Raw genomic sequence first — 288,358 nt, 5'->3', positions numbered from 1 at the left:
CATGTCCTGCGATGAGTTTAGTATATTTCTAGAATAAGATCTCAGATACTATTTACATAACCAAAATAAGTTTTTAACATGTATGAGTGCATGTATGCGTTCTAAAAGTCTGTACAATTTACATTGCCCTACCTCAATTCACCACATTTATAAAGAATTACCACTGATTTCAGTTATTCATGCTTTATTAGTTCAGCTTACATATTCTATCAAAATAATTTTTACGCAGTGGTAGAGCTCGGCTTGGCGTTTAATGATATGCAAAGCGGACAGATGTTACCGTTTATGTGTACTGGCAAGATCAAAAACATCTTTTATCCAGTTAGGTTTACCCATAAGAATTATTAACGTTTGATAGAATCAAACCAAAACTATGATTTTCTATTTTTGCATATGTAGTTAGGGCTCGAATTAATACAGCGACTTGATTCAATTTACCGAAGTTATTACGGCACTAATGCTGCGCAAAAAAAGGACGAGTACAAGAAAGTGAAAAACCACAATCGCTTGCGGTGTTCAGTTTTTTTTTGCACTACATTTACACCATAATAAACCAGTGCCAACTCGCTCACCTATTTGTTTTGCTTTACCGAAGTTATGTTTAAGAGAAAGAAAAAAAAACACGTAGTGCAAACAACGCATTATGAGAATTCCGCTGATTTTTCACTGACGTCTTGTCAAATTAGCCAAATATTGATCACATGTTTGGTTTATCAACCCAACATTATCCAATATTAACGCTACCTGACAAAAATAACACAGGTAGTTCAAGAAGAGTTCACTCACTATTTTTTCGCCCCATCAGCAACCGCCGGGTTCCTCAATACTCGCGAGATCACAATGGGTCGTTCGCTGCCAGGAACCATCACACTATTACCGCTCACACAACTCACTTCCCCCACTTTTGTCGTTAATAACCTTCGTTGCTGCTTGTCGTTTGGGATACCCAAAAGGTGCTCAGATCGATTTCTTTTTCTCCAATGCGGCCGAAAGCTCTGCACAAGACATGGCACCGAAATGGAACGGAAGTTTTGATGATACCTGGCTACGCAGCTTATTTTTTTAACCGTGCCAGAAAAATGGGTGGTGGGGTGTTTTTGATGGCTACGAATTTCATAAAATGTTATTTGATTCAAGAATTTTCTCGCATCACTGATGATTATGAAGTTCTGACTGTACAAAGTGACCATTCCATTATTGGTGTTTTATATAGCGCTCGTAGTGGCAATAAGACAAATTTCCTAGAATTCTTAGATTCATATTGAGGTTGGGCTGGTGGCTCTGGTTGTAAGCTAGTTCTTGCAGGTGCTTTAAATAGCGACTTTGCTAAATCATCACAGTCGCAGTTTGAGCTGTGTCACATAATTGAATTAAATGGCTTTACGAACGTTATCACCACTCCGACTCGTATTGAACGAAATAACGCTACATTACTCGACGTGTTCATTACTAACATAGAAGCTACAAACTCTATCTGGCGTACTGAGTGCACACAATAGTGACCATCTGCCGATATTTATGGTAACAAACGGAACAGTAAGTCATTCTCAGTCACAACAAAAACATTTATTAGTTCTTCAAAATATTAATGAGCACACATCATCTGCATTTCGCAGACAGATATTGTTGACTGATTGGTCAGACATTATTTGTGAGCAGGAACCTGATCGTGCCTACAACTGTTTCAACGACAAACGAACAAAAATTTATAAGCAATACTTTCCGTACAAAGAAAAGAGGCCTTCGCGCAGAGCTAAGAAACCTAGGGTTACTAAATATTGCATCAAGGAAATAAAACATAAAAATAAACTATTCGAACACTTTTTGAAAAATAAAAATGAAGACACGCTGAAACGTTTCAAAGACCAAAGAAACTAAGTTAACAGTATGCTGCGCCACGAAAAGCGAAAGTACCTAAACAGCACCTTCAACAATGAAGTAATGAACAAATCGGAGCTAGCTTGGTCAAGACTGAATGAGTTCCTTGGCCGTAAAGGTAACAACTTTCGGCCCACTGAGCTTGTGGTGAACGGTGGCACTATTCGCAATGCTGATTTAGCTAACGTGTTCAATGACTATTTTGTGTCCTAAAAAAGCGCACTAGCCAGATTGTACCACATATTTATCAGACAGTACTCCTGAGAGCGCGTTTTTGGCGCCCACCGTAGCCAGCGAAATTGCCCTCGTTTTCTCGTCTGTAAAGAAAAGCACATGTTGTGGCGTATATGACATTCAGATTGGACCCATTAAACACGTGCTGGACCTCATCGCTGAATTATTAGAACATATCTTCAACCTGGTACTTTCAACTGGAATCCTTCGACAGAAACTGCAAGTGGCGAAAGTAATCGTGTTGTACAAGGCAGGGGATAAGAACTCGCTTAACAACTACCGGCCTATATCTATACTGCCAGTAATATCAAAAGGTTTAGAAAAACTGATTCACAAAGGTATGATTTCCTTTTTAGATAAACGCCATATCATCACTTCATCACAATTTGGATTCATGAAAGGCCGCACAACTGAGCATGCTCTCCCAGCACAGAAGGAATTCATATTATAAGCTTTTGAACGTCAACTACACTCACTAGGTATCTTTATAGATTACTCAAAGGCGTTCGATACTATAAACCGTGTCACACTTTTACAGATATGCAATCACTACTGCTTCCGAGGTGTCTTTCTCAAATTAATTGAATCTTACTTAAAGTTTCGTCAGTAGGTGGTGGCCATCAACGATCACACCTCCAATTTACAAGCAATTTCAGCAGGTGCGCCCCAAGGCAGTATTTAGGGACCCCTTTTATTCTGCGTATATATTAATGATATGGTAAACATTAATACATCTGTAAAGTATGTTATATACGGAGATGACACAACCTTACTTCTCACTGCTCAAAACTATAAAAATTTAATCAATGACGCAAACTAGGTATTACTAAAGCTAGCGTCCTGGACATACAATATTTCTTTAAAATTAAACTCTTCAAAAATGAGAGCTTTTCACTTTAGGCCTAGAAATTAGCCACCACCTTTGCATGCCCCGTTAATGCTCGGCACCTCGGAAGTTCTGATAGTACCAAGCGTTAAATGTCTAGGTGTAATCTTTGATGAACATATGTCATGGAATTCCCACATTGAAAAGCTGTCCTCAAGTTTATCCAGAATAACTGGAATCTTGTCAAGGGAGCGTTTCCTGCTTCCTAAAAAATTTAAACTTCTCATCTACAAATCTTTGTTCTTATCACACATAAATTATTGTCATCTGGTTTGGGGCACACCCGATGGAGGCAAAAATGTTGTAGGCCCGTGTGCTCAGATCTGGGTGCACGTTAAAAAACCCCAGGTGGTCGAAATTACCGGAGCCCTCCACTACGGTGTCTCTCATAATCATATAGTGGTTTTGGGACGTTAAACCCCACATATCAATCAATCAATGGTTTGGGGCACAAAAACATTAACGAACATTCTCAAATTACATGTCATACAGAAAAGGGCAGTTCGCGCCATTGCAGATGTTCCGTATGGAAGTCACACGTCACCGCTTTTTGAAGAAATGAACTTATTAACCCTACCAAATTACTATCAGACAAATCTTATGAAACGCTATTACGCAGGACGGAAAAGTAATAACTTTTTGGGCACACTTGCTCGTATAAACTGGCGGACCCTTTTTTATAACACTCGTCATATTCACACGTGGTTTCTTCCATGCACGCGCACAAACTATGGCAAGGAGAAGCTGCGCTTTCTATTGCCGTTCCACCTGAATCAAATAACACTGTGAAAATATTGCTGGACATGCGTTTTTGTCCTACCTGTGTTAATGCCATTGTATTTCTTTTTTCATTTGTACACTCTCAATGATCATTTATGTGATTATCAAAATTGAAGTTGGTACATTGTTTTAAAGGTTTATTTTTCGATCTGTTTCACTTGCATTATCTGTCTATATATGTTCATATGTATATGTTTATGCACTCCTTTACAGTACTAATATGCATTCCTTTACAGTTCTAATTGAGCGACACAGTGTTGTCTGATTTATTTTATACCATAATGTACACTCGCCTATACCTGCCACTTTGTACGGGGTCGTGGTCCTAGTCAAGCCCGTGAAGAAGCTTTTTGACCCCGGCCCTCTGCATCCCAAATTATGCTATGCTTGAATAAATAAAGTTCAAAGGCTTGGTCTGCGCCATATTGGTTTGTGGGAAAGGAATTCCCGGAGGCAAGGCTGCGAACGTCACTCCACGAACAGCCAATGAATGCCAGTCAGAGATGGCCTGGAGTAGTTGGGGAGCATCCACAGGGGCAAAAGTGTTGTTCCGGATGATTTCCGGAACAACCACGGGAGCATAATCAGGGAATTGGCCCCGTTTTCCTCCGGTTTCCTACGGCCGGCGATCACCGCAGGAGAACGGTGGAAAACGAATGTATTTGCTCCGGTGGATTCCGGTTTGAGTGAGGTTACCGGAGCAGAGCGGGCACATCCTTCCCAGACTCTGCCCAGCTAGGTATATTTTTGTTTACAGTGTATGTCTATTTTGAAATACGACGTACGTGTGTATATGTAGGGAAAGTTGCCGACATTACAATCAAGAATGTGCGCCGTCGTCTGAATTGTCCGAGTCTAGATAAAGCCTGTACGTCTGCTTTTTTCTCTTAATTTTTCTAAATTTAACCCTATCCTTGTCCAATTCGTGGCCAGTTGCTTCTGCATGTTTGGCCAGCGCGTTGCACGAAACGTTCTAACAATCTAGGGCAAAATTAGCCGAAAAAGAGTAACGGATGATTGATTGATTGATTGATTGATATGTGGGATTCAACGTCCCAAAATCACCATATGATTATGAGAGACGCCGTGGTGGAGGCTCCGGAAATTTCGACCACCTGGGGTTCTTACGTGCACCCAAATCTGAGCACACGGGCCTACAACATTTCCGCCTCCATCGGAAATGCAGCCGCCACAGCCGGGATTTGATTCCGCGACCTGCGGGTCAGCAGCCGAGTACCTTAGCCACTAGACCACCGTGGCGGGGCGAAAAAGAGTAACGGAGCCCAATAGGCGCGTGCGATGAACAGATAGACCATTGAGGAGCAACCACACAGGGAAGCGTGCAGCGTGCAAACCACTTAGTCTTCGAACACGCTCCAAAGAGATGAACCGCCCGGGAATCGTTAGCTGTGTGAAAAGAGTTGCCAAGGTCACAAGCCGTCCGCCTCCTCTCTTGGCTCAGTCTTTCACCGTATTTTGCTGGTGACGCTTCGCGTTGCATCGCGCTTGCAGTGCTCGACCACGGCCACCTGGATTCGACGTTCTAGGAATCACGACGTGGTGCTTGTGTGTACGCTTGGATGAGCGTAGGCTGCTGCTTTTCCGTTTCGCCGCACCCATGAAGTCTGAAGCAAGTATCGACACGTCACCAAGCCGCGCTGTATATCTCTGTCTCCAAGATAGTCACGACCAACACACGGCAGCAACAGTTGGGAAGGCCGACATGGGGGCCGAGAAGACAGAAGGCCTATCGAATATATACTTCAGTCCGACTCATGGCAGAAATCAGGGCTGGATTCTTTCGCAGGTAGGTTATCATTCTTTATTCCACTCTACTTGTCGCGTGTGCGATACGGATCGCGCTTGCCGGCAACTGGCTTGGTCGTGTTGTATATCGCACGCACGAAATGCACCGCGAAGGTCAGCTTGGGCGTCTGCGATTCGCCTGTGCTTTGCGACCACCTGGAAATTGGCTGCCATTGTCGTCGGCCTCCCGTACGCTTGCTCATCGAGTGCTCGCCTGTCTTCGCCACTGCGATGTGCTCCGGGCTCATGATATAGGGCTGAGACCTCGTCGCTGTGTTTGGAGTCGTCGAAAACACGTTGAGGGTTATCGTAACGAGCTTGTTTGTAGTATGTCATGCTTTAAGTGCACCAGCACGAGCTGGCGAGGCTTCCACTGTCGTCGGAACTCAGTGAAATTTGTCGCCATTACAGTTGGCTTTCCCGTCAGTCGGTCGCAAGCAGCTCGGCGCCGTCCGTTGGCCGCGGCGGCGGATTCGCGTTTGCGCGCTCCACTCGCTCGAGTTTGTGGAAAAGTGCCGCATTACCATGGATTTCGTCGGCGCTGTTCGTGGCGGTGGCCAAGCGTACGCTCGCTCTACTGTTCGAAGTTCGCTTGCGGCAGACCCTCCGCGTGCAGCACCGTGTTTGGTCTCGTATTCGCTTGCTCAAGCTGAACGACGTCGCTCGCTTAGAACTCACCGACTTGTTGGCGGCACGGTGGTTTGCGGAGTTGTGGCTGCGGCTGCCGCTCTCAAGCTGTTGCGCTACGGCGATTGAAATGAGTCTTTGACAATGTGTGACATCACGGTAAAATTATTAGCATGTCATATCTCACGTATGTTTTTATTTCACCTGGCACGTATTTCTCATTTGCATTCGTATTCACCCTCTGTCAAGCGTCACTCACTATTTTACATACTTATTATGCAGCCGTGGGCACACACCGTGCTGAAGGCTGTGTGTGCTAGCGTCTGCGATGCCTGTTATCCATCTCTTTCAAAAGAGCAGCTTCAGAAGGACTGTGCGAGATGTGAAGGTAAAGTTATGTGTGTGTCATAATTGACACGCATGTTTTTATATTAACTTGCACGTATTTGTCATATGCGTGCATCGCCATCTTCTGTCACGTGTGTCTAACTACTTTTACTATCTTATTGTACGTAAAGCCGTGGGAACACAACAGGCAGAAGGCTGCGTGCGCTGGCGTCTCCGATGCCTGTGATCTATCGCTTCCGTCGGAGAAGCTCCACAAGCAGTGAACAATATGTGACAACGAGACTAGACTTTACACTTCACCATGACTTCACTTAAAATAATAGAGGAACTTCTTGTGTATGTATAAAAATAAAAGATTTTGATGTCTCACTTTTGTCTTTCGTTGTTGCCGTGACTGCCTATCATGGGTGGCTAACTGCTTTTTTCGCGTGTTCTGTTCTGCGCTATTTGTTGCTCACTCAGCAGAAAAACAGGCGAAAAAATTATCAGGCCTCAAGGACAATAAATAAAAAATTATTTGAACTGGGGATAAAAAGTTGATCCGATTGGAGTATTTGAGTGGATCAACCGTTTGTCCGGCGAGGTGCAACTGTAAGGACTAACGGTTGCCCGTTAAGATGTAAATGTGGAGATAAACAGTTGCCTTATAAGGTGGAAATCTGAGGAATAAATGTTAGTCTTTTGAAGTAAATTGTGGGACTAACCATTACTCACTATAGTGTAAGTGTGAGAAATAAATGTTAGTCCCTGGAGCTTGCCTGTGGGGACTAACTGTTACACCCGGTGCCGTTAGTCCTTAAAGGGATTGATGGTTGTGGCAGCCTCATTAGTTCCGAAAAGGACGAACCACACTCTCTTTTAACACCCTTTTGCCTTAGAGTGTACTTACATCATACATGTGCCACTCCAGTCTGCTATGGCTACTTCTCTCGACATAGTAACTTTGACCACAGTCTGCGCTACACCCAATGCTCTTATATACCCGGGTGTCCGTCCCCATGTGTGTACCCGACCACACGGGTTTCCATCTGCCAGTGGTGTAGCCAGGGGATGTACGGCACGCCAAGCCCGTGACTCCCCCCATTCCCACCCTGAAAGTTTTTTCCTATGACATGTACCACACATTTTAACAGTCGGCCACATCTGCTTGCCTGCCCCCCCCCCCACCCCAATTTTGTTCAAGGTAGTGCCCCCTCCAGAAAAGTTTCTGCTACGCCCCGGCTGTCTGCGACTTTAGCTTACATGGTTCCTTGGTTCCTTGCTTATACATCTGCAGAATGGGTCCACAGCCACTGTCACTTCTTCTCTACGTTGTTTTGATCTACAAGCGAAAGCGCGGTCAGCTTCGAAAACTGATTAGTCTTCTTATAGCTTCTGTGAAATGTCCCAAAGGTTATGAATGAAGCTGCATAGAAAAGCTGAATTGACACTGGCATTTTTTTCTGAAACACGAAATTGCAGTTTAGATCACGGTACGGAAGGCGCCATTAAAGGTAACTAACGTTATCCCTAGAGGAGGTAAGTGGGTTAGGGAGAGACAGAAGGTTAGGTGGGCTGATGAGATTAAGAAGTTTGTGGGTATAAAATGGCAGCAGCAAGCACAGGACTGAGTTGACTGGCGGAACATGGGAGAGGCGGAACATGGGAGAGGCCTTTGTCCTGCAGTGGACGTAATCAGGCTGATGATAATGATGATGATGATGGTGGTGACGTAAGGCGTACCTCGCGGCATGCTCATTTAAAGGCGCAAAATAATACGGCTGGCGCTTATTGCACTTGCTATGATAATCGAGCTTGGTCGGGATCGCGATTTTTTTTCATCCCGATTTAAGTTTTTGTACAAGCTGTGGAACTAAACCAATCATCTACAATTTTCACCTATGTGTGGCTCGATATAGCGATCGAATGTGCACAGTATGACAACTGCACAAAATTTTCGCAATATATACATTAGGATTGCGCCGCAGAGAAAGTTTTTCTAGTGTACGCGCGTGCGTGTGACTCGTGTTTGCCCGCAATCATAACAGAAAGATTGCGGCGGCTGCATGCGACGGTAACAATGCCATGTCGCCTCCCACAAAGTGGGGAATAAACCATTTTCAAGCACACCAGCGCCACCAAAGGGCGCGCAAGCGCTCACGGGAAAAGTTGGAAGGCCGGAGCAACTGCAGCAACGAGTGCGCGGGCTTCACGCTTTACCTTTGCACTTGTGCTGTTCCATGGAATACTTAGACGCCGTGAATTGTTCAAGGTGCAACATATTGCTCCGTCATTCAATCACGAAATTCAGTGTTTAGCTGTGAGGGCCTCTCGTCTAGTTTTGTTGGTCGTTCCACTGTAGTATCTGTTGAGCAGCTCAGAAGCGTCACGCTTTCGTTTTCCTCGACAACAGTGCTCTACGGAAAAAACGAAACAAAAAGACCTGACAACTTGGTTGCCAATGAAGCACACCAGCTGTCTTAGATTACCAGAAGCATTCGTAACCAATGTCCATTGATATTGCCGACGAGTAGAATTCGAGGTTTGTATGTTTAAGAGTATTGTATAAATTATAGTCGGCATTTATTAAAATAAGACCCATTCAAACAACGCTGTGCGCGTTGCTTACATCATATATGTAATGACGATAAGTTTCTACTAACCTGCATTGACACCAGTTGGAACAGTACTTAGGTGAAAACGAAAGGAAAAGCAGGACAGGAAAGCCCAGGAATACACGCACCATCCAGTGCTTCCTTACAAATGAAAGGTACACGCGTGAAAAAAACATCTACAAAAACGGGGGTGCAGCGTGCGTGTTATAAAGAGGCACAAAACGTCAAACAACGGCCTGTTTACAGTCGATTAATACAGTCGAATTACTTGTCTTGTAACAACCGCGAAGGTCACCTTGCTATAAGTGTGGCGTTATTTGCGACATGATATGCTTCCGCAAGTTCTCGATTTGCCTGATTATGTTGATGGCACAGAACTGCTGTGGTTTCGAAGACGGAATCACATTTGCATGACTGGCATACAGCGGGGCGAGATAAGACGACTCCATTAAATGTATTCCGATGCTTGCTGGTGCGTGTGTTAACACATCGACTAGCGTAGCCGATGTGGACGAAAAAAAGAGAGAGAAATTTGTGTTTACCTGCTACACAACTGACAAAACAAGTGACATGACTCTGATCTAATTTTTGTTGGGTTACAGCAGACTAGTAATACTAATGGTATCTGGCATTCCAATGTGTCAAATCATAGTATAGGACTGCGGACCATCTGGTGTTCTTTAACGTGCACCGACATCGCACAGTGCACGAGCTTCTACCATATCGCCTCCACCGAAACGTGACTGCCGTGGCAGGGATCAAACCCGTGACCTTCAGGTCAGCAGATGAGCACCGTTGCCACTGTTGCAGTGCAGTAGACCTCACGGCCGACCCTTGCCAACTCTTGTGCGCAAGAGAACAAATGCGACTAATTCTATTTGTGGTGGCAAACCCAACCTACCCCCACTTCATTATTCACGTGAGAAGAACGTCGATATTTATCCTTCTTTGCGTGTGAAACAGTTTTCAAAAACCAATGCATCAGTATGCAGGATCCCGGCCTCTCTGAGGTGATCGATTTGCAGCTGAAAAGTGCTACTGATCTCATCTGAACAAGTTTTTTTCCCCAATGTCATGCGTAGCATGATATCACAATTCATCGTTTAAAAATATTTGAATAATGCGACGACGCAAGATTAAAACACCGCTTTCGGTGAACCCACAGTGAAACTTTAAAGCTTGTACCAATAAAATACAAATTATCAGAGCAAATAACCTCACAAATCAATTCTAGTCCCATTCCTTTTAAATGCGAAGCATTTTCTAGCGAACTTCGGCAACTTTGCGTCTATCTATCTATCTATCTATCTATCTATCTATCCGCTTACGTTTAAGTGCTCTCGTGGTCAACCCCTTAACGTGGCGTGAACCAAAGTTAGCATGCGAGGGTAAGATGTTTTGACGAATATGACGCGTTGGTCAAGACTTGAATAATCTCACAATCCTGTCGCGCACATCGTAAAACACTTCCCGCCAGACAGTGGCACATATCCAGGGACGGGTATGTGCCGCTGGTATGCGGGTATGAGCCCCAGGTGATTGACACTAATTATCTACCAGGAACGACGAGAACACATGTGCAAATGGGAAATTTTAAGGCACGAGCGTCAAGAAATACCCAACATCAGTAGCGTCAAACTGACGAATGCAAAGAATAAATTTCAGGGTCGCAGCTGGAATCGAACCCAAGCATTCGGCAGAGCAATGTAGCTTTTTACCACAGAGCTACGCCAAGTCTCAGAACTACTTTTCAAATAGACGCCAATATTCGTGAAACGTCAATAGTGGTTGCAGTGCTGCCTATACGCAATTTTATCAACATTACATACGTACTCTTTTGATACAGCCGTAGGTCGGGTTGACGTCAATTGTAGTTAGTTGCCATGCGCTCAAGCTGATTTACGTAACCGTGTCCAGGGCCAGCATCCTCGCGAGCATCAGTTCTTCATATCAGCTTCTGGTGTTGCTAATACGCATGTTCCAGTTGGCATCGTTGTGTAATTGCAAACAACTGGTTATATAAACATGTGCAACTATTGAACTTATGTCCGTGCGTGCAACATTAGTACATATTTATTCAGCGTCATTTTAGGACGTGTCACTCAAAAAAAATTGCGACATGGTCAACTTGCCTCCGCATGCTTCGCATAACGTTGATTCCCAGGTACGTGGGATCTGTCGATTTTTTTTGTTTAACCGTGTTTAGAATGTGCTCACTTCTTTGTGAAGCACATGACTTGTGAAGTAAAATAATAATCTCTTTACTTGAATACTGTAAAACCTCGCTGCAGTTTGGCTACTTCCAATCACGGACAATTATTTAATTCTTCAAGTAAGTAACAAGTAATCATTGAATAATTATGAATGCAATGTTCCAGCTTCCATTGCTCACGTTAGCACGATTTGATTGCATGTATCAGCACATCATCATCTATTCGCATGCCGCTAACTGCTATAACCTGTATACGTCCGCTTGGTTATATCGACACTGACTTCATCATTCCTTTGGTGTTCCATGCGTAGATAGATATACGTGCAGGTGAGTTCAGACATGTATACTATTTTGAATGGAATAATAGTTGATTGATATGTGGGGTTTAACGTCCCAAAGCCACAATATGAGGATGGAATAACGGTCAACATGTGGTGATGCCTCTCATTTTTTTTTTCGTTTGCTGCTCCCACAGTGCCAGCCAGCGTGCTTGACCGGTTTCGAAGTACACACTTCTCCCATAGTGATTCGCGCGTCTGCAGGGGGCTCTGGGATTGCAGGAAAATGGTCTATATAGGCTGTGTTCCAATTCTTAGACAGCACGTATACAGTCTATGCAGACTGCTTAGAAGACAGCACCGAGCCCATGATGTCCGAGAATTGGAACACTTGTGGACGGCTGGATGGATGGATGAATGGATATGGCTGTACCCTTCAGATCAGGCGGTGGCTAGCACCGCCAAGCCGTAATACTTGATGAACCAAAAATCAGATTTTTTTCGGTAAATAGTGAGGTTGAGGACTAGTACTTTGCAGTGAAGGGTTTAATTTTCACTCGTGCCTTGACATTCCCCACCAATCAGATATCCTCCTTTTAGTTAATTCTACGCGCTTGAAGTCTATTTTGCCGTCCCTGTCCCTAAACTCCAGTGCTTTGAAAAACTCTGCGCCATCATCCTGAACTATAGGGTGAAGCCCTTTACGGAACATTATCAAGTGTTCGGCAGTTTTTTCTTCGTTTCCACACACACTGCATACCATGTCTACAGCCTCGTAATTGGCCCGATACGTCTTGGTTCGCGATACTCCTGTTCTGGCCGCAAACAGTAGAACACTCCCCCGAGTATTATCATAGGTCCTTTCCATGACAATTTCCTGCTTAAATGTTCAATAGATCTGTAGTGTGGACTTCTTAATCATGTCGATTCTCCACATATCGGTCGCAGCTTCCTTCACATTCTTCCTAACCGATAATTTTTTTTGGTTTGGCCCCCTGCTGTTTTCTAAGCATTTACCAATCAATTTTCTGGTTCGCTTACTCCATTTTGTATCGACATTCTTCATGTACAAGTAGCTGAATACCTCCTAGTCCAACGCTCCTCCCCCATTTCTCTCAATCGCTTCTCAATTTTTATCTTGCTGCTAGCTTCCCTGATTCAAATGATGTCCATCCCATATCACCTTGTACTCCCAGATTTGGTGTATTACCGTGAGCTCCTAAGGCAAGCCTACCTATTCCACGTTGCTTAATTTCTAATCTTGCTTGAACTTCTGATCTCATGCACAAGACTGCATTGCCGAACGTCAGTCTAGGAACCATGACTCCTTTCCATAATCATCTTACAACATCATACCTATTGTAATACCACAGTGCCCTGTTTTTCGTTACCGCTGATTCCTGTTACCTTTAGTCGTCAGGTATATTTCATGTTCCCTTAAGTACTCGGCCCCACTGCTTATCCATACGCCCGGACCAGATATTTGTATTTATCTGTTATCTCTAGTGTGACCCCCTGTATTCTAAGCTCACTACCTTCATTGTGATTAAAAATAGTGACTGCTGATTTTTCTTTTCTGAACCTATCTCCTTAAATACCGCAGATGTCCACTAAGCTCTGCAAATCTTCCTTGTCAGCCATTAGCACTATATCATCTGCGTACATCAATGCTGGTAGTGCTTGTTCAATGAGTTTTCCTTGTTTGACGAAAGAAAGGTTGACACCCAATTCACTTACCTCTAATTTGGTCTCTAATCCTTGTAAGTACATCATAAATAATAAGCGTGACAGGGGACACCCCTGCCAAAGCCCCCGTTTTACTTCTGCAGGCTTGAATACCTGTTTTTCCCAGTTTATAACTACCTTGTTACCTTTATGAATATCCTTTAAAAGATTAGTGACTTCATCTTCCACGCCTAGTATGTCCAGTATTCCCCACAATTCCTCTTGAACCACGCTATCGTACGCTCCCTTGATATCCAAAAATGCTAGCCAAGAGGGCCTGAGTTCCTTTTCTGCTATTTTGATTCACTGCGTCAGTGAGAACAGATTGTCTTCCAAAATCCTGTGTTTCCGAAACCCATTCTGCAGTTCCCCCCGCACCCCCTCATCCTCTATCCATGCCTGCAGTCTTTCCTTTATAATCTGCATCGCCAGCCTGTATACCACTGACGTCACTGTTATAGGAACCCCCGCTCTTCGCGTACATCAAGACTGGTAGTGCCTGTTCAATGAGTTTTTCTTGTTTAACGAAAGAGAGCTTGAAGCTCAGTTTACGTTCCTTTAATTTAGCCTCTAATCCTTGTAGGTACATCAAGAATAATAAGGCTGACAGGGGACACCCCTGCCTAAGCCCCCGTTTTACCTCTGCAGGCTTGGATACCTGTTTTTCCTATTTTATAACTACCTTGTTATCTTTATAGATATCCTTTAAAAGATTGGTGACTAAATCTTCCACGCCTAGTGTGTTCAGTATTCCCCACAATTTCTCTTGAACCACGCTATCGCACGCTCTCTTAATATCCTAAAATGCTAGCCACAGGGGCCTGTGTTCCTTTTCCGCTATTTCGATGCACTGCGTCAGTGAGAACAGATTGTCTTTCAACCTCCTATGTTACCGAAACCCATTCTGCAGTTCCCCCTGCACCCCCTCATTCTCTTTCTATGCTGCAGTCATTCCTTTATATACTGCATCACCAGCCTGTAGACCACTGATGTCACTGTTATAGGATGGTAGTTGTATATGTCAGCTTTGTCCCCCTTTCCTTTATAAATAGATCATGCTCATCCTACTAAGTTTCCATCCATTAGAAACTTCACCATCGATTATTATTTTGCTCACTGCCTCTCTCAAAGCTTGCTTAGACTTCACACCTAATGGCTTTATCAGCATAATTGCAATTCCATCTGGTCCTGTTGATGTACTTCTAGGAATCCTTTTCTCAGCCATTTCCCACTCTCGTTGTAAAAATGGAGCCATTGCGTCATTTGATTCATCCTAGTCTATTGTGGTGCAGAAAGCACTTATTTGTTGAAAATTTTCTGTCAACCTTGTTCCTATATATTCAATAGCTTCGTCCCCTTCTAGCCTATCGTCTTGAGCTGCAGTTATGAACCTCTGCTCTAGGCTCGTCTCGTTTCTTAGGGAGTTTAGATGGTTCCAAAATTTCGCAGTTGCCTTTCTATTTTTTTATGTACTTCTGCCAGCCACTGAGTTCCCTTTCTTCTAATCTTTTTCATTGATCAGAAGGGATGCATTCCTCTACAGCATAGAAAGATTTCCCATTTTCTTTCAACATCATCTGTTTATTCACCCCGCTGCTTAGAATGTCCGTGTTCCCCAGAGACTTCCTGACGTTTTGCTATGGCTCTTCTAACTTCCTCATCCCACCAACTTTTGGGTTTGTGTCTTCTTTTCCGAGGTGACTTGTCACGTGCCTTAACAAGCTCTAGCTCAAACAGTCAAATTAGATTCGTGTATGTACACACTGTTTTATTATCCTTAGTGATTTCTTTCTGAATTTATTTAGTGGCTATTTCAATTTGCCTTTCTGAATGAAAATTTTCCTGTAGTTGCTCATCTTGTCTCCTTCCCACTTTCACTGCTCTTCCGAAACATAGCTTGATATGTTTGTGATCACTACCCAGACTTCTGGAGCCACCTTCATCTATGTGCATTCCCCTGAGGTTATCATACATCCTACGTGACCTCAATGCGTAATTTATTGTCGACTGCAGCTTTCCTGCCTCCCATGTTATTTGCCCTTCTTACTTCTCAGTACTGTTGAAAATGATCAAATCAAGCTTTTCACACATATCCATGATCATTTTGCCTGTCGGGTTGGTATACCCATCTATATTTTCTATGTGCGCATTCATATCGCCTAGTATAATTATCTCGCACTCTCCTCCTAACTCCTGAATGTCATTTTATATACACTCTACCATTGCCTGATTTTCCTCTCTGGCCTTTGCTCCCATCCACAAGTACATGAAACCAAGGAGTGTCATTTGCCCTGCCACTTTCCCTTTCAGCCTTAAATGTTCCTTACACCCCTGCTTGACCAATTGCCAGTCTGTACTTTTATGAATGAATGCCTCAATACCACCCCCCCCCCTTTCTGCTGCCTTCTGTTCTATTACAATATTCCCACGCGTAGTCCGGATTGTTAGGAGGTTGTTTCATGTCCCTGAGATGTGTTTCTACAAAACCGTATACCATCGGCCTCTACTCCCTTAGCTGTTCTTCTATCTCTTCCCACTTCAGCCTGTTCCTACCACCCTGCATGTTAATATACCCCATGTCTGAATTGGCTCGGCGCTCGTGGCTACGTCTATTTCTGCCCTGGACTCTACCTAACTTAGATACTGGCGCCACTTTGGTATTGTATCTGTCCATACCACCTGTCAAAGAGTCTCCCTGGCTGTTTTTCTCGTTACTAGCTATCTTGTACCCGGGAGGGCACACTTGCCCCCCCAAACAGCTACTGCGCGTCCTGCAAGTCGCCAACCCACCTCATGACTTAGCCGCCCATAGAAGTGATTTCTGTCCCGTTCCAAACCACCTTACCTATGAACCTCTCTGTTTATTTCCACCACCTCAAAGCCTTTCTCTAGACTCATCAGCCATATCTCTTGGTTTGCGTTGACAACCGCTCTTTGCAGGTTGCTATCACGCACCGGTACGTCCGGTATCGTGCGTATCACTACCTGTGCCTTAGGAGAAGTGGCGCGCTGTCATTGACGCCTTTCGCCAGTGTATTTGCTAGTCGTGCTGTATCGTCATTTAGGACATCGTTTAAACCGTCTGAAATTATCACGAGGTTTTGTCTATCAGCTGTACTTTTGAGTTTTGCGCTCGCTTGCCTCATACCTGCTTCCAGCTTGCGTCCTGTGAACACCCTACTGCAACCCTCCTCACCTCTTACCCTCTCTTCGATGGCTTCTGTGCATCGATTCAAAGCGGTTTTTACGCGACGACGCGCCACCTCGCGTCGAGAAAGAAAGTTAATGGAAACAAACGTAACAGTTGTAGTTCCTGGTTTATTTTGTGTTGAAATCAAAAAACACTAAACGTTACTCACATTGAGCGTCTGGAAAAGCGTCTGCTTGTGTTCAGGCGACCGTTCCAGCGAGATTTGATCCATCAGAGCGATTCGCTGAGCCGCCATCTTGTTTAGACAGCAAAGTAGCTTGCATCGTATTTGTCTATGAAGCGGTCTTCTCAAAGCTGTCTATTTTGCCGGCTATGTGAGAATTGGAATGAGGCTTAAAATGGCTGCCGTCCATTTAGCTCTGTATTCAGCCGTCTACGATGAGTATTGGAACACACCCTTGCTTGCGCTGTGCTAGAGTGTACTAGAAGCGCCGCGCGCCGCGTGCAGGAACCGCTATGCACTTCGGCTCCACCGTCGCGCTTTCTAGATGCAGATTTCTTCGTACCTGCTCATGATTCATGTCTAACACATGACGCCATAGTCCTTGAAGTATGACACGCCAATCTACTGAATTTGAGCTCCATAAAAACCCTTGTGAGAGATCGAAAATAATTTAGAAAGGGTGTGTCTTATACTGATTTCTTCTGTCTTAGCTCTTTCTTCATTGGTTATGCGTCTGCTATATTCAAAATCACTGCGCCGATATATTGGAAGTTAGCTGTGCTCAGAAAGATGTGAGATTAAAAACAAATACTTTATCACACGCACGCAAAACCAGAAAGCCATAAGAGAATATATATATATATGTATATATATATATATATATATATATATATATATATATATATATATATATATATATATATATATATATATATATATATATATATGTATATATATATATATATATATATATATATATATATATATATATATATATATATACATACATATATATATGTATATATATATATGACGTATGAAGTGATGGTTCGTAGAAGTAGAGGAGGAAGAAGTGACAGTAGAATAAAACATGGGGTATGAGCCACGCCACGTCTCCCGCATCTAGCAGTACACATCGACGAGCATCATGACGGAATCATCGACCGACCTTCCCATCCCCAAGTACACCGGAGCAGCGGACGATGGACCTGTGCAGGACTGGTTCGACCTATTCGAGCTCCACGCTACCGCTGCATCGTGGTCGGAACGGGAGATAGTCACCAACTTTACCAACTACGTCACTGGTGAGGCTTTTAAATTTTACCTCACTCACATATTCGACAACGACGAGTCTTGGCAAAAGATAAAAGAAGAAATGATCATCTGGTTTCAAGACTATAATGAAGATTCGATTAGAACACACACTCGCAGTGCATTCGAACTCAGTCATCGCAGTCATAAGCAGCCTTCAAGCATTCGAGCACACAGCAGGAATTTACAATTCCCGTCAGGTGAAGTTAGCTCGATGCTTTGGTGGACACAGGTGCAATATGTTCTGTTATACGTGATTATTTGTGTGAACATTTAAAGAAAGTAACGACGCCTTACGATGGTCCCACGTTAGTTGCTGCCCAGGGGGACGTTATTCGCCCTTCCGCGTTTTGTACTGTGCGTGTTTTCATCGACGGCATCTGCCATCTTGTCCAGTTTGCTGTCCTGTCCCGCTGCTCTCACCGACTAATTTTATGGTGCGATTTCCTATCATTTGCTTCCGCGGCTATTTGTTGGACAACGCGTCGTTCACCTTACTGACACCGACTACATGCTTGACGACGACAATCAAAAGCCACTTCGTTTGGTCGCTGCGAAAGACATCGAACTGCTGCCACTACAAGAACAAATTATCAGCATTACGTCCAACAACGTCTATCACGGTGATGTATTGGTCTCCACGTCGCCACTTTGCGTTCGTAAAGGCATAGTTCTTCCATCAAGCGTCATTCGTTTTTGCAATGGCTCTGCACTTGTCACCGCTGTAAACTCTACCCCGGAGAAGATCTCACTGCCACACGGCACTACTGTGGCCCGTGTTGCCGACTTCGAACCTGTATTATGCATTTTCAGGCCATCGCATCCAAAGACCATTCCCTCGGTGAGCATGTTTCTTTCTCCGCCTTTACCACCGCTATCAGCAGCGACTTGACAAATTCACAGATGCAGCAGCTGCTCGCATTGTTACAGAAGCACTCAAATTCTTTCGATATTTCCTCGCCTAAGCTGGGCCGAACTACTACTACGCCACATCGCATTCAAACAGTTGGGACATCTATCGTACACCGCTGACCCTACCGCGTGTCTTTATCTGAAAGAAAAACTATAAAAGAAAACGTTGCTGACATGCTTAAACGGGAAGTCATCCGTCCCTCATCTAGCCCTTGGTCGTCTCCTATTGTTTTGGTCCGTAAGAAGGATGGCTCTGTGCGTTTTTGCGTGGACTACCAGGCGCTCAATAAGATCACACGCAAGGACGTGTACAATAAGCCACGCATTGATGACGCCCTTGATTCCTTACAAGGCGCTGATTTTTTTTTCATACAACGACTTGCGTTCTGGGTACTGGCAGATTCCCATGCATGAAGACGAAAAGGAGAAAACGGCGTTCGCAACCCTCGATGGGCTATACGAATTCAACGTGATGCCTTTCAGGCTCTGCGATTCACCCACGACTTTTGAGCACATAATAGACACGGTGCTGCGCGGCTTGAAATGGAAAAGTTGCCTTTGCTACCTGGACGAAATTATTATCTTTTCGTTAACGTTTCCTGAGCACCTAGAACAATTGGATCAAGTTCTGGCCTGCCTTGCCGACGCTGGGCTCGAAATAAACAACAAGAAATGCTCTTTCGCTAGCAAATCTATCAAGGTCTTAGGACACGTCGTTAGCAAAGATGGTATTCGGCCCAACCCTGACAAGATTTCTGCAGTCCTTCACTTTCTGCGTCCCGAAAGACCAAAGGAGCTTCGCAGTTTTCTTGGCCTCGCCTCCAACTTTAGCTGGTTGATCCAGAACTTCGCCTCCATTGCTGCTTCATTACACCAGCTACTTACTGCCAACGTTCTTTTTATGTGGTCTCAAGAAATGTCAAAAGGCATTCGACCTGTTGAAGCGGGCCCTCACATCTGAACCTCGGCTTTGCCACTTTGATGAAGCCGCACCGACTATCCTCCATACCGACGCTAGTGGCCTTGGTAATGGGGCAGTTTTTCTACAACGCGACAAGTATACCCTAAAGAAAGTTCTTGCATATGCCAGTCGCGTACTCACCCCTGCCGGAAAGAACTACACGATAACTGAGCAAGAGTGTTTGGCTGTGGTTTGGTCGGTGCAGAAGTTGCGTACCTATCTCTATGGCCGTCACTTTACAATCGTTACGGACCACCATGCCTTATGCTGACTTTCTACACGGACGAACTTGTCTGGGTGCTTGGGTCGGTGGATATTATGCTTACAGGAGTACGACTTTGACATAACCTACAAGTCAAGTAGAAAACATCAAGACGCCGATGCTTTATATCATATCCCACTTCCACCTACCCCTATCAGCGTTCGTGAGAACTCAACCGCACCATCTACCAAAGTTCATACGCTTGCATCGATAAGGCAACCCTTTTCGGACGACAAGCCAACATTTTTCTCCCGCCAGCAATCCGATTCATACTGCAGACGCTTGACGGACCACTTTTCAGGAGTTTCTCAGCCACCAAACGCACGAATTCGTCAACTCCTGCTCTTTAAGCTGGACAATGGGGTTTTCTACCGCCACATTTACCACCCTGAAGGTCAGCGCTGGGTTCCTGTACTGCCATGGTCTCTTCGACTTCAAGTGCTCGAAGCCTTCAACGATGACTTGACTGCTGGTCACCTTGGTTTAGAAAAAAAACTCTTGACCGCATTCGATGTCGTTATTACTGGCCTGACCTTTGTTCTAGCGTAGCGCGGTACGTCGGTTCCCGCTACCCATGCCAGCATCATAAACTCCCGACGTCTGCACCTGCGGGACCTCTACAGCCACTTCCGTGCCCTTCAATGCCGTTCGAGGTTGTAGGTGTCGACCTTTAAGGGCCTCTCTCTGTAACATCTGCTGGCAAACGATGGATCATGACTGCCATGGACCACTTGACACGATACGCTGAGACGTCCTCTCTTATTACAGGCTCAGCTGTAGAAGTTGCAGACTTTATTCTTCACGCCATAATCCTGCGTCATGGGGCTCCTCGTATACTGCTTAGTGACCGTGACAAAGTGTTCCTGTCACAAATGGTAAATGAAGTACTGCACGCTTCTGGAACTACTCAGGAGACAGCTTCGAGCTACCACCCTCTGACAAATGGTCTCACAGAAAGATTTCATTGAATCTTTGCTGACAAGATAGCCGTATGCGTCCAACCCGACCACGAAAACTGGAATACTCTTTTACCATTCCTGACCTTCGCCTACAACACCGCCGTTCAGCGAACAACTTACTACTCACCGTTTTACCTCGTGTATGGACGCACCCCGATTACCTTTTTCGACGTCTCTTTCTTTAACAGCCATGGCAATTCATGTCAGTCTTCTAGCGAAGAATATATTTCCCGCCTGGCCCAGTCTAGCCATCAGGCTCGCACCAATACTTAAGCGAGACAGCACGAGCGGAAGATCATCTATGACGCATCCCATCGCGTTGTGTCTTTCCAACCTGGTGACGAGGAGCTGCTTTTGACACCAATTCGCACTCCTGGTCTCTATGACAAATTCCAACCACGCTTCATCGGGCCATGCATAGTTTTAGAACAGACTTCGCCGGTCAATTATCGTGTGACACCGCTTGTCGCCCCAACAGACCGCTGTTACCACAGCCTCGAGATTGTCCACGTTTCTCGCATGAAACCTTTCACGCGACGTTCCCCGTCACGTTGACTTACGGCGGCCAAAATGTCCGCTTCCAAGTGGGGGGAACTAGTTTGGGCGTTTGTTACTTGCATCGTTGTAATCCCTGCATGATCATAATCACCATCATCCGCTAGCCTCTCACTCATGGCCACTCTGTACATCATCATCGTCATCGACTGTGTACTGGCTCTGCCCGTTCGTTTTGCGAGGTCTTTTCTCAATTAATTGCTATCGCAACCAAGTCTACCAAGACTTTATTATATATATATATATATATATATAAATATATATATATATATATATATATATATATATATATATATATATATATATATATATATGTATGTATGTGTGTGTGTGTGTGTGTTTATAGTGTAATCTTCTCGAAACAAGATGCACCACTGCCTGGCTACACTTTTGGCGCTTAGTAAAAAAACTACGCTTATACTGATACAAAACATCGTAATAAATATGCTCGCTTGCAATGGCGCTATGCCAATAAAATATTTGGAAACCAGCACAATTTAAGCTGTCGATACAATATGTGAACAGGTTACAATGAATTTACGCAGATTAACAGACGGGCTATATACACAATGAGCACACTTTAATACGTTTGTGTGTTGTTTAATAAGTTCAATGTGTAATAGTTCTTTCAAAAAGCAATAATTATCATCTTCTGCAAAACTGGCATGATAAAACAGAGTCGTCACTGATTAGTGTTGTGACAACGTTACTTATACTCGGGTTCTCGTGCACAGTAAAAGATTTTGCACCCAAAAGGGTGCAAAAAGGGTGCTTTTACGAGAAAGCACCCTTTGCAACACCCTTTAACACCCATAAATGGTCGATTGAAAAAAAGCACGCCTTTCTTTGGGTGCTTGCCTCAATCGCACCCTAAAATAGGCTCTAAGGGTGCTTTTGTGCCTCAGAAGGGTGTAGGTGCCGATTCATCAGATGGAATATGCAGCATAAGAAGAACACATAATTATAATATTTGGGATTTTACGTCTCAAAAACCTCGATATGATTATGAGGGTCGTCGTAGTGGAAAGCTGCAGAGATTTTCACCATTTGGTGTTCTTTAATGAGCGCTCATATCGCACAGTGCAAAGGCTTCTACCTTTTCGCCTCCGCTTTAATTCGACTGCCACGGCCGGTATCGAACCCGCGACCTTCGGATTGGCGGCCGAGCAGCGCAGCTACTACACGAATATGTGGACCTTGCGTTAAATGACGGCCTAATTGACTTAGAATGTGTGAAGGTGCTCTCCGAATACAGCAGAATGTCAGCAGAAGCGAATCGCGTTTCATCTATAGTGGCAATTAACTGCAATCCATGTTAAGAAAGCTTTCCTTAGCGTTGGTTATAAGCTGCATGTTTGCTATGGATTATATACACACATATAATGTTCGCCCGAGTATGGGTGTGTGTGCGTGTAAGCGCGATTGTGTGTACACCAGTGCATGTGTGCGTGCGCGGTATGTGCGAGTCCGTGCTTGTGTTAAGCGTGCCTGTGCACATGTGTACGCCCATGCATGCGTGCGTTTACGGTCGCGTGTGTGTGTGGCCGTATGTGTGTATACGTGTATGTGTGTGCGCCTGTGAATAAGTATGCGTGTGTATCAGCCCGTGCGCCCTCGAATTTCGTGTGTGTGTGTGTGTGCGGGGGGGAGGCACTGCTTCTTATTGTTTAAGGTCCCACACCTGTTCAGACTGGGAGTCTATATGGGAGGTGGCTCAAGGAATGGCGGTTGTCAACGCACTGTACATGGACTATTCAGTACATGGAAAACAGCTGCACATTTTCGTACCTGATCGTTGCTTACGAACTTGCTGTGGTAGCTGATTAGGTCCGCTGAGGTGCTTCTACGCTCGAAAACGTGGGTTATGACCAATTCCCTCGGAAAGCTGTCACTGCACTTATGCACAATCATCGTTTATATTAACAACGTTTAACAAGAACGTGCCCTGCCTTTGCTACAGGTGCTTAGCTAGCTCATTGGGTAACCATATGGAATTATGTGCTGTACATGTGGTCAGCAAAAAGTTTGTTATAACAACCTCGGCACGTTTCGTGGTGCGTGACAAGCCTTCTAAACATCCGCGACTGTGGATTAATTTGTTCCAGCTTCGACTACGCATTCAGTGTTTGCGGCACCGTACGCGGAAGTGCCAGACACAGACAAAGCAAAAAGAAATTCCTCTGGAAAAAGGTGTAGCGATGCTCTCCCGCTAATGCCACCGAGGACGAAATAATTATTGTTTCTGGCCATTCCATGGTGCACTTTATTTTCCGCGAGTTTTGCTTCACTATTTTTCGCCCACTGCAATCGCATTCTGTCAAAATACTCCAAGAACCCGAGGATGGTAAATAACCTGCGTCGCTGTGCGACTGGCTGGAAGGAGAGTTGCCATTTACAAGGAGTCATTCCGCGACGAACGGCCGTCCGCCATATGCGCCATAGCGTTTGCCTTTCGGCGCCGTCGTGGCGGGTTTCCCGCTCCACCCCCCCCCGCTCACCACGGCCAGCGTTGCTCCGACAACGGCGGCGTAGATAAGCGAATAGTTGCGTCACCAAACACCTGCGTCGACAGCTGCGGCGCCGCCGCCAGTGCCTCCTCTTTCTCCCTCTCCACGTCGCTCTCTCTGTCTCATCGTCTTTCAAATGCGTTGCGTTGGTCTGGGGTCTTGATCGCTGTGTGTGTTCTAGTGAACAGGCGCATATTCAATGGTGGTCACGCATGACACCGTGTTCCAAGTGACGCTCGGATTAAGGAATATTCGTGGAGTGGCGGACACGGACAACGTGGGCCTGTTAACGGTGAGTGTACTGTTTTCGTAAATAGTAATCATACAGCACTAGCTGGGCGCCTGCAGCAGCTCTGCCGAAGTAGGCTGCCAGCCATTTACAACAGCATGCGTTCGCGAGCCTGTTGCAGATGCCCGATTAAACGTGTGACTTAACGAGTTCACACTGCTATGCGCGATGTTGTGTAAGTGCCTGCATCACTCATACAGTCAGTGAAGTGATCACTTAACAAGGGCGGGATTAGTGGCTGATCGCACATTGTCTCTACACTGCACAAAGTGATTGATATTATTTTAAGATGTGCTTTGGGCTACATCGTAATAACATTTCTATTAATACTCAATTGTGCAACGTGCTTCTGTAGGTGTAAGCGCAAAAAAGAAAGAAAAACCAAAAATTATGTACAGATGCACACTGTACGAAATGGCTTTTTTTGCCTAAAGACGGTATTGTTGGAGGTGCTGATATGCCGCGATGCTCCCAGCACGTGCGCCTCGGTCTTTTAAGCTATTTAGGACAAGTGCCACCAGCAACAGGGAAAGATCTAGCAGACTTCCAAAGGCGCGTTGTTGTGGCCATCGCCGTGCGTTGTTTTCCCTCGTTTCTGTTTGCTGTTTTCGTGCTTCGCTTTCATCTGCGATAATGTTCGGCGTTATAACAGAATCGAGAGAGTATACGTGACTGTTGGAGCTATGTGCGGTAGCTCTAGCATAAGCCATGGCTGCTGCAACGTAGTCGGCGTCCGCGCGCGTTGGTGTCGTTCGAGCGCTCTTACTTGCGTGATTGTGTTTAACTGAGTATTTAGGCACGGGTTACGTTTGTAAATCCCGTAGTCAATAATCGCTAATAGCGTGCCCCTGATTGCCATCAGAGGATGGGCTTGGTTGTCGAAATATGCCAGACGCTTTTTCTGAAAGCAAGCTTTGAATTTTTTTTAAAAAGAAGTACTTTCATACGTGCAAGGCAGTGCCTATTGCAGGCCCGCAACTCTTTAAAAACTGGACGAGCTATCACATCTTTTATCAAATTACAATGAATTGAAATGATTGAATCAGAGATGACGAATTTCTGTGCTAGATTAGGTGCACAAAACACATGTTCGCAGCCCTACGTCTAGAAAGCAGGCAAATAGGAAGCACAGCGTCAAATTTGGATTAGATTCCATTGACGGAGCGTCTTGTGAGAGTAGAAAGAACGAGAAAATTGTTCATTTTTGATGCCCTTTTAGAGGCAGTCAGAATTGCACTGATTGGTGACTTGTAACAATTCCTCAGATTGTTAGAGGCGTGATTAAAGTCAGTAAATCTTTTACTTTTTTTTGCAGACCTCTTCGCTAGCGCCACGCCCAAGATCATTTGTTCTCATGTAAAAGAGAAAGCAGAGATGTCTTCACTGTTTGTATATGAAGAGGTAAGTTTCTTGTGCATTTTGATTAATGTTACATGTTCTGAACGTTGTACTTTAGGAATTGTTTTTCACACTGGCTAACTACCCTAGAAGGAATTTGATTCTTAGGTGAGTTCAGGCTTTCGTAAGTTCCATTTTTGAGCTGTAGTCTTACACTTCACCTCATTTCGGGAATTTGCTATTGAAAACTCTTATCTTTATCATACGAAATTATTGGAATGTATGGATTGTATGCTTCGAGTTCAGTGCAATGTCAATTACACGCCATTTCGAAGGATACACACTACACATTCTTTATATATGGTGCTGCCAGAACAGCACGAACATCCTTTTATGAGAAGTCATATTTGCTCTTATTACAGGATGAGAGGGTGCCGCTGACATCCTGCGTAGTCTACCCCCCGGCCCCAGCCTAGAAGAGCAAGCCTACTTCCTGAACCTCCACATGGATAACTGAAAAATCTTCCGTGTCAGTAATGACGAAGAAAGAGTGACAGCACTGATGAGTTGATTTTTTTTTATTTTCAGCATTGTCTACGGCCGCAAGGCCTTTAACATCCACCGTGATTGAGCGGCTTTTTCTCGGCGTGAGTTTTGGAGCTTATCAAAGAAGTTTTTCAGGCAGTACGACGCTGAAAATTTTAGTGTCACAATGCCTGAACAACTTTTTCTAGTGTGGTCATGGTAGATGAACAAACATTGTTATTTGTGTAAGTTATTTTGCTTAAATATAGCTGGACCATTCCATGCCAAACGTCCCAGCCACTTCGGCGACCATCTGAATTGTATTTGAAAAAAAAAGTGCTGACTTACTGCGTTGAAAACAGTGAACTGCTAGAATATTTCAGCGAGAAAATAGTTTTGTTCATGTGGCTGGCTTATAACTTCCTGGCATAATGCCGTCTGTGTGCTGTTTGTGGAAAATTTTGTTTTAACACTACCGCTTATTTTTTCTAAAGCAAATTCGGTCTACCTGTTAAGTAAATGTGCTTCTGTAAGGTATTTGAAGCTCAATAATAATAGTGCAATTTTTTTGCCACATTCGCTTCCAAGAATAAAGCCAAAATGTGTTATGTTTGCATTTTTATTGCAATATTGCACTTTGTATGAATATTCGAGCAGTGAAGACTTACTCCACAGAAGGTATATTTTGAGGAAAAAATATCTTTAGACCTCTCAAGCTGCTGAAATATACGAGAAAATATAACGAATTTCACAAAATTGTGATTTTTGTCCGTATTGAGATGCAATTTGCTCCATGTTGTGATACAATGAAAACTCATCATTATCCTAAATTGTAGGAAAATGAAATTTTTTCTGTAATAAAAATCTTGTCGCAAAAAGGACAGGAAAGAGCGCTGTCAACTGAATTTTATTGAAGGTGCTACAAGCGTTTTTATACTGAGCACAAGACCAGGGCTCATCTGCAACAACACATGTGTGACCATGACAAAATAATTTTAACCGAGAAAAGAATACTCTTTTTCGGAAAAGATAAGTGAAGGTGTACTGATGCATTGATCCTTGGCCTTCCTGATAAAGAGTTCTAAAATCTATCATTTTTCTGCTTGCTTTTTTTTCAAAAACCGTGTTTTATGAAACCTAGGACTACACTTACATTCTTTACGGTGCCCGTCCATGAGACTACTATAGCCCTTCTTAACATTTAAAGCATGCTGTCTTGCTTGATCATTGAAGCATTGCCCAGTTTGTCCTATGTTTACTTTTCCACATGTTAGCGGCATCTTATACACATTAGATTGGCATTCAGTAAACCTATTCTAGTGACGAATGGTGCAAGATTGACTATTCCTGTTGCTGTAAGTACATGCACTTTTGAAACTTTTGAAAGCTTGCAAGGGGTGGAAAACAACAATGTCATATCTGCTGGCTCTTTTCCTAAAATTCTGAGACACCTTATGTACGTAGTACCGTGTGACTTGCAAAGGTGATTGGTCATTCTCTTTTTCTTTCGGTCCTGTTTTCTTTAACTTTACTTTCTGCAGGAGGGTTTCGCAAACATGTGTGATGATGCTGTTGGGGTATTGGCTGGTGCTATCAGCCCAGGAGTGCTAAGAATGTTCTGCCTTTTCATAGTGGGCATTCAAAATTAGTAGAAAGAGGAGTTGATACCACATGTACTTAGGCCCCCCTTCAGAAGTCATGTTAGCACAAGGGTGAGGTCAAGTTTAAAAACCAGAATTAGAGACTAAAAGATGCTGGGTATCCCAACAGAATCATCACACCCGTTTGAAAAACCCTCCTGCAGAAAGTAAAGTTAAAGAAGACAGGACCAACAAAAAAACATGACCAAAACCTTTGCATGTTATACCACATCATGTGTCTCACAATTAAAAAAATAGCCAGCAGATATGATAATAGCGTGTTGTTTTCCACCCCTTGCAAGCTTTCAAAAGTGTGTGTACTAAACAGCAACAGGAATAGTCAATCTTGCCCCATTCGTCACGAGAATAGGTTTACTTATAGCCAATTTGACGTTTGTAGAAGTATTTTTTATCAGGTAAACCAATGATCAGTGCATCACTACACGTTCACTTATCCTTTCCGAGAGGGAGTATTCTTTTCACAGTTAAGATTATTTTGTAGTGCTCACACGTGTCGTCGCGCATGAACACGGTTCTTGTACTCCGTATAAAAGCGCTCGTAGCACATTCATTAAATTCAGTTGACAGTCGGCGCTCTTTCCTGTCCTTTCTGTCTGTTCCTAAAGTTGTCGCGCTGTGACTAGCACACAACCACAATGAACCAACTCTCCCAAATTAAGCTCTTGTTACGTAACACGTAGACCGAGTTTCGTATGGAAAGAAGGAGCGGTGCTTTTAAAATAAAATTTTTCACATACAACACCTAGACGGCATTCCAGGAAGTTCATAGGGCAGCCACGTGACCAAATATTTTTCCTCTCCTAAATATTCCAGAAGTTCACTATTTTCAATGCAGCACGAGTTTTTCGAATACATTTGAGATGGTTGCCAAAATGGCTGGGACATTTGGCATAAAGTGACCCAGCTGTGTCATTAGCCATAATTATGCATTACCTCTTTTGTTTTTTGTGTGTTTTGACTCAGTTTTGTGTTCGTTTTAGCTTATTGTGTTTCTGATCATTGTATTGGTTTCTTAAGTATTCGCTAAAGTTACATGTGCGAAAACCCGTATATGTTTGCATGTACATCATTTCTCATAACCAATTGTTATACATCCAGGAATACAAAGCCTAATCCACTGTGATTGTATACATTTGAAAACACTATCCATATATATTTTTGTGTGCATCACTTCTTGGGAACGATTGTGTACATGAAGGCGTATATAGTGAAATCATGGTGATTGTATATATTTGAAAGAATCATAAGTATATATTTGCCTGTATTTCATTCTTATTAACCGATTGTGTACATGAAGGAGTATTAAACTGCAAACCACTGGGATTGTAGATACTTGAAAGAATTATAGGGATATATTAGCGTATATTTCATTTGTAGTCTTTATGTACTTGAAGCAGTATACTAAACTGAAACCAGTGTAATTGTATGTTGCAAAGAATTGTCAATGAAGTGAAACTGAATAAATATAATAAACATTTGAGGTGTTGCATTTGTAGTGTACGTATACGTGAACGTATATGAACAAGTTGTGTGGCAGAAGAAAAGTTTATGTTTTATTTGCCTATTAAATAAACGCAATATGCAATGGCAGCAAGGATTCATTTTCTGTAACGCGCATCATGCATATACTGTGAAGTATATATAGATCCAGCACAAGTTCATACACGATAGTACGCGTTTATATTTTTGCCCAGACGCAATGAATGGAGCTCGACAGGTGGCGCACCATTGATAATCAGGACCACTTTCTTCAAGTAGTGTGTAATCAGTGCATGCTGATATCTATTAGTGCAGTCTAAAAGAATACTGGCACCCCTGCCATGGGCACTCAACACCCTTGTGCACCCTTCTCGCACCCTCCTCAGAGGGTGCTAAAAAAGTGATGGACATCGAAGGCACCCTTCCTTAAGGGTGTTTTTGTAACACCCTACAGTTTTTTTACATGTACACCCTATTCTAAGTATGCATAAAAAAGCACCCTTTTTGGAAGGTGCTGAATTAACACCCTTAGGGTGTCGTCCACGGGACAAGCTCATTTACACCCTTCTGGGTGTAAAAATTTTTACTGTGTGAAACAATCGAGCGCATGAAGGCTCATATGAAGAATACTGTGCTCTTGATATAGTAGTTCGACAGTAGATGTTTATAATGTAACGCAGCCCAAAGCGCTGCTTGAGTGAGAAGCTAGGTGGATCCATGAAAATTCTGATTGACATTTTTTGTGTGTGTGTCAGCAGGCTCTTGAAGCAGTGAATGTATGGACTCAATTTCGGCGTGTCTGCGTATATACTCGTGCACCATGGCACGTAGCAGGTGCGTATACTGATAAATGCTCAGAAGCGCAATAAACGCGCTGTAAACGAGCAATTACACGCTTTCGCAGGCTCGGGCGCGCGTGCTCCCAATGCACACGCTCTTGAGATCTTCGGTACCATGGGACTACAGCACTGCCGCTACTGTCACCCGCTGGAGAATCAGCCGAGATGTGGCGCGGCCGCTTCGTTCACTCCACTGCCCCCTTCTAGTACACTGTAGATGTGCTTCGTAAGGTTCTGTGTGCTAAACGAAAATACAAACTTCCGCATGCTTGTCGTAACAACCGCGGCCTGTCGTCAGATTCAAACCTACATTGAATAAAGTTGCGTGGTACGCGCATTTATTACAGCAAAATATGTCAATTTGCCGCAAGCACGCGTTACATCGACACGAAATGAGTCGTTAACTTCTACAAAGCAGAGCACTCGGCCCCTGTGGTTTTAATATAGTTGGCCATAGCAGACGCCGCCGCCCGTCAGACATTATGAGAAATGTAAAATTTTTTCAGAACAGTTACTTAGCACTTCGTACAGTCAGTGAAGAAGCTGCTGCAGTACTTTTATGAATTCGTTGAGTGGAGTACAACAACAACAACAACAACAACAACAACGATGACGACGACGACGATGACGACAAGAACAATAAGATTAATATTATTATTAATAATAAAAGTTTTCTTAATAATAATAATAATAAAAGAGACGTGAAAGCGGCTGCGGCCTGCACACGAGACAGCTGGAGGAGCAATCCAACCACGCACGTCACAAAGATGTTCCCTATGGTGGCGCTATGGCATGTCCTCATGCCCATTATTATCTCAGATACTACTTATGCAACCAAAATGAGTCTTTCGTCATTATGATTGCGAGTATGCGCACTCTTATTGTCTGTACCGAACACATTGCCCTACCTAAACGGACCTTTCCAGAAATTGTTCCGATGGAGGCGGAAATGTTGTAGGCCCGTGTACTCAGATTTGGGTGCACGTTAAAGAACCCCAGGTGGTCAAAATTTCCGGAGCCCTCCACTACGGCGTCTCTCATAATCAAATGGTGGTTTTGGGACGTTAAACCCCACAAATCAATCAATCAATCATCTTTCCAGAAATTGCAGTGCCACGCCTTCCCCTTTTGGATCGGTGCTAAGGCATTATGGGAAAGAGGAGTACCGGGCGAACCGAATAGCGCTTCCTCCTGTTTTCGTCGTGCCCCGCGAGTTGTTTTGGTTGATGTTATGTGCTGCTATTGTGAAACAACGGCTAGCTCTTAGCCCTTCAACTTTTGCGCACGCTTTCTAGAGTGTGTTGTTCGTTACAAATAGCCAGAACTACCACCAAACATGCCGAAGAAGTAGGAAGGTGGCGGACAAACCTGCTGTGTTTCTGGGTGTGATAACAATACGTGAAAGACACCTGATGTTTAGTTCCATTGCTTTCCGAAGGACAGTAATTTTAGAAAAGAATGGATAAGAAAAATATTCGCCGAGGCCACGCAGGGCGGTTCACTTTGTGGCAGTCGTCAAAGCACCACAAGATATGCGGAGCTCATTTTAATCGGACAGGATGGAAGCAGTACCTGGATTGCTATCCTACCATCGTTCCTCAGCGAATGTACACGGAAAGATGTCCGTTAATAAAAGCCGGTAAGTGTGCATCAACTATTGTCTGGAACGATAGGGGGGGGGGGGGGGGGGCTCGGGCCTTTTCCGGCTGCTTCATGGAGAGCAAAGCATGCTGGCGCTGGCCGGAATATTTCTTAAAGGGCCCGTAAACCACCCAGAGGTCGCAGTTCAGCTGTGGTAGGTAAATTGTGCACGAGTGTAAGACGAACACGGAGCCGTAAGAATTTTTCGAAACGGTGCAATAGCGGAGTTTCATTAACGCGTTTGATTATGGAAACTGTGACGAACACACCTTTCGCTCTTTCCTGCGCTTCCCTCCACGGGTATCCTCTCTCATACTGCTTTGCTTTCTCACCAAACTCCCCTACCATGCTGCTCCCTATCTCGCGTGGCATACGACGTGCTGCTTGAAACACCACTTCCTGTTGCCGCGACTCCGGCCGTCGACTCCGTCAGTTGTGGTGTAGCTGTGTGCTTGTTGGCGAACCGTGCCTATCGTAATCATGCCAATATGAACCCTGCGTTGCGCGCACGCCTTCAAAGGATTTCCAATGCGATGGACCCGTACGGGGACAGGCCGTGTCCCGCAGGTGTTGCGCGCACGCGGGAAAAACGATGGACAACAATAAGCAGCGCAGACAGCTGCTTGCAGACTAACCGGAAGTCATAGGCTCCTGCTCGACCGCTCACAGCATATTTGGCATATTTAGCTCGGCGCGTCTAAGATGTGGCAGGGCGCGTCACGCGGAGACATGGAAGGCCTGGAAAGAAGAAGGGATGGTTTCTTGGAATTTGTGGGTCGCCGGTGGCTCATAGCGCTGCCACGTGTAAATCGTTGATCGCGACGGCATTCTGCACATGATGCGTGCGTGCACTTGAAATGCTCGAAAAATATCAGAAGGGGTTTACGAGTCTGGCCTACACTCTCTATCATTGCCAATGGAATGTTGGCCATCCTGCTTTACAGTTATTTCGCAGGGGGCTGTTTACGCCCGCACCACGTCTGCTCAGGCTTTTAAAACTCGAATCATGAGGCAGTGACGAGGATGGAGTTTTGGGCCATGGTCGCATTAAAAACAATGTCATGGGATGACGAAAATTGCGGCATTTGCATGGCTCTTGTACAAAATAAGTAAAGAATGTACTCGTACTCATGAAGAAAGTGGAAGTATATGTAATAGACATTTGGGTATTGTCTTCCTAATAAATTCGATGTTTTTATCTGTCCCCCATACATATATATATATATATATATAATTATATATATATATATATATATATATATATATATATATATATATATATATATATATATATATATATATATATATATATATATATATATATATATATATATATATATATATATATCGTGAGAGAGAGAGAGATAAATGCGGAAGACGAAGTTGAGCAGCACGCGCCGAACAGAACTTTGAAAACTCTCCGCATAAATGTTTTTTTTTTCAGCAAGTACCAAACGTCGACAAAAAGCGCGCGGTGGAGGAGCTACCAACATCATTTTAGAAGAGGAGCAAGTCATCGGAAGCATGGTCGTAATTCGGGCCACGCAAGGTATAGTGCGTCCTCACGCTCCTGGTGGCCTAATTAACCTAACTCATACCACGATCAGAGCAGTACGATAACATCAGACGGCGACATCATGACGTGATCAAGATGATCCTTTGCATCACTCGTGTTGACGCCACTGACATGGGGCGCCAAAGGTGAGTTTTCACATTTGAAAACATCTAAGACTTTGGCATTAAAACAAAGCACAGGTATCGTGGACTTGTGTTGTATGAGTACTAATCCATATAGTGAAAAATACTTTTAAACATTACGCAACTTGCCTACAATAGTGAGAATTAAAGTGTCATAAAAGGTGTCAGATACCAAATCAGCCTGGTATGTAGAGAAAGTTAGCGCATCTTTTTAATTTTATTTATTTTAGCATAAGTTTTAATGACATCAAAGAGTTTTTAAAATCACTTTAAGAGAGATTTGTTGTTTACAGACGAATCATCAACTTGTGCTTTGCCATGCTTGTCGGCCACTCTTCCTACAATAGCAGACCATCTCAGCATCTTGAAGTCGTGGGTGCAGAGACACAGCGTGAGAAAGGTTAACTTTAGTGTAGCATATAATCCACGGGTTTCCCTTCAATGATTGCACAAGTTTATTTTGAAGATTATGGTGTAGGAAAACCACACAAAGTTTTTTTTCTTGTCTTTGTAAGGAGAATGTCGAAGTACCAACGGCCATTTAAACCACGTAGGGCTGGCTCGATCAGACACACTATCGTTGGTTTCCGATATTCTATGTAGCAATACAGTGTACTGTAATGGCACCGACGATAGGTCGACAGAATAATTGGAGCTCACTCAGACTCACTCAAGAAATACACTTTGCTCTGAGAGTTCACTTGAACCCAGATTCACCAGACTCACCAAAATTTAATCAGCTGTACTCACTCACACTTAGACTCACTGAATTTTTTTTTCAACCTTACTCACTCGGACTCAAACTCTAACATATTTCTCAGCTGGACTCACTGAAGAGTCGTGGCTTGACCCGAGTCAGAGTGAGTTTACTCAGGCGTCTGTTAGCGTAAAATTAGTTTTTTTTCGATCATGGTGTATATGCTCTTAACGCCAATATCTCATATATAATCGCACCTCTGTGCTACGCGTCTTCTGATCTTGTACCTTCAAATACGAGTTATCAGAGGTTTTACTCTAATAAAGATATTTATCATAATGTACGCAAATAAAATGAGATGTTACAAAAACAATGCCTGTGAAAGGATTTGTTGGGAAAAACGCTGAACCCCAAGCTCACGCCTCTGATCAATAAATACTTAGGCGGCACATGAACGCTTGTGCGTTGAGTAATGCGCGAATACACTTGCATATAAATGCAAGCTGATTCGAGGCGGAAATCAATGCCGAAGGTAAGTAGGTGGACCATATATGTTGGCAGACAGTCGCGAAGCCAAGAAGGGGGGGGGGGGGGAGTTCAACATCTCCCCAAAATTTTAATTTCGTCTAACCGCTCCCCCCCCCCCCCTGGCACTTGCTCAACTTATTTTTTTTTTCATCGCTTCGTGCTTACGTGATTTAAAAACTAACGCCGCTACAATCACATTATCATTTGCTGGGCACTTTTACAATGAATGATGTCTGCATACGAAAAAAAAAATGTGTCGCGGTGTTTCTCGAGGCTCTGCATTCTTTGAGATTATGGGCAGGAATCTCGGCCGCGAGTGTTTTAAGTTGGTTCGGCGACAGGATTAATGCTCAAGCGGTGATAATACTTGTACCCGCTGGAACGATCTCGCCAGAGTCGATCACTACGACAATTTTCAATAAAAACAGGTTCGTCTTAGTGGAAGTAGCCAGACACAGTTCTATGATCTGATAGGCCACGTTCAAACATATTACAGTGTGACTCTTTGTACGTGCGCTGAAATATACTCAAGCTAAAGAATAACATGTCTATTAAACCTTCGCACGTTATATCTGCTAACATCTAAGCACACACACACGCACACACGTTCAAGCGCGTGACTGAATATTCGGTTTATACACCTAACTCGGCTTGTATATGCGAGTGTACAATATATTTACTCATATCTTTATTATGCCCTAACGTTTAGGGCCCTCCGATATGTTTTGTAGTGATGAAAATGCAACACAGGTAAACGTGCAGGCTAATCACAGACTTAGAAATCCCTACTAAAATACTCATCATGTAACTTAGGCTCATAAATAATAACATGGTAGTCATAAACCTAAAGCAGCGTAATAAGAAGTGCCGTGTCGGCAGCTGTAGTGAGCACAAACTTTATTGTTCAGCAGTGTGGCAAACAGCACAAGAATAAAGAACATAAAGCTGAAAAAATATACAAGTTATATATATCGATTCGTTTCATCTGTTAGTTTCTATACATTGTCAAGACTAGAAGGGCACACCGAGCGATTTCTGCAACTAGCGACATGACGCACGACAAGAAATGCACAGTATAGAGCAACATGGGTGGGCGGTTTATAATGCAAAATTACGACTAATATACACAGTAACCATATTTTTCTTACAAAAAATGCAAGAAACTTTGTGCAAGCAATGTCCCTCGCTGCTAACAGACACATTACAAAGCAGAATACTGTTGATTATATTTTTCATTTGAGACGAAGATTATCTTGCACATTGCATGTAACATTATATGCCCCGTATGTTACCCAAAACTTGCTAGAAGTACCACATGCAAATTTGAGTAGTTGCATTACTATTCACACCTTTCGTATCCGCTAACCACTTCTTCAAACGAAAGGTGCCCTTGAAAAGCAAGGAGTAGGCAACGGGTGAGAACGGAATCACTCTGCCATGCTGTCAAAGCGATTTTCAGCAATATGTCTCATGCAGTTGAACTTGCTTCCTTACAGCTGGACCAAAAGTAGCGCATACTGATTTTACCAAAACATTAAAATGATGACGACGATGATTATATGTGGAGTTTAACGTCCCAAAACCACCATATGATTATGGGAGACACCGTAGCGGAGGGCACCAAAAATTTCGACCACCTGGTGTTTTTTAACGTGCACACAAACCTGAGTACACGGGCCTACATAATTTCAGCCTTCATCAGAAATGAAGCCACCACAGCCGCGATTCAATCCCGCTACCTGGGAGTCAGCAGCTGAGTACCTTAGCCACTAGACCACCGCTGCGGGGCAATTTTTTTTTACCGAAACGGCCTTTTTTATTAACCGCCAGAGTGGTGGTTAAGGTGGTCTATTGCTGACCCGCAGGTAGCGGGATCGAATCATTGTCGTATTTTCGATGAAGGCGAAAATGTTTGAGGCCTATGCACTATGATTAAGGTGCATGGTAAAGAAGCAAAGTGGTAAAACTTGCGAAGCACCCCGCTACGGCGTCTCTCGCAGTCATATCGTGGTTTTTTATCATCATTATCATCATCTTCTTCTTCTTCTTCAGCAGCAGCAGCAGCAGCCTGACTGCGTCCACTGCACGTCAAAGGCATCTCCCATGTTCAGCCAGTTAACTCGGTCCTGTGCTTGCTGCTGCCAATTTATACCCGCAATCTTCATAATCTCATCTCTCCACCTAACCTTCTGTCTCCCCCTAACCCGCTTGCCTTCTCTGGGTATCCAGTTAGTTACCCTTAATGACCAGTAGTTATCCTGTCTACGCGCTATATGCCCAGCCCATGTCCGTTTCCTCTTCTTAATTTCAACTATGATATCCATAACCCCCATTTGTTCCCTAATCCACTCTGCTCTCTTCTTGTCTCTTGAGGTTACACCTACCTTTTTTTTCATTGCTCGCTGCGTCGTCCCCAACTTAAGCTGAGCCCTCTTTGTAAGTCTCCAGGTTTCCGCTCCGTAGCTAAATACCGGCAAGATACAGCTGTTATTTACCTTCCTCTCGAGTGATAGTGGCAATCTACCTGTGATAATTTGAGAGTACATGCCAGATGTGCTCCACCCCATCCTTATTTTTCTAGTTACTTATATCTCGTGGTTCGGCTCTGCGGTTTTCACCTGCCCCAAGAAGACATAGTCTTTTACAACTTGAAGTGCACTGTATACCTATCTCGAAGCGCTGATCTCTTCCGAGGTAGTTGTACATTACTTTCATTTTCTGCATATTATTTTGAAGACCCACCTTTCAGCTCTCCTCGTCTAACTCCGCAATCATGAGTTGCAATTTGTCCCCCGAATTACTCAGCAATGCAATGTCATCAACGAAGCACAGGCTGCTAAGGTACTCTCTAATAACTTTTATTCCTAACTCTTCCCATTTGTAGACCTCTGAAAACCTCGTGTAAGCACGCGGTAAATAGTAGTGGGAATGTTCTATTCCCCTACCTTACATTCTTCTTGATTGGTATTCTACCGCTTTCTTTATGGAGCACTGGGTAACTGTTGATCCCCAGTATATTTCTTCCAGGGTGTTTATATACGCTTCGTCGACGTCCTGATTCCGCAGTGTCCACATGACTACTGATAGTTCTACTGAATCAAACGCCTTCTCGTAATTCATGAAAACTATGGATAGTCGTTGGCATTTCTGAGTATTTCTCTATTACCTGATTGATAGTATGAATGTGGTCGATTGTTGAGTATAGCTGATCCGAAACCCTGCTTGTTCCTTTGGTTGATTGAATTCTTATGTTGTCCTAATTCTGCACGCAATTACTTTTGTAAAAAGCTTGTATACTACGGAGAGCAAGCTTATCGGCCTGTAATTCTTCAAGTCCTTGTGATCTACTTTCTGACGCATTAAGATGATATTAGCATTCCTCCAAGATTGCCCCGCCACGGTGGTCTAGTGGCTAAGGTACTCGGCTGCTGACCCGCAGGGCGCGGGATCAAATCCCGGCCGTGGCGGCTGCATTTCCGATGGAGGCGGAAATGTTGTAGGCCCGTGTACTCAGATTTGGGTGCACGTTAAAGAAACCCAGGTAGTCGAAATTTCCGGAGCCCTCCACTACGGCGTCTCTCATAATCATATGGTGGTTTTGGGACGTTAAAACCAACAAATCAATCAGTTCTTCCAAGATTCTGGTACTCTTTTCGTCAGGAGACACTTCGTAAACAGGGTGGCTAGTTTTTCTAACACAATCTGTCCTCCATCTTTTAGCAAATCTGATGTTATCTGATCCTCACCTGCAGCTTTGCTTCTTTGCGTTGCCCCCAAGGCTTTTCTAACTTTTTCTATTATTACTGGTGGGATGCCATCTGGGTTACTGCTAGTTCTTATATCAAGGTCGTGGTGGTCCCGGCTACTGTACGGATATCTCTAAACCTCCTCCACTATTTGAACTATCCTATCCATATCGGTAGAGTCTTTGCCTTCCTTGTCCCTTAGTGCATACATCTGGTTTTTGCTTATCCTAAATTTCGTCTTCACTGCTTTGAGGCTTCCTCTGTTCTTCAGAGTGAGTTCAATTTTCTTCATGTTATACCTTCTTACGTCGGATACCTTACGCTTAATAATCAACTTTAAAAGCTCTGCCAACTCTATTTTGTCTGTTGTATTTGAAGCTTTCATGCTTTGACACTTTTATTTGAGGTTCTTCGTCTCCTAGGACAGCTTTCCAGTGTCCTGTCAAAGTACTGTACATCAAGCTTCTACTGCACAATCTGTAATGATACTCATCACATTATCATTCATTGCATGAACGCTTAGGCTGGTTTACTCGATAAGAGCCAAGTACCTGTTCTGAAGTGAGACTCTGAATTCCTGCACTTTCCCTCGAAGTGCTAGCTCATTTATTGGCTTCTTGCGTGTCGGTTTCTGTCGTTCCTTCTTCACGTCTAGGTGAATTCGAGCCAGTATCATTCCATTGTCACTGCGTCGTACCTTGCCAAGCACTTTCACATCCTGCACGATGCCTGGATGTGCACTCAGTAGAAAGTCTATTTCGTTTTTCATTTCGCCAGTAGGGCTCCTCCATGTGCACTTACGGTTCCCTCGTTTTCGGTATCATTCCATTGTCACTGCGTCGTACCTTGCCAAGCACTTTCACATCCTGCACGATGCCTGGATGTGCACTCAGTAGAAAGTCTATTTCGTTTTTCATTTCGCCAGTAGGGCTCCTCCATGTGCACTTACGGTTCCCTCGTTTTCGGTAGAAGGTACAAGATCCGTAAATTAATAGCGTTTCTCAAATTCTACTAATAGCTCCCTTCTAATATTTCTAGCACCGATGCCAAAATCTCCTACTGCCTAATCTCCAGCCGGCTTCTTCCCTACCTAGGCATTGAAGTCACTTATCAAAAGTTAAACCCAATAATTTCATAATTAAGAACCATTTTTTACTGCTATTCAAAACATCTCAATCTGAGAATAACTTCAGTTAACTTTGATCCTTGATTGAGCTGGCACCTGTGGTTGATATTACACACACACATTCAGCTGAAACTGACTGCGTTCTCGTTAAAGAACAAAGAGAATGTCTTCCGGACAGACTTGTAGTTCATGGTTGATGCTCAGACAGCGATGCCAAACAATCTTTCATGTGTTATTTCAGCTCTCAGGTACAACTTTAGGTGTCTCGGGGAAGAAGAAAAAAGCATTCTGCTTCAGCTGTGCTCACCGGTAGGGTTGCTGGAATCTTTAGAATATGGTGCACCTTTGGCTAGAATAACTCTGGGCAATTTCGACCGCTTGCATCGCAGACATGCTCAGCGTTTGTTGCGCCTTTCACTTCCACTTAGCAGCGTATACAGCCAACTCTCCTTACATTGCTGAAGTTGAGATAATGTTCAAGCATACACGTCGGTAAATTTCTCGGCAGTGGGAAGAGTGGCGGATTCAGGGAATATTCTGTTGCTGAAAGGAAGAAAGCACATTCAAGGTGTGCCGATGCTTTTTAAAGCGCTAATGGAAGTGGTCTAATAAATAGTCCAGAAAAAACTAGAAATACTGAAAGCCTAAAGTGCTCTTCCATGGCAGCCACTGGCACGTTACTTTGATAAAGCTGCCTGCCTGTGGCAAACGGCATTCTCATTTGCGCCAGTTGTTAAGTGTGCAGTGGAAACGGCATCGCTTTCCGGGAAATATTCATCAAGCGTTAAACGTACGGCATTTCGGCGCGACCTTCAAGTCTCATAGAAGGGGGCTGATCAACCCAGGACACGAACTACCAAACGATAAGTGTAGGCAGCCTACTTCAAGGGGGAACTTCACATTGCCAGGAAGCAACGAGCTCAGCGATGTTCGGGCAGTGACCCTGTATGCGTCAAACGAGAACTTTAACGACGATACATGTCGGCTGCTAAAGTTTCGCCTTAAACACTATCGCTCGTTTCTCGCCTGGCGGAAAGATTCGCGGGTATACATTTCCTCCACTTCCCTTCAGGCGCCGGTAAGCTTGCGCTCGCCCAGTATCTTACTCTGCAGCGAGTTGTGACGGAAGGCTGGTAGATTCTGTCGTGTTGTGATGAAATACCACAAACGTGAATTAACGCGAAGGAGTTTATGGCAGCAGTGAAATTGCAGCGACTTGCATCAGAATGCCCGAAACAGACAACCAACAGGCATGAACGGTGCACTGTAGAACGTAAGTCTACTCGTGTTGCATGCGCTGGCAGTTCTCGTCGGAGTTCACGCTTTCTGAGAAATGTATTATGCTGCACTATGCTCTGAGCAACTCCGGAGTTCATTCCTTAATCACCGGTGAACCGATCACTGAAGATCTTGTGTGGTTCGAGGCTGATCCTGTTTACGCGGGTGTAAGTACTGGAAACACGAATGTATGTATGCTGCGTGCACATGGTGAAATATTCTGTACAGTTCTGAATCTGTTGAGGTAAAAAGAAAAGTCGGCTGCACGCTTGCGAATAACAGAAGACACCATGCCGCAACGGTATTGTTTCAGGGAGCCGAGTGAAGAGAGCTACGAATAAAACGGGAAAATACGGCGTTTTTTGCACTCATTTAAGTGTTTTAGCGCATATGCGCCGCGACCAAGTTTTATGTGAGTAGGTATAGTCTGGTCAACGTGCACTTTCGATTGAGACCAAGTGGACATTTTCATCAATGACTACCTTCCCTTCGCAGATTTCAAGATAAAATCTCTACGACTGGACTACTTCATTGCTATAATAGTCACAGTGCAACTGAAAGTCTGCCCAAAAAACAACGTGTGTGAAATGGTGTTGCCAATATGCAGCGTGTTTTGGAAAAATTATTTATTGCGTATTGCAAGCATGCTTAGATGCACGCAGTAAAGAAATCTTGACTAAAATCTACCTCTTCGTCAAGGCGGCTTGACATATAGAGATTAATATAAATATTGTTCCCATAGACATGAAGTCACGGACATCGACAGTAAGAACTTCGCTCAGCGAAGTAAACAAAACAAAAATGTGAATATTAATGCACAAAAACATGCTGCGTATAGCTCTCATTTCTCGTTGCAAGCGGAACCCTCCTTGACCTGTCTAATGCCCTTCGCACCGACGAGGACTACGCCACCTACGCTTAACAAAGAATAACGATGTCTTCTTCGATCGCGTGGGTGATCGCAATACTGCGTTTTCGAAGACTAGTTCATTCAAAGGGGCGGCGAGAGGCCGTTTCTTCAAACTGTCGCTGTACCTGTCATTTACTGTATTTAGAGTACTTCTTAAGTGCCAACCACTGGCACGCGTACGCTCGCGTCTACGCGTCAAAAGCGTCAAATGCGCCTCTCGGCGTCGACGTCGGAGGGGCATACGCGAGCAGGCGTGAGGGATCAAGCCTGGCTTGACATTTCGCCTCGCCAGTGGTTGGCACTTCAGTACTGTTCCACCGCCATGGTCTACTCGGCTGCTAACCCGCAGGTCTCGGGATCTAATCCCGGCTGCAGCGGCTTCATTTTCGGTGGAGGCGAAAATGCGGTAAGCCCGTGTGCTCAAATTTGGGTGCACGTTAAAGAAATCCAGGTGGTCTAAATTTCTGGATCCCTCCACTACGGCGTCTCTCATATTGATATGATTGTTTTGGGACGTAAACCCCACATATCAATCAATCATTTTTCCAAGACTTTTACTTACTCTCTTCATAACCATACGAATGGGGAGAGGGGAATCTCTTGACAATATACATGTACACAATCTGTTTAAACTACCACCGATATTGACGTCACAGAGAGAAGCTGAAGCCTGTGCCCCCCCCCCCGCCGTGGAGTTTGTGATCCCCCCCCCCCCCCGAAAAAAATTTCTGGCTACGCGCCTGTTGGCAGATAAGGTGGGGCTCGCTCAGATTCTTTGAAAAAATATATCTTATGATTTGGACTCACCGATTTAATCCTCAGCCTGACCCACCTGGACTTAGGACTCAGGTTCACCAGAATTTTCCACTGCTGGACGCACTTGGACTCGATCTCACTAAAGCATTACTCACCCGGACTCACCAAAACTCAGGCTCAAAACCTCATCTCATTCTGAGTGAGTTTGCCGACCTGTCGAACCGAGAAGTAGTAAGAACCTTGACCTGAGGCGGTTGAGTTATTTATTTATTTATTTATTTATTCATTTATTTATTTATTTATTTATTTATTTATTTATTTACCCACAGAGCCTATTGTCGTTACAGTGGGGGAGCGTCTAGAAAAGTAGAATACAAATAAGATACATTGGCAGCCAAACAAGTATTCAATGTCACCTCAAACCAAATCCGCAGCACAAATACCTAAATTATGAAAAATGCAACACAGTCATTCTAAAAGAGAATAAAACGAATCATTGGACATGCTAGAGGCAACGATACGAGGCAGTAGGTTTCATCCTCTAATTGTTTTGGTAAAAAGACTGCTTTGAAGTACGTCAGTCTTGCATGTGATTTCTCTTATTTTGAACCTATGGTCAATACGGTCTGATACAGATAGTACGGTGCAAGTAAATATTTTGCTTTATCGACTGCGACATGACAATTATAAATACCATGAAAGAACTTCAATTGCAATTTTCGTCGACGGTTCTGTAAGCATTCCCAATTTAATCTTTCTTTCAGTCTTGTCGCGCCAATATCTCTACTGTATATCCCCGTTACGGACCGAGCATCTAAATTCGGGACCCTTTCCAATTTATTAATGTCTCCCTTAGCTGGAGGGTCCCAAACTGTGCAGGCGTATTCAAAAATGGGTCCAACAATGGCCTTAAACAATAATTCTTTAGTAGGAGTGGAAAATATTTGACATTTAGTCGCGAAATTTCCAGCGCTTTCCCAGCATTTGCTGCAACGTAATCAACTTGTCTCTTCCACCTGCGCTGAGACGTAAAAGAAACACCAATATATATAAATTCAGATACCTGTTTTAAGCTCACACCATTCACATAGGCACTCACTCTTTTTCCTTGTAAATTTCATGTAAACTGTTTTTTAAATTTAACTTCATACGCCATTTTGCACACCATTCACCAATTGTATTCAGGTCTCGTTTGCTTGCTTGCTTGTTCCTTTTTTTTTTTTTGTGGCTCTCACCCAATAAGGGGGATTGGCCAAGAAGCCGGTGGTTAATGCAAGTAAATACCTATAGATTTTCTAGATTAGGGGAATATGAATGCTGTGTTTTGACTGTGAAATTAATTTGGTGCAATGCTAAAAAAAAGAAAAAAAATGGGGGGAAGAAATAATAGAATTTGTTAAATATCTGTGGTGGAATCGTTATATGAAATTCTCCTGAAAGTTGAATCATTTCAGTGTATCAGCTAAATAGTAAGTGGTAGTGTGACTAGTAAAATTCGAGAGCTGATGGCTGACTCAGCAAGGTAATCTTCTTGTGTTGTATATGAAATCGCAGAGAGCCCCGCAGATGTTCCTGTCGCTATGTCCCAATGAAATGGCCCCAAAAGACAAAATATTGGGAGTATTAAGTGATATTCCTAATTTTCTGAATAAAATTTCGAAGCAGTTTTTTCTTTGATTTTTGAATCGGTGACATGTGATAAGAAAATGGTCGATATGTTCAGGTTCGTTACAGCTTGAGCACAAAGGGGATGGCACCAGACCAGACCTGTTTAAGTAGAAATTAAGAGATGGTACACGGCAACGTAATTTTGTTACCAAGACTTCCAATTTACGCGTGGGACACCATTTATTATTCCATGTGAAGTGCAGATGCGAGAAATCTGGATTCATTGGTGCGCAACTTAGTCGTCCTTGTTTTTCACTTCTCTAGATAACACACAGTCAATGGCGAATAAACGATTTGGGAAGTCGATGAGCTTATGTTTGCAAATGTCCCAACTCGTGATCTATTCCTCGTGCTTGGAAAACCAAACTTTGGCCGTGCCCTCAAGGTAAAAAAAAAATATTGTCTAACATGAGCACCGGGTTCCAGTTGTATAGTGTGCTCACCCATGCGTATACCTGAAGCCATTTTTTTTTACATCCTAGTTGCCGTTGTCGGAAGAGGTGGTCATGTGGTTGGGTCAGAACGATGGTGCGGTTCGTGACGGCTGGATGCGACACTTTCTTGCGCTGCGTGGTTGGCCGAGGTACGCTTGCTTGCTTGCTTGCTTGTTCCTTTCTTTTGTGGCTCTCACCCACTAGGGGGGATTGGCCAAGAAGCCGGTGGTTGGGGAAGTTTCCAACGAATCCTCGTTCTCGTCGTGATAAACCATCGCAGAGGTAGCCAAGAAATGTTCGCTGCGTAGAATCGTCGTGAATATTCATTCTCGAAGTACCCGCACTCTCCACCATAATGTTACGAGTAAAAGGCGCCTGAAAAATATATTTACTATGGATAATCAGGCAGGCATACAAGATATAGATGTGAATGTAGATCCTAAACTCGTGGCTCACACCCACCTTGGGGGATCAGCCAAGAATGGAGCCTAGTCTGCACGAGAGCTCAAACATCGTCTTCTTCTCTATTGAGTTCGTCTGTGGCACCCCGTAGCAATATTACGTCTTATTTAGGAAGAGGATGCAGTTTAGTCGAGTCTGGTTTATGGGAACTACCAGGAGCGAGTTGTATAGACCCTTTCGCTGTTCACAAACACACGCCTTTGATGACAATCGGTTTCGTCCACCGATGTCCCTTAATAATATAGGTGTGAAAGAAAAGCTTTAGAAAGTAGCCCGCTCATTTCTTTACACTTTTCTTCCCTATTTGGCAAAATATACTCAAATAGATGTTGTTTCGAGCTACACAAAAAATATAAAAGATTGACTTGAAATTAACGCACATTCCTTTGTGGGAAAAACTATTGAGAGGCACTCCTTTCTCTTGAAAAAAAAAACTTTAAAACGCGTTCAGTTTCGACGTTAGGAGCTAGTAAATGAAGTGACCGGAAGTTTTTGGGGTACAACGCTTGTGACCTTGATTGATTAATTTGTGGGGTTTAACGTCCCAAAACCACCATATGATTATGAGAGACGCCGTAGTGGAGGGCTCCGGAAATTTCGACCACCTGGGGTTCTTTAACGTGCACCCAAATCTGAGCACACGGGCCTACAACATTTCCGCCTCCGTCGGAAATGCAGCCGCCGCAGCCGGGAATCGAACCCGCGACCTGCGGGTCAGCAGCCGAGTACCTTAGCCACTAGACCACCGCGGCGGGGCACGCTTGTGACCTTGAAAGCATCCATATTAATATGAGCGACGACTACGAATTCACATAAAAACGATAGGAAGGGGAAGATGGAAGCTTGCGATGAAAACTCCGTAAACAGCTAGTGGTTGTGTCAAGCCGACGTATCGATACATTTCATGTTCACAGATTTTCCATACGATTACACATGCTAGTTGTCGTCCATTCCCACCAAGTTTTCACGGTGTGGGGAAAGAAAAGAGAGCTCAAGGGTCCCATACTTCTCCTCTCACTTTTAAGTGATCCCACCTGTGCAACTGGCGTAAAGTTTTTTTTAAAAACATGTGGCCCGTCACAATTTTAAACGACATGTGTTGGCGTGCTGGTTTGTGTGAATCTATAGTACTTTTTTAACGCAAAACGACACCACAAGAATGAAGATAGAACATAGCGTTACTCTCAACTATCATCATTTATATCACTTCAATGTTTAAACCAACCAGATACCGATAACCCTGCAATGTACTTTCTCGTGCCTATTGAGACACTGTGGGGTGTGGCTATCGCCAGATTACACTCTGTGAGTGAGCAATGTACGCATCGGATGAACAGTCTCGCCCCGTGATGCCACGTGATGATATCACTTTTACTTTTGCCTTCGTATGTGCATAGTCTGCGTAGATAGGCTGATAAATTGATCGTGCCGGTCGACGTGAGCACTGCTCCTCAGCAAGATCAAACGTGGTGGGCGTACCCGATCTTCACCGCAGGCGTCTGTCAATCAAACGAATTGACGTGTGAACTCGCATACAAACTCGTTGATTCTGAGGAGACCTCAGTTCAACTCGTGGCTGTCATGGTTCTGTTGTGACAGTCCAGCGTTTGATGCGGTGAACGCTAATGCAGCAGTTTTTTTTTTTTGCATATAAAGTAATTTGGATAGCTTGTACTGCTTACGCAAGGCTGGATACGCAGGGCTGGAGCTGGAACTTGGTATAACCTAGCTTCTTGCAGCTTCACAAGTTTGTCGTATACACATGTGTTTAATCAGCTTTGAAGTGAAGGTCACCTTTTTAATTTTGACTGTACTAATTGAGTAAGGCTTAAGTAACATGCATTAAGCTGTTTTGTCTTCATTGATAAGGTTTAGGTTAAAGGGTAATTATCTCGGCACAATCAGCGTGACCATGATCAATATAGTGCTATGAAACGTATTCTTGATTAACACGATACTACATATCATCATACTACAAAGGGCTAATAAGCATGCTTTTACTTAGTGTGTTCACAATTAACGTCACGTAAAATATCAAGCTTTAGTTAGCTCATAAACTAGTTTGCTTTAGTTAGCCCGGCACTAAGCTCTACATGACTTCATTAGCGTGGTCTTCTTCAGATGTGGCTTAATTGCCTGGGCCCAGGCACGTAGCCAGAAATATTCAGGGGTGAAGCTTCTTATCTATAGGCCGTCAGTCGTTCGCCCCTCGATAGTAGCCGTATCATGCAACCACCTCAAGTTTATGAGTTGCTCAATAGATGGCGTTTTGTATATATGTCCTCGGCAATAGTATAACTAGATAGCGTTAATGATTTTCACAGGATATCCACGGAGCGAATGATGATCAGTGGGGCGAAGCGTCCGTCCGCGTGTCCATCCATCCGTGTTTTTTTCTGTCCATGAGTCTATCTGTCTGTGCGTCAATGCTTCCGTCCGTCTGTCCGTGCGTCCATCCATTCATGCATGCGTCCGTGCATCTGTCTGCCTGTCAGGACGCACGGACGAACGCTTCGCCCCACTCATAATCATTCACTCCGTGGATGCGCTGTGGCTTGCTTTCGGTGAGCGCACCTCCTTGATTTCATTGATTTCAGGTGGGGCAATCCCTTAAAATGGCCATTTTTCGCTCTCCAGCCATGGCAAGAAAAGCTTTCTTTCGGGGGGGGGGGGGGGGGCGGGCGTGGGCCCAGTTGCTATCCCCTGGCTATACGCCCCTGCCTCTGCCTTACAATGACTTGGCGTCATTGCTTGGCCATAGCATGTCCTGGCCTAATTACTCAAGTATACCATACAGCCAAATAGCTAATTACCCGGCCGCACGTCCTCGTGTGCTAGCGGAGGATGACAACAAAGAAAACGCGCAGAGGCCAAGGAGCGCGCTTGAGTGTACAAGCAGATCATGATGATTATAACACGTGGCTTCGGGTTCAGCTGCGGTCACGATGTTGTAAGGTGCTTGGCCGGTACTAATCTGAGAGGCCTCCGTGCTCATTATTCTACAACACACTTAGCGCCGACAATAAAAGTTTCAAATAAATATAAACAACCCGTGCCTCTAAAAAATGTCACGAAAAATTCTGCACACTTATTTCATGGGTGTACTTTTGGACATAGTGGAACGACAAAGAAATGAAAGAAGATGCCTTTGGTTTGAAAACACCACCCAACAGAGTCGGCCGTCTTTGACGAGGTGACGGGTTGCATCGTAACCAAAGAAGCGCAGTGCAAGGAGGGGTGGATTTGACTTTTTTGTACTGTTGCCTCATTCAAAAGGGGGTGTCGCCGGAACATAGGAAAATCCCGAGTTTTGGCAACACCATCTTTCATTCAGCCAACTGAACAAAAAGGCAAATTCCCACTCCTAAAAACGTGCGATTGAAAAACGATGGTATGCGCCACTCGTTGGGGACAGAGAATTCATTGGTTCAACGCCCCACGACGGTACCATATCATCTCATTTTTTTTTTACAGCGAAAGCTGTATAAGGTGAGTGGAGACGAAAAACCATCGTGCATCAATGTCACAAGCGGTCTTCAATGGCTGTGCACTTATGTCGTTCTCAGTGGTGTACCCACGTACGTGCGCCATTGGCTACGTTGTGAGTGACGTCGTCCATGCCGCTGCAGCCAAGGCGCCGAGAACGTGTGATTCAGCTTCTACTAAGGCTTCCCACATGGCAAAGCAATGGACAACTTCAGAAAAGCACCGAGAGTGAAAACGTGAGTGAGCTCGCGTTCGCCTGGCTGATGGTAATGTCCAGTGACAAAAAAAAAATTCCAGATTCCCCGTACAGTGGCAATCGATGATATCCCTACCAAGAAGATTCGTGTGACACCTCTATGTCCCATATACAATAATCCCGTACGATCATGCGAGAACACATGCGATTCATGTGTGCTCATACCAGATTATTGGATATGAGGCATATGTGTGATATGAAAATTTTGGTCAGGGATGCAAAGCAGAAATGAAGAACGTTGCTGTCACTTTAAAATCAGCACAACGATACGAGGCGGACGTAAATTTTGCCTACATGACTTCCAAATCATTACTATTTATGTTTGCACCTGGCATTTTGTTCGTCGTCAATCTCGTCACGTAATACCAAAGTTATTATATGTGAATCTAGCAAAACAGCCGCGAGCGCGCTATGAGTGTAGCATGTAGTTATGTTTTACATTACACGCATGTCATGATTATCATGGTTGGACGTGTCATTTACCTTGGTCGTAGATTCACGTCAAGTAATACCAAAACGGATATATCTGAAGCTAGCGAAACGGCCAGGAGCGCATCGTGAGCACAGTATGTAGTCATGTTCTTACATATTGACACACTCTTCGGATGAGCCCCCCCCCCCCCCCGATGCAACATCGACGGGCGGCAGACTCGCAGGCTTTACGCTTCAGCATGCGACGCCTGAAAGACCTCAAAGTGGTGCATCTCAAATTTATTTTCAGGCTGGTCCACCCGCACGGGGTTGCACGTGTGGTGATGTATGGGTCTGACCGACACACTCATCGAGAAGACACGGAGATTTTATACAACTCAAACAAGCATTTAAATCAAACAAGGACAATTGCAACAAAAATTAACTTAACAAGAAACAACAAAAGTTCGCGCGATGGAAAAGAACAGCTAGACAACAAACAATGCTCTAAAAGGACACAACAACAGGTACAGACACAACGCAAGTCCGCGGAATGTGAATAAAAAACAACATGATGAATAGAGATACCACAAAAATTTACGAGAGGATGATCATTCTCACGTTTCTGAATTTCAACGTACGACGCAGCGCACACTACAATTACAGAAAAGCTGGGTATAATAAAATAACAAATAAAAATTCACAAGAAAAAGTTCCATACGGTTGAGGCCAGTTCATGGTACACGTAGGGGAGTGGACAGGTTGCCGCTGAAGATCTCGCCAGCTTAGTAGACGACACGGGTGTGCGGTAATGCAGCTGTCTCAATACGTTGCGCGGGTCACTCCATGCTCGTCACCTATGCGCGAGCGTCGCGTCACCGACGACCGCGCTTCTCGCTGGTTGGACGTCAACTGCCGATTCCGAAGGAGTCAAAACTTTTTCCGGGCGTACGTGTCCTCCCGTACCCTCTGGAGGTCATTTATTTTTTTTCGAACACATGTGTGCCCCTTGCAATACAGGGGTAGGGAGGACGTGGTGGCGCCATTGATCGGTCGTTAGCGGCGCCGAATGTTGTCCTTCCAACACCAAAGCGTTCTTCCTTGGACAATGGGGCACGTGGGCGAAACGAAAATTGCAGTCATAAGTAATATACCTTCGTCATCCAGTCACGTCACATAACACCAAATTTGGTATCGGTGAAGCTAGCGAAACGACCACGAGCGCATCATGAGCGTGGCATGTACTCATGTTCTGACATCACATGCATGTCATAATTATCATGTTTGCAACTGTAAAATACCTTCACCATCCATTCACCTCGCGTACTACCAAACATGATGTATTTGAAGCTAGCGGAATGACTGCGAGCGCTTCATGAGCGTGGCATATGGTGATGTTCTTACATGACACGCATGCCATGATTTCCACATGCGAACCTGTCACGTTCGCCATGCAGTCTTGTCATACCATACCAGTGTTCTGATATGTTATGTGAATGAAACCATCGCAGGAGCAGAAAGATTAATCGAAAGCCTGCGCTTGTTTAACGCACTTCTGATTGATTGATATGTGGGGTTTAACGTCCCAAAACCACTATATGATTATGAGAGACGCCGTAGTGGAGGGCTCCGGAAATTTCGACCACCTGGGGTTCTTTAACGACCACCTGGGGTTCTTTAAGGCTTTTGTGTTTTTTGTCATGTATATGGATGCAATATCCGGTGCTCATCTCGTAGGGCTGGTAGATTTCGCCCGCGCGTTCCCATATCATGGTTGCTAGGCATGCCTGTGCGACAATTTTTTTCTCGATATATTATTGCAGGAAGTTCCTACGTAAGCTTTTAATAGTGCAGAATACACACGTACCTGTGATGAAATGGTCTTCGCACACCCTGGCTCCAACGTTCGCTACCCAAAGGCTACATCTCGCTGTGGCTTTCTTGACAGCCGCGGCCCACGTCATTTCCTTTGCTCATTCCATGGGAATCGAATCATGCGTTTGCTTTCCGCGCACGAGTTGGAACAGCCAAGACCTGAACAACCGACTATGGTTTAGCAGGACAAAGACAAACAGGTGACCGCGCTTGCAAATCTCGCATAATCTGAGGCTTGCGGCGGAGCACCTCGCCGTCGTCTTCTCTCCTCGAACCGGAAGCCGGCACCAGACGCTGCATCCCGCAATCCCTCACTCTTTTACTACTCAACTATTTAGACACTTCCCTTCGAGGCCGCTTATCGACACTCCGTTATTCTTCTCCCTCAATGCGAGGGATACAGTGTCGTCATTTGTTGTGTTTGAAGTGAATGGTAGATGTGCTGTTTGGTGCGTTGTTTTTGGTTTCGCCAGGTAATTTGGCCAGTTTGCATCGCTCGGTGGTGATTACCTGCAGCTGATTTTTAAAATTTTCAAAGTGGCTATGGACTATTCGTAGAAACGGCTTGAGTTGACCCATTTTACTCGACCGGCTATTACCATTAGTTGAAAAAGTTTATTGTGTTAATTTTTGTATTGTCTTTCGTAAATAATGTTTTTACATATCTGAGGATCTTCTGCCACAAGAAAGCAACACCCCAAGTAGCATGGAGATACCTCCTTTCTATAATTTTTAAAGAATGCTGGGCACAATTCTTAAAACACTATATATATATATATATATATATATATATATATATATATATATATATATATATATATATATATATAATTGCAGAGAATAAATTCTTGGACGCCGGTAAATAGTATGAATAAAAAGAAAAAGAAGACACACGTCGAAAAACGGAAAGGTTTCTTTACGTTTTGGCCGTGGGACCGGCCTTCGTCAGAATAACAGATGTAACAGTGGTACAACAGCATATAAGCGCATACAGCGCATACAGCGTCTACAGCGCATACAGCGTCTACAGCGCATGCAGCGCATACAGCGTCTTGCACCAGTGACTGCTGTAGATGTTATTGCTTGTACCAGCTGTAATCCTTGTGCTGCACGTGTCGTGACTTGTTATTTGATTGCTTATAAGTAGGATGTGATACGGGGGCCCCCATATAGATTTCATGTCTGACTGTTGTACTTGTTTTGATGATGTTTGCACTCACGTGATTATTTCAAGCGAAACGTATGCGCTTATATGCTGTTGTACCACTGTTACATCTGTTATTCTGACGAAGGCCAGTCCCACGGCCGAAACGTAAAGAAACCTTTCCGTTTTTCGACGTGTGTCTTCTTTTTATTCATATATATATATATATATATATATATATATATATATATATATATATGTATATATATATATATATGTATAATTATATATATATATATATATATATATATGTATATATATATATATATATATATATATATATATATATATATATATATATATATATATATATATATATATATATATATATATATATATATATAGGGGAAAGAAGAGTATACCTAAGGGCTCGTTTTTCCGTCTTTTGACACAATAATAAAGAGATCTAACAGACAATAATGCCAAGGAATGTATAGGGGAAGTTATTAGAACAAATGTAGTGGATATAAGAAGAAAGTAAGTAGGTGAAAAAATAACCTGCCGTGAAAAGGAAACGAACCTACGACCTTCGAATAACGCGTTCGATGCTCTAACCACTCAGCCATCACGGCGGCCATCCCCCCACAACTTTTTGGGTTTATATTTGAATTTAAACGTGGGAGTGTCAGTCAGCGCCATCTGTAGCCAAGCGGTGAGTGTGGAACACCCTTTTATGAGCCTGTGTGGCGTCACGTAGCACGTGGACTTATTACGTGTGGGCAGCTGACCAATATTACCTCGTATACAACCTAAGGGCACCAAGTCTGCCAGTACGAGACCCTTGTTAATGAATAAGGGAAAGAAGTGTATACCTACAGGGCTACTTTATTTCGTCTTTTGACACAATATTAATGAGATCTAACAGACAATAATGCCAAGGAATGTATAGGGGAAGTTCTTAGAACAATTTTAACGTGAATAAGAAGAACGGAAAGTGGGTGAAAAATAACCTGCCATGAGCAGGAAACAAACCTGCGACCTTCAAATAACGCGTTCGTTGTCTAACCACTGAGCTATCACGGTGGCCATCCCCCAACCACTTTTTTGAGTTTATATTTGAATATACACGTGGGAGTGCCAGTCAACGCCATCTGTAGCGAAGCGGCGAGTGTGGCACACCCTTTTATGAGCCTGTGTGGCGTCACGTAGCACGTGAACCTATTACGCGTGGGCAGCTGACCAATATTCCCTCGTGTACAACCTAACGGCACCAAGTCTGCCAGTATGAGACCCTCGTTAATGAATAAGAGAAAAAAAAGTATACCTAATGGCTCGTTTTTCCGTGTTTTGACACAATAATAACGAGATCTAACAGACAATAACGCCAAGGAATGTATAGGGGATGTTATTAGAACAAATGCAATATAAATAAGAAGAAAGGGAAGTGGGAGCAAAAATACCCTGCCATATATATATATATATATATATATATATATATATATATATATATATATATATATATATATATATATATATATATATATATATATATATATAGGTATGGGATATGGCACAACGGGAGTGTTGTCAACAAGGATAAATATATTTATTTCCCAACAGTTTCGGGAGGGGTCCTCCCTTTCCCGAATGTTGACAACGCTCCCGTTGTGCCATATCCCATACCTTCACGAAGGTATGGAACTGGCCCATTGAATTATTACTCCCACTATATATATATATATATATATATATATATATATATATATATAGAAACCGTATTTCGAGGGTGACAACTATTAAGCGATAGGTGGCGTTGTGTTCTCGAGCGCTGAACACCACTATCATCATCATGGTTGGTGAGCGGCAGCGCCGGACATCGTTTGAGTGCAGGGAAGCTAGCAGCAAAATAGAATTTGAGGAGCGATTAAGAAAAATGCGAGAGGAGCGTTGGGCGAGGAAAGTTTTTAGTTACTTGTGCAAGACGAATGTCGATACGAAATGGAGGGAATGAACTCGAAAATTGTCAAGCAAGTATTTAGACAACATCAAAAAACCAAACCAAAAGAAAACATTGGTTAAGAAGAAAGGGAAGAAAACAGAGAGGGACATGTGGAAGATGGGAATGCTTACGAAATCATTACTGGAGACCTACAAAAATTTTACGCAAGAAATTGCAAGGGAAAAGATCTACGATGATTCTCGGGGTAGTCCTCTGCTCTTCGAGCCCCACCGCTGTTGTTTAGTGGCTAAGGTACTCGGCTGCTGACCCGCAGGTCGCGGAATCGAATCCCGGCTGTGGCGGCTGCATTTTCGATGAAGGCGGAAATGCTGTAGGCCCGTGTGTTCAGATTTTGGTGCACGTTGAAGAACCCCAGGCGGTCGAAATTTCCGGAGCCTTCGACTACGGCGTCTCTCATAATCAACTTGTGGTTGTGGGACGTTAAACCTACAAATCCATTAATCCATCTATCTTCTGTTCCTTGAGGCTAGAACGGGAGTAAACTCAGCGCCCAATATTTCAATAGAGCCATTTATCAGCAATATTTCATTCGTGCAAGAAGCGCTGTAACGACAAAAATTTGCGTGTGACTACAAAAGTAATTTCATAAAACCACCATTCGGTAAAATTTCATTTGCCCTTACCTGTACTGTTGTGCGAAAATCATAATATTCACTTTTATATCTGATGATGCTTGCTCGTAGCTGTTCAGTCGCAGCGAAACGGCAATCTCGTTATACACGGCAGAGTTTTACTTCTGGCGTCTAGAGGCTCCCAGTTGCTCCTACGAGTGGTCAATTATTGTAAAATTACTTTATTCGACCACGACGTGAGCGTTCCCAGCGACGTAGCCGGAAAACTGGCAACACTCATAATCGGCTGCATTTTCGATGGAGGCGAAAATGCTGTAGGCCCGTGTGCTCAAATTTAGGTGCAGGGGGTCTAAATTTCCGAAGGTCTCCACTACGGCGTCTCTCATAATCATATGGTGGTTAGGGGACGGTAAACCCCGCATATCATCGTCTTATCATTATGAACACTCGTAATCAATTGGCATCGAGGGGCTTAAACCACAACGAAATTGCGAGAGTTGAACTTATTGTCTTATCGTCTGCTTCTTCCATAACTAAATGCGATCAATATGAATATTAAAATATGCAATATTACAGATAATTTTGCTATAGAAACAGCCTAAATAGGTATCTAGCTTTTCAATCTGTTTTTACAGAGCTATGCTTGATATTCTTGTTTCCTTTGCTTTCAACAAGCTTGGTCAGGGGGTGCAGATGACACGCAATCGCTATCTCTCAGCCAGATCGTTATGCGCGAATCGTGATAGTCTTGATCCCAATAGGACCGGATCACAATTAAAAGTTACCGTGTAGCAGCACCTAATCTAGGTTTCGGTTAATCCGGATCGGCACTTATCGCGATTAAAAATGTCGGTGTGACACCGGTATAACATGAACTGAAGTGCATACGTGGTGGTGCACTGTTATCAATTAATTTACTTTGGTTAGTCCTGTTTTTCTTAAGCCAACTGCTTAGGTGCCTCATCAAACACGTGAATTAACCACCGGTAACCCGTGTCTTCAACACGAATGATGCAAAAAAAAATCACGTGACGACGTCTCAGATCGATAAAATTTGTGACGGCATCATGTCGGCATTCAGGGTGTATCATAGGATGACATCATCATCTGAGAGTCACTTTGCGTTACCTCCTGCCCTAATCACGGATTTCACCTAAAATCAGGTCACATGCACAAAGCTTGCTATGTCTTCAATCATGGGGGCTGTGGAAAGCCACATTATGTGCAGAAAGCTTTCGGGGGCAGGAGATGGAGGGTGAAGGCATCGGATGAAGACAAAAGGTATATTTATTTTCGACGTCGAGTCATTTCAGGCGGATACATGAAAGACCTTGTGAGTTTCTTTGTTTGTGTGTTTAAGCTATCATTTCTCCAAAATGTATAGCAGTCCAAACCATCATATTGGTGTTGCTGATTACCACGTTTTCAACTCCTGGCGGAGGCGAATCAATTCTGGTGGAAGAATTCTGGTTTGCACACTAAACACTATATCATTACCTTTAGTAGGTAAGCGAATCACAAGCATGTCAGTTTAGTAATGCCACAGCTTTACCAAGTGAACAAGACGCGAGAGTTGCGCGAGTTAATTTTTACTTGTTGTTCCACGACATTCCACTTTGCACAAAAATGCTTGAAACAGCAAAGCGAAGAACGCTGCCATTTAAGCAAACCATTATGTAAAATAAATTATATGAAATTTGCGAGCGCGTGACCATGAGATATCCATTTAATACGTGCATATAGGTGTGTGAAGATGCTCGTTGAGGCGAGCCAGCGAGAGCATACGAAGGCACGGCCGATCCCTGGAACATGAGGAAGAGCTTGTTTTTCGGAGACAAAAAAGGGGGTACGTGAAGGGGGGAGGGGGGTGGCTCACTTAGTCGGAACGGGCCGGACGGCTACGGAACCCACATAGTACCGCTTCCTACGTTATTTTGGTTATCTTTGCGATCTGCAGTTTATTCTCTTCTGCAGCGCGTTTACATTCGCCATTCCACATGAAACAAAACCAGCTACCTTTCCTTCTGATGGGTGCGCGCAAAATGCGCTCCTAACGGGCACACAAGTGTGGATGATTGCCGTGAAAAAACAGCAAGAAAAGATAATATACAACATCGCCGCACCAAAGCTACCAAATATGTTATTTGTGTCGTGAGTCACAACAGTCAAGTGCTCGAATGGCGCAATAATAAATCTTGTACATCTTACCGCTACATTTACCAATAACGGCCGAAATATTGAACGCGTAGCAGACGCCGGCCACTTTGACGCGGCTTTCGCCGCGCACGAAGCCCACAGGTTCTAAGCCCCTAAAACGGTTGAAAGCGCATGAAAATGGTTGGGATGGTGCATAAGATGTTTCGTGGCTTTATCAATTTATGCCACAATGCACAAAAAAAACATCTGCTTAACAGCCCAGCATCACGGCGCCCACATGTTTTAGGTAAAATGGTCTATAGTTAGCCGTGGCTTTCTCCGCTTTCAGTCGGTTTTCAGACCGACGCACGTCTAGTTTTGGCAGGAACTTATTGCGTGTCCAGCCGTTACGTGGTGTTGTTATTTTCTGCAAGAACCGCGCAACACCTATTCACGTGACTAAAACTTGTGATGTGACTACATGTTACGCGATTGCGTCAGGTGATCATGCAATGTGACGAGTTACGCGATGCTACAGGAATGCTGTTAGGTAACTCGCTCACTTATGTATCGGTATTTCAGTCAGGGGACCGGTTTTTACGTGGTGTTACCCGATTTCAGTCACGTTGCTAGATGTCACCTGGTTTGAGTCACGTGGCTAGCTGTTACATGATTTTAGTCACGAGGGTAGTTATTTGGTTTATGACGGGGATATGCTAAGTGAATACCTGTAACGTATTGTAGCGATTTTAGTCACGTGACATAATATGTTATTTTACTCAAGTGGCTAGATGTTAGAGTGTTATTTGTTTTTGCTCACCTGGCAAATTATGTTGTTTCGTTGCTTTAGCCACGTTACTAGTTACCATGTGACGTGATTTCAACACGTGGTGAGATATCAAGTGATTTTCAGTTCCTTAGCCAGCCCTTACGTGATGTTACATTACTTTATTATCGTAAGTAGCTCTTACGTACAACTATGTAATTTTTCGTCACGTGTATAGTTCTTACGTGAAGTTATGCGTTACCTAATCAATGGGTCATCTTTTGCGACTCGAGGTCAGCCTTGCAGGTACTATGGTTTGCTTTACGGCATGAATTACACAAACATGCAGTATAAAAGATAAGGCATAACTACTACCAAGCACTCGAAGAAGGACTTGGTATTGTCGCATATTGCAAGAGGGTCACACAAACTATAGTTTTATTAAAGGGCAAACTTCTGCGCAGAAAAATAGGTGAAATAATTGAGCTCGCTAAAGCGTTCCACACGAACGGCTCTTTCGAACACCTTCTGACGAGCAGCAGATCAGGCCTCTGTCACGCGTCCGAGCACAAGGAGCATATCTCGCGGTGCCGCAGAAAGCACGTGCAGGCGCGCTACATTTTATACGCTTGCATAGAATCTCGCTGGTTCACCTGGTATAAACCTAACTGAAAGCAGTCTCTGCGGCAATATTGTATTTCATTGATTGCCGAGTCAATGCGGAATTATCGGCAATGGCCACGCAGATGAAGCTGCTCAATCGGCTTACGACCAAGACCTGTGGACCCCGTGCCACTCTTGAGAATGGACGCTGCACGGTGACTACAATCACTTGCTCATCATATCACGCTTCTACAATGGACTGCACAGAGTTTCTATAACGTGCGCATGTTTTGATCAACCCGGAGACTTGCAAGTTCGTTTGCCGTCCGGGCTTTCACGATGCGATGAAACTTTGCTGCGTCGCACATGATTGGACGTGGCATTTACGCACTAGTGTCCCATTAGAACGGGCAGAAATACAGCATGCAACATTTACACCTGCGCCGAGACGCTTCAGCACATTGTGTGCCAGTGAGCACAATCGGTGCTTTGCATAAAAGTAATTGCCACATTTTACGGAATCTGCCGAATTTTTCTCTTACTTCTGTAATGCTATATTGCTGCAAATGATTTGGCTTGGGTAAAAACTGTGACACTTTATTTCAGAAGATTTTCATTACAGCTTGTAGCAGTCACTATAATATTTAATTAAAATATGGTACGCTTTACAATGTGTGTGCTTCCACTGACGCTGAATTACATTTATTGTAAACTCTCACTTACGAATACAAACTAACATCGAAATATATGTTGGTTACCTCTCTATGAGTAGTGGGGTTAATAAAACACGATATGGCCTATATGTAACAATACAATGCGATCATTGCTACCTTCAGGACAAAGCCTGGCTCGGTTAGTAAAAAATATATAGTGAAGAAAATATATAGATAATAATACTTTAGCAGTCATGTAGCAGTAATTTTCATACAAAAATAGACCTATAGCATATTTATACACATGCAGAGTCTTCGTACTGATTGTATATTCTAATAGATGAAGATTTCGACACTAAAAAAAAAATTACGCATTTCTAGCCTAAACTTAGATCTTGTAGAGGCAAGGGGCCATCTGGGGTATTGTTTTATTTCTAATTCTTTCATCACACAACTTAGACATTAGAAAATTTAAGATTAAGGATCAGGCTATTGCTTATGAATGTCGGTAGAAGGATCGCAGCGGCCACAAAATCTGGCACACCACTGGCACACTCGAGGCCTTTCGCAGAAGCTGGCGTCTTTTGCCCAGCGAAATATTGCCCACGTCCGTGTACTGCCTCGGAAATCCAAACAGCCTGCGCATTGTAGGGGAAAAGAGAAGCACATAAAATTCTTGAATCCTCAACTTTATTGAACAAAATTACATTTGATTGTGAAAAATGCAAAAACTCACAAATGCGACACGCACCAGATGTTGATAATTTGCGCAGTGGACGGTGCGATGCGAAGGACAGAAAGTATCATGCCATAATAGTCTGTAACAGTTGTTTTTAGTTCTATCAAGCAGGTAGGTAATATACATAGGCAACAGGATAACATGGTACATATCGAGAAAGAGTGTCATTTGATTTGAAAGTAAAAAAAATGAGTTTTTGATTATTCAAGGTGATACAAGACTCGCTCATGCAAACGCAGGGTTCCACAATGTTGCAATCAATTTTGTTTCTGCTCTTGCATAGTATATCAGACTTATAAAATTATGGTTTCCAGTGATCGCAGTTAGACCTCTTGCGCCTTCAAAATAAAGCCACTTTTCCTGAATGGCATAGTGAATTCTTACCCAGTCTTGATGTACACATCATGCGTTTCTAGTTTTTGTGCATATCAACAAATCTGTTTGACTGAAAGAAAAGCAGTTGTAAGAGAGTGCCTGTATCGCGTTGCTTATTCTTTGTCTTTCATCGGGATTGCACTTTCCGTTTTCAAAGTTTTGTAAATTACCAACTCGGCCAGGTGGGTGTTTTGAAAAAAAATTACAAACTGCCATTTATTAGACAGAGCACATGGAAAATATTCCCGTGCCAGTGGAGAGAAGCGAAGCACCGAGGGCACAGTGTGCTGCTTAAAACACTGAGGTGTTTGTAAAATTTACTGTTGAATATCAGCAACATTCGTAGCAAATGTCGGAGCAAAGCTCAAAATCATGCAGGAGTGGGCTTCTCAAAAGGCCTATTTATTATCAAGAGCTACAGCAGTGGAGCCATTTAAGAGGTGAAAATAATAACTGAGTGCCTTTTAACCATAATCAAGTACAAATGTGTGGTAGCAGCCCAAAATATTCACCCTATTCCTTTATTTTTCATTAGGAAGACAGAGAAAGCCTTGTGAAACTACTCAGCCAAACACGTACCACACGACAAATGGTTGCGCACAAATTGTCTTTGGTGCCATGTCGTCTTTCGGGCTGTTTAGAGTGTACATGAATTACTACCTGGCCTAGTCTGTCACACGACTTAGCCACTGTATCCACAAAGCTCGAACAATCTGAAAAGAAAACGAACTTTAAAGCCAGCTTCTCCTAAACTAGGAAAAAAAAGTAGATGAAGGCATACCTTGAAGAGAGCGTGCAGTTACAGTGGCGCAAAGAAAAAGGGTCCACCAATTTCGAACGGTGCGTTCCCTGACAAGTGGGTTCTTCGCCTAGAAGCTGTAAGCCTCGAAAACAACCGGTACTGGCCCGCAACCACTTTTTGACCATATGAGTTCCACGCACGTCTAACAATTGACCCCCTTGTGAAAAGGTACTTTTAGCTTGTACATGTACTATTTAGTGTTACCGTATTATCGAACTACCGTATTGCGTTCACCGTAATCCCGGAACGCATATTTCAGGAATTTTTTAGCTCCCACACATAAACGTATACGTAAGTGCATAAATGTCTACCTTTATGTTTGCACAGACCGCTAAATTGTTACAACTTTAACGGAGAATCAGCACTGTGGCAAAATCATAAAAGAGGTTTTTTAGGGTTCAAAGAATCCTAATGTACGCCAAGGAGTGTGAAAATACCGGGTAATCGTGCGATGATGTCGATATCGTGCGACGGTTCGTGCATTCAACTCATGGACAAGTTTGCTTTCATCTATAATTTTTGAGGTCAAGAATGATGATAAAATCAAGTTGTTTATACTCACGCCACTGGAAGGCATTCACACTAGAAGCAGAATGCATAGTGTTTCTGCAATAACAATTCTATTATTGCCTGATCCATCTTAGCACCGCTAGATTATGCCTCCTATCCAACCTGTCAGAGGCCATTCACATTTAAGGCTTCGACATGATAGGTAACTCGAGCTTTGGCAATCCGCTGAAACATTAGGAAGGTCACTCGCACTTTGGGTATTGACTCGGCAAGTCTCCCTCATGTGGATATTATGAGTAGCCACAATGACGGTGGATCTGCGATTGGATAAACTTTTATTGGTGGATCTGCGAGATAGGGGCGAAAAGGTAAAGCCAATGCAGTGAGTAGTTTACGTTCTGTTGAAGTGTACATTCAGTAAGGGCTTGCACATGTGCAGATTCCTTTCGTTGTTCGGTAACACAGTAACGTAAAGATGTACACGTACAAGCTTAAAACCCCTGCATTGTCTTTGATGTCGCGCAAAAGGTCAGCAGTTCACTATTCCCAGCACATAAAAACATTGGACTGACCCTTCCAGCTCTGTGACTGAGGGCATGTTTCCTTCTTCATCCATGGTGACAGGCAAGAATCCATGCTTGCTTCGCCACAGGGAGGTTGGATTTGTCTTCACTGTCTGTACTTTAGCAACCTGCGTATGGCACGACACGCAGGCTTGTTAAAATGCGCACGAGTATTTCAAAACAGCTTCATCCAACGTACGTTATTCTTCGGGGGGCGACCGTGTGACTTTCTTTATTTCTTCTTTGAAGTAAAACAGGTGACCAATTATAACATTCCCCGAAAAATTATGATGATGCAATCTCCCGGAAAGATTGTACATATGCTCACTTGTTAGAAGCATTATTACCAAGAAACTGATTTTGTTTCTTTTCATAATAATTGAATTGTTGCAGAAACAAGAAAAATCTACACCGCTTACACTAAAAAAAGTACACTATAAATGTATGGCAGCAGCCTAGTACACATTTTGCACTTACATTGAGGCGCATTAGGCGGAATGATGGTATTAAAATATGTGATAAGACCAGTGCGCCTAGAGAAGCGTACCTGCAGGGGCAGGCTTCTCCTGTGCCAGTTACCTAGAGCTTATCAGTTGCATAGGTAGAATGAGATGAAAACAGTCACAGAAACTCATATCGCACAATGAAGGAGTGAAAAATTCATAACACGAAGTGTGGCTGGAGCTGACATTTTGACTACCGGACTTCTCACGTAATGTGTTAGGCAATTTAAGCTTTGAAGAACCCAAGCCTGTTTGTTTGAAAGATGCTTCCAGCGACACATAATGTTCACGAATTTTTCACCTTTTCTAACTTCCATCTTCACCTTCAAAAAGAAACACACACAAGCGCTGTACTTTCAATTTGTTTTCATAATTAGCTTCAATATGTCTGTCTTCTTAAATGCTACCTAAAGTGACAATACCTTTCGTAATCACCTATCAATTTTGCACTGTGTGGTGCAGCGGTTACAATTTCCAGCTGCTGTGCAGAAGGTCGCCGGTACGATTCCGGCCATGGTGGCAGCATTTCAACAGAGGTGAGGGACCCATGTACTGTTCAATGTCATTAAAAGTGTTTGTCTTTCCGGAAGCTGGGGTTTTCATGTAGAAACCATCGTGAGAACCCCATTCACAGGACACACGAGAATGAACACATGAGGATAGGTGTGCCTTTCCTCGTCTATTCTTTCTCGTGTGTCCTGCGTAGTTGTGCTCTCCCGAAGGTGTCCATGTGCGATGTCAGTGCACATTAAAAAACCCAGGTCGTGGAAATTTGTGCAGTTTTCCACTACGCCATATCTTGTAACTACATCATGGTTTTCGAATGTTAAACCTCAGATAGCAATGATATCCACGTGTCGATTTTTTAATCCACACCTATTTGGCCGCTTTACACAGCTTGGCAGTGATGAGCGTTCAGTTCACAGTCAGCAGTTGTCATAGGTCTGAGTTGCTGAACTGAAGAAGACGAGTTTTCTAGTAAAGAATTTGAGTAGAAAAAGTAATGTGTTTCATGACATTTCAATCTTTTGTGCCCACTCCTTATATTAGATGCAGAGAAATGCCCAATGAAGTACATTGAGGAATGACCACAGTGTATCGAATATGCAATCAAAGGTTGTGGGTTGAAGTTGCTTTTCGTGAGATTTATAATATAACACTTATATACTAACCACAAAATAAGAGCTAAGTACCTCAAATGATAATCCTTTCGCCATGCGGCTTCATTGTTTGCTTACCCTGTCAAGATGTGTCTCACTAAGAAATGGATCTCATTGATTAGTTCTTTATTTCTTATTCTTTTGCTACATGATTCATGATTGTCCCACTTTATTCACCTCTTTACGTATGTCTAGTTTTCTAAGCACGATAGAAGTTACGGGAATAAAAAGTTGTCCAATACCATCACCACTGTGCTCTCTTATGCACAGGTTGTAGACTGGACTGAGCCAGCAGTAGCAACACTGACATTCAGAATGCTCTGAACAATCGAATAACACATAAATATTTATTTTTAAACAAGATACATTCCCTATACAGGTGTCTTAAAAGCTGGACCGCCTTGTTATGTAACAACGGTAAAAACATATGTGGTACTTACTGCAGCCTTCCTTTTCAGCAGCGGATGACGGATACTTTGTACAGTGGTACTCTGCACTATTTCCAGGTTTAGAGATCTGTGGTAGTAGGAGATAACGTATCACTGTCCTGCTTTTTGCTGAAAGATTTTTCTAGTATGCTACCATGCACGCCAATGAAAAGGAAAAGCTGGGTAGAAAAAACCAATATATATTTGGCGAGTTTTACACACTGCCCTTTATTCTGCTTACCTGTAGCAGTTTTCAATTACTAGTCCATTCGCAAAATGAGCATAGATTGGCACATTAGTCAGGGTGGGGAGAAAAGGTATTTGTACAGCCTTGCCTATGCGACTGTTTCAAAACACAATATTGGTTAGTGCATCAGATTTTCAAATATTTATGACTCCATCACAAGATGAAAATATTTGTGAATATCTATATATTTACTCTAGAGTTTTCAAGAGAGAAAATCTCGCATGCCAATGCTTGAAGTAATATGAATATTCAGCAGGGCGCTCTTTAGATAAATATTCAATGCATACATATCATTAGCAACCATTATCTCTTTATTGTTGTCCTTTTTAATAAATAAATTATTAGCTTTCAGTAAATCAAAAGAACACACTAAATGAAAGGATACAGAAAACTCTACAGATACCTCAAAATAGGGCACACAAGGTGTCAGTGAAAATAAAAAAGACGAAGAGGTACTTGAGCATTACCGAGCAGGACAGGAGGGAACCCTCCTGCCTCGTTATGAATATAGAAAAGTGAAATGCGGACAGAAGAGGGTCAAAGGCTTTATAGTTCCACTAGGCACCTTTAACGTGCAAGGTAGCATACTCCATCACTCTATTCTGAATTAACACAGCGAGCTCCCAGACAAGCATACTTTATTAAGGAAAGGTCAATGCGATACAATTATTTATGTAATTTCACAAGAGGTTCAACACAATGGCGATATAAAGAAAAAAATTGTGATACTCACGTATCCACAGCAGGAATATTTCCCCAGAACAGCATAGCCCTTGCTTGAGCTGAGAAGCTGCATGCATCCAAAAGTGCCGGCTCACACTGCAACAGATATGAGAGCCACATTTTGTATTTTGCATGATCTACTTAATTTTTAAATTTACGGCTACTAGCATCCAAGGCGAGGTTATGCGTGGTCATCACTAATATACACCAAACTCCAGACCCATGTAAATGACCGCTCGTTAAAAAAAAGTGTCATTCGACGTGCACATTTTGATACACCACTAGTCGCATGGTTATTGCTCATTTCTGGACACCTTAAAAATAAAATATTTTTCGAAGCCGAAGCAATAGACGACTGTGTAGTGCTCCGAATAAAGCTTCTGAACCTAAACTGTGCTTGTATGACGTGCAACAAACTGCATGGTCACCACTTACCCCGAATATAGTTGCGAAGCTGCCAAACTGAAGGATTCTGAATCCGGGAAATTTCTGGACGAGGGGGGTGCCATGCTGAATTATGTGCCCCCATTTTCGAGCATCAAAGAAAACAAAAATATTGCAAAAAACTACAGTAGAGGGAAAGTCACTAGCACAAACATCGGCGTTGCGGTCTTGTACTGGCTTGAAGTACACTAGGGAAGGGTTTCACACAAAGGCGAATGTGTCGAAGGGGGAGCGCAAACACTCCCGAAATTGTCCGTCATCAAAACAACTAGCAAAATCTGTTTCCATTAGAACAACTCGCATATGTCTTTGTGGGCCACACGTGAGCGAATGAGCCGTAGCAGGTGGCTGTGACGAAATCACGGGTCAAAGCTTTGCTCTTTGCTATATTGTTTGGACAAAAATGCCAAAGTGCTTCTAGCCTTTTTTACGACTTTAATGACTTTCACCTATCGCTGCGTTAGCTGCGTGTCCTCCTTCGAGCTCGTATATCACTATCGCATCGCCGTGACCACGGTTTCATGCGCGGTGGTTGCGGCAAACAGTAGTTCCGTTTTCAATCTGCGTGAGCTGGCTGCGAAAGTGTCTTCAAAACAACGTCGTTTTATGCTACCCACGGAGACAACTTTCTGTGGCAATGAAGGGAAAGTGACGAGGGTGGAGCTACTGCAGATGTACTCCTCCATGAAATAGTCTGGCTAGACTCGCTTTTCGAATGCCGGCCATGTTCGATTAACACCACTGTACACAATTTGGTATGTCTACTTGTACAGCTATTTGTGAGTAAACTTCGACACAAGCTCCTTCGACGGGTAGTCAGAATAGCTTGAGGATGACGCACACTCACCTTAAAATGAAGACACTATTTTTAAAGTGAGGTACAACTAAAACGTGTGACATTTATAAATGTGAAAAACGGGAAATAACACTTCATGAAGCAAAACAATGTCTTCTTGGTTCGTAAAGTGTCTCTTTATAAACAACAATCCTTAGAAAATAATGTTTTTTATTATCTTCACGTGGAAAACACAGACGTATTTTTTAGACTATATTCTGTTATGGTGACAGACAGTAGTTCCGTAGCCTTCCCTTCATTACCACAGAAAGTCGTCCTAGAGTATATCTACAATTGCATCTGCTGCAGTCAAGTCCACAGAGTTTGTAGAAAGCAGAGTTACTTTGAATGGTCGAGCGTTGTTTCCGCACACTTACTTTCGAAGTTGTGTCAGTGAAGTTGTTGCCATACGACACGCATTGTGGAAGGCAGTGCGTGCGCTGGTCGCACGCGTACTTCCGATGCTTCAAGCACGCTGTTCTCGGCCTTTGTTTGATGATTTCCGTACTAAAGTTCATATCTTGTGCCACCATTGGGCAAGTGAGCGAGTGAGATTGACTTTATTAAACATATCCGGAGGAGGCTGAGAAGGAGCTATTCTGACCATTAGGAAAAGTGTTCGGAACATTAGAATTTCAGCCCAATGGGCGCAGTGGGACTTGGCTGGGGAATTTCATGAATTTGCATCTATTGGCTGCGTTTTCGCATCACTGAGATTCTACTGTACATTTAGATGAACGCCTCTTAAGCTAGTTTATGATAAAATGTGGTGAACTTGCGAAAAGCCTGGAGTGAATTGACCAGCATTTTACAGCGCAAGCTGTTATGAGATCACAACAGAGGTAACTCGCGGTGCTGTAGTTGTTCACCGCCGCCTGTGTTCATAACCACTATTGCGTGAAATAAAAAAAACAAATAAAAACACAAATGACATCGTGGAACTCTAACATGGCTCAACTGCGTGCCAGCGCAGTATTTTATTACTAAGCCACACCTATGCTTCAGATTCATTGGCAAAATTGCCTTGGGCAGGCCTGATGTCGGGAAAGATATCTCCTTTTTATGAGTAATAAAGCATTGTGGAACAGCAAAGAAAAAATCAGGCATCTGAAAATTCAAATGGCTTAACAAGTGGGTCGTCCAATGCCTCAACCCATTACAAGACTTTGTTCTTCATCACCAATTAACTTTGACACATGGCCATTTCAGACATAATTTTTCATCATCACCAGCCACTGCATCAAACGCGAAATTGGCACAAAATTTATTGCAAGTGTTTAGTGGATACCACGCTTCTCCAAAGAATGACAAAGGATGGCATAGTGAAAGCCTGCCTATTAAATATTCATTATTGGCGGAATGGGCGCCCTGAAAACTGGTTGCAGCAGCTACCCAAAGAGCGACAGATGATAGAGAATGCAACTGCATTCGCATCGACCACCGAGAACCTTGCCGATAATCAGAAGTGATCCCCACCACACAACATCACGCATGTGGGCTTTGAAGGCTTAACGTTTTGGCTTCAACTAGCAACTACTAACACATACGGCATACAGGTAAATTGCAAAATGTCCGTCTTGACCCCAATCAGGTTTTTCTTGCCGTACATTGGTCTCCGCAATGGCCCGAGTTATCTCGGAGGCCTCCGTTTTGCCGACACCGACAAAGTGGGCATGTATATAGCTGATTTGAAATATATAAAAATGAAAAATAACTGTCAATGAAAGGTTCTAGGATGTGAAATAAAATACTTCAATGCGCAGGAAGTATTAGATAAATGAAGAACGCAACTGCAAAGGTGAAACTTGCCGAGGTCATTCCTGTCTGATGAAGGAAGCTTTATACTACTGATCATCAGACACATTGCTCATGCAAGTGCTTCATAGCTTTCGCATCTTGTGTGTGATAAATTTAATGCACTTAGGCGTTGCAAAACGCACATAAGAGGGCTTGCGTCGAGGCACTTGTAATATGATGCTCACTTGAGCTGAATTTGCGAGTTTCAACATGCCGAAATAATTGAAACATCTTTTTCAATGTACCCCCAGTTCATTTTGATTAGCTTCCTCTTTTTTCGAAGCAAGATTAGATTGATGGCAGAACCCTGCTAGATCATTCATTTTGAGGGAACTGCGCCTCAACACCAACGAAAGCGGAGGGCCTCTGTACGTTCGCTTGCTGATGATTCTCTTAGCACTAACCTGTTATGGCTAGCTCAGTGATGAGGGTGCTGGTGGTGGTGTTCTTCACAGTGCCGCCTAAGAAAATTCTCACGTCAATGCCGTTAGCACGTAAGCTCGTCATCGAGGGCTTGTTTTTGACAGCACAATTAAGTTTGCACTCGTATAAGCCTTTAGCATAAACTATTAACCTTTTTGATGCCATCGAAGTGAAGAGCAAACGTGGTAACAAAGTGAGCCCACTCCCCAAGACGCCGGTGCCAATGTGTTTATTTGCGATATGGCCTTACATCACTGGTCACGATCTCACCAGAGAACAATATTAAAGCGGGCGTTGTCTTGGAAAAGTGCACAGTTCAATCAGCACTTCATTCTATCTAGAAATATTTCTTATCTCAAGCAAATTGTACTTGGTACTCATTTCGCTTCCGCGAGCAGCGATGTCGGCAAATGCTTTCCTTTTGAAAGCAAGAAAAACACAGATAATTTTTGTGCGCTTTGTCGGCGACAAGGCTAAGCTCCTAGTAGGGAATAGGGTAAGGAAATAAAAAAAGATTATTAGAAAAAGAGAGATATAGAAGACAGAGCACTCACCGCGCACGGGTGAAGAAAGGGGAGAGAAAAGATAGGAAAAATGAGGGACACGATCGAACGAGTCCGAGGACGGGACACCACTCGGCGAGAGCTACACGCCTCCAAGAAATCACGGACAGTGGGCCGATCGGCGAGAGCTATGCTGGCGTCAGAGATTGCGGACGACACAACAGTTCCCAACGAAATCCAGCTATTGAGGAAAGGCTATGAGGCTCGATTCCACTGATTCGCTTTGGCCATGGTAACCGGAGCGGCAACAAGAAGACGGCACCACCGGTGGCGTGACGACACACGGCTTTTAAGCTGTCAGTGGCTGTGGCCGTGCGACAGTCCGATGTGACGACGAAAATACCTGCCCAGCTTGATCCACACCAGACCTGCGATACGGCGACCGGATGTGATGAAACGTCAGAAAGCATCACCATACTGGCTTTTCCATTGTCACACCGTACTTCACATCACAAGCAAAACCGCACTGTCTGTCTCACGCCAAGGCATCCGGTAATCACACGCAGGTCACGGGATCAAATTTCTGCTTGGTGTCCACATTCTAGATTCAGATGAAATGCTTGAGGCCCATGTGGTTAGATTTATGTGCATGTTAAAGAGCCCTAGGTAGTCGAAATTACTGGAGCCCTCCACTACAGAGTCTCTCATAACAATAAGCAGCTTTGAGACTCTAAACCCCTAAAATTAATAAAGACGCTCTATGCACGTGGGCTACTTTCATTCTGCTGATCTGGAAAGCCTGATGATTTCCTGGATTGTGTAGAATCTTCCGTCTTCATATGATCTCAATATAACCAAAATGAGGGAGAGGTCACGTGTCTTACAATGCGATTGAACATGCAATGCATCAGACTCCTTTATAAACTGATGCACTTTTTAAATAGGTGTCAATTCATGGGCTGCTTTGTTTTGATTTGATTCATATGTAGAGTTGAACATTTCAAAATCAGCATATGATTATGAGAGATGTTGTAGTGGAAAGCTCTGGATGTTTAGACCGGCTGAGGTTCTTTGATGGGTGCCCAAATTTGAGCACTTGAGTTTCCAGCATTTCAGCCTCCATCTAAAATGCAGCCGCAGCAGCCGGGATTTAATCCCGTGACCTAGGCGTCAGCAACAGACTACCTTAACCACTAGACCACTGCAGTGGGGCATGTGCTGGTTTCTCCTACGTATGACTTTCTACATACAGGTGTTGGGGGTGCTGACACCCCTTGTGAAGTTGTTTGCGCCGCGTGGAGTGCTTGTCTCACCCAAAAGCCGCAATTCAGGCTACAACCACCGGGTGATAGATGCTGTTGTGTTCGCGTTGAGGACCATTATCATCATCATGGTTGTTACAGTGGTAGCGCCAGCTGTGACCGCCGGCGGAAGCGAGCTTTGGTGGTGGACGAGAGTTGAGCGAGTCTCTTCTGGCGTGGCGTTCGCTCGCTGAGAGTTCGAGACCCCACATTGGTGCCCATTGTGGGTATCTTGGAGTATCGAACGACAGTTCTTGCAGTTTGGTAGAAGCTTTTGTTAGAGCCTGGGTAGAGCAGGCCTCGTGTGACATTTTTGCTAGCGTCAGTGGTGTGCTCTGTTTAGAAGCGAGGAGATCGGTTTGTAACGTGTTTGAATTTGTCAGCTGGCTGAGTTTTTTTATTTTGCTCGCAAGTGTTGTTCTTTTTGTTGGTGTTAGTTTTGAAAACCGTTGTTGAATGGGGACGAGAGCCATGCGGTCTGCATCCTGGGGTGACCAAGGCCTAGAGCACGTGCTTTGTAGGCCAGGCCCGAAGCGAGTGAGTAGGGAAGCCTCGTTGGTGAACCGATTTTGTCTAATTAGCTTCTATCTCTTTGGGCTCAGGGAGCCGGGAGTCGCTGCTATCTTGTATTGCGGCTCGACGCCGGGGCGTCGTGACACTGCCCGGGGTGGTGCACGCCGATGGCTCGGTAAGCTGCTGTGTGCGGCAAGCAATAGGGCCATCTCACAGAGTGGACGTCTCCCTGCGGCTGCCTCTTCTGCACCTAGGCTAGGTGCTAGGTGGATGCCGGTTGTTGCCGAGCGACTCATTAGGCATGAGGCTCTGCACAGCTGCTTGTCGCTTGTGGCACAACCAGAAAGATTGTGGTGTTGAGGTGTTGCTCGATGTTTCCCTCACTTTTTATCTTGCGATGCGCGAGTCAACAAAAAGGAAGTTTGTTTTCTATTGATAGGCGTCTCGGCCGCTGCCGATGTATTAGCTAGCTGTACTGACCATCGTAACACGTGGCCGAAAAGCCCGAAGCTTTCTTGCCTAGGTCCTGCTCCATTGTTTCTCTCGAGTGTTTTGGAATGTACACAGCGGGAGTGAAAGAAACCACGGCTGGCTGTCTTGTGCACATATTCAGCGCCGCTGGCGAGGAAAGCGGTCGGGAGGTCGGGCAAACGAGATGCTTGGGACCGGCGCAAATGCCTGCAGTCTGGAACCCTCGTGAGTGCTGGTACAACTAAAACACGTGTCGGCATGAGTGATGGTTCGTTGTGCCGACGGCAACGTTGCTGTTCCAGGACCGGTACTGAGGTGAAGTCATTGTCGACGTTTTTTGCCCATTACTGTAAATATCAGGCTCTTCTCCATGCCCACTTGAACTAGTGCGCTTTAGTATGGGCAAACACTAAGTGAACAAATTTAAATAAGCTAAAAATTTTTCAGAAAAAAGTGATCAGGGCCATAGAAAACATACCATACTTTGAACACACAGGACAACTTTTTGTTAAACATAAAATTGTTAAGGCAAATCACATATACGAATTCAGGTTGTCACAATCCTATATTAGCAAAAACAGAGGAAAACTCGACCCATTTCTGACACTTGCAAATCTTGAACATACTCAAACCATTAACTTCCATCGTTTTAAACCCTCGTGGAAAATTCCATTATCTCACACCAATTACGGGTCCCAAAGACTTCACCACATGCTACCTACTATACTCAACTCATATGAGCAGCAAGACATAAAAATTGACAAATTAAACAATATCGATGTGCAAACACTATTATTGTAGATTCGTATTGTTCATACAGGTCACTCTGTGTTCCTGTGCATCATTTTTTGTGTACCTTTATTTTTTTGTGTGTACCCCTAATTGTGTACCTTTCTTATGTACGAAAGCGATGATACACACTCTGCGAATTACTGTGCTCATGTGTTTATGAAATATTCCTTTTTGTTTGTATACCTTGGCCTGTCATTTACTTTGCCTTTTGCTTGTAGTATTACTTGCTTTATAGTATTTGTCTTTTCATTTTATTGGATTTCGTTTTTACCCTGTCATTGCTGACGTAGGGTGTACGGTGCTTAGTCAAGCTGCAAAAACTGCAGCTTTTTTGCCGTCTCCCCATTTTCGCCATTGTATCTCTATTGGTCAAAATGAAATAGGTAAAATAAAATAAAATAAAAAGTCGGGCCGGACATTGCAGCCATGTTGACCAGCGGTGATGTCGTGGTGCACGGACATTAAAAACATGTGATTTCATTTTTTTTGTTAAAGCTTGTGTAGCTAATTTCTTTGTTTTTAGGATTATGGTTTGAATCAAGGTTGGGGGACGTGAAGGTGCTGACACTCTTTGTAAAATTGTTTGTGCCGCGTGGCGCGCGTGTCTCGCCCAAAAGCCGCATTTCAGGCTACAACCACCGGGCGATAGATGCCGTTTTGTTCGTGTTGAGGACTACTATCATCATCATGGTTGTTACAGTGGTAGCGCTGGCTGTGACCCCTGGCAGAAGCAAGCCTTGGTGGCGGGGGAGAGCTGAGCGAATCTCTTCTGCACGTGGCGGTTTCCGCGAACGGTTGTCTCTAGCGGGGGTCCTCGGCGCATGGCACCACGGGCCTGCGCATAGGGGGCCCTCGTGGTAAGTCAAGCATTAGCGATGCCACCTTGGGTGTGTTATTGTGTGTTTGTCATGTTTTGAAGTTTATAGTATTATTGTGTGTGGATGTCCTACAGTGTAGTTATGATTGATGTATTGATTCAGCGGACGATGTCGTCGTTCAGAAGTATTAAATAAATGGTTTCTACCGACTGCGTCACTGTGTCTGTTCACTCCAAGAGCATGGCGTGGTGTTCATTCGTTAATGTCAAGACCCCACAAGGTGCAATCTTAAATACCTCAAAAGACGAGAAATAACAGTCTGTGTAGCATTTTCAATTAATGCCAGTTTTGACGTGCTGCTCTTACACAGTATGTACATCAATGTAACAGGTAGCCCACTCTACAGGAAAATGAGGTCTACAGACTGTGCAAGGGTCCAATAAAATGGCATGCATGAACCAGGGTACGTACTACTTGCAGAACTTTGCACCTGTTATTGAACTCTTCTGCTAAGCATATCTGCCAAGCACTCACCTGGAGGAAACGGGATATGATGCGCCGGTACTCTCGTGGCATGGCGACGATGCTTCCAAATATCCAAAAGAGGTGCGTTTCACCATTCGCTAGTAATATAGTGCGCAAGACTCTGTAGAATTCAAAAAAGGATATACACATGTCTGTTGCATCTGCCGACAAAGGAAAAGCACTAATATACTTTCAGTCAGTGACAGCAACACAATATGCGAGGCTTAACTAAACAATATCATCTTTCAAAAAGTGCCGCACTAGATCAAACTTGCGAGCCAGCTGAAAAAATTGCTATCATGATAATATTAACGAAGCAGTAGTGAACATTTCGTAGGGTAGAGGCTCTTCGAACACGGGGCATGAAGCACTGTGAAGCATACACATGTTTCAAGGCTGTTTATGTGATTGGAATGTCCAATTTTGTTTCACGTTCCCTCATGCCCTCTGACGCGTGTGCTGCTCCTCTATTCTACAAAATACTACACCAAAAGCCCAACATGCAACTTTGATGAGTGTAAGATACAAAGTGTCTTGCTAATTAAAACATGTTTACTACTGTACTTGCACCCATAGGCATGAAAAGGGTTCCCCTTCAGGGGGGGCCGGAGGTTTGTCTCCCCCTCCCTGGTATGTAAATGGATGACGCTGGCTTTGCGCAACCCCCTACTCCCCCACTTTCTCTCCACATGCTTATATAGGCGTTCAAGCACAGCTTGAACGCTTATGCTCATGCGTCCACAAATTATGCCCCTGCAGCCATTTGCCATGGTACCTTAGCCGCTAGGACGATGTGCTGCTTTGCACAATGATACTGATTATGAGCTCTTCATCATGTTTAGTGCTCTGGCAGTACCGGGCGTGTCCACGATGTTTTGTTGGGCACCGATGTAGAATCGCCTGCTTGTGTCTCCATAAGAATAGACCCCGGAGATGCAGAGCCACTCCCATTGTTGGAGCTTTCGGACCCAAAAAATACATCTTTTCTTTTGTTATCCCGCACAAAAACATTAATCAATGTCACTATACTACCAAAAGTCAACGGGAACACAATATCGGAGCTTTTCCTGCATCTAAACACATGTGAACGGCAGCTACAAGAGGCGTATCGCCTTGCAATGCCGAACAGCCGCGCTGTAGTAGCGGCGTGTTCTTCCGATCTAAGGTAGGCGTTCCAAGAACAGTATTCACTGCAGAGAAACTGCGTTCAATAAACATCTCAGATGACCTTGCGCAGTAATACATTTCTTTTTTATTTCTCACTAGGATTATCATAACAAGCTTCTAGTATCGTATTCGTGTTCTTTCTGCGTGACCTGCATTCCTCGACTCATTTCTTTCTGCAGGTATTTCAACACGCTCCACAATAATGTGCATCATAGTGGTTATAAACATGTATATAACTTTCTTGTATAAAACATGTATAAACATGTATAAAATGTTCTTAACTTTCATAAGAGCCCCTTGATTATGAAAAGCTGACATGAAGCACACTGCTTTCTACACTATAAATGGCACACGAGACATAACACAACAATAATAAAAATGGTTTGTGAAAAGACTACTGCGCAGGAATGCGATCTATCTTGTGATAGTGAAAGTATCGCGATGTCATATGAAACAGCACACTCATTTCGAGAAGAAATGGAGATACAAATGAATTAGGCCCAACAATTTAGAAATGAGCACCCCCTACCCCTAAATGGCAGCCCCTAGAGGGCAACCTAATCAGGCCACCTAATATCACAGAATTGGTCTTTCGGGTCCTTGCCAAGCGACACCGCCTTCCGCTGTTTTGTAGCATCATCATCATCGTCATTTTTCTAGCCACCGTGCTGCACCTCTCGTGCAGCTGATGCGACAGCTTAAGGCGTGCTGTGGAGAACGAGCTTCCGACCTGGCGGTTTGGACGTGGCAGCCGCCACCGCTCTGCTTCAGCAAATCAACCTAGATAATAAATTGGCGAGAGAACGACATGACCACGTTGGCCGCCGTCCCGTCTTCCTCACTCGCTATATTGGTGACCACGGACACACGAACAAGCAACCGGCGCTGCACTACTGCCACCGAGCTACGCGGCCATGCTCCAGTCAGCACAAGCCTGGCAGCCTCAATTCGACCCGCCACTGCCCCCGTTCCGGACTTCTCGCCTAGAGACGTGGTTCGAGGAATTTGCGGCGGCCTTGTATCACAACGGCATCTGGATCCAAGAGCTCATGTACGAGGTACTGGAATATCATCTTCCACATGACATCAAACACCACTTCACATACTTCTCCTGGAGCCCTCGCCCGTACGATCACTTGCGAGATGCCGTGCTCAAGTTTTACGACCTTAAACATGCTCCTCCTCCCAAAAATGACACAACTGCACCTGGCTCATCACCTTCCAGGACGTCTCTCGCCCCACAGCCACTCCAGAACATTCCCCTGCCAGCAACTGGCCACATAGATTCGACATCGGCCGCTGCCCCGTGCACCGTTGCATTCGCTGCAGAAACTTGGTCGGCTGAACTGTCTGTCCCGGGTGATTCGACGACCTCAGCTGGGCCAGCTGACCTTCCTGCAGACTCCCCGCCTGTCCCAGCACCTGTGGAGGCCCGGGACACCACTCACACTATGGACCCAGAGCCCGCTGTGACACTGCACACCATCAGTTTCCCCTGCACACCGGTGCCTGCTGCTCAAAACCTCGTGGACTGCCAGCACCTACTAACATCCTCCTCGATGTATCCTACAGAAATTCAAGCCCCTGAGCATGCACGGCTGAGCGTGCATGATGCTGTGACAATGTCAGGAAATCCCGAAGGCCGCGCCTGGTTCACCACAGGTTGCACAGGTGGAGCACACCGTGCATGCCGCAACAGATTTGCAGTTAAACCATCCGCCTACCACTACTTACGCGTGCTTGAGCATTTCAACGCAATCGACAGCCTATGACAACTGTGATGCCACATACCCGCCGCTCAATCTCGCATCACCAAACGTCGGTTCTAGCTCAAACAACGCGACGACTCATCGGCGTACGCTTACGCGTTACACGTCGTCAAAGGGCGGAAAAAGAAATCTATCAGTGCCCTCTGAGCCGGCAGTTACCACTGTAAAGCATGTCGCACTTTATCGGTCCAAAGCGCACCGTTTACAACTTATCTGCACTCTACTCAGCCGACCAGGCGGCCGCCGCAGCTGGTAATGTGCCACTGTAAGCGACGGTACCAGCAGGGTAAACACACTACCAGGGTTGACCGCACTCCCTGTCGACGTTCCCACCAGCTCCAACAAGGAAGTAACACTAGACCCTCTGGACTGGTCGTAATACGCTCATGCTACAGTCCATCTTTTAAGCATCAGTGTCCGAGTGCGCGGGACAATCGACCGCACCGAAACGGCCCGTGTGTGTTCTCGGCCCTTGACCATTTTTCACCTCGTCGTTGGTACTCGCACCGAAACGGCCCATGTGTGTTCTCGGCCTTTGACCATTTTTCACCTCGTCGTTGGTACTCGCTATCGACAAAAGTGTCCCTTCATCACGACCCTCGCCCGCTCCTTTTAACAGCGTGCCATCGTAGCCACCCTCGTCCACTGCGCCATTCCCAGTGTGGCCCGCCAGAGACCCACTGGTTGCCGATTGTCCCTTCCAGTTGACGACCTGGACTGCTCATGGACCCCGTTTCGTTTTGCAAACCTAACTCGCTTGTATACACGCTCTCATTATTTTCATTCTGGCTTCATATTTGTGGGGGGGGGGGAGTAATCTGTAGCGTCATCATCATTGCCATTCATCATCATCGTCATTTTTCTAGCCACTGCGCTGCGCCTCTCGTGCAGCTGATGCGACAGCTCGAGGCGTGCTGTGGAGAATGAGCTTCTGGCCTGGTGGTTCGGACGTGGCAGCCGCCGCCCCTCCGCTTCAGCAAATCAACCTGGATAATAAAGTGGCGAGAGAACGACACGACCACGTTGGCCGCCGTCGTGTGTTCCTCTCCCGCTACAGTTTTTTGTTATTGTGCAGCCAAGGTCAGACACTTGAGAGCAAGCCTACGGGATACATTACAGATCCGCCTGCTCTTACAAAATGAAGTATGTTCAGCACAAAGCACTTTTACTGCAGCATTGACATCAGTTTCCCTAACCTCACTACCTAATCGCACCTTTATGCAGTTACCAAACTTCTGTTTCCTCAGAAGAGTACTCACCATACAAGCTTTTTCTATTTGGGATGACGTTCGCCAGGTCACTACTTGCGGAGCCGCCAATAAGAAGGTCGATGGGACACAGTTCCTTGAGCTGCAGTAGGTACAAGCACGCCTTAGGACACTGTTTCGAAGCACTCTAAATAGAAAAGTTTATCGTTCTATATCGTCACATTTTAGTGAAATTCAACTGGTGCCCAAGCTCGCTTTGAATCCAGAATCCCGTATGGCCTATTTTTAATGGATATTATGGTAGAAGGGACTGATTACTGAAAACTGGGCTCTGTTCTAACAAATACCAGTTGCAATAATGAACAATCCATGCTGACCTTTTGCTCGTTCAGGTGCTCCACTGGCCCCAGGTTGGTAATTGAGGATCCATGACGAGTGAGGCCCACGCGAATGGCATCATTGTCTACTTCACTGGCATAGTACACCTTTACTGAGAGGCCCAGTTGGTTCAGTACGTACTTGCCTGCGGGACGAGCAAGGCCATGTAACTCACTGTACTTAGCGTGTTGAAACAACACGGCCCTAGAAGAGGTTAAGACTCCTTGCTACATAATCAACACCGTTCTTGTTTAGAATAGAGGAAAATATGCTGTTGGCCCTGCATACATGCAGAATCTAAAACAATACTGTTCAATGCTTACTATAAGAAAGCTTGCAGGTTGGCCGCACTTCATTGCGGGTGATTTGTGAAAACCCTCCTCCACTCGGAAAAACCTAGCCACGTTCACGGTTCCTTGATGAGAAAGTCACAGCTTTGCCACAAAGGCGTAGCCATGAAAGCTATAGCAACAAATCAAATTCTATTCCATCCTAATGAAATCCAATCCTTGTTCTTACGGGTAAGCACTTGAGTACAGCTCTCACATCAAACGACGCTGACGTACCTGCGCGTCCCTTTCTATCTTTTTTTCAATCGCAATACTTGAGTGACTCTCGGTGCCACGTTACTTTGACCTACACTGTAAGGCAAAATTACCCGAAAAAGAAGTAACGGCACCCAACAGGCGCGCGCGATGAACAGATAAACTATTGAGGAGCAACCACAGAAGGAGGCGTGTCATGTGCAAACCACTTAGTCTTCAAACACGCTCCAAAGAGATGAACCGCCCGGGAAATGCAGACAGTGCGTAAAGCGTTGCGAAATTCACTAGCCGTCCTATTCCTCTCCTGGATCAGTCTTACCCCGTATTTTGCTGGCGACAGTTCGCGTTGCATCGCGCTCGGAGTTCTCGACCACGGCCGCCTGAATTGACGATCTAAGAACTATGACGTGGAGCTTGTATGTACGCTTAGATGAGCGTGCACTGCTGATTTTACTATTCGCCGCACCCATGAAGTCTGGAGTAGGTCTGGACACGCCACCATGCCACGCTGTCAATCTCTGGCTTCCAGATAGTCAAGACCAACGACAGCGACAGTTGCGAAGGCCAACATGGCGGCAGAAAGAACAGCAGGCTTACCGGATACATTGATTCAGTCCAATTCGGGGCAGAAATCTGCGCTGGATTCTTTTGCAAGTACGTGATCATCCTTTATTCTACTCTACTTGTCACGTGTGCGATATGGATCGCGCTTGCCGACAACGGGCTCTGTCGTGCTGTATGTCGCACGCACAAAATGCACCAGGAAGGTCAGCTTGGGCGTCTGCAATTCACCTGTGCTTTGCGACTACCTGGAAATCGGCCACCATCATCGTCGGCCTCCCGTACGTTCGCTCATAGAGTTCTCGCCTGTCGTCGAAAACACATTGTGGGTTCCCTTAATGAGCTTGGTTGTAGTATGTCGCGCGCTGTAAGTGCGCCAGCACAGGCTGGCGGGGCTTTGGCTAGCGTCAGAACTCATGGAAAGTGACTCATGGAAACCTCATCTTGGAGATGAACTGAAGGGTCCTTCATGTTAGCTAGCCAACGCAAGGCGTAGTGTTGTACACAGCATTGACGGACCACCCTAACAATCATGTAGCCCAAGTAATGGCAAGGCCCTCTTTTCCCCGTTGCGGAATTGTTGGCCACGGCCATAGATAGTGACCGGCTAGGATAACAAATAACCGTTTCCGGTCCGTTCGTGCGCCTCGTGCACAAGAATTGCGGAGAGTCCCACGCTGCTTGCAACTGTGTGCAATTCTGTTGTGGTATCTTCGTCGAAATGCGCCAGTAACCGAGACATTTACAGGTGTTATAACGTCTTGAAATGCTTCCTCCTGTGGCGCTTCCCAGATGAACTCGACGTCAGTCCTTCTAATATTAGTAAGTGGCTCGGACTTTTTTCCGGTCTCCCTCGTATACTTGGATTTGCGAGTAGACTGTTTTGAGGTCCATAGATGAAGTCCAGGGCTCGATTAAAATCAGTCTGGTCGAAAAAATTCATGATGGAGATTAGTAATAAAACGTCTTTTTTGTTATTTCGATGATTTGTCAGTGCTTACTCATTTCCACCTTGTCCATTGATGAAAAGTATTTCCCATTGTGGACTCGATCGCGGGCGTCGTCTATCCGGGGTAGAGGGTACACGTCCTTCCTCACGATCCTGTTGAAGCGGTGAGTCTATGCGAAAAGGTAGTGTTCGATCCTTGTTCTCTAGCACAATAGAAGATGCCCACGGACTCTGATGGCTGTATGATGTCTTCATGTAGCACTTCGTCAACTTGTTCTTTTAAAGCCTCACACTCTCGTGTCGAAACTTTGTACGGGCTCTGATGAACTCACTCGCTTTTTGCTCTGTTATAATGCGATGTTTGGCGAGTGCAGCCTGCTGAATTCTCGGCCATGACGAAAAGGAGTCGTTCAATGGCAGCAGCAGGGTTTTGAGGTCGTCTTGTATACACTTCTAGAGTGTTGGTTTTGCGTTGAAACTTGGTTGGTATTGCTTCGTCGTAGTCAATCGGTAGATTTGCTGATCGTGAAAGTGCTGATGGCGTCAAAAATTTCATTGATTTAAGCTACCGTCGTGCTTTTGCTGACGTTGTAGTACTCGTTGCTGAAATTCGTGAGCATCAGTTTGGCTTTCCCTCTAGAGAGCTGAGAAATCCTTCTTGCGGTGCAAATATTGTCGTTGACCAGCAGGTGTTGATTGTCTTCAACGACGCCATCGACGTTTCCTGGTTTTGAAGTGTCGATGGAATTGATGACGCTGGCACAAGGTGGAACGGTGACTTCTTCCTACGCATTAAACACGTGGATTCGCGGTGGTGTGCGCAGAGTAGGTGCTTTTTTTCTGTGGACAGTGTTATCGATTTTGTTTTCAGGTCGATAATTGCACCATGTGCCATGCCATGTTGATACCAAGAATGGCATCTGTCGAGCAATTCTTTAGTGCTACTAAGCTTGCGAAGAAAATGTGGCTGGTAAAGATGATTATGACTGTGCATATAACTGCCAGGTTTACGAAGAGACCTTCAGCTGTACAGATTTAGGGGCTTTCCCAAGTGATCCCAACTTTCTTTAACCTCATGGCGAATGTACCACTGATGACACAATAGTGGAATCATGTTTTGATTGATATGTGGGGTTTAACATCCCAAAATTACCATACGATTATGAGAGACGCCGTAGTGGAGGGCTCCAGAAGTTTCGACCACTTGGGGTACTTTGACATGCACGCAAATCTGAGCACACGGACCTCTGTATTTTCGCCTCCATTGAAAATGCAGCCGCCGCAGCGGGGATTTGATCCTGCGACCTGCGGGTCAGCAGCCAATTACTTTAGCTTCTAGGAGGAGGAGGAGGAATAAATGAGGAAGGACAGGGAGGTTAGTCATTTAGTTTCTAGACCACCGCAGCGGGGCAATAGTGGCAACCTGTGACGAGAAGAGCTGTGACCCTATGACCATAGAGGAGAACTTTGTCGCGTTCAGCGAGCCAGTCTGTGCCAGGGCCTCCAGGACGGAAGAAAGACATGCGCATGACTTTGTGGACCGCGAAAAGACGCCCTGCTGTTATTCATGTACTGGGATGTGAGTGGTTGCAATTACTCGATGGAGCACTGCTGTCGTTGGGGTCGGTGCGGAAATGCGACACGTGGCGTCTTCGTGCCCCAGAAGAAGCCACAATGGTGTGTTTCTGCCGAAGACGAACATCGGGCTACCACGCTGTGCGTCTCTGACTGACGAGCCACCGAGGCCTAAACCAGGGCCAGATGTCCAGGCACATGCCATATAAGGTGCCTCACCAGTGACTTCTGTTCGTCAGCATGGGTGGTTGGTCCTAGCGACAAAATTTCAGGCTCATCACACCCCGCTTGCTAGAAGCAAGATTCGCCGGATGACACATCATCGCCGGGACAATACACGAGTTTAGATTCTGTGTGTGTCTATTTTGGGAACGGCGCTGGCATAACGACCCTCGTGAGTACTGTGGGAGCTGTTATTGTACAGTGCAATATGGACCTATTCGTCGGTCTAGGGATCTGGAGAAAAGAGACAGTTTATCATCAGCACTCGTGGGCTGCTTGGAGCGCCTTTTCGACTTGATGCTTTTTCAACCGAGAGCTTTTTCGATGTAGGGCTTTGGGTCAGAGACCTCTTGCTATCTACGGAATGTAAATATATGCTCTACTAAGTTCAAGTTCCTCCTGCCTCTACATTTTTATCCCAGATCTTCGGGGCCCGCACAGGCCAGTCGGAACAACGTTGAGGTCGCTAGTTCATCGCCTGATGTTGCGATTGGGTCGTGGCATCGGATCATGGCTATAATAGCTTGAACTGCTGCTTTTACGAGTCGTCGTCAGGTCTTCTGGTCGTGAAGGTTCGACGTCGAGACTACTTTCACGTTGCGGCGAGTTTTGAAGTTTTGTCTTGGTGTCGTCGTCGGCAAAAAAGGATCGTCGGTAGTTCGTCGTATAGCAACCGTACCTATATCGGTTGCTGCCGTTAGTTTCCTGAATACGGGCTAGGTGACGGGCCTCAGTTCGGGCCAGTGTGCGGTTGGCGGTTCAGCGCAGTTTAGCGGCCAGGTGACAGTGAGTGGTATGATCGTCGTTGTCACTCTGCATCGTTGATGTAGTCCGCGATGTCGCGAGATCATTCGCCTGGCTGCAGGGGCAGCTTGTTGACGACGAAACCAAGTAGCCCCATCTGTCCGTACTAGTAGCCGTGGTAGCTGCGGCCAGCCTCCTCGCAGTGGTAGCAGAGCGGGCGGTCTCAACAGTCTTCCTTAGAGCGTTTCGCTGGCCGACATGTGGGCAGTATAGTGTCGGTGTCTGGCGGCGGATCTGTGGTGGTGCAGTGTCCTGGCACGCCCTTGGAGGAGCGCCGCAGTGGACTACAGTGACGTAGCGCATAGCTTCCGGCTCAGGGCACGGTGCATCAGGAATTCCGAGCCATTGCCAAACTTCCTTGGGGACATTATCGGGGATCAAATCAACTTGAGGCTGCGGTGAAAGTTGAACTTGCACAGCTCCTCCCTCATGATTGCCCTGATCGTTTCCCGTAAGTCTTCACTGTTTAGAGAGTGCTCTCCGGCATTACATTGTGATGTGATTGCGCGCGTTTAAAAAGTGCGCCACTCCATCAGCCAGAAGAAGATGAAGATAACGCTCGGGTGTGGCACGTGTGGGCGTGAAAATTTTGCTTCAATGAGGTCCTTCCACGGAGATTTCAAGGCCCAATGGCTGGGTACCACGAAAGTACAGAATCTCCAATCGGGACGAGACAAGTGGGCCAGAGCGGCAGCAGAAGCCTGAGCAGAGCAGATCAAGGGGAGTTCAAGAAGACGGGGCAAGCGGAAGGTCGTCACCAGACCGGGCGCTGAAGATGGGCCGTCGGGCGTCAGACCCGAGCCTGCAGGACTCAGTCCTAAAGCCAGGCAGACGTGGCCGAGTCGGGACAGAGTGAAGAAGGTGGCCAGGGCGCGGGAGTGGCGGCCAGCAGAGCTCCTGCATCGAGGTCCCAGCGGGCTCCCACCTGGACACTAAACTTCTTCTCGTCACCTGACGTGGGCCAGGCTTGTTCTGGTCTTCTGGCGTTGGCCAAGAAACGTCTCCGGCTTCGTGTGCGAGCTGCGGTTGCCGAACGCCGAAAGGTCACTGACTTCGACCAGCCCGACGCTTCCTGCCGTGCCAGTCAACCACGTGAGCGTCTCAAGCTAATCACCATTCTTTCCCTACTGCACAAGTGCGTCTTCACCATTACTCGGTCACATCAGTTGCAAGCCCCGCATCCCCGCTGTCGTCGTTTACGTGAGTGCGTCCATGCATTGGTAGCACAGCTTTCGCTTCAAGCACCTCTTCCATCTATGTCGTGACAAAGTTTATTTTGAACTGAACATTTATGTAATGCACTGTTCACGTCTTTAGCCGTTTGGTCTTTTTGCCAACCTATTTGTAGTTATGTATGCTGTGTTCTTTGTCTGCTATTTGTCTTTTAGGGGTTTCTAAATATATTGAGTGTTGGGGATTTGTGTGGGAGCAAATGGTCTCGTCAGCTCATTTCCCGATGATGGTTATGTCGTCGGTGGTTTTTGCTTTTACACGAACCTACACGAGTGCATGCCCGTTAAACGGCCTCGTGACATACATGTAGGCAGGACTGAGCGATTGTATCAATTTGTGAGCATCTACAGAGATTTTTTAATTGTCGAAGCCTCCGTGACGAATTTTGCAACCGTCTTGGGCATGTTGCGGACAAGTCCTGTGAACAGTTTTTTTCACTCATCGCATAAGCAGCCGAACGTTTCTGTGTTCGGTCATGGCAGTGTCGACTTGATGGAAAACTGGAGTCAGTTCTTCCGTGAAGATCGTGACATTCTCGTTCGGTAGTTGTATCCATGTCTTCAGCAACGAAGCAGCTCTTTTTTGCGGGAGACGCATGTGAACGTGTTCAAAAATGCATCACACAATATATCCCAAGTTTCAAGTGCAGACGGCGGAGAGGGGTGGTGGTTTTAATATAGGATTAAAATGAGAAAAGTGAGCCCCACCAACATCTGCAGCTAATTGGCGGCACCTCAGCAGTAGCTCATGAGGGAAAGAGATAAGGAGGGATAAAAACAGATAGAGGGCGAAGTTAAGATTGAGAAAAAAAACTCGGCCCCGTATTTCCATGTTACACTGCTAATGTCACCGAAAGACAATAGTCTTGCGTCTGGAGAGAGTGAACAAAACATTTATTTGACATTCTGGACAAGAAAATAAGTGAATTGTATTCTGGAGGTGCTGCTTTAGAGTGCCTGGAGCGTGTACGAAGGTGAACGAGCGCATCAAGTCACTTGACACGTGAGACATGAGTGCTATCTGGCAGTTGGAAAACGAAGCGCACGGCGTGCGCGTCCTTCTCGGAGGCGATAACGTGTAGAATGCAAGGTGAAGGGTAGGTTCCACCACAGTGTCGTCTTAGCAAAGTGTAGAAAACTTGTCCGTTTCGCACAATCGTTGCATCGTCAGCGCAGCGTGGTAAGCGCTACGGTCTTTAGAAATACTTTTGTATGCCTTTTCTAGTAAAAAGACACACATACTGAATATTGAAGTGTTATTATGGTGCCTTATAGATGCGCAATAATTGATTTTTATTTGACAATCGCACAAGTAAGATTGCTAAAGCTTGAGCAATATTGGTGGACAGTGCGTATGGGGTCCGCTGTTCGGAGTATCGTTTGGTACCGTTTAGGATATCATTAAGGTGCACAAATGAACAGGCAGAAAGAGAAACAGACCAAAACTTTACGTCGAAGGTCCCCAAGAAAGAAAAAAAAGATTAGGACATGGTGGAAGGAGTCCGAAGACGGGGCACCGGGAGATCGCGGATGGCGGGACGAACGGCGAGAGCTACATTGGTGTAATAGATCGTGGGGACACAATCATTTGGTATGGGACCCAGCATGCAAATCCGAATTGCAGACTTCCGATTTTAGAGCCAGGATCTTGCCACGTCTTTTAGGTGGAAGAATGATGCAGCTTTTATCGGAGTGCAACTGGTTGAAGCTGGGCCCTCATGGTTCTTCAGCTAGGTCTGCGAGTCTTTGAACGATGATCCACGGAATGTCAATGGCTCCCTTGATTGCTGCACCATGACCATGGCTGGTGGTTGACCCAGTGACCATTGTAGTTGTCCTAGTAGTGGTCGTGACCTTGGTCTTTTGAGTCTTGTACGGTAGAAGCCTGAACTCTTGGGGAAGTGCTCATTGCCTGCGGCTAGCTCGGTGATAAAGGTTGGCGCCGATACCTTCATGGCTGGGGCCTGGTTCACAACCTGACGGGGGGCCTCCGGAACATGAATGCTCAGCACCTCTAACAGATGTCACGTAGTCGTGACATCGGCGAAGACAAAAGTCGGCGTGTCGATGAATACACTCTTTAGTCCGCCGAACTTGTGGCTGGGAACTGATGGTCAGAACATTGATACACACTGGCATTGTTAACAATGAATACAGTGTCGGCCGCCGATCAACTGACCAGCAGTCATGAGCGTCGGTAGTATGCGTGTGCCGTCGAATATCGCAGCCTGTGTTATTGCTAGCGGCCACGTAAGTTCCAGAAAAAACTCTAATGTACATGCCTTGCGCCAGATTTTAACAAAATGATCTACTTCAGCTCTAAAGCTTCTCGAACACTGTAGGGGCTGTTTGCATTGGGGATTATGCTTACAGCCCTTGCAGGTGAAAACCAAACACAGCAGACGTGAAATAAAGAACACACATGGCAGTATACACAATACCAGTAAAAGTCTTGACACAGAAAGTTCTCAAAGTTCTTGAAAATCTATTGTATGCGGCAAGTAATACGTGCTGTCCAAATATCCAATAACGCCTAATCTAAGCTCAAGGCAAAATAGGCTGAAACAGGCAGAGCCGGCGGACCAAAATTTTTTGTGCCCGGGCCGGGTACGGGCCATATTCAAAAATGCCAGGCCGGAACATCGCGTTTTCGGACCAGGCCAGGCCCAGGCCGGCGAAATCGACACGTTCAGTGCTCTTGTAACGACGTCGTGGTTTAGAGCCGACCATTCAACAAAAAAGGCACACATGCTACAGCTCACGTTTTCTAAAGACCATGTAGAGGGTGCATAGCAGGTTGGTATAGAATTCCCCCGCATAACTACTCGTTGTGGTAAGCATGCTACCCACTACACAAAATGCAGCCACATTGGAAAGCTTCACGGACACTAGCCACTTTCAACTTTTTTGATTACGTAGTAGAAAACCATAAATTCAACTCCTCGTGTGATATCATTCAACAAAAAGTGTGCACTGAGTGGTTGAAATACGCACTAGGTACAGCATATTGCTATTGCGTTCGACACTTAAAGGCAAAGCTTTCACGAATCCCCCAATTTTTAGCTCGCAGTGCATTCTTTGTATTGTCCGCTTGCTTTTTTTATCTTTTGCTTTCATTAGATACGTTGTCAGCTGGGCTTTGTCTGTCTCTCTTTGTTTTTTTTTTCTTTAGAACTTTGCAGCACTGCTTATACCATCCCTGTGTGGTGTGACTCATGCAAAACCACGTATGACCCAGCCTTGTATATCATGTTCATATGTACTAACCTGTAACAAGAGGTAGAAAAGGGAGTTGAGGGTGAGGGGGTGGTACTAGGAGAAATATGAGGACGGTAGAGCATGGTATAGTCGTGTATTGTAAAGTAAATGAATGTGTGGAAACAGTAAGGGAACTTGAAACTGACACGAGGGTGACGAGGGAGAGGAAGGGACGGTCATGCATATCACAACCCTGTTACAGTAGAGTATAGCAAGGGACTGAGAGGGAAGTGAAATCGAGGAGTGATGTTGGTGCTGCTTGTGCTCAGCCGCGCAAGCACTAAACAGCAATGATTCTGAAGACTAATCTGGTTGCTTATAGGCAGTTTTAGGTTGCTTCCAGGTCCAATCAATCCATATATAGCGCTGATGAGACAGAGACCCAAAAAAGGGGACAGGAAGGGTCCTACCCGGTTTCCTTTCAGTGTTCCCTGTCTTATCAGCAATCGTTATGGCTTCATCGAGCGTAACAAGCTAACTAGCCTAAAAGATTGTGCTCTTCTTACCAGATAGTTGCTAGGCTTTTGTTAGGTGATCTTAGGCTGTTCATAAGTTGATTTTAAGTGCAGAAAAGTTTCACTGAAGTCAAAGACAATCAGAAACATGACACGGACATGCATCACTGGCACAGGCCCTCAATCGCTTCGGGGTCTTTTCGCAGCTGCCATTGCACATTTACTGTTTCTCAGTATTTTACCTAGTACTCTTGAGTTTTCGACTCACCGCCATCGCTTCGCTGCCATTTGTTGGGATAACTCTTACCTTTTGTGTTGTTAGCGGAATTTGTGTATAGTAGATGTTACACAATTTGAGTGACACATACCCGTTTATGAAAATGATGATAGGTTTCATAACCTATCAAGTTTTCGTGGCCTATACCTGCTTATTGGGTTGACCATTAGATTTTTCCATTTTTGTGGCGCAGGGGTGAGTAGTGGAATTTATCACATTTCAGTGGCGAATACAGGTATAGAGTGATGATAGTTATTGGTACAGGGATAGCAAGGAACAATTTTCTAAGCAGCTTCGCTTTTTAAGCAAAAGAGGAAAGAAGGGTAAAGCATAGTAGAATGTAGCAGGACTGAGAGGCAGTTGAGTTGAAACCTACCCATCACCTATGCTCGTCTCGCCTTCTTCCATCGTGTCGTTTCCATTTGTGCACTACCCAATAAAGCATAGCACTAGCCTTTGCATACAGTAGAGCAAAGGGGTGGGACAGGGAAGTGAGAGTGCGCGGAATGAAAAGAAGAAAAAGTGGGTGTGGCACAGCGTACCCTAGGGTGTAAAAGGGGAGTGAGGGAGCAGTAGGTATGAAGAGTGAGTGGTGCCAATGAGTTGCCAATGAAGATCTTCTTTTCGGCAATGGACGTCGAGAAAGCTGCATGTTTATTGCCAGCATGCGCGTGCCCATGAACACAAGCGTCGCTAGAAAGAAGGCCGATCACTGCTTCACAATACTTACAGCTCGCAAGTTGTGTGCCACTGTCCCGACCACTGGATGAAAAAGCACAAGGTACAACCCGCCACGTCGAACGGCTTTCTATGGGAGAGAACGCGTCAGCCATAGGGTCAGTTGCGGCCGCTGCAGTGCGACGGGGCAGGGACGAGAGGGACGGCAAAACGAGTGGCTGAGGCTGCCTCGAGGTAGCAGCCGAAGCAAATTAGCTGGTGTTTGTCACAACAGTGACACACTCAGTTGTTCTAATCAGTGTTTTTTAATCACATTTATCACAGCGATGACATAACACATATTTAGTAGACTACGAGGCGCTATCTAGTTAAAAAGCCAATTGATTTTTCCTGTGCGTGCCGAGCACCTGACTTGCTTTTTTTTCCAGAACCAGCTTCTTGCTCTGAGGCTGAAAGAAAAATCCGCATTGCATGTAACTGACTGATATGGCACTGAATGCTTGACAAAGTCATTGTTCTATTTATAGAGATGTCTTAAACTAAGATATTCTGCATATTGTGACGTTTATTCAGCACTTTTGCGTTTTCTCAGCTGGAATGCTTGACAAATAATTTTTGGACACTTAACAATTGTAAAATGTCTAAAGAATATTTCTCAAGCTATGAAACTACGAACACCTATTATAGACGTTAATAGTTTTTATATTCTGAAAGCGTATCGAAGAAACATATTTTCAATAATTTTGTGTTAATCGGTACATGCGGTAGTGTGTCGGAAAGTAATTAAGCTTCAAACGCTACATAAAAGTAGTTTCTACAAACATGGTGACGCGCTCCTCATAACTTTATTAAAGAGACTGCGAAAGTACTGATCATTAGAAGTGCCATTCAATATTCTTGATAGTTTCTACTGGGCAAGGCAATGATATATATATTGTTACGCAAGACAAGTCAAATTAATGGGGGTTTTTAATGGGCCCTGAGTCCGCGATCACCGTATAATTATGATGATCTCCACCGCCATAGCTCGTACCCACTCAGAGGGATCGCAGTGGAGGCAACGTTGTCTTCATGCTCTACCCGCGCTTCTCTTGTTTTTCCTGGTAGTGATACTTCTGATCATTTCTCCGGTCTCAGACGAAGCCCTCTGGGCGAGTCATTCTTGCATCCTTCGTGTAAACGGCTTCAGGCGGGCAACATGCGTCACCTCTGTCTTGCATGAACGTCGGCCACTAGTGGTGACACGTGCAATTTCATAGTTGACCTCGCTGAGATGATGAAGTATCACGAAAGGACCGGCGTATTGTGCCAGTAGTTTTTGGCTCAAGCCACGTCTGCGTATTGGGGTCCACACCCACACTAGATCACCGGGGGCATATGTTACATGCCTGTGTCGACTGTCGTAGCGAGTTTTGGAGGACTCTTGCGCTGCCAGTGTACGTAGGCAGGCAAGTCGACGTGTCTCTTCCGCACGACACAAAGTTTCCGCAATTGTTAAATTGTCATGGACGACAAAAGGAAAGATAGTGTCCAGCGTATGTCAAGGTGAGCGAGCGTAGAGCAGATAGAAAGGGCTTTAGCTTGTCGTTTCGTGTTTCGACGTGTTGAAGGCGTACGTGACGAATGGGAAAACTTCATCTTAGTTTTTGTGGTCGGAGGCGACGTACATTGACAATATGTTGATCAATGTTCGGTTTGTGCGCTCGGTGAGGCCGTTAGTTTGTGGGTGATACGCAGTTGAGTGTCGGAACTTGGAAGCACACAAATGAAGTAATAATTCGACAATATCAGCGGTAAATTGTCGTCCACGGTCACATATTATCACGCGAGGAGGTCCGTGTCGGAGGATGACTGAATTCAACAGGAACTCCGAAACCTGGACTGCCATGGCGGAGCATAAGGCAGCCGTCTCGCAGTACCGCGTCAGGTAGTCGGCGCATACAATTATCCAACGGTTACCTTTTGAGGAGCGTGGAAACGGTCCCATCAGATCAATGCCGACCTTTTCAAAAGGGGAACCGGGTGGCTTTACAGGTTGCAGGTGACCAACTGGACCCGAGGAGGGCGGCTTGTGGCTCTAACACTGCGTACAGCTGGCCATGAAGTTCTTAATTGTCTTGCTCATTTTCGGCCAATAGAACCGCTCTTTCGTGCGACTAAGTGTACGTGCGGTGCCTAGATGGCCAGAGGTGGGGTCATCATGCATGAGACGCAGAACAGACGTTTGGAGAGACGCAGGAACAACTAGCAAAAAGAGGGCGCCCGTCGTGGACAAGTTTCTCTGATAAAGAAGACCATTTCGGATGCAGAATCGGCCTTCGCTTAATGAATTTCTCGATCCAGGGAAGAGAGCTTTCAAGCTTGGGTCATTACGCTGCTCAGCGGCGAAAGTCAGGGCATCGGGAAAGCCAGACGACAGCGAAGCGATAAGGTGGTCAAAGTTTTCGCCTTCACAATCTGTCAATAGTAGCGGCATTCTGGAGAGGCAATCCGCATCAGCGTGTAGACGGCCAGTCTTGTATGAAATGGTGAAGACATGTTCTTGCAAACGAATGGCCCATCGTGCGAGGCAGCCGGATGGGTCACGAAGGTTGACCAGCCAACACAGGGAATGGTGATCTGTGAGGATAGTGAACGGGCGACCATAGATGTATGAGCGAAACCGTTGCACAGCAAAGACTACCGCTAGGCATTCCTGTTTGGTCACTGTGTAGTTGCGTTCAGGCTTGCTTAAAGAACGACTTGCGTACGCAACAACGTGTTCCTTCTTGCCAGAACGCTGAACGAGAACAGCACCGATACCGATGCCACTTGCGTCTGTGTGAATTTCCGTGGGCGACGAAGGATTGAAGTGCCAAAGTATTGGCTGCGAAGTTAACAAACACTTAAGCTTGTGAAAAGCGGCATCGTACTCGGAGGTCCACTGAAACGGGCTGTTCTGGCGTAGAAGGCTCGTCAGGGGGTGAACGACATCTGCAAACTTGGGTACGAACCGGCAGAAATACGAGCAGAGCCCGATGAAGCTACGCAGTTTTTTCACAGACTTAGGACGCTCGAACGATTCAACGGCCGCTGTCTTTTGCGGGTCAGGTCTAATGCCATCTTTGTCGACGAGATGTCTCAACATCAATGTCTGTCGCTCGCCAAAGTGGCACTTTTTTTTAATTCAATACAAGGCCAGCTTTTTCAATGCAGCTGAGCACGAGGTCTAGGTGAGTGTTGTGCTCCTCAAACGTACGCCCAAAAATTACGACATCATCAAGGTAACACATGCATATATGCCATTTTAAACCGCGCAATATAGAGTCCATAAATCTTTCGAAAGTCGCAGGAGCATTACATAATCCGAATGGCATAACGTTGAACTCGTAAAGTCCGTCGGTCGTAACAAATGCCGTCTTTTTTTTGTCAGCTGCGTGCATCGAAATTTGCCAGTAACCTGATCTCAGGTCGACAGATGAAAAGTAGGACGCGGAATGCAGGCAGTCTAGGGCGTCATCGATGCGCGGCAGTGGATAGACGTCTTTCTTGGTAACAGAATTCAGTCGGCAGTAGTCAAAGCAAAATCTCCACGTACCAACCTTCTTCCTCACTCGAATGATGGGAGTAGCCCACGGACTTGCCGATTCCTGTATTATTTCCTTTTCCAGCATCTCTTGAACTTGCTCGTTGATGATCTTGCGTTCCGATGGTGCCACTCGGTAAGGTTTCTGCCTAATGGGATGCGCCGATTCGGTGTGGATCTGATGACGTATCCGGGACGCAGGGATTAAGGGCCTTTGGCTGTATTTAGAAAATTCGAACACTTTCGAGTGCTTAGACAGAACGTCGAGCAGTGTATGACGTTCGCTTTGGTCAAGTGGCTTGCTGACCATTTGTAGCAATTGGGCATCTTCTGAACCTTGTAAGCCTAGGTGTTCATTTTGGCTTGTAGCATCAACAAGCGCAACCAGCGTCGTACATGACTCGGGTCTAAATACTGCAAGTTTCATGCCACCTGGCAGAATTGCAGGCTCCATGGAACTACTCATTGTCCACACACCTGCCCGTCCATCAACGACTGACACTATACAATGGGGAATGAGAATGTTCTTTTTCAGGCATGCCGCGGGAATCGGTTCGAGCGTGGCGTCAAACATGCCACAGTTGTTACTGGAACATGTCACAGGAACACACACAGCAGAAAATGCAGGAACGACTGTATCCACGGAGACGAAAAAGATGCATTCCTCCGGACAGGAATTTTCCAAGAGCACCGTTGGGAAAGTACCGTGTATAGAAAGATGCCCACTTCTGCAGTCTACAGTTGCCCCACACTCACACAAGAAGCCAATACCCAAGATAACGTCATGTGTAGACCGCGGAATAACCGCGAACTTTGTGCAAAACACCTTGCCACACAGGGAGACGTTTACAGTACAATATCCCACCGGACACAACACGTCACCACTTAAACCACGAAATATCACCCCACGATTCAGGCAAAACATCACTTTTGGTCCTAGCAGGTTCTTAAAATTTACACTCATCACCGAAACTGTCGCGCCTGTATCCACAAGTGCCATAGTAGCCACTCCATCGACAACTACACGAACTTTGTTCTTCAACATAAACGCTGACAGGGTATATCTGTAGATAGAACCTGTGATCTTGCGGCTTCACCCCCACTGGCTGCACCGATTAGTTTTCCGGCGGCGGTGTACGTGCGCGTCGCCGTGGCGACGGCGATCGTGGAGCACGGGGAGCTGGTGGTGGCGTCAAACTTAGATCAGAGGCCGGCGAGGGGTAGCGTGACCCGGTATATAGTGCGCGTGGTTTCCGTGACGTGGAGAGCGGATGATAGAAAGGTGGGTGAGACATGTGCCAATACTGTCGCTGATATAGGCGGTGGTCACAAAAACGTGCAATATGACCCGGGACGCCACAGTTGTAGCATACCGGAATTGGTCGAGGGGCACGTGGCTGCCCAGACTAACGACTTCTCTCGGAAGGCATGAGATAGTGGTGCCGCCCTTCAGGGGCACTGTAGGCAGGCGATGTTGGGTAAACAGGCGGGCGAAAACTTCGTTCGTAGTAGGGAGTTGGATGACGGGGGAATCCAGCCTGCCGTGTGCCTTGATATTTATAAGCGTCTGCAGCGTTGATCGATGGTTGCCATGGCGGAAGAGAAACAGGAGTCCGCACACGTTCTGGTTCGTTTACGTACACATCCTGAAAATCGCTGGGGCGATGATAGGTCTGCTGAGATCGAAGCAGCTCTTCTCTGACAATCTGCCGTATGGTCAAAGCAAGGTCCTTAGGCGGCACTGTTTCAACACTAGCAACAGTGTGAACGTTGGACAGGCGGCCGAAATTCGTCGCATCTTGAGGGATTGAAAGGTGCGACAATGCTTCATCACGTCAGACACGGAGTTCAAGCAGTCTTTCCCAATTAAGAAATTGTACACGTCTTCGGCTATACCCTTGACAACCTGTTCAACCTTGTCTTCTTCAGACATCCTCCCATTCACGATCTTGCACAGCTTCAATATTTCAATATTAATATATATATATCAATACACAAGTATCAATATATATATATATATATACATATATATATATATTTATATATATATATATATATATATATATATATATATATATATATATAGTGCACGTGACGTGCCTTCGTTTGAACGAGCACAGGTGCCTATTCGTCGACGATACATAGTAGAATAAATAAACAGTAATGAATGACAAAACCGCATGAAGGAGACTGCCAGAAGACAAGCGCGTTGGAGTGTTATCGGCATGCCAGTGCCCGCGGAGAAGCTAACACGAAAAGACCGAACGGATGGTTTTATTGTTGATAGACACAGAAGCCAAAAGTTGGGCGCACAAGCTGTAGCAATTTTCAAGTCGTTTTATTATGCAAAACTGTAAATAAGTAAAAAAAATAGTAGGAATAACAGTATCAGCCCTAAGCTGAGAGTAAATAAAATATTTTCATGCGCCTTGTTCCGATTATGTGTTCACTGTTGAATTAGTTGCATTATCATAAGAACGTCGGTACGGAAAAAGAAGAAAACATTCAAAAATGCAGGAACGCTAGCATTTGTGTTTGCATTTTGCAGCATTTTATCGCTCTTTTCATCTAACAGTTTTCATAATATTCACTTGAGAACTGCTCGCTCAATTGGAAGCATTAAAATTACAGTCACTGAATTTTCAAAGAGGTTCGAGTCCACTGCTATGAGATTGCACATATGCTAAGTATATTTCCTGGCTGCTGCATCTGAGCCTGCATTGTATGAATACTATAGACGTGTTTGAAGGAAGTGAGTAGTCTATCTCATTTTGTGGTAAAGGAAAAGTGGCAACTGCATTTGCTGAGGTTACATTATCTAAATGAAATTATTATGTCTGAAGCAATGTATTGTGAAGTGACATATTCAGTTATAATAAATATTTAGGTGTATTAGAAAGGTGCACTTCTTTCAGATCTGTTAGTTGTGATCTTGTAGGATCCAAGTAAAATGTGGTCACAATTTTTACTTCCGCGAAAACTTAACGGTGTACAAGGTTTCAACTCGGGTAAGACAATACCAAAAGTTTGCAAGGGCTGCAGGTATCTAAAAGCAAGGTCGGTAATTACCTGGTTCGCACACACCAGACAGATATTAAAATAAGCTTTCGTGGGTCACACAAAGATGCACGCGCTCAATCGTAACTACCGCAAGCGCGCCGCGCACGTGATTTTATGGGCGCTCGCGAAAACTGTTACCCCCTCCCTCCATGGCGCAGCAAGGCGTTCGGGAACGAGACCTGTCACGCCTGTTATGGAGCACGTGGCGGGCCATACCCGTGCGCTCTTTCATCCAGCCATCCCACTGCATACATTTGTTTCATCCTCCAATCCAAGCCGACCCATGTAAGATCAAGAGAAAGAGAACGGCTACCAGATCAAGTAATGCAGTACGCACGGAAGAGCAACAAACACAGAGGAATTTTTTTATTCATATAAGTGAACTGTGAAGGGGACCATACCATCTACTGGCAGCCGCGCTCCCCGTGCAAAACAGAGCTCAAAGTCGAATCCAGTTTCTCCTACCAATTGGCCTGCAAACAATTCTCAGTACATAACCAGCCCAATCCCTTCTAGACCTATATGATGCAGCCAGGCGCCGCACCTAATTTATCAGCGCCCACGAGAGTATCACTGAGTGTGACCGTGGTCCTCTATCAGCGCCCCTGGTTGGAGTAGCCTGTGCTACTCCACCCCGCTGCCAAATAGGGGCATCAGGTTCCCAAAATTTTGCCGGCCTCCGGGCCTCTGCATGCGCTGATAGGTCCGAAAATACACACACCTGCCCAGCAGGCCCTGTCCACCACCTCAGAAGAGCTGATGAATAAAAGTAAAACTCATCCAGTGCCGCAAACGTCGAAGGAAAGGCTCAGTTATTTGGAGTGCAGTCAAAAGAAAAAAAACTCTGCATTACAACGCCCTCAAGTGATCTTGTAACTTAAGCCAAGGCTTCTTGTACAAACGGCATCAATTGCGTTAAAAGGGACACAATTTTGCGGCAGACAGTGCGACCCGGGCGGAGGCCTAAAGAGAATGGTAGTGGGTAAGCGCTGCACCTGTGTCTGTTCCTGTTATGCCTGGACGCGTCGCGAAGCCCACAGCATAATTATGTTTAATTACCAACTGGCCCAGCTTGCTGTTCAGATTCAGTGTAAAATGGAGACACAAATTCGACAGTCAAACATCAGAGAACGGCTCAGAAACCTCCACGATGTCCAAGAGCTTTTACAAAACATTCACCAAACTATTATGTGTGCAATAAACACATTCAAACTACAAACACAGTAACTTTAAACGCCTTTATGTTATTTCTTGAAAGGACCGTGATGATGCTGTCACGTCCTCCAGTGGTCTTGCCATTGTAGTTGATCAAGAAACAGCCACATTTATCACGTGAGACACTCCTTGAGCTAGAAGCTGTCCAAAGTGTTCTCGTAAACCAACTGATCACAATCTGCCTTTTCCGCACTACCAGCTTCAAAAACAGGAACCGCGATCCTTGATAGATCTAGTTTCAGAGACCTCCGTGTCCTTCGAAGTTCAGGAGAAGAAGAGGAAAAAAAAGAAAGGCAGAGATGCTAACCCGTCTAGCACGAATGATATGCTACCCTACAATAGGGACAAGAATGGTGGAGTTTCAAAGACTGAAAGAGAGAAGAGCACCTGCACTTGAAGTCGCACGTAACAGAAATTATAACACTATTAGTCTGTAACCACCAGTCCAAGTTCTTTGTCTTCCAGAAGCTGAGGACTGTTTTCGTTACGTTCACTCGCGATTACCTCCCTGTACGACAATCCAGAATGATGTCTGCGGCCATCAGTCGGCAATGTATGCAAGCTTGTGAAGTGATTTTGTGAAGCTTGTGAAGTGAGTTGTTTTCCACCACTCTAATGAAGGCCCAATCAAGTGATGTACACTAGGGGTACATATGTATGCGAGTGCTTCACCACTTTTGTTATGTTTTATCTCTTTTTTGCGTGTGTTGTGTGTGCATGTTTGTGTCAGCGTCTGCGCATGTATACTCGGATCTGTGCTCGAAGAACGGAGAGCAAAAAAGCGCGAAAGAGCCAGAGACACAACGAGAACAGCGAGCGAAGAGGAGTGTGCGATTTGCGAGCGACTTGAACGGCTGTGCGTCACGCATTGTGCGGTATTGAGCGGTTGTGTGAATGATAATGTAACTTAGATTTCTTAATTAAATACAAGCTTCTTTTTTAACATTTTTAACAGCGTGTGAGTCGTGCGTTGCGTCGATCATATTTCACCTCTTATGGCAATATCAGCGACACCCTAATATTTACCAAAAGCGGGACATTCATCAGAAGTGGGATTAGACCAATTTTAGGAAAGGTTAAGAACCAGTTTGAAAAATCAATGGCGAGGACTGCGATCGCGTCAGTGTGAGAACAAAGAAAAGGTGGACTTCTGGTGAGCGTGCACTTCCAGTGAGATGACATCAGCCATGCTGGACGGATCCTCGCCGGAGGAGAGTGGTGATGCAGGACAGGCAGCAAGTGCTGTCTGTCCTGCATGCGTTATTATGCAAAGCACAATTAGGCATTGCCGTGGGATATCAGGAATCAGAGACATGCAAGAAGAATTCTTCCTATTATAAATGTGTAGAAACGCGACGGTCTCCAACTTTTCAATACAAATATGCCCGCTTGCTGCCGTCACTGAAAAGTTCTTAAATCTTATCTATATAGGCCACTGACAGCCAGAATTATTTTTCACTTTGTGTCCCCTTGGATGCATAGGTTATCTGCAAAGAACATTTTTATGTTCTTCCCACTGCTGAATTTTAAGAAAAAGCTAAACTTTGAACACCCGGTATATTAGTTATACATTCAGGTGCGCACTCGACCCACAGAGGCTAAGAAGGTTATGACTAAAAGCCGGATTTATAGGCACTGAAACACAGGGTTTTAGCCGCCCGAGAGAAACGGCCAAAGTACTCCTTTATGCTTTAAAATGGTAAATATAGGTGCTATAAGCAATAAAAAAATTTCAATTTTCGAAAAAAAAATACGTCTGCCATCTGTGTCTATGACAGCAAAGCAAAGAAAAACGTTTAGTTCATGATTTTTTGGGGCGCCAATTCTTGAGCCATTTATTGAGTTGCGGGTTCGCAGAATAGGGTCTTTTCTTTCATAGTCTAGCATGGTAACTTAGGTGTCCACCGTCAAATAAACATGCTCTTGGGTCTTTTTTTATTTTCGGCATGGATGTAAAAGACTGCACAGGAGCAAACAGACTGGCCGCTTATAGGCCAGAAGAGTATTTTAGCCTCGTAATAACTTTGTATAACTGCACAGGGTCAATCTTTCTTCTGTATGTGTACCCCTTATAACGCCCTTCACCAGCTTTGAAAATTCCAAGTAGACAAGAGCAATGCATCCACTGGGCACTCAAAATCTCATCTGCCAAGATTTGTAATCCTACGTGTCGTAAGAGGTGAAATGTCAGACTGAATGTCACTTGACCTTCAACTAACGGGTGTGCGCCCCAACATGGAGGAGGAGGCGTATACAAGGAACGGTCCTGCGTACGTGATTGTAGTACGCGGAATCATGACAAATATTTGAAGTGACATGTGTAATTTGTGAACCTGTTGCTTGAACAGAAATATGAAGGGAGTGAAAGTAGTAATAAAACATACAAACAGAACCTATGCACATTCTTTATTTGTTTTTATACTTTGTATGGCGTTACATGCAAGACTAAGTTGCCTGTATTTTGTTTGCTTTGATGCTCTCGCTATTTTCACACCGTGCCGGTATCTGTCCTGACAATGCCTGGCATGTTTTAGGTGCGTCAACTCTTAGAGCAGTTCCAGAGGTGCAATGCTGCAGCTGTGTATGTTGGTAAGGATACATGGTCTATACCAGCCTCTCCAAACGTACGCGCATACAGAGATCCATCCCACAGAAATAGGCAGTATGATACAAAGAACGTCGAAACGACACAACACCCCTGCTTAGCCTGGCATGCGCATGACATGTGAATGTAACCTTTCGGGAGCATAGTGGCTGATGAGTCGGCATCGTGTGATCTTCCAGCTCCCGAGTTTTAAAAGGGAAGAACTACGCTGGGCGTGTGGCAAAGGCTTCAAGTTCACCCCCTCGCATTATGCCTTCGCAGCTTGTATTGAACCAATGGAAAAACGCTAGCAGAGCAAAGCCTTTCATTGGGCATGCATTAACTTCCAGTGCCTGATTAAAACTTCCCATGTGACATATCGTAAAGCACCGTTCAAGAAGTGACAAACAACAACACGTTGCACAAACAGTGCCTTGGGCACTGTTTATGAAATTCCCCTGAGCTGTGGCAAGGTCTATATAGGCCAGACAGGGCGCTGTACAAATGACCATTTAAGGGAGCATTCTTTATCAATTAGGAATTAGGACCGTTCAAGGGAGCATTCTTTATCCATTAGGAATCAGCACCGTTTAAGGGAGCATTCTTTTTCAATTAGAAATAGAAAGGGTTTCATTTGCCTTTCCACTATGCTTCGTGTGGCTGCACTACGCAGTTCGATCGTGCGCGACTACTTGGAAGGAGCCGGGATGCGCTGGCGTGGGAGTTACTCGAAACCTTTCCCATAAGGAAGAAAGGTGACTCGTGCGTCAGCGTGCCTTCAGTTTTGTTGCATAATAGTGAATTCCAACTGTTAGATCTAGATGTACTTTAGATGGTTGCTACAAAGTGTCTGCCAGTTTTTTTGCTGTTTTTTACCTCGCATTTTTCGCGAAGGCAAGGGTGTGTTTGGTTTTTTTTGACGTCATTACATCAGATATTTCTGTTTATTGCTGCTTCCCAGATATTATGAATCCAATAATCGTTTTTACATGATTAAAATGTTCATGTCTGCATGTGCGGTGAATGAAATGGTCTGTACTTGTCCTCCAAAAGCCTATATATTGTGAATGCTTCTTAAAAATAAACTTACTTGTGAGTTGGCACTCTTTCTGTCTCTTCTCGTTCTTCTCTTTGGCAACCTTGCATCACTTTCGTCCGTCTAATATGTACCAACTAGCCCACCATAACGTACTGTTAAGACCACGTGGACACATTTTTTCTCTGATGGCACTCCACTATTTCTCAGTAGTCCTCCATTATTGTGCGGCTGCAAAGAAGCCCCTGCTGTTTTATACGCATGAGAGCAGATCCCAGCGAGAAGCCGAGCAGACCCGATGCAGATGAATTCATGTATATGATCTAATACACCTTCTTATATGTCAAGAGGCCTCGTAGCCTTGATAGTGTCGAAAGAAACTTATGAGATGAAGTACAAGTTGCATCTCATCATGTTACAAAAGCTCACTTTTGCCTGGTAACATGACTACCGATCTCCAACTGTACTAAAAAGCAAAATTTTAGGTTGAAGAGCGTTCGTAAAGGCACCGACCCTGAAAACAGTCATTCATAGGCACCTATAGGAATTTAGGCACGAACAACAACAATAGGCATTAATAGTGTCACGGGGTCAGAGTAGGCAGAGGGTAGAAATATATTTACAGAGTTTACATGGAGTGAAGAGTGTCCTTAAACCAAGATGGTGGAGCGGCAACAACAACACACAAAACACGAGCTTTTGTTCAATCATCATCTTTGTCGCCTTTATGGTGTATTTGTTGATGTTAATGATGACTGGTATCAATAGACTCTACAAAAAAATATAACAGCTCTTCTCAATTTATCATTCATGCTCATATATCAAAGGGGCACGATAAGAACGCAAGTCGCTAAATAGGCATTTGTATAAAATTTGGTCTCTTGAATTAGAATACTACAGATGAAGCCAGCAGTTAGTCGCAAGGCTGCCCCTCAAGAACTGCGTGGCAACAACGTATGGTTCGTGCATTTAGAAGTTGCAACAAATGCAATAGATACCAGAATACGCTGCTAAAGTTTCCGCCGACCTGTATGAAACATATACGACATTATTACCTTTATTACCAGGAAGCCAAAATAAATGGAATTATTTTGCCCCTCCTGAACCAAAATTAAGAGCACTAACACACAAGATGCCCCAAAGAAAAACCACATTACACAAACGAGCATTGATATGTACATTTAGGTCCTCGTGTGTTTTCTATTTGGGGCACATTGTGTGTTTGCGCTGTTTATTTCAGTTCAGGATTATGTACCGACTAGGCCCGAATGAAGAATTATTGTATTTCAATAATATGCACTGCAGTCTTAATCAGCTCGCCACAACTGTAAAGTCACACCAACCAGTTGCAATCCCATCAAACAGGGATAGCACGCGCAAGCTCTGCCGAGGAAGCTGCTCCAGGACAGGAGGGGCCACAGCCTGTGGATTCCGGAAGAACTGATTCACACGGGCCTCCCAGTCAGGCCACGGCCGAAGGCGGCCAGCTGAACGCCCTTGGCAGATGTTGCAGTGCCAAGGAGAGCACCTGGTCACCTGTCCAATTGAAAGCAGGAAAATAGCATCACTCTCTTAAGCTGTACTCTAATAGGTTTCCGGAGTTTTTCGCTATTTACGATAACATGCTCATCCGTCTAAAAATATCATGTTTTGATGGCATCCTGAGCATGTAAGTACCTTGTCAGGTTCCTTCTTACCGACAAGTCGCTTTAAGCACTGGGAACAAATGCACCTGAAAAGAATCAAAATGAACAGGTTTACATTTATGTCTTCAAAGAAGTGTAGTTACTCAAATTTTCACTACATTTTGCAGTGCATGGATGTGAAGTTCAATATTACAGATATGTTACACCTGAACAATTACACAAAAGGAAGCTTATGTTCATACACAAACAATCATTCTATAGTATGCAGAGTTTGCACTGTGTACTATGCGGAATGAACAAACATCGTCGTTCACCCTATTGGCACGCCATTTCCTGAATACATTTAGCCAGGAAACAAAAATCCTGCCAAATCGAAGATACTTCTAAATTTGAGAGTCTTCTCAGTATCATCAACAAAAGTGACACTGGCTGCAGTAGCATTATTAGTGGCACAGCAATGTGGCTTTTTTTGCTACACTTTAGTGCTGCAACAACATCTTAATTAGGACTTTACATTAACGAAATACGTCGGCACATACTCCTCTTTATCCCCTAACAATCAAGCACCCATGACCTCGATGGACCATTGTTCTCACAACAACATAAGCGACAATTCTCTGTGATTCTCAGCAGTCTAGTTGTCATCACTTTTCAGGAAGGGTGACCTGTCTTTGCATCGTACTTCCTTTGCAGTCAAGCATTGACAGGACCACTATACAGTGCTTTCTTTTAGCCCGAGTCAGACCTGTTTTTATTTCTAAGAAGAGGTTAGCCTCCTCTCTGCTCTCGTTCGTAATATCCATACAGGCATTTCTTATCACTGCAAAACTCAGATTTTGACATGTATCCCAAAATCTCGGTTCGAATGGAAGCAAAGTACTCTTATATCAGCCCAGCTATGTATTGTTAGTCTTAAAAGCTTTCCGTAATTACTGTTGAGACAGAACGTGAGAAAATGTACACACTCACCTGCCGCAATCCACATTGTCGCAAATGAATGTTTTGTCGCCATTCCCGCAGATGAAACAATATGCCTAAGAAAACAGTACAATCGTTGCCGCGTGAAAATGGTTGTTTTTCATGTCTCGGGGAGATCATTCGAGGAAGTTTTAACAGTACACCAGCATGCAATGCACCATAGCAAACTTCGCACAATGAAATGTTCTTTCCAAAACATATACATTGTCAAGCAATAAAAACATTTACGAATAAAACGAAGAAGATTCGGAATATAAAATTTTTAGATGAATATTCTAGGAACTGTATAAAAATAACGTACAAAATATTTCTCTTGAATTAGATACTGAAAATAAAAAGTGAAGGGCTGCTTCATTGCTCGTGCCTTGCGGTGAAGTATCACATGGTTTTTCGTGAGGCAGAAGTATACTCCTTCACTTTTCACAGTAAATGTTTTGTTTTGTAATGAACGTCTCAAGGCGTTCTAATGTAGATTGATACGCATGATGCAAATAATACCTCTATAAATGAGACGTCCTATGAACTTCACCATTTCATTTCACGTCATCTATTTCCACGAGCCAACTCACTCAGAATAGGCTGGCGTTTCATTATATTGTCCTGACGCAAACACAGCAGAAGTCGGATTAAGAGAGCTCACTTTAATTATACGCAAGACACTCGTAAAGAGGACCGGGCAAGAATTTGTCTTCCTTTCTTGCGGCGCGAGCTCTTCTCTGTAGGTTGAATGCGGCATTTGCCTCCCGGAAGAGTATCGTCCCGATGCTGTTCGACAAAATACGCAGTGTATGTAGTTGACGTATTATGCAACTGGCTCTGTGCAATATGGCTTCATCCGCAAAACGTGTACGATTTCAGATTTTTGCTGGCGAGTTCGCGATGAACTGTCAGGGATGACCTCATAGCTCACGTCACTTAGGCGCCGTACAACATTGTAGGGACCAAAGTATTTCTTAAGTAACTTTTCAGAAACGCCGCGTCGGCGGATAGGGCTCCAGACCCACACTTTCTCGCCTGGTTGATAAGTGAGGTATCGGTGTCACAGTTTATAACGCCATACGCCGTAACTCTGTTGCCGGGTCATTTGCACGCATGCAAGCTGCCCGCCTCTTCAGCTCGTTGGGTAAAAGCTTGAGCATTGGTGTCTGTATCGTCGCAGTCGTGGAGCAACTTAGCATCAAGCATTGCCGTCACTTCACGGCCATAAAGAAAACTAAATGGCGTGCTTGGGGTAGTTTTCTCCTGCGCTGTATTATAGGCAAACGTCACGTATGGTAGAACGTCATCCCAATTGTCATGATCCACGTTGATGTACATACTCAGCACATCGGCAATTGTCTTGTTGAGGCATTCTGTTAATCCGTTGGTTTGTGGGTGGTAGGAGGTAGTTTTTTGATTCGCTGTTCCACTGAGCTCAAGGACTGACTTAAAGAGCATGACCGTGAAAGCGGTATCTTTGTCCGTTATTACAATCCTAGGAGCACCACGCATCAGAACGATAGTTTCATGAAAAATCGTGCCACTTCTACTGTGGTTCCGCTCGATAATGCCTTTGTTTCTGCTAGCAAGTAAGATAGTCGATAGCGACAATTACCCACTTTCTTTCAGCATGCGAAATTGCAAATTGTCCAAGGAGGTCACTTCTGATTTGTGCAAAAGGCATGGTGGGCACATGAACTGGCTACAACAACCCGGCTGGTTTTAAAGGTTGCGATTTTCGTCGTTGATAATCAAGGCCCGTGCGGACGTAATGCTTTACAGTGCCTGGAAGCTTCGGCCAGTAGTACTTCTGTTAGATTCTGGCCAATGTGCGCGTGTATCTGAGGTGGCCGGAGGTTGGCTCATCGTGGCAAGCACTCAGGATCTTATCGCGAATGGATGTCGGGACGACAAGTAAGTGGGCACTTCCCCTGGAGGAAATGTTCTTCTTATAAAGGACACCACTGCGCAAGCAGAATAAAGGCAGTCTCTTTGCAAATATCTTAGGAACTTTTGTAGACTGGCCGTTAAGAAAATTATTAAGAGGAAGCAACTCGCTGTCTTCTTTCTGCTTAGACGAAATAGTGACCGTGTTGACCACTCCTAAAAACGCCATGTCATCCTCTTCTGGGATATCTTCTTGCTTTATAGGCAACCTGGATAAGCAATCAGCTTCAGAGTGCTGCCGTCCTGACTTATTGATGACCGTCATATTGAATTCTTGAAGGCGTAAGCTCCAGCGCACTATCCGACCAAATGGGTCCTTCAAGTTTGTCAGGCAGCAAAGAGAGTGGTGGTCGCTGAGTAAATCGAAGGGACGGCCGTAGAGGTATGGGCGAAACTTCATAACTGCCCATACTAAAGCAAGACATTCCTTTCCCTTGGTGGAATAATGGTACTCGGCGCGGGAAAGCGTCCTACTTGCATATGCGATCACTCGATCTACTAAATCTTGGCACTGGAGAGTACAGCGACTAAACCCACGTTGCTGGCATCACATTGCTGACCTAAGTTGGAATAACCACATTTCCAACATATTTAACTCCTCCTTCAAAAAACTGTGTATCTTCAGGCACAAACTAAAGCACACTCCTCATTTTACTAAAATGCTAGCCTACACTTCACTCATTCGCCCGAAACTAGAATATGCAAGCATCGTATGGGATCCCTACACAAAAACTAACATAAACACTCTAGAGATGATTCAACGCAGAGCAGTTAGGTTCATTTTTTCTAAATACAGAATAACTGACTCTCCCACTAGCCTAATGAAACAACATAATATCCAGACACATCAGCTTTGAAGGAAAATACACAGGCTAAAATTTCTCTACCAACTGAAAAACAACTCTTTCTCTCTAAACCCACACGCGTATGTGACACCACTTGCAGCACGTCGAACACGGCATCGCCATGAGTTTTTTTTACATCATATAAGACCAGAACTACCCTTTTCAAATATTCTTTCTTTCCGCGCACTATAAACGATTGGAATAATCTGCATCTATCACAACTAATAAGCACAGACTCCATTGAACATATATCTACTTGATGTTCGCCATTGTCATGTTGATTAATCTTTCATTTCTTATTTTTAGTGCTCCTTTTTTGTATTTCAATTCTTTTTTTTGTATTTCAAGTGTCTTGCGGGGTTATAGGCAAATGTTTATGCACATGCAATGTGTTCTTACTACTGTTATCTCTTTCTGACGTTGTTTTCATTGATTATGTTTTTCGTATTTCTTCAGTGTACATCTTGTTAAGTTGTGACTTTCTCCTTTCATTTTTTTTTGTGATTGCTGTTCATGGATATATGCATATGCGTATATATATATATATGTGTGTATATATGTGTGTGTATGTGTATATTTATATTCATGTATTTGCCCTCCTGCTTGGACCCAAATAGGGTCTGCAGTATTGTGTAAATAAATAAAAATAAATAAAATAAATCTGTGTGGATCATGGTAGGAGCATCCTCGTCAAAGTGAGCAAGCACAGGTGGTGTCTGCAGGCGCTGTCGTAGTTCGTTGAATGCTGCTTGTGCCTCTTCGCCCCATAAAAATGGAACATTGTCTCTCATTATGCGTGTTAAGGGCGACGCTATGTGTGAGAAGTTGGCGGTAAATTTGTGCTAGTAGGTGCAGAGGCCAATAAAACGTCTCACGACCTTCTTATTTGTTGGAACCGGAAATTTTCGCATGGCATTGATCTTGTCGGTATCCGGACGAACACCTTCATGGCTCACCACATGTCCTAACAATCGGAGTTCCTTGAAACCGAAATGACATTTCTCAGGTTTCAGCGTTAGGCTGGCGGACCGTATCGCTTGAAATCTAATAGCAGCTGTCCTAGATGTTCCTCGAATGTTACTGAGGAAAAAATGACCTCGTCGAGGTATACCAGACACGTCTGCCACTTAAGGCCTGATAGGAAGGTATCCACCAGTCTCTGAAATTTTGCTGGAGCTGTGCACAATCCGAAGGACATGACTTTAAACTAGTAAAGCCCGACAGGGGTAACAAAAGCGATTTTTTCTCTGTCTCGCTCTTCGACCTCGATTTGCCAATATCCACTTCTCAGGTCCATCGACGAGAAGAAGCATGCATGCCTCAGCCTGTCAAGCGAATCATCAATACGCGGTAAGGGGTATACATCTTTCTTTGTCACATGGTTCAGCTTGCGGTAGTCCACACAGAAGCGTAAGCTGCCGTCTTTCTTCTTAACCAGCACTACCGGTGACGCCCAAGGGCTTTTTGATGGCTGAATGATGTCATTGTCGAACATTTTCTGGACTTGTTCTTGGATTGCTTCGCGCTCTTTTAACGCCACGCGATATGGTTTTTGGCGAATTGGTCTAGCCGTGTCTTCTGTTATAACTCGGTGCTTTGTCAGTGGCGTTTGATTTATCCTCGAAGTCGACGAAAAACAATCTTCGAACTGGCAAAGAACATCTAGAAAACTCTGCCTCTGCTCTAGCGATAAATCTTTGCTCACGTGAACAGGTGGTGGTGCGGAAGTGGCTGATGTCTCTGCCTGTTGCACTGCGAAGCACTCGTGGAATTCTACAATTTCTTTGAAGTATGCAACTGTGGTACCCTCTGTAATGTGTCGACGCTCGTTGCTAAAGTTCGTCACTAGGACCTCTGCTTGCCCAGACACTACACTGACGAGACTTTTGGCAATGGAGATTCCTCGAGAGAATAAAAGTGTAGATACTTGTTCCGCGACACCTTCTCCAATATGCTGAGTATTTTACGTGACAGCGACGAGGCGGAGCTTAACGGTGGCATGGTCGTGTCGTCAATGATGCGCATGGACTTGCGCTGCGCTATGGTCCACTGAGAAGGTCAGTACACCATTCAGTACATTTATGATGGCACCATACTCTCGCAAGAAATCCATACCCAAGATGGCCTGTTTACAACACTCAGTAAGAATAACGATGGTTGCCACAAAGGATGAATCCCCGATCTTGATTCGTGCGATGCATTTCCTGATAGGCGTCAGCAGCTGGCCTCCAGCTCCTCTAAATTGCGGTCCCATCCATTCCATTTTCCCCTCCTTGAGTTTGTCGGCCAGATTCGCACTCATTATTGAAAAGTCCGCACCAGTGTCGACCAGTGACGTCACGTCGTGACCGTCTATTGAAAGTGTAATGTCGGCAGTGACAATGTCGTTTTTCGTCAATTCATTCGAAATGTACGGCGCTTTGTGTGGTGGTGATGGGGGATTTTAAACTGTTCGGCAATTCGCCACCTCCCCCTTCCCAAGGTCGCTGCTTTTAGTTTCCCCGGTGTGGACTGGGAGATCTTCCCCTCGCCATGTCCATGGAGCTGCCTCTGTTAGATTAGGAAAAATGACCAGGAAAGGGCGAGCGTGACCGGAACCCAAGAGAAACGTCCCGCGGGGTCGTTGTGCTCGTATCAATGTTGCGTCTTCCGTTGAAATAGCGCCGAGGGGTAGTGGACAGAAACCCTTGGTACCCAGCGACGCCGTGAGGATAATATCGCACGATGTAGCCTGCTTCCCCGCAACGGAAGGACAAGGGCCTGTAGTCAGGGGTACGCCAGATGTTGGTTTTGTGGAGTGAAGGTCGCATTGGTGTCGTCTTTTCTCTATAGTACCAAGGCACTGTCGGCGGCTGTTGCTGGTGATACTGCTGTGGTGATGGCACGTTAGATGGCTGTCAAAGAAAAATATCAGCATAGATTGGCCTAACCGTGTCAGTGTTCGGCTAGGAGAGTGAAAACGCTTGCCTTATCTCTTGGCGCACAACTTTTGTGACTGACGCAATCGCGCAGTCATTCGTTGTGGCGGTGAGCTTCTTCACCTCTTCTTGCACAATTTCACGTATCAGGTCACACAAAGAACGCTCGTCAGGTGTCACAGTGGTCATGGCGGTTGCGCTAATTTGTTCGCTGTTGTTTGAGCGGTCGTACTGGGGGTAGCGTAGCTGTAGTGCGCGTTCGATGGTGGTTGCCTCGTTCGAAAATTGCTCGACGCTCTAAGGTGGGTTTCACACAATACCAGCAAAGAGCTGCTTTTTAAGACCGCGCATGAGATGGCTGATGTCTCTGCTTTCGGACATATCGGGATTGGCTCGACAGAAGAGACGAGAAATGTCGTCAACAAACATAGCAACAGATTCGTTTGGCGTTTGAATCCGTGCTTCGAGAAGTCGTTGTGCATGCTCCCTCCTTTGGTTGTTGGCGAAGGTGTCCAGGAACTTCCGCCAGAACTCGTCCCCCATTGACCACACGTGGTTCGTGAACCATGTGTGAGCCCCGTCCTAAAGAGAGAAATACGCGTATCCAAACTTCTGTCTGGCGTTCCACCCGTTAACGCTGGCTGTGCGCTTGAACTCCTCAAGCCAGTCATCTGCATCCTCATATGTGTTGCCGTGAAAACGCACATGAATTTTCGGGGTGAAAACAGTCATCTGTGTCGTGCTTGGGCTGGTCATAGTGGGGCTACTGCTTCCGGGCGCGGTCATGTTTTCTGGCTAAGGACCAAACTCGGGGCTCAGGCCTAACAGGTGGCAGCTGACACGGTGAACGGGTGTTTCGACGAACTGAAGTCCTTGTGGACTAGATCTCGAGCTGTTGGAAGTTATCCTGGACATGCATCCAGCTCCTCCACCAGTGTCACGACGCAGACACAGCAGAAGTCGGATATAAGAGAGCTCACTTTAATTACACGCAAGGCGTTCGTAAAGAGGACAGAGCAAGAACTTCATCTACCTTTCTTGCTGCACGAGTTGTTCTCTGCAGGTTGAATGCGGCAATATGCATTCAAGCATACTTTTTTTCATTTTCACACGTTTTTATTAAAGAAATGACAATATCACGCGCACTTCTGAAACTGTTCGCACTGCTTCGTAGTCAATGCCAAGATGTGCTTCGGGGGCCTTCCTGTTGGTAGGAGAAGCTCCGAAGCCAATGCCAGCACACCACTCACCAGCGATGTGCGGACCACAAAAATTACCAGAGTAGCTATAAGATTGCGTACAAAGGTCAGAAGCTATACGCACTAGCGATGTAGGAGACAACATGAGCATCTAGACAACACAAACCCATGAATGACTTCGGATGTCTCAGGCTGATGTAAAACATTGTCGGCATAAGAGGTGAAGCTGAGGTGCTGTCATTCTCGAACTCTAAGCTCGCCTCCACTCAATTCAGGTAGGTTTGCAGGGCAATTTTGAGCAGCGCATGTGTTCTGCAGTGCTGGTGCACACCCATTCGCACGTGACGCCGACGTCATAGGAACGACACGTGACAAGAAATGCGACCATGTGTCTGATATAACGATGCAAGCAAAACGAAAGCTGCTGGAACTGTCAGAGAAGGCCACTCGAGAACATACACTGGGCGTTCTTAAATAATTTTTGTTGAACCAGTCTTCCTGACTCCTAAGAACATCTCTCTAGTAAATAGCTGCCATGAACATGAATTTCTGGTAGTTATTATTGGTCAACATTGTTAAATTTCGAAACTGACACTTTCATTCAATATGTGACTTAGAAAGTTTTTTTTTTATTGCAGAACTTTGCTGTTACTGTATCATAGGGATGAGGGGCAACTAGTACTTGCATCAAGTTTGCTATCCAAGGTACTTTTCCCAAAAAGACACGCACATTGGTTTGTGAAAAGTTATGCAAAAAAACACTGTATTGTCAACATGGGCCAATTCAAATTCATTTTGAAAGCTGAATGGCTGGAATAACTATTAAAAAGTGCCGAGTGCACGAGAAATAAATTTAACATGCCAAAATTGACGATCTAAAAGCGTCGATCACCGATGTGTGATTTTAATAGGCGTGGTAATGAAAGAGGTAAAGTAGTAAAGACCAGTGATATAGAAAACGCGTGAATGTAATGCTAGCACATACCAACCACATACAACCACTTGAGGAGTGGCTAGGCAGCCTTTTTTTGTTTCTCTTCGATTTTCTTTTTTCTTCCTCTCTATTTTCATTTTCTTTGTTTTAGTTTTGTCAGTGTTTCTTTTCTCTGTTTGCATCTATTTATTTCTTCTTATTTCTTTTTCTACTTTTTTCTCTATCTTGCTCTTCCCATTTTTCTTCTCGTTTTTTGCTCTCTCTCATATTTCGCGCTTGCTTCTTCAATTTTTGTTAGTTTTATACCTGATTTTGCATTCGTGTGCCAAGAACACTACTTGTTCGTCTGCTGACGGTGATAAGCCATCAACATCAAGGCACTTGAAGGGAAAAATAAGAACACTCAAATTTATCATTCCTAAGTACGGTGCCTTCTAGCAGGATTCGTGTTTGAGCTAGTTGGTACTGATTCTTAACTGAGAATACTGATGGCGCAAATTGAACGAGGACGCATAACACAAAAGAACAGGATGGGCGTCTGAAAGTGGGAAGAAGATTTTATAGCACAACTACCCACATAACGATGTGCGCGCATAAATGTTTTTTGTAAGAGCCAAACAACCGCAGCGTGCTACTGAGAAAACAAATCTTCTTATCTCGAAAGAATAGTGAAGCTGTGCTGATGTATTCCTCAGCCCTTTGCCTTATTACTCATCTTTATGACTCCTAATACTATTGTTATTACATCTCTCTCTGTGTTTGCTGTTTCACTCGGCGTATAACTTGTCTCAGTGAACTTAGCCCAGAATTCTGTGGAGAATCGTGGCTCTCAGTTTGCGACAGCGTCTGCGCAGAGCTGATAGACGGTGCGGAGAAGGCGATGGTGAGTTAAGGCAACATTTATGTACCTTATAAACAGAGTGCTTACATATTCGGCATTGGGGCCGACAGCTTATGGAGCTCGCACAGAAATGCTACGATAACCTGGGATTACTTTGGTCGCTCTCTCTCTCTCTCTCTTCGTGTCGTTGGTCTATTATAAACCCTGGGGATTCCTTGCCTCAGCCATTGGTTCGAAGCCTCTAATCAGGAACCGTTGCTGGCCGCCGGCTAGAATCAGACCCTTGGGTGAAGATGGTGTGCTGCGCGTTGCGTAAGACCGAGGCCAGGATTCTGGCCCACGAGGGGCTAGTTCGTTAAACGTCCACCACGTCCCGCATTAAGTTGAACCCTCCCCCTCGTTCCCTTTTTTCTCCTCCCACCACGGCGCTGACGAGTTCCCTACGGAAGTGGCCTCGCTCTTCAACCTGTTCTCGCCCGCCCCTCATTGCGGGAACCAAAGAATAGCGACCCGCTGTCAGTGCATGCGAACAGGTTATGGACCAGCCATGAACAATTTTTGAGACTGAGGACTTCTTTTTTTTCTTGCCTTGGTTGAATTCGAGTCCTCACAGTTTCGATATAGTCACAGATAATTTATATACGAAGAAGCTAGGACCAACTGCATTACATTCTTTAGCTTTTTTCTCGTCGTAGGTAATCTATTGTAATCATAATATCAGGTTCAATACTTAATTTATGGCTAAGCCATATTACTTTCTGACCCAAACTTTCTGTAGGGCAGAACAAAGTTTTTAATCTTGTTTTTTTAGCTACTAGGCTATTGAAAAGCACGCAAAAATTAAGAAAGATGTTAGTAGAACGATTTTCCCAGGAGAAGCATGTCCAGTATATTGGACACTGGGATTAATTTGTTGAACAAATAGGTACACATATTCTGCTATTCTCTTAGATAGAGCACTGCTTTTGGCCCTGTTAGGTTATTAGTCTTATATAACACAAGCGGGGTTTGTTTTGTCCCGAGAAAAAGTTGATCCTCTTCGCTGATCCTCTTCATGCTTCATGCTGTTGATATATTCCCAGCATGCCCCAGTTTTATTTTTATGACTGGGCTTGAAGAGTGTCACGTCAAGCCACCTCTTGTTTTCTTTTTTTCCTTCTAAATTGAGCACGATGTGCACCAATTGCATCTTGGTTTGAGTGTACTGGACATAGGTAATTTTCGCATTGCCAGCAAAGTTTTTATTAGAAAAACTACATTTTTGCAACAACGTATCGAAAAAACATGACAGAACTCATACAATTTAAATGATTTCAATGGTGCAAAGATATGTCCTGAAATACTTTTGTACACTTGAACGCATCATGCACACGCAGTTTCGCGTAGATACGCAATTACTTCTAGTGCCCGATAAAATAGGTGGAGCTGAAGGGTGAACTACACCTAAAAACATCTTACTCGACTCTTACAGAAGCTACCAAAGTGGTTTTAGTTCTGACTGTAGCTCTGCTTACTTTTATTCATCACTTTTACCGTCATGTTTTTGTCAGCGACTAAGTATATGTACCACCCTACTGAAATCCCCAAATGGTGATTGCAGTAACTTCAAATAAATAGTAATAATAAATGATGTGCTCAATACATTAGTCAAGGGACAGGAAAGGAATGTGCTCGTTAACTACATAGTAAACGTTCCAAGATTGTACTGTTCGGTTATCCTTTGCGGAAGCTCTTTCGCTTTCTTATTTCTTCGTAGAGCTTATTCTTTGCGTCAATGCGCGTAAGGAGCTAAGTATAGTTCCATTGAGAAAATAGCACCAGATGCTCAGGACCGACAGCACAGTGTAAGCTGAAGGAGCGGTTTTTGTAGAACTTTTTGTAATTTAGTGTTAACCTCCCATTTGCTGGCATCTCATTGCATGTGTCTGATTTTATAAGGTACTCAGCATAGTTCCGTAAACTGTACTTCAAACAATGCCTGCTTCAAGGGACAGCGTGTGCCTGATTGTTTTACCACTACTACCTGACAACATTTAATTTAACGAGATTCGCAACTTCAGATTATGCAGCATCGTGTGTTTAACCAAAGATTTGCTACACCTAGAACTATTGTGTCTTTATGTTTTTGGCTCATTTCAATCACCTTGATATATTACAAATAGTAATAGATAAACTATTTATGTAACACTTCATCTGGCGAGATTTCATTGCGACATGTGAAAGGAAATTTCATAGCGTTATTGCGCACAACTGCTTTATGCAACAGATAGTCGAATGTGCAACGATCTTCGCATTATTGATAAATGTGTTGAAGGCCTGTGCATCAATAAAAGAGCTATCGAATGGGGTCCTTAGCGTATGATGTAAAGGCTAGCATGCTTAACTTATAAGCAATTTTAAACCCACACTGTTTATTTAGATGTACATCTCAAGTATGTAGTGCTTCCTCTCGCCCCCGGATGTTGTCGGAATTCAGAGCTTGATTTTGCGATAGAAGAGTGAATGCACCATAATGATTGCCTATATTAGATTAGGAAATATTGATGATAATGCACCTTTTCACTCAATGGTCTCGCTGATGTATTTGTAAACATGGCAACGGCAGGAACACTAATCATGCTGCAGCCAAGAAAAAACAGTGATGCAGAACATTTTTATTAGTCTATAAAACAGGTATTCATTGATAATATTCCATTAGTTGTTAACGTGAGGTCATTACTGGCAGAAATATGCTTTGATTTTCGTTCCAGAAAGAAAGAAAACTGATGTTCACGTTTGGTGCCATCGTATACAGTGTTACAGCTTCGATCCTCCCACAGTTTAGACAAGAGCGTAGGATGAAAATTTAGGTGAATTACATGCTTCATACATGCAGCATTTTATTTTCAACGGCAGAGTGTTTAAACTTCATTTCCAGCCTGGCGCGACGGCCTCTCCGAACTTGGAACACATGTGTCAGCTAAGCGTAAACAAAGCATTTATATATATATATATATAACGAGCCGATAGACTGATGTAGCAAGAAGGGAGAAAAAAAACTGAGGAAGAGGTAAAGTAAATGAAAGGAATTGGGATAGGCCACCAGCATCGTTGCTTCCACAGTCTTCTCGTGTGCGCCAGTAAAATCTGCGTTTTTTTTCTTAAGCTCAGCAATAATGATCGTTTATATATTAATGCTATACAATTCGCATTTCTTCGCACAGTGCTAAAGCGCCCGAAGTGGTCTAGTTTGTAAATGTTACAAAGGGAAGCGACAATCAAATGCATCATGAAACTAGAATTGCATTCTGTTGATAAGCCTGCCTTTTTTTTTTAACTGTTCACCGTACAGGTAGGTGAACACACTAAATGCTCATATTAAAATATTGATCACAGATGGTAGGGTTACAATCTTGGTGCTGAGGTGTACGTGACGAACTACTGGAGGAACAGCTGAGTTTTAGTGCCGGAAAGCAACACAGTACCACAATATTTACCTACGGCATTTGTTTTTTCAATTATGGTATACAACAACATAAATCACTCCAAACATTTTTTTTTCAGTTAGCTTGCCTTTATTAATACATCTCGGCAACCTGGTTTTACATTTATCAACGAAAAAGTTCACTCTTTACACTTTTGTGATGCCCCCTCGAGAGGTACAAACTGACAAAAAATATTACCCAGCGTTGTGCATTTAGATAGCTCTTGTTTTCTTTCCGTTTTTTGCCTGCATTTTCATTATTTAAGCAGGCGTCACCATGGGTAGAAAACGATCACTGTACCGTGTAGAGGGACCCATGAAAGACACGCTACGCGACAACCTTCCCTCGCTGGTCACCCCACTGGCAGAAAAATAGTTGAAGCCAGCCAAGCGCATTGTCATCCCATATGTGCCGGGCGCCAGTGAAGAGCTCTCCGCGATTCTCGGAAAATCAGGGGTCGAGGTGGTTCGCAAGCCTGCTTCGACGCCCACCCGTTTGCTACCACGGCCGAAGGAAGAAGCAACACCACCGAGTAGCCTGCAAGTTGCCGTGTTCCGAGTGTCCAGCCAGCTACGTGGGCAAAAGCGAATGTTTGCATTCAGAAAGCCCGTGGAGTGGCCGAAAGGCTTGGACTGGCGTTCCTGACGAGGGAGTCAGCCGCTGAGCGCTATTGTGCGCCTTGCCGGGCAGCAATAAACTTCCGCGCCCACTCGTTAAGATTACGCCAACTTAAGAACGACGTCAGGAAGGCAGAAGTGCAACGCGGCGCTTTTGCAGAGAGCTTGAGCAGCCTGACCATATGATCGATTTCTACAGCTTTTCTGTTATAGAAACAGAGAGGAATTTCAGAAGGAGGTCCTTGCCCAGGCAAAAATCTTTTCCAAGTGGAACCACTTGAAGTGGATTATTGAACCTGGATTTGAAGTGGAACCACTTGACAAGTGGAACCACTTCAAATGGTTCCACTTGTCAAGTGGTTCCACTTCAAATCCAGGTTCCACTTCAAGTGGTTCCACTTGGCAAGTGGTTCCACTTCAAATCCCGGTTAAATAATCCACTTCAAGCGGTCCCACTTGGCAAGTGGGACCACCTGTCTATATCTACTTGTCAAGTGGTCACAGGAACCGCTTGAGCACTTCAGTGAAAACTGTAAACAGATATTAGTTTTAATAATTTATTACTTTACATGAGTGGTATACTTCAAGCATTTAGTTTTCTTTCTTCTTGTTGCGCCGGATGTCCTGTATTTTCTGCGACAAAATTGTCGACAAGTTATCCACTGTTTCTTTAACAGGAACACCCTTGCACGAGCCCCAATGTGTCACAGTGTCTGCAAAAAAAAAAAAGACAGAAATTAAAACAGGCATGGGAGTCGCATAATTATTTACAGCACAAATCTACCACACCCTTACCAATAATCAAAGCAACCTTGTCTGGGCTCAGCTGTTTCCGCACTACCGCAGTAGGATTTTTGTAATCCTTGGGGGCTAGCTTCCCCCCATAGCTGCGTTCTGCCAATCCTTCACGGCCCCATATGGCTTGGGCCATGTCCTTTACCACAAGGGAAGGTTTCTTGTGGCCCAATATTTTCTCGGCTTGCTGGCTCCCGATGACTAGACCATTTTTCACATGATACTGCAAGTCAAAGCAAGCTGATTAGAAAAGAAATGAAGAGAGCACAGCGATCCACTTACCTTGCCACCACCAATTTCTGTGAATGGAACATCGGTGGCCTTTGAGTCAGCTGCCGATGAAAAATAATAAGTGAAGTTGAGAATTACATCAAAATGATAGCCTTGACACAATGATATTCAAAGCTTTTGAGCTTCTACCTGTGGGCAGTGGCTCTCCAGAAGGCTTGCATTGGCTCTGCAGGCTTCCTGTAGATGTGTCGACACATGATGCCAGCGACGTTGCTGTGGGAGCTGGGTGTGATTTCTCAGCTTGAACTTCTCTGCGCTCAGTCTCCGGAAAATCTGTACACAGTAGAGAAAAAGTAGAAGCAAAACAATTTACTGAGGCTGTTATCAAGATACAACTCTTTATTATCTAGTGAAAAGGCTGAAGGTTTAGCTTTTTGACCAGCAAGAAAGTTTCATAACATTAACATTCATGCAGGTGAGCATACTTCACCTGCAGGGGACTGCTGTGTCTGCTGTGCTTTCTTAGGAGGCGGGGCACTTTCGCTTGCCAGTGTTCCTCGAAGCTGCGAGGCACTTTTGCTAGTAAGTGTCTCTCGAGGCTGCCAGACATTTCCCCCTTGTAGCATTTCTACAACTGAAAAGATAAAAAAAAATTATAAAGATTTGCCAGTAATACTATGAATCAATATAAAAGCCTATAAAGTAAGGTGTTGCACTATCAGCTTCAAATTAAAAGTGAACAGTGGAAAGCATTAGAAATGATAGTCATCCAGTCAGCACCGTTGACAGATGCGCAATGCTCCAGTTTGGTAGCACTGTGCATTTCCATAGTGATGACAGGGCAGCACGCACTGTGCCACTGCTCATGCTTTGCACAGTTTGCATTTCATTCGATGCTGATAGTACATGCCACAACAATCTGAGAAAAGTGTGCATTTGGATAAATTAGTGTTAATGACCCATTCGACATAATCATTTCATCAGATGTACAGGGCTAGAAGAAAGCCTGAAATAATTAGTTGTTGGGGTCTAACATCCCCAAACCACTATATGATTATGAGGACCGCCGTAGTGGAGGGCTCAGGTAATTTAGACCACCTGGGGTTCTTTAATGTGCACCTATCTAAGCAAACATGCTTCAATCATTTTCGCCTCCATGAAAAATGCGGCCCCCAAGGCTGAGATTCAATCCCGTGACCTGCGGGTGAGCGGCAGAGTGCCTTATCCACTAGACCACTGTGACAGGTTGCATTCTACACTGAACAAAACCATGACAATGCAGTTTGTCGCAAATGATACCTACACTACTTAAACACATAATTGCGGACGTGCAAAGAAAATTGGTACTTATCTTTCAAATCATCAATACATCGCTGCACATGGCAAAATAAATATTATGTAACTCGGCCTAAACTTTACCGTGCAAGCAAGGGCTGTTTCATAACTGAATTTAAATGGCTATACTCAAGGCGAGTTGTATCACTGTGTAGATTTAATTACAAACCGTTCATGTTTATGGGTGTGCGGTGTCAAAAAAAAAGTTATATAAATCAAAGTAAACAAAAGCTAGGAAGACACTGATTTGTTTGACAAATTATTCAGTTAATATTGCGTTATCTGCTCCTGACATATATTTATACAGCAACATACATTATCTTGCACTTTGACATCAGCTAAACCTGTCCGGTAATGACCTTTTTGACGTCACATTTCACGATACTCTGTGGAAATTCAGGTAACACACACCACTGAAACCTTTTAGATTCTACCAAAGCCACATTTGACAACAAAGATATAGCAATCTAACAAACTGCGGTACACTTACTCATTGAAAGCTTGCAATCCATACTGTCCAATCTTTCATTCATGGCAGCAACTGTCTGTCTCAGTTCATTCCGCTCCCTCAGCGCTTTTTCGTAAGGCTCCTGCCAAGTATATTTCTTCAATTTTTTCTGGTTATGGCCGGTGATCTCGTGCCTTTTTGAAGATGACTGAGTACAACGAATAGTAAGGAGTTGAAAAAGATTGAATAAATTCGAGAAGTGTACATTTTAATGCTTACTTGAGACTCTCGGGCAGCTTTATTTTTTTCTAGCGCACTTGAGGCATGCTGACTCAGTATGCTCTCATAAGCAGCGCTTTTGGATGCTGCCTGACTTTGTTTGAGTTTTTTGTGTGCCTGCAGAAAGAAATGAAAACAAATAAGCAATGTTCGACTGAAACATGGCAAACGTTTAGAGCACTTAGTGTAGTACCTCTTTTGCAGTCAGTGTGCTGTTTGCTGCTGGCTGCTGTAAGTCGAGGTCGATAAGCTCTTCTTCATGCTCAATGTCTGAAGCATTTATTACAGGCCGCGGAAGACGCTTGTTGCTTCTTTGCTTATGCAACTCTTCTTCCGAGTCTGTTATGCACAAATATAAAGTCAAAATGCGTCAATATTAGATTGGAAAAGCTGCAGGCGATGTTTAACATAGGCACACACACATACACTCAAAGAAAGGTAAGAGTAAAGTGGGCTCCTTTTTGTCCCACAACAATAATTGTCGTCTTGCGTCATTCTTGTTGCATTATCGCCGCGCGCCCAGCACTCTACGGTCACGAACGGCGCGCGTTGTCAGCGTGACGTATATCGTTACTGGCAGGAAAGAGGGCAGTGCCGCGTTTTCAAGAAAGGCAGCGCAAGCAGGCCAGATGAAGATTATTTCTACTTCTTTAGTGTGTGCTTAACATCAGTTCTGCACCACTGAGAAAAGCAAATTTGTTCAGCATAGGTATTACATTTAACACAAAGGCAACAAGCTAGAGCATCGAAATTTCTGCATGGTATATATGTGTTGGTTAATACCGTGCGGCCGGCAAAAGCTGTTTAGCAAATATGATGACTCCCAACAGTAATCCCTCAAGCAGAGAAGCATAACAATTACGAATAGCATTATTTGTAGACCACACGACTATAAGCAAGTGGGAGCATATGCTCCTCGATTGCTCATGTGATATATCAAACAATGTGATATGTGCGATGCATGCGTTTGGCATGACGCTACTTATGGTGTCAAACCGCAATAAATTGCTAGCTTCATTTACTTACCTGCCAGCAGCAGGATTCTACAGGTGTACGATCCTGTAATATCCGGGTCTTCGTCGATCCAGAGTGTGGTATACACTTTGGTTTTGTTAAAATCGTCCTTGTTTACCGGGTGGAAGCCCTTGATATTGTGGACGGGTACTACGTACTCTTTCTGATCAAAGCTATTTAAAAACCGCACTAATGCGTACATATTGCTCACACGTACGCCGTGTTATGGCTGTGCACCACGAGAAAAACGTGCCTGAGTCGTTAGCACTACACTGACTACACACAACGACAGTAACAACGGACGAAGGCATGCACGGTCACAGGGCACGGGCAGGTGTATAGTGTACCAGATTAGTACACTATAGGCAGGTGTACAGTGGTTCTATGCTTCGGCCATGGCTTGGCTAAAAACGAAGCCAATAACTCGGCCGCTAAATAAACGTTTTGTACGTCAAAACAACAGGCGTTGGTCAAAATATCAATTGCCATTATTTTACTCAAATAAACAAAACACATAAAACAGTATCTTGTAAGCATTTATAATAACTACTTTGATATTTGAAGAAGTCAGTAAGCCAGGATTGAATAACTCTGATGGTAAGCCAGTCTCAACTGTTTGTACAGTCAAGCCGCGCCAAGCCATGCCATGAAGCATGTGAATGTCAGACGTCTTTTGTCACATGTGCGTCGACGTCGTAAACAACGTTTGATTGCCTATTAACTGTCTTATTATTCGTTCTTCATTTGAACCTCTTTGGACCACTTTAGCGTGCCCATCAGAAGCAAGCTGTGACAGGCGTGATGAGCACGAGTAAAAATAACCGCAAGCGATATCTAGAACCCGATGCGTGGAATGATCGTTTGCCGAAATCTACGCATTATGAAGTAAGAAAGAATGCTACCGCGCGTTCAACACCGCCTGCTATGGACGTCGGTTCAGAACATGTGGTCACAAGTGCGTCTGAATCCTCGGACGATGATGAAGCATCCGTGTCAGTCGAGGACATTGGACGAGAAAACAACATCGTAGGAGAAGAGTCGGCTGGCGACTGCGACACCGACGATGAATTGTCAGATCAACTCTCAAATGCGACGGAGCCGTCTGATGCTCTGCCAAGCTCCAACTTCTTTCGGTTGGAGTTTGCGCGCCCGCTTGGCAACGCAAACACCTTGTCTGTAGGGGATGCCCTCGTGCTTGTAATGGACTTCGCAATTAAGCATGGTTTGTCGTGGACTGCCATTGAAGACCTGTTAAAATTATGTAATAATATTTTAGGAACGAATCTGCTTCCAAACAGCAAGTACCTGTTCAGAAAGTTCACTGCAACTTCACCACAAGATATGAAGTTCTACTTTTACTGCCCGTTTTGCAATCGGCTGCTGGCCAAGACAGGTGGTAGCTTAAGTGAACGCAATAGTCTGACTGGTATGTGCTGTGGAAAGGGCTACACCGGCCGGAAGTTGACAGCAGATGGCTCCTTTTTTGTTGGCTTGCCATTAAAAAAGCAAATTTCATCCGTGCTCGCTGATGATGGTTTGAGAGAAGACCTTTACAAATCATTAAATGAAAAAAAAGACACAGAAAATGCTAGTGTGTCAGATGTGACTGATGGTGCCTTCTATCTGACCCAGCGAAAAAAGCTTGGTTGCCAGAAAGATGACATCACATTAACTGTCAGTGCAGATGGAAGCCCTGTATTTAAATCAACTAACTACTCCATTTGGCCTGTACATCTGACTGTGAATGAGCTTCCACCACACAGACGGTGGAGCAACATCATTTGTGCGCTCTTGTGGTATGGTACCAAACATCCAGACATGACATTAGTTCTCGAGGCATTCGCCGAACAAATGAACGAACTCTCTACTGAAGGAATCTGCTGGAATGTGAATGGTCGACAAGTGCATTCAAAGGTATCCTGTGTCTCCTTAAAATATTGCACCTATTCAGTTTTGTTTTACTCACGCAGTTACATAGATGTAGTGCTAGGAATGCAAATGACAGCCTTCTCGAACTTTCTAGGTGTACTGCATAACTGCTGTTGCTGATGCACCAGCCCGGGCTTCCATGCAGAACGTCCTACAGTTCAATGGCTATTATGGCTGTTCCTGGTGCCTACATCCTGGAGAATTCATTGAAGGTATAATAATATCTACCTTTTTGCTGGTTATATGTGTTTATGAGTGTCACCTGTTATTTGTGTTCTGCCAAAGCTACATAAGTCTCGTCTTAACTTCTGCAGGATGTGTGAAGTACCCTGTTGGTTCAACTTTTGAAGACAGGACTGCAGCTAGCATGTTGACTGACATGCAAATGGCAGCGAAAATGAAGCGCTCTATCAAAGGGGTGAAGGGGCCATCACCTCTCCTCAACGTTCCTGGATTTGACATTGTCTGGAGCTTTCGCCCTGATTACATGCATGCTGTGTTGCTTGGAGTTGTACGCCAAGTCACAGAACTGTGGTTTTCAGACACAGGAAGGGCATGTTATATTGGGTCTCCTCGGACATTAAGGGAAGCAGATGAGCGTCTCCTAAGCCAGAGACCTCCAGTGTGCTTTAATAGAACACCGAGATCTCTTAAGCTTCGAAAGTATTGGAAGGCATCTGAGTGGGAGTCTTGGCTCCTCTTCTACAGCCTTCCATGTCTGAAAGGCATCCTGCCAGCTCAGTTTCTGGAGCACTTTGCTCTCCTGGTGTCTTCAGTGTATACCCTGTTAAAGAGTCATGTGACATCACAAGAAATTGACGACTGTACATTAGAAATAACAAAGTTTGTTGTCATGACCGAATGTAATTATGAGAAAGCACAGATGACTTCTAATATGCACACACTGCTGCATTTGCCAAAGAGTGTGCTACTGCATGGACCACTTTGGGCTATCTCATGCTTCGAATTCGAAAGCAACATGGGTAACCTAGTAAGACTTGTGTCTTCATCAAACGGTATCCCTTTTCAAATCTTGTCACGAATTCTTCTAATGAGCAATTTTAATCAGCTTCTATCTATGGCATCAGAAGAAGTTAAGGAACTTTGTTTGCACACAAAAAAAAAGTGCATGGGAGTAAAACTGCTTGGAAAACCACAGGTGCCTTCACATGACCTAATGGAATTCGTAAATGGCAAAATCACTGGTGTGCAAAGGATTGAAGAGCATAGTCGCATCTGTGTGAATGGATGCATCATGCATACTGATAATTACAATCCAGGGTCAAGAAAAAGAGACTCAACTGCAGGGAAATTAGGAGATGACTATGTGAAAATAGAGAATATATTCAATGTCTGTAAAGTCGATGGAAGCTCTGAGATTTTCATTGTCTCTCACAATTACCAAGTGAAGAGTTTTGAAGGAGTAAGCCACCTAAAAGTAGCACGCAAATGTGCTTCAAAAGCTATTCATTCAATTTCAAGGTCTCTTCGTCCATGCATATACCTTAATTTGAATGGGACAATGTTTTTTGCGGAGTTGTGCAATCGCTATGGATCATTTTAGTGAAACAGTGATGATTCTCATTCTATCTTATGTTCACTCCCAATCATCTAAATTTTATCCATGTTACTTTTGCTGCTTATTCTGTAGAGTCCACATTTTCTCACTGTTCACTGTTAGCTCACTGTTAGTCTTTCCTAAACCTCTTTTTTTAGCTGTTTCGATGCTGTGAACTTCTTTTACAGCTGTCTCTACGACATTCAAGTTGTAGTTCCTCACACATCTGTCTGACTTCCTTTTTATCGATCAACCTCGTCAGCTCAACCAGTGTTTTTTTTTTTTTTCAGATCTTGAGTTGGTCATGTCACGTGCTTCTCTTTGCTTTTTCAATCATTTGTGGTTTTTGAGCTTTCAGTTCTTGCCTTAGTGCTTTACCTCCAACTTCAAGTGCTGCTTCAGAAACCATTATTGTTACAATTTTATTCATTCCCTCAATGTTGATATTTTCTTGTCTTAAAGCACTGTATTTCTATCGAAGCATTGTATTTTACCTAATCTCTATTTTTACTCTGACTTTATTAGGGTTGGCCGTTCTGGCAACTTGCTTAGCTGAAAGTGGTACATTTGCTTAAAGTGACAGTCTGAATTTCTGAGAAACCTCATTTTGGCAATTTTTTCAGAATGTGTAGCACAATGCTCTGTTAAATCCACTTTTCTTTCTTCACATTTACACTACAGCTACTTTTAATAACATCCCCTAACTTTCCTTTTCCTAATAACATCCCCTAAATTTCTGACCGCATACACTAATCAACTTTCATGTGACAGGGCACATCGAATAATTTTAAGTTTTTGCTACCGGATGTGCTACAGGTCATTTTTTGCAATCTTTATTAACGAAATAAAGGCATAAATTCACTTCTCATGAGAAAAACAGGGTTGGTTTGAGTCACTATGAGGATCATTCTTTCCATTCGTGCAGTAACCTCATTTCATGTTCTGGGCAGTTGTTGGTCCCTATGAAGGTTGTCACTTATGTGTAGACATAAGTTCAACTGTTTATTATTTTGCTTAATGGAGTACTAGGCTTAAAGCCTCATAAGTACCAATTTCACATATATTTATGCTATTACTTGGGTAAATTGTGTATGTATTTATTTACGTCTGTCCCTTTTTACGTTTGTTCCTTTTCCTTAATTATAGAAGCATAACTGAACCAAATATTAAACTGCTTGGCACAAAGTGGAACCTGTTATGGTACAAACTAGTAGTACTGTCTTAATATTCACTTGAAAACTTGTGAGACATATCACTTATTAGAAGCTGTTTCATAGCAAGTGAAACTTGAATGCATGAAGAATCAATTCAGCACATTACACTATAAGTAGCAAGGAAGCAGGACTACTTGTGAGACAACTTTGAATGTTTGAATGTTTATTTTCATATTCTATGTACATATTCTATGTACAGATAACAAACACTTGTTGGACCTATAGCCAAAGGCTAGTGGAAGGTCCAAATAAAGAATACATATAAAGATTTCCTAGCAAAGCAGCGAGAAGAGAAAAGAAAAAACTGTGGTAATTTTCCAGTATACAAAATATTCAAGATTATTTGAAAATCCATAGTAAATCAATTCAACCAACAAGGAATATACATTACAGTACCAAAGAACAAAGTATACGGGCTACATACAGATGCAATGAGAAGATACAGTGCCATTGATCAAGAAACTATGTCGTACAAAAATCTATACATTTGAATCAGTAAGCAATAAGATGACTATAGGTGACCTGTAAAATACGTACCCTATGAGAACATAGAGATATGGCCATATGTTACCTAATAATACACACTATCGCGTGTCAGTAATTGCATAGAAAGAGCAGTAACCAAATAAGTATAAAATTCACTACCTTGAACCATACTAACAACATTTCCATAATTTACTGTGTCTGTAACAAAGAAAGAAAATATTGTTTCAAGGCTTTAGGGAACTTTATGGCAATGGAACCTGTTGTGTCTCCGCTCAAAGCAAGAGGGACCATTTGACAGCAAGTGGTCTCTCTTGTGGTCTGTCAATGGAATCCACTTGCTCTGAAGTGGCACCACTTGGCAGCAAGTGGGACCTCTTGAGAGACCACTTGACAGCAAGTGGGGCCATTTAAGGGACCACTTGGCAGCAAGTGGTACCACTTGAGAGACCACTTGACAGCAAGTGGGACCACTTGAGAGACCACTTGGCAGCAAGTGGGGCCACTTAAAGGACCACTTGGCAGCAAGTGGGACCACTTGAGAGACCACTTGACAGCAAGTGGGACCACTTGAGAGACCACTTGACAGCAAGTGGGACCACTTGAGAGACCACTTGACAGCAAGTGGAACCACTTTAAAGACCACTTGGCAGCAAGTGGAACCACTTGAAATCCCACTTCAAATTTTCGCCTGGGTGCGCGAGTCCTGACACATTTACAACACCCCAACAAACTTGAACCGCTATCTAAGAACAATCTCCTCTGTATACGTTCACGGCTTCGGAAACGTGTTGGAAATGGAGAAACACAGTTTTGGCAAAACAAGACATGGATATGTTTTGTGACAAACACAGACAGATCCTGAGGAAGTACCAAGTCGTTCCTCACAACCCCGGCCCTCTACGAACTTCCCAACTTCTTAAATCTTCTACCGAGCCCGACAAATTTCTGCCAAAATGCTTACATTTAAGCTTATAGAATTCACACCCCACAAATTAACGACCTCCAAAAAAAGCAAAAATAAACAAAAAACGTAGTGTGTAGTGCTGGCTGCTAAAATGTTGCTGTTGATTTAGAAATACTTACTTAAACGTCGTATATCTATATATATATATATATATATGTGTGTGTGTGTGTGTGTGTGTGTGTGTGTGTGTGTGTGTGTGTGTGTGTGTGTGTGTGTGTGTGTGTGTGTGTGTGTGTGTGTGTGTGTCAATATCTGCATGTGTTTTGCTTTGCTAATAAGCACCTGAAGTAGCAGATTTATACTTTGTGTAATTGAGTTGCTGCTTTGGTCTGCGTTCGTGCCATCGTCATTCATGGAGCGTGCTTGTCTTGGAAGTTGATACCATGAAGAAATAAGTGAACGAATTCAAGCATACCCACCTGGGTTTTTGTAAATTGGCTAACTATGGCAACGTTGGTCGATCTGAAAGCGCGGAGATACTTTTGTAGCACCCGAAAAGCTAAAGCATTACAAAAAAATCTGGTGGGGGTCAGAACCCACTCATTCACATATAGTTACCATCCTGAACGTCACCGAAGTGCACGTTGAAGGCCTTGAGGCATCTACTAGAGCACTGTGTGCTTAGTAAAACTCTTGGCACACACAGAATATCCTAATTGTGAAGGTGTTATCGCTCAGCGTGGGAACTATGTAAACTTCTTTTACCGACATTGTCCAAGTCCCGTCCCTCTGAGGCTGGGCTTCTGAATCATGGTGCAGTGTATAATACCGAGCAAACACTTGTACTCGAGCAAATATAGGAATAGACAGCAGTGATGTCGTCAATCGCATGTTTTCATGAGTCTTTCTGTCGTCGGAGTTTTATAGTTGCCACCACAAACCGAATCACCGTAACCAAACTTGTAGTCATTTTGTAATAATTCAATTGGTACTCATTTCGTAGTCAATTTGTAGAATTGAGTCATGTAAAATACTCCGAAAATATTGAGCCTGTAATAAATTCCGAGAAAAGTGAAATATTCCTGTCATTGATAGAGTGGTGGCCTATAGCAAGAAACATACCTGCAAAATACGACGCAGTTCATTTGTAATCAAACATGCGCTGCAAAATAATCTTATGATATATTTTGTAATGTGTCTACAAATATAAACATCTTTGGATACTTATTGTGTGCTCTTCATGAATCAATAAGAAATAAGTTTTCTTTAATAACACAAACACCTCAATATAATGTGTGAAACGCATGTGCATGTCCCGATTAAAATGTAAAAAAATTATGCTGTGCAAATCTGCAAACTTTGCCTACAAACGAATGCAGATGTCAAGATCATAACAATAGAAGCTACGTATATGCATGCACAATATAATGTTATATTCACTGTGGAGATAATCAAAACAAAGAACGAAAAATGAAATAGTTGCACTGAAAGTATTGTTGTTTTTTGTTCTTATCAAGCCTCAACACTTTTCTTGGTGTGAAAAAGATCCTATCACCGTTTCGGGACGATAAATTAATAAAGCTACATCTTTCAGTTCTCTCAAGCATCAAACCATGGTAGTGCTATGAACACCTCATTACTATCAAAACTAACTACAGCTGCGAAAATTGTACGGACGCCTGGCCTAGGCAGGAGTGCGTGGATGCATGTGTTTATGTACGCGCACACATACAAACTACACGTATGAACATAATGAAGTATGGTTAAACACCTGCTCCCCCTTCCCTCTAGTAAAAAAGTTTCGTACATTGTGCTGCCCCAGACAAATTGAAAAAATCAACATATAAAGAAACACGAATATTTACATATAAGCAGACGCTTACAGCCATGACGTAAGTACGAATAGGATAAAAGAAAATGTCATGAGCAATACTCTAATTCGTAGTAGCCTATGCTACGTAAAAGTTTATTACGTGCTTTTAAACGACCCCATAACCACAGTATTCCTCAAGAAAAGCAAGAAAATCATGATCGGTAATGCGCTCAGTAAGAATTAGAATCTCTTGTATAGGATTCGCGGCACTTTCATAATAATAAAGAAGTAGAACGAAAACAAAATAATAAAGCTTAACGTATAATATCTTTGTTATTTGAGTTCTGCGGACAATATCGCGCTTTTTAGTAATGCCGGCGATGATTCACGAAAAAAAATAATTTGGAGATGTAAAAGAAATATTAGTTAAAGTATGAGGGGCCCGACAGAAAACAAACTAAAGAGGGGCCCGAAGAAAACAAAGATAATGTTAGGCGGTCCGGTGAAAACGCGGAATTAGGGGACTAACAATAAAGCCACCCCTCCCACTATGCTTCTCTCATTGACCAAAAAATAAGGTTAGGTTGATTCGCAATTATCGTTAGTCATTTGTAACACATGCACGGCAATCACAATGCCAAAAAGCTTCAAGCAGAAATTCAAAATATTTCAGTAATAACTTGCGGGCCTAAAACACGAATAAACTACTGCACGCGACCTGAAAAGCATCACGAGACTTGAGTGGTACCACAAGATCCAATAAACTTTAGATTTAGAGAGGGTGGACACGCCCACACGCACGCATTGCTCATCTCACAATATTAAATGCGAAGCATTGCAGTAGTTGTCCCAGCAAGATGTGTTACCATCAGCTTTAGGACTGACCACTCCACGGCATCTACAACAGCGGAACTAGCTGCTTTGCGTGCTGCACTTTGTGTGGTCAATCAGGAACCACCGCAACAATGGTCGATTTTCAGCTACTCAAGGGCTGCCCTACAATCTGTGCTCTCAGCAATACGTTGCGGTCCGTACAAACAGCTTGTTTTCAAAATTCGATGCCTCCTCCACACTTCACAAGAGAAAGGGGATCATGTGACGTTTCAGCTGCCAAGTCACTGCGGCATCATAGGGAACGAACACGCCGATACTGCCGCGCGGGCAGCCCTTGAAGGATCACGAGAAGAAGCCATACCCCTTTCGCGGAGCGATGCTGCCAGTAATCTTCGACGACTTGCGCGTGAAATCACGTTTTCACTATGGTGCCCACCAAGCATCGATGCGAATCGTCAACACCACCTGTCCTCTTTGATGACTCTCCGCATGCCCACTGGACTCGACCGAAGAGAAGCCATCCTTCTTCATCGCTTATGGGTAGGAGTGGCATTTACAAAATCTTACTCCTTTGTCATAGGAATGGCCGGCAACGCTCTCTGCGATGCCTGTCATTGCGAAGAGACGCTACACCACATCCTGTGTGACTGTCCGCTGTATGCCATCCAGAGACAGTCACTGGCATCCATTTTTGCGCGCATCGACAACAGCCAAATGTCTGTGGACACTATTCCGTCAAGTGCTCGAGAGAAGACATTGCAACAGAAGGCGACAAAAGCTCTGTTAAAATTCCTACGTGACACGGACTTAAACAAGCGGCTGTAACAGCATTGTCACACACCGCGAAAGACAAGACTGGACTATGACTGAGTGTGAGCGCGTGTGCTGCCAAAAGTTTTGAGTTTGAGTTTGAGTTTAGTTAACCACGTGACAAGAACACGAAAATACACTGTATACGTGGTTTGGTGCGAAGGGAAAAAAGCTGCATTTCACAGCTTGACTGGCCCCTCCACCCAGAAAAAAAATCTAAACTACAAGTTTACAAAAATACAGCAATTACAGGCAGCGGAAAGCGACAATACAAAAAGAAACACGCATGTGGCCCATGACAGCAAATAATAGAATGACAACTCTGAAATACATACAAAAATATGCATTACAAAGCAATGTATGAAAGAATAAAAACGGAATAACCATTACAGAAATCACCCAACACTCATTTACAACACAATCAGCACATCCAATTTAACATTTCAGTTTTAGACAATACGCAGATTATCAGTTGTTAGTTTCCATTTGTTCATCACACTTGGAAGGCGGTAACGTAATGTTTATCCCTCTTCCCTCTCTGCTCTCTATCTTTCATCTCCCCCACCCCCTCCCATGCGCAGGGTTGCAAACCGGCTGCCTATAGGCTGGTTAACCTCCCTGGCATTCTTTTCCTCCCATTTTCCTTCCTTCGTTTTTTAGCGACCTTCGGCGACTTTCAGCGTATCTATCTATCTAGCCGCCTACGACTTTTAGCTCTCCTGGCCGTTTCGATAATGGTATCACTACCAAAGTTGCTATGGCATAACATGACGGTATGAAAAACATATTTGACTGGTCATAACATGAAAATCATGACATGTATGTCATGAACGTCATGATTTACATTTCATGGTCTTGTAGCACTCGCGGTGGTTTCGTTCACATGACATGTTGAAAAACTGGTATCGTATAGTATGATTGCATGGCGAACACAAGCGACATACTTAACATGAAAATAATGACTTGCGTGTCATGTAACAACATGACTACATGCCATGCTCATGGTGTGCTCGCGGCCATTTCGGAAGCATCACATATACCAAATTTGGCATTACGAGACGTGAATGGATGAAGAAGATATGATACTGGTGAAAGAATGATAAACATGACATGTAAGTCATGTAACAACATGACCACATGCTACAGTCATGATGCGCTCACGGCTGTTTCGCTAGCTTCACATGTACCAAACTCGGTATTACGCGATGCGAACGGACAACATAGGTAAATGACACATCCAAACATGATAATCACGACATGCGTGTCATGTAACAGCATGACTACATGCCACACTGATGGTGCGCTCGCGGCCGTTTCGCTAGCTTCATATATGCCAAGTTTGGTATTACGTGAAGCCAATGGATGACGAAGATATGTGACTGGTGCAAACATGATAATCATCACATGCGTGTCATGTGAGAGCATGACTACATGCCTAAGTCAAGGCGACAATACATTTTGACGTGACGCGGTGCGCGTGCTCTCCGGCATTTATTTCGTCGTGTCACGCTGGCGTTGCCACGCCAGGCGCCGGTCCTGCCATATACTCGCAGGCGCGCCTCGTTGCTTTGACGCATGCGCGTTTCAGCGCGTCCGGCGTCCCTCCATAATGAAAAGAGGGAGACGCAGTGTTGTCTTGGTAACGCACCGGCACTAAATGCAGCATGTCGCATTTCACGCCAGTTACCGTCGGGCGGCGCCGACGCACGATAGCTGCGCCTGGCATCAGACTATACAGTGCTCGCGTTTTTCTAACGAAGCGTCGCTGTGCCCAGTGTGCTCGAGCGTGAACGCTACATGGGAGTATACTTAGCCCTTCAAGATGCGCTCGCGGCCATTTTGCTAGCTTCACATATGACAAATTTGGTGTTACGTGTCGTCAATGAATGACAAAAGTATAATGACAGGTGCAAGCATGATAATTCTTATACACGTGTCGTGTAAGAACATGATAACATACCACGCTCACAGCGTGTTCGCGGTCGTTTCGCTAGCTTCACATATACTAAATTTGGTATCACGTGACGTGAACAGATAACGAAGGTAAACCACACATTCAAACAAGATAATCATGACACGGAAGTCATGTACGGCATCATTTACTCCCATCTCGTAACGTTGTGCTGATTTTAAAGAGACATATCAATATTTCTCATTCGTGCATGCTTCGCATATCATCGATTCCCATTGTACGTGGGATATGCCAATTTTTATTGTAATGAAATGAATCATGTAGCAAAACCTCTCCCGTGTGCCCATTTCATCGGTAAGAACATGAGTAAATAAACATCCAGGCACACCATAGAAAGAGAATACAAAAAAAAAGAATGTTCAGTAGCAAATGCGCAGTAAAACCAGAACCGAAATATGATGAGACGGAGAGCAGCCAGCATAAGGCCTTATATGTAGTGAGCGAGTCCAAAATGGAAGCACTGGGTCACTGCTGCATGCTGTAGTTATCTCTGCCGAAAGGAGTGTCAGAATCCTGCCACGTATGCGACTCGGACACGATTTTGACTCCTTCCCACTTGTCCACACACCGCCACTTTGGCAAGAAAAACCTGCTCCTGCCGTAATGATTATCCCTCCGTCAAGCCGACTACTCAGAAAAAAAAAGGGGGGGGGGGTAGACTTTGCAAACAGAAAAAATGTTCATTCTCTTTCGTTGGGAGCTCGGTTAAACTTCTGACCATGGTGGGCGTCCATCCTACCACTCTTCCCCCAGCGTGTCGTTTGTGTTGGTGGGAATGTGGTTTGAGAAAGGCGTTCGCCGAATCTTCATTGTGCGGACGACGACGCCAGAGGACCATGCTGCCTCCGCTGTCCGCCTACCTTGAGACAAACCCTTGCTCGCGTTCAACGAGATAACAAAAAATGTCTGTCTGTCAAATGGGTATTTTCCTTCTACACCCTGGCTTGAGTATATAGGGTGCCGGGTAATCACCATTGCACTATTACAAGCCCATGCGTATAGTAAGATTGGATGTGATATGAATTTCTAAGTATTGCATGAGGTTACTTGATCTCAAGGTAAATTATTTAAGTAGTATACCCGAGAAGAGTTAGGTGACCTAAATATATGCTCAACTTTACTTAAGTTAATATTTAGTTCCATTAGCCACAAGCTGCACCAGTTAGATATTTATTTAAATCGGAGTGTAGGCGATTACAATAGTCGTTTAAAGTAACTGCTGTAAAAGTATCGCAATCATCAGCAAAAAGGTGGATATCAGAAGCTACTTGAGAAGGCAGGTCAATAATATATATTAGAAACAACAAAACACCAATTACCAACTTTTGGGACACTCCTGAGATAACATGGCACATTTATGAACTGTAGCCGTAAGCAGTAACGTACTGTTAGTGATTAGCAAGACAGCATCCGACCTATTTTAATAGGTTAATGTCAAGATTTAAGTTCCGTAACTTGTGGATGAGAAGTTTATAACACACTTTATCAAATGCTTTTGCAAAATCTAAAACAAATGCAGCCAGTGGATGATGAACGATCAAGAATCAGATCAGTGAAAGATGTAGGTTGAGTCTCACATGATTATGGTTTCTTAAAACCATGTAGTGAAGATAAAAAGATGTTATTTTCAGAGAAATTGAGGGTGCTTTTGATTACGAAGTATTATATAATAGTTAGAAGGACGTGCTGGTAAAAGAAATGGGTCGATATTTGGTCGTTAAGGTTTTGTTACCTAATTTGAGAAGTGGAACTACCTCCCTTATACCTTCCACTGATTAGGTAAAGTACCTGTGTGGAGTGATAGTCTCAATAGAGCTTGCTGTCTTCTGTAGTAAAAAATGCACATGCAAAATACAACGCAGCTCGTTTTATAAAAAACTATTTTGTAAAACTGTATTATGATCTATTTCCACAATGTGTCTAACAAATAAAAAGATTGTTAGACATTCATTGGGCGCACATTTGAAATAAATGCGCGAAAAATCAAACACGAAAGCCGCCAAAAAAATGTGCGCAACCTATATACATTTCCCGATACAAATATAAAAGAAATATGATGGGGACAAATTTACAAATTATACCTATAAACAGATGCAAATGCCAAGATCATAACAGAAGTAAGGAACATATGCTCAAGCACAGTAATCGGTAATAAATGCACTTTGTATACATTCAAAGGATTATCCCAGGAGATAGCAGCATTCCTAGGTACTGGTTCGTTCGCAAGTTTTGCGCTGCTGTCCTATTCTTGTGCCTACAGTGAATGAGTTGAAAGTCGCTATGTGAACAGAACAACATGGACAGATGCCATCGATTTCCTGCGCTTGTTGTTCGAAACTTTTCGATTACACCACAAAGTGGTTTCAGACAACGGAATTGCATTCCTGTCAGCCAAAATACAGAAATTCTACGAGTGACAACTGCATAACCGGGGTGAAGTTTGCAACGAACCACCCAGCCACAAACGGACAGGCCAAACGCTACGTGGTAGAGCTAAAACGTGCTCTTGCAAGATACTCTGTGGGGTCATTACAGCGGCGCATTGCACGTTTATTTTTTTTTTGTCAAGCAACTCACAATGGGGCAGACGGGCCAGGTATCGGCGAATCTCATGTTTTCTTGTGAGCTGCGAACACACATCTCAGCCATTCTGCCAGAACCGCCTTGAAAGGTAACACCAGATTAGGAAGACGCCTCGCGTTGCCGGTAGCTCCACAAACGACAACCAGTGGTCGCCCGCCAGTTTCAAAAAATGCCCGAATGAACGGCAGCCATCGTAAAAAAAAAAAAGTTTCACCCGGAGTTTTGGTTTGTTGAAGTTAAAGCCCCTTCATCGCGTCTTCTACCGGAAAGCGCATGGAGAGGCTTCAGACCGGGCATCGCCGCTTCCAGGGATGCAAGGATGCACTCTGCTCTCCACCTTGACCGCCCCCCCTCCCCCTCGATGCTGGGTGCGGTGCGCCCGCGGAGTGACGGACTATCGGGGCAATCAGTGTGCCCACGCACTGGTTACCTGTCCATTGTGCTCTTCGCCCCTTTTATGGCCCACAGTGGACTCGAAATCCAGCGCTTGGACCATTTGGACCATGCTGCGTGCAAATGCCTTTCTTGAAAGTAATAAAGTCAGTTCCCTGTTACGTACGCTTGGTACTATGGCTACCATGGACATAACACAGTGCAAATAGGGTTATTAGTTCCTAACAAATTCAACCTCCCCATCTTTCAGCATTACATCTCTCTCTTTTACCTTACTTCCGTTAATATTTTTAATTTTTATCAATAAATTGGAGAGGTGCGCATTGAAAAAAAAGGAAGTAAATTTACTTATTTAAATATTTGTTATTTATTTCAGAGAAAAAGTGCCATTCTAGTGCCGGACATTGGGCAGGGGTGTGGCGCAGTGGACGCAACATTGTGTAGGAGGTACAGCAGTATAGATAGTGTTGAATGAAAGCGCGATGATTCAAAACGCAAAAAAAAAAACATAAAACATGGTCCACAATCCCAAGAATGGCCATAATACACTAAACAAAACAAAAACTATAAAAACAGTGTCCACTAGGTTATTTTGTTTGGGTAAAAAGTAAAAAGAACTCAAATATTTACTTATCAAAAATAATGTCGGCAATGTTAAGAAGCGAGACATTGCAGAATCGAAGAATTTAAGAATCGTGCAGAAGCGAGGCATTGAACCTCAAGCAATCAGTCAAGCAAGATGGGTATTAGAATAAAGTGCACTGTAATATATATGAAGGTGTAGTTATAAGCCATGTGAACAGCTAACGCACGAAGAAACTAGTTTAGATCGACACTTACAAGAATCTCTGGTGGCGTATTGTTCCGCTCTTTGCTTGTTCGAAAAAAAAAAAGGTACCTGTATATAGGGGCTCAGTCACTCTTTCGAGATTGGAGGCACGCGTTTCGTGGCGCAAAATTGGTTCGATATAATTAGACTTTTTTTTTTATTGCCAGCTTATTATTATATATGCGATAAAACAGCTTCGTTATTTCACGATAACGTCTCCATTCCAAGGTTTCTAGTTTAGCGCCTTCCAGAAGAACTGACGGAGATGTGTTACATTTACATATTGAATATGAATTTTACAGCTTTTCGCTGTATTGATTCAAGTTTATCTGTGTTAGCTTGCGTGTGCGGGTCCCAGACAGCCGATGAATATTCTAATATTGGTATTTCGTTCGTTTCACATTTCGGTTTGCCGAATGCCATAGCGAGTGCCCGTAAGTAGCCTTGTATATTCAAAGCCATTTTCTCAGTTTAACAAACATGTTGGTTTCATCCTAATGTAGATGTGATAACAAGACTAAGGTGCATATACTGTGAGACAAAGGACAAGAATTGATTGTCTAGGTTGTATTGGAATGTTAGTAAATCTTTTTTGCAGGTCATGGTTATCGCCAGAGTTTTTCTCGCATTAAAGGTCATCTGTCATTTTGTGCACAAATCTTGAATCTTAAGAGAGTTATTTAAAAGAACCTGGTCACTGGATGTGTTAACTACTTTAAAGCGCACAGGCATTCGCAAAAAGCTTTAGATTGGCTGCAATATCACGGGGGGCATTATTGATATAAACCGAAAAGAGGTCCGAGGACGGATCCAAGAGGTCTGCCAGATTTAAGCGGCGCAGACGGCGAGTTGATACCACCATCCGTAATACCGCGCCCGGTGAATATTACTCGCGCTTTCAAAGCCTAATCTAAGATGCATTCGTTAATTAACACTAATTAACTAATTAGTAGATACCTAAAACTACTATGGAACCTGTAAAACTCGAGAATGTGCTGTAAATTGAGGGGTCTATGTGGTACATACACTGACTGTTCGGAAACGCGCAATTCGTCTTTTTTTTTTAAGTACCCTATTGATGTTCTATACTATTGATCTTTACCTCAACGAACACTAAATATTGTTTTACGAGGTCATGAATGTGCCTTCCATAAGAATCCTCTCTTTTTACGCGTACCCTAATTCAATACTTGCGTGGCACCGTAGAGTACAGCATCTCAACGCTAGATGGAGCTACGAGGGCTTGACGGCTAAAGCCCCTAGATGTTGGAAAGTAGCGACGCTCCTTTATCCACGCCGGCACTCTCTCGGCGCGCCGGCAACCTCCTCTTTTTTCACCCCCTCTTTCGCGGAGCCCGCGCATCCCAAGCGCTGAATGGCTGCGGCGGGCGATACCGCCCAGTCAGATGACCCTGACGTCACCAAAAACGCGCGCAAGCAAACTTCGCGCGCTTTTCGTCAATCACGCACGCCATGAACCCTCCAGGCGCCACGCCAGCCCTGCCGCTCTGAACGTGTTTTTTTTTTTTTTTGCTTAGAATCGTGAGCTTCGTTTTTCGTGGCAATGCCTGGCTGTTGCGCGTATCAGTGCAGCAGCAGGTCAGAGAAAGGAGTAAGATTATTTTATATCCCCCGAGGAGATAGGAATAGGAATGCCGTGCGCAGAAAGCAGTGGATCCACAACATCGGGAGAAAGGACTTCGCCCCTTCTAAACACGTCGTTCTTTGCGAGGTTAGTGTTACCGATTTCGTTAAATCTCTAGATAAAGTCGTACGAAGATTTTAATGCTCTTTGCATCGCTGGACTCTCCGTTCAGTTTAATAGCGAGCACATATAAATATGGATATAGCTGGGTCTGAATGAGTCGCTGAGCTTTTTTTGTAATTCTCTGTGCCCTGAGATAGTTTTCTTGTGTTTTAGCGCATGCATTAGTTTTCTTAATGTGTGTAATTTGTAAATTAACGTGTGTAATTCCTACGCATGTGTGTGTAGGAAGTTACGTATCTGGTATATGTATGTATTATGCGTGTATGCTCATATAAAGAAAGAGCCACGTACGCGCTTTTCGCAATGGCTCTCTCTGATAAACTTTACATCCTGAATTCTGTGAGTTAATTATAGCGTAACATAGTCTTAGAAGCTTCCATCTGAGCGGTGGGTTTTGCTTTTTTTTAACAGACTGAGGTAAGTCCCAAAGTTAATGGAATGCAATATCTCGTCGTTTCATCGTGACGGAAGCCAGGCACGCACGGTGACTTATATGCTTGCTTTTCGCCAACACAACATGAATTTTACAAAGTGACACTGCAGCACTTATCAAGTTCTCGTCTATACAATGTGCTGCCTACATTACATGCGCTTAATACACATCCGCGTTACAGACAGCCGAAGCAGCGACGGAGAGGTAAACCGCTAAGCCGCCAGCTGGTATGCTCATTTTTTCGAAGCGCTTCCGCTCGTATTTATCGAATCGTCTTAAAAAATATGTCTGCCATAATGTTCTATGGGAAGCCTACTTTCGTCACGACTCTTTCTTAAGGGACATATTGTCGTATAATGCTTCAAGGAGCCGATTAAACAAGCGCGCGCATTGAATCTAATGCGGCTGCAGCGAGCCAGTGGAGGGTTCAGCGTGCCGTGCGCACCGCGCCGGCCGGGAGAGGGGAGAAATCCGAGGAGAATTGAGGAGGAAAACGCGCGCGCGGAGGAGAGTGTCGCTACTTTCCAACATCTAGGGGCTTTATTGACGGCTGTTGCACCCTCAACAAAACTGGCCAGGGAACTTTTTTTACCACGCGGTTCAAACACGCTCTACACCATCATGAACTAGACATATGCCAGTACCTAAATCCCAGAAAGCAATTGGATATCTTCAAGCACGGCTCTACGGTAGTGATTCAAATGCTGTAAAACAGCCGATATTTCTGAGAGCGCCCATAGGCCCATAGGCGCTGTGCATTATTTTTTAATAAGCTAGGGAACTAGCACTATTTCAACTACAATACTGTAACTCCGGCAGAAGAAATGTTCATGCAGTTGCTACTTGAAACCGTGAAAGCAATGAGAAAATCAGAAAGGGAGAGGAGTTATTATTTTTTTTCTCACCCGTCCCATAGAGTGACGCGGGGCCCCGCCCCCACCATGCGGGAAAGCGCGCCTCCTGCGTGTGGGCCGGAATCCTGGGGACGCACACGGTAAGAGATGCCAATGATTGCATCAGCCTGGCTCGCTCGCTGGTTTTGACGCTGGGGTTGCAGCAGCCAGTCTTTCGGTGTTGACGCCACTCTTATCAGAGGATACCAGCTTGAATGCTTTGCAGAAGCAATGATGTTCGGTTTTTACTCCCAAGCATACTAGCACCCCTTCCCCCGCCTGTTAATGCGCCAGAAATACGAGCTGCCTGCCTCCACATGGCTCGGATGTCGCGCGTGCTCGTTCGCCAGGTCCCTCCAGGTTCGCTTCTAGTTCCTTGGGGAGGATGTGGCTCCAGGTTGAGTTCCTTGATCAAATACCATTTTGAAGAAAAATTCCAGCTCCACTGGCTTGTGGCCAAAGCTCCTCGGCTAGCTTCGCTCATCTCTTCTGGCGGTTTTCGTTTCAGCAATGGTTGAGGGTTTGTCCACTTGTGAAGCACCGTTCGACAACGGACAACACACAACACAAGCAAGTACCCTCTGTCGTCCAACAGATAACACCAGACACAATATAGCGTTATATATTCCTAGCTATGTGTTCATCAAAATTTCGTTCCCTCTAAATGAAGAGGCACATGTGCGACACAAAACTTTTCAAAGTACTTAAAATTTTACATGTGCAACAAGGCAATAAAGCTACAACAAAATCAAAGCTGCGCCTTTGAGATAACTCAGTATGGCAGCCTCAGCTAAGGCCCCGATGAGCAAACCATTTGGCCCGACTTGCCAGCGAAACACTGAAAAGATAGCCGAAGAAGGTACTGACTAAAATGCTCTTTCTCAATGCGTCTGCGTTAGCGTTTAGCTTTCTTGTAATGAATGTCTAAATTGTACTGCTAGAGTATCACGCTCTCCCTCAGCAACCGGCTACTTTTCGGTGACATGTTATTCAACGAGGTTAGAAGGTAGCGGTTCATTTTGACCCCAAACTTCGAACCGGAAATATAACAGGCCCGCTTTTGAATGGTCCTCACAAGACAGGTGCATTCCTTTTCAGAGGTACTGTATGCCTCTTTCCTGCTTTTCAGCTTTCGGCCTAAATACAAAACTGGCCTTTCGTTACCAGTGCTATCTTCCTGGCCCAATATAGCTCCCAAGCCGAAATAACTCGTGCCGCATTGAATAACAAAGCCCTTAAAAAAGGTGGGTATCATAAGAACGGGCTTTTCACCTAAGGCCTGTTTTGGCTACCGAACTGCATTCTTTTTTTCTTAGTTCTACGCTACTTTAATTGGCCCGGGCTTTCTAAGTGCATCAGATAGGGGGCTGGCGATGATAGCGTTGCTTTCCACGTAATGCTGAGAGTATCCAGCCAGGCCCAAGAAAGCCCTTATCTCCAATTGTGCGGTTGGTCGTGGATAGTTGATGACAGCTACTACGTAAACGTTTGACGTTCTACGCCCGCCACGGCTCACTTGTCACAAGTAACAAACCTCGCTGCACTCTAGGAGACATTTAGCAGGTTTTGCAGTAAGACCAGCTTTTTTCAACCTGTTCAGCACGACTTGTAAAAGCTCTACATTATCCTCCCAGCAGTTTAAGAAGATGGTGACATCGACAAGATGCGGCAGCAAGAACTCGAAAAGCCAATTAGAAACCCCGTTCATTGGGCGTTGGAAAACAAAAGGGTGCATTTTCCAGTTCCAAACACAGCAGATGTAGACGATTCCTTCCGAATGGAGAAACAAATGCATCCTAGTGGCTAGAGCGCTCCAAAAAGGGGACTTGCTATACCCTCATTTGAAGTCTAACGTGAAAATGTCATTAGAATTTGACACTCTTTCTAACCTCTCCCCTGGGTTTGGTATAGGGTATGCCTGGTCTCGAGTTATGACACTAAGGGGCCGATAATAGATGCATAGTGTGGGCGCGGTGGACCGGGAGCGAGTATGTGGTCTAACAAGCCATTCTTCTGTCTCGTTCAGGTGCTTGTTCTTGGATCCGCCGGCTTAACACATCGACGGGAACGTGTACCTTCCGGAATAAATCCGCAGCTCGAACCAACCGAATTTGGCAAGCTTCATCAGTATTCAGCGTCATCTGAGGAGCCACATCGTGATACTGTCAGCAGTGCGATATCCGTGCTTCTTGACACCCGTGCGCAGACGCAATCGGCACCCCATGTGACTGCTGCAGAGCACCTTATAAGGCAGCACCGACACTACGCTTTCAGTGGGCGCGGTGGACCGGGAGCGAGTATGTGGTCTAACAAGCCATTCTTCTGTCTCGTTCAGGTTGGTGATTACTTCAGCTCAATTAAGAGCGATCATCGTGGTCTTTTGGTCCTACCGTGCCCACAACGCTTATTTAGCTGTGCAGATGATGTCTTTTGTGTGTGCTTGCTTTTGATTTGTGATGACGTGGAGTCAAATCCCGGTCCTTCAACTGAGGCCTTGCTAAGAGAATTGTTAGCTGGTCAAAATAAGTTAGCTGATGAAGTGGCAGCCATTAGAGCTCAGCAGAATAATATGGAAAAGCTCATGGCTGACTAGGTCGCTCGTTTTTCGGAATTAGAAAAGCGAGTGGCACGTATTGATATTCTAGAAAATACAGTCAAGTCCTTGGAGGCGAAGTTGACTGATATAGAAGACAAATCCAGGCGTTCTAATTTGGTGGTTTTCGGCATACCAGAAGAAGCACAAGAGACCGATTCTATGTTAAAATCTAAAATCTTAGACGATGTATTTTTGAAGAAACTTAACGTTCAGTGTAAATCAATCGGCAGAATTCACCGTCTTGGTAGACCCAGTAAAAAACGTCCTGTAATCATCTATTTTCAAGACTATAACGAAAAACAACAAATTCTAAAGAATGCCTACAAACTCAAAGGGACTGTCATATCTTTGCAAAATGATTACTCGCACACCACATTAAGAAAGCGCAAGCTACTGTGGGACAGTGCAAAGTTGGAAAAACAGCAGGGAAAAAAAGTCAGTCTAAAGGATGACAAGCTACGTGTCAATGATGACACATTTATCTGGGACGACACCCAAAACGCAAGAATTAATATTCGGACCCACGGATCTTCTAAACAGAACTGACTTGCCCATGAGATCTGCAAGGAACTACGACTACTTAATATCAATGCGCGCAGTATTGTAAATAAAAGTGACCAACTCGAGGCAATTATTTTAGGATATGCCCCTCACATAGTGGTGATAACCGAGACATGGTTACATGAAGCTATTGACGATACGGTTGTTTTCCCCCTTCTTATCGGGCTTTTCGTCGTGACAGAAATACTAGAGGAGGAGGAGTAACTATTTTGGTCAAAGACGATATTCCAGTCGTGCTTTTACGTCAGCCTGAAAATATTGAATGCGTTACTTTAAAGGTTACATGCTGGAATATTTCATTGTTGGTGTTTGGCTTGTACCGCCCTTCTGATTCATCCCCTCAGTTCTTACATGACCTCTGTGAACACATGTCTTCATTTTCTCATGACAAAATTTTTCTTGTTGGAGATTTCAACCTGCCTGAAAGAGACTGGGTGAATGAATACCCTGGTCCCGACTTAAATACAAATTCTAATTATATAAGTAATATCATGTTGTACCACAACTTGAGGCAGGTTGTCAATGAACCGACACGTGTTCATGATACGTCAGCTACGGTACTTGATCTTGTCTTTGTCAGTCAAACAATCAGTGATTTTTCTGTATCGGTTGAACCAGGTATATCTGATCACCACATGGTGTATTTTTCCTGTCCAATACAGTCTTGTAGCAGCAATCCTTGTAAAAGGGTGACTGTTAAAGATTTCTCGCGCGCCAGAGACGAGAGTGTGTTGGACTTCCTTGATTTTAGTCTCAACAGTTTTCATGGTGACGATGTTATCAGTCTTTGGAAAAAGTTTATAAACATATGCATGTACTGTATTAATAATTTTATTCCTGAAAAAACAAAGAAAATAGCAAAGAAAAATCCCTGGATGACGCGAGAGGCGCTACAACTGAAAAGAAAGATTAAACGCTTAAGACGACAAGGCGCTTCTTGTGATACTATTCTAAATATTCAACATAAACTAAATGAAATAGTGAAAAACGCAAAAGAAAGGTCCTTCCAGCATACGCGGCCAGGTTTTATGCGAAATGCCCCGGAAAAGTTTTGGAGGTACTTAAAAGAAAAAACAAGGTCAGTTGACCAAATTGTACACGAGGGATCCCTAGTCGTCGAGAAGCAAAGCATTGCTGATTATTTCAACAAATTTTTTCACAGTGTTTTTTCCCGTTCTTATGATTTGCCGTTAATAAAACATATGCCTCACATTATACCACCCGATATAGTATCGCAACCAGGGGTAGTTTCTATGTTGCTCAATCTGAAAACTAAGTCATCACCTGGTCCGGATACTTTACCAAATGCTTTTCTGCGCAGATATGCAGAAAAGTTGTCCCATTTTCTAGTTGTCATTTTTCATGCATCGTTATCTTCTCCAGTTCTTCCTAGCGATTGGTTGAGAGCACGTGTAGTACCTGTGCCTAAGAAAAGAGATGCAACACTTTTAACTAACCATCGTCCAATTTCACTAACATCCTCTTCGTGCAAGCTGCTTGAACATATCATAGCAAACGAGATTAACAAATTCCTTTCTGATAGAAATATTCTCTCTAACTACCAGCATGGCTTTCGTAAAGGCTTTTCTATGGTTACCCAACTGACTTCTATCGTTCATAATTTTGCGTCTGTCCTTGACAAATCTGGGCAAATTGATGTAGTTTTTTTATATTTTAGGAAAGCGTTTGACCTTGTTTCGCACTGTAACCTTATAAAAAAACTCGAAATGGTTAACTTGCCAGCATATTTAATTAATTGGATTTTTGCCTACCTGACTAACCGTAAGCAATTTGTTGTTATCGATGATAAGTTTTCGGGTGAACTTCCGGTAACTTCGGGAGTCCCACAGGGCAGCATTTTAGGACCTTTGTTATTTTTAATTTACATTAATGACATCACTGACACAATTACAGAGCCCGTTCAAATCAGATTATTCGCCGATGATTGTGTGGTGTTCAATGAAATAACTTGCAGTGACGACCAAGCTAACCTACAAAATATCATATCTTGGTGTGAAAAATGGAATATGGAATAAATGCAGAAAAGTCTGTCTATATGAAAATCACCAAAAAGGTTAAAAAGTTATCCTTTCCATATAATATTGCTTCCAAAGCCCTAATTGAAGTTAATCAATATAAGTACTTAGGTGTTACTATTACTAACAATTTATCTTGGAATACGCATATCTCTAACATCGGCAAGTCGTCTTTCCGTAAGCTCTGCTTTTTGAGGCATAAATTAAAACAGGCTCCCCACAACACTCGTCTAACAGCTTATTACTCGCTAATCCGTCCCAAATTAGAATATGCATGTACTGTGTGGGACCCTTACACCAAACATAACACTGACGCATTAGAAATGATACAACGCAAAGCAATAAGATTCATTTTCTCCAAATACCGTTCAACTGATTCCCCATCAACCCTAATGCTAACTAATAGCATTCCAACATTACAACTACAGCGTAAAATTCTCAGACTAAAATTTATGTTCTTGCTGAAAAATAACCGTTTATCCCTTAACCCGCAGCCTTTCATAACTCCGCTCGAAGCACGCCGGACAAGGCATCGCCACGCTGAATCCCTAACGCTTTATAGCACTAAAACTAACGTATTTAAGTATTCATTTTTTCCGCGAACAATATCAGACTGGAACAACTTGCCTTGTGAACAGCTGTCCAATATTGATGCTATTGCTCAGTTAAGATGTTAAGTTTTTTATGCTTTGTGTATGCCTTGTGTATGCCTTTTTTGTTCTTGCCTTGTATTCTCTTTGTATATGCTTAGTTTTTATGCCAACTTTTGTATTTCTTTTCCCGTTCCATACTTACAATGTTGTTTCCCTCTGGTTATTATAATTTGTACTTCCCATGCCCCTCCTGCTTGGGCCCTTACCTGGGCCTGCAGTATGTCATAAATAAATAAATAACCTAGGATCTTTTTTCGGCACTTGAACAAATAATAGAGGAGATGTATAGTTACTCTCGTGCGGTACTAATACTCCGAACTCCAGTATTCTATCGATTTCATTTTTCTGTGATGATAAATGGAAGCACAAGGTTCGTGCCGAACGCAAAAGTGTGGCATCGGTGCACAAAAAGAGGGGAGTCACCCGAGGGCAAGCGCACCAGACCTGCCGACGCAAGAAATTGATCGGAAAAAAGCTCATGACATGCAACCGGAGCAGAGAAGAAAAATTCCAGAGGATGAGCTGGCACGGTGTGTTGGGATGCTAGGCAGCGAAGACGTGATAACGAGCGTCACTACGGTGACGGGAGCAGGATGACCTGCTGGTTCTGAAGGATGTTGGCGCAAGAACCCGGGAAGTGGCCGTCAACCTCCGATGTGTGAGTGAGGCGGCGAGTACTTTCCACAACCTTGCCCAGCAGTTCCCGATGGACTTGCAGCTTTCCCTCATCATGCTTGAATGCGAGCAGCCCACGCCAGTCTGCCGAGTGGATGCGTCAGTGAGTGATTTCTGGACGAACGGGACCTAGAGAGGCCAAAGACTGAGATGAAGACTGGGACACCGGCGATGAAGAAGAGTGGTTCGTGCGGCGGGAGCAACTGACGGTGATCGTAAGAAGTAGGGCAGCCCGTCAACGACGGAGGACTTGACAAAACGTCGACTGCACAATGGGCAACAGGTTGCAACAGAACAAGCCGTAAGAACGTTCCTTTGTCGACCCCATATTGGCTTAGGGCTGATGGCTCGGGCTAAACACAGATTTATACTGAATTATGGTCAGTTATGGTTTGACTATGCACAGGTTGCTATTGTGGTAGTTTAGTGAACTCGCGAGTATTTCGTTTTCGTTTTTTATTTTTTTAATTTATTTGATGAGTGTTTGTGTTTGGTGTGATATAGTGTGTTTGTTTTGCTACACTTGTCTCTCATCTGTCCTAAATTGATTCTACGCAAGCGCTCCGGAGATAAGTTCGTGACAATATTTGGAGAGTCCAGAATTTTTTCTTTCTGCATCCCATTCACATTACCGTCGGGGGTTCAGTATGGATTACAAGAAGTTGACAGCCATAGCAAAAGACGTGGAGATAAACAAGTAGGGGATGCTTAAGTTCTTCGAAAATGCTCGAAAGGAACACACCCGTGAGCTAGCACGTGAAGAAAAGCAGTGCGAGGCGGAGCACAAGGAATGTGACACCGGGTACTAGAGGGAGCAAGAGTGGGTACGCGAATCCGTCCCAGGATTCGCATAGACTTCGCAGTGGTGTTCTTAAAATACGACCATATACAAGTTCTGCAGGGCTAGAGCCCATTCTCTCATGGGGAACAGATCTCAAAGCAAACGTAATGGCAGGAACCCACTCTTCCAAGTTGCCTTGCGCTCGTAGCAAAAAGCTGTCAGTATCTGTTTCAGAGCGGAATGCAAACGCTCTACCGGATAAGATAGCGTGTGATGAATCGAAGTGAGCACTAGTTTTATGCCGCATTTTTCCAAAATAGTAGATGTAAAGCAGCTGGTGAATACAGTACCAAAATATATCCGTACCAGAATTCGTGTAGAATTCACATTGGAGTTCTTTAACTAAGGCAAAACACAAGCTCTGCAGGGCTAAAGCCAGTTGTCTCATGGGGAGCAGATATCAAAGCAAACGTAACGGCAGGAATGCACTCTTCCAAGTTCCAGTTGTGCTCGTAGCAAAAAGCTGTTAGTATTCGTTTCAGAGCAGAATGCAAACGCTCTACCGGATAAGATAGCAGGTGATGGATCAAACTGTGCACTAGTTTTACTCTGCATTTTTCCAAAATAGAAGTAAAGCAGCTGGTGAATACAGTACCAAAACATATCCGTTCCAGGATTCGCATAGAATTCACAATGGAGTTCTGTAACTAAGGCAAAAATTAAGCTCCGCAGGGCTAAAGCCAGTTCTCTCATGGGGAGCAGATCTCAAAGTAAACGTAATGGCAGGAACCCACTCTTCCAAGTTGCCTTGCGCTCGTAGCAAAAAGCTGTCAGTATCTGTTTCAGAGCGGAATGCAAACGCTCTACCGGATAAGATAGCGTGTGATGAATCGAAGTGAGCACTAGTTTTATGCCGCATTTTTCCAAAATAGTAGATGTAAAGCAGCTGGTGAATACAGTACCAAAATATATCCGTACCAAGATTCAAGTAGAATTCACAATGGAGTTCTTTAATTAAGACGAAACACAAGCTCTGCAGGGCTAAACCCAGTTCTCTCATAGGGAGCAGATCTCAAAGCAAACGTAACGGCAGGAATGCACTCTTCCAAGTTCCAGTTGTGCTCGTAGCAAAACGCTGTCAGTATTCGTTTCAGAGCAGAATGCAAATGCTCTACTGGATAAGATAGCAGGTGATGGATCAAACTGTGCACTAGTTTTACTCTGCATTTTTCCAAAATAGAAGTAAAGCAGCTGGTGAATACAGTACCAAAACATATCCTTCCCAGGATTCGTGTAGAATTCACAATGGAGTTCTTTAACTACGGCAAAACACAAGCTCTGCAGGGCTAAAGCCAGTTCTCTCATAAGGAGCAGATCTCAAAGCGAACGTACCAGCAGGATTGCACTCTTCCAAGCTGCATTTGTGCTCGTAGCAAAAGGCTGTCAGTATCCGTACTGGAACTGAATGCATACGCTCTACCGTCTTAGAATGCGGGTGATACATCAAGCTATACACTACTTTATTTCGTATTTATCCAAATAGTAAAGTAAGGCAGCTCATGAAGACACTTCCATTGTAGCCTTGAGTTTCAGAAGAAAACATGACATGTTTGAATATTAAGAGCAAGCATCCACGACATAAGAATTCGGCTTCCTAAGTGATACCGCTTCTGGAAATTTCATGGCAACACAGAGTGCCATCAGGATTTTTCGACCACCTTGCCTTGACTCTGGTGATGGCCCGACGATAAGAATTGCTGGGCGCCGAAAAGGTTTTGCGATAATTGGAACATGTTTCATGGGCCCCTCCCACTTGTTCCTGCATTTCTCCACTCACTAACAAGTGTCGCAGGAGCGCACAAAGGCTTTGGTATCCTTCCAGCATATCGGCCAGTCAGCCCTAGAGAAATTCTAGCCTTGGTCTTCTTTAGGCTGAAAAGTCGCGCCTACGCAATTTGATGTGCCATTTGAATAGTTAACGATACTTTTGCAGTACCAATAGCTGCTCATACTTGTGACCTTGCACATCTGTGTCGCTACAATATAGGAGCCTTAAGCGTTTATAAACAAACACTTTTTTGTTCCCAAATTTACGCTTTCCACTAGCGATTTAATCGAGAGGTATTCAAGCTGCTCTCAAATGAGTGTTTCTCTATCAACCCTCGACAGCTCACACCAACTTTTAGCTACAGGCGAGAACGTAGTGTCCGTCTCACCCAGCCGCGCCACTTTGGTTCCTCCAGCGAGAGAGACGACGCTACTCACTTCACGCACAGGCGGCTCGAGTAACCCAACCCGAGCTTTTCCTGTTCAAGGCTTGGTAGACTCGACGCTACGGTCTCGCTGCTCGGCTGCCTTTGCAGGTGATTGTTCCACACATCGAACTACATCAATTTCGTGCAAAATCTTCCACGCTTGCGATTGTGTGAGAGCCCTGCGCACCAAGTTGTAAAAGAACAAATTACCATGCTTCTTGAGGAGCTGCTGCCAAAGAGAACTATAATGAAGTGTGAAGCAGCAGCGTTGCGCACGCCTTTGATCTGGCTGAAACGGGTGTCGACGCGAGTGATAGAAGAAGGGTTTGAAGCGAAACTCGGGTAGTCTATACTCGAGCAAGCGTTTATTTCAACCACAAAGTCATAAAAGGCAGGTTGGGAATCATGTAAGTTTCATCGCAGAGAAACAAGCCCAAAAAGTGTTTCCAGTCAACTTGTGGTCTATCCTTGCGGGTGGTGGAGAGGGTGGAGGGCGAGAGAATTGTGTTGTGACTGGGCAGATGAGCAATACCATCTAGGTCTTGCCTAGCCCAGATTTCTCTTCTTCTCCACCTATGTGTGTTGGTGGCAGCCGGCAGCTGCTGCGGGTGAGAGTGACGTGAATACGCAGCTGCGACTTGACCTACTTGGCTTTGTTGCAACAACTTCAGCGGAGGAACGCGGTGCGGTACATTGGCACTGAGACCCGGTCGGACAGTGCTACACAGGCTAGTCCAAGAGCTGCTCCGCACCTAAAACAATCGGGAAGCATGGCAGCAGGCACATCTGCTTTCGTGTGAAGCTTACCGAAATGGCTTTCAATGACAACTGTAGCAATCGGTAAGCAAGCACTCTGCTCCTCGGCGACTTGCCTGATCTATGTGCATTCTCCTGTAAAGTCGTCCGGAGACACAAATATTTTCTGGACAATGCCAGTGGTTGCCCTGAGTCTCAAGTGCTAGACACGTCTTTCAATTGACACTAATTTTCTGTATATACGGCTCTAACAACCGCATGTTCGTTCAAGACTCTCGGATTGTTGCAAAAGTTTGTTTACATTTGAAAGCAATGTGCCCTTCCCTTTTTCCAGTTATAGCAAATTAGCGCCTTCTGTGACTGAAAAACCCATGTGATATCAATGAGATCTTTGGGAACCTCACTAGATATCTGCGCTGCCGTTTGTCCTTCCCCTACAGCGCCCTTCGTAACAGATGGGCCCTTTTTAAAATTACGGTGTATGGTGGGTTCCAGTTCATGAGGTTTCTTTCAAAAGCCCTATTTCACCCTTTTCAATGCACACTGCCCAAGTGTGCAAGTTTGGCGAGTATAGTACTTCTCAGCTAACTCTGCTATTTTGTTCAGCTGTACATCACCAAACTTATCCTGCAGCCAAAGCTTGATGCCACCCTCGATGCAATGGTAGAATTGCTTCATTGCGATGCATTATACCACCTTATCGTGATTATCATAGACATTTTGGCCCTCGAGTCAACTAGATTGAGAACAAAACTTGAAGTCAACGCGTGACTCATTGCCCCTTTTAGGTGCGAAGCAGCTCTTTGGCTATCCTGTTTAACACAGTCCATTCGAGTCTCTGCACCAACGCACCGCGCCGCGTTTTCCCTGTCGTAGTTCTGGGAACCATGCCAAATAGGTCAATCACAGCTGTGCGTTGACGTCACTCTCTCCCTCACTCGCAGTAGCTGCCGACTCCTCCCAGTACACGTAGTTGGTGTTGTTCTTCCGCCTGCTCGCAACACACTTCTCTCTCGCTTCACCCTCTCCACCGCCCGTACGCTCGACTGCACGTTGAGTGGAAATGGTCTTTTGGCTCGTTTATCTGCGATGAAACTTGCACGAAACCCAACAAGCCTTCGATGTTTTTGCCTTTGAAAGAAACGCTTACTCGAGTAAATGCTACACGGAGTTTGACTTCCAATTGTTCTTCTTGCATCCGCGTTGACGCCCGTTTCAGCTGGGTCAACAGTGTGTGCGCCGCTGCTACTTTGCATGCTATCATGGTTCTCTTCGGAGATTGTCCGTAATTTTTTTGCATGCCGGAACATTTGCCGTAAAGCCTCGGGTACCAACTTATAATGTACGTCTCAAGAGAACTTCCTTAACCTGGCCATAACTCTCAAATGCTTCCCTCGACAAGTGCGTAATCACGTCGTATGCTTGCATTGGAAGTAAAGCTAACGTGTTCTGCGCCAAAAGAGACTGCTTGATTGCATTTTGCTCAAATATGTGTTTAAACTCGACGAGATACTTCACGTCCTCGCCAACTACAAACGATGACAGTTCGTCTTGAATTCTATGAACGCTAACCTTCACAGTCGCAGAAGCTACGCTAGGTGGCCACGAACACTGTAGGAGTGCCAATTATATTCTTTTCAACTTGAGGTGCACCAATCTTTCGGCCTCCTCATGGCGTTCTCCTCTTTCACCCTCCTCACGCTCACCGAGTTCTCACCTTCTTGACCCCTTGCACTGCTCTCTCTTTTCGGCCTCCTCACCCCGACCTTTATTAACCGCCCAGGCATCATCCACATCCTCAGCCAATACTCCTTCCTTCTTAATCATGTTCCCTAGAATCGCTGGCTTTTCTTTCGCATGGCCCAGAGTAAGGTCTTGTTCCTCACAAAGTTGGATGAGTTCCTTTATTCTAAGGGTCTCCGTCACTTACACTAGCCTCTTGCTGTTCGCCCTGGTTTAGAATTTACTTTCCGCCCCCACAATAGATCTAAAAGCAAGTAATTTCCAGCCCTCTGCATTAACTTTAGTGGTATAGCACTACTTTTTTACTTGAAACAATAAAAGCTTGCTTTAAGGTGGCGGTTCTACTGTCGCCATATTGCGAGTAGTTCTGGAAAAAATACCAGACGGCGCCACCAAGTCAGGACTGGAAGGCCAACATTTCGGAGGTGAACTGCCACACGTGTGCCGGCGCGCCACACTGCATGACGAGGGGGTGCAAATCGCGCTGACACGGTTCGAAGAAATGAGGCACTGAGCAGGGGCTTTTTTTTCTCCCCTTCAACGACACCTCCATCTCTCTTCATGCTCACTAGTCCCTGACCCCTGCGGTCCCTGCTTTTCAAGACATCCCTCATGTAGGCTACGTAGCCTGCTTGCCCAGCTGCTCTACGTTCCATACAGTGCCGAAATGCGGGGTTGAGTGAAAAACTCTATCCCGGAGGTCACAACAATGTATACAATGGAGATCAAAACTTGGACTATGAGTATTCATGCGAGGTTCAACGGAACAGTTCGTTCTACAAATAATTGGGGTTGCTGGAGCATGATGCGGTTCGGTGGGACAGGAGAAGGCAAATTATATTTGACTATGTATACTTCCTTCCCAGTATGACCTAAGCTTCCAAATTAAAAAAAAACAAAAAACCGGTAGTTAGGCAAATCGCGTGCTAAGAAGTGCGGCCGCTGTGACTCACGGTGCCCAACACGTGCCGACTGCATAATCATTAGTTTTCCCCACTATACGTAGCGTAATTTATTTCATTAGAATTGAAACTTCAGCAGGCTAGTATGAATTCATGTTTTGGTTGATGTAGCGTTTATTTATCACGTTGCCGTACGCAAACCATCGGACTAGTCGACAAACTATTTTTATGACGAAAATGAAGCAATTACCTCTTGTGTGTCATATGAGCGAGACTCGCACATGCGTGGCCTGAATGGTCCAGGTGCGTTATTCCTTTGTCCAAGGAACGACTTCTCTATTCGCGTACGCTATTTCAACATCATTTTTGTTTTTTCTGTAAAGGTCGTGGCAATAACATGAAGAGTGATCGTTTCGCCCAAATCAGTTATTGACTGCAAGCTCGTAGATTCGAGGCCGTTACCTCAAGCTCTATAAACATCTCATGATAAAAACTGGGGCGGATTCACACAAACCTCCCAGGAGTGCAACAAGGGAGGGGAAGACTTATGGTACAGTGCATCTCCCATGCATCTTTCTACACAGCCGCTGCTTGTATTACTTCTATGCCGTACCCATTTCGAGTTCGTAAAGCGCATGCAAGGCAAAAACATGAGTACACAAATACAATAGTTGCAAAGGAGTTGAAGAAAAGGTCTTGTCGCACTGGATAAGGCTTTTGGATGCATGATTGGTCAATTCAAATAACTATGTCGGCTAACATATCTTCAAGCAACGTGTCTTAGTGTTGTGTATATGCTATGCAATGAAGGGCTGTCATGCAGTAAGCAAGATTGAGTCAATACACGTTGTTGTGACAATTTATTTAGTACGAAACGAGCGTCGGCAGCACTTGGTTACAGCCAGGAAGACACCTGAACATCACACACACACAAAATCCCGCAGAACTACAACGCATACATTCAGAGAAATGTGAAATCGCACAAAGCAAAAGTACATATAATCACGACTTTCGGATGCGAACTTGTGACAGCAGAGAATGAATGTGTATGTTTTATTATTATTTTCCGTTATCCTATATCACACACGAACTTTTTACAAAAGTTCATTGGCGCTTCTGTGGCCATGTCTCTCGGTCATTGCTGCTGCAGAACGCACGTGAATGGCTGATGACACACCCGACAAAAAGAAGTGAATTGCTACCTCATAGCTTGTTCGAGAAAGAGTCTTTGCTATCGTCAAATCTGAGCCTGCATCTGCCATTCGATATATACAAGGTCGTTCTCCTAATGTGCAGTTCTTTAGAGCGAAGCTCTTAAGCTCATACTGCTTCGTTGAGCGGCGGCGCCTGTTGGCGTCGTCGGCGTAACTAACAGAGCGAACAAGGACGAAAGAGAGCGAACGCGGAGTCTGCTGATGTCACTCGCGACTGGCCTCTAACCTCGCCTTCTTCCTCCGTCACGCTCGCTAGCCCCCCCCCCCCCCCCTTCCCCGGTAGCAGCTCGCGCGCGTGCGGGGCTGGCACGTGCACTGCGGCTGGCTTCGCTTGTCGTAACGGGGCTCTCGGCATTTCGCTTGGTTCGCGACGCCTGCAATGCACAAAGTGGTATGCGTAACGCTCGAGCACTGGCAATTTGCGTGGGAATATGTAAATAGCTACAACTGCAGATGGCCGAAACTACAGACGCACTTGGCGTTGCTCCAACACGAAAGTGCGCTCAAAATCACCATTAGATAGCATCGTCACAATTGGTGAATTTCTTGACAGTGCACGCGCCCAGCAGTCCTACGACTCAAGGCTGTGGAAAATGTCCGAGTCGCCACTCTGCTTTGCCTCCTTGTTCTTCATCGAAGCTCGTTTAGACTGCTGGTGTGACTCAATTGCTTTCACATTCCACTGTGGTCTGCGTATGGGCATGCTGTGCGTAGTACGGGGATCTACAATTTCAGGTAACATGCAGTCTCTGTAAACTCTGATTAGTTGTGGAAGCATTCTGAATTTCCAAAAGTCATTATCTATTTCGATCTGCTGTACGTGGATGCCCTTCGACGTGCAGACGACGAAGTGGCAGAAACTTCTTTTAGTGATATGCAGCTGGCCTTGCACTTGGTAGAAATAGTTATGAGAGCAGCTCAATTTGGGTGGCTCGTGTACTTGGCTCCTTTGATTGTACTTTTTAGCTGCCTCGGATGGCTCCATGTCCTTCGCAGTGAATGGGCACTTCACCTCCACGGTACCGTCGCTCGCAATTGATCCGTCTGGTGACGCCGCCAAGAATCCGTACTCTGGGTAAACAAATAACCCGCAAGGTTGCACAGCAGTTTCCATTTCTTGCTCGTATAACCGGAGTGCAACACGTTCCTGTTGTCTTCCATGCTCAAGAGCAGCACTGGTGAAATTTTTCTTATAGAGCAGGGTCTTCACGAGCGTGTCACACGGTGTCCACTCCCTCCTTTGGCATACTGCATAGAAATTCGACGCCGTTAGGCGCATGTTTCTTTCAAAATGCCATGTAGGATTATCAGCCTGTCCTCGAGTAGCCTTCTCGATTTCCATCTGCTGTTTCTCATTCACCTGCAGGCTTGCTAAAACAGCCCGTTCTTTCTCGGCATATTGCTCTGGTGGCATGTCTGGCTGCTGGCAATTCGGACCATAATGAATCATTGAGTCGTTCACCGTAGACTCCTTGCGCTTATGCTGCCGGTGGCCATTTTCTTCGAACAGTTTTCTTCTGAGAGACTCTTTGTTTGCTTTCTGAGCCGTCTTCTTGCTTGTGTAGCACTTCAAGACGGCTGCGGGGCTCTTGCAGGTTACAGCCTTGGATGTGGTGCAGTGCCACTGTGGCCCCAGCTGAAAGCTGAGCCCACCTCCATAACAGCGGTGTTCATAAGAGCCCTTTTGACATCTGTTGATCTGTTTACCACCAGATAGTTTGGCTACCAGTGCCATAACTGCCTCGGCAAGATTACTTGTATCATCTGTCACAAGACGGTCAGCTTTGTCGGCAATTATATTGGCAGCGGTAACTATTTTCATTTGTAGCACCTTAGGCATGCCATCATAAATGTGGTCACCTTTGGTGCCATCACAGAAGTAGTCTTTGCATCTGTCGTGGCAACCAAAAACATGTTTTGGGCCATTTATGAGGTCACCCGCAAGCTAGCGCGTAAGGTCGGCTTTCTGGGCACGCTGCTTTTGTGCAGTACCCTGTACATCTCTAAGAATGTTTGCGTAGTGCTTTATGGCCTTCCGTGCACCATTCTTTAACCGCTTAATCCTAGGGCCACTTAGGATAGCTGAACTGCCCTTTGTTTCTTTGGCTATGCCATAGAGCCGAGTGGTGCAACATTTCACAACATGGTTTGCACATTCCCTCTTTTTTACAAAGCACCGGTACTCCACTTTCGTGAGTATCTGATGTAAAACGGACAAATCTCCGTCCCCTATCAATATCCGGTATTCCACACCATGCATTTCCACGCTTCTCTGGAAGCCTTCAACGATAATATCCGACTCCATTGCCCCTGAGCTTTGGTTCCAATTCTTGTAGCACACATGATATTTCTTGCCCTTTCCCGTCCTAGAATAGTGCTCACAGGTACTGCACAGCTTGTTTCGTACTCCTAGGTAGAGGAGCTTCTTCGTGCGTTCTCCTATAATCACAGCGACACCAGAGTTGGCGGAATACCGGTGTCCATGACTGCGGTGTGACCACCCACATCGACAATCACTGTAATATAGGGGGTTATGCCATCCTCACAGAAAGCCCCAGCTTCTTCCGCGAGTTTTTTTCTTCTTTTCCGGCTTTTATCATTTGGTCAAAAAGGACGGTTTTCCAGCACTGCAACAAAACAAAAATTACAGCAGATTACAACGTCGAAATTGTTTTCACAATAGCGATGCCGCACTTTGTAATTGCGTCAATGCGTGAGTGAGCTCCTAGACAGGACGAAAACTGGCTCACTTGTAATCCTGACATATCACGATCAATCGTTTCATTGTATACGACGAAATGTTGCAGAGAAATTCTCATCGTGTCGTACTCCCGTTCAAAACGCCTGCCATGCACGTGCCACTGTCGCTTCACTTGAATTTTACTGAAAATAAAGCGCTGTACATCCTCCATCGTCTTCAGAAAGAGAAAATAAATAGTTATCAGCTTATTTACCTTTCCCAGGGACTCCTCCCGGCGTAGAAAAGCCCCTTTGCTCATAGCAGGAATTTCCATGACTGCCATTGCTTCCTCAAACTGCGAGTGGCCCGATCCGATACTCATGAATGCCCAAACAGCAGCATCATTGACTCCTACGTTTGCTTTGTCAGTGAGGGACGTTGGTTCTGTGACGGGGTCAGTCGTCAACTTTCTGATTTCCTGACATTCACTGCAGGTAAAAGTGAGCTCCGACCAGAGCCCCACTCTCCGTTCTTTCACGAGTGCAAAACGTCCAGTCAGCTTAGGACAGCTGTGGTCCTCGAGACTACGAACAGCGTTCACGAAATGGGCCAGCGACACAACTCGTCTTCCGGTGATGATCGGCTCCTCTGGCTGAGTTGTGACGCTTGTCTCCAGACTCAGGCCCGGCAGCGACTCTTTGACGATGCCGAAATTGTCCCAGTATTCAGACGTTGCGTCATCCTCTCTGGCAAAACCACTGTCGTCCAAGCATGGCGTACAGGCGGCGCTTTGGCATTGCTCTCTGTTGCTCTCCGGCGAATTCGCCTTCTTGAAAATTTTACAGGAAAGTACATCATGTGGTTAGTGAGCTAGCACCAGATACAGGGATCGTAGCAACTACACTTCCAAAGCTGGCATGAATAATAAGCTGGTGTGGTGAGAAACCGATGCAAAACTCAAAATAAAAGGGCGAGTCCTTTTCTCAGGCGGGATAGTTACTGAAAAGAATTTCTCCCGACAGTCGTCTACTATGGGTTGGTTGAATGTCGATAAAAGGCAAGATAGACGATACAGGTGTTTGTGCTGCCTTCCTTGAACCTAATCAATCAATCAATCAATCAATATATCAATATATCAATAAATAGTTTTGTTTCCAAAAAATCATAATTACGGTAGAAAAGGGTGGCCGGGATAAAATATGAACCATTACGGATTGACAAGTGCGTCATAGCGTTTTGAGAGGATGGTTGGGCGGATAGGGCATGTGACACGCTGTGTGCGCGCGTGTCCGTGCGCTGTGGGATAAGCGCTCGTGTGTACAGAATCATTTGATTGGGTGCATCTTGCATCTTTTTTTTTACTTTGAGCACAGTCTAGCTTTTATAGAACACTTTCTCAGTTACAGTGCTCAGCTCTCAAGCACGCCGCGTGCTTGCGAAAAAAGCAGCATCAGACAAAAATGCCGGGCTTTGCCACCACTGCTCAATGTTCCGCCCGCAAATATGCTGTTCGATCGGACAAGTGCAGGTCAGGAAGATAGACGGAGCCCAAAGCCACGACAAATAAAAGGCGCCCAAGCAGATAAACACGCAAGCAGGAGCGTTGTGACGTACACACAGCGTGCTGTAGGTCCTGGTTCGCCCAGACCTCTCGTCACAGCGCTAAAAATCACCTACCCTTAGCCTTTTGATACACGGCAGCGACATTTCAGATACACAAAGAAACAAGGCTTTTTATAGACTCCACACGTCCGTAGATCTCAGCACTTTCTTCTCACGGGCGCGCATTATCTAGGAGTGACTGCGTGTCCAGCGTCCTGTACACGCACCTAAAGGCGCTGCAGCGACAAAGTACGGGCTATAGCATTGGACAGTTTTGTTCACCTGAAGCCGTAAAACAGAAGTTCTAACGAATCATCTTTGTACATATATAGCCGCCAAAACTAACATGCCAACATAAAATAGAGTAAAGTATAGCAGTGTAGCTGGCAATGTAAAGCTGATCATAGAAAGAATGTCGCCCACAACGTGACAACTTGCCTTCTGCTTCCTTCCTTCCTTTACGGAGCCCACATTGCGTCTGGGGTACAAAACGAGCTCGCCACCGTATCAAGAATAGACTTCTATAATGTTTTTTTTCTTTTTGGTGCTGTAGCTGCGCGCTTTTATTATCAAAAGAAACCACAGTAATCGAAATGGTCTTACCTTGAATGGTGTGAAAATGCAGCTGCTGCCCGTGCTCGACATGTCGCGATGGCGGCTCTCTTCCTCTTCCGTGAAGCTCTATCCTTATGATTTGTCATGACTCATGTGAAGCCCGGCAAGGCACTCGTGCTGCAGGTACTCCCACAGGCACTCGCAGCGCACGCTAAGCAAACTCTAAAGAAGCCCTCTATGCGAGCAGTGGACACCAGTGGATTCGGCAGAAATGCATTCTATCTCTAGTGTCTCACGCTACTACAGCACTGTCGCCTTCTGTGCTGAGCACGCATTTTTGTGTCCGTCCTCATCCTCACTCATTCCGCCTCCCCCCTCGTCATGCTGCCTCGCACCTTCAGGCTATCAGAGTGGCTGTTATTCCACATCTCCAGCCCTCCTGCGAGGCCATCTAGACTATTCAGGTGTTAGTGGTGTCGCCTTGGGCACCCCTTCTTCCCATGGAAGCACCTGGTAAAACGCGTTCCTCGCTCACTATTGACGGGGGACTCGCTGGAGGAGAAAGGCGCGTCGCGTTCGCACATTGTTCACTGATAGGCGCGTGGCTAATTTACTTATACGTACGTGGCTTTGGAAGTCTGCCTAGTTAGGAAGCACATGGCGGCAGACACCAGCTGTGTGTGAAAGAGGGTCGGGAGAGGAGGCAGTTGTCGTTACTTAGGTAAAAGAGAAAAACTTAGCGGACTTTAGTCCCGAGAAGCTCTTGCTTTCTCTCCTCACAGCTGTCTTGTAGTGTGCGAGAAGTGCACACAAGGCCAACAGGACGAGTGGTCGGCGTTCCTTTGTCGTGAAAAGTACTCTGGGTCTACTTACCCCTCGAAATCCAGACCTGCCTGGCACATTTGTGCGATACGTCTCTCTAGCGCATTACCCCCGTTTACGTGGTCGTGATGCGCCAGTTGTCGCATTCGTATAAACGCTGTGCGTGCCGTGCTGGCTTACGGCAAACTGTCGACGCGCGGCTATACGCAAACGTGCTTTCTTATCGAGGAAAGACGAACTGGACCCCACTCCCAACAACCGTGGAGACGGCGTGCCGCCCTCTTGTTGAATGAAGTTAGTTAGTCGCCCCAGCTAGCAGCCGACTGACTGGCAGTTGCCTCGAGCTGTTAGGCTATAATCAATTTTACACGAATGCCAGAGTACCCCATCGACTTTGCAAGCGCGTTTCGGAAAGGTGATGCGACGCCGTTTGCAGGACCTCTCGTCTTCTGTACGCCGCAGCTACCATGTGGTGTCGGATTACAGCGAGCGAGTATCGGATTACAGCGACTTGTAGCTGGGTGAGTTGGTTTATGTAAGAGAAATAAAAAAATAACTCATTAGCTTAGTCGTGCCTCGAGCATGGGAAACAGAAATTCGCACAGTTTTCTGCGTCATCAACCACTATATAAATAGGTACATATTAGCGCGACGCCGCGAGCAAAATAACAATGACTTGAGAAAGGAGTGGCAGAAGGCAGGAATATCTCAGCTCCCGACATTTCTGCTTCGTCCCACTTCTTTCTCGAGTGTTTTTGTTTTCTTGAGCTAATATTATTTCCTTATAACGAAAGAGGAACGCACGAAGTTCGCACAACGGGGGGCCACCATTCCCCTCATCGTGATTTACGGCCCGTGAATCGACCGGCACTTGCAAAACTGCCCATTTTCTACGCATTAGTGCAATGCGCCTTCCATTGCTTGCATGAATGCGAGGCGCATGTTTCGCACTCATGTAAACGTGTTTTATGCACACCGATGTCACCGCACTTTCTTATAAACTTATCCTTTTCAGAAACGTTTCTGTTCTTTTCGAGCTACTAGGCGTAAGTCCAAGATCGGCTATTTCTACTCGTCAGCCTTATGACTCACGCTAACGAGTCAAGTAGCTGTTATCTTGACGCATTGACAGTTCTCTGCACGGCAGACTTTCCAATGACGAACTGTCAGCAGGTGCCGCATGCCCTTGACATTTTTCTCTATTCTTTTTCTCCCCTTCCCCCTCCACGTGTAGGGTAGCATATAAGCCTTTCCTTTGCCTTTCTCTCTCTCTCTCTCTCTCCTTCAGGCGAAAGCGTCGGCAAGGTGCCTTGTCGAATGGTGTTGTACACTGGCACTGAAGAAAACCAACAAGTTCCCTACTCGACGTTGCAATCCTTAGATTGAGTGGCATAAACCTTCAGTGCATAGGAAATATATATGGGCTTCACCACTGCCGCTCCCCCACCAGACCTGCTCAGTGGGAGCATAGTCAAAAGTTATCCGCCTTTCTGCCTCCCTGAAGGACCTCACTTGTCGCGGGTGCTTCAAAGCAGAAAAAAAGAGCCCTGGTGCCTCATTGCTGTCCCCACGCCGAAGTACTTTCTTACACCACGCCGTGAATTCAGCAAATTTCATGCCACTTCGCTTCGTTGTTACTGGCTGAAAAATCTGCAAGATTTTCAGGCAGTAGCATGATTTTAGCCAGTTTATGCAGTGAGCAACGGAATAAATATTGCTCGGTTTTGTGGTTTATTGAAACCGATGACGGATATTCAAAGCCGACTGCGAGAAAAGAGTTTGCAAGCGCCCGCGTCCCCTTAGAGCGAGTTTGCAGTGATTATGAGAAGCGCCGTCATGGGGTAGTCCAGAACATTGGTGTTCGCGCATTTCGGCGCTATGGAAATGTGCGCTTGTCGTATATAAAAGCGGAAAGCGAACACGCGTCGTCAACTCCTGCCGCACCATAGTTTTCCCCAGAGTAAATAAATGAAATAAACACGCAGAAAGTACAAAACAGACTTCATCTCATTCCTGTAGGTGTGCCTCGTTTCGTGTTTGTGCTGTTTGTTGTGATAGGTTCATACCAACAAGCGCAGCACGTCTGAAGCTTCGTATATTTCACGGTAAAAAAAAAAGATATTCACAAATACCTTACCCACGCACGTCTGCTCAGTTCGCTCGTATCGCTCGTTTGTCGTTCGTTTTTCTGCTTTCTTCTGACTGTCGTCGCACAGCCCTCGCTTTTCGCTATAGTCCGTGGGGGGTGAGGAGGGCGACAAAGACGTGCACACATAAAAGAGGGACTTTCCAAGAATTCGGCCTTTCTTTTCCCGTGAAGACGCTCACCCCATCCTCTCGGAGGATACTGCCCACCTGTTTTCACGCTCTCCCGCGGTACCGCGCAGCCTCATGAGACTCTGAGGGGAGGAAGGCTTACAGATGACGGTGCATGGTTTGAAGTTAGAAAAGACGTTTCCTCCTGAGGCAAAATGTTTTCGCACGCCGGATTCGGGGAGACGGGAAACCTTCAAATTCAGCGCTTTCCTTATTTCTGTTTAGGTGGCGCTAGGGGAAGATTTTCGTTGTAGTGATAGGAATAATGTAGATTTCTCAATATTCCTGCAGTTCTTGTGTGCGATTTGTGTGCATAAGTATACCAGGAGACCGTAACTGTTATATTTTAGGCTATGCATGCTTAGATTTCAGCGCTATTTCAAGATAACAACGATTTTGTTGATGTTTACGGCACGATAAATTAAGACAATTTGCGAGCTTTGTTTCGTATTTCTGCTTGCTTTATTGAAAAACGCTACGTTGAGGAAATAGATCAGGGGTTCTAGTTTATCCACGTGCAAATTCAGCTAACGAACTTCAGTAGTTCTCCGCGAAAATGGGCCACGGTAGGTCTATCTAATGACAATATTGGACAATTTAGATCAATATAATTAAAAAGCGAGCGGGCGTACATAAATAAAATTGAGCACTCAAACGAAAAATGCCATCTTCTATATACACCCAAAAAATGAATTTTCTCTAGCGAATAGGTGCCGGATAGTCCGCATCGACATTTACTAAATTTGGCTCTTTTCAAAAGCTAATCAGCAATACAGTAAAAGTGCTATAATAATTTGCTACGTTGAGGAAATAGATAAATATGTCTTAAATGTTCTGCGCAAAGAACAGTGCTGTATCTGGAGCAGATTTTTCAGAAAATGGTCACTGCTGACACACAGTCAGACCAAACCATGTAACTAGCGCTTATTCTTGGCTCTCCCTACCCAAATGCTAAAAGCTTACTTATTTTTAATAGATATGTTTAAAATGTACAAAAATTAGGCTTTTCAATGACACATAAATTAACTATATAAGACAAGAAGAACAGCCGCCACGTCAGTTGGAAAAGTGACAAAAACGATGTGTTCGTGCCGCCGGAGTGAGACCGCCGCCTTAATGCGCCACACAGCCCTTCTTTAAACTACTATAACCAGTGCTAGAGCAGTGTGGTGGACTGAGGAAAAAACATCAGGCCTCCCCACATCGAGGTAACTGGCGCCAGTCGATTCCGCAGTGGCCATCTACTGTTGGCTATCGCGTGTCTCAACTCGTGGCTGCATCTGCGCCGAGCTGATAGATGGAGCGGACAAGGTGACAGTGAGTGAAGGCAACATTTATGTACAGTAAAAAAAGAGGCGTTCGGCACGAATTCGGCACTGGGGCCGACTGCTTATGGAGCTCACACTGAGAGGCGCGATGAGCCCTGATTTCTTCGGTCGCTCTCTCACTCTCTTTGCGCCGCTTGGTTCTTTTATGGGTCCTGAGGATCTTTTGCATCAGCCAGTAGTTCCAAGCCTCCAATCAGGAACCACCGTTGGCCGCTGGCTGGAACTGGACTCGTGGGTGAGGTGGGCTTGCCGCGCATTGCGTAAGACACACCGCAAGAGGCGCTGTCAATTGCATCACAGTGGCTCGCTCGCTGGTTTAGACGCTGGTTGCAGCAGCCAGTCCATCGATGTTGACGCCACTTGCATCAGATGATACCAGCTTGAATACTTTGCAGAAGCAATGATGTTCAGTTTGAACTCACAGGCATAACAATCCACACTCCTCGCAACTGCGCTGCCATCAGGCTGCTGAAACAATCTTTCAAATTAGGATGGTGTTGCCGGGCTTTCTCGTTGAGGCATTGCCTAAGTTGGCCTACGTATTCTTGGCCGCAACACAGTGGAATGAGATTCACAGCCCAGACGCCCACTCAGTAAACCCAGTGAACTTAGTCGAGACACGCACTCAGCACATATATGTGTCAAAAGTATGCGCCAAACGTATCCTTAGGTATGGTGTGTGTTTGCATATAATGAACGTGGAAAGCACAAGTTTTCCAATTAGAGTGTGAATTCATGTGAAAGCCTAGAAATAATAAAAATGTTTCAGGACAGGTCATAAAGTAAGCGAATATGTTTGACTCTTTAAAGTTATCCTTCCACACGTGCGGTGCATCTTTTAAGAAAAGGCACGTGAGTGGATAAGCAAGTTGGGCAAACTAAGTGGAAGTATTAAAAAAAACACTCCGAAAATTTCGAAAATACTGCACTGTTCGTGGTTGCTCAAAGTCAGGAACCACTGCGGTCTTCTGTGGTTTCGCTTCTACACCATTTTTGTTCATGAGAAAGCCAAGGGTAACTGCTTGACGTTCGCCAAAATCACTTTCTTTTTCAGTTAAAAACAAGGTGCGCTGTCTATGTGCATTCAAACACAAGCATTGAGTGATGGCTGCGTTCCTGAAAAAATCTTTGTATAAATATTAGCGTCTCCTTTAGATAACATGCCAATTATTTTTTAGTTCATTTCAAGGAGCTCGTCATTCATAAATCTCTCGAATGTCCGTGGAGCATTCCACACTCCGTAGGGCATAACGGGGAACTGTCAAAAACCATCGTGTGTTACGAAGGTTGCATCATTCTAGTCCGATGGGTGCACAGGAATTCAAATACACACGAAACACATTTCCACAATAGGAAAAAATTTCAACGTGCAGATATTCACAGCATCATTCATACGTGGCAAGATTGATTGATTGATATGTGGGGTTTAACGACCCGAAACCATCATATGATTATGAGTGGAGGGCTCTGGAAATTCCGACCACATGGAGTTCTTTTCCGTGCATGCAAATCTGAGCACACGGGCCTACAACATTTCTGCCTCCATCGGAAATGCAGCCGCCGCAACCTAGATTCGAACCCGCGACCTGCGAGTCAGCAGCCGGAGTACCTTAGCCACTAAACCACCGTGGCGGGGCAGTATATATGTGGCAAGGGGTATATGCCTTCTTTATAACAATGTTTAGGTGGTGATAGTTCATACGGAACATCATTCACTGTTGTTTTTCATGAGAATGAGAAGAGATACCTTCCGACTAAATGATACTTGGACGGCTCCCTCCTCAACAGATATTCAACCTGCTTCAAAAAACAATAGAATGAGGTACGCAATCTTCAACCTGCAACACGATAACTTTTCCAAAAAAAAGTAACATACAATAAGATTGCAGAAAAATCGCTGGTGCTTGCCCTGGGCATGTCCTTTGCATGCTAAGGTTGAGGGTTCATATGCAACAACACAAAAAGTGATTTTGCTTGCACTTTACTTTTCAGTTACACTGAGAAATACCTTACTTACCAAATCCCAGTGCACCCCCAATTTTAAAGCTCACTTCACTTCCACTATCCATACAACAAGAATACAGCTATATCGCTCTTTAAACAATTCTCCTTTTGTACGAACTAAGTGAAAGACAGCAGCACACAGCTACGCTTCATGTAAGTCATGTGAGACCTGGAACTCTGTTTCTTCTGAACGTAGACCGAGGTTTTTATGAGTAACCATGAAAGTAGTGTGTATGGCCTAGAACTAGGAATATGAACATAAGCTTTTACAAGCGTATACCTGAGTGGTTAATGACCCAACTAAGAAATACACGCTCGGTAGCTCTAAGCTGCATCCCTTCAAGCCAGAAACTTCTTTACCTGAAGACGGCCTTTCTTCGATGCAGGAATTATTTTGAAGTGTGGAGCAGGTTGGCTGTCATAGGCTGTGATCTTATGCTGTCACCATTGAGTAGTATAAAGGAGGCGAAATCACAGGTAGCACAGCCATTTGAGGGCGTGTTCGTCACTAAGACAAATGTTGTTCCTCATGTTTTTGGAATGCATTGATTATAATAATACGTGTGGACCACGTTAAGCATTGGGCTGTTGTATGCTGTCTTAGCTTAGCGTAAGGAAGCCAAACCAAAAATGGTGAAAGAGGAAGTAAGCGAGAATTACAAAGAAAGAGACGAAGAAAAAAGTAAGACAAATAGAAATAAAGGGGCTGCCCATATCCGTACTTTTCCCAGGCTTGGAGCCCCTTGTGCCAAGCTCCAAAAACTTCGTTTATTTTTGTAATTAGCACCGATGGTAAAAGTTGCAGCTCATCTTTTCTATAATGAAAACATAGTATATGACCAATAAAAATTGTTTCAAGTGAACAAACTGACATTCGGTTTTGCAAATAATCAGCCTAAGCTACTAATCTCAATTATCGTGCAATAAAAAGAGTCTGCATATCGAAAGTGTTTTGTGTAACCATGTGACCAAATGCTGTGGCATAAGTCACAAATAATTTATTTGAACTCTAAGTTGACTAGATTCGCTGCCTTCAATTATGAGACGAGATGCTGCCAGTTATTTTAATGGTCTTTCCAGACCAAAAAAAATGACTCGCAGCATCTTGGAGGCACAGGAAAAAAGTGTAATGTCTTTTTAAAGACATATTGATAATTCCAAGATCAAAAATTTTCCCGAATTCTATTCAAATCGGTAGCGCTATCCTTAGCGCTAGTGACAGGCATTGCTAGTTTAAATAACCCGGTCATGGAGGAAAGTAGCATTTGAGAAAACACCTCCAGTAATTATGAAGATGCCATAATAAGTTATGCGATAAGCTGCATCAACGCAACAACCACTCACGCAGGTACCATCAGGAGCAATTGCGAACAAACTCTCAAGAAGCTTTCCACGACAGTCTTCACAAATGGCGCCTTCCACAAGGGGGTGCTGAGTGCATGTATCACCGAGGGGCAGCGCAGTGTCACAAGCGATGCACAGGTCTGTAAGTAAAAATAGCCCTTAGGGCGTTGCTCTGCCAAATGAGGCAGACAATAGCCACAGTTGATTTCAGAAGTATGACATAGTTATTAACGCTGTATGTGTGGTTTATCTCATGTGGTTGATGTTACTTCAAGCAGTTTTATTCGGACTTCACTTTAAAAGCTTGGGGCAACAACATCAAAGGCTGCACCTACGTGCAAGCAAGTGGCGCCATCTTTGAAGAATACTGCCGAGTATAGGAGTAAGAATATAACGTTATATCTGTAGGCATTTGGCTGTCACGCTTCAGTTACATAGGCAAGATCACTAGACTCACAGTTCAGTCAATACGAGGTTCGTCTAAAGAAGCATGGTTTAGGTAAGCAGGGCAAGTGCCACTGCACCTCGCATCGCATCTCGCACCACCTAGGCTTGGCTATTCTTCTCCAGTTTCGATTATTTAAAACACGCATGCGTTACGTTTTTTTGAAAACATGCCAGGCGACACGGGACTAGCACTTACAGGTCGTTTTCTCGAGAATAGCAAGGGCTGCTCGTTCAGTAGAGGACGACATACTGAGTTGATGTGTGGCAGCATCGCAATGACCCTCTCCTCACGGGGCTACGTTAGCCGTCCACTGGATAATTTATTGAAGTTTTTAGCTCTATCTCCGGTTTCAAGTCGCATGACCAGTTTTTACGTGAGGATATGTGCTTTTCGATGAAGTACCAACAAGTAAAAAACAAGAAAGGCTCTAGTAAAAACACCAAGGTACGAGTACAGTCATTACAGAAGTAAGGCGTAAGTAAGTTTTGAACCCTGTGAGGATGCAGAATGGCCAGTGAACATAGCCCAACAAAGATGTAAGCCCTACCGCCTGGCTCATTCTTTGAAACCATGCCCCAACGCGGTGATCTAGTCGCTATGGTACTCGGCTGCTGACCCACAGGTCGTGGGATAGAATCCTGCAGCGATGCTGCTGCATTTTCGATGGAGCCGAAAATACCATAGGCCCATGTGCTCAAATTTGGGTGTAGGTTAAGGAACCCCAGGTGGTAAAAATTCCTGAAACCCTCCACTAAAACGTCTCTCATAATCATGTCGTGGTTTTGAGTTAAACTCACATATAATCGAAATAACGGGGTTGACAGCGTACATGCAAATAGGTAGCGAAAACAGTGTGCGTAAGCAGAAGGAAAGGCGCCATCATTGCAATTTAGCATAGTATCAGTGGTTAATATTAGTAATGATTCGAGATGAGTTCTTACTAATCCAAACCACTAATACCATGCTACATAACAAAGACTGTGCTTTTCCTTCTGTTAGTACACGCAGTTCGCACCATCTATTTGCACGCACACAGTCAACTCCCGTTATTTGATTGCTTCCAATATAAACAAGGTATGCAAGCTGATTGATTGATTATGTGGGGTGTAAAATCCCAAATTCACGAGGACTCCAAAAATTTTCTCCACCTGGGGTTCTTTAACGTGCACCGATATCTGAGTACATAGGCCTACAGCATTATCGCCTCCATCGAAAATGCAGCCGCCGCAGCCGGGATTTGATCCGGCGACCTGCGGGTCAGCAGACGAGTACTTTAGCCACTAGATCACAGCGGTGGGGTGGTATGGAAGGCGAAACGTCCGTGTTATTTTTCAAAGCGTTTCGGGTTGATGTATTTCTTAAACTTTTGACCACGACAATATATTAGCAAACAATTCATGAAAAAATTGGTGATCAGGTTGTGAGCAATGTCGCTATCTTGTTATCAGACATACTTTTTTGTCCCGCACGTGTCATTATAATTTGTGACAGTGCAATTTGTTTACCATAAAAATGGAAATTTGATAGCGCAAGACATATCAATCACGGCATATTGCTACTAGGTGTGCTTGCTACAATGATGTACTTTAGTTACATTCTATTCTTTAGGAGACGAGCTGGGAGTTCTCTCTCGAGTTATTTCAGTCTGATCTCTGTTCTTAGTATTGTGAATTGAATGACAATATGTTCATTAGTGTCATGCTCACTAATTCTGCGCCTACACACCTTCATTCGGGGCTGCTTACCTGTTGCAATCTGCGCTGCTTGTTGAGGGGACACTGCTGGCTCTTTTGCAATCTGCGCTGATTGTCGAGTGGGCAAGGCTGGCCCAGGAATCCTGAGGGCTTTTAGCACAGCAGTAGGCACTACACAGGAAGTCATCAGTCATCAAGTTGGGAACATGACCTAAGCTCACCTGATCCAGTCACATGGGCGTCCAGAGAAGAAGTCTTTTCCCGGAACCAAGCAATCAAGTCCGTATTGTCAGGCAGAGGCGTACAAGATCGGGCCACAATCACCTGCAGTACATTTTTTTTTATGTAATCAGAATGTCTAATAGCACTGCAATCTGAAATCTACAAATTCTCTGAGAGAAATCGAGACAAAATTTAGCCTCTTACATGCTCTTCACCAGAAGTTTGTGCGTCGTGTGTTCTCCGTGGTATATCATATATTTTGTACGTAACTTAATGTGTCAATCCCAGCTGGCGTCTACAGAGTAACAGGTTAACAGAGTAACAAACCGTAATTGGGTCTCGTGCGCATCGCCTTCAGAACTGCTAAACATTTTTGGTTCTTGGTGTATGGCCTCAATCGTGCAATAAGTAAATGAACGACTGTAGTCATAACATTGGTTGTTTTAAAGTGTAATTGAATTCCTACTGCAAGCACAGTTAATAGGTGCCCGCTATAGGTCTTGATTACTTGCTTTGCGAATCAGCGAAGGGCCCTCCGAGTTCGTAGGTCAGCTCGCGAAGCTACTCAAGTTCACTTTGTTGATAGTTCTGCTGCTGATGATGATGATTAATACACATGAGTGCTTTCTAATACGTGGGCCCTCAGAAAACCCACTTGTTGACCGATTCTCATGTTTTGACACCTGGCGTGTTTTGACATAGATAAACAGTTACAACAAGTATCCTGGCTTTGTGGTAGAACTCAGGGCATCTGCTTGCCACGTAGACGCCCTGGGTTTGATTCTCGCTCTGACCTGGAACTTTTTATCATTTATTCCACTCGCATATTTCAGAGCTTTTTGGTTTCGGACAAAGCGATCAGCTTTCGCTCAAAAGCAATGACGCCAACAACAGCCTGGACGCCGGAAATTCTGTGAAATGAGCTCTTTAAGGCTATCACCTTAAAAACGTTCTCTCTGATTGAGCTGCTTTTACTTTCTCGAATAGAATAATGCCAAACCTAAAGTAGTGAAAGACAAGTTAAGAAGTTAATTCCAGTCATCCTGTTGATGACTCCCATTTAAAATATCACTCTATAAATCTCCTACAATGAGGTTTAGTTGAGAGGTCCTCAGGCACCCTGTTGTGCTCCTTGGTATTCTTCTTCAGCGCAGCTGGAGGAAAATAAGGAGGATAGATCACAAAATGGTGCTTGAGAACCCAATTCTTTGGTGTACCTTGCACTACAGCTTTCTACAAGAACGAGGTGAGGACGGGTTGATCGCTGATTGGCATGGCCGCAGTACCTGCGCCAGCTCACGAATGGCTGAGCTCTCCTAGCCCCGATTGATGTTCCTATATGGGTCATAACTAACCTAGTGATGTCATACACTACAGGCCGTGGCTAGTCATAGCATAGGCTGAGAAGGAAGCTTTTTTAGAGATTTTTTAAAAATCCTCTTGGGGCAAGAACTACAAGCACATTAGCAAGGTACCAACTATGTCTTAAATTATGAATGAGAGGCCGAATTTTTAGGCACTGAAAAGGTGTTTTTTGACCCTAAAGACCGGCATGTAAAGCACCGTTTTAGGTCTCCAAATAATAAATATAAGCACAATAAATTTCTACAAAAATTGAAATATTTCAAAACAAAGACGTCGCTGACTTGTATCACAACAAGCAAAAGAAAATGATATTGTTTAAGGTAGCACCAAGAAAACAAAGGTTCAACATAATTATGCACTTCCTGCGTGATTCGCAAATTGCAAACTTTCGCTTTATTGTCCAGCATCTTGAGTCAAGTGTCTACCGCTCAATCACCACTCTTCTGTGTCTCTTTCTTTTAGTCATGAATTTGAAGTGCAGTGCAGGAGCAAGTAACCTCACCACTGATATCCCATGGAAGGAAGGGATGCCAGGTGTATTCGGGTAGGATCAATTTCTCTCTTGTAAGTGAACACCTTTGAGAGCCCCTCACTGGGTTTGGGCATTTCGAGCTGACAAGCATAATGGATGCATTGGACACTCAAGACCATGCCTGCAAATATTCGCAACGCTGCGTGTCACGGAAAAGCACTTCTGAGTGCCACTCTCTCTTCTCACGGGCGCACGCCCCAAAATGTAAGGAGTGACGTACAGCAAGTAATGGTGCTACTTTCACATCGATCTTTTACATAACATTAGTACTTGACGTAGCTCAACGTACACCCTTCATCAGAACTTGGCTACACACTAGCTACATTTAGAAAACACGGACGAAAAATGTCGCGTTTCCTGATTATATCCTGCATTGCAAACGATACATTCTTAGGAGCATTGCACGTGACATTATTCTAGATGGCATGTAATATTTGTGTATTCTGTTGTGTAGCATGGATAAGGAGCATTTTCGTTTGGGTAACTGCTTCACATCAGTTTGAAAGGGAAGTGCAAAGACAAAGGAAAAAGAAAGACAGCGCTCTTTGTGACTATGTCTTTCTTTTTTCTGTGTCTTTGCACTGCCCTTTATAGATGAGTATAATGAATGAAAGATGAGAAAAATAATAATACACGCAAACAGAATGACTGCTTTTCATTATTTTTATTTTTGTTTTCAATGGCTACGAGATGGTGTACACTAACCAGTCCTCATTTCACATCCACCCAGGGACCAGTGGCTAAGGGTGCTCTACGGCTGACCCGAATGTCGCGAGTTCGATTGCGGCCGCGGTAGTCGCATTTAGATAGATTCGAAAAGGTAGATGCCCACGTACTTTGCAGTGCCACGGAACATTAAAGAACACCAGATGGTCGAAAATTCCGGAGATTTCCACTACGGCATCTTTCATACTCAGATCCTGGTTTTTCACGTAAAACCACATGCACATCCTACCCCGAAACTACTACAAGTTCCTGCATCATGCCTTCGCCAACCATGACAATGCTTAGTTTGTGTTGGGTGTGTCATCTCTGACCGCAGCTTTGGTGTAGCGATGTCGTGTATCGCTGTCACAATAAATGATTGATGCTAGCCTCTCCAAAAGTATGCGCACTGACTGATCTATCCCACAAAAATGGGTAATACACAACAGAGTAAAACGAAGCGACACATTATCGATGGCGTGGGTGCGCAAGTAGGCAAGGGCACGTCATGCACGCATGATCATGCTTACGCATGATGATCTTGGTGCGTATGCATCATGTGATCCTAGAGCCCCCATACTGAAAAGAGCATGGCGGGAATTATGGTCGCGATGGTTACATGGGGCAAGATGCCAGGAATGCAAGCTTGTCTCATCGCAACACTGTTTTGTGGCTCTTAGTGAATCAATTTGAAAAATCACGGCGGTCGAACGCGTTTCATTGGGTACGCGAAATCTTCTAGTGTCTAACTACTACTTCTTATGTCACCTAGAGGGGGGTACTCATAGAAGTAAATTGCAAACAAAACAAAATCAGCAAGCACATCACATCTTTTACCTGAAAGCACAGCAGCACATGAGTTATAATCTCAAAGAAAACATGCCTACAATAATGCAACACACTTGTTCTCTTCATAAGTGATTTCAACTAACGAAAAACGAATTATTATGACAGTTATATCTGATATGGCATTTTGAAGTCGTAAAAAAATTACCATTGCGCGAAGAAAATTGTTTAACTAATGAAAAACGAATTATTATGACAGTTATATCTGATATGGCAATTTGAAGTCGTAAAAGAATTACCATTGCGCGAAGAAAATTGTTTAGGTACAATCATTTTGGAATGCGAGTTTTAAAATGATGCGAGTTGTACCACAGTTCACTATGACGCGATGATAGAAATTCCCATTCTAGTTCATTTTTCATATTGGCACAGCTGTCATTTTTGAGTAATTGCTTAGGACAAACCTCTCAGCCCTGTTCTGTTTTTTTTCGTGTTTGTCACCTAAAGACACATACCAAGCGATCTCATACAGCACAAGTGTATTCAGGCATATGGTGAGTGTATGCTAAATACACCATAGATTGTAAGCATGCTGATGCCTGTCTCAGGCTTTGCTGTGTAATGTATGTAATGATGTCGCAGCCTTCGCCCCCACTGTATCAAGATGAACATTGAATGAATGGCCCTCTATGGTTTTTCATTTGTTCTCCACCCACCTGCGTCTCCACAGAAAAACCTGCTGTTTCCTTCCTGCCACAATACCCATGTTTTCAGGGTGATTGTTCAGTTTCTTCTGGACACTCGACAGTTGTCCATAGAAGACGGTCGCCACGTCCTCGGCCATAGACGCCAATCTCAATTTCTTATACCACCTTTGATTTTCTCTCGTGCAGATGCTGAGACGTGATTCTATTTGGGGCTGCAGAAATAGCACGTTTTCACTCCTCATGAATAAATCGCTCGCAGCATGTCAGCTTTGTGGGATATGGTGGCCAGCGAGTGCTATTTCACTGTGGTTAGCAGTTGTTTTGCAGAAGTTGCTAGAACTAGAGGACTTTGTTGAACCTCATAGTGCTTGGAAATATCTATGTTGCCTTTTTTACCCAAATAAAGGTTTCAAGCGGCATCCAAAAACAAAATTTAGGCTTAAATAGCGTTCATATATGCGCTGGTGTGAAAAATAGGCATTTATAGGCAGTTATGGGCATTTAAGCACGAACACAAAATATAGGCCTTTAGAGGCATTATAAAACACTATAAAAGCCCTTCTTGACTTCTAATTTATGCTCACATATTCAAATGACATGATAGGAAGGCAGGAAAGAAAACAGGCATTTGCCTATAATCTGGTCTCTAATCTTTGTGAAGTGGCTAGTACGGAAGCCTTTACTATGCCTTTATTCGTTATTTTTCGGAACAGCGTGGTTCTCGGGGCACAGGAAAGTGCACAGGAAAGTACACATAAACACATATCTGCTATGGTTGAGCCCCTCCCCTCCCAAGAAAAAATTCTTGCTGCACCCCTGACGGCAGGCTCGGCCGCAGCCCGGAGAACACGTGACCTTCGCCTTGAAGAGCAGAACGCAATGATATGATCAACCCCGTGCGCATCCCATTTTCGACTGCACGCCTGGTGTATGCCTCAAACGCGCTGTATGCATCAAACGCGCTGAAGACAAGCAAACGCCTGTACGCGTAACATTAGCCCTAACCAAAATATTGTGGAATGCCTGCAGCAAGTACAGTTGCGCAGTGCCCGTTACGCTGTTACTATTCTTTTTCAAAATCACGGAAAGGCCTGCATACGTGTCAGTAAGGTAACACGCAGACATGCACGGCCACTCGCTTCGTTCATGTTTTTGCTGATGGCGATGATACAATATGTTGAAATTCAACAGCTCGTTGCACAGTTACATCAATGTTTTTAGATACTGTCTGTTCGGTAAGCACACGTGGTCGCTGCGGTGAGGAGCGACCTCCTCTCATATTTCGTGCAACGGCAGCGCTTCGATCGCTTTGGAATTGCTGAAGCAGCATTGTCTGCTACTTTTGCTTGCGAAACAGCAGGACATTCTTTTCAAAACACGCGGATCTTTGCTAAAGCAGCTAGATGATGGCCAAATGAATTTTGCTTTGTGATAATTAAGGGCTGTGCCAAAGAAATATTTGAATAATTTCGTGCGTGCAACGTATCAGTGGCACGGGGCACATCAGGCTTGTGTCGTTTTTTCTCTCCCAAATCCTTAAAAAATATTCCCGTTATTATTTCCAAGCAAAAAGTGACACTCGACCACACTTGGCTATCCAGCGCCCACTCCTGATTAATTAGGTGCTCCTACCCCCCTCCCAAAAAGAATCCTACTAGTGCCTCTGCGATAAATAGCGTTCATTTGTGCTTCCTGGCTGTGGACAATTCTAAGCGAACGAGCCTGCTGTAATTACACATCGTATAAAATGTGTGTAAGATAACAGAAACGGTGATGCTTCTTTTTGAAGAGCTAAGGAAACTAGACAGGTCACACTGTCAGTCTTCCATGAATCAGTGCAACAATTAATCCTGGTATGTTTTATATCGGTGACCTTGCATGCCTCGCAGCTGGCACAGCTGACATAAATGGTATACTTGTTATGTGAAGATGCCTTTCATGCATACAGAAACTCCTCGGACTAAAATATCCGGGCAGTTATGCGAAGGACTTCCAAAGTGAAGAAAACTTTAAGACAAAATAAACTTAGTAGAATGGATGACTTACAGAGAGTATATAAATGCCTTACATTCAGAAAAACTTTGGGAAGTGCTTATGATAGATTTTTACTATTGAAGTCAAGAAAATTTTCAAATAATTTCATTTTCTTCCATACAGAAGAAAAAGTGCCACAAACAGTCAGCTGCTGACATTTATCTTTTGTAGCAAAGTGCATTTTCAATACTACATACGACTGTAATAGCCCTGCAGTGAGAGTGTGGTTTTGTGGGTAGCTTCATCAACATCGCTGATCGCCACGTTAAGTCAGACACATCGCCACCACTTGCTGACACACGGCCCTCGAATTTCGTAGTTTCGCTAAGTTTTGTGTGTCCTTTTTTTTTTCTCTTCAATGCCACTGCTTCAGACAAGTGTGCACGAATACTCCGGAAAATTCCAGGAATAGCACCGGGCTTATGTGCCTACCTACCACGTAGAATCATTACAATGTTTCTGCCTACTATGTGCTCGTAGCAAGTGAGTAGGTCCTCAGACTTGAAATGTAGTTCGAAAATGTTGGTTTTCACTGTCATCTGGAAGGCTTTTCGTGGAATAGCTGATGTTGAGGTCTTAAAAATGACAGGGTAATTGAAAACGACAGGGTCATTTGAGGGATGGAAAAAATGCCCCTGAACGCACCTATTTTCCTCGGAATCATGGCCACTTCGTAAGCCCAGCCCGCTGCATATCGTCCTGTTTACTCTGATAAACTGCTAAATAACACAAGCATGCTTGATAGTCGTGTGACAAGTGAAATTCAAATTGCGATGACCGCACTCTAGCCTTGAAGCTTCCGGCGCTTTGGTCTGAGCAAGCGAACACTAACGAAAACATTAGACGCTGCCGCGGGAAGCCGCAATCTCAACGGTACGTCAGCGCCACCGTCGGAGCCGACGCGAGTTGATGCCACCTCTGGATCGTGCTTTTCCAACTGACAGTTTCTAAAAAATCACAGAATATCCACGGAGTGAATAATTATGAATGGGGCGAAGCCTCCATCCATTCATCCGTCCGTGTATGCATCCGTCTATGCATGCGTTCATGCGTTAAATCGCGTTTGAGAATGTAGATGGCGTGCGGAGAACACCGACGAAATCCGAGCCAAAGAAGCCTTGCGCAAGCGTCTTCAACGTGCCCGCCGATCTGCTTCGTCCATGCTCACCAGCTATCCGCCACATACGGCGACTATCCAGGGGACTACTGAGAGAAGGACTCGTTCTCCACGTAGCCAGGCACAGCCTTGAAGGAGCCAATCGAAAAAGAAGCGGTACAGTGCCATGTAGAATATCCTCACTCAACTGCAGTTTGTATGTACTTCTATGGGATAGTGTCATATATTATACTGTTTGGAAGATACTGCCTTCTGTTTTTTCTCGTCTCTTTTCTCGGTTACGCTTGACGCATGACGAGCGACTATCCAGGGGACTGAGAGAGGGACTCGTTCTCCGCGTACCCAGGCACAGCCTTGCAGCAGCCAATCGGAAAGAAGCGGTACAGTGCCATGTAGAATATCCTCATTCAACTGCAGTTTGTATGTACTTCTATGGGATAGTGTCGTCTATTATACTGTTTGGAAGATACTGCCTTCTGTTTTTTCTCGTCTCTTCTCTCGGTTTTGCTTGGTGCATGACGAGGTTAGAGTAAGAAAATTTTTGCCCCTAAAACGTTCATAGATATTTTTGTCCATTGGCCTGCTTCTAGGATTTTGTTATGTAATGTTGCAAGCATAAAGGAGACTCCATCCACTACAAGACACTTCCATGTTATTTTATTACAATAGCAATTACTTGGGCATTCTCAGCTGGTTTTCGCGCGCCAATGTTGGCGCCGTTCGGCGTATAAGTTTACGTATATATATATATATATATATATATATATATATATATATATTCATATATATATATATATATATATATATATATATATATATATATATATATATATATATATATGCTGTTACGTGAAGGTACACAAAAAACTAGGCGTTTGAAGATATATTTACACAGTGCCAATGCGCAAGCCAAGATAGAGAACAAGTGCTGTGCCCTACACCAAAATCACGTCATCTTTTTCCACGCCTATCTAACTGCTTTTGTGGGACATTGTCTCATAACATAATCCCCGGGTGCTGAAGTACCGTCTCGGTGATATTGCCGAGTGGTAAAGCTTAGGGCAATATACATGAACAATGTCTGTAGACAGTGAAGAGGAGGAAAAGGAAGACTCAAGCAGGGCTAACTCGTTGGTCACACCTGTCACCTGGCGCAATACGCGGTAGTGTCCCGAGTAGCGGGCAAGCAATTTTTCAGGAAGTCCAACGCACCTAGCTGGAGCCCACAATAGCACAAGAGAGCCCGGATTAAAGGAAACTTGGCGATGAAGGGAGTTGTAATGCTGCTGCTGCTGATCTTGTGATGCTAAGAAGCGCTGACGGGCAACTTCACGTGCTTTTCGAGCTCAGGTGATAGCATCGCGAGCGTATTCGGTCGTCGAGTCGACAGCTGTCGAAAAGATGTGTCAAACGGTAAAGTTGGATCACGGCCAAACACGAGATAGAAAGGTTAAAAACTAGTTGCATCGTGGCGTAAGGAATTATAGGAGAACGTAACGAAAGGCAATCCAACGTCCCAGTCATGGTGTTCGGACAATACGTACATGGCGAGCATATCGGTTAAAGTTCGGCTGAATCACTCAGTCAGTTCATTAGCTTGTGGGTGGCAGGCTGTCGTAACTTTATGTTTTGTCGCGCAGGAGTGAAGCAGGTTGTCGATAACTAGGGAAAAGAAAGAGCGCCTACGATCTTTGAGGAGTTGGCATGTTGCGCCACGATGAAGTATGACGTCGTGCGGGAAAAAATCGGCCACGTCCGTGGCACAGCTGGTTGGTAGAGCGCGAGCAAAGGCGTACCGAGTGTTGTGATTCGTCGCAATAGTTATCCACTCATTTCCAGATGTGGACGCAGGTAAAGGGTCCAGGAGGTCAAGACCAAGTCGAAAGAACAGATCAAAGGGGACGTCAAGTGGTTGGAGGAACCCAGCAGAACTCACCAAAGGTTTTTTTTCTGTGTTGACACTGGTTGCATGAGGCAACGTAGCTGCGGACTGAGCGATAAAGACTGGGCCAGTAAAATCGACGCTGTACATGGTCATACATCCGAGACAGTGCGAGGTGACTGGCAGTGGGAGCGTCGTGGAGCTGGCGGATCACGCTCGCACGTCAGTGGGAAGGTACCACAAGGAGCAGTTTGTGTCTATCAGGGTGGACGTTGTAACGGTACAATGTGCCATCCTTGAGTACGAACAGTTGAGTAGACGGATCGGGTGCCGCAGAATGAAGCTTCTCGATGATGTTACGTAAAACAGGGTCTCGGCGCTGTTCCTCACGGATGTTGCTTAATGCGGAGAGAGACAGGACACATGGTGCTTCATCGAACACCTCAGGTGGGTCCACTGGATTTCGAGATAAGCAGTGAGGGTTATGGTGTAAGCAGGCAGATTTGTAGGACACCGAGTAGTTATACTCTTGGGATCGCAATGCCCATCGACCAAGGCGCCCAGTGGGGTCCTTCAAGAAGGCGAGCCAGCAAAGTGCGTGGTGATCGGTGTTGACGATGAAATGTCGACGGTGTAAATAGGGTCGAAATTTCGCTACTGCCCAAATGAGGGTGAGTCATTCCTTTTCGGTGATTCAGTAATTCCTTTCCGCTTGTGAGAGGAGACGGCTGGCATAGCCAATAAGGCGGGTGAAGCCGCTTTGATGCTGGACAAAAACAGCACCAATTTCGTGGCCACTGGCATCGGTGCACACTTCTGTAGGGGTGGAATTGTCAAAATGGGCCAGAACAGGTGGTTCTGTAAGCAATGCCATAAGTGTAGAGAACTCGATAACCTGTGCAGCACCCCATGTGAATGATACATCTTTTCTCAGTAAGTTTGTGAGAAGACAGGCTACTTCTGCATAGTTGTTCACAAAACGTCGAAAGTACGAGCACAGACCGAGAAAGTTACGGACTTCCTTGGTGCAGGTCGGAATGGGGAAGTTCTGCACGCCTGGCACTTTATCTGGATCAGGGCGCAAACCAAAGGAGTCGACAAGGTGGCCCAACATGGTTAGTTGCTGGCGTCCGAAGTGGCACTTTGACGAGTTCAGTTGGAGACCGGCATTGCGAAAAACAGCCAGTATAGAGGATAGGCAGTCGATGTGTATCTCAAAGGTCGGAGAAAAGACAATATTGTCGTCAAGATAACATAGATAAATTGATTATTTCAATTCACGCAAAAGAGAGTGTATTATATGCTCAAAGGTGGCCAGAGCGTTGCATAAACCGAAAAGCATGACCTTAAACTGGTAAAGACCATCGGGCGTTACAAAAGCGGTCTTTTCGTGGTCCATGTTGTCGACAGCAGTTTGCCAGTACCCTGATCTTAGATCAATGGACAAAAAATACTTAGCGCCGTGAATACAATCCAGGGCGTCGTCCATGCGCGGTAGCGGGTACGCGTCCTTTTTAGTTACCTTGTTCAGATGTCGGTAGTCAACAGAGAATCGCCAGGTCTTGTCCTTCTTTTTGACAATAACTACAGGGGAAGCCCATAGACTACATGATGGCTCAATTATGTCTGTAGAGAGCATTTTGTCGACTTCTGCTTTAATTATGTGACGCTCAGTTGGAGATACGTGGTATGGCCGTCGATGGACAGGAGAGGCATCGCCGGTGTCAATGCGGTGCTTTACAGAAGTGGTTTTACCTAGCGAACGATCACAAAAGTCAAATACGACCCAGTATGACTCAAGGACGTGAAGGAGTGCGTCAGCTTGATGCGGCAAAAGGTCTGACGCAATCATTTTTTTAACGTCAGCTGACGGTCTTGCTTGCGAAAATCGAGCATGCGTGTAGCTACAGTGTCCAGCATCGTTAGAATACAGAGCTGAGATGACGCATTCGTCAGAGGGAGTCATCACGGCGAGGGCAATTCCACGTGGGAGCACTTGTGGACACAGAGCAAAGTTGAACACAGGAATCAAGGCGCGGTTTGCACGTAACTGAATAACATTGTGTGGTAAGGTAACACTGTCAGTCAAAAGAATGGATGTAATGGGCGCGAGCACATAGTCGCCATCGGATACAGGTGGTTAGGGCATTACCGTGATTGAGGTCACAGTTTACGGTGACAAACGGACATGCTCAGTAGAGCACATACGAACTTGGGGTGGACTGGGCAGATCAAGCGGACATGGTAGGTTAAACTGCACAGTACCAGCTGAGCAGTCGATGAGAGTGGAATGAGTGGACAAAAAGTCAAGACCGAGGATCACATCATTGGTGCAGTGAGAGAGAACTGAAGTTTGAAGACCGGTGATAGTGACGCGTGCAGTACAGACGCCAATAACAGAAGCGGTATCACCATCAGCAACACGAACACTGCGTAAAGGGGCGGAGTAAGGACTTTCTTCAAGCGGTCCCGAATGTGCAAGGTCATCACCGAAATATGTGTGACAGTGTTCACCAAGGCTTTAACAGATAAACCTCCTACTTCAACCTTGATCAGGTTCTGATTGGTCGGTAGCGTCAACAGAGGAATTGGAGAGCAAGTCGTATCAGTAGCGTAACTTCCAGGAGCTGCAGCAGTTAGTTTTCCAAAGAAAACCGCCGGGCAGAGGATGGGGACGGGGAATGGGGCGGCGGCGGAGACCGGGAAAATCTACGTTGAGGTGAATGTGAGCGACTGTACTGGGCAGCGGTCATAGTGGTCGGGTCGTAGTTAGCTGAGCCATCACTTCGTGATAGTTCTTGGCCATAAAGATGGGCTGGTGAGTGGAGGTTCGAGAAGCTTGAGTTTGCCCAATACGGTGAGGTCCACGTGCTTCGGCGATGGCGAGAAATGTGTCCCACTCATTCACATACAAAGGAGATCGGCCAGTCGTCAGGCGTCCTCCGCACATTTGGGTCACGGTTACGTGGAGCATGGCGGCGATAATGCTGTGGATGGCTGGAGGTAGATGAACTGACAGCATCGGGACGGTGCACAGAACAGACGGTGTGAATACCTGCGTTGGCTTGTTTTTGGCGAAAAATGGTCTGTATTAGCGAAATGGTCGGATGACGATCAATTGGTTCCAGTGCTCTGAAGGGTGCAGGTGATATGGCCTCGATTTCGGGGCGTACGATTCTCGTGATGTCACCGGAGTGTGAATTGGGCTGGGTCGCTATACGAAGATCCTCGCAAGTTGACATTGCAGCAGTGTTGGGAAGGCGTGTAAAGTGGTGGTCAATGCGACGGCTTTTAGCCTTTTGAAGGCGGTGGCACTCCTAGATAACATCTTGCACGGTGGAACAGCCTCTGCGCACCAGTAGGTTAAATGCGTCGTCTGCAATGCCCTTGAGCACGTGCGCTACCTTGTCTGCTTCAGCCATGGTTCGGTCAATTTTAAGGCAAAGGGTCAGCACATCTTGTATATATGCCAGGTAGGTCTCCGTGGACGTCTGAACACGTGTGCAAACTTCTTTCCTAGCGGCCTGCTTGCAGCCGACATATTGACCAAACAACCGGCGTAACTTGGTCTTGCATACGTCCCAGCTCGTGATCGCGTCCACTTTCTTATTAAACCGTGCCTTGGCCGTTCCTTGCAAATAAAAGATAATGTTTGCCAGCATCAAAGTTAGGTAACACCTGTGGTTTGTGCTGGCAAGCTCGTAGAGTTTTAAGCCGCTCATCCACGTCCTCGCCTTCCGTTTTCGAAAAGTTGCCGGGATCGCGGGGTGGAGCGGCCACGAGAAAAACAGGTGAGGTCGGGGCCGTTGATGCATTGGGCGCAGCAGTTGTCGAAGCGCTGCTGCCGGTGGACATGTCGGAAGTAATGCCTAGACGTCCTCTGCGTAACACCGTCGTGCGTTATAACCCAGCACTTTCTACCAAAATGCTACGTGAAGGTAAACGCTATTGCGTCTCCGGGTCCTTCGGGCCTCAGTTTGGTAGCGGGCCTCCGTCCTAGGACCCATCGTCGAACAAGTCAGATGATGCACTCGTAATAATGACAACAATTTATTTACATGAATAGTAACTGAGAATTTGAAAACAGGTGATCATGTGATCAAGTAGAAATCAAAAACTGTACATGAGAACTGTTGAACTGTAGAACTCCAAATATACAAAAGTCTTCCGCTTATATAGCACCTCGTTGCCAACCCTGGGCGCATTGTCCGCAGTTTCTGCCAATAGGGCGATCCATGGTCTAGGTGCTTCGCCCATGAAGGAAGAAAAAGACATCACACAATGCATGTGGAGAGGCCACAGTCTACACGATGGCCAAATAAGGTCACAAATGCACTGCCCCGACGTTTCGCACACGTCACCAAGTTTCGCGCACGTCTAATGATCTTAGGTAACCTTGGTTTCCAAGACTCTCCTGGCCATTAGTTGAGGTTCGAAAAACCGTCTGCGAGTACACGTGTCAAACTTGCCTGACTGTGTTTGGGTAGGACAATGTAGTGGTGTGCCAGCATATCGTCAAAATATTCCACCCCATACGGCCGATCCTATGGAGAAAGGGGGAAGGAGTAGTAGTCAAATAATCCCTCGTCGTCGAGGCGGGCTGCCGCAAGGGCTGGAGCAGACAGTGCCTTTTCCTTCCCTTCAACCCCACATTCCATTCCTCGTTGTTTGCTAGAAGCTGCGGCTTAGCTGCGAATATCCGGGGCTCTGCTTCTTCTCGCAAGGTGCAGCCACAGCCAGTTTGGTTTTAGCTTTCAGCCAAAACTGCAAATACCACGCTGGTTCCGATGTTTCCAGATCCTCGGTGACCTCGAAAATGTCCCAGCTGCCTTCTTGTCTGCGTCTAAAGCCTTACATAGAGTCGAGCTCACAACGGCCTTCTTTGCTTGTGCGTTTTCTTTGCGCGAACCGGTCCTGGACCCCTTGTTCACGTTTTGCTGATAGGAAAGCAACCCGTCTTGACGACACACCCTTGCTTGGAATTCGTCGAAATATTTTCGTCCCTGTCACAAGCGCCGAAAGACTTTAATAGGGACTACGGTCGTAACAACGCAAAACTAGGCGTTTGAAAATATTGTTACGGAAAAGAAGAGACGCTGTAACGACGAGGCTGGAGATTAGATATATTCAAAGCTAGCGGTAATGGCGTAGCCGGTTCACCAGCGATTGACCAGAGACAACTTTTTGTCTTTCTCGTAGGGCACACACGTGCGTCGCCCCCTAAAATACCAATATACATGCATGTAGCATAACCCCCGGCGGCACAAGTGCCGTTTTGGTGCATCTAAATGTCAACATCACTAGGGGAGTTGAAGGGCTTCAAGCGCACAACATGTACAATATCGGTAGCCTGTTGGGCACATGAAAGGGACGACGAGGTGACAGGACCGATTTGTTACAGGAATAACCACATACCACTCGGTATGGGCCTCTATAGCGAGCAAGCAGTTTTTCTGGCAAGCCAACTTGATGGGTCGGAGACCAGAGCAGGACCAAAGAACCAGGCGGAAAGTGCACGTCGCGGTGTCGTCGGTCATACAAGCATACAAGCACCATTGCTTCTTTTGGGAGGTCAGAAGGCGAGTACGGGTGATTTCGCGTGCAAGAGCAGCCCGAGTGATAGCGTCCATGGCATATTCATGGGTCAGTATTCAGGGGATAGTGTGACGGTGTCTATAGGCAATGTTGGTTCTCGACTAAGCAGCAGAAAAAATGGAGAGAAACCGGCAGTGTGATGGCGTGAGGGTTGTAGGCAAATGTAATGTACGGCAACGTGAGATCCCAGTCGGTGTGGCTAGTAGAAACATACTTAGCGAGCATGTCTTTAAAAGCTCGATTTAGACACTCCATGAGTCCATTGGTTTGCGGGTGGTATGACGTAGTCAGCTTGTGTCTCGTTTTACAGGACTGCAAGATGTCGGCTATGACCTTCGACAAAAATGTGCGGCCACGGTCTGTAAGTAGCTGCCATGGGGCTCCGTGTTGCAGAATCACGTCCTTGAGGAGGAAGTCGGCGATATCTGTGGTGCAGCTTGTTGGGAGAGCTCGTGTGATGGCATAACGCATGGCGTATTCGGTGGCCACGGCTATCCACTTGTTACCCGAGGAAGACAAGTGGAAAGGGCCAAGTAGGTGCAAGCCAACGCAGAAGAACGGTTCTGACGAAATATCAAGTGGTTGAAGGCGTCCGGCAGAAATTGTTAATGGTGTTTTGCGGCGCTGACATTTCTCACAAGCCACAACGTGTTTTCTGACTGAGCTTGCAAGCCCTGGCCAAAAGAAGCATCGGCGTATTCGGCCATAAGTGCCTGACACACCAAGGTGACCAGCAGTCGGATGGTCATGAAGTTCATGTAGAACTTCCGAGCGAAGATGTTTCGGAATGACTAGCAGTAAAGCTGGTTCATCCGGCTCAAAGTTTTGGCGGTATAATACTTTATCGTGGAGCACGAATGAGCGATGGCACTGACTGGAAGATGGTGATTGGAGGCGCTCAATGATAGCACGCAAGGACGCATCATGGCGCTGCTCGTCACCGATGCATGTCACTTGCGAAAAGAAAAGTGTCGGTGTCAGGCATAGTGCTCGACTCAGCGACCGGGTAGCGGGACAGGCAGTCTGTGTCCTGATGTAGGCGTCCGAACTTGTACGTCACCGTGTAGGTATACTCTTGGAGTCGCAGAGCCCAGCGCCCGAGCCGGTCAGTAGGATCCTTCAGTGACGTAAGCCAACGTAGCACATGATGGTCAGTTATCACAGAGAAATTAGTGCCATATAAATATGGGCAGAACTTTGAGACTGCCCAAACAAGAGCAAGACATTCACGCTCCGTAATAGAATAGTTGCACTCAGCACTGTGAGGAGGCGGTTAGCGTAGGCGACAACTCGGTCGAGTCCCAGTTTGCGTTGGACTAACAGGGCTCTGATTCCGTGACCACTAGCATCAGTTCGAACTTCAGTCGGAGCGAATGGGTCAAAGTGAGTTAATATGCGTGGAATCCCCAGTAGCGTGATTAGGTGAGAAAAAGCAGCAGCTTGGTCGGTACCCCACGTAAATGTGACGTCTTTCTTCAGAAGCTCTGTGAGGGACCGAGCGATGGTTGCGAAATCTTTCAGAAACCTTCTAAAATAGAAGCAAAGTCCTACAAAACACCAGACGTCTTTGGCTGACTGGGGTACAGGAAAACTGGTGACTGCATGAATTTTTTCGGGGTCCGGCTGCACACCAGAGGCATCGACAAGGTGGCCCAACACTGTAATTCGCTGGCGTTCGAAGCGGCACTTTGACGAGTTCAATTCAAGGCTTGCATGGCGGAATATGTCGAAAATAGCTGACAAACGCTTTAGGTGGGTCTCAAATGTTGGGGAATATACAATGACATCATCAAGATAAGAAAGATGTGTTGCCAATTTAACCCTTGTAACAGAGAGTCCGTCATGCGCTCAAACCTGGCTTGGGCATTGCATAGCCCAAACGGCATAACCTTGAACTAGTATAGGCCGCCTGGAGTTACAAATGCAGTCTTCTCTTGGTCTTTCACGTTGACAGCAATCTACCAGGAGCTGGAACATAGGTCTGTTGTAGAAAAGTATCGGGCGCCGTAGAGACAATCGAGAGCGTCATTGATGCGGGGTAAAGGGTAAACTTCCTTTTTCGTGATTCTATTCAGATGACGGGAATCCATGCAGAAGCGCCGCGTGCCATCTTTCTTTTCAACGAGCACAACGGGGGACGCCCAGGGGCTCGAAGAGGGTTCAATAATTTCTTTGGCTAACATCTTGGTAACTTCTTGTTGAATTACTGTACGCTCGGTGGCAGACACCCGGAATGGTCGCCGATGAATAGGATGAGAATCACCTGTGTTAATGCGGTGCTTGACGAGTGAAGTCTGGCCGAGAGGACGGCTGTCGATGTCTAATATGTCGTGTTATGAAGCCAGAAGGCGGCATAGCCTGGTTGACTTCTCAGGTTTGAGGTCCGGGGCGATCAATGAGCATTAGGTCGCATCGAGGCATGTGGCATCCTGCGAGTGATGTGGGTGCTCGGGACATACGTCTGTCGTAACACAGGTGATGTGGTCGTCAATTATGGGCTTTAGCGTGGCGACCGAAATTCCTCGGGATAGCACTTGTTTTATGAAGCTGAAACTGATAACAGGTAAATATGTTCGGTTAGAGGCCATGCTTACGACGGAGTGTGGGACAGTAATGTCACGCGCAAGGAGAACATCCGTAATCGGCGTCACGATAAAATCATCGTTGAGCACGGGAGAGGGTGTTGCCAATTTGACAAATGTGAGAGCTCTAGGCGGTATCCAGAAGAAGTCAGTGGTGTACAGGCTGTTCGGGAGTTCAGGGTGAGAATCTGAGAGAAGAGGATGTTCTAGGTAGCGAGTACAGGCGGCACAATCCATCAGGGCAGAATGCATCGATAGAAAGTCCATGCTGAAGATTAGTTCGTACGGGCAATTTTCAAGCACCATCAATAAAACAGGGACATGGCGGCCGGCAATGATAACACGAGCGGTACTCATTCCAGTGATAGCCACAGTTCCACCATCAGCGACACGGAGGGCTTTAGATGCTGCAGACGTGAGGACTTTTTTGAGCAGGCGACACAGACGAGCACTCATTATGGACACTTGAGCTCCGGTATCAACTAACGCCGTCAAAAAATACCGTCCTTGTACACCTTAATCAAGTTCGTGTTAGTGGGGAGCTTCAATGGAGGATTTGGATCAGTCGTAAGTGATGCAGCACTACTTCCCGGAGCTGCACGATCTAGTTTTTTGTGGATAGCGGCGCGGTTGGGGCGATGGGGAACGGCGGCGTTGAGGTGACGGTGCACGAACAGTGGAGCGGCTGTTAGGGACGTCGGAAGAAGGGTACACACGACTGGGCGAATACGGGCGAGAGTCCTCGTATGGTCGAGTAGAGGAAAATGGGCTCCAGTTTAAGGGCTTCCAAGTGCTGCGGCAGTAGCGGGAGATATCGCCAACTCGGTGGCAGCAGAAGCAGATCGGCTTGTCGTCTGCAGTTCTCCATTCCGCCGAATTGCGGGATCGCGGAATAAAATGTAAGTGGCGCAGTGCATATGTTGTCATTGGTCTGGAGACGGGTCGGGAGACAAAGCAGGAAACAGAAAAACCGAGCTTTGCAATTCCGTGCCTCACGACGGCTTAAATAACGGAGACCGCCGGAGGCATTTGTGGGGCGCTATGGTCGAACGGATGTGGAGGAATTGGTGCCGGACTTTACGCCTCAAGCTCCCTTCGAACTACCCGTGTCACGCTGTCCTGCATAGGTGGTTTGGCACCGAGATCGGTGCAGGTGGATGCAACAGAGCCGTGTTTGGTAGCAGCGTAAATTGAGGCAGAACACAGCGGCTTTTGGCCATTTTGAAGCAGTGGCATTCCTTTATAGTCATATCTACGGTCGTGAAGTTAGTGTAGATGAGCAAATTGAAGGCGTCGTATGCGATGCCCTTGTGATCCACCTTGTCACTCTCTGTCATTTGCTCGTCGACTTTTCGGCACAACGCTAGCACGTCCTGTGTTATGTACGAGACATACGACTCTGTTGAAAACTGCACACGAGTGACGAGTTCTTTTCGGGCTTCCTTATGGCGACCGTACGGGTCCGCGAAAATATCGTGTAGTCGCTCCTTGAAGGTATTCCAGCTGGTGAGCTCGGTCTCATGGGCATCGAACCAGACCCTTGAGATGCCGTCCAAGTAAAATATTACGTTAATGAGCATCATGATAGGGTCCCATCGGTGTGTTTGGCTAACACGCTCGTACATACAGAGCCCGTAGTCAACGTCACGCCCAGGTTGTGCGGAGATTGTACCGGGATCACGGGGGGTGGGCATTGTCAGGTAAGTAGTGGCTGGAGCTACAGATGGAGACGCTGACGGGCTGTTGTCATTGGTAGCCATGGCCGGAGACCGAACGATGAGGCCACTGCCAAACTTCGTAGTGAAGACGGGGAACCTTCCACCTCCACCTAATTTGTTACGAAAAAGAAGAGATGCCGTAACGACGACGCTGGGGATTAGATATATTCAAAACTAGCAGTAATGGCGTAACCGGTTCGCCAGCGATCGAGCGTGAGGCACACACGCGCGTCACCCCCTAGAATATCAATATTCATGCATGTAGCAATATATTTACACAGCGCCAATGCGCAAGCCAAGATGGAGAACAAATGCTGTGCCTTACACCAAAATCACGTCGTCTTTCTCCACGCCTATCTAACCGCTTTTGTGGCACATTGTCTCATAACAATATATATATATATATATATGTGTGTGTGTGTGTGTGTGTGTGTGTGTTTCAAGAAAGAAAAAAGACACCCACGGTCGGCGCCCAGCTCATCGCGATGCACCAACACACACTTATCTCCCACGTGAACTTTGTTCCACAGGTTGGGGGGGGGGGGGGGGGGGTTAGATGCTTGTGCACGATTGCTTCTCCTTCAGTGGTAAGAATCATGTGCCTTCCGCTTTCACGGGAACGATTGCGCTGGCTGCTGGGCCAACAAAGGTCACTTCGTTTCCTGCACAGGCCCTGCTTGTGAAAAGAGCGTACTTTTCATACACAACGAAGTATGACTAAGAAAGTGTCACGTTGCATGATTACGCTTCGTGCGTCTTTTTGCTTGAACAGTGCGTTAAGTGTCAAGCGGTAAATGCTGTTAGTTCGTTTTTGTTTTATGTGTGCTGTTTTTGTGTGTCATTTGTGCGTGAGCAGCGCACTGTACGTTTCGATCAGCTTGCCGTTCTCGGTGATACATTCTGAGTTGTTTCTATCGCATTCATTGCTTCGTCCTTGCGGCGAAACTGTGACTTGTTTTCTGAAGCAGTTTTAAGGAATAGAGCAGCTCTGTGGGAGAACTCTTGTTTGCGACATGGATGGCCTAGAATTGTTTCAAACTCAAAGCAATGTTTGTAGTTGTTTCACCAGCGGATTTAAATCTTTCAGTCACGAAAAAAAATTACGATCGTTTGCTCACAAATAACGACGCTGACAGTGACACCAGCGTTCCAGCGAAATGAGCTCTTCACTGCTACAATGTCAAAATTTCCGGTTGAAAATCTGACGAGCCCACACGTGCAGCATTTTTTTGCATTTCTTTTTTCTTTACAGAAAGGCCATACTAATAATTATTGTGTTATAAAAACTTTTGCTATAAGGTTACGCAAACGTAACGGGAAACATTTGTCCATCTCTGTCTGAGCTACTTATGACACCAGCGTTATGACGACGGATATTCACGATTGTTAAACTTCTTTTTTGTTATTTGTTTGCAAGTAAAAACACACTAATTATTATGGCGAATGCTACACCAGTACGATCGTCCTCAAAATGTGTGAAGCTTCTTTAGTGTTCTTCTCGTGAGCGCTGCCATCGCTTGCAATAACAATTCGTATTTTATACCAAACTACCAGTTCTCCCATTGGTTCAAAGTAAATGGTGACAGTCCATCTGCCCTAATAATCACCAAAAGTAGTTAGATTCAGCGAAGAAACAATACAAAAGTTTAACCGCCAAGGCAAGACATTTTTTAAGACTGCTCACATCAGGAGCATTCTATAATGAGACAGTTAAAGCCGTAATGACGTCTGAACTTTTGCTGCTGAAAAAAAGCACACCTTATATCTTCAAAAACTTCAAATACCTTGATGGCTTCGTCAACTGCAGCGAGGTATAGCTTGCCACTAATCTTTGACAGGCAATGTTTGAAGGCAAGCACAAAACTTGAAACTTTATAAATAGACACCTGCAAAAAAAGTTCAGCATTAAATACACAAATACGCAAGGATGACATCCATTCATGTATTCGGCTAAATATGAGGTGGCGTTCTTTGTAAACTATTCACCGTGTCCTTGAAATTGCACACCCCAGCTTTAGGTGATTTTCTAGAATTTTTAATTCATTCAACTACATTGCCTTGGCCCCCATGTTATGCACTTGAGTGCAATGTAAATGTTTGGCAATGTGAAACCCACGTGGTGGTGAACATAGTAAAAATTCAGGTGCATGAGGCATTCCACATCTTACTTTCCCGACTCTGCGCTCGACGACCGTCTCTGATTAGTTAAAAAAGAAAGCGGTCAAGCTCTTGTCCGCGTTATACGTCCGTGTAACCCCGTTATATATGTGGGACTTAACGTCCCGAAACCACCATACGAATATCAGAGACGCCGTAGTGGAAGGCTCTGGAAACTTCGACCACGTGGGGCTCTTTAGAGTGGTGTTTCGTTATTAACGTGCACTAAAATCGGCGCACACGAGCTTATATATATATAAATATATATATATATATATATATATATATATATATATATATATATATATATATATATATATATATATATATGTTAATTTTTTATTACTATGCGGTAGCTAGATGTGGCTTCTCTTCCCCCTTCGTTATGACAGCTTTTGGATCGGTGGAGGGTCCGCCTGTCTGTCTTTCTGTATATCAAAATTTGTCGAGTGATGCGAGCGCTTTCTAATGAAGAATTCGCATACTAGAGATGGTTACGACAGACAACTACAGCAAAAGGGCCTATGCCTTAAGGAGCTTCTGCCCTAAAACACCAAGCCAACGTGGACTGCGTAGCAAAGTCGGAAGGGTGGCATTTCTATGAACAGTTGTAAATACGTTTGGGGCTACTAACACAAGTACGCTTACAAGGTGCACACTACGCCATAAATCGTAATTTTTGTCAATTTAAAAAGCACGCACACTGCCATTATCTACGATTATGCGCAAAAGCGAGGTACCCGCTACGCATTCGCAAGTCATTATATGCCCTTTGCTGAATCAGTAGTTGATAACGATGGCCAATTTTGGCAGAACCCTTTGTAATGGGTTGGATGCATGCAACGTCCCACACATTATGGACTTCGTATTGCGTGGCGCCTGATTACGAAATTCAGTTTCTGTGACTCTCGGTTGCTATTTTACTCTTCTAGCAGGCTGTATTACGTGGGTTTACACAGTTCCTTTTTGATATAATGCCTGTGTAAGGTCTTTTTGAGAGGGAGTTTCGAGCACCAGCATGTGTAGGAAAATTGCTTATTCGATCCATGGGAAGAAAAGTGTTTTCTTTGCAATAAGTTGCATACAACTGAAGATATTTTATTGAATGCTGCAATGCATTTTTGAAGGGGTGGGAAACAGACAGTATTCAATTGAGCCTAAAAAAGGATTTGCTCCTTGATGTCTTCTTCACTAGATTTCTCCCAATCGAAAACAAGAAAGGTGTACCATTCTATCAGGTCTTGTTACTGGGCCTGCACAATACATGGTATACTTGAATAACAGTGTGCCATCCCGATGATAATGCAGGTCTGGTTAGACAATACTTTTCTCAATCTGTGTAATCATTCGTGGAGCCTCAAAAACTTCAACAAGATGTTCTCTAACGGCTTTATAAAGTAGAGACAGACGCAGGAATTTTGAAAAAAACCTGTAAATTCTGACTTGTTTACCTTCTCTTTTTTGTTCCTGTTTGTCCTTTGTTTGGTATTTATTTGTAATGAATGCTTTAGGTAATTATACAATAAAAAATAAAAAACAGCATGGCTATGAGTTAGAACCCTAGGTTACCACGTAGAGGACCAAGGTTCAAACCCTGTCTCTGTTTATTTTTTGTTATTTCCTTGTTTTCTTTCCTAATTTAATTCGGGCGATGTCGGTTACAGACACCTGCAGGTATGCTGGCAGACGACTAACTCGTGAAAAACAGCCCTTTTGAGCTGCAAAAGCTGGCAGGCCTGCTCAGAACGAACCGCACACTCACAGTGAAAGCTGGAAGAGTTGCTTTTCTAGAGTTTTTTGAAAACATTTTGGGGCAAGTACTAGCACACTTGCATGGCACCAACTACGATCTACATATTCATAACTTTTGGGTAGTGGGGAAACGTCCGTATCCCATTATTCGTCAAGCTTTAGAAAGTGTAGTACCCGCTATACACTTGCAAGGCATTTTCTGCATTTTCTTGAAGCTGTCGCTGACAATCATGAAGAAATATGCCTGAAATGTTTGTGCTGGAATTGGAACATACAACGACCCAGTCATTATATAATTCAAATTATGGGCGCCTGGTCATTACTTTTCTGTTCTAGAATGTTTTATTAGACATGCCAACGCAATTCCTTATCCGTCATGAGTGTACATAGTGTTAGCTTGCAACAGAGTTTCAACTACTGGCGTAGCTCAGTGGTGGAGTACTGGGCCAGGTTGCGGGCTGGTGTCGAGTGGATTGAAAAAGGCGCCAGCGCTCAAGCCGAATGCAGCCATGTCATTTATTATTATTGCCAGACTTATAGCCAAGCAAAACAGGAGTGGTATTATGAACAGTGTTTTATCATTGTTAAATGAATAAAGCTGTTTAGAATAAGTAAAACCAGATATTTACCCATAGCCAGTAAATAGCCGTAGCACCAACTAGAAATTTTCGTCGCCAAAAGGTTTGAAATGTAGTCAATTTGGCCCAAAGTAGCAGCCAGCGGTAACCGCGTACGGGGTGTTATGATCGGCCTGCCTGGCTTGACGCTGCTTTGACGCATGAGACATTGCGGCTGGAACTACCCTGGTTTCTTCCCGAGTCAGCACTCCGAGAGATGCACCAAGAGCAGCAACAACAGAGAAATCATTCTTATATTTATTCCTGGTCATCGGCGCCCCTCGTAAACTATTTGGGCACGCCTGACCGACTGACCGATTAGGAAGAGTTGTTGGCCGTCGAGGCGGCTTGCTTTGTCATCTAGGTCCTCCGGGCAAAAGGCCCAGTGTCTCAGAACCGGCTGTAGATGTCTTTCTCATGTTCTCCGTGGTGCCTTGGTGCTACTGTTTCCACAATTTGTGGTCTGCCTGACGCCACATACCCATCACTGCAACAGACTACAAAAATAATTTCCACGTAAGACTCAACGTCTTCGTGCTGTGCTGTGTCGTGCGCGGTGTGCAGTGTTTTCTCCTTCGCCTTCGACTGAACTCGGCGTACTTATTCTCTCTTTCCTTGGACAGAAAGGAGGCAGCGTTTCACCTTCCTTTTTTGAGGGCGGAGGTGAATATGGCAATTTCCATGGGACTGTCCTGGCATCCGTTATTTTTTCTGCAGGGGATCCTGGCCAGGCCAGGACATAAAACGGGAGCGCCGAGGCGCTCTCGACAGGCTCTCACAAGCTCCCAGAAGCTCCCATCATGTTTCTGTCGAGAGCATCCATCATGCTACCACCATCATGTAACACGCTATCTGTAAATTATGTAATTAAACGTTACTGTTAGTAGCTCCGGGCTCCTCTTCTCGACATCTCCCCGAGACTTTGGCTGGCTTCAGTCCTCTGGGCAGACCCCTCGGTGACCTCAACTGGATGGCAGCGGTGTGAGGCTGCTGAAAACCGGAACACATCCACTGGCTAGCCGCAACAGGGTGACCCATGCTTGACTCGGGCCTCAACGATATAATGAGTGCTTGACTTTCTTTGAGTTTTGCCAGGTTTTAGCTTTTGAATATTTCTAAATGTGTGTGTAATTTTCTGTGTGTTTGGCTTCGTTGTACCGCTACCATGCATCACAGCTATTCATCAAACTTTAGCTTTCACGTTCCAAACTGGCAGTGTTTTTACCGTGCGTGTAGACTACGCCTGTTTGCTACCTAACGTCACGGTAAAAAAGTCCTCACTCGTGAAGGCCATGGAGTTGGTAAAGAAGCTAGAAAGACTACATCTCTTACTACTGTGTGAAGAGCTCGGAATTAAGGTGGGGAGAGATGAGAGAGAGTCACAGCTGATTGGGACAATTCAAGAGTGCGGTGAGGAGGATGAAGAATTTGAGAAATGTTGGGAAGAAGTGGAAAAACAGAAAAAAAGATGAGAAAAGAAAGCGAAGGTTGGCGAAGAAAGACAAAATACTTGAGAAAAGGGGTTTAGCGTTAAGAATTTATCAGGCTGCAAGCAACCCAATTAACGGGAGAGCATCCTCCGATAAGAAAATTATTGTCCGGCAGAAAACACACACGCAGCATGCTGCTCGAAAGTTAAAGTGAAGCAAAAAATCGTTAAGGCTGGAAAGCCGGTCGTATGTCATCGTTGCAAAGAGCCAGGCCACATTGCGATCGGCTGCTGTAAGCCTAGGAATGTTCTGTTTCATTGTGGACAGCCGCAACAATAATCTGGAAGAACTGAAACACCACATTCGGGAATCAGTTGAGGATAACGCCGCAACCTTTGGTTGTGTAGATCCCTACTCCTGGGAAATTGAGGTTACCACAGGGGAACGCGTGTGCGCGCAGCACATAGTAGAAAATAAAAGTAGTAAATAAAAGCTAAATGAGCATGCTGTTCACTTGATGAAAAACATTCAAGGATTATTTGGGCAAGTGTCTCTTGAGATAAAGAAAATTGAACGGCCGATTTTAATGAGAGTTTTTCTCTCTTTTCGTTCGCCGATTCATGTTATTATATTTCTACTGAATAAGATTGCATGCTTCCGAACACTCGCTTGTTCGTGATGGCAGTAGCGGTTATTCAGAGCGGATATATGCCTACACACTTCCCACGCCACGAATGCACATATGCACATACTTGCATGCCCGAACATGCATATGCTAACCTTTGTGTGCGCATATATATATATATATATATATATATATATATATATATATATATATATATATATATATATATATATATATATATATATATATATATATATATATACAGAATACCTTTGGTTGCCGCAATGATATAAATATGAAAGTAGATGCGCTTTCACATAACAACTGTTTATTCTGCTAATGTTTCAAGTTGAGCCCCGTCTTTTTCAAGGCATAATAATATTTACACATGTTCGGTGTCTTCTTATAGCCTGTCGAGACAGGAGGAAAGGGGTCAAAAGAAAATTAAAAAGAAACAGCGAAACAGGAGGAAAAACGTTAAATAAATAGAGAAAATCTAGGAGAAGAAGCAAGACCAACACGGTGTAATTAGAAAGGGGCAGCATCTCAACAGAGTAGGGCCAAGTAGGGCAGAGGTAGATGAGCAATGTCATCATTGTCAACAATACCTCCCCCGCGCCCACACTACCCCAAGTGGGCAGTGTGCTGCTGTCCTTGTCTTTCACCTTCCCGTGTAATCCACTGGCAGCTCGTTCCTCTTTGAAGTTTAAGACAAGTTAATGGGGAGAGCTTAAGCTCTTCGAGAGCGTGCTGGTGGCGCCGGGAGGAATGAAAAAGCCGGTAATTGAGACGCCGCCATCAATATTCATTATATGCAATGGCTCCTTGTCAGTGAAGGAACAGAAAATCTGCGTTAAAAATTAAAGCAGAAAAAAAGAAGAAAAAAAAGGGGGGGAGACTGTACGACATTCGGGACCACTTATCTGTGCGTTCCAGTTGTGCTTGATGAGGCAAACCATTTCGATGTTGTCAGATGCATAGGCTAAAAGCTTTGTTAAGATGTAATAATATTGTCATGATGAGAACGCACTGATTAGAGAGAAGCATTTGTGTTTTTTAGCTGTCGTAACGCTGACAGAGGGCCTGGGTATTCATTTATTCTGTATTTTATCGTGTTAAACTTGTAGATAAATTAAGTGTCATGGTGTACCCGTTCTTTGCTTGTTCGAAAGTTGTTTTCTATTAGTGTAACCCTGATGTCATCAAAGCTGTGGTCTCGAACCTGGAACCTTATTCTGCACATTGGAGCTAACAGCCTGGCCAATACGGATTCCTCTACAACATTCGACTGTTACGTGGCCCTCCTTGAACGCATCCGGCATGACAGACCAGACATTCCTATGGTGTTTGCCACACTAGTGCTCCCACGGGCCCCCAACCAATGACTCCGCCAAAACAACTGCCGCGCGGTGTGGTGGTTCAACTTCGAGGCTCGGGAGTTTAACCTGCGACTGGTGAGTTTGTGCCATGAGAAAGAGGGCGTCTTTAATGTGAACCATCGCATCAAAGCGCTCCCGCCATGGACCGTGCTCGCGGCCGATGATCTGCACCCGAGCTTCGCTGGAGTGTCTCCCCTGGCTTGGAACATCTACAACCTGCTCCTCGACCTACGGTGGCCATACATCACCAATCGGCTGGAACACGCGCTACAACCGGAGGCGGGGGCGTACGAGCTTCGGGATACGCCATCCTACTCCCAAGCACTGCGGCGTGACCCTCCCGATGCCACCTGTGGGGCGACAAAGGGAAGAAAGAGAACCAAGCAGCCCCAGAAACAGCCGCTGCCTCTTATACAGGCCAGCATACCCCGTCGGGACCCCCCTCACCGAGTGCACAACAGCCATCACGCTTGCCACGGCTGTTGACGACGCCTACGAGACACACCCCGGAAATGGCGACGAAGGTTAATCCGGGCCAACAACAACGGCCAGCTGTACCACAATCAACAGCAACCAGTGGCCAGAATCAACCACCCGCAAGCAGAAAAATCAGCAGCCAACATTATCAAAGAGCAAGCAGCAACCACCAGCAGCCAACAGCAGTCATCTACAGGCCAGCTCGTCACGGGAGGCACAATGGGATTGAGCGCCAACCCAAACCAGGTACGACCTCCGGGTACCATGCGGCTCTATTCACTGCGTCTGTGCAAAGTGACATACTGGCTATGCGAGTGGGCAAACACCGTCCGTTTCCGATGAACTAGGCCATAGAACGGGTCCACATTTTCTTAAACTTGAAAAGTTACTGACAAAAGAAAACGGCCCGAACTTCACGTGCAAAGCCTTGAACAATATGTACTTGCGCGTACGGCTACGAAGGGGCTGCGCTTCGCGCTAACACCATCGATGCATAGCTTTGCCAATAGGGAAATGAAACGGTGGAAAAAAATTCTCGATCACGCCACAGAGGAGCTAAATAAGGTCACCATCGAACACTGTAGAAAGACTCTAAAGGCACTGACAGACGTGGAGCGGTATATAAGAAATAACTTTCCTCTTTCGGAGTGGGAAGCTAAAGAACTCAACGTATTTGAGCACAAAGAAATGGAGGAAATAGAAAAACTTAACAGGAAGAAATTCGCGCGGGGCAATTTGTCATATGCTATACCCACTGCTGCTTACAGAAAAAATACCAAACCACCTCACGTTCAAAAAAATTTGCCACCACATCCCAAAGAGCCAAATTTTATTAGCCTTTCCGATAAAGAACTTAGCAAACAAGAATTGAGTGTACTATAACGCAAACTTACAATCTGCCCTGGCAACGGAAAGTACGATGAATTCACGCTCATAAAAGACCTAAACGACTTCGCAAGAAATTTAGGATTGGAGGAATATTTCTTCGATAAACCCCAAAAAGATAACGCACCTTTTCGTGGGGTAATCGGACGGCAATGAACCTCAGACGCCAACAAAGATCGACATCTGGATCTCTATATAGACGCGGTTAAGAAAGATGTTATACATGCGTACAAGGTGCACAAACCAAGCAAGAATAACATATCAAAAAGAGAAAGAGAGGCATTACTAATGTTGAGCAACTGTGAAGCTCTCGTCATTACACCAGCAGACAAAGGAGGCGTGATTGTTGTTCTGAACAGATCAGACTACATTGAGGAAGGCAAGCGACAACTAAATAACAAACAATTCAACAAACACCTCGACTTTGACCCTACCACCGAGCACAAAAAGATCATTGTAACAACCCTTGAGGATTTCACACGGGAAGGCGCCATTGATTCAAAGCTTACAAGGGCACTTATTATGGTACATTCGGCGCCTGGTCGTTTTTACATGCTGCCGAAGATTCATAAATAGAAAAACCCTGGCAGACCCATTATATCAGGTACAGGAACGTTAACGGAACCTATTTCCAGTTATATTGATTCTTTAATCAAAGACATACCACCCACACATGAGTCCTTCTTGCATTACACAAACTATTTCCTTCGGGAAATGGTAGGTGTGAAAATTCCAGAGGGTGCATTTCTCGTAAGAGGGGATGTTAGCTCAAGCTACACAAATATCCCACATGACGATGGTGCAAGGGCGCTTGTTGAATCGTATGGCACCCACAACCCTGTTGCATATCCAAGCAAAATGTAATTGAAATCTTCACAAGACTTGTACTCGAATTAAACAGCTTTGAATTTAACAACCAGTACTACCTTCAAATCAGCGGCACGGCAATGGGTACAAGAATGGCCCCAAACTACGCTAACATATTCATGCACCACATAGAATCAATTTTCTTTCATCTTGTGATATCAAACCATTATTCTATAAACGGTACCTAGATGATATATTCATAATTTGGACACATTCGGAAAATGAGCTCCTCAAATTCATACAGGCATTCAACTATGTACACACCAGCATTTATTTTACACAATCTTACTCTAACACTTAAATAAACTTTCTTGATGTACTCATTGAAGTTGACGATGGTGCGTTGGTAACTAGCGTATGCAGAAAACCTATGGACAGGCAACAATACCTGCACTTCAAAAGCTGCCACCCGCGACATTGCAAGATCAACATTCCCTATTCTAAGGCACACGGATTCCGACGAATCTGCTCCCGCCCCGAGGACTTCCACAGAAACAGCACACATATGCGCGAAGTACTCCTTAATCAAGAATACTCGCCAGCTATCATCGATGACACCATCAAAAAAGCTGAAAATGTGGACCGCCAGATTCTTTTCAACCACCAGAAAAACGCCGACCGATACCGCAACAAAAACTTGCTATTAACTTTCACGAGCAACCTACCAAACATAAACAAGGTCCTAAGAAAACACAATAACACATTGGAACAGAGCATGCGACTATCCAAAATTTTCACTTCTCCTCCTTGTGTTGTATACAGACGGCCGAAAAATTGCCGCCGTCACACAGTTCCCAGTACCCTCTAATAAGAAGGCTGTCAGACGCTTTCTGCGCCTTCGTGCTTATTATCGCCGGTTTATCGCAGACTTCGCCCGCATCGCATCGCCACTAACTCGTCTCACAAGAGACGATGTTGCCTTTGAGTGGAAAGAAGAACAGGAGGCTGCCTTTAATGACCTGTGTCAACGTCTTCAAACGCCCCCCGTGCTTGCCCACTTCGACAAAGAAGCCCCGACGATGCTTCACACAGACGCTAGCAATGTAGGTCTTGGGGCTGTGCTACATGTGCAACGGCAAGAGGACACAGAAAGGGTGATCGCCTACGCAAGCCGAATGTTAACACGCGCAGAGGCTAACTATTCAACAACAGAGAAAGAATGCCTCGCCGTAGTATGGGCAGTAATGATATTTCGCCCGTACTTGTATGGCCGGCACTTCAAAGTTATTAGTGACCATCCGCCCCTTTGCTTGTTAACTAATCTAAAAGATCCCACTGGTCGATTAGCGTGTTGGAGCCTAAAACTGCAAGAGTTTGACGTGACAGTCGTGCACAAGTCAGGCAAGCGACACATGGACGCTGACTGTCTGTCCCATTCACCCATTGAGTCGGCAACCCTACCTGAGGAGAAGGAAATGGCACTTCTCGGTGTCCTTGACACGACCGCCATTGCGCAGCAACAACGTGACGACACTGAGTTGCTTGGCTTAATTAACTACTTGGAAGGCAGATCTCAGATGGCGCCAAGAGTTTTCCCATAAGTGTTGTCATCGTTTTGTTTACGGGGCGGAGTACTCTATAAAAGAAACTTTTCGTCGACAGGATCCTCCTATCTGCTCGTCATACCAGCAGCCCTTCGTACTGAAGTACTCAAAGCATGCCACAACGAGGTGACCTCTGGCCATTTGGGTTACATGAGAATGTTCGCCAGAGTACAGCAAAGGTATTACTGGCCGAGACTAACCACAGCCATGAAACACCACGTTTGTACCTGTCTCGACTGCCAGCGACGCAAGTCACCACCAACTAAACCAGCTGGCCTCCTGCAGCCCATGCAGGTCCCAACAGCTCCATTCTACCAGATAGAGATGGACATTTTGGGCCCACTACCTACTTCTACTGCAGGAAACCGCTGAGTTATCGTCGCGACGGATTATCTGACCCGTTATGCCTAGACAAAGGCTATCCAGAGAGGTACAGCAGCGGAGGTGGCAAGATTTTTCATCGAAAATATTGTACTGAGGCATGGTGCACCAACCGTCGTGATCACAGACAGAGGAACCGCATTCACGGCAGCTCTTTTAGATCACGGCCTGATGCTGAGTAGAACAACGCATCGTAAGACCACCGCCTACCACCCACAATTAAACGGGCTGACGGAGTGTCTGAACAAACAAAACCATTGAAGACATGCTTTGGATGTACGTAGACATTAAACACAAAAATTGGGATGAAATCTTGCAATACATAACGTTTGCGTACAACACGGCCTAGCAAGAAACGACCCACATGACCCAGTTCAGCCTCGTTCATGGACGAGAAGTACGAACTATGTTAGATGTGATGCTGCCACACGAAAGTGACGAGATCGACCCAGACGCCAACACGTTTACGGAACGCGCGGAAGAAGCTAGACAACTGGCACGTTTACGGATCCGCCAGCAGCAAGAGTACTATGCAGGCTGCTACAATGCTCACCGCAGAGCAGTTGTCTATCAAACTGGCGAGAAAGTATGAGTTTGGACACCCGTACGGAAATGAGGACTATGAGAAAAGCTTTTAAGAAGATACTTTGGGCCATACCGAGTGCTGCGACAACTGAGTGACGTCACTTACGAAGTCGTTCTCGACAATTCGTGTAGTACCAAGCGTCGCCAGGACCATCCTGAACTCGTTCAGATAGTGCGCATGAAGCCTTACGTCAGCGAGTGATTGCATGAGACTTTTCTTTAAAAAAACTGCAATATTGACTTCGCATTGGGTCGATGCTCTTTGAGAGGGAGGCAAATGACCCGTGTCTACATGTGGACAAAAACGATGATGGGGGGATTTAGCGGACACCAGATAGTGGGCCTCTGGCTTGACTGGAGAACGAAGAAGAAAATCTTACGGCTCAGCTGTTGAGAACACGCTGCTTTCTCTGCCTCAAAGTGTACTTGTGCTTTGTTCGCGTTGTACTGCGACAATATAAAGGATAATTTAATAAGTTCAAAGATAGGCGTGAACTCTCAAATTGGGTGTCACCCTTGCGGAAAAAGCAGATGCAAGGTATGCAAACACATGCAGACAACGACAGTGGCAAAAAGCACCCACTCGGATTTTCAGCACTGGATAAGAGGTGCACTAGACTGTGACTCAGACACGTCATATGCTACCTGGAATGTGGGGTATGTAACAAGCAATACGTGGGCCAGACAGACACTCCGTTTACAATTAGATTCAACAACCATCGGGCACATGTACGATCCCTGCCAGGCCTTTCACTTTCAAAATACAGCACATTAAAAAACCACAGCTTTGATAACATCAGTGTTACACTATTAGAAAGCAACTTTCAAACAATCAGAGAATGGGAACAACGGGAACCTTATTTTATCTACAAGTTTAACACGATAAAATACAAAATAAATGAACACCAAGGCACTCTGTCAACGTTACGACCACTAAAAGACACAAATGCTTCTTTTTAATCAGTTCATTCTCATTAGGACAATACTATTATCCGCTAACAAAGCTTTTAGCCTATGCATCTGACAACAAAGAAATGGTTTGCCTCATCAAGCACAGCCGGAACGCGAAGATAAGTGATCCCGGATGTCGTATAGTCCCCCCCTCTTTTCTTTTCTTTTTTTTCTTCTTTAATTTAAAGCACATTTTCTGTTCGTTCACTGACAAGGAGACATTGCATATAATGAATATTGATGGCGGAACCTCAGTTACTGGCTTTTTCATTCCTCCCGACGCCACCAGCAAGCACTCGAAGCACTTAGGCTCTCCTCATTATCTTGTCTTAAACTTCAAGGAGGAACGAGCCGCCAGCGGATTACACGGGAAGGTGAAATACAAGAACAGCGGCACTTTGCTCACTTGGGGAAGAGTGGGTGTGGGGGAGGTATTGTTAACAATGATGGCATTGCTCATCTACCTCTGCCCTACTCTGTTGAGATGCTGACCCTTTCTCATTATGCGGTGTCGGTCTTGCTTCTTCTCCTAGATTTTCTATATTTATTTATCGTTTCTGCTTCCGTTTCGCTGTTTTTTTTTCTTTTTACATTACCTTTGGCCACTTCCCTCCTGTCTCGACAGGCTATAAAAAGACAGAACATGTATAAATATTGTTATGTCTTGATAAAGACGGGGCTCCCGTCGAAATGTCGGTAGAATAAACAGGTGTTATGTGAAAGCGCATCTACTTACATATTTATAGCATTGCGGCAACCGAAGTTATTCTTCTGTATATATATATATATATATATATATATATATATATATATATATATATTTAAATCTATGTATATATATATATATATCTATATATTTAAATCTATATATATATATATATATATATATATATATATATATATATATATATATATATATATATATATATATATATATATATATATATATAGATATATATACAGAGTAAAATTTTTACACTCTTATGGGTGTAAAAGGGTGTTTTCAAAATTTACACCCCTTTTTGCATGATAGCAACACCCTTTTCATTGTTGTTACACCCTCAGAGAAGGGTGTAACTGGCAAAAGGGTGTTATTTTGCCGTTCGTGAGGGTGTTGAAGAACAGAAGGGTGTACACCTATAAATGTTGGAATAAAAATTGTTCCATTTAACGTCCCAAAGTTGTCATATATTCAATAGAGATGCTGTACCGAAGGGCTCCGAAAATTTAAACCACCTGGGGTTACTTAAGGTGCACCTAAGTCTAACTACACAGGTCTCGCACTCTTTCTCGCCCATTAAAGATGTGGCCGCCGTGAACTGCCGGGATTCAATCCTGCGACTTGCGGGTCAACAGTTCAGCACCATAAGCACCAGACCACCGGCGCGGGAGTGCACGTGCAAAAATCGAGCTGCATCCATGCTTGCAAATCAAATACCACGCATAGCGCAAGGAATGCATGCTTTTCCTAAGATAACAATGTCGTAGGGATGAAAAAAATCAAGGAAATGATTGAGGCATTGACAAATTTTACAGAACACTAAGAATTATTGAGAATGTAAAACAGACTAAATTCCTCTCGCACTGTATGATTCGACATGCTTTGCCGTTTTATATCGTCCATATTATATGTGAATAAATGAATGGGCTACTGTCACGATCTACGGACAGCACACATTCATGTGTAGAAGCAATTGAGAAAAAAAAAGCTTGAATTTATTACAAAAAACCCTTGCTCGGTCAAAAGCCCTTCGAGTGCAAGTTGTTTTCACAAGATTATCGAAGACGAGACGTGCTTGGTCGTAAAAGAAAACAATGCACTACCTTCTGCAACCATGCGGGAGCACGGGAAGTGGTTCTTTAGGTGAAGAAATAAAGGTCAGAGAATGGCACGGTCAGTGCACGCAGCGCCTTTCCGAAGCGAAGGGGAGAAGGTTACGAGAGGAGGGAGAGACACGCCTCTCGCCCCCCCGCCATATATATATATATATATATATATATATATATATTGTGGGACACTGCGACCCACGCTGTAAAATTTGTATTTGCTATCTATTCTGTTTGACATCCCATCGGGGGGGGGGGGGTATGAGGTGATCAGCAGGGGGCACTGCAACCCCCGTCGAGTTAAAAAACTTACGTCGAGTTACAGTGCCCCCTCTCTATTTCTCTATGTACCTATAGGGATATACATTGCCCCCTAAGTGACCAAGGGCCGCCCCCGCCCCTCTTCCCCCGTGGTGGGCACGCCTATGCATAGGCACCATCAATCATTGCAATAAAATTTTGTGTGTAAATGTGTGCGTCAACAATAGTACATTTCGAATTCAAGAACATGAGTGTTTTAGGTGATTATTACCGCGGTTCTTCATTTGTTAAAAATGCATTGTACCTGCAAGCATTTCAAACTTCGCGCGCGAAAGTCATGTGTTAATTTCTAATTTTGTTTTTTCGTGAAGATAAAATTATTTTGTCCCCTTCGTTTTTATGTTATATATATTTCCGTTTATTTTTTATACTTAACCGTAATACTAAAGCATTTTATTGCGCCATTGTACGTCTGCGGAGCTGTAATCCCGAACTTGTTTTTGGCGTGTTCGCTCGCTGGTCGGGCGCTGCAGCTTGTCGGTTCTGCATCGTTTTTTCTCGTTTTTTGAGGTGTGCTTGCGCGCTGCGTTCGTGTTTTGTGTTCTGCTGGTGCTGCCTATTACGAAGATGAACTCTACTCAAGCGAGGACGTGTGGCGTCGCATTTTGGAACACTCGCCAGGTACGTACCACATTCCTGCTGTCGGCACTTTGTCAACAACGAGAGCGTGATAACGACGCCATGATATGTTTTTCGTTACATGTGGACGATAAGTGAAGTTTTTTTTACGTAGCGAACCTGTTTGTGTGTGTCATTTCATCAGGATGAAGGCGTTTTTGTAGGAAGTCAAGCGTGGGCGAGCTTTTTCTTTCGATTCAAGCATGCTTCGGTGTGTGAAGCACATGGCACGTGCGTGCGCAGTGGGAATTCGGCGGCGGATTTGTGCGAGTTGTGACGGCGCTCGCCTCTGTCGGCAGTGGTGTTGGCAGGGAGCGATGCTCGCGATGGACTGTCACAAACGACTCCAATTTTCGGAGCATCCGCGGGCCCCACCTACCAAGGAAGGGCGCTTTTGTGTTGGGGGACGACATCCGGCGACTATAACGACCCAGCGTGGCGCCGGCTCGTCTTCCCTGCACCGGTACCGGAAGGGGCACCGCCGATCTAAACAGGGAAAATTTCTCCCAGATGAGACGACGGGAGCACGTGTACGCCCCTGAGGCGGTTTGAACTGCATCGGAAGAGCAGTTGACGTACAACCAGCCACAAGTGCGGTCGTCGGTGTCGCGAGTCTCGCGTAGGCGGCGAGCACGGAGTGACCCGCGCAACGTATTGAGACGGCTGCAATTCCGGGCACCCTCGTCGTCTACCAAGCCGGCGAGACCTTCAGCGGCACCCGTCAACTCCCCTACGTGCACCAAGAGCTGGTTTGGTCCGTATGGAACTTTTTATTGTGACTTCTTTGTTAAACCGTAAACTTGTTTTAACCAGCCTTTTTTTTTAAATATTTGTAGTGTGCGCTGCGTCGCACGTTTAAATTCTAAAGCGCCACCATGATCATTCTGTAACTAATTTCTAGTGTCTCTCTCCTTTGATTTCCATCTTGTTGTTATTTTGTTAATGTTCCGCATATTTGTCTTTAGCCTGTATCTTTTGTAGTGTTTTTAGCACATTTTGTTATATAGATGTTGTTTCCATCGCGCCTCAGTGTTATTCCTCTCTGTTATTTTTGTTAACTCCTGCCTTTGCCAGTGTTCCAATTAAATGCTTGTTTATGTGTAATCAAACTCTGTGTCTGCTTTATGAGTGCGTCGGTCAGGCCCACACATCACCACACGTGCAACCCCGCACGGGTCGACCAACCCGCAAATAAATTCGAAATGTGCCACTTCGAGGCCTTTCAGGCATCGCAGGCCGAAGCGTAAAGTGGAAGCCTGCGAGTCTGCCGCACGTCGATGTTGGATCGGCGGGGCCTCACACGAAGTGTGTGACATTATCTGGCGTCCGCGCGACAGGACTGGCCGACCACGTGGTGGTGTCTGGGAGACCGACGTAACTCTGAGCCAACAGTGTGCAGTCGCCTTGATATTGGCCCGTTGTTCGGCAGCTAGTCGTAGCAATGGAGGACACTGATTTCGATAAACTTATGGAGCAGGGCAGGGGTTTTGGTCTCGAGGGCAGAGAGTTGTACGATTTTGTCGAAAGAGAGCGCAGTAAGCGTAAAGAAGAGCGTGATGCGGAACGCGCATATTTCAGGCAACTCGCGGAATTCGAAATGGAGCAGGAAAGGGAAAAATCCCGGCTCCGAATTCAGGAGGAGAGGGAGCGTTTGTCGTTGCGTCAGCAGTCCACTCCCCAGTCGGGACAAACCACAGGCTCAGAAACGGCCGGGCGCATGCACCCCATTAGCCCACACAAACTGATGCCCCCATTTAATGAGGCACGCGACGACCTTGACGCCTACCTGAGAAGGTTCGAGCACGTCGCGCAAAGTCAAAGGTGGCCCCGCGAAGACTGGGCTACAGCCTTAAGCCTCTGTCTCAGTGGGGAGGCGTTGAATGTTTTCAGCCGGATGCCCGCGTCAGATTGTACTGATTACGAGAAGCTGCGAAAAGCACTAATGATCCGTTTCCGTCTTACTGAGGAGGGGTTTCGCGAGAAGTTCCGAAGAGCCACACCAAATAACAACGAAACTTGCTCACAGTTTCTAACTCGCCTGAGAAATTTTCTCGAAAGATGGGTTGATCTGGCGGGTACTGGGAACAGCTACGAGGCGCTCTTTGAATTAGTCCTAAAGGAACAATTTCTGAGCACTTGCGCAACCACCTTGGAACTTTTCCTGAGGGAAAAAACAGACGCTTCACTAGGGGATATGGTACAAAGAGCTGAACAATACACGGAGGCGCATGGCTGGCGCAACTTCTCGAGGATGGCGGCAGCGAGAGAAAGGCCGAAAGCACCGACTATCCAAATGGGACAGAGTCGAGACTACCAGCCGCTGAATGGAGCTAAAAGGCAAACAGAGAAACGGTGTTTCTTGTGCTCGAGTACCACACATAACGCCGAAAATTGCAAGCTCTCCAACGGTGGCAAGGGCGATCAAAGAAAACCGTGTCAGATATGCGGAAGGCCAGGCCACCCTTCCTGGAAGTGCTGGAAGAAGGAAACAAACAATGACCGTGCATCAACGAAAGAATCGGCAGCCGCCTGCATTGATGAAGGATTCTTAGAGTTGAAGAACGGCGAGAGAGTCCCTGTCGTCAGTGCCGGCATCACGGAAAAGTACACTGAAGTTACCGAGCGGCTTCCTGTGCTGACCGGCTTGGTGGGAGGCAGAGAAGTTCGCGTCCTCAGGGATACCGGCTGCAACACGGTCATTGTCAAAACTAGTCTGGTCAATCACGATGACTTTACTGGAACAAGCGCACCAGTCTACCTCCTGGACCGCTCAGTGAGGATGCTGCGTGAGGCATGGGTCGACGTTGAGACCCCATTTTATTCAGGCCGACTGAAGGCAAAATGTATGGAGAACCCCATATACGATCTCATCCTGGGTAACGTAGAGGGCGTACGACCAGCTGATGACCCCGATCTACACTGGAACCTCCAAAAGAAATATGATGTTGGGAGCAATGTGGACGCATCCCAAGACGCCAAGGCAGAGGGGCAGGAGCTGCTGACGGATGACGGTACGGGGGAGGAGCAAAAGGGACAAGAAGTACCTCAAGCCAACCCCGCGGTTACGCGCTCACAAAGCTGTAGGGAAACCACTTGGAAGAGGTTGCGGGTACCTGAAGCTTCCCTGGACGTTAGCCGGGAAGCACTAGTCGAGGAGCAAAAAAAAGACTTGACATTACAAGCTGGATTCAATCGCCTAAATGTTGAGAAACACAGCAAGAACGGGGACCGCCACACGTTTTTCATACAAGAGGGATTACTCCAAAGAAGATACGTGTCGAAGTCCGGGGAAGAGTTCTCACAAGTTGTCGTACCAGAAAAATTTCGTGTCCCAATAATGCACTTGGCCCATGATGGCGCCATGGGAGGACACCAAGGGGTGAAGAAAACGCTCTCGAAGGTTCGAACCGAATTTTTCTGGCCGGGGATGCAGGCTGACATGAAGCGCTTCGTCGCGTCCTGTGACATCTGTCAGCGGACTGCGCCTAAGGGACATACCAGAAAAGTGCCCCTGGTCAAAGTACCCATCATTTCTACTCCCTTTGAGAAGGTGGCGATTGACATAGTTGGACCGCTTTTTCCCAGATCAACCCAGGGCAACAAATATATTCTCACGATGGTCGACTATGCCACTCGATACCCAGATGCTGTTGCGCTACCAAGTGTAGAAACCGAAAGGGTGGCCGAAGCGCTGGTGGAAATGTTTTCGCGCGTAGGTGTGCCTCGCGAAGTACTCAGCGACCGGGGCACAAACTTCACTTCCGAAGTTATGAAGGAAGTCAGCCGCCTGCTATCTCTCAAACAGCTCCACACAACCCCGTATCATCCAATGGCGAATGGCCTGGTCGAGCGGTTTAATGGGACGCTCAAACAGATGATAAAACGCATGTGCCAGGAGAAACCGCACGACTGGGACCGTTATCTCGCTCCGTTATTATTTGCTTACCGCGAAGTCCCACAGGAAAGTCTCGGATTTTCTCCATTTGAATTGTTGTACGGAAGGACTGTTCGAGGGCCGCTGGCGGTTCTAAGGGAGTTGTGGACAAATACGGCTCTTTCGGAAGAGTTGAAGACCACGTACGAGTACGTCATTTCCCTACGGGAGAAGTTAGAGCACACCTGTCGACTGGCGCACGAGGAGTTGGAGCGTGCAGGGGAGCGCTATGGCAAGTACTACAACTTGAAGAGCCGAAAGCGTTCCTTGAAACCGGGGGAGCAAGTACTGATCTTATTGCCCACGGATAACAACAAGTTGCTAATGCAGTGGAAGGGACCCTTCAACGTTGTCAGCAAAAAGGGGGATGCCGATTATGAAGTCGAGGTCGGCAGCTCCTGCAAAATTTTTCACATAAATATGTTGAAGCGTTATCAAAAGCGAAGCCCCGAAATTGCTGGAGCTGGGGCCATTGTCAGTTGCGAAGACCCGGAAAGTGGGGACATCGAGCTCTTACAGCCCCATCAATTGCAGTCTTTCCGGGACGTGAAGATATCTGATCACCTGTCAGTGCAACAAAAAGCAGAGGTCACCCAATTACTCCAAGAGCACCAGAAGATCTTTTCGGACCTTCCTGGAAGAACAGGGCTGACGGAATGCAAGCTCGAACTGACCAGCGAACGACCCGTGCACGTCCGACAATACCCAATGCCTTTCTCAGTGAGAGGCATTATAGAGGAAGAGGTAGCCGAAATGCTGAAGCTGGGTATTGTGGAAAGATCTGACTCACCCTTCAATTCCCCCGTCATCGCTGTGCGAAAACCAGATGGAACACACAGACTGTGTATCGACTTTCGTAGACTTAATGAAGTCTTGGTGGACGATGCTGAGCCCATCCCGCGGTCTGATGAGCTGCTTGCGGCGGTGGGCACGAAGCGGTTTTTCTCGAAGTTGGATTTTGCCAAGGGGTACTGGCAGGTACCTCTTGCTCTTGAGGCAAGACCGAAAACAGCGTTCGCTACCGTATCGGGGCAATACCAGTTTTGCTATATGCCTTTCGGGATAAAAACTGCACCGGCCGTTTTCACTAAACTCATGAGACGCGTCCTCTCGGACGTCCCAGACGTCGCGTACTATTATGATGACGTACTAGTCGCAAGTACCACGTGGGAGGAGCACTGTCGAACCCTCAGGGAGGTATTCATCCGCATCGGTAAAGCGGGGCTGACGGTAAAACCGGCAAAGTGCGAAATAGGCATGCAGCAAATATCGTTCCTTGGGCATCAGATCGGCGCCGGGGAGCTTTCTCCGCTTTCCGGGACCTTGGATAAGATTCAGAGGGCACCCCGGCCAACCACGAAGCGACAGGTGCGATCCTTCCTTGGGCTAGCGGGATACTACCGGGAGTTCATTAGCGATTATGCAACATTGACAAGCCCATTGTCCGACCTCACCCGAAAGGGGCTTCCTAACACTGTGAAATGGGGCCCGGATCAGGAGAGCGCGTTCGTTCAGCTCAAGAAATGCCTGACAACCACACCCATACTGAAGCTTCCAGATTTCGAACGACCGTTTGTTCTACGGACTGACGCATCGGATAGGGGAATCGGAGCGGTGCTTCTCCAAGAACACGAGCAGATTCTCCACCCCGTGGCCTATGCTAGTCGAAAGTTGCTACCCCGAGAGGTAGCATACTCAACGGTCGAAAAGGAAGCTCTTGCTCTTGTCTGGGGAGTCGAGAAGTTCCAGGTTTTCTTGTACGGGAGACGTTTTCTTGTTCAGACGGATCATGAACCTCTAAAGTTCATTCAGGGGGCGAAATGTTCCAATGGACGAGTCCTTCGTTGGAGTCTTAAGCTCCAACAATACAGTTTTCGAGTACAACACATAAAGGGTTCAGAGAATGTAGGGGCTGATTACATGAGCCGAGTCGGCGATGAGGAGGCCTGAGTGTACTTAGGTTCAATGAAACGCAGATGATCGCGTCGCGTATAGCGGCCTCTGACATTCACTTTATTTGGTTTCTGTTTTATTCATGCCATAAGGCCGCATTGTTAAGTTTTGTTTGCATACATGGATACTTTGTACCTTCTTAAGTTTGTCTGAAACCTTTCTGTATCACTTTGATTTAGAATTGCTCGGTATTTTTGTTTTCTCCTGGCATTGGAAGAATTATGTGTTGTGATTATCTTGTGATCAGTGTCATGATGGCCCGAAGGGTGCTTCGAATGCAGCTCCCTCGATTCTAGCAGTGTGTGTTTCTTCGCGTTTCATGTGTGTGTCCGTGTCGTGGTGCGCGGGGTATGACATTCATCGTATAGTGACCGTGAGGGTGTGGTGTGTCGGGTGTCTCTCTGCCGTGTCGCCCACGTCAGCGAAATGGTGCGCGAAAAAGAAGAGAAGGAAGAAACGCGTTGGTGGATGACCGAAACACTGGAAGCTCGCGAACACTGCGCGTTTGTGCTTTTCTTGAATATTACCCAGTAATATTCTTAGGAGGGGGGCTGTGTCACAAACGACTCCAATTTTCGGAGCATCCGCGGGCCCCACCTACCAAGGAAGGGCGCTTTTGTGTTGGGGGACGACATCCGGCGACTATAACGACCCAGCGTGGCGCCGGCTCGTCTTCCCTGCACCGGTACCGGAAGGGGCACCGCCGATCTAAACAGGGAAAATTTCTCCCAGATGAGACGACGGGAGCACGTGTACGCCCCTGAGGCGGTTTGAACTGCATCGGAAGAGCAGTTGACGTACAACCAGCCACAAGTGCGGTCGTCGGTGTCGCGAGTCTCGCGTAGGCGGCGAGCACGGAGTGACCCGCGCAACGTATTGAGACGGCTGCAATTCCGGGCACCCTCGTCGTCTACCAAGCCGGCGAGACCTTCAGCGGCACCCGTCAACTCCCCTACGTGCACCAAGAGCTGGTTTGGTCCGTATGGAACTTTTTATTGTGACTTCTTTGTTAAACCGTAAACTTGTTTTAACCAGCCTTTTTTTTTTAAAATATTTGTAGTGTGCGCTGCGTCGCACGTTTAAATTCTAAAGCGCCACCATGATCATTCTGTAACTAATTTCTAGTGTCTCTCTCCTTTGATTTCCATCTTGTTGTTATTTTGTTAATGTTCCGCATATTTGTCTTTAGCCTGTATCTTTTGTAGTGTTTTTAGCACATTTTGTTATATAGATGTTGTTTCCATCGCGCCTCAGTGTTATTCCTCTCTGTTATTTTTGTTAACTCCTGCCTTTGCCAGTGTTCCAATTAAATGCTTGTTTATGTGTAATCAAACTCTGTGTCTGCTTTATGAGTGCGTCGGTCAGGCCCACACATCACCACACGTGCAACCCCGCACGGGTCGACCAACCCGCAAATAAATTCGAAATGTGCCACTTCGAGGCCTTTCAGGCGTCGCAGGCCGAAGCGTAAAGTGGAAGCCTGCGAGTCTGCCGCACGTCGATGTTGGATCGGCGGGGCCTCACACGAAGTGTGTGACATGGACCAATATTTTGGTTAAATAATTGTTGGGTGAAGACGGCATTTGTTAGCTGTAAGCGTTGATTACGCCTAGGGCGCGTATGTTTGGATCTCTTAGCTTGAGGATTTTTGTTTTTTTTTTGCATGCCTGTTCATATTGTGGTTTTGGGACGTTAAACCCCACAAATCAATCAATGTTCATATTGTGTGCTACAGGAGTCAACGGGTTCATATGTTGTACGATCTATATGTTGTACGTCCAAAGCAGTTGGGAAAGTTTCGTATGTTGTACGACCTTTTTTTTAAGCTGCTGTCAGAAATTGCTGCGGGTAGCCGAACGTATGCCGGTGTATGCATCCACGCCGGCACGCATCTTTGAACTACCGTGTTACTCAAGTTCGCGTGCAGCATGCTGCCTCGTCTTAGGTACGGCTCGCAAGGCTTGCACGTATGTACGCTTAGGAGTTTATGCAGCCCGTTTAGTCAAATCTGAGCTTACGTTATACACCCGCAACATAGGTTGTCTGATGCGTTCGAAACCCATGAATTTTGAGCCGTTCGTTAAACTGGAACTGTATTTCCGAACAAAATTTTCATGGCTTATTGGGGCCGAATAACTGTAGCTTAACTGTGCGAGCCCTAATTCGATCAGTAGTTCATGCGGTAGAGCACATTTTATTTTATTCAGCTTGTTTTCGCTATGCTTAGATTTCATTATTTTGTGGCGGTTTATTAAATATTGTATGTGCCTCGCCCAAACTTTGTGTTCAAACTTTGCTAAGCAATTTTACTTGTACGAACAGTAAGAACAGTTTAGACCATCACCTCCAATGGCATTTAATAACAGATTACAAGCTTATGCCGATCTGGTAAGAAACACACATGAAAACATTGAAAAACCACACACTGGCCACGAATAAAAGCACAGTCTTTGTCACTTGTGAATAGGGCTTTTGTGTGGGGGCCAAAACGTCATGCTTTCAATTAGGGTAAGCATGTTGTTTTGTCTTCGCATCAGATGACAAGCTTCAGTAAATTCTATAGGCATGCGCTACAGTTATAGAAGGGATCTGTGGTGTTTGGAGGAACGGATATATCATTTAACGCTCAAAAACTTGCAATAATGTTATACATCATTGTATGCATATATAAGGCATGCCCGTGTTGCTGTGAAAATGGAAAATTGGACAGTATGTTCATCTGACAATCATGAATATAGACTGCATGTTTCCAAGCTGTTGGTATTGACGCAATTACACAACTTCAGAAATCAGTCTAATCAAACGTTTATTGTGTATTGTTAAATCGTGACCTGTGCCTTCCAGTATTCTTGTTACTAGAGATCGTTGCAGAAGCTTGCATGCTTTATTAGGATGGTATTTAGCTCAAGATGGGTGCGGTGTATTAGCATTTCCACATTTTTTTCTATTATTTATTAGACAGCCTGTAATGAGGGGTATGTTAGGGATGAGTGACGGGCACTGCCTTTCTAGCCACTTGGAATCATTGAATTAACAGCCATAATTTAGCAGTTGACAATAGTAATTTAGTGAAACCAATTTTTTATGTTATCGGCATAATCGTCCTAATGTAGGCAGCCGAAAGAAAGTTACATTAGTTGTGTTCAAACTAAAATTCGTAATATAACTTTGTCTTACCTCCAATGGATACTTGAGCAAAGCACATACCGTCATGTACGCGCTGCCCTATTAATGAATTGGCATGTATACGCACTATGCCAGACCGCTATTCAAGTATATTTTGTGACACATTTGTAATGTGAAAAATGCATATTCTTTCGTAAGGTTGCAGCTAAGTTCGCCAAAAACATTGAGGATGTTTTTGTTGTAGCATGTCTGGTTTTCGTACATCCTACTCTTTTAAAACAGAACGTTCCAGATCATTCTAAATTGAGTTCCAAATTCTGCTTCGCTAACAGACACATCAGTAAATGTTTTTTTGTTTCTCTCGCAGTCTATACATGCTCGTCGTAGGAAGAGAGTGTGGGAGACGTCTGAACTAGCCCATCATCAAGGCTGGCTCGTGGAAAATTCGACTGTTGGTGCACATCAGCAGCGCATGGCTTCTGTTTCTTCTGAAAAGGGAGCTGCAGAGAGCCACCTGGTAGCTGTATTCAAGGAGCACAAAGGTTCAGGGTGTTCAAAGTTAACCCTGCTGTTTTTTCTTAAAAGGGAAGTCAGCGCTGTAAGTTATGTATGTAAAGCCATTTCTGCTGATAGCTATGTATCCAGGAGGATGCATTGTGAGACAATAGTTATCACTGTCAGCGGTGCCATTAAGTTTTATTAATCAACTTAATAGTGACCACAGCAGGAGATCGTGTATGTGTTAAATATTTGAGCCAGTCACATTTCTACATATTATCACTTGTAAGAATTCTAGCATGCCTGTGCTCAGATATCCTGCTAGAAATTTAGTTGCGGCTTGCATTATTATGTGTGCAGAACAGTGAGCACTAGCACAGACTCTGATTTCATGCATTTAATCTGACCGTCGGTGGAAGGCATAGGCAAACATTAAAATGGTTACTCTTGCTATTCGCTGGCGATAGCAAGAACCGATTGCTCGTTCCGCTATGGAGTGATATTTTGCTGAACCTCACTGCCTTGCATGCGTAATCATGAAAAGCAAAATTAAACTTTCAAACAAGATATCTAGAAGCATAAACATAATCAAAAAAGTTTTCCAAATGGGACTGTGTAGAAACACGACTGCCTCCAACTTTTTAATGCAAACATACCTGCTTATTTGCGTTACTAAAATTTCAATATTTTTGGTTGATAGGGCAGATGACAGCATTATTTTATTACTTTGTGTCCCCCTGGACACAATCTGCCAAGGTGTTTTTCTGTTCTTAAGGCTAAAATTCAATGTAACTAGGCAGTGCATTTAAGAATGTGTCAGTGCTGCTTACTGAGCTCTTTATTGGATATCTTGTTTTTTCCAAGATCTACTGAGTGTGTTGCTCGCCAGACTTGCATGTCTTGTTAATTGATGCCTTATGTGCAATTGGCCATTTAAAAACACTTTTTGTGTTGTGATAAAAAGTAGCACATAAATGATTTTATCTTCAGTGTAACCTTCACTGAATATTCTATTTTAATACATTTTTGTCACTGTAGTTATTTCATTGCCTTTGGGATGGGAAGTTTAATTCATAAGTACAATCAAGTGTTTTTTCACTGTCATACTTCATCGTACTTAACTTTGCCAATTCCAAACAATGTCGGATATTTTACAGTGATACATACTCATGTTTAACTTTGTTATTGATAACTGATAGAAGGCATACTAGAATATTGTAACGTGAGTCCTTGGATCGGGGGGTTGAATGGTGAATTTTTTACACTACATAGTAATATCTGCTTGCTTTATTTCATGTCAAGTGTAATGAGAATAATATTTACCGAGGTTAATGTGTTAAAACTACGATATAATTATCAGGGACACTGTAGTAGAGGGTTTAAGATATTTTGACCACCTGGGGTTTTTTAAATGTATCCGCGTCTAAGCAGACAGGTGTCATGCATTTCCTCCTTAATCGAAATTGCAGCCACCACAGCCATGGTTTGATTTTGTGGCCTTCAGTTTAGCAGTCAAGGGTTACTTGAAGCGTATATTAGTTGTGGGCTGTGGTCTTGCTTTCATGATGCATCTTAAGTACAGCAGTTTGTTGCCAACCAGGCATCTCTACTAGTGCACTGGGGTTGTGTTTTTGCATTCATAATTTACTGCAATATTTAACTATTTTATCAAGATGCATTTCTGAGCAGCTCTGCGAAGTGTGTGCTGGTGCTTACTACATTCCTAATTTTTTGCAAGAGGTAATGATTGTTGCATGTATTCTGAGTTAGATATGAGGTTACGAATTTTCCTTCTTTTATACTCTGTAAGAGTGTAAAGCTGAACAAGTCACTCTGATATACTTTGCATATTGTACATCAGATGGCTAAATTGTGTGTGCAGAGCTTATATAAACAGCCCATAGTGTTTCGAATGCCTTGAAAACTGCCTTAGGATCAGAAAAAACTGTTGTGAAGAGTGGGATAGTCTGGGTGAACAGTGGAAGTTCCTCAGATAGGCTGGTTGATGTTTCGATAGGAGGACTTATGTTCGTCAAAAGTGCCTTTTCTTCTCATCCTTGGCATGTTAGCTTTAAGGGGGTTAGTAGAGACGTCATCTCCTGATGGTGGTGCGTGTCTTTGTTGGCAATTGCTGCCGGAAAAGAAAAAAAAAACTAGAAAGCAAACAAATGCAGTCCTCACTTCATTGCAAGTTGGCTGGTAGCAATGCACAATGTTCTCTGAGGGTAGAGAAAAAAATGGAAGCAAAAAAGAGGAAACACGCAAAGTAGGAGCGGTGTGCTGCCGCTACAGACACGAAAAAGCAAAGAGCTTCAAAGTTCGAAGCCAGCAGACGGTCCCCGCGTTTGGCCATCACAAAGGGTTGCCGACAATAAAGGCCTATGCTGTTCTCGAACATGTATGAATGGGACTCATAAGAAAGCGGTTACAAAAAAGCACGAGAGAGAAGCAGGCGGCTACCTTTAAATGCTAAGATGTCAAAGGTAAGCGACACCAGATGTGTTCGGAAGCGAATGTGTTTAATTGGGAAAGTCATTGGTTAAAATATGCTTTCGATATCCCCGTAAGTGGCCCGCTCAACAGAATTGCCTCAAGAATTTGGCGGCATGTTGGCAGAGAAATAGGGAAATTCAGAATTCAAAGGAATTGAGCATCAACGAATCACAGAAAGAAAGGAAAAAATGAAAAAAGGCGGTTTGGAGGTAGGTGACACGCTAGCGTTAACAGACGAGGAAAGGAAAAAAGAGACGCAGAGAAATTTGTGGCTTGACAGTGACTTAATGGTGCACGGTAGGAGTGTTTTTTGAAGCGACAAAAGAGGAAAGATAGCTGTGGTCGAAAGGTTCTAGAAAATAATTACTTTGTAGTTGTGTGTATGCACATGTATATCTATATTTATAATTTAAGAAATTTTGAGAGAACATCAATAGTACAACTTGTAGTCTAGGAGCGATTCCATGTAATACTGGTTATGTCTATTTGAAGGTTGAACCTTTCTCGTTTCTAAATGCTGTCGTATTTATGCTATGGCTTTCAGCGATTCCGAATTGCGACGTGCTACATTGATTCGTGATCGGTGTAGGTGCTTACATTTGTGTATCAAATATCATTCCATGTATTTCATCTCTCATCGTGAGCAGAAATTTGTAGAACATAAAGCTTTGCTTGGTTGAAATTGTGGCCCTGTTGGTTGAAGTGACTGGCTGCTGCTTTTGGTAAATTGTGTTTTGTGTCTGCACAGTGGCCGTTCAGTCTTACGTGAATTGGCTGCCCAGTTTTGCCTGTATATTGTCTGCAGGTGGCACACTTAAGACAGTATATTAGGTTGTTCGAAGTGCAGATGAAGATCGATGGGACCTTGTGAATGTAGTCAGATTCTGTGCTTTTTAAGTTGTTAGCCAGCTATATATTTTTACAGGTGGAGCATCTGGGCCGGCCACAGGGACCAAACGTCCAAGTGTTTGCTTTAAGTTTTGCGGGAATTCGCAATGCGTGGCACGTGGCATTTGCAATGCTAACTTAAAGACATGATTGTTCACGCAAACTTAGACTAGGACGTCTGATCCCTGTGGCCGGCCCAGGTGCTCACCCTGCAAATATATACAGCCGGCTACCAACATAAAAAGCACAGCATCTGACTACATTCACAAGGTCACATAGAGCTTCACCTGCACTTTTAAACAACCTAATATACTTTTCTGACTGTGCCAGCTGTGGAAAACAATATATAGGCGAAACGGGGCCGCCAATTCACGTAAGACTGAACGGCCACAGTGCAGACACAAAGCACAATTTACCGAAAGTAGTAGCCGGTAACTTCCACCAACACGACCACAATTACGAAAAAGCAAAGCTTTACGTTCTACAAAATAACTTCCGGTCACCACGAGAAAACAAATGCATGAAATCGTACTTTATACACAAATTTATGTCCCTACACCCATCAGGAATCAATGTTGCACGTGGTATTTTGTAATCGCTGAAAGCCATTGCATAATTGCGGCCGTATTTAGGGACTAGAAACGTTCAACCTTCAAATAGACATAACTGGTATTACATGGAATCACTCCTAACCTACATATTGTAATAATAATATCACTCTAAATTATTAAAATTTTAATTATAGATATACATGTGTCTTATACACACAACTACAAAGTTTTTATTTTTCAGAACCTTTCAACCACAACTTCCTTTCCTCTTTTGTCGCTTCAAAAAACACTCCTACCGTGCACAATTAAGTCATTGCCAAGCCACAAATTTCTCTGCGTCTCTTTTTTCCTTTCCTTGTCTGTAAACGCTAGCGTGTCACCTACCACCAATCCGCCTTTTTTTTTTCATTTTTCTTTTCTTTTGTGTTTCTCTCGTCGTTGCTTATTCCCTTTGCATTCCGAACTTGCCTATTTCTCTGCCAACATGCCACCAAATTCTTGAGGCAATTTCGTTGAGCGGGACACCTATGGGGATAATGAAAGCACATTTTAACCAATGACCTTCCTCAATAAACACGTGGTCTTCCGAACACATCTGGTGTCGCTTACCTTTGACATCTTGGCATTTAAAATAGCCGCCTGCTTCTCTCTTGCGCCTTTTCGTAACCTCTTTCTTATGACTCCCAATCATAGATGTTCGAGAACAGCATAGGCCGTTATTGCCGGCAACCCTTTGTGATGGCCAAACGTAGGGACCATCTGTTGGCTTCGAACTTTCAAGCTCTTTGCTTTTTTCGTGTCTGTAGCGGCCACCTATTGGCTGCAAACTGCTCCTAGTTTGGGTGTTTCCTTTTTTTCCTTTCTTTTTTTTCTCCACACTCTGAGAACATTCTGAATCACTACCACCCAACTTGAAATGAAGCAAGGACTGCACTCCTCTGCTTTATAGTTTTTTTTCAGGCTACGATTGCCAACAGGGACACATGCCCCCACCAGGACATGACGTCCTTACTAACCCCCTTGAAACTAATATGCCAAGGATGAGAAGGCTAGGCACCTTTGACGAAGATAGGTTCTCCTATCGAAACTTTGGTCAGCCTATCTGAGGCGTTTGCACCTGCCGGCCCTCATTTTGATTTTGTTGGGAAGAGTGTGTTTTTGAGAAATGGATGCTGATGCTGTCTCTATTACCTAGAAAGATGCTGAAAAATAAAACTTGAAATTTTAATATGTGGTGAAGCTTCATGGGGTGAGAGCTGATCTGTTAATCATCTTTCTTCAGCCGCTGACCTTACCTGTTCGAGTATTGGCGGTAAAATTCTCTAACTGTAGTATGTATGAAATATTAAAATAAATGTGTTTGCTTTCAGTTGAGAGAAAACCTGTGTTGTGGTACATGTACTTGACATTTATCTTACCCTAATATATGTCTACTTTCAGGAAGTGGAAAAAGATATTTATCAATAAGTGGAAACGATGTCTACCAAAGCAGCTCTGTTATTTTTGTATAATCAGAAAGTTTGAAATGAACTACACCAGGCTGAACTCGCATGGTTTCGCGATACCAAGTGAAACTGCAAATTAAGTTGCTGAAATATGTATATGTCTACATCCTGCATGAGACGTGCGCACTGTTACGGGTAATAATGTTTTCAATATAATGTGTTTCTGTGTCTACACAAACGTATGCATACCAAGCACTCTTGCTGTATCAACTCACTGAGCCACCAATTGATATACCCGAGATGCTTATGCTATTTAACACTAAATATTTGTATTTAATTTTCTAATCATAACAGGCAGTCTAAATTTCTATAGTCGGCTTTACAAAGAAGGCTTTGAGGAATATCATTGCATTTCAGTAAGCTTGCTTACACACACACACACACACACACACACACACACACACACACACACACACACACACACATATATATATTGAGATCAAACAGACAATATTGCCAATGAAAGTATAGGGGAAGTTATTAGACCGAATTGTTGTGTAAATGTGAAGAAAGAAATGTGGGTGAAAAGATAACTTGCCATGTACAGGAACCGAACCTGCGACCTTCGAAGAATGCCTTACTCGAAGGTCGCACACCCTTTCAACACCCTCTTAGAAGGGTGTTGAACACCCTAACATATTGCTGAACACCCTTCGTGTAGCCTACAGCTACGATGAATGAGCCAAGAAGATGATGCTACGCGACAACGATGAGGATGCATGAGGCACACATGAAAATGATGATAATGTACCGGTGAAGAGGATGCGTATACTAAACGCCCACACCAATGCCCCCCACGTGAAAGCGGCCAGCCTGGCCGCGGCTAGTCAAGGAGACAAAGAACGCACGAAGGGCTTCATACGGGAGACATGAACGACCTCTGTAGTTCGATAACAGCGATCTGCTGGGGCTACGAGTGGCATCACGCGATAATTCACTGGTGAAGTCTCTTCAAGAACTGTGTACGACCCGATAAAATGTGGCTGAAATTTGTCACACAAACCAGGTGTGCGAATAGGCATCAAAAGGACCACTTCTTCTCCAGGTTGGAAGGATACAGCACGATGCGATTCCTCATAAACTAGCTTTCTGTCTTGCTGTCGGGCTTCAGTGTTTTTTTGAGCACGTTGGCGGCACTGTGCGAGTCGTAAAACGTATTCCTCTGAAGAGGATGGAGATGAATTCGCTTGGCAGGTAATGTAAGAGACGTCCAGGAAAGAAGTAAGGGAGCGTCCATAAACTACGTAAAATAGTGAGTAGCCAGTTGTCCACTGAATGGCCGTATTGTAGGCGAAAGTGACGAATTGTAGAACTACGTCCCAGTTTTTGTGGTCTGGTTGAATATAGGCGGCGGTCATGTCAGCAAGAGTGCGATGGAAATCGCTCAGTGAGGCCGTTAGTCTGGGGATGATAACTAGAGGCAGTCCTGTGAGTTGTGCTGGAGGCGTGAAGAAGTTCGTTCCCTAGTTGTGAAAGGAAAGCCCTTCCACTGTCACTGAGCAATACACGTGGAGCACCATAACGCAGTATAATGGCTCGGAGGATGAAATCAGCAATTTCAGAAACTGAACCATTAGTGACGGATGCCGTCTTGGCGTAGCGTGTTAAATGGTCAATGGCTGTTACTATCCACGTTTCCAGCAGCACTGACTAGAAGGGGGCCATAAAGATCGACGCCTACAACTTCGAATGGTGTGTTTCGGCATGAAAGAGGCTGTAATGTACCGGCTGGAGCAGATGTTGGTAGTTTTCTACAGTGGCAAGTAGTGCAATACCCGACGTACCGAGCTACACTAGTGGTAATGCCTAGCGACTTCGAAGGCGATCGTAGGTTTTATGGTAACCAAGGTGACAAGCAGTCGGATGGTCATGAAGCGCTCTGAGAACGTCGGACCAAAACGATCGGGGTAGAACGGGAACCCAGCGCTGATCGTCAGGATAGTAAATTTTGCGGTACAGCACCGAGTTGTTCAGCTTAAATTGTGAGAGTTGACGACGGAGCCTTGTATTAGGTGGACGGGAACTGGCAGTGAGGTAGAATATAATACGCCGACAGTATGGGTCAGCTAACTCATGAGAAGGAAAATCGTGGGGGTCGTCCGAAGGCAGCTGGTTCATAGAGGCAAGAGAGGAAACCGCTGTAGACGTGGTTTCCGAGGGCGTGTTGTGCAAATTGATTACGGAAACCCCGAGTGGAGTCGCTGGTAGTGGGCAGCGAGAAAGAGCGTCGGCGTCACTATGCTTCCTGCCACACTTGTATACGATCTCAAACTTATATTCTTGAAGGTGTAGAATCAAGCGTCCGAGGTGTCCCGACAAGTTCTCGAATGTCGAAAGCCAAAATAAAGCGTGGCGGTCGGTAACAATAGTGAAATGGCGGCCATGAAGATATGAACGAAATTTCTGCACTGACCAAACTATGGCGAGGCACTCCTGCTCGGTGATCGTGTAGTTCCTCTCGGCTTCGGAGAGGACGTGACTGACGTATGCAACGACTCGCTCTCGCGAAGAGTTGTCCCATTGCAGGAGCACGGCTCCTAAACCACGGCCGGTAGCGTCTGTGTGCAGAAAGGTTGGTGCATCATCATGAAAATGAGAAAGTACAGGGTCGGTCGTGAGGGCACTCTTTAACCGGTCGAAAGCCGATTCACATTGCTGAGACCACAGAAAGGGCATACCGAAAGCAAGTAGCTTATGGAGTGGTGTGACTATGGAGGCAAAGTTTTGTATGAATCGCCGAAAGTAAGAGGCGAGACCAAGAAAACTTCACAAATCTTTCGATTTGTCAGGGCGAATGAAGCGAAGCACTGCAGCAGTTTTATCAGGGTCTGGACGAATTCCGTCCTTGCTCACAACATGATCGAATACCCTGATAGATCTGCTGGTGAAATGGCTCTTTTTGGTGTGAAATTGAAGACTAGCACCCGCAAGACAAGTCAGGACCTCGTCCGAGTGTTGCAGATGTTGAGGAAATGTCGAAGCAAAGACAAGAATGTCATCGAGGTAACATAGACAAGTCTTCTATTTCAGGCCACGCAGCACAGTGTCGATCATGCGCTCAAAAGTTGCGGGCGCATTGCATAGACCGAACGACATAACATTGACTTCGTATAGGCTGTCCGGGATTGCAAACGCAGTTTTTTTTATCACCTTCGTGCATGGGGATTCGCCAATAGCCAGAACGCAAGTCGAGACTCGAAAATTATTCAGCACCCTGTAAGAAATCGAGGGCATCGTCGATGCGTGGCATTGGGTATACGTCCTTCCTAGTGATCTTATTCAGTGCCCGGTAATCAATGCAAAATCGTACGAAACCATCTTTTTTACGCACCAGAATGATAGAAGACGACTAAGAACGGGTTGAGGGTCGGATTATTTCCCGTTGCAGCATATCGTCTACGTTTTCTTCAATGGTTTTTCGTTCGGCTAGAGAGACGCGGTATGGACGGCGGTGCACAATGAATGTTTAGTCGGTCTGAATACGATGTGCTGTAGCGGTTGTCTAGCCCAGGGTGGATGAATGAACGTCAAAAGAGTTTGCATGCTTTTCCAACAAATCAAACAGCTGCTGCTTGTGTGAGTCTGTCAAGTCTTTGTTGATGGCTGCTGTAAAAGCCGAGGAAGCAGCATGATCTGCAGCACGGCCTTTAGAGGAGACAGGGATAAGAAGCACAACACATACAGGCTCCAGATCGGCAACGCAGGTGACAGTAGTGCTCCGTGGCCGTAGAATTTTATCTGGTGTGGTGTTGGTAGCAGCAAGGACAGTTGATCAATTGTTGAATCTAGCTACACCTGATGCGAGAGCTATGTCTTTATTAAGGCAACGGTGTCAGGAGTGACCAAAATATCACCAGAGTTGACGTCGTTGGACAAAATGGATGACTACTGCGCAGTTCAACCGATGCTGGCGGAGATGGAAACCGACGCGGCGGTGACGAATAACGGCGACCCATGTACAAGGCTCCTGCGGTATAGTCCCGTTCACGCATGTCATACCCTCGGCGCTCGTCTTGCTGGCGCTTGCAGCAAAAGCGTGAAATGTGACCACAATAGCCACAATAATAGCACGTAGGCCGATTCAATCGATAAGGAGGGTAGTAGCTTGCGCTAACTACACCGGGAGAGAGAGCAGTGAGAGGGACTTATGACGGCTCAGGCGGTGGTGATGGAAAGCTCGTGGGAAAGCTTGTGGCAGGTGTGGTAGCAACCGACGTGTAAGTTCATGGTGGGGACGTTGAGCTGACGGTGCCTGGTGGCACGGCGGCGATGTGCGTGTACGATAAAGAGTATGAGAGACAGTGGGCTGCAGGTTGGCCATGTGGGTCATGGACGTGAGCTCCTCCCTGATGACATCCCGCAATGACGTTGAAGAATACTGAATTGGACTCACTGAAGGTAGTGTGAATCCTATTGATTCTAGTTCTTCACGTATAATCACCCTTATCGTGTCTCGTAGGTTTGGATCTGCTGTACTACGGACCGCGTCACTGTCCGGTTGTAAGCGCATAGACTTAAGCTCTTTGAGCCGCTGACAGGTTGTCGCAACGTCAGCAACGGTAGCCGAATTCTGGATTGCAAGGGCATTGAATATGACGGGTGCAATTCTCTTCAGAAGCTGGCGCACCGTGTCCAATTCTGTTATTGGTGTGTCAACCCGGCGGCAAAGTGAAGGAACATCCTCAATGTAGGATGTATACGACTCCCCGATGTGCTGTTTCCGAGTCGCGGAAGCCTTCTTTGCGAAAACCGAACGAACAGTTGGTGTGCCAAAGACATGGCGAAGCTGATCTTTCAAGGCTGACCAGTCGGGGATGTCGTCGAAGTGGTTGAGTAACCACGTCTTCGCGCAACCCGTGAGGTAGAATGACACGTGAGCGAGTTTGTAGGTGTTATCCCACCGGTTAGCAGTGCCGACACGTTCAAAATTGTCCAGGCATTGCTCATCATCTTGCCCGCACATACCAGCGAAGGGATAGGGCTCACGCTGGAGGCTGTTGGTGACGTGAGAAGGCGCGGCACGCGGTGGTGGAGTAGGAACGACTGCAGCACCGACCTCATCTTGGTGCGACATATTTCCGGACAGCTGGCCCAAGTGGCGACCTGAACCTAGCTCCAGGGGGTAGAGTGGTCGAGAGGATGGCGGGGGATCTAACAGCACGCTCCACCACGTATGAAGTCTTGGTTTGGATGACGTTTATTAGGCCCGAGGAACCAGCAGCCGACAGCTGCGATGAATGAGCCAAGATGATGATGCTACGCGACAACGCTGAGGATAATGCATGAGCCATACATGATAATGATGATAATGTACCAGTGAAGAGGATGCGTATACTAAATGCCCCCAATATATATATATATATATATATATATATATATATATATATATATATATGTATATATATATATATATATATATATATATATATATATATATATATATATATATATGATCTAACAGACAATTATGCCAAGGAAGGTATAGGGGAAGTTATTAAGCCGATTCTATTGTAAATGAGAAGAAAGAAAAGTGGGTGAAAAGATAACTTGCCGTGGGCAGAATCCGAACCTGTGACCTTCGAATAATGCGTTCGATGTTCTACTACTGAGCTACCATGACAGCTATCTCCCCAGCCACATTATTGGGTGTCTATGTCAATATAAACGTGGGAGTGTCAGTCAGCGCCACTTGTAGCTATGGCGGCGAGTGTGGTACACTCTTTATGAGCCTGTTTGGCGTCACGTAGCACGTGAACTTATTACTAACTGGCACCTGACCCATAGTCCTCCGTATACAACCTAGAGGCACCTAGTCTGCCCACGGCAAGTTATCTTTTCACCCACTTTTCTTTCTTCTAATTTGCATTAGAATCGGCCTAATAACTTCCCCTATACCTTCCTTGACTATATTGTCTGTTAGATCTCATTAATATTGTGTAAAACACGAAAAACGAGCCCTTAAGTATACACTTGGTTCCCTTCTTCATTACCGAGGGTCTCGTACTGGCAGTTGCCTCTAGGTTGTTATGTGTCAGCTGCAAGTTAGTAATAAGTTCACGTGCTACGTGATGCCAAACAGGTTCATGAAGAGTGTACCACACTCGCCGCCATGGCTACTAGTGACGCTGACTGACACTCCCACGTTTAAATTGACATAGACACCCAATAATGTGGCTGGGGGGATAGCTGTCGTGGTAGCTCAGTGGTAGAGCATCAAACGCGTTATTCGAAGGTCGCAGGTTCAGATCCTGCCCACGGCAAGTTATCTTTTCACCCACTTTTCTTTCTTCTCATTTACATTAGAATCAGCCTATTAACTTCCCATATAGCTTCCTTGACATAATTGTCTGTTAGATCTCATTAATATCGTGTAAAACACGAAAAGCGAGCCCTTAAGTATACACTTGTTTCCCTACATATATACATATATATATATATATATATATATATATATATATATATATATATATATGATGAAGTATAACAGACAATAATGCCAAGGAAAGTATAGGGGTGGTTATTAGACTGAATTGTCTAATAATGTTGGCTCCTGCCAAGGGCAAGTTCTCTTTTTAACCACTTTTCTCTCTTCAAATTTACCTTACAATTTGGTCTATTAACCTCCCTTATGTTTTCTTTGGCATTTTTGTCTGTTACACTTCATTATTATTATGTCAAAACACGGAAAACGAGCCCTTACACTCCCTTATAAATATATATATATATATATATATATATATACGTGCAAAATAACAATAATTTGCGAATGGAAGGCACCTCGACTTGCACTGAATATGAGCATGTGGGAAAAATACTCGCACACGTATTAACACAACATGTTTCCTAAAGTGCTTGCTTATATAGACAAACAATGTTCCTGGATTAGACAAGCTAGAATATTGATAAGATTGTATACACGTTACGTAATGATGTACTAACCGAGATAAATTAAGTCGTTGCGATTGCTTGATTCGAATACCGTATATCTGCCACCTGATTTCCGATGCATAAGTTTATGATTTATGTCATTCCCCGTTGGGCATCGCTGGCAACCTTCGAGAAGCGATAGAATACCTTGCCATGTTTCCACCGCGATGCCAGCCATTACGGCACACTACAATGGTCTTGGAGATTGTTTTATACTTATTCGCGCTAGCACGTGTGGCATCCCAAATATAAAGAAACTCTGTGACTGCTTCTCAACATGTGCAACACTGTAAAATGGCTTCTTTAAAGGTTAACCTTGTTCATGACCGGGATAGAATGCACCTGCCTGTGCTAAGCGGGCGCGCATGTGCAGTCTAGCCCGGCGATGTCCTGTTAGCACCATTTTCAGGCATGGGCGTTAGGGGGCAACTGCTTTGTTAGAGTCGCGAATACCGCTTCTCATATTGAGAGCTTTCACTGGCAGTTCCTAAAGTTTTAGTGTGCAGGAAGCATTTAAATCATAACTTTATAAGGACATATCAATCGATTATCTCTACCGTTGATAATCGTGACAACAACCTAGTTATTTTCACTGTGATAAGCATGTTGTTTTCTTTCATGTGGCATAACTAATTTATACACTTCTTTCTAATATTCACATATGCATAACATGAAGGATTGTGTGCCTTACATTTTCAGTTTCATTCTGTGTGTTACATTCCTTGTGCATGTGAACTAAGATGCTAACAGGTGTCTCTGACAATATTTGTGCCACTTATTTACATTTTCAGGCACCTATGAAGGACACATAAGTTCTATGGCAGTGACCTCCCAAATCTACAGTGGCCCCGGAGCCTCAAGCAGCATTTCGCTGATCTCCACAAGGCATTCATGAAGTGAACACAGCGCCACACTTTCACAGTGCTATGATTATTATTTATGTTTAAAGATTTCATTCCAAAATTGCTGTTACATTGTGTTTTGTGCCACCGTCCTGTGGCTTAGGTGGAGCTCGTAAAATTACGGTGCAGTCACCTCTTTGCATACCATCAATACTGCAATGTCACTATTCACAGCTGGAGCATACAGACAATTAAAAAAATATATTGATTGTAGCAGGGCTGATGTGTATAATAATGCTTCATTATTGCAAGTTCTTTAGGTCTTGCTTAGAACACTGCATTAATGTGTTGCAATGTAACCACCATTTATGATTGCTAGCATGTTAATTTAGCAGCTTTGTAACGCATTTTATTTAAAAGCTGATTTTCCTTCCGCATCACGACAATTGAAAAGATGCCGATGATTCAATCCCTCATCATGCATCTTTAAAAAATATTGTGATTTCCACACAGTATTGCATGTACTCAAGATGCGGATGTCTATTCAATTTACACATTATATTGCTTTGCACTAGATTCGGATCGTCATTTTATTTACTCATAATTAACACGCCTTTCCTTATTTGCGGACCTTTCCGCATTCTGGGCCTTCCTTATCTGCGGAACTTTTTGTATCATATGGCTTTCCGTAGTCCAATAATGGCGTATGTGCGGAGTCGCACATACGGAAATTTTCAGTAGGGCTACTAAAGCCCTACCAAAACTGCAGAGGGCAGCACAGGCAAGATGCGCGTCCGATCCAAACGCTTACTGTAGAAGATAGATCGCGACCCCCACACACCACAGCACAGGTTCCGCGCCAATAAAACAGATACCCTGTACCTAATGGTATGGGAGTGTCCGCACAATTCCCCTTTGCAAACCAGGGCACAAAACAACATGCAAGGGTTGAAGGCAGCTATTTCCAGCTCGGATTCAAAGAGCCAAGAAGCCTTCGTGAAAAAAGCGAAGGCAGCGGCCCGTGGCAATGGGATACTGAACTAAGGATCCCACTCACCTATATACTCACGAAAATCATAATAAACGCTATACTTTCTGTCTCTCTGATCCAAATGCTGCCTTTTATTTTTACCAGCTATTGTCCGATGGCATGCTCTTCACTGTTCAAGGTCAAACAACTGGAGGAGGCTTCTCCAATTTGAGTGAGGACAGGCCTCTGAGTGAAAAGAAGATGCCTCTGAAAATGGCAACATTGTTTTCCACTTGTGAGCTCTCCTTGCTGCCCACGAATGCAAGGTATTAGCTAAGATGTTTGTATCAGAATCTACAAACCACACACTTTTTAGGACGGCCACCATGACTGTGTTTTTGTTGATAATTCCTTGCATCATAACACTTGGCCATTGCTGCAATAATAAAGTGAACAACCCTTCAGCTTGGTCAAAACACACTTGTGCTGGAAACCATAGGATGCATCCTGCGATTTGCAGCGCATGTGTTGTTTCACCAAGCACGAAGCGTTGTTCACTTCGTTAATGCCTTCTTTGTCCCATAATGCACATATCCGATTTTTGCCTATGCGCGAAATCACCTTGACAGCTATTGGGCTTCTGCCACATTTTACCGCCTGCTCAATTCTATCCATGTTATGCTTACTTACGTCGGGCACCTTACGCCTATTGATTTACTTTGAAAGCTCCACTAGATCTATTTTGTTGCTTGCGTTTGAGGTTTTCATGGTTTGTCGTCCCTCAATGAAATTATTGATTTCCTGAGATAGTTTGCTAGTTTCCTGTCCGGTGACTATACCACCGACTTCAATTGCACACTCTTTGATGATATTAGTAAGATTATCGTTTTGTGTCAACGCTAACGTCAGTTATCTCATTTAGTGCCTCAAATCTATTTTGAAGCGAAACTCTGAATTCCTGTACATTCCCTCTCACCACATGCTCATCAGGCTTCTTGCGTATTAGTTTTTGTCCTTGCATTTTAAAATCTAGGTGAATACGAGCTTTTATCATTTTATGGGCTTTGCATAGGATCTAGCAAACAACTTCTACATCATGTACGATGCCGGGGCGCGCAAGCAGAATAAAATCTATTTCATTTTTAGTTTTGCCATTAGTACTTCGCCATGTCCACTAGTTGTTAGCCTGTTTTCTGAAGAAGGTATTCGAGATCCTCAAATTAAACGTTCTGTGAACCCTACTAATAACTTCCCTCTGGCATTTCTTAAGCTTATTCCATATTCCCCTCTGCATGGCCTCCAGCCTGTTTCTTCCTACATCGGCATTAGGCATTAAAGTCACCCATTCGAATAGCATACTGTGTCTTTATTTATGGCAGACTCTACGTCTTCATACAGGCAGTAAACCAAATGATCATTATGGTTCGAATTAGGCACCTAGGCCTGTACCACCTTCACCTTGTAGCTCTTGTTAAAATACTTCTGATGTTTGCCATCCTCTCACTGATGCTCTAGTATTTCTTTATGTTGCCAGCGATATTCTTATGTATAAGAAACTCCACTCTAGTTTTCTTCTGTCATATAATTAATGGTGGCATAAGACATGTTCGCCCTTTAGCGCTGTGTAAGCCTCACGTGTCTTCCTAACTTCGTTGAGCCCTATTACATTCTATTTCACAACCCCCAATTCTTCAAATAGCACAGCTAGACTAGCCTCGCTAGATAGCTTTCTAGCGATGAGTGTAGTAAAGTTCAGATTTCAAAGACGGCCTGACCAAAAGCACCCCTGCTACGTCACAGGTCTTCGTGTTCATAGCCAGTTGTGCTTCGTTTTCATAGCCAGTTGTGCTATATGGACCCAAGCACTATAGTTCATGACAACACTGTCAAGTAATTGTGACATCAGGGACAAATGTAATGTTTGTGAACAGCCTCTCGGACTGGTGCAATGGAGGCTTTGTAAATTTGAGTAATCATAGCGAAAATTTTCGCAAGATATTCGCTTCAATTACAGTGTATTCAAAACACACGAGGTTTCTGTAGGGGGAACAAACCTCGATGGCATCCACCCATGACACTCAGTTTTCGCGCGGCTGGGAACTGAGGCCAATGTTGATTGCTACTTTTACATGGGAGGTAGTATCCAAGATCTGCACCGGGGTAGCCAATCGTGCTCTGGTTAGGAAGACTATTACTGGCAGGTGGTCGCCAGGGAGGACACACCTGAAACGTCTTTTTTAACGATTCCTTTATTACACGATTCATGTAAATATACGATAGGGAATGGTCCATAATCTGTGTTAGAACCGAAATTTCAATATGCATGCCAAGCTGCTGCGCTATCTCTAAATAGAGGGTGCTCTTGAACTTTCTTAGCATTGTAGAATACCATCAGACAGCCTTGAATCTATAAACCTCACATGACACGTAAGCTAGCCTGGCCTTTTCTTAACTGTTTGAAAGTCCATATTTTAGTTATATTAAAAAGACGTCGCGGTTTATAAATGTAGCTGTGGACAAATATGGTGAAAAAAATATCAAAAAAACACAGCCATTCCGACCTTCTTAAAAAGCACCCTGAGGATTCGCCGCCTTCTTGACGTTGCCGTGAGTGCGGCAGCCACGTGCGCCACTTGCGGGATTTAGAAGGGGCAGCACGCTGGGAGGCTGCCCCACAGTATATGGACGCTGGAGCGGCAGTATTCCATAGCCCTGCTTCGTGTTCATAGCCAGTTTTGCTATATGAACCCAAGCACTAATGTTCACGACAACACTCTCCAGTAATTGTCAAATCACGGACAAATGTAACGTTTGTGAACAGCCTCTTGGACTGGTGCAATGAAGGCTTTGTAAAGTTGAGTAATCGTAACAAAAAATTTTGCAAGATATATGCTTCAAATACAGTGTATTCAAAACACACGAGGTTTGTGTAGGGGGAACGAACCTCGATGGCATCGACCCATGACACTCAGCTTTCTGCACAATAATTGAAAATTTGGTTTAGCAACATACAACCGTGCAGACTTTATTGATAGGGTATCAGACCTTGTTCAAAGGCCAGTGGGACTAGGGGCCTTCAGATCTTTTCGATATTGCCACGTTCCATTTCCCAAGTTTTCGTTATCGTTCCGAAACACCACACGATTCTCGGCGCAAACCGCGCCTGCAGGTTTCGAGAAGGTTCCGGACTGTAGTAGATCATTTCGATAAGATCACGCCAATAGTGTGAACGGTACAGATTGTTCTGGAACCTACGCCACCGCCAGCGATAACGCTAGAACATTCGACAACAAGGGTATAAATGACGACGCGCTTCGCCGCTTGTCAGTTGTTGATCGAAGGCTGACGCTGCGTACGCCACTATCAGTCTGAGACTGCTATCTGTGCAAGACTGCTGCTGTAATTAGACTTTACCTTTACCGGGCACAGGTTCGCCCAAATAAACAGTTAAATGCCAACACGAAGTTTCCTGTCTTCGGCCACGTCACGACCCCGTGACAATATTAAGCATGAAAACGTTTGCTATCATGCTGTAAGTGTGAGAAAATAGCACAAACTTCAAATCAAGTTAGGTGATAATGCCGAGCCTCCTCAATTTACTTAAGTACGTTGCGTGTTGTGAAGTAAGAACGAGTTCCGCTTTATCGCAGTTGCGGATTGTAGCTTCAAAAAAATTTAACAATAACTTGCATAAGAGAGTATATTGCTTTTGTCATTAATTTTAGCCCTAATTAGAGTTAAGCATTCAATCTAGTTGCTTCCGAAATTTCGGTGAGATCGTGCTCCTTTCGGATTGGTTTGCATCGAGCAGGATATTGGCCATTTGTGAGACGTAATTTACATCTGTGCAATAATATTCATCAAACATTCCACTCTTTGTTATCCACTGATATTAGCCAATTTTAGGCTACCTTAATATATCTCCGCGTCATCGCTCCAGTAACAGCAAGATCGTTTTCAAAATGATACTAAAGGCGAAAGTCTCAAAGGCCTCTTTTAGGCGAAGCTCTTAAAGGCATGGGTTTGTCATTCATAGCTCGTACGTGATTACTTTGTTCGATGGCTGACAGACAGACAGACGCACAGACGGGCGGACATACATACATACATACATACATACATTGTCACGGACGACCATTTTTGGCGACCCCGCGTCACGGCAATTAACGGGTGCCATACTCCCCCACCGACCGTGGGAACGACGGGCGCATAAGAGAGAGCCGAGAAGTGCAGAATGGGGTGCTCTTCGAACGTAGCTGCCGACGTTTGATCTTTTTGTAACAGGGGCGGCGTCTGCAAGGTCGTGGAAGGCCGCGATGTACCTCGAAAAAGGATTACACTACGGGACGCACCAGCTGACAGCCAAACAGTTGGACCGTTTCCCATGGTGGAAACCATGGGAAAACCTCTGGTGGCCAAGTCGTATGAGAACACCCCAACAGGTTGTCACTCTCGCTAGTTGAGGGCCTCTCCCAATTAAAAAGGGGTAGGGACAATATATTTTTGGGGCGGAGTTTCCATCAATGAAACGCGCATGATTGGACCCATGTAGAGGTCTCTTGTCCCTAAGGAAGAGAGCGAGGAGACACGAGGGGGATTAAAGCGCAGGAATTTGCCCTGCTAGGCAAACTAGTCCCTGACCAACATGGTGTAGAAACAGATCAACAAGTATCTCTTTTAGAAGTTTTTAGTGTGGCTCTGTATCGTCTGGCCACCTAAACTTAGCCGTTCGTCTAGTTGCGATGCGATATTAACGTCTGCAACGTAGACATCGGGACTTCGCCTCGAGTTAGCTCAATCTCCCCGAAGTCACCTGCAAGCACTAGCCTCCCGGAGCCACCAGCGTAGCATCACCACCGACATAACAGTCGTGCCAGAACTCTCTTCGACTTCTCGCATCCGATCGTCAAGGACGCAATGCTGCCGGTCATCACACGTATGCTTTCACCTGTTTATATCCTCGAACTTTCTCCTCCGTAGTTCTATTGTTGTTAGTTTGTGTAGTTTGTAATAGTTCTCTCTCGTAAGCTGATTTATTGTTTCTTTATACGTATTTCTTGTTGCATCAAGTGTTGATGTATTTTGTTAGTTGTATTGAAGTGTTGTACTAGATCCCGTGTGCTGCATTATCACTAGAGTTAAGTTTGTTTTGTTTTCTTACAACTCTGATCTCTTCACTGTCTCTGCTTGCGTACGAAACGAACTAACCTGCTGTCATTCCCATCGCCGACTTCGCGCTGGCAACGCAATAGTGGCAGCGTGTAACAAAACTGGTATCTGCGACAAGGACGTTCCGTACAAGAGTAAGACAGTGAGGGGTGAACGAGAACCGTGCGGACAGCGTGGTGATAGAGCCGCACAGTTGAAGCGGTTGCATCCTGCATAGGATTGCGCTAATTCTATAGTGGCTTTATAGTGACAGTTTTCAGTATGGAGTGTATGGATTTAGATAAGAGGATCGCGCACAGTAAACAGTTAGGCCTAAGGGGCGCTGAACTGAGACAATGGGTTAAGAATCAGCAGGAACAGGCGCAGGTGTTAGCCAGAGAAGAGCGGACCCTGGCTCGGGTGGAAAGGAAAAAAGAAAGAGAGAGTGAGCACGAAGAAAAGGAGAGAGAATGCGAAGAAAGGGAGAGAGAACGCGAAGAGAGGGTGAAAGAACGAGAAGCGGCAAGGGAAGCCAGAGAAAGGGAAGTGCAGTTACTGCAACTTAAGATTCACCTCAGTGAGAGTAACAGTGTGAGGCTGATCTCGCAAAAAGCCAGTGAGGAGGAGATTGAAAACGCGGTAGAGATTTCAGAAAAAAAGAGAAAAGAAAGCGAAGAAAAGGAAGTAAGGGATAGAAAAGAGTGTGATCGAACACGCGACTTGGTGATCGAACAATTGGAACAGAAAAACGAGGCAATGAGACGGAAAATTCAGTCATTCGTAAGTGTAGCTCCAGAGAAGTACGATATTCAAACGAGTCAGGTGCAGTCCAGAGCTATAGAGAAGGCTAGCACGTGTGAAGAGCGCAGCAGGTTCGAAGACGAACCGAATTTGAGAGCTGCGAAAGGTGCTGTTCTGAGTATAGAGGCCGACAAAGGCCACAACATGTGCGACGAGGTGCTGTGCTAGTTAGATGCTAGCAAAACAGATTAAATATCTGTAGACAGGCTGGTACTGGCCTCAACTGAGGTTGCACGCCCGTGGAACTTGCAAACAATGTGGTAGTAGGCAAGGAAACTGGAAAAAGCTCAGGAGCAGCAGCCAAAGCAGAGGGTGAGAATAAGAGCACAGTTGCCGACAGCTCCAACCCATTCGATGTAGATTGTGTGAAAGAAAACTGCGGCACTGTTCTTGAGTGTGTTGAGCTTTCCACCAGTCTAGAGTGCGAAAGAGATGATTTTTTAGGAAATCATTTAGACTGCGTGGATTCGACAGCTGACGCAAAGTGTGCGAGGGTTTACGAGCTGGAGTTGCGATCGGGAAGCTCGGAAAAGAGTCGCAAGAAGCAGCGCAGATGCAAGAGACGTTGGAAAGCCGCGCACGAGAAAAAGGGTACTACGCGGGAAAAAGGCACAAATTCTTTTAGCGTAGCAAGTAGGACCAGGAGTTCTGCATTGGCTTCAAAGCCGGTTTGCATGCGTGCGAGGTGCCGGACCAAAAGTAGAAAGAACGCTGGTTCGCAAATAAAATCACCTGGAAAGTGCCAGACTTCCATTCTATTACCATCATGATTAATGGTGCGTCCTTGAGCTGCAAAACTACCAATGATGCAACCTGAGGCCAATTTCCTAACGGTGCAGAAAAAGTCGGTCGCAGACGTCACCGTAGGGGAGCGAAGGGTACGCACGCGACAAAGCGAAGGCAAGAAGGAGGAAGCAAGCATCGGGGAGAACGAAAAGAGGGTAGCTCATCGGCCAGTTCAGCGAAGAGGCCTTTGTGGCGGGAAGTAAGGCGCCAGCGGCGAAAGGGTAGGCCACAGAGCACATCCTCGCGACGGAGTGTACGATGGAGATTTAAAGCTTTGCCGGGACAGGATTGTCAAAGGGGTCCTAGAAGAAAGACCACAATAGCTAAACACCACACGGGAGCTAGCCCAAAGAAAGCATGGCCACTCTGTCCCACGCATCGCCCGGCTCCCCTCCGCCAGATTGACCGAAGTCGCCTGAAATCGCGAATGAAGCGTGACTGGGCCGTTCAACTGGTAGCACATACGTGTCGTTGCCTTGAAAGTTCTCGAATTCCGGCAAGACCACGACTGCTGCATGTGCAATTGAAGTGAGGGACAGCTGTAAGCTGGGGAAAGTGTACTTTGAGTATTTTCTTTTTGCTTGATGCATTGGTTATTTTTACATGTTGTAATGCACATTGAAGGATTTGACTACAGTAGAGGAGCGCACCTGTTCCGTTTTGTTTCGTAGTATACATTCGTGCAGTGTATTCTGTATTGATGGCTGCTGTACACGGCTATTTCTTTTTCTTGTTTGTATGGCGCATCGATATTGTTGTGTGTAAGTGAAGGTGGTACTCGAGCAAGTTGTTTCTTCTCTTCTGTTGTTACTTTGATGCACTCTGCCTATTTATGTTGTGTATGAGAAGGGCAGTCCTCATGTCTCCCTTGTTGGTGGTGTTTTGTTCCTTGTTGTCGAAAAATTCCCCTCCGTGTGAACAAATGTTATGAATAACATTCTGAAAGTGGGGGGCGATCTTACAGACGGCCATTTTTAATGACCCCGCGTCACGGCGATTAACAGGCGCCGTACTCCCCCACTGACCGTGGGAACAACGGGTGCCTAAAAGAGAGCCGAGAAGTGCAGAATGGGGTGCTCTTCTTCGAACGTCACCGCCAACGTTTGATCCTTTTGTAACTGCGGCGGCGTCTGCAAGGTCGTGGAAGGCCGCGATGTGCCCCGAACAAGGATTAGACTACAGGACGCACCGGCTGAGAGCCAAACAGTCGGACCGTTTCCCACGGGGGAAACCGTGGGAAAACTTCTGGTGGCCAAGTCGTATGACAACACCCCAACAGGTTGTCACTCTCGCTAGTTGAGGGCCTCTCCCAATTAAAAAGGGGTTGGGTCAATATATTTTTTGGGGCGGAGTTTCCATCAATGAAACGGGAATGTTTGGACCCTTGTAGAGGTCTCTTGTCCCTAAAGAAGAGAGCGAGGAGACACGAGGCGGATTTAAGCGCAGGATTTTGCCCTGCTAGGCAGACTAGTCGCTGACCAACATGGTGTAGAAACAGATCAACAAGTATCTCTTTTAGAAGTTTTTAGTGTGGCTCTATATCGGCTGGCCACCTAAACTTAGCCATTCCTCTAGTTGTGACGCGATATTAACGTCTGCAACGTAGACATTAGGACTTCGCCTCGAGTTAGCTCAACCTGCCCAAGGTCACCTGCAAGCACTAGCCTCCCGGAGCCACCAGCGTAGCAACACCACCGACATCGCAGTCGTGCCAGAACTCTCTTCGACTTCTCGCATCCGATCGTCGGGGACGCAACGCTGCCGGTCAACACACGTACGCCTTCACCTGTTTATATCGTCGAACTTTCTCCTCCATACTTCTTTTGTTGTTATTTCGTGTAGTTTGCAATAGTTTTCTCTCGTAAGCTGATTTATTGTTTCTTTGTATGTAATTTTTGTTGTATCAAGTGTTGATGTATTTTGTTAGTTGTATTGAAGTATTGTACTAGATCCCGTGTGCTGCAATATCACTGGAGTAAAGGTTGTTTTGTTTTCTCACGACTCTGATCTTTTCACTGTCTCTGCTTGGGTACGGAACGAACTAACCTGCTGTCATTCCCGTCGCCGACTTCGCGCTGGCTGGCGACGCTAGAGTGGCAGCTTGTAACATACATACATACATACATACATACATACATACATACATACATACATACATACATACATACATACATACATACATACATACATACATACATACATACATACATACATACATACATAGAGCGAGACAGAAGAGAGACTGACAGACAAACAGACGGACGCACAGGCACACAGGCAGACCGACGAGTGACGGATAAAAGAACAGACACCCGGACGGAAAGAGAGACAGGAAAACATACAGACTGACAGACAGAGAAATAGACAGACATATGGACCGACCAACGAATGCACAAAAGGAGGGAGAGATGATTCATGGTTTACCAATAAAACACTCCGAAGTTTTACCTCACTCATCATTATTCACTCCGTGAATATGCTGTTTTTTTTCCAAAGTCTTAGGAGGCCCCGGAAAACTTGATCTAAAAATGCAGTAAAGTACAAGAGTTCTTGAGCTAGCATGTACTTCATGTTTTCACTGCTCGCTTGAGCAGCAGAACAGTATATGGCCGTGAAGAAGGATGGCAGGGGTGCTTTAAGCTTGTCCTTATTGCGAGGGCAGACGCACAAGGTGTGCTTGTTTTTAGCTAAGGTCAGGACCCAATTGAGTGCGTTTGTGCGCGTTAAGCGGTTACTTCTTGCGCTAGTGTATCATTTCCGAAACTTCTCTACACTTTGCCGTCGCTACATGCACCCAAAGTTTCAATAACAATTCACTCTTTGTTCAGAGAGGGTTTTAATTTGATATTCTTACGAAGTTATATGCATTCCCTCTAATCGTAACCTACCCTATCAAGTTGGCAAGCTGTCGAATTCAAACCGGCTTCTCTATTTTATTAAATTTGTTATTTATTCATTCATATAAATTATTTCAAAGCCAAAGACATTACAGAAAGTAGTAGTTGTTACAAGTCTATATTTACCAATGTTATGAGATACTGCTTGATAAGAAAAATAGTTTGGGTTCTGGGCGATGGAGGCCAGGAGATGGTTCCAATGAGATGTTGTCTTTGGCATACGTGAGTCGACGAAGATTTGTCTGACAACTTGGCCCTTTGGCTTAGAAGTTGTCGATTCGCATTGACATTCAAGTGCATGGCGTGAAAAGGCTTTATTTTCTTGCATTCTAGATTCGTACAAAAATATGTTATGAAAAAGAGACGAACAAGCGAGTTTCCTTCTTATTGACAGCAAAGACAGGTCATGATTAGTTTCGATGATTGATACACTTGCACTCTGGGTGAAGTAGCACAAATTAAAAAAAAAATGTTCTCAGCATTTCCTGTAACTTTTTTTCATGGGCTTCAACTAATAGAAACAAGTGCACTCGCACACAACTTTAGAAGTCTGCGGCGGTTCCTCCTCAAAAGCGCGTGCGCACACTACACCAATAAGCACGCATTCACGATTGACAGTATCAGGTGGAGGGCTGGTGACACCGTCTTATGAGAACATTGCCGAATGCATGAGCATGCTCGTTCGTTAGTAGCGGGGTCTTCTTCAGATTTCTTAAGCTCTATGCCACTATAACCCATGATACTTTTACGTTCAAATCAGTTTCTTCCTTCAAATATGAGTGTATAAACCAGTGCCGGCCAGTATGCTTCTTCAGAGCATGTTACCTGTTTTATATCTACTATTTCAATGTATTATTTTTTAGTGTTTTTTAAGATAGTATATACTTTACGTACCTCGGAGACCCGGTACTCAGCCAGCCAGCACACCCAGAGTCTTTTTTTTGCAGCCGGCTTCTGATGACAAAGTTTTGCATCCAAAACGACGGCTGGCCAATGCAGGGTACGAGCGCCCAGCTGCGCCCACACCAAGCTACCCACCTGCGCCTGAAAACACCAAGAGCATATAGTAAAGAGGGGAAATTTTACAACGTTAAGCAGAGTTACTCAATAAAAATTATACAACAAATGATTTTGATACGAGTACGGCATACGGCTATCTCTCTCCTTTCGCTAATCACACGATTATTGAGTACTTATTGCTTGGAAGATTGAAACATAATACTATTTACAATGTTATCCTAAACAAATAACCTACTTCTTCAACGTAACCTCAGACACCTTCATTTTGTATACATAGACTACCACCTCTAACTTCCAGTAGTCCGCTACGCTGGTGTAGTGGTCACAGTGCTGGGCTGCTAACAAAAAGGTTGCAGATTTGGTCGTAGCCACGGCAGTCGCGTAGAAGCTAAATAACAGAGGCACATGGATCGTACAATGCCAGTGCACGTAAAAAAACACTAGATGGCCGAAAATGTACTACGGCGTGTCTCGTAATCACCTCGCGGTTTTCGCACGTGAGACCCCAAATAATATTGCATCTTAGTTGCGCTGACCAAGCCTTTCTTCATCAGGACAGTAGCGAAGCGCTTCAACTGTGGGTTGTCGCCTAGCTATTAAATGCAGCAAAAGCAGCGCATAGGTCAATTGAAAGTTCCGTTCATCGTGGGCACTTTTCTCATTGTTAACGCGTCCTTGTAAGCAGAGCACACCACAAATCTGCTGTAGTTTTTGTTGGTGTTACTCGTCCCGAACTAGAGTTGAAGGAAAGCCAAGCCGTAATTGTGGACATTTCGAACACGTCCAAGCTATCTTGGCCACAAATCGGTGTTCAATATGACTACCCTATGTTTAGGAGAAGTACTTAAAGTATAATGAAGTTGTTCGTGCCGGTCTAGTCTGATTACAACGCGGCAATATTCAAGAGCCAAGGGCGAAACCCACATTGTCTTGAACTAGATATGACCGCATATGGGGCCCCGAAAGATGTCGGAGATGAGCAGACGATGGCGAAAAAGTGATCGTGGGCTGTTGTCTCCCCTGTTTGCGCCAAGAAGTGCATGCACCCCAATAATCGTCATAGACAATTAGGTGCTCGTTTGTCGTCAATAAATTCATTCTGTTCGTTTTCTTCCGGCTCCATCTTTGTGGCAGTGCTACACGAAACGAAGGCCGGCGTTCGGCAAAACGCTCACACATCGGCTCTCTCTCTTGCTGCTATTGTATTCTGTCCCCATTTTTCTTCAATTTAATACTTTCGTTTTTTGCGGCAAGTGGTAACCTCGTGTAGTTACCCAGAATAGTGTATTTATATTCAGTTTTAGCAAGAATGTATGACTGGCGTCATCAAGTGGGACCTTGTAGTGTCCCCTTGTTGGGCTTGGTGATAGGTGGTCACCATTGCCCGAAAACTTGTACACTTTTTCATGAAAACTTTTTACCCGCCCTACATGATCACCGCCTAGAAAGATGGCGCAACAAATAAAATTTTAGGTTTGCCCTAACCAAAAAGTCGTTTATTAAATACCACATCATAAACAGTCAACATCAAACAAAAACCATCCCAAGAGTCTGATCATTTCTTGTGTCAAAACTCTCACGGATACAATCGATCCAGGTTACAAAGTAACCAAAATGGGAAGCGGTGATCTTCTGGAAGTTTGTGGCAAGCACCAGTACGATAGACTGTGAAAGCTTTTAGCTTTTGGGAAAACACTGGTGTAAGCTGGTTCAGGTATATCCATGAATACTGTGTCTAGCGTCGTTTCTGACGATAACCTTCTTGAAATCAGTGAAAGTGGGCTCCTTGAAGGATGGCAGGATAAGAACGTTGTCACAGTACAAAGAATCGTAATGAGACGAGATTACAAACAAATCCTAACTAGGCATATATTAACATTTGGAACCAGCAACCTCCCTGAATCCATCGAAACCAGCTACTGCAGACATCATGTAATACAATATATACCAAAACCCTTTCTTGGCTTCAATTGTTCCTTATTCAGACATGGTCACAAAGCTGCAGAGGGTATCACAAGCGCCAAATGTCGATTCAATGAACATCCATCTGACAGCTGCACCTCCGCCGCCCATTATGCGAACTGTGAAGGGGGCAACCCGATATACAATTGTGCCCTTCAAGAAACAAAGCAGAAAAAATAGATCTGAAGGTAAAATTCAACCTGTCATTCTAAGAGGTACGCAAGCGTTTCGCCTTATATAACCAGTCCTCTTCATCCTTCGCTCATGTGATGCACTGGGATGCCACGCCACGTCTGTTCGTACCTGCGAATGTCCCAAGCAGTAAAACCGCGTTCGTGCCATCAGCGCTCCTGATTGAAGCAGTCTTTGCAGCTCCGCCCCCTTGCTAAGCAGGGCCAGTACACTTCAGATTTTACAGGACCCTAGACCTTTCCAAGTGCAGTTAGGTTCGAAACATCAGTGAACACGCCTGCCAAGAAGGCACCACCTACCACCTCCTATTAGGTGATGTATACAAGTCCCAATCTTCCCGGGCCTCAAACGGTAAAACATAAAGAAACACTTTGAAGTGCGCCAGAAAAGATACACTCTAAACTACAGGTCCCCCAAAAGGCCCTGTAACCTAAGGCAACTGTCACAGACGTCTGCAATCCTCATTTCGCCCACACGCCCCATTGTCAAAGGAAGGGCGCTTTTGTGTCGGGAAGATGACATCCATTGACTGGCGAAGCAGCGGCGTCACCACCGCGTCTTCTCTCCACCTTTACCGAAAAGAGAAACATGTGTTCGAGGAAAAAATAAATGACCTATAGAAGGGATGGGACGTCCCGAAAGAGTTTGGACTGCATCGAAATTGGCAGTTTACGTGCAGCCAGCAAGGAGAGCGGTCGTCGGTGTCACGAGTCTCGCGTAGGCGGCGAGCATGGAGTGACCCGCACAACGTACTAAGATGGTTGCATTACCGGGCACCCTCGTAGTCTACTAAGGTCAACTCCCCTACTTGTACTGAGAGCTGGCCTGGTCCGTATAAAACTTTTTATTGTGATTTTTTAAAATGGGTATTTTATTATAACCAGCTTTTAAATAATTGTAGTTGTGTGTGCTGCATCCCACTTAGAAATTCAGAATCGCGATCATGATCTTTTGCTTCGTAAATTTTATTAGTATCTCTTGTTGTTTCAGCATGTTGGTATTTTATTGATATTCCGCGTATTTGTCTTTTGTCTGTACCTGTTGTAGGTTTCTTTAAGAACATATTTTGTTATACAGCTGTTCTTTTCATTGCGTATTAGTGTTTTTCCGTCTCTTATTTTTGTAATATTCTGCCTATTGTCATTGTTATAATTAAATGTTTGTGTTCAATCAAATGCTCGTGTATTCTCTATGAGTACGTTGGTCAGTCCCATACGTCACCACAGGTACAACCCCGCATGGGTCTACCGACCTGCGAAGAAATTGGAAATGTACTACTTCGAGGCCTTTCAGGCGTCGCAGGCCGAAGCGTGAAGAGGAAGCCTGCGAGTCTGCCCCAAGTCGATGTTGAATCAGTGGGGCCTCACTCGAAGTGTGTGACAGCAACACTTTGTACACACAGCACCACAAACCGAAATTACAGAAATACTACAACGGAATGTTAGAATGCTGCTCAGAAACCTTGACGAAATCCAGGAAATTTTATACAAAAATACATCAAAAGTGTTGTGTGTACAGGAAACACACTTGAAACCAAAGCAGTCACACTTTCTACACCAGTAAATTATTTTTTTAAACCGGAAGGGTACTTTTGCGTCTATCAGTGTTGTTGCCATAATAGTTAGCCAAGGAACAACCTTCACACATCTACCGCTTCAGACGTTTGTTGATGCAGTAGCCGTGCGTCCTGTTATTTCCTACACACTGGTCACAACTTTTTCTGTTTACATAACTCCACACCACAAACTCAATAGGCACGACTTCCAGCCAATATTAGAGGAATTCTTCATAACTTATCTCTTCCTCGGATATGCTCACAGCAGTATTTAGCGTAATTCTCACTGTGATACGCGAGGTCTTCTGATTAAACAATTTCTTTTTTTTTCTTCTGATGCATGTCTCTTGAACCACAAACAGCCAACCTGATATAACCTCGCAAACAAAACCTAATCCTCCATGTATCTGAGTATAACATCCCCGTCACTTCTGCCCCTACCAAAATAGGCCGTCAGTAATATTTTTTGTAGAAGCGGCCACTTCCCCATAGTTTTGAGCACACTTATAAGAAACGAATGTCCCTCTTAAGCGCCAAAATCGCAGATGGAAAGAGCCGATTGGATACAGTTTCAGAAAGTAACATTCCTAAGTTGAACCAACAGGTGCAACTTCAGCATAGATGAGGCTGTGTACTACTTTAGAGTACTTCTGACTGACACTGCAGCCAAGTGTATCCCACAAACAGGGGGAAGATCGAACAAGCAACACGTCCCGTGTTGAAACAGTGAGTGCTAAAATACACACTGACAAAAAAAGAAAACATGGAGGTTGTTTCGCGACTCTACGACTACAGAGAATTTTATTAATAATAAAAGCATCAAATTTTAAGGTAGGAAAACACGCCAGCAGGCGAGAAGGAACAGCTGGCAGAAAGTTTTATCGGGCGTCCCCAGGATTCCGGCCCACGAGCAGGAGGCGCACTTTCCCGCACGGTGGGGGTGGGGCCCCACGTCACTCTATAGGACCGGAGAGCAAAATGATGATAACTCCTCTCCCTTTCTGATTTTCTCATTGCTTTCTCGGTTTAAAGTAGCAACTGTATGAACCTTTCTTCGGCTGGAGTTACAGTATCGTAGTTGCAATGTTGCGAGTTCCTTAGCTTAATAAAAGATAATTCACAGCGCCTATGGGTGCTCTCGGAAATATCGGCTGTTTTACCGCGTTTGAATCGCTGCGCTGGAGACGTGCTTGAAGATATCTAATTGCTTTCTGGGATTTAGGTACTGGCATATGTCTAGTTTATGATGGTATAGAGCGTGTTTTAATCGCGTGGTAAAAAAAAAAGTTCCCTGGCCAGTTTTGTTCAGGATGCGACAGACGTCAAGCCCTCGTAGCTCCATCTAGCGTTGAGATGGTGTACCCCACAGTGCCACGTAAAAATAAAATAGGGTGCGCGTAAAAAGAAAGCATTCTTATGGAAGGCACATTCATGACACCGTGAAACTATATTTAGGGTTCGTTGAGGTAAAGATCAATGGTACAGCACATCAATGGGGTATTTTGAAAAAAAAAAAAAGATGAAGTGCATGTTTCCGAACATTCAGTGTATGTACCACATAGACCCCTGAATTAACAGCACATTCTCGAGTTTTACAGCTTACATGGTAATTACAGTTATTTACTGATTGGTTAATTAGTGCTAATTAACTAAGGCATCCCTAGTCAGGCTTTGATATTGCGAGTAATAATCACCGGGCGCGATATTATGGACGGTGGTATCAACTCACCATCCACGCCGATTAAATCCGGCATATCTCAGGGATCTGTCCTCGGCTCTTTTTTCTTTCCGGTTTATATCAATAAGTCCACCCGTGATACCCAGCAAATCTAAACCTTTTGCAGATGCTTGCGTGCTTTAAAGTAGTGAACGCTTTCAGCGACCAGGTTCTATTAAATAACTCTTCATCTAAGATTCAACATTGGTGCACAGAATGACAGATGACCTTTAACGCGAGAAAAACTTTGGCGATAACCATAACCCACAAAAATGATCCATCTTGAAAGAGTGACTGAGCCCCTATATACAGGTACGATTTTTTTCCCGCACAAGCGGAGAGTGGAACAATTTGCCACCAGAGGTTCTTGAAAGTGTCGATCTCAACTAGTTTCTTCGTGCGTTAGCTCTTTCACATGGCTTATAACTACACCTTCATATATATTACAGTGCTCTTCATTTTAATACCTGTCTTGATTAGACTCATTGCTTGAGGTTCAAACCTCGCTTCTGCACGATACTTCAATGCTTCGATTCTGCAAAGTCTCGCTTTTTAACATTTTCCGCTTTATTTTTGCTACAGTTGGTAATTGAGTTCTTTTGACTTTTTACCCAAACAACATAACCTAGTGGGCACTGTTTTTATAGTTTTTGTTTTGCGCTTTGAACTGTGGACAGTATTACATGTCATTTTTTTTTAATCATCGCGCTTTCGTTCAAAACTATATCTACTGCTGTACCTCCTACACATTGTTGCGTCCACTGCGCCACACACCTGCCCAAAGGCCGGCACTTGACTGGCAGTTTTTCTCTAAAATAAACAACAAATCTATAAATAAATAAACCCACTTCCTCTTTTTTATTATGCGACTCTCAAATTTTAACGATATAAATTTTAAGAATGCTCATGCAAGTGAGGTAAAAGAAACAGATATAATGCTGAAAGGCAGGGAGGTTAATTTTTTTATGAACAAATAACCCTATTTGCACTGTGTAATGTGCACGGTAGCCTTATTAACAAGCGTCCGTAACAGGGAACTGAGTTTATTACTTTCAAGAAAGGCATTTGTGCGCAGCATAGTCCAAATGGTCCAAGCGCTGGCTTACGAGTCGGCTGTGGGCCATAAAAGCGGTGAGGAGTACAAAAGAGAGGCAGCCAGCGCGCGGGTCCATTGATTATCCCGACAGTCAGTCAGCCCCAGGCGCGCGGCGTCGTGGGTGGGGGGAGGTCAGGTGGAGGGCAGGGCGCATCCCTGCAGCTGGCTGGAAGCGGGAATGCACGGTCTAAAGCCCCTCCATGCGTTTTTCGGTAGAAGACGCGATGGAGGGGCTTTAGCTTCAACAAGCCAAAATCTCCTGACATTTTTTTTGACGATGGGCGCCGTTCATTCGGGCTTTCCATGAAACTGGCGGACGACCACTGGTTGTCCTTTGTGGAGTTGCCGGCAACGCGAGGCGTCTTCCTTATGTGGTGTGACCTTTCAAGGCGGTTCTGGCAGAATGGCTGAGATGTGCGTTCGCAGCTCGCAAAAAAGCATGATATACTCCGGTACCTGGCCCGTTTGGCTCGTTGCAAGGTGCTTGAAAAAAAAAAGCGTGCAATGCGCCGCTGTAATGACCCCGTACTTGCAAGAGCACGTTTTAGCTCTACCACGTAGCGTTTGGCCTGTCCGCTTTTGGCTGGTTGGTTCGGACCAGATTTCACCTCTGTGATGCAGTTGTAACTCGTAGGGTTTCTGTATTTTGGCTGACAAGAATGCAATTCCGTTGTTTGAAACCACCTTGTGGGGTAATTCGAAAGTTTCGGACAACAAGCGCAGGAAATCGATGGCATCTGTCGATGTTGTTTTGTTGACTTGGTGAATTTCAACCCATTTACTGTAGGCATCCGGAATTACCAAGAATGTGTGCCAAGGTGTGCTCGGTCTGCCCCAGTCCAGTGCTGGAGCTCGCGTCGGAGCGCGTTCATTCAAGTGGCGGGCTGTGTACTCTGCCCTTGCCGATTCCCGGCCACCACATGTAGCTGCGGGCGCACTATATTGTGATCACGCCTCAGTGTCCGGCATGAATGAGAGCCATTGCTCGTTGTCGAAGTGGGCCATGAAGACAACTCGTGATCCCAATTTGATACAACCACGGTGACAGTTGAACTCCATTTCTTTCTTGTTAAAAGCCTTGAAGTTCTCATTCTTGAAGTTTTGAACTCTGCCCTCCATCGGGGCGTTGTACAGCTTGAACAATGTTGGGTCATCTTGCGTGGCCATTGTGACTTCGTCGACCGTTAGTGGGGGGGGGGGGGGGCTATTTAGCGCTTCGAACATGAGCATGCAGCCAACTTGAGGTGTATAATCAATTGATTCGCTGAGGGGTAAGTGGCTCAGTGCGTCGGTGTTAGACAGTACACCACGTCGTAGTCTTATGCTGACATCTTAATGCACCATCGGATCATACGAGGCGAAAATAGCTCTGGAATCTGCTTCTGTAGCTCTAGGATACTCAGGAGTGGCCTGTGATCAGTCAGAACAGTCACATGTCTGCCCGCGATGTACTGATGAAAATGCGTGGCTCCATCGAAAATGGCCAGTCCTTCGTGATTCACCTGAGAATAATTTAGTTCCAAAGCGGCTAACGTGCGGGAAGCGAATGCTATCACAGGGTTTTCTAGTTTGGTTTTAGTTTTGTTCCACCGCAAAAATTTCCATTCCGTTTCCGTTCCATAGCGAAAAAAAGTTCCCTAACGGTTCGTAATGGTTTTTATTTTTCTGCAAAACATTATAGGTAAATTAACTATAAAACGTAAGGTTTTTCCTTTAAGAACCCGGGACCGCACTAAAATAAATTAAAACGTTCCTAAGAGAAGCGAAAGTAGCCTTACCGTGGGTTCGTAACCAAATAACGCAAACCAGTGCTTTTCCAAGTTATCGTATTTGATTCTCTGAAGAGTGAATTAGAAATATTTCTAACAGGCTCAGTGTGTGTGTGTGTGTATGTGTGTGTGTGTGTGTGTGCGTGTGTGTGTGTGTGTGTGTGTGTGTGTGTGTGTGTGTGTGTGTGTGTGTGTGTGTGTGTGTGTGTGTGTGTGTGAATAGTGCGAGCAATGATCTCAGAAGCAGCCCGTCATCCAGGGTATTCTCTTATATGCGCGACCACTGTTCTGATCAAGCAAACTTCTGGGCGGCCTGTGTGAAAGGCATGCGAAAGCCCGCTTGAATAAATGCAAACGTCTATGGTTGACACTTTTTTTTCGTTTCCACAATATTTGGACACTTTTACTTAGGGATGCCTGCCCTACAGATACGCATTGATTCTGTGCCCTTAGTTATGCAGGATATGGCTCACGTTGCATGACCTCAGTTGTTCCAGATCGCCAAGTTTTCCCGTGAAACGAACCCCCCCCCCCCCTTTTTTTTTGCTCAGCAGTCGGCTTGACGGAAGAATAATCATTATTGCGGGAGCAGGTTTTTCTTGCTGGAGTGCCGGTGTGGGGACAAGTGTGGAGGAGTCAGAATCGTGTGCGAGTTGGATACGCGGTAGGATTCCGGCACTGCTTTCGGCAGAGATAACCACAGCATGCATCCAGTGACCCAGTGCTTCCATTTTGGACTCGCTCGCTTCATATAAGGCCTTATGTTGGCTGTTCTACGTCTCATCATATTTCGGTTCTGGATTTACTGCACATTTGCTTGTGAACATTCTTTTTCTGTGTGTATTCTCTTTTTATGGTGTGCATGGGTGTTCCATTCACTCGTGTTGTTACCGATGAAACGGGCACACGGCAGAGGTTTTCCTACATGATTTATTTCATTACAATAATATCGTGAGATGAGCAATGCATGAGTGTGGGTGTATCTATTCTCTCTATATGTAAAGTTTATTGGATCTTGTGGTACCACTCAGGCCTCGTGATGTTTTTCAGGCCACGTGCAGTAGTTTGATCGTGTTTTAGGCCCGTAAATTATTACTGAATTATTTAGAATTTCTACTTGAAGCTTATCGGCAATGTGATTGCCGGGCATGTGTTGCAAATGACTAATGTTTTATTTCGAATCAACTTGACCTTATTATTTTTTTTTTTGCCGATCAACTGTGGGCCGTCCGGCAAGCCCAGGATGCCGCCCGGGTCCAAGCACTCGAGGCCGTCACCTAGGCCGGGGTGCTTGTAGCCCCACCCCGCTCAATGACGCCGGACATGTTCAATAAAGTTTTTACTCACTCACTTGGTGAATGCGGGAAACTTAGGGGGAGGAGTGGCATTACAGTTAGTACCCTTCATTCCGCGTTTTCGCCGAGCGGTTCAACATTATCTTTGTTTTCTTCGGGCCTCTCTTTATTCATACTTTAACGTGTCTTTCTTTTACATCTCCAGATTTTCTTTCGTGAATCATCGCCAGCATCACTAAAAAGTGCGATATTGTCCGCAAAACTGAAATAACAAAGATGTTATACGTTAGGCCTTATTAATTTGTTTTCGTTCTAGTTCCTTATTATTATGAAAGTGCCGCGAATTCAATTCAAGAGATTGTAACTCATACTGAGCGCATTACCGATCATGACTTTCTTGCTTTGCTTAAGGCATGCGGTGGTTGTGGGATCGTTTAGAATCATGTAATAAACTGTTGCGTAGCCTAGGCTACTACGAATAAAAGTATTGCTGTTGGCACTTTCTTTTATTATATTGGTACTTATGTCGTTGCCGTAAGCGTCTGCTTATATGCAATTGTCCGTGTTTCCATATATATATATATATATATATATATATATATATATATATATATATATATATATATATATATATATATATATATATATATATATATATATATATATATATATATATATACGACGTTTAAGCAAATGATCGTAATTAAACATTTATAGAAATCCATTGTTAAAACAGTGGTCAACTTCACTGCACAGAACAATTTTTTTATTTATTCTTGCTTTTCTTTTGGAGGTTGCTAATTTGTGGAGTGTAAATTCTATAAGCCTAAGTGTAAGCATTTTGACTGAAATCTTTCGGGCTCGGTAGAAGATTTAAGAAGTTGGGAAGTTCATAGAGGGCCTGAGGTGTCAGGAACGACTTGGTAACTTCCTCAGGATCTGTCTGTGTTTGTCACAAAATATATCCGTGTCTTGTTTTGCCAAAGCTGCGGCTTTCCGTTTACAACACGTTTCCAAAGCCGTGAACCTATACTGAGGAGATTGTTCCTAGAGAGCGGTTCAAGTTTGTTGGCGTGTTGTAAATGTGCCAGGATTCACGCAAGGACCTCCTTCTGAAATTCCTCTCTGTTTATAGAACAGAAAAGCTGTAGAAATCGATCATATGGTCGGGCTGCTCAAGGGCTCTGCAAAAGTGCCGCTTTGCACTTCTGCCTTCCTGACGTCGTTCTTAAGTTGGCGTAATCTTAATGAGTGGGCGCGAAAGTTTGTTGCTGCCAGGCAAGACGCACGTTAGCACTCAGCGGCTGACTTCCATGTCGGGAACGCCAGTCCAAGCCTGTCGGCCGCTCCACGGGCTTTCTGAACGGAAACATTCGCTTTTGCCTACGTATAGCTGGCTGGACACTCTGAACACGGCAACTTGCAGACTACTCGCTGGTGTTGCTTTTTCCTTCAGCCGTGGTAGCAAGAGGGTGAGCATCGAAGCAGGCTTGCGAACCACCTCGAACCTTGATTTTCTGAGAATCGCGGAGAGCTCTTCACTGGCGCCTGGCACATATAGGATGACAATGCGCTTGGCTGACTTCAATTATTTTTTGCCAGTGGGGTGACCATAGAGGGAAGGTTGTCGCGTAGTGTGTCTTTCACGATTCCCTCTACAAGGTACAGTGGTCATAGTGCTCGTACTCTCAATACATGCCGTGACGCCCACTTATAATACTAAAAACGCAGGCACAAACGGAAAGAAAACAAAAGCCATCTAACTACACAACGCTGGGTAATATTTCTGTCAGTCTTTACCTCTCGAGGGCGCTTCACAAAAGTGTAAAAAGTGAACATTTCCGTTGATAAATGTAAAACCTGGTTGCTGAGACGTATTAAAAGTGGTAAGCCAACTGAAAAAAAAAATGTTAGAAGTGATTTATGCTGTCGTTTACCATAATTGAAAAAATGGCGTAGCTAAATATTGTGTTACTGTGTTGCTTTCCGGCACTAAAACTCAGCTGTTGCTCCAGTAGTTCGTCACGTACACCTCAGCACCAATAACCTAACCCTACCATTTGTGATGAATAATTTAATATGAGCATTTAGTGTGGCAAAAGCCGCTTAAAATCTCTATTGCTTTCCACAAAAGCTCTGTTACTCTGCAACTACACCAGTATTCTTATTAGAGTAGTCGAATTAGAGGGGGCTCTGGTGACTCAGACTCAAAAGCTGACAACGACTGATTCAATGAAACAGACCTACCTATACGGTGAACAGTTTGAAAAAGAAAAAAAGACAGGTTTACCAACAAAATGCTATTCTAGTTTGATGATGATTTCATTGTCGCTCATTTCCGATGAAGGCGGAAATGTCGTAGGCCCGTGTGCTCAGATTTGGGTGCACGTTAAAGAACCCCAGGTGGTCAAAAATTCCGGAGTCCTCCACTACGGCGTCTCTCATAATCATATGGTGGTTTGGGGACGTTAAACCCTACAAATCATTCAATCATTTCATTGTCGCTTCCCTTTGTAACATTTACAAACTAGACCACTTCCGGCACTTAAGCACTGTGCGAAAAAATTCGAATTATATAGCATTATTATATGAACGAATGTTATTGCTGAGCTAACGAAAAAAAAAGGAGATTCAACTAGCGCACACGAGAAGACTGTGGAAGCAACGGTGCTGGTGGCCTACCCCAACTCCATTCTAATTTCCTCCTCTTCCTCCGTTTCTTTTCGCCCTTCTTGCTATATTTTACAGGGACAATATTAAAGACAGTCTGTGTTCCGAGTTCGCATGTGTTCCGAGTTCGGAGTGGCCGTCGGCCAGGCTGGAAATGAAGCTCAAAGATTCTGCTCTTGAAAATGAAATGCTACATGTGTCAAGCGTGTAATTCGCCTAGATTTTCATTCTGCACTCTTGTCTGAGATGCGTGTGGATTGAAGGTGTTACAGTATACGATGGCATTAACCGTGAACATCAGCTTTCTTTTTCCTGAAAGGAAAAATAAAAGCATATCACTGCCAGTAATGACCTCACGTTAGCAACTAATATAATATTATCAATCGATAACTGCTTTAGAGACTGGCACAAAATGTTCTGCATCGCTTTTTTTTCTTGGCTACAGCACGATTAATGTTCATGCCATTGCCATGTTTACACATACATCAGCGAGACCATTGAGTAAAAAGGTGGATTATCATCACTATTTTCCTATCTAATATAGGCAATAATTATGGTGCATTCACACGTCAATCCCAAATCAAGCTCTGAAATCTGACTATATCCGGGCGCGAAAGGAAGCATTACATGCTTCAGATGTACACGTAAATAAACAGTGTGGGTTTAAAATTGGTTTTAAGATGAGCATGGTAGCCCTTACATCGTACGCCAACGACCCCATTTGATAGTTGCTTTATTGGTGCACAGGCCTTCGACACATATATCAACAACGTGGAGATCGTTGCACATTCGACTATCTGTTGCAAAAAGCACCTGTAATGTGCGCAATAACACCATGGAATTTATTTTCGCATGTCGCAATCAAATCTCACCAGATGAAGTGTTACATAAATAAATTATCTATTACTACCTTTAATATATCAAGGTGATTGAAATGTGTCAAAAAATCAGATAAAGACAATAGTTCTAGGTGTAGCAAATCTTTTGTAAAACACACGATGCTGCATAATCTGAAGTTGCGAACCTCATTAATTAAATGGTGTCAAGTAGTAGTGCAAAAACAATCAGGGGCATGCTGTCCCTTGAAGCAGCCATTGTTTGAAGGAGACTTTACGGAACTATGTTGGGTACTTTATAAAATAAGGCGCCTGCAATGAGATGCCAGCAAATTAGATGCTAACACTAAATTGAAAAAAGGTCTACAAAAGTCGCTGCTCCAGCTTACACTGTAACTGTGCTGTCCTTCCTGAGCGTCTGTTGTTGTAATTTTCTATGGAACTATACTCAGTTCCTTATGTACATTTGCGCGAAGAATAAGCGCTATAAAGAAATAACAAAGTGAAAGAGCTTCCACAAGGGATAACTGGATAGTACAATCTCGGAGCGTTTACCATGTGGTTGTCAAGCATATTCCTTTTCTACCCCATGACTAGTGTATTGAACATATTATTTATTATTACTATTTATTCACAGTTACTGCAATCATCATTTGGTGATTTCAGCAGGGTGGTACATACACTTATTATTGACAAAAACATGACAAAAAAATGATGCAGAAAAGTAAGCAGAGCTACAGTCAGAACTAAAACCACTTTGGTAGCTTTTGTAAGAGTCGAGTAACATGTTTTTTAGAGTAGTTCATCCTTCAGCCCCACCTATTTATTGGCCGCCCCACCACAGTGGTCTAGTGGCTAAGGTGTTCGGCTGCTGACCCGCAGGTCGTGGGATCAAATCCCGGCTGCGGTGGCTGCATTTTTGATGGAGGCGGAAATGTTGTAGACCCATGTGCTCAGATTTGGGTGCACGTTAAAGAACCCCAGGTGTTCGAAATTTCTGAAGCCCTTCACTACGGCATCTCTCATAATCATACGGTGGTTTTGAGATGTCAAACCCCACATATATATCAACCTATTCATTGGCCACCAGAAGTAATCGCGTAATATACGCGAAAATACACGCGCACGATGTGGTCAAGTATACAAAAGTATTTCAGGAGATATCCTTTCACCATTGAAATCATTTAAATTCTACGAGCTCTCTTATGTCTTTTCGGTACATCGTAGAAAAAAACGTAGCCTTTGTATTCAAAACTTTGCTGGCAATGCGAGAATCGCTTACGTCCAGTACATTCGACACCAAGATGCAATTGGTGGACATCGTGCTCAATACAAAAGGAAGAAAGAAAACAAAAGTTGGCGTGACGTGACACTCTTCAAGCCCAGTCATAGAAAAATTAAACTGGGACATGCTGGGAATCTATCAACAGCATGAAGCATGAGGGGGGATCGGCGTCTGATGAAGTTACTTGTGGACAAAATAGACACGCTCTCTTCTACGTATTGTTTACTTTGTGGTGCTGAATGCTATGTGATACAGCCAACCATGAGAAACTTTTTCTTGGGTCAAAACAAACCTGGCTTGTGTTTTATAAGGATATTAACATAACAGGGCCAAAAGCAGCGCTCTTTCAAAGAAAATGCCAGAATGTGTGTACCTATATAATCAACAACTGAACAACAGTGTCCAGTATGTGGACATGGTTCTCCTTTGGAAATAGTTGTACTGACATCTTTAACTTTTTGCATGCTTTCCAATAGCCTATTAGCTAAGAAAAGAAGGTTAAAAAACTTTGTTCTGCCCTAGAAAAAGTTCGGGTCGGCAAAGAATATGGCTTAGCCACAAATTAAGTATTGAACCTGATATTATGAATATTATAGATTACCTACGACGAGAAACAAACTAAAGAATGTAGTGCGGTTGGTCGTAGCTTCTTTGTATATAAATTATCTATGACTATATATTAAAACTGTGAGGGCTTGAGCTCAACCGAGCCAAGGAGAGACAGAAGTCCTCAGTCTGAAAAACCATTCATGGCCGGTCCGGAACATGTTCGGGTACTCTACACCGGCGAGCGTTTAAATGGTGGTGGTAGTGGTTAGAAGATGAGAAAAGGCACCTAATTTCTGCTACCCGGTGGGGAGCACGGCGCAGGGGTAAGAATGTGCTGGCAGCGGGGTGCTATTCTTGGGTTCCCACAATGAGGAGCGGGCGAGAACAGGTTGAAGAGCAAAACCATTTCCGTAGGGAACTCGTCAGCGTCGTAGTGGGAGGAGAAAAAAGCGAGCGGGGGAAAGAGTTCAACTTCATGCGGCACGTGGTGGACGTTTAAGGAACTAGAACCTCGTGAGCCTGAATCCTGACCTCGCCCAAGTTCTTATACACAAGTGCAAAGTCTGGAACATGGTTAGTGGTAGCTAGACAAGCACAATCGCCCCGCCACACTGGTCTAGGGGCTAAGGTACTCGGCTGCTGACCCGCAGATTGCGGGATCAAATCCTGGCTGCGGCGGCTGCATTTCCGATGGAGGCGGAAATGTTGTAGGCCCGTGTGCTCCGATTTGGGTGCACGTTAAAGAACCCCAGGTGGTCGAAATTTCCGGAGCCCTCCACTACGGCGTCTCTCATAATCATATCGTGGTTTTGGGACGTTAAACCCTACATATCAATCAATCAAGCACAATCACGTCCTCTAGTGAACGCACAAGGCGACAACTTGGAAGACCAGACAAACTTCCTCGGCGCGCGCTTCGAACAGTTTTCCAGCTCGTCGCAATTTTTAGGGGCGAAGCTTCTTAGGGCGTGGGCTGTGCGTCCCCTGTAGCCTGTATGTAGCCACCTCTAGTTTAGTTCTTGCAGTGTTCACTAGATGGCGGTACCGTCCCCTGTATGTAGCCACCTCTAGTTTAGTTCTTGCAGTGTTCACTAGATGGCGGTACCGTCTACTGGACTTCAGTTCGGGCTGTCAGGGTGGATGGACGGGTTTTTTGAGCGCTCCGGATCGACTGCGCAGATAAGAGTTTTTGCATGTTTTGAGCTTGTCTTTATAATTATAAGGCAGCGGTTGAAATCTTCGTAGCACTTATTTTATGGTACGGCTTTTTCGGTGGCCAGTCACCAGGTATTTATTAGTTAGTGTGGGTGTGTGTGTTTGAATTTTTTTGTTGCTGTTTTTTTTTTCTTTCGCCACCCCGTGGGGGAGGTGCGCGTACATTGAACACGCAAATTTTTGTAGTAGAGCTTAGACTTTCTTTTTTTTCTCGTAGTGCAGGGCTCGAGTTTAGTAATTATCGAGTATAGGGACAATTGGTGTCAGAAAAGCATGGTTAAAAAGACCGTAAAGTGTTCAGGATGTGGAGTGGGTTTGAAAGTGGACCCAAGCGTAGAAGCGGATGGATAAGAGGCTGAAGCGAAGTGTAGGCAATGTGAGGTCGAGGAAAAATGGAGAAAATGATGGTTGCCCAGAGTGAACTGCTGATGAGAATCGCCGAGCTCGAGTCTGCGTTGGCGACAGAGCAACAGAAAACGAGGGCAATGGGAGAAAGACTGAAGTCCACCGAGGAAGCGCTAGCGAAGCTGAACAAAGAAGCGACCTACCGAGAGAACAGTAGGGAACCGGCAACCAGAACGGTGGAGAAGGAAAAGCAAGCAAGCTTGGAAAAAACAGGTTTAGCCGGTTCAACTGTCGCAAGGCCCAGCTTCAGCGAGGTAGTGGTGGGGCAGGGAGGGAACAAAGCAGCCGGCGTCACAGGTGCAAGTAGCCCCCAGGTGCAGAACGCTCCACCGGAAAAGTCACAGCATGTGATAATCGCCGGAGACTCAAATTTAAATCGATGCACAGAAGCCATCAAAGAGAGGGTAAGAGGTGACAAGAGGGTTGCAGTAGGGGCGTTCCCAGGACGCAAGCTGGAAGCAGTCATGAAGCAAGCGAGCGCAAAGCTCAAAACGACAGCTGATAGACGAAACCTCGTGATAATTTCAGGTGGTTTAAACGATGTCCTAAATGAAGATGCAGCAGGACTAGCAGCCACACTGGCGAAAGGCGTCGATGACATGCGCGCCACTTCTCCTAAGGTGCACGTAGTGATATGCACGATACCGGAGGTACCGGTGCGTGATAACAGCCTGCAAAGAGCGGTGGTCAATGCAAACCAAGAGATATGATTGATTGATATGTGGGGTTTAACGTCCCAAAACCACTATATGATTATGAGAGACGCCGTAGTGGAGGGCTCCGGAAATTTAGACCACCTGGGGTTCTTTAACGTGCACCCAAATCTGAGCACACGGGCCTACAACATTTCCGCCTCCATCGGAAATGCAGCCGCCGCAGCCGGGATTCGAACCCGCGCCCTAAGAGATATGGCGGATGAGTCAAGAAAAAGGCTTTGAGGTGGTGGAAATAAACAGAGAGGTGCATAGGTGGGAGGGTTTTCAACGAGACAGAGTTCACTTCGATGGGCGGCTAGGTCATAAGGTGGGTTGGCGACTTGCAGGACGCGCAGTAGCTTTTTTGGGGGGCAAGCGAGCCCTTCGGGGTGCAGGATAGCTAGTAACGGGGAAAACAACCAGGGAGACTCTTCGACAGGTAGTTTGGACAGATACGATTCCAAAGTGGCACCAATATCTAAGATAGGTAGAGTCCGGGGCATAAATAGACGTAGCCACGAGCGCCGAGCCAATTCAGACATAGAGTATATTAACATGCAGGGTGGTAGGAACAGGCTGAAGTGGGAAGAGATAGAAGAACAGCTAAGGGAAGAGAGGCCGATGGTATACGGTTTTGTAGAAACACATCTCAGGGACATGGAACAACCTCCGAACAATCCGGACTACGCGTGGGAATATTGTAATAGAACAGAAGGCAGCAGAAAGGGATGTGGTATTGGGGCATTCATTCATAAAAGTACAGACTGGCAAAGGGTCAAGCAGGAGTGCAAGGAACATTTATGGCTAAAAGGGAAAGTGGCAGGTCAAATGACACTCCTTGGTTTCGTGTACTTGTGGACGGGAGCAAAGACCAGAGAGGAAAACCAGGTAATGGTAGAGTGTATATCAAAGGACATTCAGGAGTAAGGAAGAGAGTGCGAGATAATTATACTAGGAGACATGAATGCGCACATAGAAGATATAGATGGGTATACCGATCCGACAGGCAAATTGATCATGGATATGTGTGAAAGGCTTAATTTGATCAAATGCAACAGTACCGAGAAGTGTGAAGGGCAAGTAACATGGGAGGTAGGAAGACTTCAGTCGACGATAGATTATGCACTGATGTCACATAGGATGTATGATAAGCTCAGGGGAATGCACATAGATGAAGGTGGCTCCAGAAGTCTGGGTAGCGATCACAAACGTATCAAGCTAAGTTTTGGAAGAGCAGTGAAAGTCGGAAGGAGACAAGATGAGCAACTACAGGAAAATTTTTATCCAGAAAGGCAAATTGAAATAGCCACTAAACAAATTGAGAAAGTAATCACGGAGGATAATAACACAGTGTGGACATACACGAATCTAATTAGACTCTTTGAGCTAGAGCTTGCTAAGACGCGTGGCAAGTCACCCCGGAAAAAAAGACACAAACCCAAAAGTTGGTGGGATGAGGAAGTTAAGAGAGCCATAGCAAAACGTCAGGAAGCCTCTAGGGAACACAGACATGCTAAGCAGCGGGGTGAACCGACAGATGATGTTGAAAGAAATTGGGCAACCTTTCTAAGCTGTAGAAGGGATGCATCCCTTCTGATCAATGAAAAGATTAGAAGGAAGGGAGCTCAGTGGCTGGCAGAAGTACATAAAAAAGATAGAAAGGCAGCTGCGAAATTTTGGAACCATCTAAACTCCCTAAGAAATGAGACGAGCCTAGAGCAGAGTTTTATAACTACAGCCCAAGGTGCTAGGCTAGAAGGGGACGAAGCTATTGAATATATAAGAACAAGGGTGACAGAAAAATTTCAACAAAGAAGTACTTTATGCACCACAATAGACAAGGACGAATCAAGTGGTGCAATGGCTCCATTTTCACAACAAGAGTGGGAAAGGGCTGAGAAAAGGGTTCCTAGTAGTACATCAACAGGCCCAGATGGCATTCCAATTAGGCTGATAAAGACATTAGGTCCGAAGTCTAAGCAGGCTTTGAGAGAGGCAGTGAGCACAATAATAATCGATGGTGAAGTTCCCGATGAATGGAAACTTAGCAGGATGAGCATGATCTATAAAGGAAAGGGGGACAAAGCTGACATAAACAACTACCGTCCTATAACAGTGACATCAGTGGTCTACAGGCTGGCGATGCAGATTATAAAGGAAAGACTGCAGGCGTGGATAGAGGATGAGGGGGTGCTGGGGGAACTGCAGAATGGGTTTCGGAAACACAGGAGGTTGGAAGACAATCTGTTCTCACTGACGCAGTGCATCGAAATAGCAGAAAAGGAACACAGGCCCCTGTGGCTAGTACTTTTGGATATCAAGGGAGCGTACGATAGCGTGGTTCAAGAGGAATTGTGGGGAATACTGGACACACTTGGCGTGGAACATGTAGTCACTAATCTTTGAAAGGGTATCTATAAAGGTAACAAGGTAGTTATAAAGTGGGAAAAGCAGGTATCCAAGCCTGCAGAGGTAAAACGGGGGCTTAGGCAGGGGTGCCCCCTGTCACCCTTATTATTCATGATGTACCTACAAGGATTAGAGGCAAAATTAGAGGGAAGTGGACTGGGCTTCAACCTCTCTTTAGTCAAACAAGGAAAACTTATTGATCAGGCACTACCAGCATTAATGTACGCAGATGATATAGTGCTAATGGCCAACAACAAGGAAGATTTGCAGAGATTGATGGACATCTGCGGTAATGAGGGAGATAGGTTAGATTTTAGATTCAGTAAGGAAAAATCAGCAGTCATGATTCTCAATGACAACGAAAGTAGTGAGCTTAGAATACAGGAGGTTACGCTAGAGATAACAGATAAATACAAATATCTGGGCGTATGGATAAGCAATGGGACCGAGTATCTGAGGGAACACGAAATATACGTGACGCTTAAAGGTAACAGGAATGCAGCAGTCATGAAAAATAGGGCACTGTGGAATTACAATAGGTATGATGTTGTGAGAGGAATATGGAAAGGGTTCATGGTTCCTGGGCTGACGTTCGGCAATGCGCTCTTGTGCATGAGATCAGAAGTTCAAGCAAGATTAGAAATTAAGCAACGTGGAATAGGTAGGCTTGCTTTAGGAGCTCACGGGAATACACCGAATCAGGGAGTACAAGGTGATATGGGATGGACATCATTTGAGGGCAGGGAAGCTAGCAGCAAGATAAAATTTGAGAAGCGATTGAGAGAAATGGGGGAAGAGCGTTGGGCTAGGAAGGTTTTCAGCTACTTGTACATGTGAGAATGTCGATACAAAATGGAGGAAGCGAACTAGGAAGTTGACTGGTAAGTACTTAGAAAACAGCAGGTGGCCAAACCAAAAAGAACTATCGGTTAAGAAGAAAGCGAAGGAAACGGAGACTGACATGTGGAGAATGGGAATGATTGAGAAGTCCGCACTAGAGATCTATCGAACTTTTAAGCAGGAAATTGCCAAGGAAAGGATCTACGATAATACTCGGGGTAGTTCTCTACTGTTTGAGGCCAGGACGGGAGTACTGCGAACCAAGACATATCGGGCCAAATACGAAGGGGTAGACACAGTATGCAGTGCGTGTGGAGAGGAAGAAGAAACTGCCGAACACTTGATAATGTTCTGTAAAGGGCTTCACCCTATAGTTCAGGATGATGGCGCAGAGTTTTTCAAAGCACTGGAATTTAGGGACAGCGAGGGCAAAATAGACTTTAAGCGGGTAGACTTAACTAGAAGGAGGTTATCTGATTGGTGGCTAAAGTCAAGGCACGAGTGAAAATTAAATCCTTCACTGCGAAGTACGAATCCTCAACTTCATTATTTAAAGGAAAAAAAAGATAAATGTAATGGTTAGTTCACTAAGTATTACGGCTAGGTGGCGTTAGCCGCCGCCCGATCTAAAGGGCACAGTCACATCCATCCATCCATGTAGCCACCTCTCGTTTAGTTCTTGTAGTGTTTACTAGATGGTGGTACTTGTAGCTGATGATGGAAAGATGCAAGATGTTATAAACTAGAAAGCGGTACTTGTAGTTGATGAAAGACGCGAGATCTTATAAAATAGGAATGATGTCACATATGGCGCGTGTCATTGGTTGAAGGCAATCGTTCGATTTAGTGCGGCGACGTACGCTAGGGGGAGCGTTGTAATAAAATCCGTTCGCTGTTGGCGCGCGCTCGGAGTCGCCGGATGCATAAGGCTGCACAGCGGAGAGAGCGCAAGGCGGCAGCAGCGCGCGCTCGCAGACAGAATCCCGATGTTCGAGCGCGCGAGGGATTGTGCATATACACACACAGCGTTTCTCACGTCTTTACATGATGATCGACTGGGCGAATTACACGGAAGATTCACAGTTTACCGATGAATCCCTCCGGAGCTTCGCCCATTCATCATCATTCACCCCGTGAATATGCCGTAATTTTTTTAAGCCTTTGAGAGATACAAAAAGAATAAAAAAACTTAAACTAGAGCAAAAATGCACCGAACACGGGACATCTAATGAACCATTTCATATAGCTAAGCTACAGGCCTCGTTATAGTGCTAGAATCAATGTGCTGTAGGTCATGATCGTGTCGCATGAAATGTTGAAGTATTTGCCCCCTGAAACCAGAAAAGCCCTCAGTTACTATGAGACACTTATTAGAGGCGTATTGTTTGTAGCGCAGCTAATGCGGCTGCTGCAGGGTCGTCAATGTCGACCCACGTTTGGGACCAGAAAGGTAAAGCTTACTCGGAAGCGTGTCTTGCGAAAATCAGTTCCAGATCGGTCGTCTGAGTTTAAGCCATTGTTGGCATGCACGTGTGCCATCGAGAAGGCCACAGAGACGCGATCACTGGGCTATCCGAGACATGGTTGTGGCACGAATATTACGAGCATATCCTCCCCCACAATATGTCATTACCGAGTATTTCATTTCATTTCATTTCATTTATTTACTCTCAAGGCACTGGGCATTACAGAGAGGAGTGGGACAACAAATATCAATAAGAAGTAAAACAAAACAGCGGGATTAGAATAAATTATAATGCACTTTCAAAAATGATTTATTTGAACGCAATGACGTCTGTGATTGAAGCGATCGATGCGGGAAGGTGGTTCCAGTCAGCACATGTTCTAGGGATGAAAGAGTTGAAGTGATGGTTCGTATGGCAGAAGGAAACCCCAACCTTGTATTGATGGTCATTGCGTGCTGATATGTAGGCTGGTGGAAAAACAATGAATCAGAGAGGGTTCTGTTAGTGTAATAGATCTTAAGAAAGAGACAGAGACGTGGACTTTTGCGTCGTATTGAGAGGTTACGCAAATTAGTTGAGCCTTCATTAATGTGGAACTTGCAGTTTGAGAGTAATTGAACAATATGAAACGCGCTGAGCGATTCTGAATGGATTCAATGTTGTCTATGAGCATGTGAATATGAGGATCCCAGATAGACGACGAATATTCGAGTTTTGGCCGCACTAATAATTTGTTTAGGAGAAGTTTTAGGTGAAATGGAGCAAGGAAAAAATTTCGACGTAAATAGCCAAGAGTTCAATTAGCGTTGCATGTTATGTAGTGAACGTGAGCCTGCCATGACAGGTTATTAGAAATGTTAATACCGAGGTACTTTTAAGAAGAAACGCTGTTTAGGGGAGCTTTATTAAGTAGGTACGAGGGGGACCCAACTTTTGAAGGGTTACGAGCTATTCTCATTGATTTGCATTTACTTGTGTTCAGTTTCATTAGCCAATTATTACACCACGAAGAAATATTGTCTAGGTCAGATTGCAGGGTGTCAGTGTCGTTAGAGGTCAAAATTTCACGGTAAATAACACAATCGTCAGCAAATAACCTAATGGAGGAGGAAACGTTATGAGACAAATCATTAATATATATTAAAAAAAAGTAAGGGACCCAAAACAGCCTTGAGGCGCACCTGAGGTTACGGCAGTAGGAGGACAGTTACATACATTAGCAGTCACAAATTGCTCGTGGTTACGTAAGAAGCATTCGATCCATTTTAATATGTGTGGGTCAAAATTTAGTTGATGAATACAGAATCAATAAAAGTACCACGACCAATAGCAGAGAACAAATCATTAGTAAAGCATAAGGGTGGAGTTTCACATGAGTAACGTTTTCTAAAACCATGTTGAAAGTTAGTAAAACAAGAATTATTCTCAAGAAAGTTGACTAAGTTGCAGTAAATGACATGTTCTAATAGCTTACATAGCACACTAGTTAGTGAGATGGGTCTATACTTGTGGGGATCGTTGGTGTTACCTGACTTTTGAAGAGGAACCATCTTCCCACTTTCCAGTCGTTTGGCAAGGTACTCGATTCCGAAGACTGTGAAAAAGTTCTGCACAGTATTAAGGACGAAAACAATGCGGTGTTTTTGAGAAACTTGGCGTTAATTCCGTCTTTTTCGGGGGAAGCAGAAGGCTTGAGATTTTCAATTAATTTCCTTATGCCCTCCCAATCAAGGTGTACTGGCTCCATCAGATTGTAGTTGTGAGTAGACAAGTAAGGAACAGTGGTAAGCGCCACATTTACAAATGATAATGCGAATACACTGTTGAGAGCTAGGCAACAATTTTCTCTTGGAATACATGATTCGCTCTCTGAAACCGCCCCGCCGCGGTGGTCTAGTGGCTTAGGTACTCGGCTACTGACCCGCAGGGCGCGGGTTCGTATCCTGGCGGCGGCTGCTGCATTTCCGATGGAGGCGGAAATGTTGTAGGCCCGTGTGCTCAGATTTGGGTGCACGTTAAAGAACCCCAGGTGGTCAAAATTTCCGGAGCCCTCCACTACGGCGTCTCTCATAATCATATAGTGGTTTTGGGACGTTAAACCCCACATATCAATCAATCGCTCTCTGAAACTAGGTCAATTTGTATTTTGTTATTTTTACCAATTACGTGCCAAAATCTACGAGGATTAGTTACTAACAAAGAAGGCGACGTTTGTTCAAAATATGAGTGCTTGGCAAGTGAGAGTGCGCGTGCGTACTCGTCGGCTACACTACGATAATCATCCCATCTTTTGATGTTGCCCGAGAGCTTTGCACTTCGAAAGATGCACTTCTTTTTATTAAGTAGTCGCCTTAAAGTAGGCGTGAACCAAGCAGACCGATTGTTATCGGTTATTTTACGGCGCGGTATGACGCGGTCGGTAAGTTCTTCGATTTTAGCTCTAAAACGTAGCCAGTTTTTGTTTACCGAGTGTTCAGAAAAGCTGAAAAAAAAAAACTCGTGTGAATGTGTCTCCAGTTCAGTATTAATTACGAGTAGTCAGCTCTCCCGTTATCTTTGATTATTTTTGTTGCTTTACTAATTTTTGATGGCGTGTTCGGTACGAGAAAGTGAATGGCAGAGTGATCGCTGAGACCTGGCACGACTGACATAAACTGGATGAGATCAGGGTTATTTGGATGGCGGGGCACCTCGCTGTCCCATGCGCACCTCGTCCGCGCACAGGGGTTGACGGTGTACTCACCGCGCTTAAGGAGGATTCTGCGAAGCGACGTTGAATAAGAGAGCTGATGGAGCTCAAGCTTTAGAACGGCTACCGACGGAGAGGGTTTGACACACGGAGAACCTATCCCTTCGCGTAATATATATGGGGACATGCTTGTTTCCAATACCGTTTCCATCATGAAAGTGTTAATGCGATTGTTGGAGGTTATATGATACCCCACGTAGGTTTCGATTGTTTGGATACCTTCTGCCTGACCTAGGGTTTAAAAGAGGGTAGTTGAATGGGAAATAAAGAGCGGAGGTTCGGGCTTGGACCAGGGCAGACGCCTGAGTGCTGCAATAAAGTCTATCTTACCAGACTACAGCTCTTCCTTTGCACTGCCAGCGAGCACTCGAGTCATCGAGGGGCAACCATTCCGAACCTTAAAGACCTTCCTCCTTAGCTAGTATAGAAGCTAGTCGAGGAAAAAGAAATTCACTCCCTCCTTTCTCTGTATACCACTGTTTCGTTTTCTAGTGAGATCTCTTCAGCTTGGAAAGGAGTCACTATTATCCCCATTCCGAAACAAGACAAGGACCCATCCTCATTTTTGAGATATGTGCCAATAGCCTAAACTAGTTGACTTTGCCAGGATTTTGAAAAGATAATGAACAGCCGAACGATGCTATTTCTTGAGACAAATTATCTACTCGACCCACGCCAGTGCGGATTTATGGAGGCTAAATCCAAAACTGACCACCTCGTCCATGCCAAGGCACCAATTCATACCTCGATATGAAAAAGGCCTATGACACTACGTGGCGCTTCTGACATAGTTTGAGGCTTGTTATTTTTAGGTGTGTGGGGAAGAATGTTCGCAATATTTGAAGGATACCAGTCAAATTGGACATTTAGTGTTCGAGTAGGCACTGCTTTGTCCCGTACATTCGTTCAAGAAACAGGAGTGACGCAAGGTGTATTGAGTTGTACACTTTTTATAGTCAAAATGAACTCCTTGTGCATATATATCCCACGGAATATGCTTCATTTCCCTTATGTTGATGTTACAAACGCCTGCAATTCTCGTTTCACCCACACCCCTCTTCGTCCAAAGCAGGGCACTTTTGTTTGGGAAGATGACATCCAGCGACTGGCGACGCAGTGGTGGCGCTGCCACGTCTTCCCTACACCTGTACCAAAAAGAGAAACATGTGTCGAGGAAAAAGAAATGACCTCGAGAGGAGCCGGGACGTCCCGAAAGGGTTTGGCGTGCATCGAAATGAGCAGTTGACGTGCAGCCAGCAAGAAGAGCGGTCGTCGGTGTTGCAAGTCTCGCGTAGGCGGCGAGCACGGAGTGACCCGCGCAACGTATTGAGATGGCTTCCATTCCGGGCACCCTCGTCGTCTACTAAGCTGGCGAGATCTTCAGCGACCCCCCGTCAGCTCGCCTACATGTACCAAGAGCTGCCATTGTCCGTATAGAACTTTTATTGTGACTTTTTTAAACTGTTAGTTTATTATAATCATTTTTTAAAATATTTGTAGTTGTGTGCACTGCGTCGCACGTGCGAGCCTGAGCTTTTTTTCCTAAATTTTCTTTATCTCTCCTGTTGTTTCAGCATGTTGATATTTTATTGATATTCCGCATATTTGTCTTTTGTCTGTATCTGTTGTAGGTTAAGAACATATTTTGTTATACAGCTGTTCTTTTCATCGCGTATTAGTGTTTTTCTGTCTCTTATTTTTGTAATCTCCTGCCTATTGCCATTGTTATAATTAAATGTTTGTGTCCAATTAAATGTTCGTGTCTTCTCTATGAGTACGTTGGTCAGGCCCATACGTCACCTCTAGTGCAACCCCGCACGGGCCTACCGACCTGCAAAGAAATTTGAAATGCACCACTTCGAGGCCTTTCAGGCGTCATAGGCTGAAGCGTGAAGTGGAAGCCTGCGAGTCTGCCACACGTCGATGTTGGATCGGCGGGGCCTCACCCGAAGTGCGTGACAGTCGATGATGTAGAGGTCGAATTTACATCGTGTGACCTTTCAGTATGTGAAAAGCAGATAGAATTAAGTTCAAACAGAATCTAAAAATGGTCAGACAAAAATGGCTTTCAATTAGACCCAGAGAACAACACTTGCGTCTTATTTTCCAGGAATATGGGCCTTCATTCGGAACGTGACAGTAGCATTCGTAGTCAGCGTCCAACTGAAAAAGCTGAGAATAAGTTTCTGAGTGTCGCAAAGAAGGCAAACCTAACCTTCGTACTCCTCATCAAATATATGCAAAAAGTGTTTAAAACCAAGAATCCTTATTGTTGTCACGCACTACGGTGGTAGTGAAAAAAAGTGCCTTTTCAATCTTTAGAAAAGCCTTATCTGCACTCGCCTACACAACGGGGCTGTTGTCTATCAATCTGCTACACCAAGCGCTTTGAAGATGCTGGACCATGTGCACCAGTTTGGCATCCGCCTTTCTAGGGGTACTTTTTGCACTAGCTCCGTGGAAAGCCTGTATGTTCAATTGAATGAGTGGTCGCTACATTTCCGGAGGTCTTACTTATTTTTGTATACTTCATTAGGTTGATATGAACAACACCTCGTACACTCTTGCCTTAATGATTTGTCTAGTACTGCCTTTTTGGACGGCCGTGATTCGTTCAGGCAGCCATTTCATGTGAGGGGGCTAGATGAAGAAATGAGCGTTCCACTTTTTAAAGACACTTTGATTCCTCCCCCTGCATATGTGATGCCATGCCCTCTTAGTCAAACTCTGGCTAGAGTACACGCCCGCAGGCAGGAAATCAAGTCAAATTATCACCGCTTCTGCGCGGCTCCGTAGCCGTGTCCCAGAGAAACTGACCTGATTTGAAGTGGCCTTCATAATAGCCGGGACAAAGATCAGCCGCGATGTTAGGTCAAATCTTTCCTCGCAAGATACGGCCTTCGGTTAGGCGCGACATTCTGTAGGCGGCCACGTCCTGACGCGGTGGTGGGAAAAAGCATTACTTTACGCTTTAAGAGTGGTTTCTCATGGAGAATGTGGTGAATGTTACGAATGCAGGCATTAAAACCATTATTATACAAATTACCTATATTTGCGAGATTAACATGCAAAGCACAGCCCTGGAATCGAACTTCGGACCACATGCACGTGAAGCAGATGTCTTACCTATTGCACCACACCACCACCGCATGGAAGCGAGTCTTTTTGCGGTAGAATATATCTACCAAGTGGATTTTTGCAAGCCGTTTTCGGAACCTCGAACTGTTCTTGTGCCATGTGCATGCATTTTATCAGTGAATAGTTTGTAGGGCTTCATGAACTCGAGAAAACCATGGAGAGCGCTTTCGGCTCTGACTTCGGTTCATGGTTCGCCGTTCCGCAAGAACGATTAACGTGTGTTAGTGCGTCGTTTTAGAGCTTCCCCGTGAACTGCGGGTGTTACGCATGAGGCTGTGTTCGGCTGTAGAAACCTGCGTATGTTTCTCGCACGTGCGTGTCTTGTGAGAAATTTGGCTGAATTTTGTCGGGAGGCACAGACGTGGCATTGATAGCAGCCTATTCTCAGCTGTTTGAAGACAATGCGCTTTTGCACGTAAATATTGGATGGATAATTTAGCACGCCTACTCTAACATTTCCATTTCGTACGCGTGAACTGCCACGAGCTGCACGCTGGGGTAGCAGCACTTTTTTAGCATTTCAACGATTACGTATTCTGCAATTATAGTTTATGCGCTATATTTTGCTATATAGAGTGCTTTTTACTCATTTTGAGTGTTTACCTCATCTTAATTATGGAGAGTGGCTACTCTTACCTTTGTTCAGCATCACATCGCTGTTCAAGGCTATGCCGAAACGCGCCCCAAGGTCAAGTATGATGTACAGAAATTATCAATGGACTGGTCGGTCTCCCTCCAAATAAATAATACCTCTGCACATCCCTTTTGCGAACGTCGGCGTGCAGTTGGGGTCAGGAAATGGTGCAAAACGAACCTCAAAATATTTATTGTAACTGCCAGCAGTTGCTGTTTTGAAAATGGAGAATTTTATACCTGGTACATTATCTCCACAGCAGTGTACTGGTTGTCTTGGTCGCGGTTCACTCCTAAAATTGGAATATGAGAACTGTACCTAATTTTCAAAACAGTGAGCAAATGTCGATGACATACGCTCTCTTGCTGACTTCGATTGATTGATTGATTGATATGTGGTTTAACGTTCGAAAACCGCCATATGATTATGAGAGACTCCGTAGTGGAGGGCTCCGGAAATTTAAACCATCTGGGGTTTTTAATGTCCACCCAATCTGAACACAAGGGCCTACAATTCCGCCTTCATTGGAAATGCAGCCGCCGAAGCCCGGATTCAAACACAGCCGAGTACCTTAGCCATTACACCACCATGGCAGGGCTCTCCTGCTGACTTCTGCGCCTGACTTCTGACTTATGTACTTGTTGTTCATCATCAAATTACGCAACTACTAATTAAACATCGACCAATCGACTTTCAATTTTAATCTTTTTAGGGGCGAAGCTCCTTAGGGCGTGGGCTGTGCGTCCCCTGTATGTAGCCATCTCCAATTTAGTTCTTGCAGTGTTCACTAGATGGCGGTACCGTCCCCTGTATGTAGCCACCTCTTGTTTAGTTCTTGCAGTGTTCACTAGATGGCGGTACCGTCTCCTGTATGTAGCTACGACGCACTACTACGACGCACAAACTACGACGCACTAGGCGTGGAACATGTAGTCACTAATCTTTTAAAGGGTATCTATAAAGGTAACAAGGTAGTTATAAAGTGGGAAAAACAGGTATCCAAGCCTGCAGAGGTAAAACGGGGGCTTAGGCAGGGGTGTCCCTTGTCACCCTTATTATTCATGATGTACCTACAAGGATTAGAGGCAAAATTAGAGGGAAGTGGACTGAGCTTCAACCTCTCTTTAGTCAAACAAGGAAAACTTATTGATCAGGCACTACCAGCATTAATGTACGCAGATGATATAGTGCTAATGGCCAACAACAACGAAGATTGGCAGAGATTGATGGACATCTGCGGTAATGAGGGAGATAGGTTAGATTTTAGATTCAGTAAGGAAAAATCAGCAGTCATGATTTTCAATGACAACGAAGGTAGTGAGCTTAGAATACAGGAGGTCACGATAGAGATAACAGATAAATACAAATATCTGGGCGTGTGGATAAGCAATGGGACCGAGTATCTGAGGGAACACGAAATATACGTGACGACTAAAGGTAACAGGAATTCAGCAGTCATGAAAAATAGGGCACTGTGGAATTACAATAGGTATGATGTTGTGAGAGGAATATGGAAAGGGGTCATGGTTCCTGGGCTGACGTTCGGCAATGCGGTCTTGTGCATGAGATCAGAAGTTCAAGCAAGATTAGAAATTAAGCAACGTGGAATAGGTAGGCTTGCTTTAGGAGCTCACGGGAATACACCAAATCAGGGAGTACAAGGTGATATGGGATGGACATCATTTGAGGGCAGGGAAGCTAGCAGCAAGATAAAATTTGAGAAGCGATTGAGAGAAATGGGGGAAGAGCGTTGGGCTAGGAAGGTTTTCAGCTACTTGTACATGAAGAATGTCGATACAAAATGGAGGAAGCGAACCAGGAAGTTGACTGGTAAATACTAAAACAGCAGGTGGCCAAACCAAAAAGAACTATCGGTTAAGAAGAAAGTGAAGGAAACGGAGACTGACATGTGGAGAATGGGCATGATTAAGAAGTCCGCACTAGAGATCTATCGAACTTTTAAGCAGGAAATTGCCAAGGAAAGGATCTATGATAATACTCGGGGTAGTTCTCTACTGTTTGAGGCCAGAACGGGAGTACTGCGAACCAAGACATATCGGGCCAAATACGAAGGGGTAGACACAGTATGCAGTGCGTGTGGAGAGGAAGAAGAAACTGCCGAACACTTGATAATGTTCTGTAAAGGGCTTCACCCTATAGTTCAGGATGATGGCGCAGAGTTTTTCAAAGCACTGGGGTTTAGGGACCGGGAGGGCAAAATAAACTTTAAGCGGGTAGACTTAACCAGAAGGAGGTTATCTGATTGGTGGCTAAAGTCAAGACACGGGTGAAAATTAAACTCTTTACTGCAAAGTACGAATCCTAAAACTCACTTTTTAAGGAAAAAAAATAAATATAGTTTTTGGTTCATTAGGTGTTACGGCTTGGTGGCGCTAGCCACCGCCCGATCTAAAGGGTACAGCCATATCCATCCATCCATCCATGTAGCCACCTCTCGTTTAGTTCTGGTAGTGTTTACTAGATGGTGGTACTTGTAGCTGATGATGAAAAGATGCAAGATGTTATAAACTAGAAAGCGGTACTTGTAGTTGATGAAAGACGCGAGATCTTATAAAATAGGAATGATGTCACATGTGGCGCGTGTCATTGGTTGAAGGCAATCGTTCGATTTAGAGCGGCGACGTACGCTAGGGGGAGCGATGTAATAAAATCGAGTGGGCAAAAAGTACAGAGGATTCATGGTTTACCAGGTTTACCTCCGGAGCTTCGCCCACTCATCATCAATCACTTCGTGGATATGGCGGCACTTTTTTTTTCTATCTCGTGGCCTTCGGTTTGTTTCTTTTTTGCAATTCTTTCATAAATTATCAGTTCAACTTGTTTTGTAGATCTTGAGCCTCAAAATACATAGGTCAGTGTTTCAGTAAGCTGTCGCACGTGCACTAGTACTCTTTAATGCTAAACACAGTGTCATAACTCGACAACTAATGAACGGAAAGTTGTTTGTACTCTTTTAATGAAGTCAAAAGAGTAACATAGGACGGCACATCCCAGTTTATGCCCAATGCGGAAATATGTTTGATATCTCTAATCAAGCGTGCCAAATAGCACTGGAAAATATTTCCGTCCCAGACCATCTTGTGGTAAAACGGCCATCACAAGACAGCAGGATGAAACTACGACGCACAAATGCCACGGCATGCAGGTGACGGTGAACGTGACGCCGGCGCCGGGCGCCCAGCTGGCGTGGCGACGGCAGGGGAGGGGGTTTCTTTTTTTTTCGCGCTCGTGCTTGTAGCTTAACGGTTCTGCGTAAGTTGATGCCGGCTCCTATAGCGCCTGGCTGGCACGACAGAGAGGGTGGCCCTTCCCTTTTTTCTTTTTTTGCCGACTTGCGCTTGTTCTTACCAGCTCTTTGCGTGACTTCCGCGCCACGCGGATGTCACGGTTTTTTTTTACTGCTGGGCTCCCTATTGACAGAATTTTAGTCAGTACGTAGGGGTGCGCCGCGTATGGGCCGTTCATTATCCGGCCCCTGACTGAGAGTGTGGGAGCGGAAGCTCACTGATTTTGGTACATCATTCGTAGAAGTTACCAAGCATATGCCTATTCAACACATTTGAACACATTTCTTTGAACTTCAGCATACTCTACTGATGCTCCCAAAACTCACGCTTCAGTTTTCTATGCAGCAGTCGGCCCACGTTTTACAGATGCTGATACTCTTCATCCTAACGCAAACATCTTCACAGCAGAAGCTTATGCGATACCGCAGTCGTAAAACCCATAAAACAACAAAGTTTGCAAAGCGCAGTAATATACATGTACTCCCTGGGTGTGACGAAATCCCTCAAAACTCTGAAAAGACATACAAGTCACGATTCTACTCTTGCTCTATTCAATTCTGTGCACAGTCTACGCTCTCAAAAAACGTGTTGTTGTGTGCTGGGTGCCGGGCACCACGAGATAAAAGGAGACGTGTTGGTGGACCAGCTAGCCATATCCGCTGAAGAAACCACTTTCAATACAGAAATAGCTATCACTGTTCTTGATTTAAAACCTTTTTCTCAGAAAAAAGCTGAGAGCCTATTGGCTGAGCACAAGGCATAGCCGCACACAAAACAAACTGCACGTTATCAAGCCGCAGCTTGGTAACTGGCCGCCAGCATCAAAATCACGCCGGACAAAGGTTACACCTACAAGGCTTAGAATCGGACACACCTTTAGTAAGCACTCCTACCTTCTGTTTTGTGGAGACCCACCCACGTGAGAAAAATGTGGTGAATGAGTCACCGTTCTTTCCATTCTCGTGCAGTTCATTGAATTGGACCCTATATAAAACCACTTTTCATTACTGTACCGAGAAAGTATGCTGCTTCACACTTTGATCCGCATTGGCAATGTATCGCTTAACCATTATACATTGTTTGCCGTTTCAGAAGCAGTCGCCAGCGTTCATGTCATAAACACCAGGCTACCAGTAGCACAACTTCTGAAATGAGGTTGTTGCTGCGGTAAAACTTCACAGAAAGCTTCTGCCTTAGTGATTTTAAGCCTGAAAAGCCTTGAGGAGGCATTTGTGCAATTCAAACCTTCACTTGTTCATTACACATACATGTACCACAGTGCACATCACTGCCGTAATTTTATAGTCGATCCACAGACATCGAGCTTGTTTATAGCACGGGATTTTAGGCCTCTTTACAGCCGTAGCGCGACCTGTCAGCGCAAACATTTGTCATCATCACCACTATATAAGAAGCCTGGCACGCTTTGGCCACTCATGGCCCTAGCACCATGAACCTATACACATCATATATGTTAATAGACTTATGTATGAACTTAAGCCTATATAACGCTGATAGTAATGTTTAACATGAGTATATAGCATGTTTTCCTAGTTTATAACTAGAGAAACGCAGGTCGGAAATAAAAGGAGATCTCACAGACTGACTTGATAAATATATTTTGCACTTCGGTTTCTCTCCACCTCAGTAATATTTTCTGCAACACGACTCACTCAGACTCGGCATCATTAGGATTTTCTAAAACAGCAATCACTTGGACTCGAGCTCACCAAAATATTACTCACTCGGTCTCAAAACCTCATCTTGAGTAGACATGAGTAAGTTTGCCCACCTGTAGCCGCAACTAGCCATCAGTGGCTGCTATGTGCACATGTCGCGAGTGTGCCTGCGTTCTTCTTTCTTTTCTTCCACTATAGACACACTTGAATCCGCCGCTCTCACACCGCTCCTAGAGTGACTAAAAAATTTCAGAGAGAGCTACTGCATACGTAGGCTACATACAATCAATACTAGAGGCAACCTAAGCCCTTCCACACTGTCTGACGAATCACTAGCCCGCGCTTAGAGGTGATGGCTGCTCTGCCTTGATGTCGTGCTTACGCTCGATGGATTTTCAGTATTTGTGTGTTTTTTAAGACGAGATTGGAAGTGATGTCTAGTTATCATTGGTCTTGAGTGGACTGCAGGGTGAACGGCATACCTGTGAATTAAATGTGGGATGATTTTTGTCATGTAGACGCCAAATCTCTTCATAGCTTCATCGGTCTTGTTTCGTGTTAAGGCAACACGTCGACACTGGTGAAATCAGTGACGTTGGGCAGGTGGCCCAATCTTGGTGTAATTCACCGCGCTTTCAGCTCTTCCAACGTACGGCAGTGCTTGATAGCATCACTTAGATGCTCTAAACTTTCTTTTGCGGTGAGGAGCTGCTCAACGGTCCCCAGGATCTTTTTCAGAAGACGACCAACCTTGTCTTCATCTGTCATCCAGGTGCCCAGTGCCTTGCACAACTCAAGCACCTCCTCGATATACGTCGGGCAGGTTTCCACGTGGACTTGTGCTCGTCGCATAAGAGTTTACTCGGTACGCTTCTTCTTCGCTGCCCGATCCCCGAAGCACATCTTGGTTTCATCAATGAACTTCCGCTATTACGTTAAGCTTTCTTCATCGTTTTCAAACCATAAGGATGTGGTTCCTTTGAAAAATAGTCTCACATTGTTGAGCTGGCCGCTGCCATCCCAGCCAATAAACCGACTTGCCCGTTGGTAGGAGCTGAGCCATACGTCGACATCTTCCCCAGCTTGGCCGGCGAAGGATGGGGGCTAGATTTGAGGCTGCCACGAAATGCGGGAAGCAGGCGGCTCGTTGTCATTGTTGTGGTCGTGAGACATCATTGCAGGTGGCAGAGCAGCAAGTCGTCGACTTCGGCGATGCTGAACGTATTGGGCCACAGCGATCGATGAGTCTTCGTTCGTCAGTGGCGCCGTTATCGTACCCGACACTTCTCACCAAAAACTGTTACGATGGGGCATGTTTATTCAAGAAAAAAATGGCGAAGGGTAGCCGCGCCGACATAAAGCTGCTTCCAAACAGACCACTTTGTTCTCCTCTTCTTTCCTTCCTTCACACGTTACCGCTTCCGCGTAACAATATGCTCTACCACAGAATCACACCAGTGCTAAAGGCGGAAAAAACGAATCCTAATAAATCCGTCATGTAGAGTGAGTAGTCTGGTCTGCGCATGTAAAACTTTGTGGCAGAAGTGTGAAAACCCATGGTGTCACACCATTTGAATAGCGCAACTTGTTTATGGATGTCAAACTTCGAGCAGTACTATTAATAATTTGTTTCAGCTTATTTCAAGACAAATGAACACATTTCAAGACATTTGGTCTTGAAATGTAGGGCAGATATTACCATGCCAAATTGTGCATTGTTGCAATTTTGTTATGCTGAAAAACATGACAGGAAACAAAAGAATAAAAAGAATGGGCTCATTTTTCTTTGTTAGAAGCAACCTTGCTAAAGTTGAAAAACGTTTAAGGGTGTTATTTCTTCCTATTCTGGCATAAGTATGAAGATATTGAAACAAAAATGAAAACTAAACGACTTTCTGCCGTTAGGTTCAAGCCCTGCAAGATGTGCATCATGAGTGCAATGCTGTGCTACAGCAGCGGTCAAGCTCTCGTCCAATATCAGGTGTATCTGTACATACCGGTGCCTAAAGCAGCTTTTTCTCTTTCTCCTCATGATCTGTATTGCTCATGAAATAAACATTTGTTCTATAAATTTGAACCTTGGACGGTTTGTCAGCACTTCTCGTAGCCTGGATGGCGCGTCTGGAACATTATTTTTGCGTGCTGGCGTGATCTTTGTACTACAATCGAATCCCGCTACAACACAATTGACGAGACGCGTCAAAAAAAGTTGTTGCCGTGGAATATTGTTGTAGCGAAAGTTCATCTGTAGACCACAATATTCGGTGAGGTCTGATTATTATGATTCGTCTGATGGTCCCATCAAGCGCATGCATTGAACTCTCGCAAACTCGGAAGTATCTGGCCGTACACTGGTTAACTTATTCTCTCGCATATAACAGAATCGAAATCTACCGAAAAAATCCAAGCTGGAGTCGGAGCGCGAGTTATACAAGCATTTTGGTGAGAAAGTTGACTTGACGGCTTGGCTTTACTGCAATGCAAAGAAGGCCGTCTTGCGTCAATACGCGCGTAATTTTCTCTTGCTCCCGCGGTTTTCAGACGGGGGTGCCGGTTATATGCCACGGAAGGTTATACAGCAGAAAATACGACATTTAGACGACCCTTCGGGCGTACCGAGAGCACCGCGCTGTGAACGAGCGTGCCGAAGCTTAACTGGAGGCCAACTAAAAACGGCGACTGATAGTGCCGTAGCTCCACACTACCACGGCCGTTAGGGAATGACAGGAAATCCGTAACGCGTCGTGTAGTTTATCGCTTTATTGCCTTTAATCTACGGCTGGGTTAGCTGCGAACCTTCAAGTAGTATTCACTATTGATGAACACGACGATAGCGACTATGGTTTCCTGTGCAGCGCTTGCGGCAAACAGTAGTTCCGTTTGCACTCTGTGCCCGCTGCGTCGGGGCGAGCGCGACTTAAGAACTTCATCGTTGCTATCTTTGTTCGCACAGTTACGGCATAAACATTGGGTTGAGTCAGTGCATGTTGACTGCACGCGTACTTTCGTTATCACCCACGATCACGTTCAAACGACCGCATCTCGCAGCGGTTGTGGCCGAACGCTGTCACGCCGGAACTGCGTGCGCGCTGCTCGCGAGTGCGTCTTCATTACGCCATGCTTGTCATCCACGATCACAGGGCTAGTGATGACAAGTGGTAGTTTGCTTTGAGCACGTCGTAAAAACGTAAGGCGGGAGTTCTCTAATATCGTGATTCTGCCTCGGCACGCACGTGCATAAAAGCAACTGGTAGCATCACGGTGGATGGCCGAGCTGTCGCTGTGCGTCTCAATGGCTATAAATTTAGCGGAATGTGCATGGGGTGGCACAAAGTGTGTCTCTGATGAAGAGACATGGTTTTCGCGGTGTGGCCATTCGCTCATGAGTGGCCGAAAAGTGACCGAGTTTTTAGCGGAATTTCGCGGCGATCCTAGGCTAGTTCGTTTTCCTTATGGGGTAGGGCTCGCGAAAACTTCGTTGGAGCGCTAATATCTAGAAAAAGTATTCGTTGTAACTAGACATCTTTCGCATATTTTTAGAGGCGGCTGACGGGGAATCGAAAATTATCTGGGGCGGAAATTTCATTGTAGCGGACTTCCTTATAGATTAGACTGTATATGGCTGCTCGAAGGGGCTATTGACAGGTGGACACAACATTATTCAAAACTAAATAAAAATGATGCCCAGGAAATTATAGGGGACGTTATTGGAAATTCATGTAACTGTGATGAAAAAAAGTGTGCGAAAGTACTATTTTCAGATGCCAGTTCGAATAAGCCCAAGTGCTACAGGATGCCAGCAGGCAAAAGAAAATTGTGTTCCACACTCCTCGAATGGAGCACAGGCAGTGCTGACTAACGCTCCTATGTTTAAATGTATATATACACCCTATAAAGTGGACAGAAAGATGACCGCCCCGTGGCTCCGTGTTGGAGTATGAGATACGTTATTCGAAGGTTGTAGGTTCGATCCCTACCGGTGGCAAGTGATCTTTTCGCCCACTTTTCGTTCTTCGCATTTACATTACAATTACCTCTAATGACGTTCTGTACACGGCATTTCCTCTCCATTTCTCTCTCTCTCTTTCTTTATACACTTTCCCTGGCATCATTGTCTGTTATTTCTCTTTATTATTGCATTTAACAAAGAAAACAAGCTCTTCAACTTACACTTTTTTCCTTCAAATTACAGCTAATAGTGACAAATGCAAACTAGAAATTATGCTCTGCCATATGCAGCCAAAGAATACACAAACACCCTATTTAAATTGTAGCACTGTATTCAAGAGTTACTACCAAAGCATCATGCACATGTGGCAATCTCCATACTTCGAGAACGAGCCTATCAAACATTTGTTCATCCGCTACTCAAATGCGCATCATCCGTCTGGTCACCTGACCAGGTTTATCGAAATATATCAGCGTACTAAAATCTGTGCGTAGACAGGGAGCACATTTCACCATTTATGACAACCACCGCTATAGTGTGACTACTCCGTTGTCACCACTGGAAAAGTATTTCTTGCCATATCCTTGCCAACAAAATTAATACTAGGTTTTTAGAGCATAACAACCTTCTGTTGCCTTACATCAGATAAAATTATGGCAGATCTACGCTCACTTCTGTGATGCTCATTTTTTTAAATCACATACCTCTTCATGTTAGGTCATCTCATTCATTGCAGCCTTCTAAAAGTTACAAGAAAAACATGCTGTTAAACGACCCTTGTTAATTTATAACAAACTTGTTTTCAGCATCGCATGATTTTTTGTGTTGCTACTTGTGTGTGTTTGTTAGTATTGCACAATATTGTTAGGTAAATATATAATTTCTTCTTCTCAAGTAATAATTGTCCTTCAGGGTATGCACTTTTTTCTTTATTCCCACTTTTAGTTTTAACTGTTTTTCTGTTGCTGTTTTTAAGCATGTAGAAAAAGATTTTTGCTATCAATAAAAACAAAAAAGGAAAAAATTGAACTTTGATTTTAACTTGAACAAACACGAAGACTTCATTACTGCGGTCATCATTGGAACCGCACAGTAAGATAGCCATTTCTCTGCCAATTACATTTGCATAAAATAGTAAACAGCATGGATGTAAACTACATTGCCACGATCAAAACAACATCGCACAGTTTGCAGCCTTCATAACCAATATATCTTTGCTAGTCTTTTCAGCCAAATCTAGGTGTTACACGCATTCACAGTAACACATGCTATCATTCAGTGGAATGCCATCCGTAAAGATTTCTGCATCATGCGACAGTCGCGCAGCCAAAGGGGGGGGGGGGCGGAGGGAGGTTTAAACTTCCCCAAACTCTTTCGCCCAGCACACCCTCTTCCACTTACCCACCTTATTTTTTAGGGGCAAATCTCGTCAAGGCGTCGGTCTGTCCATCCCTTGTATGTATGTATGTATGTATGTATGTATGTATGTATGTATGTATGTATGTATGTATGTATGTATGTATGTATGTATGTATGTATGTATGTATGTATGCATGCATGTATGTATGTATGTATGTATGTATGTATGTATGTATGTATGTATGTATGTATGTATGTATGTATGTATGTATGTATGTATGTATGTATGTATGTATGTATGTATGTATGTATGTATGTATGTATGTTCGTGACCGCCTATAGTTTACCGACCATAAAGAAAATACTGTTGAGAAGTAGCCAATAGGAAATGCAAGATGGTCGTGTACGTGTATCCAGGTGCGCGTTAAAGAACCATAGATTGTCCCACTGTGTCCATCCCATGTTTGCACGCGACCGCCTATAGTTCACCTTTGAAAACTGCCCAGGACTTCATCCTTGCAAACATCACACTATGCCCCATCATCAATCCACCACTTGAACGATCATAGAGCCGTTTTGATGAAGGCGGAACGGAAGCGACGTATAGCTACCACATACGAATAATGAAATTTTTTGTACAAATATCTGCAGTGTTGGTCACGTCTTTGATGATGTTGTAGGCAATATTCGTGGATGATTCACGGTTTAGCAATGAAACGCTCCAGTGCTTCGCCCCACTCATCATCATTCACTCCGTGAATATGCTGTGATTTTTGTCGCTTCGCGCTGGCATGATTTAGGAACGTGCAGGCCAAGAAGAATCTTAGAAAGGCCTACTAAAATATTCGTGATTTAACTTAGGCTGATAAATAAAAAGAAGGTGGTCATAAACCTAAACTGGCATAATGATAAATGCAGTGTGGTCAGCTGTAGTGAACACAAGCTTTATTAAGAAGCAGTGTGGAAAATAGCACAAGAATAAGGAACATAAAGCTGAAAAAATAGACGACAAATTATATAAGTATATATTGATTCGCTTCATCTGTTCATTTCTTTACATTGGCATTACTGGAAAGGCATACCGAGCGATTCCTGCAATTAGCGACACGATGCACGACAAAAATGCACAGAATCGAGAAACATGGGTGAGCATGTGATTGTACATCACTAGGAGCATCATACATGGTAACCATAATTTTTTACAAGAAATAAAAGAAACTCCGTGCAAGCAATCGTTTCCCACAGGAAACAGACATAATACATAGCGGAACACTGTTGATCATATTTTCAATTGACACGACAATCATCCTGCGCATGGCATGTCATAATATATGCCCCATATGTTACCTTAAACTTGTGATAATTGCCACATGCAAACTTGGGTTCTTGCATTGCTGTTCACAACTTTCGTATCCGCGAACCACGTCTGCTAGTGAGAAGTGCCACCGAAAAGCAAGAAGTAGGCAACAGGAGAGAACAGAATCACCCTGCCATGCTGTCAAAGAGATTTTCACCAATATGTCTCATGGAGTTGAACTGAATCTTACAGCTGGATGAAAAGTAGCGCGTACTAATTGATTTGTGGGGTTTAGCGTCCCGAAACCACCATATGATTATGAGTGACGCCGTCGTGAAGGGCTCCGGAAATTTCGACCACCTGGGGTTCTTTAAAATGAGCTCAAGTCTGAGCACACGGGCCTACAACATTTCCGCTTCCATCGGAAATGCAGCCACCGCAGCCGGGATTCGATCCCGCGACCTACGGGTCAGCAGCCGAGTACCTTAGCCACTAAACCACCGCGGCGCGGCATACTGATTTTACTAAAGCTGGTGGTCCAGTGGTTGTGGCTCTCCAATGCTGACCCGCAGCTAGGGAGATCGAATTCCCGTCGTATTTTTGTTTCAGGCGAAAATGTTTGAGGCCCGTGCACGTTAGGTGCATGTTAAAGATCCAAAGTGGTAAAATTTCTGGAGCGTCTCATTACGACATCTATCATAATCATATTTTGGTTTTGGAATGTTAAACTCACTAAATTATTGGTTAACAACTATGTGTTTACTGCTGTTCGGAAAATCTCAATCTAAGATTATCTTCAGTTACCTTTCTTCCTTGAATTTTAACAGCTGGTGTCTATGGTTAATACTATACACACTCATTCAGCTGAAGCCGTCTACGTTCCCAGTAAAAGACAGAGCGAATGTATTCCGGGCGGACTCGTATTTCATGGTGGATGTTCGAAGAGTGATGCCAACAATCTTTTATTTGTTGTTGTAGCTCCTAGGTACATCTTTAGGAATCTGAGCGACGAAAAAGAGCGTTCCGCTTCAGCTGTGCTCACGGGCACAGTTGCCAGAATCTTTAGAGATGGTGCACGTTTGAGGAAAATACCTCTGGGCAAGAGGCAACCACTTGCATCACAGACATGTTCAGCGTTTCACGCTCCTCTCGCTTCCATTTTCCAGCCCGTACTACTAAGTCTCTTTGCAATACCGAAGTCTAGATAATGTTCTAGTACACGTCAGCAAACTTCTCCGCAGTGGGCAGAGTGGCAGATTTAGGAATATTCTATGGCGGAAGAGAAGAAAGCATCTTCAAGGTGTGCCGATGCTATCAAAGCGCTCATCGAACTCGTCTGTTATGTAGTCCAGAAAAGGCCAGAAATACTGGAAGCTTGAAGTGCTCTTCAACGCTAGCCACTGGCATATTACTTCAATAAAGCTGCCTACCTGTGAGCCCCACCGCAATGGTCTAGTGGCTAAGGTACTCGGCTGCTGACCCACAGGTCGCGAGATGGAATCCTGGCTGCGGCGGCTGCATTTCCGATGGAGGCGGAAAAGTTGTAGGCCCGTCTGCTCAGATACGCGTTCACTTTAAAGAACCCCAGGTGGCTGAAATTTCCGGAGCTCTCCACTACGGCGTTTCTCATAATTATAGGGTGGTTTTGGGACGTTAAACCCCACTTATTATAGTCAATCGGCCTACCTGTGACAAGCAGCATCCTCAGTTTCGCCATTGGCCAAGAGTGCACTGAGAGCGGTGTTGCCTTTCGAGAAATAATCACTAAACGTTATACCTTACGGCGTTTTGGCGCGACTATCAAGTCTCATAGAAGGGTGCTGATCGACCCAGGACACGAACTACCAAACTATGAGTGTAGGCAGCGTATTTCAAGTGGGTGATTTCGCATTGCTAGGAAGCAACGAGCTCAGCGATGTTCGGGCAGTGACCCTGTATGCGTGAAACGAGAACTTCAACGACGATACATGTCGGCTGGTAAAGTTTCGCCTTAAACACTATCGCTCGTTTCTCGCCTGGCGGAAAGATTCGCGAATATACATTTCCTCCTCTTCCCTTCAGGCGCTGGTATGGTGGCACTCGCCCAGTATTTTACTCTGCGGCGAGATGTCTCACATTTGTGATTGCGCTCATACGGAAGGCTGGTATAGTTTCTGTCGCGTTCTGATGAAATACGACGAACGTGAATTAACGCGAAGGAGTTTATGGCAGAGAGAAATTCCAGCGAGTTGCATCAGAATTCCCGAAACAGACAACCGACGGGCACGAACGGTGCACAGTATAGAGCGTAAGTAAACTCTTGTTGCATGCGCTGGCCTTCTCGTTGAGTTCACGCATTCCGAGAAATAGATTATGGTGCCCTATGCTCTGAGAAACTCCAGAGTTCATTCCTTCATCATTAGTGAACCGATCACTGAAGATTTTGTTTCGTTCGAGGCTGCTCCTGTTCGCGCCAGTCTAAGCGCTGGAAACATGAATGCATGTACTATGCTGCGCAGTGAAATATCCTGTACAGTTTTGAATCTGTTTACGTTAAGGGAAATGTCGGCTCCACGCTTGCGAACAACAGAATACACCTTGCCGCAACGCTATTATTTCAGGAAGCAGAGTGACGAAAGCAACGAAAAAAAAATCGGGAGCATTACCGGTTTTTGTGCGTATTTTAGTTTTTTTGCGAATATAGGCAGCCAACAAGCTAGTTTCATGTTAGTAGCTATAGTCCGGTTACGCGTGCACTCTCGATTGAGACCAGAAGAACATTTCCCATCAATGATTACCTTGTCCTCGCAGATTGCACGATAAAACCTCTAAGATTGGAGTACTTCATTGCTATCACAAGTCACTGTGCAACTGAAAGTCTGCCCAAAAAATACCGTGTGCAAGTTCGTGTTGCAAACGCGCAGATTATGTCTAAAAAATTACTATTGTGTATCGCAAGCATACTTGGATGCATGCAGTAAAGTAAAAAAAAAAGTTGACTTGAAGCTACCGTTCCATCAGGGCTGCTTGACATACAAATCTTAACATAAAATTCATTCCCATATGCATGCAGTCACAGACATCGACAGTAAGCAATTCACTCAGCAATGTAAGCAAAACTGAAATGTAATTATGAGTGTACAAATACACGCTGCGTATACCTCTCATTCATCGTTCTAAGTGGAACCGTCCTTGGCTTATGAAATGCACTGCGCCCCGAAGATTACGCTTGCTACACTTAACAGAGATTAATGATTAACGATGTCTTCTCTGATTTGGTGGGTCATCGCAATAACTCGTTTTCGAAGACTAGTCCATTCAATGGTGCCACGAAAGGCGATTGCCCCAAACGGTCGCTGTACCGGTCGTTTACTGTATTTTACAGTACTTCTTACAGTACTGCTCCGCCTTCCACTACGGTGTCTCTCATAATCTTATGATGGTGTTGGGACGTTAAACCCCACAAGTCAATCAATCAATCGATCAACAGTACTGCCTCACCACCGTGGTCTAGTGGCGAAGGTGCTCGGCTGCTGCCCCGCAGGCCGTGGGATCGAATCCCAGCGGCGGTGGCTGCATTTGCGATGTTGGCAAAAATACTTCATGTAGGCCCATATGTGCTAAGACTTGGGTGCACATTAAAAAAAAAACCCAGGTGGTCTAAATTTCTAGAGCCTTCCACTACGGCGTCTCTCATATTAATGTGGTCGTTTTGGGACGTTAAACACCCCATATCAATCAATCATTCTTACAGTACTTTTCCTTACTCTATTCACAACCATACACAAGGAAAAAAGGGGGAATCTCGTGACTTCATATACATGTACACCATCTGTTTAAACTACCACCTATAGTCACGTGACAGAAAAAAAGCTTGCGCCTGTGCCACCGCCCTCGGGTCGATGTGACCCCCCCCCCCCCGGAAAAATGTTCTGGCTACACCCTTGTCATGCGACACCTACAGAACCCACTGGAGAGCACGCATTTAGTGAACGATAAGCTGGTGCTGTACAGAAGCACGAACATCCTCGGTCAATAGGCTGCATCTGCTGCGTCTCAGAGGTCACATAATCGTTGCTCGCTTCACGGTGCATTTAGTTGCCAGGGCTCACTGCATGACATAGTGTTCTCTCCTAACATTCAATGCAATATTGTTGAAGACCTTATTCCGCAGAAATTCTGGTGTCGGTGTCGTCGAGCTCACAACTGGTGATGCCGACACAAGCATTGATCATCACTCATATGCCTTTCAGAAACAGCCTCTTGCGAGACATGAAAAATGCTGTTTTTCTGAAAGCACTATTACCTGACATGTAGCTCAAACTCGTGGCCTTGCCTGTGAACGAAAATTCAAGACGCGACATCACTACATAGTCACTCGTCGCGTAGCATTCGTCAACAGTAGCTACGTTGTGTCGACTATTCGACTGCGCTTCTATAGGAAGACTAAATACCAGCGCTACACAATGCTCCTGAGAACGATGTGTGCGGGTTTACGATATGTGCTTATTTACAAATAGCGGGGCAGATGAAAGATCAAACAACCGTTTTTCGCGCATGGTACGAAGGAACAATTATAGAGTACTCTTATTCCTCACCAAACGGGAGTCGTGGTGCAGCTCGGCTCCCTTTCGAACGACTTTCGCCCTCTTTGCTGGTGTTCCAGACGTCCCATCATTCAGTCCTGCCATCTCAGAAAACAATCGACGAAGCTCCGCCTGACGCTGAAACAGTCGTGCTCTTCGACTTTCCACTTCTGACTGTCCGCGGGCTACCAGAGCCAGCCAGAGTGCGCTCGTGTTTCTCGGGCTGCTCCACCCCCCAGTGGCGCACTTGTGGTTGGTGTTTCCTTTTATGGGGTTACATGGTTCTGGTAAACCGCGGGAAGCTTGCAGGACGATTTCGTCGGGAAGCTCTCTGAAAGTTGCTGGGCAGGTTTCGGGCTAGCGACGCAGAAAGATATGATACGCCCTCTCTATCATCTTTGTGAGGACTCAACGGATTGCAGCGCGGGCGCTTGGAGACTGCGCCTTCACTTGTCAATAGGCGTGGTGTTATCTTCTAAAGCCTGTTCCGCCGTGTGAGATGGGGCGATTATGAGTGGCGGCGAATGTTTGATGCTACAGTCCATCGCTTTTCTTATGTTTCCCGTGAAGCTTCCTTCGGTGAACAACGCGTCGAATTGTTATCTGCTAAATGCGTCTTTCAACTGCATCCAAAGTTATGCGCTACACGTTCGTACGCATGCATGGAGACAACTTTAGAATTAGTATTTTCATAGTATTTGTTTCGGGCGCTGTGCCTGCTTTCTCCAATCGGAGAAGACGATTGTGGTTGAACTAGTGTGCTCCGTAATATGTGTGCCTGCGTGAACCTCTTAAAACTTGACAATTCAGTCTTAGATGGTGATATAATGCCCTGAATAAATAACAGAGAACGCGACAGCTGCATTTAAACGCGCGATGCTCGCTGGTCAAGTCGTGCGAGTGTATACTTCGATCTATCGGCCAGCATATGTGGTATGGTATTATGTTACGCTACTACACGTTGACGCGAGGAAAAAAAAAGATGGCATTCAGAAATACGTTCATCTCTAAGTTTTGTTGCCTATTTCATTATCGGCTTTGTTTTTTTTTTTCACCACTTAGTAATGATTCCGTATGACTGGAAAAGAGGCCCAAGCAAGTCACAAAACGAGACGGAAACGCGCCTTGCAGTCTATTTTAGATACGACAAACACTAGTGGTACGGATACACACGCACGTCTAAACTTCAGACAAAACGAAAGCTGGTCAACACCTGTTTACAACGTATACTACGCGATAGATGAGCAGGTATATAGGGAAGACAGGTTCAAGTTCGCGCAGCGCTGTTTACCGCCCTAGTGGAGAGAGGCCAAAGCTCCGGTCACTCGGACGAGCTGCGCTTGCTTGGTTTGCCCACTGCACGCGTGGAAAACGTGTTCCTCGGGCCTTTTATTTCGCGTTTTGCACGCTACGGGCACCGCTTTTTCGTCATCTTGTAAAGCAGGCACGCACTCCTGCTGCATGGTGAGCTGCTTCAGAAGCTTAAAAATGACGAAGAGCAGAAAACTGCCCGTCGAGTTTTAGCGTTTCCAATGGAGGCATTGCGAGGAGCAGAGACATGAAGAGTGGATTATGGCTGTTCACTGATGCTTACCCAGACTTTTCGACGTGCACAGTATTTCTAACTATCGACGAGGGGATGGCCGGATTCATATAGAAAGGACGCGCGTTTGTAAACTGAAGCTACAGCAAATAGACAGCTGCCCTACATTTTGAGTTTGGGCACGGACAACGCCCCGTCCTGGTGGTCAAGTGGCTAAAGGAGAACTGACATCAAATTTACTTATGTCAAGATTTTTTCCGTCAACAAATACTATCGACCCCCTGGTAGCGAATTATGACATAACATGCATCTGAGTGACGAATGAGTATGTGTAATAATGATTATTATATTCACTATTGAACGCGGTTCAAAATAAGTGGAAAGCCCGCCAAATTGTAGTGCTGGCAACGTTACTTCGCGGCGACGTCTAGGTTGCTGCTCAGCTGATGCCGCTTTCACAAAAAAATGTTGAAGTCACTCTGGCGTTTCGTCTGCTAGGAGCGCTTGTACAATCAGGCCAGCTTTGTCTCTGAAGGCGTAGCCTTGCCTCTGTCGCCAACATCGTCATCCTCGCCGTCGTCGCAGTCATCATCGGTAAGTGATGATAACAGCGACCTGAAATTGGGTATCGCTGCGATTGGCGACGATCCTTGCTTGACAAGCTCTGCGTTAAATGCAATGTGTTTATCAGTCCGCCCTACTCTCGGAGCTCAGGAACACCAACTACGCACCTCATGTTGCTGAAGTTCGGCGAGTGAATTGCTGCTTTCAGCTGAAGCAGGGCACATGGTAGGAATAGCCCCAGCCTCGAGAAGAGGCCTCGTACTGCCAATGAAGCCCAACTGGTACGCCAAAACAAGATTTACCCCGTAGCAGTTCGCAGTAAAGTGAAGAGAGCAACTGCGGCTGTTCTTCACAGGCGTTCAGTCCCTGTGTCCAACGGTGCGTACGAAGTCAACCCAGTGGCTGCGTAGAGGTTCGTGGCTTGGTAAGGCATAAAACGCCACGCACTTTCTGCTTTTTCCGCGTCTCCACGTGAAGGTTCTCACTACGCAGCGCTTCCCCGAAATTCTGTCACGTATTGTCGCTCTGAATGATCGCAGTCACACGCAGTGGAGCACAACGCAAACCAGTCGATGCGACACGATGAATCGCACGCACGCTTCAACAGTGCAAGCAGAGTCACTAGTGAGGGCATTGCTGGGAGTCGGCTCCAAACACACTCACAGATCGTCGACGTCATCGTTACTAGCGTATCGTCACTCAGGATGGTATTTGTGTAATGTGTTACACCGAACACGTATAGTGTCAATATCGCAGGTCAACCTATTTTCCTTTTTTTCTGCTGAGCTTTTCTACGCTGTTTGACGTCGAAATAAAAGAACTTCGACGCGACGGACGCCATTCAAGTTTGGCCAAGAAGACCTACGCATACCAAGTTATCGAATGATGGGTACATCTCGATCTTGAAATTCGATGTCAGTGCTTCTCTAAGGTACTAGACTGCTGACCCGCAGGTCACGGAATTGAATCTCGGCTGAGGCGGCTGATATTTTGATGAAGGTGAAAATGATGTAGGCCCTGGTGCTCAGATTCCGTTGCGCGCTAAAAAAACTCCAGGTGGTCGAAGTTTCCGGAGCCCTCCACTACGGCGTCTCTCATAATCCTATGGTAGTTTTGGTATGTTAAACCCCTCATATCAATCACTGTTTTCGGCACAAGTAATTATTGCGACAGTGGCGGAGCTTGCTAGCCTAATACACCAGAGTTAAAATACAGTACCGTGAGGCTTGCTGCTATGTTATTCAGCTGATTGCGGTAGACGTCTCGCCAGCGCTCATTGTAAACAAATTTAAGCTGCGTGTTCGCGTTGAGCGTTTACACGTATACGTGTGGCAATCAACGCCTACCTATAAGTTAGCAAGCTAACGTGTTGCGATGCTAGGATTGAAGTCGTGAGTTCAGTTCCCGCATACGCCAGCTGCGTTTCCACTCTCTAAGGGATTATGAAATGCAAAGGAAAAGTGTCGCTCGTAACTGTTTATCACTTGAATGACACCTCAACAGGTTGGCACAAGGAATTGATTAGTGGCAGCAAAAGTGGATTGGTAGAGAAAAAGCAAAAGAGAGGGATAAAAAAAGATCACATTCGATCTGTCTCCACCATGCAAGTCCGAACAGCCGCTACACGCAATCATTCAGGAAAGCCGCCGAGAAGACCAGGAGAAAATATGCGCCAAGTTGGGAGAGGTGTGACGGGTCGTTTAGGCACGTTTGATGTTGGGTGAGCGCCGAGCGCTCGCCGGGCCTCGTAACGCGGTTCAATAGAAATAAGGTCCGTTGAACTAACGAAAGAGAGTTCGCCGGACCCTGGTGTGATTAAAGAAAAAAAGAGAAAAAAAGAAAGAAAAAACGTCCCAGAAGTCAGAGGCACTCTAGCGCCGTGTCTGCAAAAAACGCGATAAGAGCACCAAGCACACGCTTAACCACACTCGCGTGCGCCCTTGGGAACAGTAGTTCCTTCACGGTGGAAGTGGCGAGCCCCTGTCGTTGATACGCAGCGATGAGATCGCGGCGATGATCAGTATAGGAAGCCAAAGCAATGCATGGTGGCGCTGCAACTCTGGACAGGCAGCGTCATTTTTTGTAGAAAAGTAGAAATCGAGGATGTATATCGCACGTTTTCCCTTTCCTCCAATGCACTGCCGCTCGCTTACGTGCTCGTGCAGAGAGCGCGCGCTGCGTTTAAATCCCCTCACAGTGCAGCGCCTGCATTGCGGCTTCATTAAGATATTTGAACTGGACAAGCACTTCCGAGAAGCGAATCTAACAAATGGAGTAAAGTTCGTTAGTCAAGTTTATGATGTGGAGCAGACCACGGAACACGAGGACACCCGAGTCATTTCGAAATGCATTTCTCAGGTCCTCCGTAATTAAAACGTGTGCCTTGAAGAAACGTATGCCTTGAAGAAAGTCTTATTCTGCCGACATGAAGCCGCGTACTCTACCGATGTGCTGTGTCGATGTTTATAGAAACCATAAAACTAATGTTTTGACGTGGTATCTAGCAGTAGCAGCTGTCTACTGTCAAGTGCAAACGTTTGCGGCGTGCTAAAAATAATAAATACTAAAGTTATACAGTCATGGCATTAAAATTTCCTAGAAGTTTGAGTCATGTCCTCGGTGCCGTGGGCGCACGACCCGCTGCGTCACTGCGAAGCAGCGAGCTGAAGTTTAACCACAGCGAGAAGTGCTTGCCTCCTTTTTTTTTTTCGGCTCTCGTGTCATGCTTGCTCTAACTTTCGCGCACGCGGCGGTGTTCGCAGGTTGTGACTTGCTGAGAGACTGATACAGCTTTACACTTTGAATGTAAACATTCGACAGAAGTCTGTCTGGTTGGGTATGAAAACTGAGAGATGATTTTTGAAAGAAAAAATACTTCCTTAGAGCGCAGAGAACGTTTCAGGAGGAAGAAAAGCAGGGCGATATGACCGAGAGCACACTCACAACCAGTATCTCTGCTCTATCTTCCTTCTGAAACGTTCCCTGCGCACTAGTGAAGTATATTTCTTTCGAAAGTGCAGTACCAACCACCCCAAGTAGCCACTCTTCTGCAGATAATTTACACAGTTTTACTTGTGAACTTCAGAAACTTTCTTCCGAAGAGGGCAGCTTTTGAGGCCATCTTGGAGGATAATGCCAGTGACTTTGTGATGCTAACTGAAACATGGCTAACTTCTTCGATTAATGACGAAGAACTACTATAGGATAACACATCATACCACGTGTACAGGCTTGACTGGACCGGGCGTAGGGGTGGTGGCGTCCTAATCTTTGTCAAAAGTAGTTTGCCTTCCTTCCACGTTAAAACTGACACAAAGTATGAAATTCTTTGCGTAAATATATCCTTTTTTTTCTAGTGCAAACATACTTATAGCGTGTTACCGAGCCCCTGACTCCAATATCTCGTTTGTTTATGACGTTCATTCCATCATGCTTGATATTTACTGTCGCTTTCCTCGTGCCAATTACTTCATACGTGGTGACTTCAATTTTCCCGACTAAGACTGGACTAACCTGTCTGAACCATCCCGTCATTCCAAAGTTTTTCTGGATTTCGTACTAATGTTCAATTTTACCCAAGCAGTCAATATACCAACACGTGGTGGTAATATTCTTGATTTGGTTCTATCTTCGAAGCCTGATCTCATTCAATCGTTATCGTGCATAAATGGGCTGCGCATTCCGATTCTTCGTCGATTAACCTCCATAAAATATATTCGTGATTACAAAAAAGCAAACTTCACTTGCATCAACGCCGATCTTGAAAACTTCTACAGCTTTTTTAAGGTTTCCGCCCTGCAGAGGACAGTGAAAGAAAATTGGCTACTTTGCAAACATAAAATTCTAGAGCTAATTGAAAAATATGTTCCCCTCATTCGTTTTCGCGGTGCTTCCAATACATCATGGTATTCTAATGCCTTAAAAAAGCTTTCGCAAATGAAGAAACGTCTCTTTCGAGAGGCAAAACCCTGCACCACTGCAGCGAAGTGGTCTAAATATTTCAAGTCTCTTCATGATTATAGGCGTGTTCTGCGATGATTGAAGAAAAGTTTTATCACCATGACATCTTAAGCATTTTACGCGTTAAGCCCCGTAAATTCTGGAATCTCGTAACCCCGAAACACAACCACAAACATAAAAGTTTTTTGAGAAATTCTGATGCCTTGGGGTTATCGCAAGACCAATGGTCTGACATCATGCATACATTTTTTCTGTCCGTTTTCAGCCGTGAAAATAACTTTAGCCCCGATTTATCTTTCAACATTTCTCCCAGATGATTACGATTAGCATTACTGCTTTGGGCACCGTTAAACTAATAAAAAAATTATCTTGTGCCCCGGGACCAGATGAAGTCACAGCTAAAATACTTAAAGGTACGCTAGCGTGTTCCTGCAAAATATGAGAAATAATATTCACGCCAACGATGAAAGACAGTACACTTCCACATGACTGGAAGCTAAGCAACATGCCTCCAATATTCAAAGCGGGTAATCGGCCTGTTCCTTCAAATTATCTTCAAATTTCTTTAACTTCTAAACCTTGTAAGCTGCTTGAGCACATTATATACTCTTGCGCGGTAACCCATCTTGAAAACAACTTCCTCTTTTTTGAAAACCAGCATGGCTTTCGCTCAGATTTTTCCTGTGAAATACAACTTTTCGAGTTTACGACGGACCTCCACTTAAACCTCGACTCTTCATTTCAAACCGATGTCATCTGCCTCGATTTTCTAAGGCGTTCGATCACGTTCCTCTTCAAAGACTTAT

General features: G+C 44.7%; 5 protein-coding genes and 1 pseudogene across 13 annotated transcripts; 2 read left to right on the top strand and 4 right to left on the bottom strand.

Moving 5' to 3' along the window:
• Nucleotides 1-16,814, bottom strand: part of LOC119161816 (chromobox protein homolog 1 pseudogene) — a 23,294-nt pseudogene extending 6,480 nt beyond the window's left edge.
• Nucleotides 16,815-58,915: 42,101 nt separating this feature from the next.
• Nucleotides 58,916-281,870, bottom strand: LOC119161817 (DNA (cytosine-5)-methyltransferase 3A). Of its 8 annotated transcripts, none has more exons than XR_012887655.1 (18): nucleotides 281,498-281,867; nucleotides 236,726-236,875; nucleotides 187,881-187,982; nucleotides 167,073-167,175; nucleotides 166,903-167,022; nucleotides 164,710-164,849; nucleotides 102,613-102,677; nucleotides 101,675-101,729; nucleotides 101,341-101,533; nucleotides 77,981-78,126; nucleotides 77,655-77,745; nucleotides 73,469-73,620; nucleotides 65,048-65,133; nucleotides 64,080-64,155; nucleotides 61,986-62,104; nucleotides 60,681-60,814; nucleotides 59,739-59,805; nucleotides 59,554-59,625 (listed from the first exon to the last, which is right to left on the bottom strand). XR_012887655.1 is itself a non-coding variant. In XM_075880503.1 (17 exons), the coding sequence occupies exons 1-17, from the start codon at nucleotides 281,588-281,590 to the stop codon at nucleotides 59,443-59,445; spliced, it is 1,956 nt and encodes a 651-aa protein (XP_075736618.1). In that variant the 5' UTR covers nucleotides 281,591-281,870; the 3' UTR covers nucleotides 58,916-59,442. The 8 variants fall into 8 exon arrangements, 5 of the variants coding, with proteins under 5 accessions (XP_075736618.1, XP_075736619.1, XP_075736620.1 ...); XR_012887654.1 differs by having other exon boundaries at nucleotides 59,569-59,625; nucleotides 59,724-59,805; XM_075880503.1 differs by lacking the exon at nucleotides 60,681-60,814 and having other exon boundaries at nucleotides 58,916-59,625; nucleotides 59,724-59,805; nucleotides 281,498-281,870.
• Nucleotides 115,909-119,669, bottom strand: LOC119160898 (uncharacterized). The gene is made up of 9 exons (XM_037413169.2): nucleotides 119,480-119,669; nucleotides 118,647-118,792; nucleotides 118,454-118,570; nucleotides 118,217-118,382; nucleotides 116,882-117,025; nucleotides 116,581-116,724; nucleotides 116,443-116,492; nucleotides 116,161-116,383; nucleotides 115,909-116,078 (listed from the first exon to the last, which is right to left on the bottom strand). The coding sequence occupies exons 1-9, from the start codon at nucleotides 119,667-119,669 to the stop codon at nucleotides 115,957-115,959; spliced, it is 1,302 nt and encodes a 433-aa protein (XP_037269066.1). The 3' UTR covers nucleotides 115,909-115,956.
• On the top strand, nucleotides 120,269-124,161 carry LOC119160897 (uncharacterized). Of its 2 annotated transcripts, XM_037413168.2 has the most exons (3): nucleotides 120,269-121,381; nucleotides 121,491-121,608; nucleotides 121,711-124,161. In XM_037413168.2, exons 1-3 carry the CDS (start codon nucleotides 120,269-120,271, stop codon nucleotides 122,958-122,960), a joined length of 2,481 nt encoding a protein of 826 aa, XP_037269065.2. In that variant the 3' UTR covers nucleotides 122,961-124,161. The 2 variants fall into 2 exon arrangements, with proteins under 2 accessions (XP_037269065.2, XP_075736616.1); XM_075880501.1 differs by having other exon boundaries at nucleotides 120,269-121,608; nucleotides 121,711-122,050.
• Nucleotides 151,688-155,662, bottom strand: LOC142776590 (uncharacterized). The gene is made up of 2 exons (XM_075880508.1): nucleotides 155,013-155,662; nucleotides 151,688-154,685 (listed from the first exon to the last, which is right to left on the bottom strand). Exon 2 carries the CDS (start codon nucleotides 153,896-153,898, stop codon nucleotides 152,630-152,632), a length of 1,269 nt encoding a protein of 422 aa, XP_075736623.1. The 5' UTR covers nucleotides 153,899-154,685; nucleotides 155,013-155,662; the 3' UTR covers nucleotides 151,688-152,629.
• Nucleotides 202,552-208,509, top strand: LOC142776589 (uncharacterized). The gene is made up of 2 exons (XM_075880500.1): nucleotides 202,552-206,445; nucleotides 206,590-208,509. Exons 1-2 carry the CDS (start codon nucleotides 203,954-203,956, stop codon nucleotides 208,394-208,396), a joined length of 4,299 nt encoding a protein of 1,432 aa, XP_075736615.1. The 5' UTR covers nucleotides 202,552-203,953; the 3' UTR covers nucleotides 208,397-208,509.
• Nucleotides 281,871-288,358: the final 6,488 nt, after the last annotated feature.

This window comes from Rhipicephalus microplus, chromosome X (assembly GCF_043290135.1).
Source record: "Rhipicephalus microplus isolate Deutch F79 chromosome X, USDA_Rmic, whole genome shotgun sequence".
Lineage (NCBI taxonomy): Eukaryota > Metazoa > Arthropoda > Arachnida > Ixodida > Ixodidae > Rhipicephalus > Rhipicephalus microplus.
Note: the sequence above shows the minus strand (reverse complement) of the source record. Positions and strands in the feature narration are given on the sequence as shown.

Coding starts and splice junctions, on each gene's coding strand:
- LOC119161817 (XM_075880503.1), bottom strand. CDS start 281,590: ATGGCAGGACTGAATGATGGGACGTCTGGAACACCAGCAAAGAGGGCG. Junction 78,127..101,340: donor GTTTGATGGGATTGCAACTG/GTTGGTGTGACT, acceptor CTCGTCCCGCAG/GCAAGTACGTACTGAACCAA. Junction 59,626..59,723: donor ATCTGGTGCGTGTCGCATTT/GTGAGTTTTTGC, acceptor TACAATGCGCAG/GCTGTTTGGATTTCCGAGGC.
- LOC119160898 (XM_037413169.2), bottom strand. CDS start 119,669: ATGTACGCATTAGTGCGGTTTTTAAATAGCTTTGATCAGAAAGAGTAC. Junction 118,383..118,453: donor AAGCTGCCCGAGAGTCTCAA/GTAAGCATTAAA, acceptor CGTTGTACTCAG/TCATCTTCAAAAAGGCACGA. Junction 116,079..116,160: donor CAAGGTTGCTTTGATTATTG/GTAAGGGTGTGG, acceptor TTTTTTTTGCAG/ACACTGTGACACATTGGGGC.
- LOC142776590 (XM_075880508.1), bottom strand. CDS start 153,898: ATGCCTAAGGTGCTACAAATGAAAATAGTTACCGCTGCCAATATAATT.
- LOC119160897 (XM_037413168.2), top strand. CDS start 120,269: ATGAGCACGAGTAAAAATAACCGCAAGCGATATCTAGAACCCGATGCG. Junction 121,382..121,490: donor GTCGACAAGTGCATTCAAAG/GTATCCTGTGTC, acceptor CGAACTTTCTAG/GTGTACTGCATAACTGCTGT. Junction 121,609..121,710: donor TCCTGGAGAATTCATTGAAG/GTATAATAATAT, acceptor TAACTTCTGCAG/GATGTGTGAAGTACCCTGTT.
- LOC142776589 (XM_075880500.1), top strand. CDS start 203,954: ATGGAGGACACTGATTTCGATAAACTTATGGAGCAGGGCAGGGGTTTT. Junction 206,446..206,589: donor GACCGTTATCTCGCTCCGTT/ATTATTTGCTTA, acceptor GTTGAAGACCAC/GTACGAGTACGTCATTTCCC.